Source organism: Dipteris shenzhenensis, chromosome 22, assembly GCF_047967505.1.
Source record: "Dipteris shenzhenensis isolate YYH24624 ecotype China chromosome 22, Dip_SZ_1.0, whole genome shotgun sequence".
In the NCBI taxonomy this organism is placed as follows: Eukaryota; Viridiplantae; Streptophyta; class Polypodiopsida; order Gleicheniales; family Dipteridaceae; genus Dipteris; species Dipteris shenzhenensis.
Genome location: NC_141617.1, coordinates 41,680,565 through 41,968,922, shown reverse-complemented (window position 1 = coordinate 41,968,922; position 288,358 = coordinate 41,680,565). Strand labels below are relative to the sequence as shown.

General features: G+C 42.3%; 4 protein-coding genes across 5 annotated transcripts; 3 read left to right on the top strand and 1 right to left on the bottom strand.

Moving 5' to 3' along the window:
- Window positions 1-13,705: 13,705 nt before the first annotated feature.
- Window positions 13,706-16,005, top strand: LOC147888123 (uncharacterized). The gene is made up of 2 exons (XM_087393345.1): window positions 13,706-14,080; window positions 14,158-16,005. Exons 1-2 carry the CDS (start codon window positions 13,801-13,803, stop codon window positions 15,582-15,584), a joined length of 1,707 nt encoding a protein of 568 aa, XP_087249471.1. The 5' UTR covers window positions 13,706-13,800; the 3' UTR covers window positions 15,585-16,005.
- A 31,255-nt stretch (window positions 16,006-47,260) lies between these two features.
- Window positions 47,261-48,597, bottom strand: LOC147888122 (uncharacterized). Its single transcript, XM_087393734.1, has 2 exons — window positions 48,341-48,597; window positions 47,261-48,223 (listed from the first exon to the last, which is right to left on the bottom strand). The coding sequence occupies exons 1-2, from the start codon at window positions 48,511-48,513 to the stop codon at window positions 47,629-47,631; spliced, it is 768 nt and encodes a 255-aa protein (XP_087249860.1). The 5' UTR covers window positions 48,514-48,597; the 3' UTR covers window positions 47,261-47,628.
- Window positions 48,598-99,831: 51,234 nt separating this feature from the next.
- On the top strand, window positions 99,832-240,673 carry LOC147888121 (uncharacterized). 2 transcript variants are annotated; one of them, XM_087393465.1, is made up of 18 exons: window positions 99,832-100,910; window positions 101,103-101,161; window positions 101,278-101,409; window positions 107,739-107,879; window positions 112,518-112,589; window positions 113,048-113,142; window positions 114,722-114,854; window positions 115,000-115,182; window positions 115,394-115,587; window positions 132,173-132,239; window positions 150,894-151,027; window positions 175,228-175,294; window positions 184,167-184,229; window positions 184,356-184,642; window positions 201,283-201,409; window positions 212,969-213,061; window positions 239,521-239,724; window positions 239,841-240,673. In XM_087393465.1, the coding sequence occupies exons 1-18, from the start codon at window positions 100,334-100,336 to the stop codon at window positions 240,129-240,131; spliced, it is 2,919 nt and encodes a 972-aa protein (XP_087249591.1). In that variant the 5' UTR covers window positions 99,832-100,333; the 3' UTR covers window positions 240,132-240,673. The 2 variants fall into 2 exon arrangements, with proteins under 2 accessions (XP_087249591.1, XP_087249592.1); XM_087393466.1 differs by having other exon boundaries at window positions 100,746-100,910; window positions 101,108-101,161; window positions 239,841-240,671.
- Window positions 240,674-264,469: 23,796 nt separating this feature from the next.
- On the top strand, window positions 264,470-266,063 carry LOC147888120 (uncharacterized). Its single transcript, XM_087393679.1, has 2 exons — window positions 264,470-265,561; window positions 265,851-266,063. Exons 1-2 carry the CDS (start codon window positions 265,138-265,140, stop codon window positions 265,928-265,930), a joined length of 504 nt encoding a protein of 167 aa, XP_087249805.1. The 5' UTR covers window positions 264,470-265,137; the 3' UTR covers window positions 265,931-266,063.
- Window positions 266,064-288,358: the final 22,295 nt, after the last annotated feature.

The window sequence follows — 288,358 nt, the reverse complement described above, 5'->3', positions numbered from 1 at the left end:
TATTACCTATATTCATTCAAATTTTGTAGTAATCGATGCATCTAGTTTGTGCATCTATCTAACAAACAAGGCTATACCCCATGATCTTATCCAAATTTTTCTTTTGACTATTGTGCTATGATACTTCATAGCACAAGGACTAGAATGTATTATTTTTTCTCTCTCATTTCAAGTCAAAGTGACTGTTGAAAGACCATTGCTTTTATGTGTTTGCTCACGTATTACTCAACTATGTCGACCCAATGACTATAAATATGCCTTGATTGGCCAAAAAACTTAAAAGAGTTTTTATATTAAGTTTGTAACTCCAAGATCATGAGAGAAGGGTCATTGTTTGCTTGGGTATAGCCATTTTTTGGGAATTTTCTGTATATAGGTATCTTGCATGACCCATAACTTTTGCATTGCTTAATGGAATTCAGAAAACTTTGCCTTCAAGTTGTAGTACACATTCCAAACTTGAATATGAGACCAAAAATGATGGAATAAGGATTTGGAATGAGATTGTGAAAGCATTACAAGTGCTATGTTGCATGTGAAGTATGCATCCTAAAGACTATAGGATAGAGCAATTTTATTCAAAAACATCAAAATTTTATTCTCTACATACATGCAACCAAGTAATCATTCAAAAGTACACTGTGTGAGCTTCTCCTCAACCCAAGGACACACCTCAATGAGAACATTAGGCATGGACTAACGGGCCTCCAATGTTGTGCTAAAGTGATGCACACCCATTTGAGGGCACACTCCATAACTTTTTTTTAATTTGTTGAAAACCAAAATGGATTGAAAATTTGGATTCCAAACTAGTGGTAATAGTGCATGGTGGTCTTAAAACATTGATAATTGTTGAAATTGGTATCTAGATTCACCCTAAAATGGAAGGAGTATAATTTTTATCCGAGTTCAAACCCACGAACTTATAGTTTCGAGCTTGATTCCAATGATCTTTCATGATATACCCTTTCCAAGAGAAATGGTGTTGTGCACCCTTTTGATGCTTCCCCCCCATACCCTCTAGGATTGTCTCCAAAGTCCACACAGATACTTACCAACCATGTAGCAATACCAACATAGAATGTGCACCCAAACCACAAACCACAAAACACTATAGATATGATGTTATTCTTGTCATACCACAAGTATATTCCTTCAAGCATATACCAAAGATGTAAAGCTACATATTGTAGTCATGACCATATCCATGCTTCAAAAACAAACATGCCATAGTCAAATTGTTTCTGACAACATGCAATCTAACCACTACATTGGTCAATTGAAAATAGCATAAAGCCATAACATAGAGATGTACTGTAGGGTATGGAGTTCCCACACACCTTAAGGACTACTACATACCACCTAACCCTTGAATGAATGATTGGTGTGCATAAGGGTATTCAAGGATATTAATTTGAAGTAAAAACCCTCCATTTTCTAATGATATCTCCCCCACTTGCCAATTCAAAGTTGGCATCATTGGCCTCCAAACCAATGTGTTCCCCACCTCTCTCACTATCATCTACATACTTGAGTCTTGCTCTCCTCCTCATCATGATGTTGGTCTTCCCCCTCAATATCATGGAGAAGCTCTTCATGTGTCCCACTAAATCTCTAGACTCTAACATCTTGGCTAGTTGAATTCCTCTTGTCTCCACTTTTATTAGAAAATGTAGTATTTCCTATAAGGTAGTAAATTGTCTTTGTATTTATCCATCCTTAGATACGATGGTGGTCTCTTTTAGAAATGTAGAAGAGTAAAACTTGGTTGTATACTACCCAGGTATATAACTTTAGGGGCTGACTATACATTTGGCTTTTCTATATAACTTCAGTTTTAAAGTAATAATTCGCCATTTATCCGTCCTTGGATATGACTTCTTCACTCAGCTAGACTTTATAATTTGAAAATATTGCATTTAGTTGGATTATTTAGTTGAATTTGAAGGTTCTATTTTCTTATGACTGCTTCACTCAGTTGGACTTTATAATTTGAAAATGTTTCCCTGAGTTGGACTTTAAAATTTGATGGACATTTTCCAATAATACAGTACGATTCTATAGAGCACAATTCATTTAGGATTTATGGTCACCATCCCAGTGGCTGAATTCTGATAATAGATAAAGAGAACCAGTCTATAGGGGACTGTTTTAGTATAGCACTTTGCAACAATACGATCCGTTTTAGGATAGCAAGGCAATAGTGCAAGATAAGTGGACGCCAGCGTAGTGGTTGGTTGCACACTAGGATATTAATTGCCACTAGCATGGTGGTTTGCTTCTATTATTACACGATGAATGGCATGCAATTCATTCGTTTAGGATTTGTGGTCAGAGCTCGGTGGTTGAAATTTGACAATAGTTAAAGAGAACCAGCCTAAAGGGGACCAGCCCGGTGGTTGAAATCTGACAATAGTTAAAGAGAACCAACCTGTTTGTGGGAGCTATTTTCCTTGTGTGCAACCAAGAAAAATGCAATTGGATCCCATGACATGCAATTAGATGACTTAAAACAAGCAGGGTGGTTGTTTGGAATATAATCTATCGTTTGGTATTTACAAAAATAAGCACTGTGGTTGTTTAGGACACATGATGAGGATCCAGGTGGCCTTTCTTATGACATATGATGAGGATCTAGGTGGCCTACATACTGCACATTCATCGAGGAGATCCCCATGGAGCAATGCTCCAATACGACCAGATCTCAAGAGTCATTCACAGCTTGCCTGCACAGGTCAAAGCCTATGTGTGTTTGGCAAATTGGCAACAACAAACATTCATGTCTTTGAGTTTCCTGAAGTACCAGGGCTTCCAATGCTCAAAGCTCCTCTACCCAATTGAAAGGTTAGGATTCTGATCCATAAAATTGAGATACAATCTGTCTGTTGACCCAACATGCAGGCCCTTTTTTGCACTACTATGAGGAAAACAAAACAAAATACAGTATGTGCAAAAATGCGGTCTAATTAAACTAATCAACCTTACAGGAAAACAAAACAATTTCAACCCCAAGGCTGGTTTAATACAGTCATATATAATAAAGTGCTAGCAAAACAAAACAATTTCAATCACCCTGTTGGTTTAGGATAGTCACAATTCCAACCACCGGGCTAGTTAGGACATGGTCACAATTTCAACAACCAGGCTGGTTTAGGACGGTCAATATTTCAACTATCGAGCTAGTTTAGCCCTACAGTCACAATTAGACAATAACAAGTATATTGCTTTTCATTTTTGAATTTCACAATTAGAAAATAACAATCTTTTACTTTTCATTTCTATACCAATATATAGCTTTTGGTTTCTTTATTTATGTTCAACCACAATTTCAATCAAATACTGCTGTTTGACCTGAAATAGCACCGGGTTGGCTTGGGACAATGACAATCACATTAAGTCCAAGCCATCCTCGTCTAGAAATTAAGTGTTATATGAGCCGAATAGTAGGAAATTAAATTTAACTAAGTTAAGTACTAAGAAACACAATAATTTCAACCACAGAGCTAGTCAACAACTGATGTTTGTTCAACCACACTAGTGTTTGAGCTGAACCAGCCACGATTGAATAATGTTCCAACCACCAGGCTAGTTTAGTAAAATAACAATATATTGATGTTTTGTTGCGAAATATATTGTTGTTACTTTGTGTTCAACCACACTAGTTCAGGACAATCACATAATTGGTGTTTGAGCTGAACCAACCACTTTTGCATGATGTTCCAACTACTGGGCTAGTTTAGGACAATCACATTAAGTCCAAGCCAGCTTGGTTCTTGTGTGTTTGAGCTGAACTAGCCACGATTGCATGATCTTCCAACCACCAGGTTGGTTTAGGACAATCACATTAAGTCCAAGCCAACCTAGTAAGCCATCCCAAAGCTCCAATCACAAACAACCATCGCGTTGGTTGAGGTAGCCACTAACCTGCATTGTATCAAGGAATGAAACAAGTAAAATATCCCAAAGCTCAATCACAAACAACCACTGGGATGGTTTAGGCAACCACTAGCCTGCGTTGTATCAAGCATGTGTATGATGTGCTTGTCAAACATCTTGCGTCCCGTCCGCTTTCTACAGATGTCCTTGCTATTTGGAGAAACTCTCGTATTTTCGTGCCAAAACGTCACCACTATTGCAATGACTTTCGCACTTAGGTTGGCTCTTCTTTTCTCGTTCTATTGAAGCCATAGACTACTCAGATCGGGATGATCGGGCATTGCTTCAGCTTTCGTGCATCTCCCGAGCTATTGGTAGGATTGTCACTCAATGAACTTTAGGGTGCAAGCTAAAGCTTATGAAGACTCAAGACTGCTAGTATTCACCTAAATGGCCTGATGTTGCTTCCTTGAATGTGCGTGCGGGTTGCAGGGCGGTGGTGGTAGGTTGCAAGTACTTAATCTTCTAAGATTTGATGGGCGGGAGGTGTGAATATTCAAAATTTACAGCCGTTGGTTTTTCCCCCCTCCGATGATACACGTCAATAGAATTGGATATCCCCAACAAGTGCAATGTGGCCTCAAATGCTTCAAAACACAAATAGGTCAAAGGGCACACTATCGGGTTTGATGCTGTGTATTATGATATGCAATGACCTTTGGCATGCTTATGAGACATATAGCAAGCAAGTGCATGGAAAAAGAAACAATTCAAAATTGTAAATGGTGTTGGATTTATTAAAAGATCTTTGCACATGTGCACATGTTCATCTTCTTCCATTTTAGGGTGAATCTAGATAACAATACTAACAACTATCAATGTTTTAAGACCACCATACAGTAGTCCCACTAGTTTGAATTCCAAATTTTCAATCCGTTTTTGTTTTCAACAAATCAAAAAAGAGTTATGGAGCATGCCCTCAAATGGGTGTGCATTAATTTAGCACAACATTGGAGGCCCATTAATCCATGCCTAATGTTCTCATTTAGGTGTGTTTTTAGGTTGAGGAGAAGTTCACGCAGTATACTTTTGAATGATTACTTGGTTGCACGTATGTACAAAATAAAATTTTGATTTTTTTGAATAAATTGCTATACCCTATAGTCTTCAGGATGCATGCTTCAAATGCAACATAGCACTTGTAATGCTTTAATGGTCTCATTCCAAATCCTTATTCCATAATTTTTTGGTCTCATGTTCAAGTTTGGAATGTGTACTACAACTTGAAGACAAAGTTTGTCGAATTCTATTGAGAAATGCATAAGTTATGGGTCATACAAGATACCTATATACAGAAAAGTCCCTTAACCTCACCAAAAATGGCTACACCCAAGCAAAGAATGACCTATATATATATATATATATATATATATATATATATACGTACATATGTGTGTGTGTGTGTGTGTGTGTGTGTGTGTGTGAAAACTCGTTATTAGATTCATGCTATTACCAGTTCAAATAAAAGTATCCCTCATAGAAGTGACCCTTAAATAATTCCATAAAGGGTGATGATACGTGCATTAGTAATCTATAATAAACTTTATAATGATCTAATTGGGTTTTTTTTTAATGGTCTTTTGTATTTCTTCCATATGATGTGGTTAATCTAATTATGCTAAGCCTTTGTTTTAAGAAAAAATGAACAGTTTTGTGTTGATCCAATTATGCTAAGCCTTTTGTTTCAAGAAAAAAGAAAGTTTTAAGTATAAACTACATTGCATTTTGTTTGTTTTAAGCCTTTTGTTTCACGAAAAATGAAATAGTATAAGCTATACTGCATTTTTGTTTGTTTGGAGCTGAGTATCTAATGAGTCTTAATATGCATACCATTTTATTTTTTATTTCTTTAAATTTTTTTGTTTGGAATCCAGGTATCAAATGAATTCTCAAATGTAGGCCATTTTTCTCCTTTGACTTAGCGTATAATGTCTTAATTAGACCCTGGAGCATGTGCCACTTTGCATGTATTCCTTGATTTTTTTAGTTGCTTTACAAGTGCCTAATCAATGCTAATCAGATATATCTTATATATATTTTTTACTTGTGGAATGAGACTAAAGGCCTAGTGACATCAAAATAGGCTTGGATAACCCACTAGTAGGTCTGACGGTGTGATTCATTTCATAGTGGCTTTCACATAATGACTTAATTTCATATCATGATGCGGTTTGATTCATTACATGGTACCAGCACACCACATCATATAATCTTGTAGTTCTAATAGATATTCTTGAAAATAATGTAGAGTTATATTTCTTAGTTTAAAATAATTTCTCCTTATCATTCTTAATTGTACCTTTTACAAGTCTAATAGGACTATTACCTCTACTTGATTGTTTGTTTGTTCCTCCTTGTTTACTATATGCATGAGTAATATACTTGTATGCTCACTCTATGCTCATATTATTTTTATCTACCTTTTTAATTGTAATTTTCATGGCTATCTTCACATACGTTTTATATGATTTCATCCCTAATTTAGGGAATGAAAAATATTTAAGTTTATGTGTCATTTCTCTTGATAATTGGGTCATGTCTAATTCCCATGTTTTTTTAAGCTATGACTTCATAGCCTATACTATATTGTTTAGTGTATTGATTTCCTTTGGCTTCCTATAATTATTCATTCTTTTGCTAGCAAATACACATGTCACCCAGGATTCTCTCCACATACAAAGAGGGCCTCAACATTGTTAGTCGAGATATGTAGTGGAGGGCCTTGCTTTGCAAGGTTGTGGTGGTTAGGGCGCTTTTTTGTTCTTCTGGATCACTCATTTTTTCTTCTTTGTTATTTAGTATATGCATGGGTGGCTTACATATATGCTCATCTGATTTTTATATACCCTTGTTATCATGTTTAGTAACTATATTACATGGGTATCTCCACATATCTTTTATCTGAGAGCATGTTTATTCCCCATCTTGCACAATGAAAACTAGTTAAAATTTATGTCATTTCATAATGGGGCTATGTCTAAGTTCGATGAAGTTATAATGCTTTTGTTAGAGAGTGTATAATATCTTTTATTAGTTTGATAGGATTGTTACCTCTACTAGACTTTTCATATTTCCTCTTTGTCGTTTAATGTACACATGGGTGACACACACATATGCTCATACAAATCTTTATATAGCCTTCACGTATCTTTTATCTAATTGCATAGTTATTCCCCATCTTACATAATGAAAACGAGTTAAAATTATACGTCATCTCATGGGGGCTATTTGGGGCATTCATAATTGGGTTATGTCTAAGCTCCATGTTATAATCCTTTTGGTAGATAGGCTATAACATCATGTTTAGTCTATTTATTTCTAAATGGATTCCTATGATTATTCAAGCTTATGCTAGCAAATATACATGTAACCCATTACATAATGATAGGTATTTCTAATTGTAGACTTTTTAATTTTTTTAAAACATCTCCATTCTCTATTGTTTATGGACTAATTTTCATTTTTTTTATTTTCTAACAAGAAATATCCGTGTAGAAGAGGTACAATTAGTCCTAGATAAAGCCAAACTAACTTGTTGTTTGTGTTGGATGGTGATCTTGATTTTAGATAAACTTGAAGTTGGATGAAGTTAAAATGTATTACTTTGTTTCAAGATTTACCAAGATGTCATCGTTCAAAAATCTTTATAGACACATATGATCTAGCCCCTGGCAATCAGTACCCCAAATAGCATGTGCATGCAAGGGGTATTTAAGAAACTCCTTACTAATAGATTTTAGTAACCTATATACACCCCTTCTATAAATTTTGAGATGATAAAAATACCTATTCTATACGGAAATGTTCACTTTTTTCATTGAAAAGTTCCTATTATATGCAGAATTCCTATACTTTCCAAAGAATAAAACTCCTTTTGTTGAATGCACATGCTCTCTTTACCTCAAGTAAAAAGTATCACATAGAATGGACCCTTTGAACTTTCAAGCATGGGAATGGCAATATACACACTCACACCCCTTTTTTTATACCTAAATTTTATTTTGCTACCTCCATATTTGGATGGCCTCTTGTGTTTCTTCCAAATGACATGGTTAACGTAATTATGTTAAGCCTTTTGCGTTTCTTCCATATGACTTGATCACCATAATTACATTAAGCCTTTGGTTTAAAGAAAAATGGAATAGTTTTAAGTATAACCTACACTACTTTTTTATTTGTTTGAAATGCGATAGTTGATGAGTTTTAATATATAGGATACTTTAATTTTATTTTATTTTATAAATATAGACCACACTAAATTTTAATTGTTTGGAATCTAGGCAAAAAATGAACTCTCAAATGGAGTCCATTTCTACTCCTTTGCTTAGCTTGTATTGTTTGAATTGGACACTCGAGCATGTTCCACCTTTCTTGTATTCCTTTCTTTTATTAGTCACTTTACAAAATTCTAATCAGTGCCAATCATATATATCTCATATATAGATTTTGCTTGTGTGATGAGCTTAAAGGCCTACTGACATCAAAATGAGCTTCGATAAACCTTTCTTTCATGTAATGATTTGATTTTCATATAATGATGGTATTTTGTCAAAAGTTGGTAAAATGTACATTATAGCATTTGGTAGCACAAGCTTCACCACATGACATAAGCTATCATAGCATGTTTGTGTAGTTCTAACAGATATGCCATAAAATAATTCTTAGTCATATCTTGTATCAGTTCGATAGGACTATTATGTCTATTCAATTGTTTGTTTTTTCTCCTTGTTTACTATGTCCATGAGCGATATACATATGTGCTAATGTTATTTTTGCCTACCTTTATACTGGCTATCTCCACATATTTTTTGTATGATTGTATCCCTAACTTAGGAAATGAAAAAAGTTAAAATTATATATCATTTCTCTTCATAATTGGGTTATGTCTAAATTCCATGTTCTTATAATGCTATAGTTGGTAACCATTCTAACATGTCACATGTTTTTTATTGTATCTTTTGAAAAACTTAGTTCCATTTATGGACTAATATTCATTTTTTAAATGCTAACTTTAGAATACTTTTAAGCTACTTTATGAATTTTTAATGCACACAATGGTAGCATATGTCATCAATTATTGTGTCACATGACCATTTTAGTAAAATCTTATCCCACACATTATTATGTATTCAATGTATCTAGTATAATATAGCCATGTAACTAAATGTGTATCCCAATACTTTTATCTAAAGTTTAAATATGTATTTTTTAGTTAAATACGTGAAAATAGATGTTCAATTTTTCCCTTTTAAAAAATAGATGTTCATTTAAAGAGCACTTTTTTTAATTGAGCAAGGTTTTTTTAAGAGCAAGTATTTTGATATCATTTTGGTTTCCCAATGCTATGTTTTCCCCCAATATGGTTATCCATAAAAACATTTGTATGTCTTTTAGAATGACCAATAACGTCTATCACATTCACCAATTTATGCTCTTATAAAAGTCCACCTTGCAAATCTGGTGCTATGCTATCTTTCTCATAATTCTCATATAATTTATTTGAAAATTTATAATGTTGTCCTTTAGCTCTTCTTTTAATTTGGACACCAAGAACCCCAAGGAGTTCAATAAGATATATGTAAGATAGCATGTGTGTTCTCAATAGAAGGGGTTTTGTTTTCTTAGGGAGTAGAGGGTGATACATATTTGGTCCTTGCTGTAGAGTAGCCCTAAAGTTGGAGCATCAATTTGGTGAAGTTTTTATATTGTTTTGTTTAGATATTTACCACGCTGGCATCTCTTTTTTGGGGAAATTTCTTACAAAAATCATGATTATTCAAAAATCACTCTAGCAAGATTTCATTACCCAAATGTTGTGCCTCTATAAAAACAAATGGTATTTTAGGACCACTTGCACCTTGTTTCTAAGACCGATTGTGTAAGACCACACACACACCTCGGGTGGTCACTATATAAATGTATTACTTTAAAATAATGTTGAAATCTCAAGTATTGGGTCCATATTTGCCCGTGATGTTAGATCCAATGTTCCATGCCACAAATATAATTGGAAAGATAACAATGTATAACCAAGTCTTGCCTGAGTTTTTGCTCATTCTTGCTTCTGAAGGCATTCTAGGGTGGGACCGTGTACCTTAAATGATCTATAAATCCGACTATTAATTGCTTGTATTACTCTCAACTTTTGAGGAAAAGTAAAACACTGTGAAAGAGACCTTGCCACTGGTGGTCTCATACTTAAGATAATTGTAAATTGCATCACAATGGTGGCAACATCATGATTAGCTAAACAAAAAGATTAGTTCGATGGTAGATGATAAGTCAACATCTGAAATAGCATAAAGACTATATAATGTATCTTATTGACAACAAACAAGTTGCACTATCAGAAAGCATAAGCGTGACTTAACTTATTATTCACACTTTTATGTATGTGATTATATTAGAAGCTAGGACAATCCCCATAGAATACACATTAGGGATGGAGACACAAGGCCAATTATGAACCTAAAAGCTAGGACACTCTTTATTATGTAGAAATCGCAATGACGAGAGAGACCAACCAACCCACGACAACCTAACTTGCACATTCTTGGGCAAGTAAAATGACAGACATATATACATACATAAATTTAAATATATGTGTGTGTGTGAGTCTCTCTCTCTCTCTCTCTCTCTCTCTCTCTCTCTCTCTCTCTCTCTTTCTCTCTCTCTCTCACACATGATGTTTTGTTTTAGTTTAACTAAATGTTTTTTTTTTCAAAGTTCATAATTACCAAATCTCTGCTTCGATTACTATCTCATGTACTAGGAATTTTGTCTATACTTTTTTTTAAAATAAAAAATAAACTGCCAACTTGTATTGCGAGGGGGGTCAGTCCTTGGAAAAAAAACCAGACCCTAATAGCACAAAACTTGGCCTCTAGTTGGGTCGGAGCCCTAGGCCCACGATAAAAGCGGATGGGAACCTACTCGGTGGTAGACCTTAGAGGCTATTTGCCACAGCTGTGAGTGCCTGGCTCATAACTCGATTTGATAGCTCTGTATTGGTTTGTTGTGCATTGTAAGAAGTGAGACTTGTGGGTTTAGGAGTAGCACCACAATTGTTACACAAAAGTTTTTTAGTGAAATCTGTAAATTTCAATTATTCATACACTTTTAAGGACAAATTCACATAAATTTGGAGGTAAACCTTAATTTTTTATTGGACTTCAAAATTTTCTTACTCAAGTTTTTTTTTTTTAAATTGAAAGAGGTATTCTCATATATTCCACAATACAGTATCTTACATACAGCTCAGACAATTTCTTACATACGGCTCAAACAAAAGACATCTCGCTCAAAATACTCAGGAGGCGGACTCGAGCGCTCTCCTTGGGCCAACTGGCCACTAGCCATTTCACTTGGATCCCTATGTCAACTACTGCTTGTTTACATTAGCGGTTATCTTCTCTCTCAATTGTAAAAAATTTTCTTACTCAAGTTAAAAGGGAACTTAGGTGTCATAAAATTAGTACATGTTGAATTCAAGAAATGATGAAAAGATATAAAGACTTAAAGTATTGATAACAAGGACTAAGAGTGCCAACTTGCTACAACTTCCGCAGTACTCTAGTACTGGCGAAGAAAATTACATCTATGAATCACCGTGGAGGTTACCAGCGGTACAAACTTCAAGAGTGTAGACAACTTAACAATTCAACTAATGTGGACAGCTTAAATTGTTGTGTTTCACGTGTTTTCTACGTTCGGCGAAGAAAATTACATCTACGAATCACCGAGGAGGTTACCAGCGGTACAAACTTCAAGAGTGGAGACAACTTAACAATTCAACTAATGTGGACAGCTTAAATTGTTGTGTTTCACGTGTTTTCTACGTTCTTGTATCTACTGTGCTGCTTGGGCCACGTAAAATGCCATTATCCCATCAAAGTTTCGACGTGAGGCGTGTAATATGCCAGTACTATGCCCATCAAAAAACGTACTGTAATGAAATGCCAAACGAAGCGTATGCGTAATTAAAAAGCCATCAAATATAAAGGGAGCAGAAGTAGCAGAGAGCTACTCATCTTAATGTTAAAATGTATTGTTTGCAAACACTATCGTGCAGCAATATGTAGTGAAAGTCTATTAAACTAATTGCAGTCAAAAGTTTCAGGACTCAGACGGTCAGACCTAGCTGGAGACACAGACTCCGAGAAGTATCTAAAAGATATGACTTTGGCAAGATGAGTCTGGATGCACATATGTGTACGAGCATTCCAGATGATTGTAACGGCGATGCGAGTCGGATGCCCCGGTTCAAATCCGTTCGATCTACTATCTAGTGTTTTCTCAATTCAAATCCGTTCGAGTCGGATGAGCGTGCACTGAGACAGGTCTCAATTACGTGTAGATTAGCAAATAGTCGGAGGTTTGCGGGAGAGTGGGAGTTTAACGGTATGTGGTTGGTTCACAAGGAGGAAATGACCAGAGAATTCAACCGCCCAGCGCTGCATTTTTGCTCATGGACGGTCTTGGAGGTTGCGCTGCATCATGAATCGTCAAAAGACGAATAGGAAAGCCAAAGATCGCGGGCAAATTGATTCGTTCAAGTTGCTTAAAACTTGCAAGTTGCAAAGTGCGACTTTTTCGTGGATGCATGAATGGAAGAAAGAGCCTATAAAAACTACAACAACATAGAGATCTCAGCCCGCAAGGTGTCTGAAGTACGAGTTGAGGTTAACCATCGATAGTACGAGTCAGGGGTCAGGTAACCAGATGTTGCGGTACGCTGTACACCGTGTACTTGCTGCGTCATCTTTGACACGACAGAACGCAGCCACGTCGTCGCTGACGAGTCGGCCACGCAACCGCCCACCACGACAGCAAACGACGCGAACGCTTTGTTGACGTGTCTGCCACGCTAGCGCCAGGGGCGTGTACCCACCTGGACCTCGCTGCTTCTTTTTGGGCCGTCAACGTGGTCGTTGCAGGGGCGTCGGCGGTGGAATGGGGGGGGTACTGAGCTGGACTTTATCGCTACGTGGAAGCTATGGTTGACGTCCACGTGCTCCGTGTCGTAAGCTGCCAAGTGGTCGTTGATAAACGCCTGTGTGTCTACAGGGGCGGGGGCCGAGCTGGCAATTGTCTTCTCCGAAGCAACGAACACAGAGCTACTGTTGAAGGGCCATAGTCAGGAGGTCACGTTCAGGTCCCTATTCTTCGTCCAGAGGCTCTCTTCGACCCAACTGTAGGCATTTTTGACAACCCATCGCTTCCAACTTTCCGTATGGCCGCCCCTGCGACCACGATCTGATCGCCCTCCACCATCTGATTTTGCCCACTCATCATATGCATGCACCATCTCCGAACTTCGAATTTCGGAAAGCTCCCCCACAAGCTCTGAGAGCTATGGCGTCACCGTCATTGGCGTCTCCTGCTCCCTCCCCCCTGGACTCCTGCCGCTCCTTTCAATGCTCCACGCATCCACTCACATCTCGTACCCTCCCCCCTCCCTCGCCCTAAATCTCGCTCCCACCTCTGCCTACAATTGCTCCCCTCCCCCTTCTCTCATATCCTTCCCACCTTCTCATGCTATCACCATGATGACCTTTTGAAAGGGTATCTTCCGCATTTGCAACACTATTGGCTCTTACCCTGCTTGCCTCGCCAGTCTGCAGTTTGCTTATGCTGTCAATATTGCGTTTTGAATGTTTTCTTGAGCATTTGCAGCATGCACATACGCTGATCTGAGCCACCCACCTTCCTTCCTGCCTCAACAGTATCCATCTTTGTACCTGCTTTTGCTATCGACATGCCGGTTTGAAACCTTCTTCCTCTTTGATCTGAGCAACGCAGGGTGTTATTTTGACATCTTTCCACCCTCTGCTTCTTTTCTGGTAAAAACCCAGTTAGGTCATCATGTGTTGGGGAGCCATCATCTCGAATCTTGAGGCGCCTGACACCGCCCAAGACTTCGAATTCTCGAAGTTTGCTGATCTGCTTTATGATCTTCCCATCTCCGAGTGGGAAGAGAAGTCCCTGCAAGGCCTAGAGTGCTTCGATGGAAGCCTCGTCCAAAATGAAGCTGCAGATGTTGCCGATGATGTTACCATCGTTGAAGATAGCCAATTGGAGGTGTTCCTGTCTGAACCGGAAACTTCGACCTTCAAGTCCCAGCAAAACGGGATCATACCTTCTGGTAAGTCGCTGAGATTTTTGCTTTGTATGGGAAACCCATTGTCTTAGGCGATCTGTAAAAATTTTCTTGGCCTGCAGGGCCAGAGTCTCCCAAGACCCCTACAGACTTGCCCGCGGAGAACATCACCGGGAGAAAGAGGAAGCATCTGTACCGGGGGATACGGCAGCGACCATGGGGAAAATGGGCAGCCGAAATCAGGGATCCCCGAAAGGGAGTGAGAGTATGGCTAGGCACATTTGATTCTGCTGAAGATGCTGCTCGAGCCTATGATGCTGCGGCCAGGAAAATCCGTGGAAAGAAAGCGAAGGTGAACTTCGCAGATGAGGGTCCTCAAAGTAGAAAGGACCATCGTAGGTCTCAGAAAAATTCCAAGCCTAATTCCAAGTCTTGTCACAATATGGATTCGAGCAGAAGGGAGCTACCCCGTGTGCCCTCTAGCTCCATATCTAAGAGCAGCGGTGGCAGCCAGAGAGGACAGCAGTATGCCTCTGATAAGGTCCCTTTCATTAAATCTTTGAGTAGCAGCAAGAAACTACATTCTGCACACAGCGATGTACCCCTTGGGCACTCCGTGCCTAAGACGGGCTCTTTTACTCCCAAAATCTTGAAGGAGGCTGGTTCTGCTGATGGGTGCCTTTGGTCCCTGAAAACATCCAACTCCAAGGATTGGGCGTTTGGCAGTTTTTTGCCCAAGCTTAGCCATCAGAGGGATCCTCCCTCCCCCGACTGGCAAGTTGAACTCCCAAAGGTACCTGAAGTGATGGACCGTGGTCCAGTTGTCCAAGATGACTTGCAGCATCTCCGTCTTTTCTCGCATTGTGCTGAGTCCGCACTTCGAAGCTGCTCTACCTTAGATTCTACTTGTGCTGCCATTAACAGCAGCTCAATAGGGAGCTCTGTCTGTTCTACAATCCGTAGTGTCTCTTCCCAGACTCTCCATAGCCCATTTACTCTCTCTGCTCCCTCTCAAGCATTGTCTAGCATGTCGAGGACAGATATGCCTTCAATGAGCGAACAGGAACGTGCAATTTACAGAGTAGATCCCATTCTAAAACTTGAGGTCGAAGATCTCCCCTCAACTGTGTCCAAATTTGAGGCCAACTTTGAGCAAGAGTTTTCGTCAAAATCAGAGCAGGCTGACCCTGTCAAACCTTCTGACATAATCTTTGATCTACACAAGTCTTCTCATGAAGGGCACTCTTCTTGTCAATCGGTCTCTGCTTGTGGAAAGTTGGCTCCTAGAAGTAAGCAAGTGGCAGAGATAAATGAACCCATCTCAACGTCTGTTAAGGCTGTCTCCCAAGCCTTGGAGATTTCTAAAATGTCTGAATGGAAGCAGGTGCAAGAGAAAGCTTTGCTTGATGCCTTGATGAAGTTTGCAGCACCATCTTATCCCATAGATCAGCAGCTTCCACTCTACAATTCAAGCGATCTGGAGGTCGTATACCCAGAAAATGAGGCTTCATTCTCTCTGTGGAACTTTGAGGATACTGATACGTACTAGGCTGCGGGAAATGGTCACTTGAGGCTTCATTTGGAACTTTGAGGATACTGATACATACTAGGCTGTGGGAAACGGTCACTTGATTTCTGAGTGTTTACTGACCTTGGTTCGTTTGAAACAGGTTTGGAATGTTCAACGCATATTTGTCGTTTGCTATAGCATGGGCTGATAGGATAGGTGGTATGCATACAAACTATGGCATACCACCAATGACAGCATAAACAAGATTAAACTTCATGTGGACAGTATAAGCCTCCAGCCACCAGTGTTAAGGAAAGTAATTGTAATAAGTGCTAGAGTGCTATGATAAAAAGTAGAATTTTTGCTTTCCATGGGATGTCAGGTGTCTCTCTGTTTGTGTACCCAAGGGAGAGCTGTATTCCAAATTTAGAATACAGAAAGCTGCATCTCATTGTTTTAATTGTATTCGTGTGTTAATCTTGCAGTGTATCACTCACAAAAAAGTGTGTTTATACTCGGTGCTTTTCTTCTCTTAACAGGAAGAGCCAAAAGGTGACATGCCTGCCAATGTATGTGTCGATATGTATTTGCAGTAATGCCTTCCACATCCTGTTGAGTGGATATTTGCATGTGCTTAAAACATCAGTTAAGAAAACTCAGACTGGCATTATAAGCAGCATGCTTACCTCACTCTATAGTCCTTCTCCTGAGTAAATGTAAATTCTGGAACAGTAGCAAGGCTGCTAACACCAGGTTGTGAACAGGTTTGGTCTGTACTGATGCAGCTTGAATGTAGAGCTGTTGCTTGTGCTCGCTAATTATCATGTTGTAAAGTGGATCTACTTCTGTATGTATGCTGATTGAATTACCAAGGCGATCACTAATTGTATGGCAAGAAATTACATATTCTGCTTTTCTACCCCTGCTCACCTGTGTGACATAATTGCACGGTAAGGTGCTAGCTTAAGCCCATACTGCTGAGGCTAAAAGGTGGCCGGATTTGATTTTACTTTGTTTTGAATTGAGGGGTCTTGGCAAACCTGTGGATCCAATTCATATTGGTGTTCAAGTGGTAGTGTTGAGGAATCTTTCATCATAAGGTAGTATTGAGGAATCTTTCATGGTGACTGTGAACAAATGCCAGCTGAAGTATAGGGTGGGAGTAGGCCTAGCATTTCGGCTTCCATTGGTGTGGCTAGAGGTGTGCCTTATTCCAATTTCATTCTGAACTCTCAGACAACTAGGACTTGGTTTGTTGAAGGAAATCGACGTTGCATGCACACAGTAAATCATCGGCATAGAAGCTGATCACGTGTCCTTATGTAGACATTATTGTTTAACTATGGAGTCGTTGATAGCATACTTAGGGAAATTGCTTCAAAATGGAGACTACTCAGCAACAAACTTACTTTTTGTTCAAAGCCTTGGTCAAATGTAGCTCATTTGTTGAACCATGTAAACTCATTAGGAAGCAGGTCGCAGGCCATTTAGAAACGTTGTGTTTGTTAATTCCATTTGATGTAGATGAGAATGTGAGCTTCACTTGATGCTACAACCATGTAGAGGTATCATATTTATGACCAGTGCATATGTTGGGTATAGTTGATGCCATAGACTCAAGTGAATCTAGTAAAACCCTTACCCCAATATGCTATTATTGGTCAACCAATTCTACAACCATAATGAACACTCATGACTAAATTGTGATCGACCTTATACCAACAAGCTAGATACAAGAGCTATGGACTATACTGTCGCCAAACTAAGAGCCCTTACGCTCTTGCAGAGCAAGAAAATGATAGAAAATAGGATATATTACTATTGATGAGGCAAATACTATCATTGGTAATATTTATATATTGATGGCATTATTGTTATTTCCAATTGTAATATATCTGCAATGGGATTCAACATTAACTTCTTGCCTAACTTTTTGTAGACCTCGCACTCTAAGGCAAGATGCAATATTCAACATTCTCAGGTCTCTAGGACACCCGTGTAGCTATACTACTCCAATTGGTGCACATCGATGTTCGTGGTCTAGCCATTTATTTTGTTATCCATCGCAAAATTGGATGTTGACTTGAAGCACTTCATTTTAACAAAATACATGAATTTTTATTGAGGCTTATTGTAAAGAGTGGTATTTTCCATGATCTCACACCCTTCATAATAAATTCATGTAGCAAAGTACAAGAAAAGGTCTTTGTTGGAGAGTGCATATGTTGAGCTCTCTACAACCTTCCTTGCAAATAGAGTACTAGGGCAAAGCCATATTAATACCTACTCATAAGAAAAATGTAGTGGCTAACTCATGAAATTTGGACAAGTATTAAATCCGACCTCTTTCACCTCCATGTCGTTAGTTGCCATTGTAGCTAAAGAAACAAGATTCCAAGTCCAAAGAGTGTATATTCTTAAGCTATAGGCATGCACAATGAGTCAAAGCCTAGTAGCAGTTATAAAGTGATGTGGAAGATCTCTCTTTGTGAGTATGATCATTTGACCAGTGCTCTAAATGATGTCATCATGCTCAAATTATGTAAACGGTTCTCTAGTAATCAATGAAGAAGATGGTGTGATATGGACTAGTCAACAAATTGCCAATTGTGAGTGGCCCCTCCACCCTAGCTGTTTCACCATAATTCAAATGAGCGACCTCAAACCATCCTCTCCTTAGTCCATCAAATCCCCAAGCAAAAGGTTGGTTAACTCTTAATCATTTTGAGACAACCCATGCAACTAATTGATTGACATGTTGGCCACAATCACTTTGATGATGCCTTGGATGATCTACAAGAAGAATTTCTAGCCAATCTAGTAGATGATTTTGCTCCCATTACTCTTAACCTTGACATGCTCCTCTTCCCCACCAGAAGTTCAATACAGGCTGCTACATTTGCTCTTGCTCACATTAGAGATCACCTTGTGTTTTATTGCCATGAGTGATTATCAGATCCCACGTCTTAATATGGCAATGGACAAGAAATATGTATCCCATTGTGCATGGGTCTTAGTCGAACCCACCAAACATTAAAAACTTAAAAAAAAGGGCTCCTTAAGAATATACATTATTCTAATGGTTAGACTGTCTCAATATGAAGCTTGTAGATGATACATATAACTACAAGCTGAGAGTGCTCTCAACGGAAGCAGAAAGGAAGAGGAAGGGAGAGAAACAGAGAGCCACATAAGTTTTTGGTGGGTGTAGAACACCCTAATCTTCTTTTTCATTCATTCATATATGTGTTTGAGTATTGTACATAACCGGGATAAAGGCATAGTGACCTTTAATTCCCACAACCTCCCACTTAAAGGACAATGTGCTTTTAAGGGAGAACAATCAGTGAGCATACTATCCAATGCCCATCAATACACAACAATACTCAAACCGTGGACTAGGTAGACTCTTCGTCAGCATATCTGCAGGGTCATCATCTGTATGAACCACCTTGACAAGCTCTATGCGCTTGTCCTCAAGTACCTTCCTCATGAAATGGTACCTAACCTCAATGTGTTTGGTCTTTGCATGAAAGATCGGATTCCGTGCTAGCTGAACAACACATGGAATCACTATGCAATGTCGGTACACTTGTATGAATCCCCAAATCTCCCACTAGCTGATCAAGCCATATAGCCTCCTTGCAACCCTCTGTGGCTGCAACATACTCAGCCTCTGTAGTAGACAAAGCAACGCACTTCTGTGCATGAGACATTCACGACACTGCACCACTTGCAAAGGTGAACACATAACCAGAAGTGGATCTCCTATTATCCACATGTCTTGCATAGTCTGAATCTGTGTACTGTATCCAAGTACAGCACGTCTCCTCTACCAAAGCAGATGTACATCTCCTTGGTATCCTTCATGTACCTGATGATGCACTTAACTGCCTCCCAATGCCTCTTTCCTAGATTAGCTATATACCGGCTAACAACTCTCACTGCAAATGCAATGTCTGGTCTAGTAGCTATCATAGCATACATAAGACTCCCAACCGCTGATGCATAAGGAACCTTGGCTATCATGGCTCTCTCCTCATCTGATTTGGGACTATCTGTATGACTCAGTTTCACATATGGAGGCAATGGAGTACTCACTACCTTCCCCTCCATATTGAAACGCTGCAATACTTTTGTAACATACTCCTTCTGTGAAAGCCAAAGGAGTTTCCTACTCCGATCACGTGTGATGCGCATATCAAGAATATGATCTGCAAGTCCTAAATCCTTCATATCAAAGGCCTCATGCAACTTGGCCTTTAATGCATCTAGCTCATAAGTATTCATGCTAGCCAATAGCATATCATCCACATATAGTGTCAGGAGTATCAAGTTATCATCCTTAGCCCTTTTAGTGTAGAGGCAGTGATCAATTTCACTCCTTCTAAAAGCCTAGGGTCGAATGAAAGCATCAAATTCTGAAACCATTCTCTAGGCACTTGCTTAAGACTATAGAGACTCTTCTTTAGCTTGCAAACTAAATGCTCTTTGCCCTCTTCTTCAAAGACTTCCGGTTGCACCATGTAAATTTCCTCATGTAGATCCCCATGCAAGAAAGCTGTCTTGACATCCATCTGCATAAGCTCCATATCCTCTGCTGCCACTAGTCCAAGCATGCATCTAAGTGTGGTCATCTTCACAACCAGAGAGAATATCTCATCAAAGTCCACACCCTTCTCTTGCTTGAACCCTTTAGCAACCAAACGGGCCTTGTACCTAGGCACAATCACCTGTGAACTTCATCTTGTAGACTCATTTACATGGCAATGCTTTCTTTCCATGTGGTAAAGAAATTAAGTTCCAAGTCTTATTCTTCATAAGTGAACTCATCTCTGATTACATAGCATACTCCCACTTGCGTTGATCCTTGCGCATCATAGCCTCTCTGTAGCAAGAAGGCTCCCTGCAATCAGTAAGCATCACATAGTCTATCCCTGGAATAAACCTATGAGGCGGTCTAGACACTCTAGATGATCTTCTCAAGGGCATTTCAGCTTGCTGTCCCGCTTGCATATCAACCACATTTGGCTCATCATTTCCACCAATAGATGATCCATCATCTACCCTTGATTGTATATTTGTGGGAGTACTTGGTGGTACCATTTCTTGCACATTTGGTGCATGGACAGCTTGCTGTCTATCAACATATGCAGGTGGATTCATGTCCTGGAAAGTGATTCTCCTCATTTTCACATCCCTCATGGCTGTCTTATGCATCTTCTTCTCATTGAAAGCTACATCATGGTCGCGTATAATCTTCTTTACTTCTGGATCCCAGAGACGATAGCCCATCTCTCCACTTTCATCATTACCCAGAAATATGCATTTCCTAGACTTAGGATCTAGCTTCTTTCGAAGCTCTTTTGGCACATGTGCATATGCCTCACACCCAAATCTACGCAAATGAGAGTAAGGGGGCTTCTTGCCACTCCATGCCTCTTCAAGAATACCACCATCCAAACTCTTATTAGGTGATCTATTGATCACATGCACTGCAGTCTTCATTGCCTCAGCCCAAAAACCATCAGAAAGACTTGCATTGGAAAGCATGCATTGCAACCTTTCTTGAATGGTACGGTTCATCTTTTCTGCAATTGGATTTTGCTCTGGAGTACGAGGAAATGTGAGCTTTCTCTTAATCCCACGTGTATCATAGAAATGCTGAAAGTATGATAGAGATACTCTCCACCATTGTTAGTCCATAGGTATTTAAGCGTTCTACCTAATTGATTCTGAACCAAGGCCAACCATTTCTAAAATACCTGAAACACATCACTCTTCTAAGCTATAGCATAAGCCCACGCTTTCCTAGTTGCATAATCAATGAATGTCACATAGTATTCAGTCCCACCTAATGACCGTGTAGGCATGGGACCACATACGTCTGAATGCACCAAATCAAGCTTTTCAAACTCTTTCTTTCCTCTTCTTTTATAGGCTGATTTAGTCTGCTTCCCATAGAGACAGTGCTCACAAATATCAAAATTAGAGAAACTTAAATGTGGTACATAACCCAAATGGCATAAGAGTTTCATCCCATTTTGGCTCATATGGCCCAACCGGCAATGCCATAAAGAAGTGCTTGGCTACTTGGTTATTGCAACAACATGATCAAACACCCCTGATACATGTAAGGGATACAAAGTCCCACACTTCGCACCCCTAGCCAAAAGCATAGAGTCCTTCTGAATTTTTCAACTCCCAAAACCAAAGATGGTCTGAAAATTAGCATCATCTAGCGGACCCGTTGAAATGAGACTCTTGGTCAGCTTAGGCACATGTCTCACATTTTTCAAAATAAATGCAGACCCATTTGCAAAAGAAAACTTTATCACCTATTCCCACTATGTCACATGCATAGTTATTTCCAAGATGCACACAACCTGTCTTTCTGCTATCATAAGTGGAGAACCATTCCCTATGGGGAGTAACATGGAATAAAGCACCAGAATCCAAAATCCAATCCTGGGAATATACATTATCTGAAGTGGTAAGCAACTCTGTAGATAAACTAGACATGAAGAGAATGTCATTGTCACTATCATGTGTGATTGCATTGATCTCCTCGATCTTCACTTTTCCTTTGTCCTCCCTTGGACTCTCTTCCTTCTTATTTGCATCCCAATTTGCATTTCTTTTCTTATCCTTTTGCTCTCTTTTAAGCTTGTAGCAATCATTTTTCATGTGGCCCTTCTTGCCACAATAGTGACATTCAATGTTCCGTGCCCTGGACTTGCTACGGGACTTCCCTCTTTCTTGAAACTTCCCCCTGGACTGTGATCTGCCCCTTTGCACATTTAAGGCTGCATCCTACTTATTGCCTTCCATTAACTTCTGTCTAATCTCCTCGGCCAACAAGCTACCAACCACATCATCAAAGTTCAATACTCCACCAGGTTCAGAGTTACTGATAGCAGTACGAAAAGTATCCCATGAGGATGGTAATGAGCATAAGAGAAATATTGCCCTCATTTCCATATTGAAATTCAGCTTTTGAGCTTGAAGCTGACTAAAAATGATATTAAATTCATTCAAGTGCAAAGCTATGGATACTCCCTCCTTCATGTGTAGCTCAAACAATCTCTTCATGAGATAGACTTTGTTTGAGGCAGTCTCTTTCTCATATGTAGCACACAGCTTTTTCCATAAAGCTTCCGTAGTCTTTTCAGTGACTACTGTGAAATAAACTGTCTCCCCAAGATGAAGTCTAATGGTAGACTTTGCCAATGCATCCAACTCATTCCATTCATCTGTGGACATAGCTGCATGCTTAGCTGCAATCCCTTACAAGGATTTTATCTGCTTCTTTTGAATAAGCACATCCCTTATCTATTCTTTCCACAATGAAAAGTTTGTCCCATCAAACTTTTTAATGCTGAAAAACTCATTTTCAGACATGGAAGAGAATGCCATGATGCAAATAAAGCAAAATCCCAAAATATCACCAAAACTCAAAGCTCAAAGCATCAAAAGGTACAGCTAACTCATGTGCATGTACTATGCATCCATATGAGTAAATCTGGTCCAAAAGAAAATGCCAACTGCAATGGCAATCCAAAATGCCAATAAGTGCCAAATGGCTCAAGCATAAACACTGTCCATGGGCATATGCATTAATAATATCTCATCCAAGAGAGCATAACACTATCAGTGCATCAACTGCAATGTGTCAAAGCTGTCCCTCAGCATAAAATAGCATCCATGTGCAAAGCGTCCATAAAAAATATCCCACAAGGCAATTTGGGCCTATCAGCGCATCCAATAAGGATCGAATGCATCCAAATGGCCTATAAATCATCCACTGCAACCCAATGCACACCATGAATGAGCGCACATGGCTCAAACTGCAACCAGAGTGATCTGCATAAGGTATGCTCAAGAAATCATGGTCCCACGGCAATGACCGCTACTGAATATAGAACCTGAGATGCCTTGAAACATGGGCGTCATTGCATAATCAGACTCAGCAAGACAATCTACAAATATCTTTCTTCTGCTAGAACTCTGAAATCCCAACCGATGAGTGAGAAATGGGAGTCAACACTTATCCACTTCCATGTGGCATAAATCTAAGGTTTCAAAACCTTAGAATGAAAAATGCATAACAAAGAGACGAAATCAAATACACAGAGATCTATAACTCTCAAAATACTCCACCAAATCACGCAAGAACTGACAGGTAGGGGTTTTTAGGCATCCGAAACACAATGGGATAGACGGTTTTAGAAATCGTGGTCCCAATCACTGGGTCCAACACACGGACTGAAAAACGTTTTTGAAAACTGAACTATTTGTAAACTCCACCGGAGTGCGAATGATGAGCAACATAGAAGTTTTAGGACCTCCTGAGTCCACCGGAACCCGATTATGCACAGTGACCTTTAACCCCCATACAAGCCATGAATGTGATTAAGATCAGGGACTAGAGTGAGGCAATGAGTTTGCCAAGAAATCATTTTTTTCCTTTTTTTTGAATCTAAATCCTAATGCAACTTGCACACACCATACTTTATTTCATGTAGGGTGCTAGTAGTGTCTAGAGACATTAGATTGATATATGTCTATCCGTCCATGCATTTTGTTAGAAAAGCTAGATAAGAAATAGACAAGTAGGTCGAAAAGTGCAACAAGAGAGGAGTCATCAATACCTAGAAGAAGTACGGCACAATTAATGGAACGCGCTTCGTGTACAAATGTAGTTGAAAACATAGAAGGTTCATTCGTTCATACTATGCACAATGTGATTGAGCCTACGGTTGAAGGTGTTAATGCTCATGCAAATCAAAATGAAGCTCCACGATTACAAGTGGACACAACAACCTCCACGCATTATGCTCATGAAAGTTCCAGTCAAGGTATGGCTAAAGCCTTTGTTGAGGCTTCTTAGGCACCCCAAAGGAGAGCAAAAAATGATAGGGGTGGAAAATATAAGTTTGTTGGCCTAGTGTGGGAGTTAGTGTGACTTGTGTTGAATGGAAATGCAAATCTTGTCAAAGATTATAAATGTGAAAGTACCCATTCATATAAGAGATCACGTACTTGGTTTTGTAAATAAGTCTATTGCGCATTGCCATGCTTCAAGGGTAGCCATGGCAGCTTGACAATTAAAAGACAAACTAGAGGCAAACTAGAGGCAAATGGTAAAAGGTGAAAACAATCAATTTGGGATTTTACAAGCAATAGTTCTAATGTCCCATCACTCCAACACAATCTCCAATCATACAACCTCATACAAGTAGTCAGGCTACCCAACCCCATTTTTGTAGTATTGTTGCAAGCACGCCTCAAACAGGGGATTAAGAACACCCAAGCCCATTTCCTTAGTATTGTTGCAAGCACAACTCAAACAGGGGATTAACACCCACATGTACACCACATCATATCAAAGTTACTGTTGGGGTGGAAGTTAGAGCATGAGGCAACCATCAATTATAGAGAATATCCAGACCCAGACTTGGACATGGCTCAACATATTTCATGTCGATCTATTTTGTGTTCTGGTTATCCATGATTATTGTTGGCGGCGTAGGCATACAAGAAGCATGGAACTGCAAGACACAATATGGTGCAGATTTGAAACCTCTTACTTATTATGCCTTACAAACAACTATACTAAACGAAGCATATGCCCAGCAAAAAATAACATCAACTATTGTGATTTTTAGCACTTTCATAACACACAATGCACAGTTGTTTCTAACGGATGCACAACTAGAAAAGGTGTCCATTATCGAATGTGATGATTGTATCATCGAGAGCGGAGTCCTTTCATAAGTCCATCGAAAATCTAGGGTTTTATGTAGCAAGTATTTTGGTAGAAACCATAGGCCTAGACAAGGTAGTCATGGACAATGCGAAGAGTTGTAAAAGGGTTGGTAGACTATTATAAAGAGAGTTTCAACACTTTTATGCATTAGTGCACTGCACTCACACCTTCAACTTATTATGCCTTACAAACAACTATACTAAATGAAGCATATGCCCAAGAAAAAATAACATCAACTGTTGTGATTTTTAGCACTTTCATAACACACGATGCACAGTTGTTTCTAACGGATGCACAACTAGAAAAGGTATCCATTATCGAATGTGATGATTGTATCATCGAGAGCGGAGTCCTTTCATAAGTCCATCGAAAATCTAGGGTTTTACGTAGCAAGTATTTTGGTAGAAACCATAGGCCTAGACAAAGTTGTGCAGGTAGTCATGGACAATGCGAAGAGTTGTAAAACGGTTGGTAGACTATTATAAAGAGAGTTTCAACAATTTTATGCATTAGTGCACTGCACTCACACCTTCAACTTATTATGCCTTACAAACAACTATACTAAACAAAGCATATGCCAACTGTTGTGATTTTTAGCACTTTCATAACACACGATGCACAGTTGTTTCTAACGGATGCACAACTAGAAAAGGTGTCCATTATCGAATGTGATGATTGTATCATCGAGAGCAGAGTCCTTTCATAAGTCCATCGAAAATCTAGGGTTTTACGTAGCAAGTATTTGGTAGAAACCATAGGCCTAGACAAAGTTGTGCAGGTAGTCATGGACAATGCGAAGAGTTGTAAAAAGGTTGGTAGACTATTATAAAGAGAGTTTCAACATTTTTATGCATTAGTGCACTGCACTCACACCTTCAGCTTGGTGTTGAACGATTGATACAACCACATATGCCATGGTTTAACGAGATTATATGATTTTGCACGCACTGTTACACATTACAATCACTAATTTTTATTTATTTTTTAACCCGTTCCATTGTGATTATTTCAAAGATGGATCTAATCTAGGGAATATAATGATTAGATATGAGTGCAATGATATAAAAGAAAAATAGCATTGCCATCATTATGGAAGTCTTTTGAGGATGCCATGAGGAAAATGATGTATACCATGATTGTGCTAAGAGCTCTAGACTCAAAGGCCCCAACCATTGAAAACCTTGGATGCACTTTTAGAGCACAAAGCAATCTCCCATTGCTAGAAATCTCCTCAGATTATGTAGGTTCCCTTGTTAGGTGCTAGCAACATCTTGAGAGGTTAGACTATTACTAAAGTGTGTCTCTATGCATTATGTGTGCATTGATCTAATGTTTGCACATATGTGTATGTGGGTTCCTCAAATGTCTACATGTCTACATTAATGGGTTTCTTCAATGCACAATTGCATTAAACTTGGAACTTGTTATGTAAAGGACTACACATTTAGAACTCAGGATATATTATGCTAATTCTTTAAAAATATATATAGATGTATATATTCAATGTTAGAAGATTTTCAAGTCACATGGCTCATGAGTTGGGTTGGCAACGTAAAGTCTCAAAACCATACACAATACTAATGGGAACCCTTGATGATAAAGTGGGCACATCCTACTTGCTCACACAAAGGTTTGCATCAAACAAATAGAGTGAACACTATGCCTACAAGATGTGGTATTAAATCTGGTAGATGTATAAAAAATTGCCTGACAACAAGACATAAGAGTGCATCATCACTACCTATTGGAAACATGTCCATTGGCATAGTTTGGTTTATAGGATGGCAACATATAAGAATCACAGTGTACTTTCAACGTGCCCCATCCAACACTTTGATCCATGCCCTATGCCTTAAGAGCGAGTTCATGTCGATCAAGGCTCTCAATTATGCATGTAGAGCCATGATAGTGTTTTGTGTGTCTTTGTCTTTCATCGTCCTTTGCAAGCACTGGGTGTCCTTGAGATGAGCTATGTTTCATCTCGTAGCTTTCGGACATCATCTAGGCATCATCTTCCAATGTCTCTTGTGCTCCCTCCAGAGCATCTAAGAGCATCTCTAAAAGGATATATGCCCATGGTGGGGCTCTTTGACATATACTTCGACGTATATGTTACATGCATGAGATCAAATCTTTGGGTGCCAACTAATTAACGATATTCCATCTCCTATGCTTCTCTACTAGCTATGCTATGGTGACATGCCTTCATCTTCTTTGGCTTCCCTCTATGTCATCCTCCTCCTCTGCTTCTAGTGGCCAGATAGATAAAAGCACCTCCTTGGACACCAAGTTCTTGATGTCCTTCCGATGTATGCCAGTGGGATCAGCCCGCTATGGTGCATTGGATAATGCATGGCAAACATGGTAGAGGTGCAATGGCAATCCTCTAGAGAGTGCACGGTTTGCACGATTATGTTCCTCTTCTTCTTAAGCCTCCTCTCATGTAGGTGGTCTCTTTGTCTACTCTTATGGATCTATCGTTGCATGGTGGCTCCTCTCCTTTTGACATTCTGCTAGACTATGTGGAGGCAAGCCCTGGTTGACACGTGTATCTGTGGTCAATTAGTTGCATCATGTGTGAACTGCACTGTATAGGCAAGGTATTTTGCATGCATAAATTCAAGAACATGAACAAATTTAATCTTCAATGCATGAATGCATGGAGCATATAACTGATGCATGTATGTTTAAATTTTAAATACATGCACAAGTTTTGAAATGCACGACGATGATGCAACATTATCAACACACCATGAATGCAACATTATAATCCTACATGATGTGATGCAACATGACAATGTAATAAAAAATATGGTTGCACTTTTTAAGAAGAGGATCAAAAGTGAGACTCAAATTTTCATTTTATTACATCATCTTGTATTCCAAATAATGTTTTGGTACACCACCATTTTGTAGTTTTTGGTAAACAATTATACTAGTTTGCAATCTTCAGTGCAAGTTCATCTCTTCAATGGGCTGCATGGCCAACTCCCCATCACAACCAAATACCCTAAGAGCTTCCATTGCTGCTTGAGTTTTCCTTGCCATATGAAACTTTTCCATCATCTTATCACCAATATGCAACACACGAATATTGCTCTTAAAACATCTATGGGCAGCAAAGGAAAATTGCATCATTTTGTTTATAATTCAACCAAGTGCAAACATGTTAGATAGTAGAATGTATTTCCCTCATAAAGCAAAAACTTGTAACTCTTTTGCAAGCTAGTTTTTTTTAGCATGATCTTGCTCATGCTTGAGAATTCAATTCGCCCAATTCTCATCAATCTTGAAAGATTGCCACTTTAACTTTCTAAAGGTCTTGGAAAGTCTATATGGAACCATTGAGCCTCATGTAGGCATGCTATCCGAGTGAGGAGAGCTTGGATAAAATAGTGCACATTGGAAAAAAGAAGTTGATTCTCTATACCACGTCTTCTCTATTGATTGCATTGTGTATCTTGTCATCTGCCGCCCTTGCCCTTATCTCTGCACCTCCCTCGATGAAGCATCTACATAATGCTTGAAGGACCCTTTATCATCAAAAGAGTGAAAGATCGACATCAACAATTAACACTTATTTCATTAATTTTGGACTCATATGTCTACTTTTGGACTATTCCTTAAAATCCTTCCCAAATGAAAAGTTTACTTTATGAAACTGTCATTCGAGAATCAAAAGTTTACTTTCTGCCACTATCATTTTCACATAATACATTTCAAAATATCTCTCTACAATGTTGTACAAATAATGCAAAAACTACTATTAAATCCTAAATTTGTATTTCTTGTTTATAAGAATCATATTCTTAAAATAAAAAATGTCGAGTTATTAGTTTAAATCCATGAAAAACCATGCTATTGAGGATTCACAACATTTTAAAAATGTATACATAAGAGACCTGTAAGACTCTTTTTACTTTCAGTGCAGAAAACTATAACACTCTTGAATATTCAAGAAATTAGAAGGTTTATATAGACATGAGACATGATGGAAGCCTCTTTTGTACTCCAAAAAATAGCTTACAAGTCGGCAGAAGATTCGAAACAAGTTGTGAGGAGAGTCTGTGAGGAGATTTGTGATGCCAGCCCTGGTTACGCATGGCCTGCAAGTTTAAAGTCTGCTTGTTTTCATGAAGCCAATGCCATAGTAGGCACTTTCGAGGACATATGCTCTCTCTAATGACTTAATAGTCAAGTGATGGAAATTTAATTCCATAAAAATTTAAAGTAACTGTGAAATTTAATTCCATAGACTTATGTGTTTTCTAAAGTAACTGTAATAGACAAGAAATGAAACTACAGTTCCACAAAGACTTTTTAGTTCTCTAATGTAAAGTTGTAATAGACAAGAGAGACAAAGATGACATCTTCTAGGCTGAGCTAATGGAAGGTGTTTTTTAACACCATATGGCTTTGAGTTATATGATCTACTTCTTGTACAAATGTGTCGTGCTTTTTTTTAAATGTACTCTAGTTTTTTTCTAATTTGATTTTTTAAAATCTTACTTTTTGTCTCTTTTAACAACATGAAGTCCTCTTTTTTTAATGTACTCTAGTTTTAATAACATGTCACGTCATTTTTTCTAATTTGCTTTTTTAAAATCTTACTTTTTGACTCAAAGTTTTGTTTTATAAGAGCCTCTTTTTTTGAAATGCTTTATCCAAAATTATCTCACAAAATGAATTTGGACAGTGCACTAGTCCAAAATTAATTAAATAGGTGTTAACTCCATGGGTGACCATGAACTGGCATTTTGTTGGATTTAGGGAGATGCCATACTCCCTGCATTTGATTAGTACTTCTTCAAGACATTTGAAGTGGTCCTGTTTGTTTGAATGGATGCACAAATCATCCAAGAACACCTGTAAAAACTTATTCAAAAATGACTTGAAAGCTGTGAACATGACTCGCTGGAATGTGGCTGAGGCATTACAAAGGCCAAATGGCATGACGAAACTTAGTCATGTTCCATAAGCAGATTGACGTGGAATCAATTTTTAATCATTGAGCAGGTCCAAATCAATAAAGACATGATCTTTAGGAGCAATTGGCACTTGATTATAGCCACTGAAGCCATCCAAGAAACTATATATTTCGGAGCCTGCCACCTTTTTCAACATTGTTTCTATTAAGGGTAGGGGGTAGTGATCCCTAATTGTGGCGGCATTCACATTTTTTAAGTTTACACATATTCTGAGCTTCTTGTTGCGTTTAGGTACAATGACAATGGGTGAAACCCAATCAGTGTGCTCGATCTCGTACATGAATCTGGCATCTAGGAGTTTTTCCAGCTCGTCATAAACCATGGTGCCATATTTAGGATTTGTGCGATAAGGTCCACATACCTTAGCGTGAGCACCTTTCCTTATAAGTATCGTGTGTACTACCACTTCTGGTGAAATTCCTTTCATCTCTTTGTATGACCATGCTAGGCAGTCACGGTATTCCATTAGGAGTGCTTTGAGTTTGGTTTCATCTTCTTGACGAAGTTGTTTCCCAATGAAAACTAGTTTTTCTTCCTCCCCTTCAAGGACGAGGTTTATTGTGTGTGTTTTTGCCGGTCCCTCATAGATTGGAGTTTCTCCAATGCTATTGGTTTCTTGAACTTCAGATTCTCTTAGTGGTCTTGGCATTGCTATTGGCACACTGCCATTTGTGTAATTCTTGAAGTATTCCAGCACTTCTCGAAGATCGGCCTTTGATGGGGTTGAACTACCCTGACATGTGTCATGTGTACTGGGTGGCATAGTTGCATTAATTTGTTAGGCCCTTCTTGACCTTTTTTTTCTGCCATCCTCGATGTCAATGGTTGCCGCATGAGCAGCACTAAACGTTTCATAGCTGCTTATCTTTTTCATATCCTTTCGGATTTTCTTAGTCCTACAATGAACCATGCCATGAGGTACTTTGCATCTGGGCGTGGGTCACATTTGGCTATTAATCGTTTCATCTTACCCAGGTACGTGTGTACATCTTCTTGGCGGCCTTGTTCAAGCTTGCTTAGTTGGAGAGCGGGATCTTCTTGTAGCTGCTTTGTTTGAAAGCATCGTTTGAATTCTGTTTAAGGTAGGTCGCATGTGGCAGCTCTTCCACTAGAAGATCTAGGTACCATTCAGACGCTTCATCAGTTAAGGCCATGGGAAACCAAGCCACCTCGGTTTCATGGGATTGATCTCCACCTGCACGGCATTCAGCATCAAAATGCTAGAGGAATCAGGCTGGATCTCCCCTACCATTATATTTGGGAAGTTCCAGTTTTCCCAAGGGGCATCTGCCTTGATTGTTATTATTTCTTTGATTAAAGAAATTGTGAGCCTCTGCATCGAGGTCGAAATCCCCATCATTGTCGTGACGGCGTCCAGCCATGTTGAGGCATGGAGGAGTTAAAGGGAGTGATTGAATTTTAGGGGGGGATTTGGGGTAGAGGATTGGCGGGGGCGGTGGTTGCACGAGAGTTGTATGTGGATGTGGCGAGCGTTGGAGTCGGAGGCATTGGCCGAAACATAGCTGCATGCAGATTGGGTGAGATTCCAACAAGTGTGGGTGTGGATGTAGTTTTTTTGGGAGCGGTCTTGCCCTTCTTCAATTTGAGCTCCTTGTCTTTAAGACCGTTTGCCCAAACGGAATGGTGTTAGTTTGTGTAGGGACAGTCATGTTAATAATGTGCCTAAGATTGTCCTACATGTGTAGGGAAATGTGCTGATGCAAACAGAGCATTAATCAGAGGTCACGGCATGACTTCACATATGAGCGAATTTGTGCAAAACGAGGCCCACATGGGGGTGCGAATGAGCGAGTGATAGCGAAACTTGTGTGGCTCTCTGTTTCTCTCTCTCCCTCTTCCATTCTTGCTTCTATTGAGAGCACTCTCACAGGTGTACCAGAGCTAGGTATCCTGTGGATAGGCTGAAATATGATAGATTTACAACCATTCACTATGCCTATATGGTCAAAGTGATATAGGAACCAGAACCCACTTCTTAAGAAAAATGGGAGAAAGCCATGGATGAAGAAATGGATGCCTTGGAAGCAAATGCTACATGGGAATTAGTGCCTTTGCCTAAAGACAAGAATGCAATTGGCTGTAAGTGGGTTTATAAGGTGAAATACAATGCAAATGGTTCAGTGAACAGATACAAGGCAAGATTAGTTATCAAGGGGTATGCATAGACATATGGCATTGATTATGAAGAAACATTCGGTCCGGTTGCAAGGATGGCAACCGTAAGAGCAGTCATTGCTATGGCTGCATCAAAGGGATGGTCTTTACATCAGATGATGTAAAGAATGCCTTCTTGCATGGTGATTTGCAAGAAGAGGTCTTTATGGAGCAACCACCAGGTTATGTTCATGCTATTCATCCTGAGTTTTTTTGTAGGTTGAAGAAAGCCTTGTATGGCTTGAAGAAAGCACCTAGAGCATGGTCTGACAAGATAGGACAGTATCTTGTCACTATTGGCTTTCAGATTTCCAAGGCAAATTTCTCACTTTATGTGAGAAAAACAGAGAAAGGTATTATGTTGCTTGTCATTTATGTTGATGATTTGATCATCACAGGTGATAGTGATGAAGATATCCTTCATGTGAAAATGCTATTCAAGCAGAAGTTTGAGATGAACGATTTGGGAGAGTTGCGTTATTTCTTGGGCATTGAGGTGATTAGATCACCAAGTGGGATACTGCTCTTGGAGAGGCAGTATGGATTGGACATGCTGTCCAAATATGGGATGACAGCTGTAAGCCTATTTCAGTTCCTTTGGACCAGAATGTGAAGCTGAGCGCAGATGCAGGTGAGCTTCTAGAAGACCCTACTATGTACAGACGCATAGTAGGAAGTTTGATTTATATGACTATTACTAGGCCAGATTTGAGCTATGCTGTTGGATTGGTAAGTCAGTTTATGCAGGCTCCAAGGAAACCGCATTTGGATGCAGCTAGATGCATACTCAGGTATGTGAAGTCCACATTGCAGTATGGACTATTTTATGAGACTAGGGTTCAGATACAGTTGCATTAATACACTGGGCTGGTAGTATTTCTGATAGACGATTTACCAGTGGATATGTGTTCTCTTTTGGGAGTGCTGCAGTCACTTGGAGCAGTAAGAAATAGCCTACAGTTGCCTTGTCGAGCACAGAGGCTGAGTACAGGGGTGCAGCAATGGCTGCATGTGAGGTAGCTTGGTTACATAAGCTACTTTATGATATGCATCAGTCTACAGAAGGGCCAGTTGTCATTTATTGTGACAACATGAGCAGTATATACTTGGCAAATAACCCAGTCTATCATGCTAGAACATAGCACATTGAGATGCATTATCACTATGTGCGGGAGAAGGTTTTACTAGGTCTTATTGATCTACTTTATGTCAGCACAGAGGATCAGGTAGCTAACATATTCACGAAGGCATTGGGCGCAGAGGAGCTACACAAGTTCAAAGACCTGCTTGGTGTGCAGGAATTGGGATTGAGCTCGAGGGGGAGTGTCGAGATATCGAGCTCCACTCGTGATATGCCAGGGTGACCGTTGTGCTTTTATATCACCGACTTGTTAGCTGCAGATGCGGTTGGTACACCGCCCATGAATAATAGCTGGATGACAGCTATCCTTATGTACTCTAGTTCATGGCTCAGTTAGTATGCCACCTTAGTTAGCTGAGTTTGGTTTGAGACCCTTGCAACCCTAATTTCTTTAATATCCGTATTAATTTAAGAGCTTAGAAAATAATTTGCATGGATAGTTGGCTAGTTACTGCCTTCATGGTGGAGGGCTTTACCATCAAAGTGATTGACGTGGGCCATTGTGTCTACAATATAATTTTAACCATCATGATCATTGCGTTCAATGCCACGTGCTCTGCATCACTAGCCAATATGGTGATTTTAGTAGGACTTATGAATACAAGACTTGGAAATTGTGGAAAAGCTCGCTCACTTTTTTGGGCCCGCTCGCTTTTCCTCGCTCGCTCTATCGACTGCCTCCTCCTGTCCCCACATTCACTCTGACTGCAGTGTTGCGATTTTGGATTATCAACCTATCAGTTCCCCTGTCATGGAGGACTGATGCTTTCTTTAACCAAGGACGTCCTAGTAAGATTTGATAGCATTTCTTGGGGACATCCAAGTTTGTGAATTGAAGAGAAAAGCGAACTCTTGTAACTGTTGACACACCATTCACTATTCCCAAGGGTTTAGCCCATGGATCATGGGCAAGGCGTATTTTCAAATCAGCCTTTTGCATTGGTGCGAGACCCCATTCATTGTAGAGCTCCTTTGATAGGACATTTACACCTACTCCACCATCCACTATGTATTGGACTTCATTATATTCCTTGTGGATCAAAGGCATGGTAATGTTGCATATGTCATCTCTCTTACCCATCTGCCCAGGGATATCTTCGATGTCATCCATAGGTGGAGGGGGATTTGTGAGTTTAATCCAGCCTTTAAAACTCTCCCAGAGATTGGGACAATTCTGTAGGAGGATTCCGATGGGAATTGACACACGGCAACTCAAGATGCTAGAGAGTGCTATATTTCTTTGTACTAGAGTTCTTTTGGCTTTCACAACTAAGAAGAGAAAAACTGTTTTCAGCCTCCACCTTTGTGTGTATTCCCCCATTGTGTATGTAAGAAAGCCGCAAGTGAGACTCCTTACTTCTCTCCCACTATCTTCACAAGAGGAGCATGTAAACATGTCTGAATCTAAACATGGGAGTTGGTTAGCTATTATGTCAAATCATGCTCAGATAGGACTACAAAAGCTCGTGTTGGAAATATGGTTGGTTCAATTCTACAAAGTGCCCGTTATGCATCTTTCATAAAGGGTAGTATATTGAGATGGGACCAAGCTTGCAAAAACTTGTAAGGCGGGTGGTGTCTACAAAACCTAATGCAATTTAAGAATACAGATTTGTAAATATTATTCATGATGTTGTTGATGAAGATTTCTTGGGTACGTACAGCAAAGGATTGGGTACTGTAACATGAAGTTGGGGGTAATAAACTTCACGCACCTCTTCACTTCCTACTGCTTTTGAACTAAGTGACAAAGATATTTATCATTGAGAAAGGAGCATTAAAAAGAATCTTTTATGCCAAGATATTACACCATACTTTCCTCCCTCAGATGAGATTGAAGATGATAACATCCCAAGTGATATTTGTACTCAAGCATAGGGAGAAGGAAAGGATCAGCAGAGGCCATAATCTCAGCAAGCTGGTCTATGCCAAAGAGAAGAGCCATACATTGTTGAAAGAAGATCTTGCGGCTCAACATAACATGAACTGGTATAAATCAAGAAGTTTGAAGGGGCTGATTGAGTCAGATGTGTAGGTTCTGAGTAAACATTGCACCTCCTTCATAGATCCTTTACACAGAGGCCTATTAGTAGAGACACGCTATTAAAGATTAAAACACATCTTGAGATGCGCCTTGAGATGGGCTTCGCACTGATATGCATTTCATAAGAACAAAGAAGCGTCTAGAAAGTTATGGGTGGTTTACTAGATGGGGGTAAAACCTATCATGAAAATAGACTGTCAGACACATAGACTCATAATTTTTTGCAATAGTATTTTATTCAAGTTCTAATCACATAGAGAGATGCATGAGATCTTCACGCTAATACAAGTTCGATCAAGCCATGCCTTGTATTGTGTGACTACATATTGTATCTAAAGGACAAACCTAGATGTTGGGCCATAAGATGAGTCGAGAGATCACATGCATTCAATGAAGCTACCATTTGATTCCATTTTAAATTTTACAAGGGCATCATATGAGAGTGATGCAATGTATTACGCGCACACACACACACACTTACTATCCCTTTTTCCTTTTGACCATACTAATTACTTTTCTTCCCTTTATAATCCTTCGAAAACCCGTTTAGACTATCTTCCCTGCCACTCTTTCTCTCTCTCTCTCTCTTCAAAATTGTTTCTTTACTCTTTCTCTCTACTTTAAAACTCAAGTTGCTTGGTTATTCAATAACTATATCTTCTAGCATCACTATTTCTCAACCACACTTCTTCTATAAACCCCTCCCCTTCCACACTCTTCTCATCTACCCCCCTTCTACAATGGCTCAATATTCCTCTCTCTATAACCTCTAAAGCCACTTTTCTTCTCAGACATTCTTGTATTTACATTAAGCTTGATAAGTATATGGCGAAGTGTTAATTTTTATTGTGACTCCGATAACAAGGGAGGGGTGTTTATGACACTTTTCTTCCCAACTAAAGTTAAAACTAGTTCTTACTGTTTTGCTTGTTGGATGGTGGCAGGTAGGTAGGCAGACTCCCCTCTTCAATAAAAGTGATGCTTGCCAGGACTTATCCAAGCTCAACTTCTATATAGTTTCCAAAAGTCATTTCTACTAAATGACCCACTGTTGGTTTCCTTTATAAACAGGGATTCACCGACTTGTACAAACTTTTCCGTTAATGCAGTTAGTCCTATTCCATTGTCTAGCTTCACTCTTTTGTCTTTTCACTATGCAAAGGGGTGTTAAGTCTTCCACACATAGGTCGTTTCCCTGCAACTCTGGACAGTTGTACATAGTATACTTAAGTCATTAAGGCCTTTTTGGCTTCTTGACTCCTTTCTAATCCTCTTGTCCTTGCAGAATTATTCATCAGATGTCACACTCCAAATCCAAAAATCTCAACGGCTCACCTCTCATTACTGCTCCCACCTCCCAAATAATACATTTAAGTCATCATGGCTTTCGGCTGGCCTTTTGACTCCTTTCATTTCTCTTTCGAGCAATATTGTTTTATTACACTTACCTTGTTTTATATAAAACTCTTCTAACCTAGATTATTGTCATAATTGTCCACTTCCTTTACTTGCCTAATATTACTATAACCACAACTTAGCCATTTATCTTTTAAACCAATGTGCTTCCATACTATTTAGCTACCCACTCAAGTACTTCTCTTCCATTCCTTTTCCATTACTTTAAATTGCACTTCTCAATACTTCTTATTCTCTTCGATTAGACAATAGGTCATCACATTAGGTGGTGATGACCTACTGTCTCACCTAGTGTGTTCTATTCTACTCGGGCAAAAGTGGGTACACACATACACACACACACACATACTATCCCTTTTTCCTTTTGACCATACTAATTATTTTTCTTCCCTTTATAATCCTTCGAAAACCCATTTGGACTATCTTCCCCCCCGCTCTCTCTCTTTGTCTCTCTATATAATTAATTCCTTACTCTTTTTCTCTACTTTAAAACTCAAGTTGCTTGGTTATTCAATAACTATATCTTCTAGCATCACTATTCCTCACCCACACTTCTTCCATAAACCCCTCCCCTTCCACACTCTTCTCATCTACCCCCCTTCTACAATGGTTCAATATTCCTCTCTCTATAACCTCTAAACCCACTTTTCTTCCTAGACATTCTTGTATTTACATTAAGCTTGATAAGTATATGGCCAAGTGTTAATTTTTATTGTGACTCCGATAACAAGGGAGGGGTGTTTATGACACCTGTCTTCCCAACTAAAGTTGAAATTGGTTCTTACTGTTTTGCTTGTTGGATGGTGACAGGTAGGCAGACTCCCCTCTTCAATAAAAGTGATGCTTGCCAGGACTTATCCAAGCTCAACTTCTATATAGTTTCAACAAAGTCATCTTTACTAAATGACCCACTGCTGGTTTCCTTTATAAACAGTGATTCACCGATTTGTACAAACTTTTCCGTTAATGCAATTAGTCCTATTCCATTGTCTAGCTTCACTCTTTTGTCTTTTCACTATGCAAAGGGGTGTTGTCAAGTCTTCCACACACAGGTCCTTTCCCCTGTAACTTTGGATGGTTGCACATAGTACACTTAAGTCATTAAGGCCTTTTTGGCTTCTTGACCCCCTCCTTTAACTTGTTCTTTATTTGTTTTATTTTTTCTAATAAACATCTTTCTAATCCTCTTGTCCTTGCAGAATTAATCATCGGATGTCATACTCCAAATCCAAAACTCTCAACAGCTCACCCCTGATTACTGCTCCCACCTCCCAAATAATACATTTAAGTCATTATGGCTTTTGGCCTTTTTACTCCTTTCATTTCTCTTTTGAGCAATACTATTTTATTACACTTACCTTGTTTCATATAAAACTCTTCTAACCTAGATTATTGTCACAACTGTCCACTTCCTTTACTTGCCTAATATTACTATAACCACAACTTAGCCATTTATTTGTTAAACCAATTTGCTTCCATACTGCTTACCTACCTCACTCAAGTACTCTTCCATTCCTTTTCCATTACTTTAAATTGCACTTCTCAATACTTCTTATTCTCTGCGGGTAGATAGTAGGTCATCACACTAGGTGATGACCTATTGTCTCACCTAGTGTGTTGTATCCTACTAGGGCAAAGGTGGGTACACACACACACCGACACCCACACCCACACTTAATATCCCTTTTTCCTTTTGACCATACTAATTACTTTTCTTCCCTTTATAATCCTTTAAAAACCCATTTAGACTATCTCCCCCCCCCCCCTCTCTCTCTCTCTCTCTTGCTAGAATTGTTCCCTTACTCTTTTTCTCTACTTTAAAACTCAAGTTGCTTGGTTACTCAAAAACTATATCTTCTAGCATCACTATTCCTCACCCACACTTCTTCCATGAACCCCTCCCCTTCCACACTCTTCTCATATACCCCCCTTCTACAATGGTTCAATATTCCTCTCTCTATAACCTCTAAACCCACTTTTCTTCCCAGACATTCTTGTATTTACATTAAGCTTGATAAGTATATGGCCAATTGTTAATTTTTATTGTGACTCCAATAACAAGGGAGGGGTGTTTATGACACTTATCTTCCCAACTAAAGTTAAAACTGGTTCTTATTGTTTTGCTTGTTGGATGGTTGCAGGTAGGCAGACTCCCCTCTTCAATAAAAGTGATGCTTGCTAGGACTTCTCCAAGCTCAACTTCTATACAGTTTCCACAAAGTCATTTCTACTAAATGACCCATTGCTGGTTTCCTTTATAAACAGGACTCTACCGACTTGTACAAACTTTTTCGTTAATGCAATTAGTTCTATTCCATTGTCTAGCTTCACTCTTTTGTCTTTTCACTATGCAAAGGCGTGTTGTCAAGTCTTCCACACACAGGTCGTTTCCCCTGCAACTCTGGATGGTTGCACATAGTACACTTAAGTCATTAAGGCCTTTTTGGCTTTTTGATTCCCTTCTTTAACTTGTTCTTTATTTGTTTTATTTTTTCTAATAAACACCTTTCTAATCCTTTTGTCCTTGCAGAATTATTCATCGGATGTCACACTCCAAGTTCAACAGATCACCCCTGATTACTGCTCCCACCTCCCAAATAATACATTTAAGTCATCATGGCTTTTGTCCTTTTGACTCCTTTCATTTCTCTTTTGAGCAATACTGTTTTATTATACTTACCTTGTTCTATATAAAACTCTTCTAACCTAGATTATTGTCATAACTATCCACTTCCTTTACTTGCCTAATATTACTATAACCACAACTTAGCCATTTATCTTTTAAACCAATTTGCTTCCATACTGTTTACCTACCCACTCAATTACTTCTCTTCCATTCCTTTTTCATTACTTTAAATTGCACTTCTCAATACTTCTTATTCTCTTCGAGTAGATAGTAGGTCATCACACTAGGTGATGACCTACTGTCTCACCTAGTGTGTTGTATCCTACTAGGGCAAAGGTGGGGACACACACACACGCACACACACACACTTACTATTCCTTTTTCCTTTTGACCATACTAATTACGTTTCTTCCCTTTATAATCCTTTGAAAACCCATTTAGACTATCTTCCCCCTCGCTCTCTCTCTATCTCTCTCTCTCTAGAATTGTTCTCCTACTCTTTTTCTCTACTTTAAAACTCAAGTTGCTTGGTTATTCAATAACTATATCTTCTAGCATCACTATTCCTCACCCACACTTCTTCCATAAACCCCTCCCCTTCCACACTCTTCTCATCTACCCCCCTTCTACAATGGTTCAATATTCCTCTCTCTATAACCTCTAGACCCACTTTTCTTCCCAGACATTCTTGTGTTTACATTAAGCTTGCTAAGTATATGGCCAAATGTTAATTTTTATTGTGACTTCGATAACAAGGGAGGGGTGTTTATGACACCTGTCTTCCCAACTAAAGTTAAAACTAGTTCTTACTGTTTTGCTTGTTGGATGCAGGTAGGTAGGTAGACTCCCCTCTTTAATAAAAGTGATGCTTTGCCAGAACTTATCCAAGCTCAACTTCTATACAGTTTCCACAAAGTCATTTCTACTTAATGGCCCACTGTTGGTTTCCTTTATAAACAGGGATTCACCAACTTGTACAAACTTTTATGTTAATGCAATTAGTTTTAGTCCATTGTCTAACTTTGTTCTTTTGTCTTTTCACTAGCAAGCTTATTAAAGATATTTCCATCTGCGTTTGAAATAATAATAGCCTAATACCCAAATAAGGAGCTAAGAACCTATATGCTAGTCTATTTTAATGGATGCTAGATTAAAGCATTGTTATTGTGTTGATCTGTGAAAGGAGACATTAGTGAGGTGATTATCAACTAGACATAGGGATTTGATTTATGTTATGAATCTCCCTTGTGCTTCATCTATGTCTAGCTTATGACCCTGGATTTGAATGATTATCTTTGTCAAGTACTATTACACACTTGAAAATGCATTGACACCTATATGGATTTAGGGTTGTTAGAGGTCCTCTTTATCCAAGGCTTATATTCCTTGTTGATAGGCTACCCATTTTGTATACGGGACTAAGCCCACATTTATTTTGCCACTTATCATTCTTGGGTGAGGTTCTATTATCCCTCTCCCTTTCTTGCATCTTCATGAAATCACTCATAATTGCACACATTCTAACAGCCCCCCTCAATCACGAGTCGGGTTCTAATTGCCGTTGACTTCTTCCTCCCATGCTCCCTTTTTGTGATCCTACCTTGATGGGGATAGTCTCGTTGCACTTATTTGGAGCTCTCTGCGAGCTCAACATATCTTGAACCTATTTAATTTTTGGTTAATTACAAGCAAATATTTTGGAGCTAGGCTTTTAACCAATAAAGTTTTTTACTATTATAATGTAGGCCTTGACTTGTTGCAAGATGAGTCGCTCTTGGTTAGTATTTCTCCTATTCCCTTGATGACCTATAGGGAGATGGTGTTTGTGCTTAAGCATGAACATGTAGCTTTGTTATCCACAAATTCTTGCTTAGTCTACCATAGGTAGAGCTCAAGATGTGGGAGTAACCACCCTAACAAAGCTAATGTTAATGCCTCTTGGACTTTGTAGAGTTTCATTGCATCCTAGCACTTGTAAATTACTATGACAAATAGTTATGTGTGTAACTATTTCATCAACAACATAGTTTAGCCTTCATTATGCTTACTTGCTATGTTCCTGGTTGTGGGGAGAGTAGATGTCCTGCTATGTTGATATCATCCTTCAATCACAAAGTTTGTTAGTGAAAATAGTTGTATTATTTGCCCAATTACTTTCTAAATTATTCTCACCAATCCAAGGCTTTACTGTTTAAACATATTGTTCACCTTTAATCGTTTTTACCTTTATATGGAGCATTGACTAACAAGATGGATGGTAATTATTAGTTGTTCTACTCTAGTGGAAACTCTACACATATACCTTGCCTTTTTACACACTAAGATGGAACTCCATCCTCCTAAGATCATGCTTGTCGTAGTCTCATATAGCTTCCAATTGGCAACAAGAGTTTAGTTGGACTTTGCATGTTTCAATTTCAATTTGAAATATGTCTAAAGCATTGAGGTGCTAAGTTTATATAAGTAAAGCCTATATATTAGCCTATTTTAGTTCTATAAGCTAGTAATACTCAATTTGAGATTTGCCTTGTCATGACACGATGGATTCAAAATTGATCAATCACAAGAGGGTTCACCATTTGTCTATTTACCCCATGACTGCATACATGGCTTCTTTAGGTGCACGTGCACGTGTGTGTGTGTGTGTGTGTGTGTGCATGCACATGCATGTGCGTGTGCGTGATATGACATGTGTATATGATTTACCTTGTCTTATTGTGGTTCACTACTTAAGCATTTTCAAGGCAAATTTATTGACTAACCTTTACAACAATAAGGGATTTTTATTGCATGAATTGAGCCTATATTATATGTTTGGAACTTTAAGATTTGGGAGAAGCCTCTCAAAAATAGAATTTTAAGATTTTTATCTATCTACAATGGATTGTTAACAATTTAAGGGTATTAATTTTTTAAAGGTGTAGTTCAACTATTATTGGTTCATTGATTTAGGGACCATATTTTGATTTAGAAACTAAAGCGATAGTTTGTGATATGGTTTATTAATAACAAGAAGGTGTTACCTCTTAAACATTAGTTCATGAGTCAAACTCTTATTGTATATTAGTTTTTAAGAACAACTATCCTATAGAGAGATAGTTCAAATATTTATTGTTAAGGGTAAGAATAAGTGGAAATGATTAGGTTGGAGTAGAGAAGGAATGTGAAAGGAGGAAGAAGTGCAAGGGAGAGAATGGCAGAATAGGAAAGGAGGAAGAAGTGACAAGGAGAGAATGCTAGTGCATCAAGGGATAAAGGTAGAAACAAATGGTTGGAGTGGAGAAGGGAAAGGAGGAGCAAGAGAAGACTAGTGTATTCAGGGTCAACAACATTCATGCTAAATTTGTTAACTATCCTTGAGTATCCATTCTATTTGTTGGAAATTTCTATTTATTCTACACTATAACTTGGAACTTGTATCGGTTTATTTTGCTTTATGCTACTATTGTACCTCAATGATTGTGCTTCACGGATGTTGTTTGTCACCAATAATTTGTGATCAACCATCCTTTCAAATTGCCATACATAGTAGCCTTCAAGGGTAGTAACTTGGTGGAAAAAATAGCTAGTGGTACTTGAGTCCCACATGAAGTTGGGGCCAAAGCTTATTATAGGCATGTGACTATACTTTGAGGAATAAAGATAAAGTCTCACTAAATTTATCCATTGCATGGTGGCTGTGCACCTTGCTTGGTCAACATCCTCATTCATGCCACAATGTCATACACTAATTCACCTAGCTTTTGCTTGATTTTGGTGAGCTTTAGCATGAGCCATCCTTGCTGACTTGTCTTCAAAAAGGTCTCCTTTAGTTCATCTCATGTGGTAAAATGCTCATCTAGGTACTAATCACACCATTCAATGGCTTTACTTATGAATGTGGTGGGGAAGCACATCAGGTACTCTTCCTCTGCATTCACTTGTAATATCATTGTTGCTTGCAGGAAATTTTGCACATGGGATTCTCTCCCTCTCATCCCTTATATTTTTGAAAATGTATCCTTATCTTTGGTCCTCTTGTTGCTCCAACATCTTTGTGTAAACTTTGTGGTGGGCTTGCACGAAACATCTCCATTGCGGCTTGTCTAATGAATTTAGACATTGTCTTGTGAGGCTTGTGAGGATTCGCTTCCTGATTCTCTACAATTCTTAAGCTGGGGGATCTTGATTTAGTCTTCCCCTTCTTCCTCCCTTTGTTTGGTGCTGTCTTCGATGACTTGCTTGACCTGCTCACTCCCCTTGGCCTAGGTCTCTTCTTTGTCACCATCCAGAGTCCACTTGCTTGAGTTGCTATTCCTACTATCCATTAATCGCTTTGCCATTAATACCTTTGTCAGCATCAAGCTCTTGTGTCTATTGTTTTTGTCTTTCACTATTAGAGTTGTTTCACACTATTCCCATGGCTTCTCTAGCATAAACCACATTTCGTTCCCCAATAGGATCGCCAAAATGTTATGCCTGAGTTGTGGTTGTATGCAGGTCCAAACGTGGAGCATGCCTTCACATTTGCTACGGGTATGCAAGGTAGATAGCCATTTCTAGATGGTCAAGTGATGGTGTGCATTGCCACCATGAATGCATGTGTGTAATATGTAATGAAGAGGCAAGGGGGAGTGCATTACTTAGAGACAAAATAGAAGAGTAAGGAAAGAAAGTGTTCTTGTATTACTAACCAAGCTAACACATCAGATCCATTACTTGAATTTTTTTAATTGAAGAGCTAGATGGGAGTCTCTTGCTCTAGAACATTCTTTTGAATTAAGAATCAAGTCATCCTAGGTGGCTCTTTATTCCACCAATAGGTCTAAATACTAGCCCAAAGCTTCATATGCCATAGTGATGGGACACTGTGTTGCATCGGTTTCATCCATTTTGTCTCCATCTGCTATGTAAGTGATTTCAAACATTGTTGGAACCGCTCAAGATCACCTTTTCCATTATATTTGGGTAGCTCCAATTTTCTTAGATGTATCTTTCTGCTGTTGATGTTGTTGCTACTGTTGTTAGGTCGTTGGAAGTAATTGTACCTATTCATATTATCATGGTGGATCTCACCTTCATCCTACCTTTGTTCAACAATATTTCTTGGCCATGGGGAGATGTTAAATTTGTGAATTTCATCCAAGGTATAGGTAAGTCTTGTGAAACAGAGTGATCCTAATCGTCTTTTGAATCTTAGTTGCATTCACAATATGGATTAGGCCTTTCAACCTTTTTGTCACTCAAAAGTAGAGATGTCAAGTGTGTTCAATCACTTAGACTTGACTTTCTCCTCTGAGCGGCCTTGCCAGTCCCTTGAATAGGCTCTAGGTCTTTGGAATTTTAATCTAGGAATATAGGTTATAGGTCTCAGTTGAGGCTGATGGTGTGGCTCTAGGGTCTAGAACACCTAATCTGAGGGGTTTTTCTATGTTTGGGTCGTGTTATTGGGTAACCACTTTTTGTATCTTAGGATCCTCATTTTTACCTTTCCAAGGAGATGTCATATCTTGGTTACGCTTTTTTCCTAGAGGGGTAAGTCCACAAAAGAGCAAAAAATGTTGTTTACCATAAGTCAAAGTCCATGTACTTGGCTTTTAACCCTGATATGCTCTATTTCAAAGAAATAGGATGGAGTGTAAGAATGTTCCTTCAGATTGTTTTGATCTAATTAGTGCACTTAGCACCTTCGGTGAATATAATCAACAAACGACTTTTTGTGAGATCCTACCATTGAGGTTTTAAAGCCAAGACTGTAGCTAACCAACATTGCCAATTCCGATGTGCCTTCAATTGGTTCCATAATTGGCTACAATGCATATTGGATATTATTCCATTTGTCCCATGTACGCCTCATAATAGCATCTATAATTTCCTTTTGAAAACAAAGAGTGAAAGGCCATCTCCCATGACTCCTAGAATCATATGTCCTTTAGGTCCACAATTACCCATGAATAAGAAAATGGGTCCCCCAAGTTAAAAAGAATTCAAAAAGGCATAAATTTGTATAAAACGAGAGGAGGGGAAGCCCCTATTTGAAGGGTAAGAATTTAAAACCCTTTTACAAAAAATTATTCACATCTCATGTAACCTGGTGGAAAGCCCTTATGAATAGGCAAAAGTTGTCTTGATGAACGTTTGCACCCTCTGATCTTAGCTTAATTGAGCTATCTCCACCTTTCATCGAAGAAATCAATTGACTTTCTCCATTGAAAAACAATGGCTTGTCAATTAGGTTTCACCTTAGGTCAATACAGGATTTAAGTGAGAGCAATTATATGTATTATGCATTATTCAATGCAATGATGGACTATATTGGAGGCGCTAGAACACAAGGAATGCCTACCCTTAATTAATAATAATGATCATAATAATAGTAATCTCATGCCTAAAACTATTAATTAATTTTGATTTATGTCGCCTCTATCGCAATTAACCTAAGGCGAATGCATTAATTAATTAATTAATTCATCCCCCTCTGGCTTCCCTCATCCCCCTCTGGCTTCCCTCTGCCCTTGCTGAATTTGCCCTGTACCATCCCTCTCCCCTCTTCTGTCTCGTCTGCCGTTTCCTCTCCCTCCACATCTCAACCTCTCCCTCCCTCCACTTTGTCCCTCCATTCCTTCCCCCTCCACTCCCTCCCTTCTCCCCCTCGCCTCTATTACTGCTTCCACTCCTCTCCCTTCCCCCTACCTACAGTTCAACTCCCCCTCTCTCCCCCTTCCTCCCCTTCTTTTCCTCCTTGTCTTCAAGAGGCTTTCAGAGCCCCCTTCTCCAAGAAGCTTTCTCAACTTGCCCTGGTCTTTATACGAGGGTGAAGAAGCTTCTAGGAGCAAGACCTCCTCCAAAAAGCTCCCATCCATTCCACATGCGATGAATTCGAAGCTTCACGATTTCACCTTACCTTAACTATTTCGGCAAGCTTAGGTTAATCCGACCACCTCGCTCCTCCCTCACGCAAAGAATTAATTAATAGGGGATTTTCTATTGCTTGGGGGACCCTATTTAGTACACTTGAGCAAATCTTTGTCATTTGTGACTACCCTAGACGCTTGAAAGTGGCAAAAATCAAGCATCTTGATTAAAATGCTAGGATAAAGCATTCCTAGATTTCTGTCAATCGAACAAATTTGCAAAAGTCTTGCTCTCAAGGTCAAGGGATGCACCGTATTAAGAAATAAGAAATAAGAAATAAAAACCCAAATTGGGTTAATAGTTGGGAGGTTGTAGTACAATTTGTTGTGTAGTACAAGCAATTTTTGTAGTACATGTAAGTACTCTTGTACTAAGTTGCTGAACAAATACTACCGAGCATGTACTACTCTCAAGACCATTGTAAAAGACGTTGTAGCTCGCATTTCACAAATACAAATACAAGCCATTCCAAACTATGGCTTGATTGAAGAATCAAATCACAGCATGCTATAAAAATCAATTGAATTCTTATATTTACAAATCCAAGCTGTAGATGTCAAGCTTGAAGTCCAGGAATTGAAGCCAGGACTTCAATTGAAATAGATTTACAGTCGTTTTTATTTACAGACGCAATTTGAAGCTGCTTCGCAAGCTTCCTACTATAGAAAATCAATTGAATCCTTCATTCAGTTACTATTTACAATCCAAGCTTTAGAGTCTTGGAAATCGCAGAAATTGGAGCCATCGCTTCGATTGAAACAGATCTACAGTTCTTGTTATTTACAGACGCAATTTGCAGCTGCTTCGCAACCTTCCTGCTGTAGATTCTTCCTAAACAATTAGGACTGTCATCGCCTCTCAAGAATCAAAAGAAACTCGAATAAAATCATCATCTGCACAGACACTCCGATCCCATCTTTCCCTGCCACTTCAAGAATTTCCTGTCACCGTATCGAAAAGCTCAATCGCATATAACTTCCTACCGATCTCCCTGTCATGAATCATTCAAATCTGTACACAAGAATCGTATTCAGAGGCTGAAACATGTGAATTTCGCCCCTGCCCAAAACCCCCCTAGCTGTTTGGGCAAAGGGGTCTTTCCCTCCCCCTCCTCTTGAACTCCCTCTTTTGCACCAACATCAGACTCCGTGAATGCGAGCCCGTCTTCCAAAAAGGAAGCCTGGAGGAATAATTCGCCCCCTCCTTTCACAACAAAGGTGGCAGGCCATTGATGTCCTTTGCGAGGGAAGGGCTTTGGACGGCCATGAAAATCAGGCAATACCATTTCTAATTCAATGGGCGTCCATTGGGGGCATGGAAGGCCAGCGCCGTGCATTACCAAGTCGTTTCGAGGTCGAGGAAAGGGTGTGACGAGGCCATCGCCCGGGCTACGTGGTAAGGGCGCAATGAAACCATTTTGCGCGAAAACCCAGACTTCTTGATGAGGAATCGGAACAGCTATGCTCAAGCTAGGGACTCCCGAAGCAGCTACAGACGCAGGAGAAGGCAGGCGCGATCCATCCAATTCAGAAGCCACAGCAAACGACGCAATCGTAAGAAATGATATGCCAGCCACGGCAGTGGCTGCCATGGCAGCGTTCACAACGCCTACGCCATCGGCAGGCCTGCAAAGGGCAAAGAACGGTGTCAAGAAAGGGCCAAAACTACTTCAGAAGGCACAAAAGCCAATAGAAAAGCTACAAGAATCGAGAGAAGCTGCCAAAGGGGGGAGAGGGGGAGACCGAGCAAGCAGATCGTGGGGCTGTGGAGTGCGAGAGCGGGTGAGGAGGAGGAGGGAAGAGGGATCAGATGGGGACTGGGGGGGATCAGGGAAGAAGCGAATGCGAAGGGGAGGGGAGGAAGGAGTGAGGTTGGAGTGAGAAGCGAAGAGGAGGCGGGAGGGGGAGGAGGCCATGGCGATGGTTGCGAAGGCGTTGAAGAAGAGCTGCAAAGGCTTTCAAGGAAATTTGTAAGCAATTGATGGGAAGAATCTCCCGCTTTGAAGGAGAAAAGCAGGAAATAGAGGGCACTTGTCTGGAGTGATAGTTTTGTGTTGCAATTGCTCTCCCATCTCAACGTTGGAGACTTGGCCGCGTGTGAGAGGCGTCTTCTCCCCTTCCTCCCCCCCTTCCCACTTGCCTGAGAGACCTGCTTTTTCGCACCGGCACACCTTGTCCCGTGGACGCGCTTGCTTGTTGCATCGGTCGTTGACTCGCTGTATGACTCGATGAGTGTGTGCGAGTACGTGGTGCAACTCGTCCACGTGGCATGTCGACCGTTGTAATCAGTTGCAAGAGGGTCTTGAAATACAAGCGCCAGTCGCAAGTGGAGGCATTCGTCATTTGCTTGCCTGCCCATTCTTTACGACAGGCAGCCTAGAGGGAAGTTTTCCTTTTGGGACAGCCTAGAGGGAAGTTTTCCTTTTGGGAACTCTTATGAAACCACTTGTCACAATTCCAAACGTTGATTTCATGAAGATTTGAATCTTCCTTTATTTTGAGATGTGTTTGCTTTTTTATTTTAAATAGCAAGAAAATCTCTCGTTTCATCTCTTTGGTATGTCATCAACATTGCAGTTGATGCACTGATAGTGTTATGCTCTCTTGGATGAGATATTATTAATGCATATGCCCATGGACGGTGTTTATGCTTGAGCCATTTGGCACTTATTGGCATTTTGGATTGCCATTGCAGTTGGCATTTTCTTTTGGGCCAGATTTGCTCATATGGATGCATAGTACATGCACATGAGTCAGCTGTATCTTTTGATGCTTTGAGCTTTGAGTTTTGGTGATATTTCACTCTATTGTGGCATACACATTTGGGTGCACCTAGTATTTGGTGTGATTCTCTCTTGCAGGCACTAGCATTTGGGATTTTTCTTTATTTGAATCATGGCATCCTCTTCCATGTCTGAAAAGGAGTTTTTCAACATTAAAAAGTTTGATGGGACAAACTTTTCTTTGTGGAAAGAATAGATAATGGATGTGCTTATTCAAAAGAAGCAGATTAAACCCTTGGCAAGGATTGAAGCTAAGCCCGATTGGTATGCGCATCACGCGTGATCGGAGTAGGAAACTCCTTTGGCTTTCACAGAAGGAGTATGTTACAAAAGTATTGCAGCGTTTCAATATGGAGGGGGGGAAGGCAGTGAGTACTCCATTGCCTCCATATGTGAAACTGAGTCATACAAATAGTCCCAAATCAGATGAGGAGAGGGCCATGATGGCCAAGGTTCCTTATGCATCAGCGGTTGGGAGTCTTATGTATTCTATGATAGCTACTAGACCAGACATTGCATTTGCAGTGGGAGTTGTTAGCCGGTATATGGCTAATCTAGGAAAGAGGCATTGGGAGGCAGTTAAGTGCATCATGAGGTACATGAAGGGTACCAAGGAGATGTGCATCTGCTTTGGTAGAGGAGACATGTGTGTACTTGGGTACACAGATTCAGACTATGCAGGGCATGTGGATAGTAGGAGATCCACTTCTGGTTATGTGTTCACCTTTGCAGGTGGTGCAATGTCGTGGATGTCTTGCGCATAGAAGTGCGTTGCTTTGTCTACCTCAAAGGCTGAGTATGTTGCAGCCATAGAGGGTTGCAAGGAGGCTATATGGCTTGATCGGCTAGTGGGATTCATACAGGTGTACCAACATTGCATAGTGATTCCATGAGTGCTATTCAGCTAGCACGGAATCCGGTCTTTCATGCAAAGACCAAACACATTGAGGTCAGATACCATTTCATCAAGGAGTACTTGAGGACATGCGCATAGAGCTTGTCAAGGTCCATACAGATGATAACCCTGCAGATATGCTGACGAAGAGTCTACCTAGTCAGTGGTTTGAGTATTGTCATGTATTGGTGGGCATTGGATAGTATGCTCACTACTTGTTCTCCCTTAAAGGCACATTGTCCTTTAAGTGGGAGGTTGTGGGGGTTAAAGGTCATTGTGCCTTTACCCCGGTTATGTACAATACTCAAACACATATATAAATGAATGAAAAAGAAGATTAGGGTGTTCTGCACCCACCAAAACTTGTGTGGGTCTCTATTTCTCTCTCTCCCTCTTCCGTTCTTGCTTTCGTTGAGAGCACTCTCAGCTGACTTTGAGGTTGCCATTTATATGCATAGATTCCACAATCTCGATCTCTTCCTAGCAGATGATGGCTTTTGCCATTGGTCCCTCCTCGGTTGCGCTCACTACTAGCCTTCCCTCGTTAAGGTCCAGAATTCCACCATCGGTAGCCCCAACTCTAGTACGCCACACTTTTTTCCATTCACAGTCGTAATCTGCCATTTCCTGGATCGTACGCATTGCATGGTTCCCTTTTTATATGACCCATTTTGTCCACATAGCTGATTCTACGAAGAAATCTGACAGTGGATGAGTCTCTGATTGCAAACGAATCACCATCCCGAAACCACTGTGCCTTCTTCCCAGCAGACTACCAAGTCCAACATCGCTGTCAAGTCTGATGCGACATGTCATAGTGGTGGAAGGAGCTACATCCAAGGAGGGGAGAGGATCCAATTCAAAGGGGAGAAGGTGATGGCGAGTTGGGGAGGAAGAAGGGGGAAGCCATGGAAGCTCGAAGGTAAGGGAAAAGTGGTGATGAAAAAGAAGCAATAGAAGAAGAAGAAGAAGAGAGACAACCCTTTATTGAAAATCAGCTAGAGCGGGAGGCCTTCAACCAAAAGACACTACCATCAAGCTACAACCAGGAGGTTCTCAACGACTTGGTGTGACGAGCTTACACGGGGGTGCCCAAAAGATTGAAACATGATGTGCAGTCTCTGAGAGCATTGCCTGTTGGCTAAGTGGAACTTATCGCTACCCAAGAGGCCTCCCCATGAATTCTTAGCTATCGGTGGCACTGAATATGCATATCTTGTCGTTATAAATTGAGTCTAGAAACCCCATCGTGCTTGCAATGCATATTCTTGTCACTATAAATTGAGTCTGGAAACCCCATCATGCTTGCAAAATCCAAGTTGCTGTGGGGTTTGCGATGCAATTGAATGATTAGAGCTCTATGGGAATGATGCTATCTATCTGTCTATCACTCCGTGCATAATGTTAGCTGTAGTGGGGACACTGCGGTGAGGTTGTTGGAAGCACGCACAAGCAACAAACATGGATTTAAGTTTAAGCATGTGCTAGTGTATAAGCGTAACGAGGGCCTTAAAGAGATGAAGACCAGCTTGGCATAGCCTTGGCACGCGACGACCTTATGCTCTGCTCTCACAAGCCTGAAAGCTCGGCTTACTACTACAATGTTCAAACTCCCATTTTCTCAAGGTTGGAGAGGCATGTAACGCTAGGTAAGTGGAGAGTGAGAATGTTACGTGCTCTACTTCGGACTTCCTCTAATGATAGTTATCTTTTTGTGTTGTTCACAGTCTACTGAACGATATGAGAATGTTGGAATCATCTCGCTCAAGGACACACATAGATCCTCTCAGGCTCACATTGGAAAGTTTTTGGGATATTATCTCTAATATCAAAGAAATCATCGCCAAAAGGCGACGAGAATTTAAATTTCACCTGTCGCGCTGCTCGTAGTGATTTTACTTATGTTGGACTATGATTATGACTATTAACATTCAGGTAATATGCCTCATGCATCTAGCTATGCCATGACAAAATGTGGACAAAGTACAACATCCTATTAAGTTGTACTTGACAATAGTAAATGCCAAGCTATTGTTGAAAGTAGTTGAATGTGTTGAGGGAAAGAGGTTTATGAAGATGTTTGCACATGTTCTCATGTTAGAATATGAATTCGGTCTATTTCTCCACTTAAAAAGTTTTCTCTAATAAAGTGACCTCAATGTGCTTTGCTCAGTGAATTGTTCAAGCATGAAAGATTGCATGCTTAGAAAATTGTGTGCTACTCACCTTATCTAAATAGAGAATTGTTGGTTCTCTTGAAAGACTTTCAATCCCTGAAAGAAGTCCTCTAAACCACACTACTTCAAATTTAGCGTTTGCTTGCTCTCTGCACTTTCCTTGCATTGAATGAAGTTAATGAAATATAAAGCTTTATTCAAGGACTATTTTGATGCCCCGTTGATGCATAACCTCAGATATCTAAATGGATGATTTACATAATATACCCATTGGCCATGAAGTAGAAAATGGTAGCCAATTTACTTACCCACACAAACAAATTTCACAAAGCTCTAATGGAAATTCATGCCAAACATAGATCCCAAAGAAAATGTCATTATGGGTGATAATGCCACCCAAAATTGAAGCCTTTGGTAGTATACCATTGCATAGCAACATAGGTCTTGTAGAAGTTTGCATATCATTTCAGGTGCCAATATGTGCCACCTATGGCACAATTTGTTTCAAAAATTATTATTTCTAATATGGAACCATGATCGAGTTGGTTGCACCATTGAGAAACTTGATAAATCCAACACCATTATTATGGGAGAAAATGTTTAAAATGACTTTTGCTATTAAGATTTATATGTTCTTTTGTATTTAAGTTCCCAATGTCTTGGGGTTCAATTGGCAATGTCTCTCTGTTTCTTTCTCCATTCATATATCCAATTTCCATGCCCCTTTGTGACTAGTATGACCTTAATGGTGATCTTGATGAAGATGTTGACGATTGATAATTGCTTTTGAGAATAGTTACCACTTGCTTGTTGCTTGTTGTTTCTGTTGGGATTTTCCCTCTTCCTCTTGAAAAACCTCTTTCTTGTGTTGAAATATTTGTTGGTGACTTTTTGGAATGAGACTTGCATGTTGTCCCCTCTTCTCATATGTTCTTGCAAGAGCATGCTTGTCAAAAGTGGTGGTGCATCCTAGTTACCATTTGTAAATAGAAAATAATCATTTTTGAGACCATTGAGTGCAATCTAGACCAATCTTGAGTTTGATATTGGCCAATGGAAGTCACCAGATCAAAAATGTTCTTTAATCTAACAATGTAATCTTGACCTCTCTCTATTTGCAATTCCATAGCCTTATTGTAGCAGTCTCTCATTTGTTCCTCTTTGTATTGGTCAACTCTGATCTCAAAGCAATTTGCCTTGACGTACTCTTTGACTCATAGATGTTCTTCAAGGTCTCCCAAGCTTTCTTAGGAGTCTTCACATCCATTAGATGAGTAAGAATATCATCCTTGACACTCAGCTTCATCATATGGACTGCAATTTGCCTTGACGTACTCTTTGACTCATAGATGTTCTTCAAGGTCTCCCAAGCTTTCTTAGGAGTCTTCACATCCATTAGATGAGTAAGAATATCATCCTTGACACTCAGCTTCATCATATGGACTGCAAACATGGCCTTCTTTTCCCATTTGGCCAATGCTTCTTCATCATCCTCAGTTTCTTCCGGTCTATCTGTAGAAACTAGCTCCCAACAATCTTGAAAGAATAGGGGTGATTCCATCTTCACTTTCCACGTAGCATAGTTGGTTCCATTGAGCTTTTCAGCTCCCTCCAAGTGTAGACAGTGTAGAGTAGGTGCCATTCTCACCTTCAAGCAAACGATGCAATGAATGGGGATTTTCACTCTCACCAAGCTCACGTAACAGGCATCCACTCCATAGCTTAACAAAGCCTCCACGGATACTCGAAAGGCGACATAGTAGCTGCAACACGCTTCAAAAGCCCTCTGTTTAGCACCAAGGAAAACCACACAACTTCCATGTGTGCAAGCTCTACACATCTCCAACCGATGACTAGGTCCCCCAACCAAAGCCCATAGGTAAAATCTAACAAGGTTGTCGCGTCCGCACGCGCTATTCTCTATCATGTTGCACTTTCCCTCGCCACGTGGTGACTTCGCAAACACACCATGTCATCACACGCAAACCGACCTTTGCTCTCACGTTTGGCCTCGGCCAAGTCGTGTCCTCATCGCGCGCGTAGGCCCACCATCTACTATCGTGCATGTAGGCTGCCCATGATAACTCTGCTATGCGCCACATCAGTGCCATATGCAATCCACTGTGCCACATCATCAACTCCGTGCACCGCCATCTGCCACGAAGTCTGGACTCTAGACTCTGCCCTAACAACACATTAAGAAAAAACTTGACCCTAACAACACATTAGGAAAAAACTTGACCCTAACAACACATTAGGAACAGATTAGAAAGCCTTAAACAATCACTAAACCAAAACTTAAAGTGGTCAAGTTGACCAAATGAACTGAAAGAAGTGGGATGAGCAAAAAACTAATCTTACTAACCCTTGCATGAGATAAAAAAGGTGGAGATGGTTTGTAAGAAGACTTGAGGAAAGAGAGAGAGAGAGAGAGAGAACCACTTTAAAGTCCCCATTCAAGTCCAATGAAGGAGAGAGAGAGAGAGAGAGAGAGAAGAAGAGTCAACATATATTTGTGAACTGGAAATAGGAACGCTGAATCTTCGAAACGTCTCAGCAAATCGAGAGCTACACTGGAAAAATTCATCTGCTGTACTCGGGTTGCCTCAGCTTTTTGAGCCGTCAATTCATCCTGTTATCGTGCTTGAGGCGTGGGAATGTCCTCTTGAGTAGTTTCTCGAACTACGTTGAGGTGTTCCGAGAGCTCAGTCCATACGTCCAAAAACTCTCTCTGAAAAGTTGCGAAGGGCAGGCCAAAAAATGCGTGTGTGAGTCTTGAGAGCAGTTGAGAGCAGCAGATCTGGCATTCCAATTCGCGGCCAACAATGTATCACTGGCACGATCTCATCATAACAAGCCTTTCTGATCTCGGTCGCCTCCTTTATCATCCTCCTCCTTTCCTCATATACAAGCACCAATGCTCCGAATTGATCCGCCAACTCTCCTCCAAATTCGCAAAATTCTGGATCATCCATCCCCCCGACACCCGGAACCGGAACATCGTCCAGGTCGAAAGCCCCCACTTCGAGTACCTGCAGCATTGCCCGCAGGCCGCACTGCAACAGGTACACCTTGTATTGAAGCACGCCTTGTCTTTCGTGCACGCCTGCACCAGTGACGATTGGTTGAAGACCGCGCTCTACAAAGTCGATACGAAAGAGGCTTTGCTTGTGCATATCCACGATCTGCTGTGGTGCGTTGTGGGTCTTGATGTGTGTTTGCATAGGGCGAAAGGGAACTCCATGGAGAGTTGTTCTGCGCTTTCGGCCAGGAGGGTTCGAGACTGTAGCCAAGAACTGGAAAGATTGACTGGGGCAGACGATCTCCGGCGGCAGGATGTCGAACAGCTCCTGGCGGACTTGGACAGTATCGTGGGTGAGGTGGAGATGGGTAAGGGTAATTTCAGCAGGTACATGTGTTGGTGTATCCCATCAAGGAAGACCAAGAGCCTCTTGACCGGCAGAGATGATCTCGACGAACAACTGACTGGCAGAGATGATCTCCCACTGGGGGATGTCGAAGAGCAATTGGAGCAATTGGCTAAGCTGGAGATGGGACGGGCGGAGGTGGGCGAGGGTAATCTCAGCAAGAACGCAAATTCTCGTCAACAGATGGCCCTTCATACCAAACGCACACTCGTAAATACGTCGTTGCCCCTGCGTTGCTTCGGTGTGGAATGCAGCAATGTGAGATTAAAAGGTGGCTTTGGAATTGTTTTCGACGCGTCGTGGCTTGATTTGCCAGTGGCAATCAAATGCTACGACCCTGAGATTCAGGAGATTCAGCACACGATCAATGACCAGGCCTCGTGTCGTTTCAGACACCCGTTCGTAATGCGTACTTTTGGCGTGAGCCTGGGTCGTGTGGAAGGCTGCAATAGACTTGCAACCGTGATGGAGCTCATGAGCAGGAGTCTTGGAGGAGAGATTAGACAGGTATGGAAACGGAAGGACGGGACAGGTATGGAAACGGAGGGGCCTTTCCCTTTGGCTGTAGCCGTGAATATCATGCTGCAGATTTCGAGGGGCATGGAATATTTGCACGAGTCCGGAGTGATGCACAGGGACATCAATCCAGAGAACATCCTAGTAGAGGCTTGCGAACCCCAAGAACTCTACAGCGGAGAGTTTCGCATCAGAATTTCTGATTTTGGTCTCTCGTACTTTACGACAGAAACACCTCAAACAGACCCCGAATTCCGTTCGTCGACTTCTGCTATTGCGGGCACGGCGTCCTTTATTGATCCTGATTGCTGGCGAACATACAGGTTTTCATGGAAGGCAGACGTATATAGCTTCGCCATAACATGCTCGCAAATTTTGACAGGACTTACACTTCGATGTGAAGGCAGCGAACGTCCTCTTGGATCATGATTTACAGCCAAAGCTGTTCGATTTTGGGATTTCAGAGCTGGTAGAGCGCACAGGAAAAACCTACATCTCATTTGAGAGAAGGGGAACTCGAGGCTACATGGCCCCAGAGCTCAAGGAAAGCCGTGAGGAAGGAAAGAAAATCACTGATCGTGCAGATGTGTACAGTTTTGGCATGCTGCTGTTCGAGATAGTGAGAGGCCGACGCAATGTCCAAGACGGCTGTGGCAAACTGTGGACTCCAAGCGAGGCCAGGAAGATGTTGGACGAAGGGAGGGTGGAGCAAATGATGGATCCCCATCTCCTTCGTCTTTCGCAGCAAGAAATTGTTTGCCAACAGGTAGAGCAGGTTGTAAGGATAGCTCTTGAAAGTACTCGTGAAGAACAACCGGAGTCCAGACCATGCATGAGCAGCATTGTTCTCCGGCTCACCCCCTTGGCTCATTAGCACCCAGGACATCACTTGCTCTCCCCCTTGACTCATTAGCACCCAGGACATACACAATTTTCCTCTACAGCAGCATGTTTCTCTGGCTCACCCCTTTGACTCCTTAGCACCCAGGGCATCACAGAAGGCTTTTGCATCTGCTCACCCCCTGGGCTCATTAGTACCCAGGATATCACATAATTGTTCTCTACAGCAGCATTGTTCTCTGGCTCACGCCCTTTGACTTAGTAGCACCCAGGACATCACAGAAGGCTTCTTCATCTGCTCAGGACATCACGGAATTGTTCTCAACATCAGCATTTTTCTCTGGGTCATGCCCTTGACTCATTAGCACCCAGGATAGGGCATCACAGAAGGCTTTTACATCTTGCGAAGCATTTATCTATAGGGATGCGACCTTTTGAGACCTTTCATGGATAGGATGATCAGAAACCAGCAAATTCAACATGAGTTGTTTTACAGCCGACCAAGAGAAATGTGCAAGAAGCCCAAGCTATGTTCAACTATACAATGCAATGAAAATATAAGAGTGTATTATTCGTTTATCTAAGTGTGGTTCTGATGACAATTGGCCCAGAGACAATGGCCTTCTGCTGCTCTTGGAGCAGAGCACTGTTTTTTTTTTTTCCCGCCATAAAGTTTAATGTATTAAAAAAAAGGGCAGTAAGCGCCCGCACTTCTTCGAAGCTTTTTTCCATTGGGATCCTAGATCTAGGTGCTCTGTGGAAGACGATATTGTTCTTATGCTTCCAGATGGTATCTAATACTAGGGCTCTAATCACTTGAAGCATCTGATGGGTTAAGTCGTCGTGCTTTTTCTTGTCTCCCAGTAAGGCAGTTTTCCAATTGATCTTGACCTGCACATTCATTCTTGCTAATCTTGCTTTTGTTTCCTTCCACAGTTCCTGGGCAATCGGGCGTTCCCACAGAAGATGCATGTGGGTCTCCCTGAAGTTGTTACAGAGCGGGCACAGTGGAGAAATTCTCGGGTTCCACTTGGCAAGTCTCACTCTGGTTGGGAGCTTTCCCATTAGAACCCTCCAAACCAAAAAGTTTAGTTTGAGGGAAGGAGTCGCTTTCCAGCTTCTCCTCAGCCTCATTAACCATGTGTTTTCTCTGTCCATTGGTGCATGGAATTTCCAGTGGGTTTTTGCTGTCAGCGCAGCACCGCTGCCTCGTCTTTCTTTGAAATCCTGCAGAGTTAATTTAGGATATTCTTTCCCTGTCCGCCATAGAAATCCCTTGAAGTCTCATGCCTCCATGTAAGCGAGGCTCGTTGGCCAATCCGGTTTCAAGTTGTTGATTAATCCTTGCATGAACCTCCCTTCTGCTCTGGACAGCATGTTTCTCTGGCTCACTCCTTTGACTCTTAGCACCCAGGACATCACAGAAGGCTTTTGCATCTGCTCACCCCCTGGGCTCATTAGTACCCAGGATATCACATAATTGTTCTCTACAGCAGCATTGTTCTCTGGCTCATGCCCTTTGACTCATTAGCACCCAGGACATCACAGAAGGCTTCTTCATCTGCTCAGGACATCACGGAATTGATCTCAACAGCAGCATTTTTCTCTGGGTCATGCCCTTGACTCATTAGCACCCAGGATAGGGCATCACAGAAGGCTTTTACATCTTGCAAACCATTAGTACCCAGGACATCACAAAAGGCTTCTACATGCATCTGCTGGCCACACATTTCAATCCTGTGCTCTCTCTCCCCTCGAGAATTCCAATGTTATGCTGAAATGAATGGTAGAATTCTGCCAGAAGCATTTATCTATAGGGATGCGACCTTTTGAGACCTTTCATGGATAGGATGATCAGAAACCAGCAAATTCAACATGAGTTGTTTTACAGCTGACCAAGAGAAATGTGCAAGAAGCCCAAGCTATGTTCAACTATACTATGCAATGAACATATAAGAGTATATTATTCGTTTATCTAAGTACGTTGGAGTGTGGTTCTGATGACAATTGGCCCAGAGACAATGGCCTTCTGCTGCGGAGCAGAGCACTGTTAACAGGCCTGAAAGAATTATTTAAAAAGCAGGCAGGCATGTTCCATCTAGAACGTTGATTACTTGTTTCGTTGCATTAGTGAGCTGCTTGGCGCAAAGGTAATCTAAAGTGGGCAGAGGTGTAGATTGTTATTGTAATCACCTAAAAAGGATGGACCTCTCACAAGCATTCCTCTTCGTTCTGTCTTTTTTTTCCTTAGTCTTTATTACACAGTCAACCATCTGGAGTCCTTTGCAATCATGTGCTCTTGGACATCCAAGAAAAGCTCGAAGCTATAATTTTGCGACCTCCACTCCTAATTTTCTTCCTCCAATGTTGAATGTCTACTTGTTTTCTAAAAACAATAATAAAAATGTTAGGTCTCATATATTACTTCAAATAACCAGATGACACTACAAGAGGGCTCAACGACGTGCTGGAGCTTGAGGTAATAATCCACTCATGGTGGAATGGGTGGGTGAGTGTGAAAAGCTACAAACGGAGGAAAAAAATGCCACTTGAGAATGTATCGGTAAGATGGAAAATGGAAAAATAGGCTCCTAAGTACGAAGGAACTTCTTCCTCTGCTCATGGTTGGCATCAGTGCTACCTTGCAGCTGGTCCCATTGACCCTTACGAGTTGCTTGACCCGTCTACGACGGGTTAGAGACTTGCTCCGCCAGGTCTCAAAGTGGGATCTTAGAATATTTTTGATATAAAAAAATAAATCTCAATCTTTTAATGAAAATTTCAAGTTGGATCTTGATTAATCCTTAGCATTGCATACAAACCTCTCTCTCTCTCTCTCTCTCTTTCTCTCTCTCTCTCTCTATATATATATATGCATGCATGCATGTATGTATGTATGTATATATAAATTGTTAGATATCAATGCTCCACTCTCATGTAACTACGCGGAAACCAACTAACTCTACTTGTAAGCCCCCCATATGAGGAGAATGAATTTAAGTAGCTCGGTTATCCGGTAGGTCCTGGTTTGAATACCAAATGGGAGCCATGTATGGCCTGATGGCTGGACGGAGTTGGCACACTGCCAACTAGGCTACATGCAAGTGCGGAAAGGCATCCCATGACTGACCGCATTGAGGGTAGACGGAGCATTTCTCGGGGCAGCCCACTCTCGGGTTGCGGGGCCCGTTTGGAGTCCCAAATGATCTCGGATGGCTGTGGGCCGAACGGAGACGATAGGTTAGTTGCTCTATTTTGCGCACCGGTTCCATCGTGTGGTCGGTGGCCTATTTCAGGACCGCTCCCCAGTCGACCGTTTTGGGCGGACTGGGTCGGTCACCCAATTGAGCCCAACCGACTACGACTGGTGGCTATATAAGAGCAAGCCTGTGAAGCCCATTTCATCACTGGCTACAGCAACCTTGATTCCTTAGCATCCAGCCTCCGTCCTCTACTGTTTCCGGCACGCCATCGAAGCTTCTCTCACAAGAGCGCACGGTTGGGAGGCAGTGCCATCTATTGTATCAGTTCTACAGTAATCAAATTTTTGATTCTTCATACTATCTGTTTTCTCTCTTGCGTACGAGATCCTGTTATCTGTTGAGCACAGACGTATTATTTTCTTACATAAATATATAAATTTATGCTTATTTATTTATTTATTTGCTTTTGTGTGTGCGCGCACATGCATGAATGCATATATAAATATGTAAGATAGAAGAAAACTAAGAACATGCCCTAGAACTACTCAATGGATTTCAATCTACGCAACAAAGTAGCTATCCTTCAAATATCCTCATCTAAGGAATGCCAATTTTATTACCAGCTCTCGCATCTCCGTCCGCGTCTTGGGTTGTCGTTCGTTTGGAACCAGCTCTCGATAGGTCTGTGAAACAACAATCACACTCTGTCTTGCCACCTGCCTATCCCATTCCGCTTGCACATCACCCTAAAGAGCTTCCAGAAGCAAGCCCATTTGCTCCATATTGACATTCACATTCCTCGAAAAAGCCCGCAAATACTCCTCCAACGCATCGGTAGTACGTCGACGTAGCAACTCGCTCGACACATACTCTGCCTGCAGTTATTGCGTTGCTTCTGAATGTGCTTCCGTCACTTGAACTCTAGCTTCAAGGACTATCATCTAGTCCTCTACTTATCGCACCCGCTTCTGCTGACCTCGTAGAGACTCATTTTCCATGCGCAACTGCGTGACTTCCATCTCTAAGTTGGTCACTCTAGCAGACTCTCCAATTTGTGAAGCTATCCACACGAGCAAAACTGCAGCTGCACATGCATAGGCTACGTCTGAAAATTGAACTTGATAGAAGACACTGGAGACACACCCGCAGACTCCGAGATCATTGTTAACACTTCTGCTACTGGACACCCTTTCCACATGAGAGATCGCCCATTGATGTTGTAGGAGGCACTGCAGTCGTTGTTGCTGTACTCTACTGAAGCTGCTCCATCCACCGCTGCGTGAGGGAACCTCCCACCACCGGAGTACCTCTTGGAATCACCATTGCAGTGGACACTAGAGTGTTGAGATATCGAGCTCCACTCGTGATATGCCAGGGTGACCGTTGTGCATTTATGTCACCGACTTGTTAGTTGCAGATGCGGTTGGTACACCGCCCATGAATAATAGCTGGATGACAGCTATCTTTATGTACTTTACTTAGTGGCTCAGTTAGTATGCCTCTAGGTTAGCTGAGTTTGGCTTGAGACCCACATATAGGATTCACCTATTCCTTTTGTACTCAGAGAGAGAGTTCTTTTGGCTTTCACAACTAAGAAGAGGAAAACTGTTTTCAGCCTCCATCTTTGTATGTATTCCCCCATTGTGTATGCGAGAAAGCTGCAAGTGAGACTCCTTACTTCATTCCCACTCTCTTCACATGATATCAGAGCTCGGTTTGTGGTAAGGAGCTCAAGAAAGCAAACCAAGTTCGCGATGTCTTGGTAAGAGGATCAGTGTTGCTTTCCTTTTTCGAGTTTGGCAGCAAATCTCTGCAAGTAGCATAGCTGGAAAGTGCAAGAGTGCACTGTCTCAGATTAGGACGTCTTTCGCGGTGTGATGAGAGGACAATATATGCTGCAGTAGAGAGCGAAGTCCTTGGTGATATAATGCATGTTGATGCATAATCGTCACTAGGAATTGATTGTGTGGTCAAATACCACTCTCATCAGTTTTGCATATTTGCCCTTATGAGGCAGAAGTTGTGTTTTTTGCAGTGTTCTGTAATGACGTTTGAAGGGAAACAGCTATTGGGAGTTCATTACTGGAGCTGAACAAGAACCAGTTATTCATAATGTTCCCAATCAACAGGAGTTGCAGGCATTTGAAGTTGGCATGAGAGAGCCAGAAAAGTTATGTACTGGCTGTCTATCAGTATTTCAGATTCTATGATTGTGTATATTTAGGATGCAAGCACACCGAAGGAGGCGTGGGATACTTTGACAAAAATGTATAGCACAAATACGCAAGCCAGGAAAATGCAGCCCAAGCAGGAGTTGCATAATGTGCAGAGAGAAAATATGAGCATCAATGACTACCACATGAAGGTGAAGAAGATTGCAGATGCACTTGCTTCCATTGGGTCGCCAGTGGACGATGATGATTTAGTTTCTATGACCTTGAATGGTCTAGGAAAGGATTATGCACAGTTTCGTACATCCATTGCCATCCGTGAGAATTTTTTTGATTTTGGGGAGATGATTGCTCTTCTAATTTCTAAAAAGAAAAGAAATGGTGGTGCATCTTCTTCAGGAGGAACTTCAAAAGAAGCTGTCTGCTACTCAAATGCTGGAAGAGGCAGAGACAGAGGTAGAGCAGGCCAATTTGAAGGCCGTGGCAGAAATTAGAATATGCAGCAAATTCAAAAAAACCAGTCCTATGGAGAAGGACGTGGTAACTTTAGAGGCAGGGGGAGCCAAAGAGGTCGTGGTGGATGGCAGAGATGCCAAAATGCAAATAGTAATGTTGAATGCTACTATTGTGGTAAAATGGGTCATATGGTTAAAGACTGCTATAAAAAGTAGAATGACATCATGACTTAAAAATTGCAACAAGGCAATTATGCATCCTTTAGTAGACAGGGTGATGACAGAAATGAGCATTTATTTATGGTGCAGCACATGACCAATTCTGTGACAAGTGCAGAAGAAAGCAATGATGTGTAGTATGTTGACTCAGGTGCATCAAACTACATGACAGGTCATGTAGAATGGATGCAGGATACAAGAAAAATAAAAAGACTAGGATTTGTGGATACTGGTGATGATATTGTACATCCTATTGTGCAGATTGGTAAAATTCATTTGTCTATGCAGGATGGGAAAAAGAAATATTTGTCTGATGTATTTCATGTCCTGAATATCATAAAGAACCTGGTTTCTGTTGGTCAAATGGTTGAGCAGGGCTTGCAGGTCAGATTTAATCCTCATGGACGCTTTGTTGAGGATATGAAAAATTAAGGTTGCTTGATAGCAAAAGGGAAGAAGAAGGGCAGGATGTTTACGTTGAATGCAGATATGCCTAAATTGAGTGCAGCAATATTTACACAGGGACCGGTGTAGTTGTAGATATTGATATCTGGCATAAACGCATTGGTCATGTTAATGTACGACGACTTAAATTAATGCAGGGCCAAAATTTTGTTGCAAGATTGCCTAAGTTCAAGGTTGCGGAAACGCATAAGGTATGTGAAGCCTGTCAATTTGAAAAACAGGCAAGGAAAGCATTCCCTAGACGTGTTCAAGAGAGTAAGAGGCCATTGGAATTAATCCACTTTGATGTGTGGACTGCTAAAGCTGCATCTATTGGAGGCTGTCATTATTTTGTCACTTTTATTGATGACTGTAGCAAAAAAGTTTGGGTGTATTTTATGAAAAAGAAAAGTGAAGTGTTTGGGCATTTTAAAGCTTTTAAAGCTATGGTTGAAAAAGAAATAGGCCTGTAAATAAAATGCCTAAGGTCAAATGGAGGGGGAGAGTACCTCTCAAATGAGTTTGTAAGATTCTTGCAGGAACATGGCATAAAGCAGCAATATTCATGTAGTCATATCCCACAACAAAATGGACTTGCAAAAAGGAAAAACAGGCATATTGGAGAGGTATCTCATGCCATGGTCAACGAAAAAGACCTGTCAGATTATTATTGGGCTGAAGCAGGTGCTACAACGGTCTACATAATGAACAGGACTCCCATTGCAGCAATACATGGCATGATGCTAGAGGAGAGGTATATTGATAGGATACCATATTTCTCATTTGAAAGTTTTTGGTTGCATTGCTTATGTTCATGTGCCAGATAAGTTGAGATCCAAGTTGGATCCAAAAGTTGAGAAGTGCATCTTTATTAGTTAGTCTCTGTAGCAAAAATGGTATAGATGCTATAACCCTTCCACTCATAAGTTTACAGTGAGCAGAGATGTTGTTTTTAATGAGATGAGCAGCTGGTATAAATCAGCAAATGTGATTGATGATGTAGATCCACAAAATGGTAATATTGCACAGAATTCATGGCAGCAATCACAAAATATTAGTGGACCTATAGTGTCCTCTAGTAGTGGTTCACATACTTCGCCATGGACAGGCAAATTGAGATTAGGAGGATCTCCTCAAAGCAATGTAGATAGTGGTATGCAAGTATCATGAAAAGGAAAAGAGAAAGTAGATTAGTCCATGGTTGATGTGAATGCAGGTCACTCTTCTATGGATGGTGAATCCAGTGGCTTAGAACAGAGCGTTGATGATGAGTTGGGTATTCCTTTTGTGGTTACACATGGAGTAAGGAAGACAAGAGATGTTTTGAGAGCACCTGGTAGTGAGCCTATTTTGCACAGGTCTAAAAGAGCTAGGTATCCTGTGGATAGGTTGAAATATGATGGATTTATAGCCATTCACTATGCCTATATGGTCAAAGTGATATATGAACCAAAACCCACTTCTTTTGAGCAAGCCATGGAAAAAGAAAAATGGGAGAAAGCCATGGATGAAGAAATGGATGCCTTGGAAGCAAATGCTACATGGGAATTGGTGCCTTTGCCTAAAGACAAGAATGCAATTGGATGCAAGTGGGTTTATAAGGTCAAACACAATGCAAATGGTTCTGTGAACAGATACAAGGCAAGATTAGTTGTCAAGAGGTATGCACATACATATGGCATTGATTATGAAGAAACATTCAGTCCGGTTGCAAGGATGGCAACCGTAAGAGCAGTCATTGCTATGGGTGCATCAAAGGGTTGGTCTTTACATCGGATGGATGTAAAGAATGCTTTCTTGCATGGTGATTTGTAAGAAGAGGTCTATATGGAGTAACCACCAGGTTATGTTCATACTGTCCATCCTGAGTTTGTTTGCAGGTTGAAGAAAGCCTTGAATGACTTGAAGCAAGCATCCAAAGCATGGTTTGATAAGATAGAATAGTATCTTGTCACTATTGGCTTTCAGATTTCCAAGGCAAATTTCTCACTTTATGTGAAAAAAATAGAGAAAGGTATTATATTGCTTGTCATTTATGTTGATTTGATCATCACACGTGATAGTGATGAAGATATCATTCATGTGAAAATGCTATTGAAGCAGAAGTTTGAGATGAAGGATTTGGGAGAGCTGCGTTACTTCTTGGGCATTGACATGATTAGATCCACAAGTGGGATATGGCTCTTGCAGAGGCAGTATGGATTGGACATGCTGTCCAAATATGGGATGACAGGTTGTAAGCCTATTTCAGTTCCTTTGGAGCAGAATGTGAAGCTGAGCGCAGATGCAATCTTGTCACTATTGGCTTTCACATTTCCAAGGCAAATTTCTCACTTTATGTGAGAAAAACAGAGAAAGGCATTATGGTGCTTGTCATTTATGTTGATGATTTGATCATCACAAGTGATAGTGATGAAGATATCCTTCATGTGAAAATGCTATTGAAGCAGAAGTTTGAGATGAAAGATTTGGGAGAGCCGTGTTACTTCTTGGGCATTGAGGTGATTAGATCCACAAGTGGGATATGGATCTTGCAGAGACAGTATGGATTAGACATGCTATCTAAATATGGGATGACAGGTTGTAAACCTATTTCAGTTCCTTTGGAGCAGAATGTGAAGCTGAGTGCAGATGCAGGTGAGCTTCTGGAAGACCCTACTATGTACAGACGCATAGTAGGAAGCTTGATTTATATGACTATTACTAGGCAAGATTTGAGCTATTCTGTTGAGTGGGTAAGTCAATTTATGCAAGCTCCAAGGAAACCGCATTTGGATGCGGCTAGATGCGTACTGAGGTATGTGAAGTCCACATTGCAGTATGGACTATTTTATGAGACTGGGGTTCAGATACAGTTGCATGGATACACTAATGCTGATTGGGCTGGTAGTATTTCTGATAGAGACGATCTACCAGTGGATATGTGTTCTCTTTTGGGAGTGCTGCAGTCACTTGGAGCAACAAGAAACAGCCTACAGTTGCCTTGTTGAGCAAAGAGGCTGAAAACAGGGATGCAACAATGGCTGCATGTGAGGTAGCTTGGTTGCACAAGCTACTTTATGATATGCATCAGTCTACAGATGGGCCAGTTGTCATTTATTGTGACAACATGAGCAGTATACACTTGGCAAATAACCCAGTCTATCATGATAGAACAAATCGCATTGAGGTGCATTATCACTATGTGCGAGAGAAGGTTCTAGAAGGTTTTATTGATCTAGTTTATGTCAGCACAGAGGATCAGGTAGCTAACATATTCACGAGGGCATTGGGTGCAGAGAAGTTGCGCAAGTTCAGAGACCTGCTTGGTGTGCAGGAATTAGGATTGAGCTCGAGGGGGAGTGTTGAGATATCGAGCTGCACTCGTGATATGCCAAGGTGACCGTTGTGCATTTATGTCACCGACTTGTTAGCTGCAGATGTGGTTGATACACCGCCCAGGAATAATAGCTAGTTGACAGCTATCTTTATGTACTCTAGTTAGTGGCTCATTTAGTATGCCACCTAGGTTAGCTAAGTTTGGTTTGAGACCCACATATAGGTTTCACCTATTCCTTTTGTACTAAGAGAGTTCTTTTGGCTTTCACAACTAAGAAGAGGAAAACTATTTTTAGCCTCCACCTTTGTGTATATTCCCCCATTGTGTATGTGAGAAAGCTGCAAGTGAGACTCCTTCCTTCTCTCCCACTCTCTTCACAAGGACTACCCATGAGGCATACATATGCAATGAAAGCATCTGTCCTGAGTGCTATAAACCCGGTATGTGTAGACAGGCAGAAGATATTTTTCTCGTCTTCAAATAAGTCTTGGCAAATTATGCGCAGGGTTTTAGTCCAAATGGAATGTTCCCATTTAATTGTTGGATGAGTAGATATGATCCTAATTTGGAGTTGCTTCCATTGGATAAGCACGCATGTGTTAAGGTGATCTTCCACTTGTAGAGCATCCACAAGCTCTTGGTATACCACTGTTGTGCATTTAGTGGGGTGTCATTGGTATTGTCTTCCAATGCCTCATTGTTATGCACTAGCAATTGGAGTTCAAGCTTGGAGATGATTATCTTTTGGGAGTGCATCTCATTCATTTTTTCTTTGTATTGATGGTAAATGGTTATGTATGCCTCCTTAAGCTTTCTCATTTGCAAGGTGACCTTTGCCTGTTAAGGAATGTCTTCAGTGGTATTGGACCATTGGTCCAAGACTTGTGCTTGTGAAGTGCTAGCCTCTTGAACGGTAGCAAGTTGGTCTTTTAAGATTCTGCATTCCCTTGTAAGCTCATCAATGCTGAAGGCACACATTGCCAAAGATTGTTTCATGTCTTCAAGCTTGTCTTTGCAATCCTGGAGCTCTTCTTCTTTGTGAATTAGAGTGAGTCGAGCTTGGGCCACTACCTCCCTCTGTTGCACATGTGCTGATGTCAAGGAGTTATAGTAGGTCTGTAAGATTGCCGTTGCTTCTACTGTCATAGTCAGATGTGTTTGACTTTGGTGGAGGTTGAAGATCACATCCCTTACTACCTTCTCTTGAGCTTGGAGAGCTTGGTTCATGCACACTTCTTCTACCTCCTTCTCATCTATCTATGCCCGAAGTGCCTTGACCTCTATGGCGATTGCCTGGAATTGGTCTTCAATTTCTGATGCAGTTTGCCTTTCCAATTCTCTTGCGTATTCTTCCTTGGCCAAGTTAGTGAATAGTTCTGACATTTGGATCATTTGGCTAGCTTGATGTTGGAGAATGACAGACGGTGATGAGGTCTGGTGATATTGCTGATACAAGTGGTGCCCATGTAGCCATCCCGATGATTCCGTAGTACTTGGGGGAGGTTGTTCCAATGGCATTTCAGTCCCTTGTGTACAATAGTCAACTGTTGATCTGGCACTAGCTCCCCTTATGGCTTATCGACTGGCATGTCATCGATGGGCGGTTCGAGTGCTGATGTAGCCTCGGGCTTGGTGCCGATCTTTCCTCAGGTTCAGGTGTCGATCTTGTCTCAAGCTCTGGTTGCTGCTATTGGTGGAGACATATTGGTTGCAATTGTGCACCGAGCTATAGCATTTCGTGGGGCAATTTCGCAATCCGGCCTCTAGAATAGGTATTTTTGCTAAGGTTAAGTGGTAGTGATTCTGATTTTGAGGGAGCTGACTTGGAGAGCATTCAGGTGACCACCTCTTCCTCCCTTTGGATTTCCATTTGTCAAGTTTTTTTCTTCTTCTCTCTTTTTTTTCTCCCCCTCCCATTTCCACCACCCCTCCCCCTCCCCCCTCTATTTCCACCACCCCTTCCCCCTTTCCCCCCTCCCCCCTCCCCCCCTCCATCTCCACCACCCCCTCCCCCTCTCCATCTCTAGCACCCTCTCCCCCCTCCCCCCCTCCATCTCCACCACCCCCCTCCCCCCTTCCCCCCCTTCCATCTCCACCACCCCCTCCATCTCCACCACCCCCTCCCCTCTCCCCCCCCTCTATCTCCACCACGTCCTCCCCCCTTCCCCCCTCCATCTCCACCTCCCCTTTTCCCCCCTCCCCCCCCTCCATCTCCACCACCCTTTCCCCCCCCCCCCCCCCCCCTCTCTCTCTCTCTCTCTCTCTCTCTCTCTCTCCCTCTTTCCCTCCCCCCTCTCTCTCTTTGTCTCTCTCTCTCTCTCTCTCTCTCTCTCTCTCTCTCTCTCTCTCTCTCTCTCTCTATTTCTCTCTCCCCCCCCCTCTCTCTCTCTCTCTCTCTCTCTCTCTCTCTCTCTCTCTCTCTCTTTATCTCTCTCTCTCTCTTTTCCCCCCATCTCTCTCTCTCTCTTCCCCCTCTCTCTCCCTCTCTCTCTCTCTCCCTCTCTCTCTCTGTCTTTCCCTCCCCCTCCCTCTTCTCTCTCTCTCTCTCTCTCTCTCTCTCTTTTCACACACACTCTCTCTCTTTTTTCCCCCCCTCTCTCTCTCTTCCTCCCCCCCCTCTCTCTCTCTCTCTCTCTCCCTCCCTCTTTCCCTCCTCTCCCTCTTCTCTCTCTCTCTCTCTCTCTCTCTCTCTCTCTCTCTCTTTCTCTCTCTCTTTCCCCCCTCTCTCTCACTCTCTCTCTCTTTCCCTCCCCCTCCCTCTTCTCTCTCTCTCTCTCTCTCTCTCTCTCTCTTTTCCCCCCTCTCTCTCCCTCTCTCTCTCTTCCCCCCCTCCCCATTCTCTCTCTCTCTCTCTCTCTCTCTCTCTCTCTTCCTCCCCCTCTCTCTCTGTGTCAATTAAAATGCAAGGATGGGATGTCACAAGAATTTTATAGCAATATGGGGGTCAAACAAGGATGCCCACTCTCACCCACGTTGTTTGGTTTATGCATTGATAGACTTGAGGAACTGATGCACATAGAAGCAGGTAAAAGAGGGTTGTCCAGCCTCTACCTAGCAGATTTTGAGATTCACTTACTTCTTTATGCGGATGATGTGGTTGTTTTCACTAATAGTGAGGGTAAGATGCAACAAATGATGGATATCCTCAGCATGTTCTGTTCGTAAAGTGGGCTGGCTGTGAATGTTTCCAAAACTAAACTCATGATAGTCAAGACTATACAGCCAAGTAATCCCCCTTCAATCTCATATATGGGTCAACTTGTTGATACAGTGCACTCATTCAAATACTTAGGCATTGAAATTCCAGCTAATAACAAATGGAGCAGCTATGTGCAATGGAGAATTGATGCAGGATGGGGAAAGTATTATCAATTTGAAAATGACTGCAGCAATACCAACACAAGAAGGTGGCAAGTACGAAACATGATTTTTGGGGCATATGTGGTACAAACAGTGCTCTATGGGGTAGAGGTGTGGGGGGGGAGTATACCATCATCAAAATGGAATGATGTAGAAAAAATGTTTCATTAGAAGACACCTTGGCATCAAGGCTACCATACCCTACTCTCTCCTACTCCTAGAGACAGGATGCATACCCATAGAGTTGCATGCCTTGAAGAGAGTACTCAGATACATCACAAAGGTCAAGCGCATGAATAATGAAAGGCTACCAAAGAGGGCATGGGTAGAAAGTCAAAAGTTCCAAAAGACGAATAAGGGTAAGATTTTGGTATCTGGATGGGCACTAGATTTAAAGAAATGGTTACAAAAATGGGAGGTAGAGAGGTACTTAGACTACTCTCCAGAGGAGGTAATGCCTTTCATTATGACCTGCTGAATGCACTACACAGGAAATGGCAAACAGCTAAAAACAAAGATAAGTTTGAGTACTACCGTACATTTATCAACCCCGAATATTGGGCTACTTATACAGGAAGAGAAACAGCCACGCAGAAGTACATTTGCACACCTATGGCAATACATAAGTAAAGAGCTTTGGCCTCACTTCGCACCCGATCACACCAGCTGCAGATTGAAATAGGAGGATGAAAAGATATGCCAAAAGAGAGCAGAATATTCCAATTATGTGACCAGGGAATGGCAGAAACTGAAGAACACATGGTAATGATATGCCCTTAGTATACTCACATCCGGAAAGCATTTAGCTCTCTTCTCGAGGGACATAATAGACTGGCAGATATGCTACATAGCAGGTCACCCCCAGCTTTAGGAACATTTGTCTATAAGCTTTTCAAGCACAGGAACTCACCTAAGACATAAAGGTAGCTTCTCTTAATACCCTCCCCTCCAAGGGAGGAGTCTTTGTGTACGAGGATTTTGTATTGCTTAGGTCCCATAGGCCGATTTTTTGTCTTCAGAGGACGATAATATATTCTTCTTCTTCTTCTTCTTCTCCCCCTCTCTGCTCTCCCCCTCCACTCACCACAAAACCCCCCCCTTCCCCCTCCAACAACCGAAACCCCCCCCCCCCTCCCCTCGGTCGCTCATCAACAACCCACCCCTCGTTGACCCGCCTGCCCCTGCCCTATAGCGCGGCCCCCGCCCGTCGTCCCTCCTGCACTCACCGCCCACCACCTCACCCTGCCCCGCAGGCCATGCCTATGCCCTGCCTGCACCCACCACCCGTCGCCCCGCCCTGCTGCCCTATACACCATTGCTAGGGCTTCTCTTTCGGTGGTTATAGTTGATCTCTACATCATTGAGTTGTCAACTGACGAAGTAGAATGTGTAGTCTTTCTTATGTTCACCAAGTTGACAAAGCACACTCCCAATTGCATACTTGGATCCATCAGTATGAACATGAAAATCGATATCCCAATTGGGAGATATAAGGATGGGTGCTGTGATTAGGCACCACTTTAAAAGCTCAAAAGCTTGGTCGCACTCTTCGGTCCATAATAATTCCACTAATAATTTGTAAAGTGGTCTAGCTATCATGGCATACCACAATATAAATCCTCTATAATAGCTCGCATGTCCCATAAAGACCTATACATCTTTGGAATTTGTAGGAGGACGCAATTCCATGATGATTTTGATTTTGTCCATGTCAGTTGCAATCCTATGTTGAGAGACGATGTGTCCCAAAACAACAACTCCATGGGTGACCATGAACTGGCATTTTGTTGGATTTAGGGAGATGCCATACTCCCTGCATTTGATTAGTACTTCTTCAAGACATTTGAAGTGGTCCTGTTTGTTTGAATGGATGCACAAATCATCCAAGAACACCTGTAAAAACCCATTCAAAAATGACTTGAAAGCTGTGAACATGACTCGCTGGAATGTGGCTGAGGCATTACAAAGGCCAAATGGCATGACTCTATATGCAAAAATACCCCATTTTGTAGCAAATGTTGTTTTTGGTTGGTCTTTAGGAGCAATTGGCACTTGGTTATAGCCACTGAAGCCATCCAAGAAACTATATATTTCAAAGCCTACCACCTTTTCTAACACTATTTCTGTTAAGGGTAGGGGATAGTGATCCCTAATTGTGGCGGTATTCACATTTTTTAAGTTTACGCATATTCTGAGCTTCTTGTTGCGTTTAGGTACAATGACAATGAGTGAAACCCAATCAGTGTGCTCAATCTCGTAGATGAATCTGGCATCTAGGAGTTTTTCCAGCTCGTCATAAACCATGGTGCCATATTTAGGATTCGTGCGATAAGGTCCACATACCTTAGGGTGAGCACCTTCCCTTATAGGTATCGTGTGTACTGCCACTTCTGGTGAAATTCCTTTCATCTCTTTATATGACCATGCTAGGTAGTCACGGTATTCCATTAGGAGTGCTTTGAGTTTGGTTTCATCTTCTTGACAAAGATGTTTCCTAATGAAAACCAGTTTTTCTTCCTTCCCTTCAAGGGCGAGGTTTATTGTGCATGTTTTTGCCGGTCCCTCATAGATTGGAGTTTCTCCAATGCTATTAGTTTCTTGAACTTCAGATTCTCTTAGTAGTCTTGGCATTGCTATTGGCGCACTGTCACTTGTGTAGTTCTTGAAGTATTCTGGCACTTCTCGAAGATCGGCCTTTGATGGGGTTGAGCTAGCCTGACATGTGTCATGTGTACTAGGTGGCATAGTTGCATTTATTAATTTGTTAGGCTCTTCTTGACTTTCTTTTTTTGAAGTCTCTTGATCGACGAGCTTCATCCACACATGTGGCTTATATTTTCGAAACTTCTTACATTGGGAACTGTGGGGTAACTTTTCCACTGCTTCCAGTCCCTCAAGGAACCATTCCTGCATGCTCTCTTCCAAGGTGTGGTATGGGAGATAGCATAGGGATACAAGGACGATGTGCGATTCAGCATAGGAGCTATGGGGGCGATCCAGGAGGCTGCAGAGCAAGTGACCATAGCTCTATTCAAGGATGCCAACTTGTGTGCCATCCACGCAAAGCGCGTCATGATCATGGACAAGGACATGGCTCTGGCGAAGCGGCTACGGAGTGACCCAATGTTGAAGCCCTAGATTCTCTTGCAGCCCACTCTTAGGACTTAGACCACCCCCTGCCCGTGAAGGCACTATCTTGTATCTAAGGCCCAAGGGCCGATCTTTTTTAATAAAATATATCCACATTCTCTACACTATTGCATTTTTGCATATTCTCGATTTTTATGGCTGAAGTAACTGATCATTTTTAAGTAATTTTTGAATTCTATCAAATCCTGAAGGAATTTTACCATTGCGTAGAAGGGAAAAGTGTCCGAGACATCGCCACGACCCTAGAAAGCCTAAAACCTGCCATAATGTGAATTTGGGCATTCTGGACGATTTGACAGAAATGAACTTTCAATACCTGGAATTGGTGAAAATGATACTAAATTAGCTAGAAATGTATTAAATTAACACAATTAAAATAATGGAGAAAATATATCATCAACCGCTTAAACAAATTACAATGGAATTTATGACGAGCAATGATAACTTAAAAATAATAATAAAGACATGTAGCCAGCCATGTATCCATTGAAATATCCATTTAAATATATGTTTATATATACAAAAGGCCTCACAGGATATCTTTCTTCTTGGCTAGTTCGAGTACATTGAGAATAGGGGTCGTTGAATCCTTTAGTGGATTCCTAGATATAAATCTAGTTGCAACAGCACTATCATCCTCCTCTCTTGCTCCCAAAGACATAGCCATTACCATCAATGCCATGCCATGAATGTTCGATCCAAAGGCATTGATAGTAGCCAGGTGGTGTACCAAAATGACTGTTGAAATTTCAAGTAATGTTAGAGTATCCAATAGCACGCGACAATGCCTTGCACTTCAGTAGCTCTAAAGGACCTCGAGGAGAAAATTTGCTATGAAAGACCATGATATGCTCTACAACTTTGCCAAGGTAATGGGCCAAAGAATGATCTCGCCCAAATGCACTACGAACATTACCCTTCAAGATGAGAATTCATCAAGCTCAAATGCGTCCTGCAACAATTCAACAAACATTAGAAGACCGACAAAACAAATTATATTGAAAGAACATCAAAATAAAAAATATTGTTCGAACTTACTACTATAGTGTCATCGGCTTCTATCCCTCCCTCATTTGCAATGTTGATGGAACCAAGTCTTGTGTGATGTTCCATTTGGGAGGTGGACACTTTCTCCTGACCTGTGTTGGAGGTGAAAGCTTCTACATGAGAGGGTTGTGCATCGTATACGGACATGTCTGCATCCCTCATTGAAACTAGCGTCGTCAAGAGAAACTCTTCCATTTTTTGGTCTTCGCAACCTAAAACCCCGAGATCTTTGACACTTGTGTCAACATCGAACCCCGACAGGACTCCGAGTGTCTCATCCTCTTGTAGTCCAAAAAGAACCTCTATGTCATGGAGGAATACGTACTCTTCTCCATCGATGATGAGGGGGGACAAGGACCATAATTTTGATTCTGGGTCAGCGGTCTCCGATGCAGATTCTTGCTCTACCTTGGGCTCTTGAAGTAGGCTCAATGCTTGAGCTTCCATCTCCTCTGTTGCATCATCAAGACTCTATTCCATGTACATGTCCGACTCTAGTCTAGGGACGACCAGATTAGCAGTTCTACTAAAGGGGGTGCTAGACGATGAGGCTTCTTCCTCTAAATTTTCTTCTTGGAGAAGGAAGATGAATGTCATCTCCCATGAAAGGAATTTGGTGCATGTATTTCCTATGATTGCCACGTCTATGATGTCTTGAACTTCAACTGTCCTAAACCCTTCCTCTATAAGGTTGTCACAAAAGCAGGCCAAGCGCTTTACAAACTTGGGTTCCTCTACGAATAGATACTTTATGTAATCTATGGGAACCCATCTCTTTAAAGAGTGGTTAAGTGTATAAGCAAAATTTGAAAAATTATCTTGCATGTAAAGGATGAGATTTGAGAAGTCATCCTTGGCTCACATATATGTGTGAAGAGAGTGGAAGAGAGGGAAGGAGTCTCACTTGCGGCTTTCTCACATACACAATGGGGGAATACACACACAGGTGGAGGCTGAAAACAATTTTCCTCTTCTTAGTTGTGAAAGCCAAAAGAATTCTAGTATAAAGAAATAGAAGAACCCTATATGTGGGTCTCAAACCAAACTCAATTAACTAAGGTGGCATACTAACTGAGCCATGAACTAGAGTACATAAGGATAGCTACCATCTAGCTATTATTCATGGGCGGTGTACCAATCGCATCTGCAGCTAACAAGTCGGTGACATAAATGCACAACGGTCACCCTGGCATAGGAGCTCGATATCTCAACACTCCCCCTCGAGCTCAATCCCAATTCCTGCACACCAAGCAGGTCTCTGAACTTGCGCAGCTTCTCTGCACCCAATGCCTTCGTGAATATGTCAGCTACCTGATCCTCTGTGCTGACATAAACTAGATCAATAAGACCTAGTAAAACCTTCTCCCACACATAGTGATAATGCACCTCAATGTGCTTTGTTCTAGCATGATAGACTGGGTTATTTGCCAAGTGTATACTGCTCATGTTGTCACAATAAATGACAACTAGCCCATTTGTAGACTGATGCATATCATAAAGTAGCTTATGCAACCAAGCTACATCACATGCAGCCATTGCTGCACCCCTGTACTCAGCCTCTGTGCTCGACAAGGCAACTGTAGGCTGTTTCTTGCTACTCCAGGTGACTGCAGCACTCCCAAAAGAGAACACATATCCACTGGTAGATCGTCTATCAGAAGTACTACCAACCCAATCAGCATCAGTGTATCCATGCAACTGTATCTGAACCATATCCTCATAAAATAGTCCATACTACAATGTGGACTTCACATACCTGAGTATGCGTCTAGTCGCATCCAAATGCGGTTTCCTTGGAGCTTGCATAAACTGACTTACCAATGCAACAGCATAGCTTAAATCTGGCCTAGTAATAGTCATATAAATCAAACTTCCTACTATGCGTCTATACATAGTAGGGTCTTCCAGAAGCTCACCTGCATCTGTGCTCAGCTTCACATTCTACTCCAAAGGAACTGAAATAGGCCTATAGCCTGTCATCCCATATTTGGACAGCATGTCCAATCCATACTGCCTCTGTAAGAGCCGTATCCCACTTGGTGATCTAATCACCTCAATGCCCAAGAAATAACGCAGCTCTCCCAAATCCTTCATCTCAAACTTTTGCTTTAATAGCATTTTCACATGAAGGATATCTTCATCACTATCACCTGTGATGATCAAATCATCAACATAAATGACAAGCAGCATAATACCTTTCTCTGTTTTTCTCACATAGAGTGAGAAATCTGCCTTGGAAATCTGAAAGCGAATAGTGACAACATATTGTCCTATCTTGTCAAACCATGCTCTAGGTGCTTGCTTCAAGCCATACAAGGCTTTCTTCAACCTGCAAACAAACTCAGGATGAATAGCATGAACATAACCTAGTGGCTGCTCCATAAAGACCTCTTCTTGCAAATCACCATGCAAGAAGGCATTCTTTACATCCATCTGATGTAAAGACCATCCCTTTGATGCAGCCATAGCAATGACTGCTCTTACAGTTGCCATCCTTGCAACCGGACTGGAATGTTTCTTCATAATCAATGCCATATGTCTGTGCATACCCCTTGACAACTAATCTTGCCTTGTATCTGTTCACAGAATCATCTACATTGTGCTTGATCTTATAAACCCACTTACAGCCAATTGCATTTTTGTCTTTAGGGAAAGGTACCAATTCCCATGTAGCATTTGCTTCCAAGGCATCCATTTCTTCATCCATGGCTTTCTCCCATTTTTCATTTCCCATGGCTTGCTCAAAAGAAGTGGGTTCTGGTTCTTGTATCACTTTGACCATATAGGCATAGTGAATGGCTGTAAATCCATCATATTTCAGCCTATCCACAGGTTCCTTACTCCAGGTGTAACAACAGAAGGAATACCCAACTCATCATCAATGCTCTGTTCTAAGCCACTGGATTCACCATCCACATAAGAGTGACCTGCATTGACGTCAAACATGGGCTGATCTACCTTCTATTTTCCTTTTCATGATACCTGCATACCACTATCTGCATTGCTTTGAGGAGATTCTCCTGATCTCAATCTGCCTGTCCATGGCGAAGTATGTGAACCACTGCTAGAGGACACTGTAGGTCCATTGATATTTTGTGATTGTTGCTGTGAATTCTGTGCAGCATTACCATTTTGTGCATCTACATCAATCATCACATTTACTGGTTTATACCAGTTGCTCATCTCATCAAAAACAACAACTCTGCTCACTGTAAACTTACGAGTAGAAGGGTTATAGCATCTATACCCTTTCTGTTGCAGAGAATAACCAATAAAGATGTACTTCTCAGCTTTTGGATCCAACTTGGACCTCAACTCATCTGGCACATGAACATAGGCAATGCAACAAAAAATTTTCAAATGAGAAATGTCTGGTTTCCTACCAGTATACATCTCCTCTGGCGTCATGCCATGTATTGCTGCAGTGGGAGTCTTGTTCATTATGTAAACTACTGTAGCAACTGCTTCAGCCCAATAATAATCTGGTAGATCTTTTTCATTTAGCATGGCCCGAGATACCTCTCCAATATGCCTCTTTTTCCTTTCTACAAGTCCATTTTGCTGTGGGGTATGATTGCATGAATATTGTTGCTTTATGCCATGCTCCTGCGGGAACCTTGCAAACTCATTTGAGAGGTACTCTCCCCCTCCATCTGATCTTAGGCATTTTATTTGCAAGCTTGTTTCTTTTTCAACCATAGCTTTAAAAGCTTTGAAGTGCCCAAACACTTCACTTTTCTTTTTCATAAAATACACCCAAACTTTTCTGCTGAAGTCATCAATAAAAGTGACAAAATAGTGACAGCCTCCAATAGATGCAGCTTTAGTAGTCCACACATCAGAGTGGATTAATTACAATGGCTTTTTACTCTCTTAAACATGCCTAGGAAATGGTTTCCTTGCCTATTTTCCAAATTGACAGGCTTCACAAATCTTATGCATTTCTGCAACCTTGAATTTAGGAACTCCTGCAACAATATTTTGGGCTTGCATTGATTTAAGTCATTGTATATTAACATGACCAATGCGTTTATGCCAGATATCAATATCTGCAACTACATCGGTCCCATGTGCAAACATTGCTGCACTCAATTCAAGCATGTCCGCATCTAACGTAAACATCCTGCCCTTCTTCTTTCCTTTTGCTATCAAGCAACCGTTATTTTTCATATCCTCAACAAAGCATCCATGAGGATTAAATCTGACCTGCAAGCCCTACTCAACCATTTGACGATAGAAACCAGGATCTTGGTGATGTTCGGGACATGAAATACATCAGACAGGTATTTCTTTTTCCCATCCTCCATAGACAAAGGAATTTTACCAATCTGCACAATAGGATGTGCAGTATCATCACCAGTCTCTACAAATCCTGGTTTTTCCATTTTCCTTGCATCCTGCATCCATTCTGCATGACCTGTCATGTGGTTTGATGCACCTGAGTCAACATACCACACATCATTTCGTTCTTCTGCACTTGTCATAGAATTGGTCATGTGCTGCACCATAAATAGATGCTCATTTCTGTCATTGCCCTGTCTACTAGAAGATGCATGATTGCCTTACTGCAATTTTCCATTCATAATGTCATTCTGCTTTTTGTAGCAGTCCTTAGCCATATGACCCATTTTACCACAGTAGTAGCATTCAACATTGCTGTTTGCATTTTGGCCTCTCTACCATCCACCACAGCGTCTTTGGCTCCCCCTGCCTCTAGAGTTACCACATCCTCCTCCATAGGACTGGTTTTCTTGAGTTTGCTGCATATTTTGATTTCTACCACGGCCTGCAGATCGGCCTCCTCTACCTCTGCCTCTACCTCTTCCAGCATTTGAGTAGAAGATAGTTTCTTTTGAAGTTCCTCCTGAAGAAGATGCACCCCCATTTCTCTGCTCTTCACAAATTAGAAGAGCAAACAACTCTTTAAATTAGGAAATTTTTCACGGACGGCAATGGATGTCCGGAATTGTGCATAATCCTTTCCTAGACCATTCAAGGTCACAGAAACTAGATCATCATCTTCCACTGGCGACCCAATGGAAGCAAGTGCATCTGCAATTTTCTTCACCTTCATGTGGTAGTTATTGATGCTCATATTCTCTCTGTGCACATTGTGCAACTCCTATTTTAGCTGCATTTTCCTAGCTTGCATATTTGTGCTGTATTTTTTTGCCAAAGTATCCCATGCCTCCTTTGGCGTACTTGCATCCTGAATATGCACAATCATAGAATCCGAAATACTGATAGACAGCCAGTACATAACTTTTCTGGCTCTCTCATGCCATCCTTTAAATGCCTGCATTTCCTGTTGATTGGGAACATTAGGAAGAACTGGTTCTTCTTCATTTCCTGTAATGAACTCCCAATAGTCTTTTCCCATAAGGAAATTCGTCATTCTAAACTTCCATGCCTGGAAGTTGTTCTTGTCAAGATTTTCAGTGACAATCTGTGAAAGAGAATCAGACGCCATTACAAAACATTGCAAAATATTCTGTCACTGCAAAAAACACAGCTTTTGCCTCATACGGGCAGATCTACAAAACTGACGAAAGTGGTATTTGACCACACAGTCACTTCCTAGTGATGATTTTGCATCAACAGGCAACAAGCATGATTCTGCAACTCCCAATATCTCTGTACACAGGCATACGATGCAATTTCTGCAGCAACTTTTCACCGACCAGCAGAGCAGTGGTCGCACAACAAAAACAGGGCCTTTTTTTTAGTGCCTGCGAAGAACTTCCGCCTTCAAAACGGGCCCCGAAATGGCCTCGAATCAGAAAAATAAAGTCACCTAGGGCTTTGCCCTATCCCGCAGCATATATTGCCCTCTCGCCACACCACGAAGGGTGTCTCAATCTGAGACAGTGCACTCTTGCACTTCCGGCTGTGCTACCTGCAGAGATTTGCTCCCAAACTCGAAAAAGGAAAGCAACACTGGTCCTCTTACCAGGACACCGCGAACTTGGTTTTCTTTCTTGAGCTCCTTACCATGAGCAAGGCTCTGATACCATGTGAAGATAGTGGGAGAGAGGAAAGGAGTCTTACTTGCGGCTTTCTCACATACACAATGGGGGAATACACACACAGGGGGAGGCTGAAAACAGTTTTTCTCTTCTTAGTTGTGAAAGCCAAAAGAACTCTAGTACAAAGAAATAGAAGAACCCTATATGTGGGTCTCAAACCAAACTCAACTAACTAAGGTGGCATACTAACTGAGCCATGAACTAGAGTAGATAAGGATAGCTGTCATCCAGCTATTATTCGTGGGCGATGTACCAACCGCATCTGCAGCTAACAAGTCGATGTCATAAATGCACAACGGTCACCCTGGCATATCGCGAGTGGAGCTCGACATCTCAACACTATGTGCCTAGGACATCTAAAGTCCTATCAAACACTAAAAATAGCTCTTCCTCACGATCTGCAAATGCAGTTCATGAGATGAAGTCATGGAACACAATTCTAACTAAATCCATGGCAAATAGCAGTTGATGGAGGGAGTAACTTTTGAGGACGGGAGTTTCTATGGCTCTCTAAACATGAAAGTTGGAATGTGATGTAAAAAGGGCTCTTACCCCTTAATATATATCAAAACCCTAAAAATTAAAATTAATCATAAAATCTCTAAATTTTTTGAAAAGCATTTACCATGAACTGAAAGGAGAAAACATTAAAAGAAATAACATTTTAATCTAATTGTCCATCATCTTTTGAAGCAATAACTAGGATTTGACAGACATGGTGGCTGATCTTACCACCATTTAAGAAGGACTCTGACATGCCGTCCTCCATGACCAATAGGTATTCTCGCACATCCCTTAGAGTCCATTGCGATGTGACATTCACATTATTGACATCTCCCTCTTCAACATCAATGAACAAACTTACCCCCATATTGTCTCCATCATCAGAGTCTAGGGGAAGCCATCGGCCATTTGTTTTCTTCCAGTGCCTTACTGAAAAGCTAAATACAACATTTGGCATGATAAATGGTATCTAATAGCCACATTGTCTTTACATGCATGACATTGAAACAAATCACCCTTTTGGTCACCTAACGTGGTTTCCCAATTCATCCCAAGTAAATCTTCACGAGCATTTTCATCTACACGCTTGCAGGACCACATAGTTTTTGTTATATGTATATGTATATTTTGAAATAAAGAAGAAAAAATGTGCAAAGGCATAAACCAAGATAACCTTGTCCATTTGGATTCAAATGTAAGCTTCATGGCCATGCCCACATCCTTTGCAATCTTGTCCTTATACGATTGCAATGTCCTCGAGTCCACATTGTTGTAATCCATGTCTTGAAGTTGTGGTGGTGCAATGGTTTGCCGACGACCATAGCTTTTGATGATTTCATTGAAGTGATGTATGTTGCATTATACCAATACACATTCTTCATTCGTCGCAAGGGAGAGAGAGAGAGAGAGAGAGAGAGAGAGAGAGAGAGGAGCTACAGGAAGCACGCGAGAGTAGGAGGAAGAAGAGAAAGAGGGGGGAGAGCGAAAATGTGTGGGATTTGGTTTAAATGGAGTGATTTGGCAGGTTGGACCAGAAGAATGGGGGACAGAGGCCCTAGAAAGAGGGAGGGGAGAAGGAAAATTTGCCAAAAGGGCCCTACCATCCCATTGAAGGCCGTTTTGGGCTCATGTGGGGGAGGTGCACCTAGTAGAAGGGTCAAACATGGGTTAAGAGGGGGGGAATGGTTTGGGCGGTCCCTAGTGTAAGGGGAGCAATCAATAGGGGCTCTCTATAGGCTTGCCCACCCTCCACCTCAACATACCATTGCCCCACACCTTCTAGCACTCTCATTGGTACACCTCAGATCACTCTTAGGAAACACTAATTGGAGGCCCTTTTGAGACCCCATTTCTCCCCTAATGCCCCCCCCCTCCCTCTCTCTCTCTCTCTCTCTCTCTCTCTCTCTCTCTCTCCCCTCTTTATCTCATGGAGTCTTCCTCCACACCAAGTGGATTCTTTTTTATTTGCTTTTTTAATCTTGGGCAGGCCTTCTGAATGATTAAATATCATTCACCTTGTTATTAGTTCTCGATATATTAGCCCCATTAATTTTGACTAACAGGCTTATGTCAGGGAGGGGGAAAAGGGGATGACTATTTTGGATGTTTTTCACATGGAAAAGCATATTTTGGATGTTTTTCCCTCATGACATAAGGATCCAAGGGAAAATGTGGTTCTCAAGAGTGTGGGAAATAGCACCTTGAGGTCTAGAGCATGGAGTTCTATTTTCCATGGTCTCACCCTCTTCTTTTCTTTTCATAGTAAAACTTTCAAAATTTTATTAAAAGGTAAATATTTATAAGCACGAGAAAAAGGAAGCTTTCAAAGAAAGGTTTGACTTCCAAAGATGACCTAGAGACCTATAGGCTTCATTTCTTTAATTTAAAAAACATTACTCTTCCCGATTCCCAAGAACACACTGTCAATCGGTATCCTTCCTCGAGAGTACCTCCTCTGAAAAGTTACCTCGTTTCTAAAATTCCAGATCGAAAGCAAAACTAGTGCTTTGAGGGACTACCACATCTAAAAGGTTAGGTCATTCAAGCCACCTCTATCACTGAGTAGCGTAATCTGCCACCTCAACTTACCCTCAACCTCAAGGTTCTTGAGGGTTTTCTCAATTTCTCTCCATAATTCTTTGGAAATTGGGCACCACAGCAATTGTAAATGCATTTCCTTGGATCTACTACAAAGTGGACAAAGGGGGGAGACCCTCGGATTCCACTTGGCTATTCTTCCCTTACATGCAATTTCCCACTAGCCACTCGCAATAGAAGAAAATTCAGTTTAAAGGAAGGAGTTGCCTTCCATACTCTCTTCAACCTTGAATGCCACACCAATATGCTATCTAGTGGAGCATGGGACTTCCATTGATTCCTTGCTACTATAGCTGTTGTTCCTCCTAAATTTTTCTTGAGATCTCTTATGTTGACCTTAGACAAGGGTTTTCTGGTAGACCAAAGGAAACCTTTGTACCCTACATCTTTTCTGAAAACATGACTGGTTGGCCAATCCTCTTTGATTTTGTCAATCCAGTCCCTGATCAATTCTACTTTTGGTTTCTTTAGCCCAAATTCTTGCATTATTTGGCCCAATTTCTTCCAGTAGCATCCGCTTGGGTCCCAAATTTGTCTGTATGTTGCCAGTGCTCTACGAAAGAGGCGTGCTCAAAATTCGAGATAGGGCCCAATTCGAGAGCTGCCACATTGGCTTACCTAGTGAAGCGTCTCCATACAAAGATCTCAGGCCTCCCAATTCACAACCCTTCACCTTGTTTTTCTAAATTGGAATCATCCCAGCTAGTAATTCTAATTGCAGATTCTTAATAGAGTAATTTGTTAGAACTATATCTTACCAAGGATGGTAAATCCCTTTGGGGGCGTTCATGTTGCTTAAGTGATGGGCTATTTGCACCCAAGGCTAGCTGTTGCCCAATTGGAATAGAATTTTGGTGCATAGTGCATTGTTCTTGGCCTTCATGCTCATCAGACGATACCTCCTGCTTCCTTTACAGTGATCATGATGTCCCAGTTGAATGCGTGTCATCTTCCTTGCCAAATAAAGTCAAAGATGCATTTGTCCACTTTCTTTAAACACCTTTTTGAAAAAGGGAGAATTGAAAGCACATATATTGATAAGGACTCCATTACATGCTTTGCCACAATTAGCTTCCTAGTGAGAGAAAGCGGTTTTGCTACCCATTTCTTAGCTTTCCCACTGATTTTTTGGAAATACCATTCAAACTTATTTTTCAAAGAAACTCTAATGCCAAGCGAGTAGCCAAGATATCTTATTATTTGACCTGCCTCTATCCACTTGAATTGATACCTATTCGTCCACTCTGGCCTGTTGTCCTACCCTAGCCAAAGAGCTTCTATTTTTTCATTGTTCACTTTTGAATTTGAAAGTTCTAGAAACTCATTGAATAATGCTAGGAATCTTTGTAAATTCTCCTCCGATCCCTCTAGGAAACTCCTGTTGTTATCCACAAAGGACTACGTGTAGTAGATTGAACTGCTCGACAAACTTAGTCCTTTAATGTATCCACTATCGAAGTGATTTGACTGAGGAGCGGTTGAGTGACCATTGCGAGTGGGAGTGGGGCTAAGTGTAGCTAAATGAGCCTATGAGCTCAATTTAGAGGCTCAATGCAAATGAGGCATATTGATAAGAATACAATTTTTTCAAATCCAAGAACTAAATTATGAAGGGCAGTACAACTTGCATGGCACTGTCATAAATGTCATGGCAAGCATCCATAGAGCACATAGTCTTGCCATGGCTTCTAAGCGATTATGCATGCATGATGGTTAGCACTAACCTACAAGCTCTACTAGAAGCATTGCTATATGAGTGGAGCAGTTTGCCCTTTTCTTACAATGAAGGTGCTCTAGGACTTCATTTCAAAGCTATTGTACAGAGAAAATCATGTCTTGCTTGATGATCATTGGATTGACCATATCACATCGCTCCAACAATTTCCGTTCCTGAATGATTTAGTATGTAGCACAGTAGGTCATTGACTAGAACCATTCAATCACACCATTAGAGGGAAATTCCCCACTTAGTTTGTTAAGCAGTATCTTTGGGGAAGAACTTTCATTTCCCATGTTATTCTTTGGTGAGCGTTGTGCTTACTATGAGCTGCTTGGCAAACATACTACCAAGAGATTGCAAAGTGGGAGCTAGTGCATGAGGACATGAGGTTTGTAATGAATATGGAGGACCAAGATGATGAAGATAATGATTTTAAATTTAGTTCTATCATCTACTTGGATGCGATTGCTCAAGGTAGAATTGCATGGATGATAACTTAGTGCAACAGAAGTTCAACAACACACATATCAAGCGAAAGTTCAACAACACAAACATCAAGTGGTTGCTTAATTAAAAAATAGGATATAGCCTTACTTTGAGGCACTATGCACATCAATAGACTACAAAGACAACTAAATGTTGGGCCCCACATTTTTCATTATGTTTTCTTGTGCCAAAAGATGATAGTCGAACCTTGTACAATGCTTGAAGGAAATCAACCAAGCATCAAACAAACAATGACCAAAGATGAAGTCTATTATATCAACCATCTTGTTATATTAGAACTAATCACAACAACAAGATATTATGTCCACCGCTTTCAACAAATCAAGCAAGTGCTAAGAAGCAATGAGACAATCTTAGGTAGGCTATCCGACTTCTTTGTGACAAAATTCCAGCATTGAGTAGCCAGCATAATTATGGCTTATAGTGGATCAATTAATGCACAAACACTCTAGGAGTTGTAAGCACAGGAATTGCTAGAATTCATAGACAACCACGTATCTGTAGATAGCAACTAGCTTGACTAGACGTTGCATGGCACTCAATCGCACCATCATCATAGAGGCTGCAAGAAGGGAAACATACATGTAGATATGGCTTTCCAAAGCCACCCCCATGAGAAACTAGCATCTTGCAGCCAATCAATACAGAACCCAAACCTCAAAAGCTTGGCAAAGATGATCTTAAAGCAACTACTCAAACTTGAGCATAAGCCAACCACCTCCTTTGATGAGTGGTTAGACTTATAGTTGGCAAATAATAGAAGAAAGACACATGGAAGCATTGAGATACTAGACAATGAAGCCACCAATTTTCATCAGATGAGACCCGAAAGATATTTCCACAAATAACTTCAATCTTTAGATTATATTATTTATGGGATACAAATACGGACGTGTAATTCATTCTCAATGCACATAATGTTGTAGTGTATTGTACATCTTGACAAAAGTCGATACATCAACAACAAAAGCTCTAAAAGAAATTTTCAGCTAAAGCTTGCAAGGAAACCTTGGCATGGCTAAATGCTTATACAAAATTGGAGATACAATCATAAACATGAAAGAACTAAGCTCATAACAAGCCACATATATCACACTATCATTGCCATTAACAAGCTCATTGAGGCAATTCACTTTCATAAATAAAAACTTTCAAGAGGAGAGAACCCTCTTGTTGAAGAGAAGTAAATGCTTGGAAAATCTAGCAGATAATGACACAAACATGTTCTATGAAAACATCATACAAACCTACAACAAATGCACTGGAGTGCTACAACAACTTTTCTTAGCTTAGTATGCTAGTAGCTACACACGAGGAGTTCACTACTTATAAAAGGGATACATCACCTACATAGACCCTTACAAAAGCCCCCTATTTAAGGTTGCATTGTGGATAATAAATACCCCTATTTAAGCTTATAAGTTTTTCATTGAAAACTTATTGCTCCCCCTCTTTAAGGAGTTTATTAGGACATGCACCATAATACACCCTTTTTTACTATGTACAACTTATGTATGGTTTCACAATATATGCATATGCTACCTTGGTTTAATATGCAAGAAAATATTTAAGAACCCTCTTAATATACATATTTGGGTGATATTTATTATAATTCTTTACACAAAAGCCAAAGTAGTACAAGTTTTGCCATTGATTAAGTCACATCAATAAAATAGAAAAATGAATATTCAAATGCATTTAAGTATAATTTTAAGGTGCAAGATATCAACAAGTAATCCAATCACAAAGACAGTCCATTTTAAAGACTTCTTAAAAGGCTCCCTCCTTTCCTCCCTCTCTAGCCCCATCCCCCAATCCCAATCCCCCTATCCCTTTGAGCCCCCGCCCTAAACACCCCCTCCCCCCCCTCTAGCCATAAAGAAACCCCTTTATCCCCTAACTTATAAGCTTAAACCACACCTTCAAAAACTCCCCTCCCTTACACTCATGTGATACAATAATGAGTTCCTTGTGAATCCCCCTTGTAGCTACAAGTCATTCAAAGGTAGAGAAAAAAACTACAAATGCCTTGAATCCTACGCTTCGTGCACTTCAACTCGCACAAGGACCCCATACATTTCTACCATGAAAATTGCTTCCTATATGTGCCATTCCAACAGGCAGAGTGCACGATACTAATCGAAGGCAAAACATGGTTTGATGCATACCAACGCAACATAAATATTATACTTAGCAAGGACGCTATCCCATCGACCAATATCAACAATGTCTCAGACTAATCACACAACTGATTAGAGAAACAATACAATGATGACATCGGAGCAGACATAACATAGTGCATAGCCCATTCTAGAACAATCCTTTCAATTACAAGATGTACAAGAACATGAAAAATCAAGAGTACCATGAGGGCATTAGACGATTGAACAACAAACATTGACTTGCGTATAAGAATCTTGCTGTGCTTTTGGCATGTGCCTTTCTGACTGCTTTAGCTTCAGCCCATTTTGTAAAGTAATCTGTGGCCACAATGATGTAGCGTGCCTGTGTTCCTTTTGCTACTGGATGTATGGGACCCACATAGTCAATCCCCCATTTTTCGAATGGCTTTTGTGCAACAACTATTGTCAGGGGATTGAAGTCTTTTTGTTGTGGTTTAGTAGTCTGTTGGCATACCTGTAGTGCCTTAGTATCTATCTGTGAGAAGATGGGGTCTAATGAATGTCAGTTGTTGATGGTTGCCAAGGTTTGTATCCAGTTATTGACATTGCTTTATGAGTCACCTGCTATGGCATGCTCTTGCAAGGGAGCTGATTTGCTTGAGATTGTTGTTGAAGATGTGTCATCCAATGCTCTAGGCACAATTGTTTTAATGTCTCATGTCCCCACATTCACCCTGACTGCAGTATCATGATTCTGGATTGTCAATCTATCAGATCCCCAATCATGGAGGACTGATGCTTCCCGTAACCAAGGACATCCCAATAAGATTTGATAGGATTTTTTGGGGAGATCCAAGATTGTGAATTGAAGGGAAAAACTGACTCCTGCGATCTTTGTGGACACACCATTCACTATTCCCAAGGGTTTAGCTCGATGGTATATGTTAAATGTAGCACAATATGATGGTAAAATGTGGATTGATCATACTTTGTCTTTCATATCATGCTCTTTTTTGGATGGGACTCTACTTTGGCATGGATATTGTTGATTTTTTTCCACTTCATCACAAATTTCTCTTTGCTAACAATATTTACCTTCTTTATGCTTAGGTTGATGATTTCTTTTGTGATGCCATTTATCCAATAGCTTTTCAAATGAATGAGGACATGGATATAGCTTAGTATTGTTTGGTTCAGAGACTACAAAGAGGGAATTAAGGCTATGGCATTTGGAATAGTTACATGATCATCGATTTCTCCTTCTTGATGCTTAGTTTGCTAATTTTGTTTGTGACGCCATATATCCCAATAGCTTTGAAAATGCATAAGTACATGGATATAGCTTGGTACTGCTTGGTTCAGAGACTACAAACAGCAATTAAGGCTATAGAATTTGGAATAATGGAAATAATCATATAAGCATGGAACATCCTAAATGCATATTCTGGTCTCTCATTGAACTCAGCCCCCATGATAGAGTCTCAAATCATGCTGAAGAAGAAAGTCAAATCAATGTAGGAATTTTCTTGAAGCATAATGATGAATGCAAGCTTGACATATGGCAAATGTGGGCAAGGTAAAAAGCCTTTATTAGATAAGGGATGTTCATTTAACTCATTCTTTAAGGGGTTGCATGCATAGAAACAAAAGCATAACATCACCCATGTTAAATTGAGTGATGAAAATGGGGCATACAACAAGGCTTAGCTGCCACATGCCTGTCATGATTATTTTTCTCCATTTTTTCCACCCTCAACCTCTCAATCAAGGGTTCTTCTTGCTTGTGGTTTACATTTAAATCAGGTCACTTAAGTGATTGAACAACAAGATGCTAATGACATGGAAACACCTTTAATAGAACAAGAATTACATGCTATCTCAAGCATTGTTGGGGTCAATGGAAATCTCTCCAATGGAATTTCTAGGAATTTTTGTAACATCCCAATCTTATGATGATTAATCATAGTCGGCATGTTGGTTGACTACCTTCTTCTTGGAAAGAGGGTTTGCTAAAATTACTAGCTAAGAATCAATTGTGTGAGACATTTCAACATTGGTGCCTTATAACTCTAATGCATGTGGTGTATAAAATCCTTACAAAAATGCTTGTCAATTGCATGAAGGGTGTATTGAATATAGGAATTCACCCTACTCAATATGGATTTATGCCATGAAGACAGATTACGGAGTATAGTAATAGTGCTTATATTGGTATTCAATATGCCAAATACACTCATTAAGATGTTTAGATTATGCAAGTGGACTTTGCAAAAGTTATTGATATTGGATTTAATTTCTTAGGTCATGGAAATGGTATTGAATATGTCAAATAGACTCAGCAAGATGTTCTTGTTATGTATTGGGATTTCATTTCTTAAGTTGCGGCAAAAATGGTATTTGGAAATAAAATGACAAATTTCATTTACTTGCATTACCAAATGCATTTTAGGTGGTGAACTCTCTCAATCATGGTCTCTTGGAAAATCAGTGACACAAGGTTGCCCCTTTGAGTGCTTTATTCTAGGTAATGCTACACATTCCATGCTTCTTTATATGGACAAGCTTATGTGAGATGCTCAACTTCATGGTGTCATGATACACATATGCTCATGAAAGTGCTCTCATTGTATGTAGGATACATGGGTAAACATAAATTTTAGAAAATCTATGTTACTCCCTTTGAAGCATAAAGATTGGCATCACATACAGTGGCTTGGTATGGTTTTAGACCCCGATCAAATTGTCAGACATCTTGCCTATCCTTTGGGATCGAATATATCTTTGAATATTGAAACATCTTTGGTACTCACAAAATGTAGATTGAAGATTGATTAGTCAAAACTCTCTACTTGGCCCTTTGCATGTTAGATTGAGGATTGTAACGTCCACCATTATAGCCTTACATTTAGTTTACCTCCCTTTATTGCATTGGTATCGCAAGCACATTGATCAGTTTATGACTTTGGGTTTGGAATATTTACCGAAAACAACAACTGATAAAAAAACACTTCGCTTGTTGCTAAATGTGAGTGGGCCCGCTGACCTAAGTCTCATGGAGGGCTGAATATTAAAGAAATTTGTTATCACCTCTTAGCTCATAAAGCTACTCTCCTACTAGGTTTTCTAGTACAACTAAAGCCATGGGCACGTGTGCTAGCTTTTCTATGTGTTCATATCAAAACACATGCTTATGGCAATTGGCAAACTGAATATGTTGATGTCATTTTTTGTTACTTCTTTGATTGTATTCTAGCTTGCCCTATGCTACTACCCTTATTGAAACAATCCTCTATTATTTGCATTAGTCTAGCCAACCTCCTCATCTAGGTAACTCTTTTGCCATGTGGAGTATACAATAGAGTAGGGATTTGATTTTGCTTCTTGCTATGGCTTATTACAAAAAGTCTTATCATTTGTCTACCCATGGTGTTCATTACATTAGTAACATTGTGGATCACAATGGCATGCTTTACTCGTTTTAAAGCAATGCATCATTGTAACTTGGGCTGATGCCAAGGATCTAATTGGTAGATTACCAATCCTCTTTTTGCTATGGCTCATATTCTAGAAAGGCTTATCGTTTGTCTACCCATGGTGTTCATTACATTAGTAACATCATAGATCACAATGGCATGCTTGAATCCTTTCAAACTATGCATCATTGTAACTTAGGCATGCACCAAATATTTATGTAGTGGGTTATTTTTGACATGATGCTACACTTGCAACCTGTTCCCATTATGAAGACCATAGCTCACCCTCATGCCTAGCTTTTTGACTAACAATTTTTTGGTTATTCAATATTCCCTTTTCATTAGTTAATAGTAGCTTGGGGGGAAATTATTTTTCATAGAACTTGGAAAAGCAAGATGTCCCTCAAACAATGCCTCTTTTTATGGTAGTTTGGTTGGAGCATGACCCATAGGGTGTCTCTTGGAGTGATACAGCATTGCAACACTTTATGTCACAAGTGTTCTTGTGCAAGAGAGACAATTCATAACATGCTTTGGAGTTGTCAATACTCGGCTTTTTCTCAGGTAATTGGCTTATTATTGTTCGGCTTCATTTCTTGAGAATCGTTTTGGCACCTTCTCTAGCTCTTTGGCTACATCCCTATGCCTCCTTTTTTATCCTAGTTTTCTAGGCATTATGGATAGTCTATCATGTTTGGAGCGAATTTGTTTTCTCTAGAAACGGTACTCAACCTTCCCCGTATTCAAGGATTCGTTCTTATGTCTCTTCAAGACTCTTATGGGTATCCCTCCATCCAATAGTTAGAAGTGCTTTACATCCGATTTTGAGTTTGTTTCTGTGTGTACATACCTCTATGTGTGTGCACCAATTACTTTCTACCATTTTTCCTTTAGTGGGATTTGTAAATAGCCCTTCAGTTTCATGATGTGTGTGTGTGTGTACATGTTGTGCATGTGCGTATGTGTGTAAACACGTGTGTGAGTGTCCACACACACACATAGAGTAATGTTGAAGAGAGCAGAAAGTCAATTTGTAGTGTATTAAGAGTGAATTAAATTCCAAGCCTACAATAAGTAGGCATAATTTTATTTAAAAAATTGTTCATGGACCTAGCATTAGACAAATTGTCGATATGAAAAGTAATGGCCTGTTTATGATGTGAAGTGATTCTAGTTTTATTCCTATTAAACTAACCACTAACCATTTCCTAAATTTTGTATCATGGATGAGCAATGTCAATGAGGTGGCCTTACAAAATGACCATCCCATCATGAGATAATGTCATCCATTGCTGGCATACAGATGTATGCCTATTGCTAAAGCACTAATTATAATGCTAGGTTAAGATTTAATTTTTCCTTTTGCTGGGGCATAGAGAAGTGGCAAAGACTTAGGTGCATTCTATAGGAAATGGGACTTTCATAAAACTTTAGTATGAAAAATAGCAAGCTATGTAAGCCTTTATGGAAATCAACTCAAACAACAAGTTTGACACTTCACTAACAATGGATGCATATATCTATAGGCAAATAGTAGGAAGTTTGATGTGTTCGATGGTAGACCTAGTCACCTCTGACCAAGCAAAACTCCAGTGTGAGAAGAGATCCCAGTTGCCTTCTTGTAAAGCGTAGTCCCTTTTATCACCCTGGTTAGGACACTAAAGATCTCTCTACGAGCGGATCCAAATACAGTCGTGCAAACAAGAGGTAAACAACAGGTAATCCGAAGTCAAAAATATGTAAAAGATGAAGCATGGCCCATCCTTGGTGTGATGTGATGCTTGATTTTTTGAACAAATGAAAAAATCGTTGGATGCATATATTCTTGATATTGCATGTAGAGTTGGATTGGCAAGTAGTGTATGCAGGAACCAAGGGAAGCTCATATGAAAGTATCAAATTGGTTTGGTTTTATTAATGATAGAAGACCTGTGTCAAGTTATTAGTTGTTTTCGGACATAACAATGTTTGCTTGAATTTAGGGAGGCAATTGATCTACCATTTTAAAGATTGAAAGTTGTGACCACTGACATCTTCAAAAAGTCTTTAAGCAAAGACAATTTCATTACTTTAGATTTGATTGATCTAGGGCTAGTTCCATTCCAACTCAACATTGAGGGGGACTGTTAGACTACACCACATTTTAGTATGTCATATATGTATATCCATGCTAAGAGTGTGCATATGGATTACTATATGTTAGTAGCTAATGCTAGATTATTATAGTTATACCCATTCTTTTGTTGGATAATGTAGAGTAGTTGTACAATTACCCTTGCATCTATTCTTTCTATCTCTTACTCCTCTCCATTTTTTAGGTTCTTGTACAATGTTCATGAGTCTATTCTCATTTTAGCTTATGTATTCTTTTGACAAACACCTTTCCTCCCTAAAAAATAAGTAACAAAGCAATGGAAGCATCTTAGAATGAATGCTACTCTTGTATTTCCCCCATTTCTCCTTCCCTCGATATAGTCATGTGTCTAGTTTGATCGTTCCATACATTTGTAGTTCATTGAGCTACACAAATGCTCTTTTGCACTCGCATGTTTCTTTGAAGACCTTTTATAGAACATTCCACTTCCAAACTCCCTCACTTGTTCACACACATAATTTGATTGGTTTTTTAATATTTTCAAATAGGGGTGGGAAACCTCTTAAATCCATATTAAACATATGCATTTTGAATTAGCTTAGTGTGATTGCTATAATATGAATGGCATCATAGTTAGAGAGTCAATATGTAAACATTTTTTTATTTAAAATGTGACCATGACATTTTTAGTTTTATGTATAAAGAGTGTTCGGTGTAAGAGTGTTGCTAAAAGCTTTAAGGTTAAGGATGCTAAAACCAAGGTGAAGATGGTATTGGAAAATGTGCACACTAAGATGAGTATCTTAGTCAAAGCAATAGCTCATGTATACTTCTAATGATGGCTATACTTAGTATGTCCCCTCTTTTTGAAAGTTAGGAAAATCCTATTAATTAGTTGCTTGCACCCTCCCCACGGAAAAATTAAGGTAATCTAGACATAAGGTAAAGACCTATTGGATATCAGCTAAGGTTTGATTAACGGGTAATTATTTGTGTTAGTAGGGCACATTGTCTCACCTGCATGAATGAGTGGCTCTTGTTCTCCACTAACATAGAAATCAAAGCGTGAGATAGAGCTTGTCTACACAATGTGAGTAAGGTGTTTGCAAGGAGAGATATTTGGTGCGAGAAAATAGAAGCTTACTCATTGCATGTTAACAACGATGAGGAGGAAGAGTGTTGCAACAAAGAGGATGTGAAGGAGAATTAGCGTGAGAAAGAGGAGGCGAATCAACACAAACAAGCATGAAGGAGAAAGACTTGGTGAAAGGCATGATGCATGAGTATGTCTTCCTCAAGATATACGAAGATGTTTTTGAAAGCCATGATGAAAAGACAAGGTGATTTTTCCATTATAGTCGCATGCATTTGAACTTTGTATTTTGGCATACACCCCGCGTAGAGTTTAACCTACATGTCCATTAGGAAGAGTGTCCATTGGGAACAATATCGCTAGTATTTGTAGGTTGAACAGTAGACGCTAGTTGGGAACATGGATGATTGAAAAGGGGTAGGGTCTTGGGAACAACGAGAGCCGAGAAGCTTGAATAGTTACAAATCAATGTATTCCCAATGTTAAGGAAGTTTGAATGTGGAATAAATGAGGGCCTTGGAATAGTAAGAGACTGGGATGGTGACGATTGAATCGCCATGAAAGTCTTGAATGTGACGATTGAAAAAGCCATGCAAGGGCCTGGGAAATTTGATAGGTGCTGGTTGAATGTTTTTTGCCTTGTTGTGTGTAGATGGGGGACGTATTGGGTCCCTGCCTACAAGGAGAGAGGGGAGGGGAGAGAGAGAGGAGTGCAAGATGAAATAGACTCGAGTGAGCAAAGACTAAGTGCATGAAGGTTGCAACTGTAGACATAAGGGAAAATGATGATTGGAGTTGAAGGCAAGGCACTCGAAAGGGAAAATGTAGCCAAGGTTGTAGATGCAGACAACCTTGCACGACACTTAGTGCCGAAGGCAAGTTGCCGGTGAGCTGAGGCGCTCTTAGGGGAGGCGTGATGCAACTAAAGACAAGGCGCATTATTAGGAAGATGCTGCTCCCAGAAGAGGCGAGGCTGTGTAGGGGAGGGCAATGCGCAAGGAAGGACACATGGGAGGGGCTAGGGCAAGAGCAAGGCAAGGCACGTGGCAAATACACGATGAAGTAGGGGAGGGCACAGGGCAAGTTGTTAGGCGAGGGAGGGCGTAGGGCAAGGGGTGGGCATGGCAGGGGCCGCAGGGAAGGGGTTTTTGTTGTTGGGTGTAACATAAAAATAAATTGACTTTAAGCAATTTATGGGCCTTTTTTTGTAAGTAAACTTAATTTAGGGACTTTTTTAATGGGGATTTTTCTAGTTTAAGGGGAACTTTTTTTGGGGGGTGTAAAGTTAATTTAGGTACTTTATTAATGGGGCTTTTTCTAGTTTAAGGGGGCATGAAAATAGAGGGACACACCATGGGGGGGTCTTGCTTAATGGGACCTCTTTTAGCTTAAGGGGGCATGAGGAATAGGGACACACGAATTAAAATAGGGGGGACACTTATTATTTAAACATTAACTTTTTTAAATGAAATGAATTGATTGTAAATTATTTTATTTTATATTTTTTATTGGTTGTGACAACACCAAAAGACCAAGGGGAAGATGTCGTGAACTAGCCATCGAGAAACCAGGGACGTTGAGAGCTCTTGAGCTTAGTGTCGCCATAGTTGTAGGGAGGGTAGGGGGCTACATAGACCTGGAATGTGCTTCCTAGCATTGATCCTTTATTGTCCAATTTGTGTTTGGATGGCTTGTTTATGGTTGAGTGAGGGGGGACATTGTATCATCTTCATTTATAAATGGTTTGTCGGATTGCTGCAAAGAGCATCCAAACTGTAAATAAACTTATAAAAAATTATATAGGTTGGGATAGGAAGCGTCCTTATGGGTGGTATTATCATACGTAGGAGCTTATAACAAAAAAACACCCATACTTTTCATGGGATGTTGGCTACTGCACGAGGGACTATAGTGAACTACCATTTCAAACTTTGCCAAAGAACATAAGGGCAGAGGATCTACAAATGGGCTTAGACTTATATGTTAGGTATAGCATGACAATGTCAAGAGGCGTGTGTGTTTGACCAATGACAACATTTTTGAGAGATCCTTTATGTATTGGAGATACAAGATGGGATGTATGTTGGGGACGACTCTAGAGAGGTGTTTGCTTGGAGAGGGAAAGTATTACTCGTCCGCATCATTGGTCACACCTATCCAAGTGAGATGCATGGAACATGGATGTTCGAGTGCTTTGGCGAGCAATGGTCGTCAACAATCACCCTAGACATCATAGCATATTTTCTTGTACAATATGTTCCCTGCCTGAGTTCGTACACATTAGCATATCTGGGACCCTTTGATTGCTACTCGTTGTGATTTTGATGTTAGCCCTAGGACGGTGACCCTAACAAATGGTCCTATCTATATGCCTAGCTTAGAGCACAATGAGAAGGACACCAATGACACGGGATACGTCACATGCACTCCTAGCTCCGACGTGGAGCCATCTCAAGAAGGAGCCGATGATTGAGTTGACACTTAGCGACAGTAATAGCAATGATTGGTGCATCGTCTTTGATTTTATTCCCTTGACCTTTCATGCCAACAAAGGAATACATATCAGATAGCTTTTGTTATGGTCTTTTTACCTTGTTCTTTGAGTATGTCCCCTTTATGTTGAGTATGCACCCCTCGCGTTTGTACTCAATGGCTCGTTTATGAATATGCTCACCTGACATTGTGTACTCATTGCTCTTTTTACAATCTATGAGTACGTTGATACAATGTTGGCTTGCAAAGTATGTGTGTGGACATTAATAATTGGGCTTATTTTATGAGTATGTGTGTGTCAATTAATCATTAGAGTAACATTTGCTAATTTGGGGTTGTGTTATGCTCGTGTTGTTTGAGTTTGACTCTTTGTATTCTAGCCCATGCAACTTGAATTTTGTACATGTAAAATAAAAAACATTTGTGTGGAATCAGCCAGAAGCTATAATTTTTTGAAGTATGTCGAGTTAGTATGTCTTACTATGCCTACTACGCTTCAAATGATGGGGATATTTATAACACCCACAATTGTTCTAATGATGGGTATATGTATGTCTTACTATGCCTAGTATGGTTCTAATGATGGGGATATTTACGACATCCACTATGGTTCTAATGATGGGTATATTTTATTACATCCACTATGCTTCTAATGATGGGTATACTTGTACAAAAATTGGCCCAAATTGAGGCTTAGCACCCTAGGCTTGCATTGCAAAGCCTCACAGAGGGAGGTGTGCGCGAATTTCGAGAAGGGTGTGACTGATCACGGGATTAGATAGTCGTACCGCTAAGCTGAAGTCTCTAAGATTGTTTTAGATCATAGCCATGAGGGTTTCCTCTCTATAGCCAAGATGGATCTTCTTTTGAAATATTAATTTATTTTTGAGGACCCACATAGCAAGAAAAAGAGCAGCCCTAACATACGGCTAGCTAGCCGCCAACGTGGACGGGAGCGCCATAGTGTTGCCTAAAAGCGAGATCCTCCATTGTGAACCTAGGCGAAAGCAATGCATGATTCTCGCTTTACGGATTGCATTCTTTACCTTGAACCAGGCACCTCTGTTTACGACGTAATTTTGGAAAAGATGCTGAGTGAGCTCGATAGACTCACCACAAAGAGGTTTGTCGGCGTCAACCTGAATCCTTTTTTGGAGGGCCAACCACCCTCTTAATATATTCGGCCTTTTCCTTTTAAAAAAAGTAAAATAGGAAAAATGATGGGTACATTTGCTATGTCTACTACACTTCTAATGATGAGCATATATAAGGGCCTATTTCCACGATGGCCAAGTGTGATGTGGGCAAGAGCAGCAGTGGGAGTGGGTGGCGGAATGATTTAGTCCACATGGGAGTCTAGATTGTGGAGAAATATGACATTCATTGTTGTGAAAACTACAAGAGAGTGGAGGAGATAGACCTGTGAAATGCTTTGATTGGGTAGCTATCATGATTAGCCCATGCACCACCCCGGTGGCCAAACCAATCTCACAGGGAACTGAGGATCTAAACGGCCACCGGGAGGCCATACCACCACTCGCATCCCTCCTTTTTTCACAACGCGTGAACCAAATAGGTGGTGAAATGAGAACCCAAATGCGCGCATTCACGCATCGTGGAAACAAGCCCTAATACATGCACTATGCTTCTAATGAGGGTTGTTTACTTTGGATACATGATTTTAAGAAGTGACAAGGTCGGACAAGGGATGCAGAGCATGTTACAGGTGAAGATGTATATGTTTAATAATGTAAGCATATGCCAAAGTTATACTAAAATGAATGACAAGGTACACACATGCTAGGTACTCATGATCTTGATGAATCTGGAAGGAACATTATATGAGTAGAGGGAAAGAATGCCATATACTTATTGGCAATGTACTAAGGCATGATTTAAGGGAATGTGCGTGTGGAGCAAAGTTGAGAAGAGACTCACAAAATCCTATTTAGGATCAAGGAAGGTTGAGAGGTGGGAAGGTAGGGCACGCATGGAGGAGTTTGAGCAAGATGAGGGTTTCCATGATTGGGGGAGTGTGGCGAGCACATGGAGGTCCATGGAGAGGAGTGGGGAGTGGGAGGGAGACACACAAGGCACAAAAGGAGGGGGAAGAGGAACCTAAATGGTGTGGATAAAAGCGAGAGGTATGAGATGGGGAAGGGACGTGGGGACCTAGGTCACCATCACAAAGTGTGGCAACTTGGGGACTCACATCCCTTCACCTAATGTGGAAGGCATGCCTCAAGACCAGGTGATAGCTTAATAGATTCTGCTGATCAACGGCCTATGTGTGTCATTGAATTTGGGCTGTTGGGTGTTTTAAAATATTGATTTTTTGGACCAACTTTTACTCGAATCTAGGTCGTGACATGCACGCTCATATAGCTTTGCTGTGATCATGTCGTTGAATTTGGGCTGTTCATCATGCATCCAAAGTTTAAAGGGGGTGTTTTAAAGTATTAATTTATTGGGCCAACTTTTAGTCTCATACTTGTGACATGCACGCTTACAAAGCATAGCTCTAATCGCCAGCCCATCCAATGATTCATTGCAAAATTATTTGATACTTTATATTAAAAAAACCATGAATCGACGCCTGCCGTTCAATCCCACACACGTGCCTCCACCGTCGATTAGCGGGAATCGTCTGAGCCATCACTTGTCCTTGAGAGAAGGCATGGGGAGCAGGCATGTATGCGAAAGTGGCAAGGCTCTCGGAATTTTCTAGGCGTTGAGGTCAAAAGTCACCTGCTTGATCGAGCACTGGTGGACAAAGATCAAGAGTCACCACGAGAAGAGGCGGGGTGGGGGAGGAGGGAGGCGAGAAGAGAATGTGGAGGGGTGAGTGACAAGGTGAGGTGTGGGCCGGGGCGGAGGTGGGAGAGAAGATTCTCCATAAAAAGGGCAAAGAGGGCAAAGGAGAATGGGTGGCTAATATTTAAAATAATAAAGTAAAGGGAAGGGACGAGAGGTTAATTAAGGCGAAGTAAAGTACAAAGTATATTTACACAAGGATGTGAAACTGGGCTTGTGAGACATGGGAGGCTCACATTCAATTGTTAAAAAAACACTAAACTTTCAATCTCATCTTCTTCTTCTTCTTGCCCCAGCCGTGGCTCTCCACCGCCTTCGCTCCCCCCTCTGACTCTTCATTTCCAGCCTTTTCTCCCACTCCTCCTTCCTCTCTGCACAGAAACGCCTCTCAAACTTGCCGAATAACGCTAGGCATTTCGGGCGACTTGCCGTCGCAGTCTCGCCTTTTAGCGTTTGGCATGCCCGCTCATCGATTTCCTTCCCCCCTTCGCGGACTCCTGCCGAGAACCTCCTCTTAGACAGTGGGAGGAAATTTGTAGCCCGGTTAGCAGTCTGTCTCACCTTTGAGAGACGGAGAAGGAGAGAGACTGTGGCATGTCTAGCCAACTCGCATTCTCTTCGCCAACTCAGGGTGGCCAATCCAACGCTCCTTTTGTTGACTTGGTAGTGCGAAAGATTCTAGTGTTCCGGTTGTTGATCAAAGAGAAAACCGTGCAAAGTTTGTGAGAGTGCGGCAAAACTTGTCCATCTTTGTATAAAACAATCGAGGTATACTTGGCGACTAATGGTCACAGTCTCAGAAGCTCTACAGCTATCGGGAGGAAGTTTCAATTCCAAATATGAAATCTTTCCACGGGTGAAGCCGAAGGGAATCTCAGCATGTTTGTCCAATCCATGCTTGTTCGCAAACGAGACGGCCATCTGGCAGCCATGTAGATTTCGCAGCGGCAATGCGCAATCCTCAGGCCAATACCACAATTCTGTTGACAGGACACTCTTAAGAAGACAGGAGCGTGGAAGAAGCTGCCCGAGAAAACATCGATGTTTTGTAAGCAAAGAGATGGACTCGCAATTTCTGTTCGAGGGACGGATAACGAATCCTTTGCGAAAATATTTGCGAGTGCAAAGCGCACCCGACGTGAAAAGTCCCCGGCGCTTTACTGGTGGTCTGCCCCGTGCGTCGATCGGAGCGCTTGTCGCGTCGAGCGGAGCAATCACTGCTTCTACGTCGAGCTCTACTCCTCATTCAGCTGTGATCTCCACCCTGACGCAACTAGCAGTTACTGCAGTTGCCATTGCATCTGGTGCTTGCCTATCAACGCGAGTGGAATCACTTTGGCCGCGCAATGAAGAAAGCCCTGGTCAGTCCAGTCTACTTTATTCTTATTACCTTGCCAGCCGTCTTCCAATTGTGCCAACGGTGACTGTTCGCTGCACTTTGTTCAACAAATACAGGCCATTTCTTTCGTGAATAGATATAGCAATAAGCGAGTGCCAATGCGATTTCTGCTGCTGTGAGTTTCTTTTTGATTTAAAAAATCTCTCTCTTCCAGAACAGCTACAGTTGGAGGGGGTGGATGTTACTGGATATAAGATATTTGAAGAAGCAGAGGTATGCCGTCTGCATGGCTACCAGGCAGTCCTTATTTTGACGCGTCTGATCTTAAATGTGCCATTTTTAGTGTGCAAGACCTTTTCTGAAGCTTTTCTTCTGATGCGACTTTACAGGTTGTAAAAGCAGTCTCTTTTGCAAAGGAAGCTCATTCTGGTCAGTTAAGAAAGACAGGAGAGCCATACCTGACTCACTGTATCCACACTGCAAAAATTCTTGCAGCATTGGTTCCACAGAAAGGGAATAGGGTAGGTGCTCTTGTTTAATGTTTTTCCAAACGTAATAGATCTGCAGGCTATGGGACTGAGAAACCTGTCTCTTGCGTCACTTAAATGCGATGAGCTGAAAAAAGGATGCATAGTAAAGTGTTGCTACAGAATGATGTTCTGAAAATAAACGTACTGGCTAGTACATTTCTGTACACATACTACCTACCAAAGTAAAGAGAAAGAATTTCAAAATCATCCCCGAGATCTCTGTCTAACGTCTCAGACTCTAGCTATAGTTGCCCTCCCTAGGCTATGTTGTAAAAGACCGGGTAGGGATTACAAAATGTCATAAGCCATGAAGAAGAATCTGAGCGGGACTCCTGTTTTGAAGAAGTGGCCAAACCGAGGAGGGGGATGGGCTGCATTTGGGGCTGCTATTAGCCCCTCCCGCCTTACCTTTGAGATGGTTGTGTTGATCTCGTCGACCTTAGGACCAGCTCCTTTCAGCTGCAACAGTAGACTAAGTTGCTCCTCGGGCAGCTTTGACAGCAAGCTCCAAGCTCCCAAAGAGCTGTTTGGTGGGTGTTCCATCACAATATGCCTAGTTGATGTGAGCGTGGTGGTGACCAAGCATGTGCCCAAGAACTTTTGGGTGCCAAGTCAAGGGCTGGTGCTCAAACTCCTCCTTGCATTGTAGTGAGACCAGATGAGGGTGGTTGAGAGTGCTACCACACCCTCATCACGTTTCTCGTAGAGGGTGATCCCTTTCTTGTTAAGGGGGACTCTGTGAAAATCCAATAGTGTAACTGTTGCCATTGGCTCCCTGTGCGAGGTTTGTTCCTAAGGGACCTCTATGAATACCCAATGGATCTCTGCACGGTGGCCACAATCTTGAGAGAGCACAACTAAATCCTTTGGCCCGAAGGGTAGCTCTACAGGCAATGCACTATTGTCTCTACCACTATCATCTCTCCTCATCTATGCTAACCATGGACCAACTGGTAGACCACCATGAGCCATTAGCTAGAAGAAGTATGAGATCAAGCGGAGGTTGGTCCAAAGATGAGATGAGAACTTGGTAATGGCCTCACTCGAAACCTGTCGCTCCAACTAGTGGCTCTCTCACGGAGGGCTCCAAGGCGAGCCATCCAATTGTAGCCATCTGCCTCTATCTTGTCTGTGTGCCCAATGTTGGGTGGTCGAAACCACTCCCAAGGTTCCCGCTGAATCTCTTGGAGTGGATAACCCTCCTAGAGCCATAAATGCCATTGTGTGAGCTCGAGAGTCGATCCTCCGTTGCCCAACCACTTTGATTCTTCGGCGTCCAAGGGAATTCATGTCATGACAAGAGAAATCACTAATCCGTGATTAGTAGACATTAAAACATTATTATATATTATACGCTAGACATGTATATGTATTTATGATGGACACCGACCGATTTGTTATGGAGGTGGATCATCTCGGTCGATAGGACTAGTCGAGTTGGAGCCACTGCTTCAGACGGCATCGAATTTGGACACGTGACACTTATTCTATTAATAAAAATGTGCACACACGTGTCTAGGTCCTAGGGGCACTAGGAAGGGAAGGGTGCATTAAGGTGCATTGAATGGTAGATGCATGGGTCATAAGCTAAGGGTAGGTGTAAATGGGAAGATGGAACTTGAGTGATCTCAAGGGACATTAATGGAAGGGTATCACCCTTTCATTGTGAATCTCACGTAGCATTCTTCATTCACTTTGCATCGCCATCTCTCACACACACCTTGCATGTAGGCCGAAATAGAAAGTACTCTCACGAGGGCGCTCTTCCCCATTGGAGGGCCAATTGACATTCAAATTCAGCATGCATTGCACACATTTGCATTCTTGAGAAGGCTGTTTCTTCACATTTGGTATCCACTACCGGAACGGTTCTGGGGAGAGAAAACCATTACCTCCTCTTGAAGAGGATAATGTAGATGAGAGTTACACACATATTGAGTATGATAACCCACGTATAGAATTACCTTCATCTTTCCTTCAAGAATCTCTTGATAGGGAGTTTTCCTTTAGAAATGAAGGGAGAAATGAGTCTATCCAAGAGTAAGGCGATGAGTTTACGCCTTAAACTCAAAATCTCATACACATGGATTATAATCCAATTGCAAGAGGGAGAGAGGAGTCTCCCGTTGATAAGCTGGTTTCTCAGCTTAGTCATATGATTGAACAATCCATTATGACATAATTAGGGACTAAGAGAATGCTGAATTTTGGGGATGACGATTTAAGTACCCCCTCAAAGAGAGCTAAATTTCAACCCCGAGAGAGAATAGAATTCCCAAAGTATGATGGAGCGAGAGAGGCGGATAAAATCCTCAATTTGAGCTATATTTTGCCTATCAAGATAAGACCGACCACTAGAAGCTTGCTCTTGCCACATTGCATCTACAGAAGGATGCTTTGATGTGGTGGTCCTTATCACAAACAGGAAAAGAGCCTATTCTTCTATGTAGGCTTCATTGTCCACTGGATATGTTAGCGGGCTTTGACTCTAGTTGTCGTAGCCCTCCTTGGGCTATGCTGTAAAAGACTCGGTAGGGATCACAAATGTCAGCAGCCATGAGGAAGACTCTGAGTGGAACACTGTCCTAGAAAACATGCCAAACCACCAACAAGGGGGATGTGTTGCATTTTGTAGTAGGTTGGGCAGGCGCATAGAAAGTGTTCCTTTGTCTCAACCACTCTTAGTGTGCAGGTCCGCTACTCTTTGGATATACGTGTCATGACAAGAGAAATCACTAATCGGTGATTAGTAGACATGAAAATATTATTATATATTATACGCCAATGGTGTAATATGTATATGTATTTATGATGGACATCGGCCGATTTGTTATGGCGGTGGATCATCTTAGTAGATAGGACTAGTCGAGCTGGAGCCACGGCTTTAGACGGCATCAAATTTGGACATGTGACACTCATTCTATTAGGGGCAATAGGAAGGGAAGGGTGCATTAAGGTGCATTGAATGGTAGATGCATGGGTCATAGGCTAAGGGTAGGTGTAAATGGGAAGATGGAACTTGAGTGATCTCAAGGGACATTAACGAAAGGGTATAGGGTATCACCCTTTCATTGTGAATCTCACGTTCGAAATAGAAACAAGTACTCTCACGAGGGCGCTCTTTCCCATTGGAGGGCCAATCGGCATTCAAACTGTGCATGCATTGCACACATTTGCATTCTCGAGAAGTTTGGTTCTTCACAATACGTGCTGCTCTCCCTGTTTCAATCCTCAGCTCATGGGATGAAACCCGCATCTGCCCAATGGCGATCCTCAGTGCATGTGAGACTCTTCCGTCCTCGAGATACAGGGGTTTGATGATGAATCCCTCCTTCGAGATGTTTAGAAAATGGTCGCGGTAGAACTGGGTCTTGGTGGACAACTCATGATCTCCCTCCCCCAAGCCCTGAGACGTGTGGAGCTGGAGAAGATCTAACCGTATGATAGGGTTAATCTCATCTCGTGGGATCGACTCAGGAGGTGCATCCATACTATACTGAGAGGGAGGGAGCTTGTCCATTAGAATCCTGTGTCTGGCGAACCATGTGGATATACGTGCATACCATGTGTCCGCCCTACCCTCAGCCAGTTGTCTAGATGACTCCAGAGCCCGCCCGCCTCAGTAGTCTCCAATGAGGCAAGTCCCAGACTCTATGAATGAAAGTCACTGTCTGAAAGATGGCATCAATTTGTAATGGTGTCATGGCGAACTCTACGTGTACAATCTCATGCGGAAGAGAGAGAGAGAGAGAGAGAGAGAGAGAGAGAGAGAGCATGGTTGTTAAGACACTCGTGTCTTATGATAAGACACTTAAGACACTTAAGACACTTAAGACACGTGTCTTACCTTAAGACACCTTAAGACACTCATGTTTTTTTTTTTTTTTGGGTGGGTGGGGAGTAACAACACACATTGAGTTTGACTTAGCCATGCTATCATTGATGGTGACTTTGGATCTAGCGGTGGCAGTGACCTCATAGATTCAGATTAGGATGAATCTTTAGAGATTTGAGTCTTGAGAGTCGAAAGCTTCCTTTCAATTATATGTATCGAGATGCAGTTTTCATTCATGTCACATGTGACAAGATTCAATTATTAGTTTAAGCCTTTAAGTACTCAAAACTTGCGAGCTCTTCAGCCGTGAGTCTTAACTTTAACTTTTAAGACTTGAGTGACAAGTCTTGACTCTTAACTACATTGTACAAGTGCATTGTTTCTTCTTGCATTATTTAAGTGTAGCTTATTGTACTTCTAGAATCTAGCAGCTAGCTATGCTAGCAAGTTGTACATTTGTATACTTATACATATATTAATTAAATATTTATTATTATAACCACAATGGCGTGTCTTATGTGTCTTATCTTGAAGACACTTTCGACACTCGTGTCTGAAGCGTGTCTAACGTGTCGTGTCTTAACGTGTCTTACAACCATGAGAGAGAGAGAGTTGTATTCACATTTGCAAAAGACCCCATAGGCCTGTGGGGCAAAAAAGTTACAGTTACATCTGGATAGCCAGACACTCGGGGGAGTGCCTGTCACAGGGACAAAAAATTTCTAATTTTTAGGAATTTACGGTGATTGACCTGGCCAAACTGATCAAAATTGTAAAGGACACTTCAGTGCAATTAATTCCATGGGCCAAGGCAAGGGACTGAAGGTTAGAGAGGGGTAAAAGTCTTGTTGCTAAAAATAGCTCAAGGGGCCACGTTTAGCAAGTTGTTTGAGGAGCAAGCAAAAAGGGTGAAATTGTCTTTGAGGTAGTTTTTTGGACCACAAAAAGACAGAAAGAGACAGGTCAAAGGTTGGGAAAGTGCCCCAGGGCTGTTCTAACAAATCGCCTTGCTGATTTTGACAGTCCATGAGAGCTGCCAGGGCTGCCAGAAGCTCAAAAACCAATTTCGTTTTTAATCCAGGAGCCTCTAGATCAGTTCGCTTTTGTTGCATGCCTACTGTTCATGCCTTCTCAGAGGCCCAAATCTGATTCGCACTTCTTCCAAGAGCCTTCCAGGCCAGGCGCCTATCAAAATGGCACTTTTTCGGGCAGTTGGGAGCTTCTAAGTACTAGACAGGCTTCCGGGGTGCCAAATTTGTATCACCTACCAGGATTGGACTGCCAAGGGCCAAAGGGTGCCAGAAGGAAATTGTTTTTGCTGTTTTCCACCTCTTCCAAGGCTGCTCCTGCTGATTTCGCCTTTTAGAGAGAGATCCAAATTCTTGTACCCTTGATTTTGTGTGTTTGTCTGAGAAATATTTACTCTTGCTGCCTTGTCATTGAAACATATGTGTGCAAGGAAAGAGGGAAAGAGAGAGAGAGAGAGAGAGAGAGAGAGAGAGAGAGAGAGAGATTATTTCAAACTGCTATGTTGTTTTCTATTTGAGGGGATGAGAGAGAGAGAGAGAGAGAGAGAGAGAGAGAGAGAGAGAGATTATTTCAAACTGCCATGTTGTTTTCTATTTGAGGGGATGAGTGAGGGAGAGAGAGACATAAGATAGTCGCTTTTTTTTTCATTAGTATAGGAGGGATAGATATAGGAAGGGAAAGAGAGAGAGAGAGAGAGAGAGAGAGAGAGAGAGAGTATATTTGAAAGTGCTATGTTTTTTTATCTGTTTGAGGGGATGAGTGAGGGAGAGAGAGAGAAAATAGTCGTTTTTTTCTTTGCTAGTATAGGAGGGATAGATAGAGGAAGGGAAAAGAGAGAGAGAGATTATATTTCGAACTGCTATGTTTTCTTCTGTTGAGGGGATGATTGAGGGAGACAGACAGAGATTGTATTTCAAATTGCTAGGTTTTAGAAGTATTTGAGAAAGAAGGAAGAAAAAGAGATCCTAATCAAAGAGTTTTGGGAGGGAGAGAGAGAGTGATATGATATTGATAATGTTTTCTTTGTTTGTGGAGAAACAGAGCAGGAAGAGAGCATATCGTAAACTAAGTATTTCAAAAAAAATTGATGTTCGTTTGTGTGAGGGGTACCTTATGGCATTTTCATCCCATTCAATCTGTGGTATTTCTTTCTTAAGGCATATGATTTTATCCTTCGTGTATCCCTCTTCATCTGCAAGGCAGCCATTCTGCAGTCTCCCGATGCACAAAATGATCTTGTTCTTTACCCTACTTTGCTGCTCCTTGACTTCTGTGTAAAGGTCGACTTTGTTAACTTTTGCTAACATTTGCAGCCATCTGTTGCTTGATAGAACATACTTTAGTAGTGATCATTTCCTTTACTGTGGATACCAGCTAAGGTGCTGGTGGAGAGAGAGAGAGAGAGAGAGAGAGAGAGAGAGTTTGGGGATATTCAAAGAACACTTGAATATTACAGGCCATCAACACAGTAGTGGCAGGATTATTGCATGATGTGATTGACGATACTGGTCAAGACATACGGAACATAAGAGAACTTTTTGGAAATGATGTTGCAAAGCTAGTGTCGGGAGTGTCAAAGCTAAGCCATATTAACCAAGTAAGTTGGTCAAACCAAAGAAAGAGCTAGGATATGTTTTGAAAAGAAAAACCTTGAAGTAGAACTATGAATCTTGTGTATACATTGTAAAATGGTTTTGGTTTTTTACCTTGGGATTGCTTGAGGTTTGTAAACTTTTGTCTGTTGGAGCTGCAAATATTATAATCTCATGCATATTGTTTATTGTAAAAAATTGTGGGATGGTCTTGTTTGTGGTGAAGGGGGATTTGTAAGAGTGTCTCTACAGCATCAAATCTGGCTAGGAAGTTTCCAGTCAGAGAATTATATCTGGAAGGGGCATTTTATTGAGGGTGAAAGCAAATCATAACAACTCGTGGGAGGTGATGATTCCTTGTATATCATTGGCTAAAACGCCCAACAGCATGCCTGATCTTTCCTGAGTGAGGAACATATGGATATTGTGGTTATCTGTAGGAAGGTTGGTGCTGCTCCTAATATGTGTACAGTGTGCTATTCACAGAGCTGCATATATGCTAGACTGGATTTTTATATTTTATATCTGCTAGTTGATAATTGAAGAATTGGCAAGATTTAAGGGTAGCTAAGATTATGTACCACATATGTACATCATTTGCATGAAGTTTGGATCTGTGTGTAGATTGGTGCTTTAGTTTGTGCTCCTCATGCTGTTCATATTGTTCATTAGGGATTAGAGAGTGCAAGCATGTCAAGAGGTTTCGATGGACAGAAGGGAGGTCTATGTACATTTCTATTCACTATCATCTTAGAGATGGTAAAGTGAGACCCTAGGGAGGCTTGTTGACTCAAATTGAGCTTTATGCATTAAGAACACAATGTACTATTCACAGAAACGACACCAGACAGTGAAGTATATTTACTCATAAATTATGCTGCAAACCTCTTTAATATGGTCAGTTTACTGTCTATCTCAGCTCAACTCAGCCATAAGGGCCTGTCACAATATCCTTTTGGAAGCCAAATTATGTATTGCTGATTACGACGAGTTGGATGAATAAATTGGACCAACGCCATGGGTGTTCAGTTTGCACCCCAAGGTTCAAAACTGAATGTAAACTGAACCCGTTACTTGTAGCATTTCAAAAGATTCATCTCAGTTTGTGACATACGAGACTTCTCTTGTGTTGGTTTCCTGCTCTCAGGACTTCAGAGAAAGGTTATGCATACTTGCGGATAATACATCTGATCATTGAGGATAAAACATCTCACCGTTAAGGCAGAATTTGAGACCTGCTGGAGCAACCTGATTCACATTATTAAGCTATTGTGACTCTAATAGAGGATTAGAGAGGACCAAAAAGGCATTTTAAAAGGACTTGCTGGAAATCTTCCCTGAAGCATTGCCATTTAACTGAGGCTAGTGCCAAATACCCCCTTGCGAGTCTTGTCTTTGACAGATGGAGGCGGAGAACAATGCGTGGAGCTAGCACAATGTGAACAGACACCAAACTCAAGATGCAAGCTTAGTAGAAAGAGCGAACTAGCTAGAGTGCAGTGAATTCTCCCTGCTCGCTTCCCACTGCCATCCTTTCTCCCATCTCAGCTCCCTGTCCAGCCATCTCCCCCTCCTTCCTTCACCTTTGTTCTAATCTTCTTCCCCTCGCCTTTGCCCTATTTGTAGCCTCATCATTGTTTCTTTAGCAGGTCTGCCCCCAGTTTGGAGTTTGCGCGAGTTTGCTGTTGCTGTGTGGAGCTTTGGAGCTGACCGTGGAACTCATTCTCAGTTCGTGGGTGTACCATTGCAGGCGCTATCAGCTCGCAAAGCCACCTAGCTGCTGTTCAAGCAGCTGGGTGTTGTCTGAGTGTTCCTTCAGCCGGCCTTAAGCTCACAGCGGGAACAGAAGCTTGCGCCCAACTGGAGCCCTTGAAGCTGGGTCGCGACTGGCTGGTTTGATCTTTTGGTGAGCCCGACTGTTTCTTTGAAGCGGTTTGAAGTACAAGAAGGGGGTTAGCAGCTCGTGCCATTGGCCCATTGAAGTTAACGCATTTTTTTGGCTCCATCTCTACCTGTACAGCTCTTGGGCCTGCTCACAACAGTCTTCTGGCTCGTCTCTTGGCCTGAGGCTGTTTGCTGACCCTGGACAGCCCGTTTTTGGCAGCCATTGGTGGCGGGTGCCTTCGCCATAGGTCCCGTCCTTGGGAGCGCCTGTTGCAAAAGGCAGATTTCATTCAGCTCTTGGGTGTTATTGTGGAGGTGTTCGTGGAGGTTGAAGGAGTTTTCTTTTGGCGCTGTCTCTCTTGGTGCTGTACTTGCCACTGGGTGCAGCTTACAGCTAGCTTTTGCTCCTGGCTGGTTGTGTTTTTTGGGGAATTTTTGGCAACGGTTTTTAGAGGCCCGTGCCTTTGTACTCTTGCTTAGAGCTCTCCTTTTTGCTCTTTCTTTTTAGCCAGCCTCTGGGGGTTGTTCAACTACCTTTGCTAAATCAGATTGATATTATGGAGCCTCGTCCTCGTGGTGAAGACTCATTAGCATCACTTTCAGATGAGCAGCATGACAAAGAACTGGCGCTTATTGGTGTGAGGTTGGTCAACAAATTGCTTCATCAACTTGACCTCACTACTTGAGCCAAGGAGAACCTGGACAAGATCAAGAACATTTACGCACATCTACTGGACCTGATCAGGAAGCTTCCTTTGCTATGTTGCATGATCTATTCCTCTCTGAGGTGGTAGATGATGCTTAGCTTTATGTGTGTTTGTGTTGAGTCAAATAAACTGAATCTATTTGGAGTCAATACGAGGTACTCTGCCCTGGGTTGTCTCCCAAAAATGAATGTATTGTCTTTTACTTTGGTATGATGGTATTGACCACCTAGTTCAAAGTAAGGGGGGTGAGGAGTAATGGTTTGCCCTTGCCGGTTGCAAGCTGAGTGAGAAGTCACTATTGCATGGGAGGTGTTGGATAGTTAGACTTGCTCTTTGCAATATTGCGGTGGAGGGGGGGATCGGTCTACTCTTTGCATGTTTGGTCTCACACTCTTTGCTTTCAAGGGGGATGTAAAGATGAGAAAACTAGTAACAGAGAGTATGGACATACGTGATCTTGGAATGAGCTGCATATCCGCCAATTCCACTTGTGGTCTGGGCTTGCTCCTAGATGGAAGGAGTGTTGTCCTATGCGTCCCCATGTAGATCAATGTGGCTCCATGTCACCTTGTGGTACTTCTCTAAAGAAATAAAGTATAATCTTTATTAGAATTGACTTCGGTCAAAGAATATTTGACTTTGGTTAACTAAGAATAAGTTTATTGTTTTACTTTTGCATTGCATTGGTAAAAGAGAACTATGGGGACACCCACAATGGACTAAGAACTAGAAATGCATGCATTTCGCTAGCCTTTAATGGGTTAAAGTGTTGCTATTTGTGTAGGACTCGGAAGAGTGTATGGAGCAAGTGGCAAAAAGCGGGTCCTACAAGGCAAAAAGCACCGGGAAAAATTGCAGCCATTAAAGAAGGTGCCACGGGGTTCTAAAAAGAATGCAAAGCTGTCCCAAAGCGGGCAAAAGCAGGAAAGCTCAGTTTAGCTTCAAGTCTATAAAGAAGGGGCCTCAGAGCTCCTAGATTTGTTCAAGGTTGTACTCAGCTTCATGCTCCTCTCAGGGCCAATTGTACAAAGTTATTGTCTATTGCAATAATGATCTTCGGGGGGGGGGGGGGGCGCGGGCAGCCCTTATTTCTGGCCCCTAGTGTGGTGTACTGTCTTCTTTGCTCCCTCCCAACACTCTTCTTTTGCAGCGAATTCTTCCTATTGCTCTTCCTCGCCTTCCCAGGTGATTGCACGGATGATTCCAGCCTCATAACTTCCGTCCTTTCACACGTTCGAACTGCCAAAAGGACAGGGTTTGCTGTGAAGTCTGTTCCAGCCATCAGAGAGCTGTCTAACTGCTGCGATTAGGGTTTTCCCAGGTACTCCAGGTCTGCTACGAACTGATCTAGGGAGCCAAAACCCTGCCGTGAATTGCCCCAAGAAGCGCAGATTCAGTTGTGAATTGATCCAGGTGGTCCCTTGTCTGCTGCGATTTGCCCAACAGCCCTCTATTGGCAGCGAATTGATTGCCGGGTGGCTTTGAGAGTCCTTGGAGCTGATTTCACTCCAACCAGTTGGGAGGGAGAGAAAGGCCATTAGAGCTTGTTGTACGACCATCTGCGTATCATATGCCAAGCGTCAAGTATCCTTGACGCTGCCATATAAAGTGATGCTCGTCTTCGATCAAACTGTCCTCATCAGGCCTTTCATCCATTAAAAAGGATAGAGCAATAGAAAGTAAACTGAAAAGGGAAAACTTATTTTTGCTCTTAGTACAAGGTAAAAAGTACATTGGCTGATAGTCAAGTGTGTCAATAGTGATAGACCTGCTGGACCGTAGGTTGAGGAACCATTTGGCTTCTTCTTATTTCAGCTCTTTTATTTTTTATGGTTTTGTACTATAGTTGTTTTTGTTTCCTGTTCCATTTCAGCTTTATGAGGGTCGAAGCCAGCATATTGTATCTACAGTAAGAGCTGTAATAGAACAATGAACATTGCTTCGAATGCATTTTTTAGAAGGCTGTGCAAAGTTAAGAAGTTAGGGAATGCATTTTTTAACTTGAGGACAAGGCTGATGTGTTCATTGTCCATTGTTGTTATGTATTACTAGTTGCTGCGGCGGCACCGCAGAACATCTACTCAGAGAGCTGAATCAGATAATGGTTGTCTCTCCAGTGCAGAGGTGAGGCCTTGGTATCTCATGATTTGTATGGCATGTTGCGCACTGCATATAGGACATTAACAATTTATGTTATAAAGGTGTCGTCAAACGATAATTCTTTGTAGCATTTTGGAAATATTTTTCACAGAAGTAACCCAAACCTCTATGAAACACTACTCTCTGGTCCTAGCATCTTGATAATAGCTGAAGCTCTATTTGCAGTGAAAGGATCCTTGGGATGGGTCTAAGATTCTTGTGTGAATTTTCTAAATATTCAAAATGATAGATTGAGAGGAATTACCCTTGCTTAATACTCCAATAGATGTCTATTTTCTGCAAAACATAAAATCATTGAGAGCTTGTTGTAAATGGTGGAGATATTTATTAAAATACTACTTCAGAAGGTTGAATTTGGAATGAATGCACTAGAGTTGTTGCTTTCAAATGACTTATTAATACCTTGTTTTGTAACATCACAGGTAGACAGTTTACGGGTCATGCTTTTGGGGATGGTAAATGATCCAAGAGTGGTTTTAATAAAGCTTGCTGATCGTTTGCACAACATGCGGACAATGTAAGTGGTCAAACTCTATCATAGATAAAAGTTTATGTAATCATCTCTTTATGTGTGTTAGCCATCCTGCTACATTTTTTGCATTTGTTATAAATTATCTGAAGTAATGTGTCTCTAGAATCTTTGTTAAATTATGTTGTTTACTAATTTTTGCAGTGCAAGTTTTTCTCATCTATTTCTTAATGGACAAATCTACACCTAGGTGCATGTGCGTGTGCTCCCTCCCTTCACCCCTATTCCACACACACACATGAATGCGGACACACAAACATGCATGTGCGCCCACGCACATACACGCACGCGCACACACACCCTTTTTTTTGGGTGAAATGCCGAGAAGGCTTTGAACGTTTCAATGCTAGGCAAAGATCAAGACATATAACAATCGGTCAAAGGAAAGGACCAAAGAAAGAATGTGGATACAGGGTTGAGTTGAGGAGGTTTATGCTTGATAATGGTGCTGGCTATAGGGTTTGAGGAGTCTTGCTGCCTGTTTCCAGTGTACCACAGAAATAAATGGCACTCCTTGCTACAGTTAGAGCAGCTATGACCATTGATTATGCATTTTACCAATAGGGTAACCCATGAGTGTGCAGACAAATTTGTTAGAGATTACTCGACTAAGCAAAAATCTAAGGAAGGGACACGACACGACCCCAAATGAGTTAGGAGAATAGCTTACTTCTATCCCAAAAGATGATGATGAATACAAGTGCTTATAATATGTCAGAATATATATGTGGAGGAGTATGCCCACATTTTCACCATGAAGGCCACCATGTGGGCTAACTTCATGAACCTCAAGGTTTCAACTTATGTGTCTTCAATTATATAGAATCAGTTTTAGCACTCATGGTATTCACAATTACAGACAGGTTTAGTACAACGTCAGAATGAGTGCTCAACAACCAAGAGAACTGGAGCACAAGGGAGTAGTTTTGGAAGCTCTCAGTGTTAGTACGGTACAATGAAGGGCCACAGCCCAATATTGCCTTGGATGCAAGAGCTCTCAACGTCTCAACTATTGAGGAAGGAGAGATTTTCTGAGCTGTTTGATTGGAAGTAGGTCTGTTTCCGTTGTAAACTGTGCTGCTTATGCACAGGTTTGAGAATCCTTCAAAGTGCATGTTTTATTCTACTGATACTCAAAGGCATACTATTAATGGTATATGTAAGGCACTCAGTCTTATTACACTCACACTTTTTATTCATCCTTAAAAGGATATTACTGAAGAGGCTCTCTTTGAATATTTGGCAGCATAAGCAGAGGCATCTTGTTTTAAAGAAGACTCTGTTGTTTGTTGCTGGCAACCATCCTTTTTTTTCCTATCAACTGTCATCCACACAAAACAACAGATCCCAAAACCCCTCACGGCTTACACACACGACCCTCCCACTCAACCCTTTCTGCCGGGGGCAATTCTACTGATACATACGCTTGCAGACAATTAAATTATTGAATGGGAAATCAATCAATAGGACAGGCAAATGGATATACACACATCTGTATGTGCTTCTGGTAATGATAGCAGGTACATTTTCAAATATCACTGAGAAAACCTGCTCTGCTTATGTGCAGTTATGCACTACCACCCTCAAAAGCACAAGCTGTTGCACAAGAGACGCTTGCAGTTTGGTGCTCATTAGCTTTGCGACTGGGAGTATGGGCTGTGAAAGCAGAGCTTGAAGATCTCTGCTTTGCTGTGCTTCAAGTGCGAGGCTGCCTCTTAAAACCCTTGTAGTTGGAGTTTTGATTTGTATCATATATAATGTTTTGTGGTCAGTATAAAGTTTTACTTTTTGTACAGACCTTTTGTGCAATCATTTTGTGAACTTGGCATGAGTTTGTGGATGCAGCCTGAAACTTTTCACAGGCTCCGTGCGGAACTTGCTGCCATGTGGAGCTCCGATAGGAATTGGAGATATGTCAAAAAAATTACCAAAAGAGAGAAAAGAAAAGCAGTTGTTTATGGAGAGGACTGGGATGAGCATTTGCAAAGGAAGTTGGAGTTCATGGATGAAGAGGAACCTACAATGAAAGTGAGTACCAGCTTTTCATCCACTCATCATACAACAGAAAAGGTCAGGGACTTGCTATTGTGCAACAGAGTTAAGGAGATATCTGTTAGTAAAGGAGTTTAGGAGCAAAATATTGTTTTGTGAAAAGAAAGAAGACAGATCTAAAATTTATTATGCTGTCTGTGAGCTCAAGTCCTTGCTTCGTTTGATAATATCTGCATGGTCTTTACAGGAGCTTCTTGAATCAGTTATGCCTTTTGATGTACTTGTGGATCGACAAAAACGACGCTGTATGCTTGGAATGCTCACCAAATCAGGGTCCTTTGGAAGGAAAAAAACCAAAGTTTTGCAAGATGCTGAAGTTGCACTTGCCTCTCTTGCAGCATGTGAAGAAGCTCTTGAAAGGGAATTGCTGATTTCTACATCGTAAGCTACTTTCTGCCAATATTGTGCTATTGACACCTTTGTCCTTTGTGAAGGACGTGATGGGTATTAAGTTGGTTATGTTTATGGAATTGTCCAATTTTCTTATAGTGACCTCCTAGATCACCAAGAAACAAGGATATGCATGGTGGGCGCTGTTGGGATTGAGTCTGGATTCATGGGAAAAAAATTGTCTTATTGGATTGCTTGGGTTGTATTCGGATGATATGCTTTGTGAGGAATATATTTTTTGGGATCCTTATGCTGAGGTTTTTAAGTTTCCATGGTCTCTGTGGCATGCTTGTACTCTTCTCTAGTCCAATGGGGAATAATCTCTATATATAGTCTTTGGGACAATGAAACAGCTTGTGTGAAGTATTGCACGCTGAATACAAGTCAATGGGTCCAACTATGGCTGTCTCCTGTAGGTTGAGTACTGCTGGAAACATGGCTGAAGAGTGGATTGTATGCCCGCAAAGATGATGTCTACCTTGCATCCTTCAATCTGTAACTAGTGTCCGCAGAGCTGTATAGGACCTGAATTGGTTGCTCGGATGATAGTCTATTCTGCTAATATTTGGCATCTCACAAGGTTGTGGAGATTGATTTTGTTGCCGGGTTGAGATTGGTTCTACCGGTGGAGCTAGTGTGCTTGATGGTGGGTGCATGTGAGAACAATGTCTGTTGTGGCGGCCATGCTTTTGTAGTGGGAATAGAGATGCTCTTTGTCTAGTACCTCAAAGGGTTGAAAACTTACCACACTGAATGCCATTCGCCGGCACTGAGTAAAGTTGTCGAGTTGGACTAGACCTTCACCAACTGCATGACCAGTTATATGAACTGTTTGCCATAATGGTTCACCGACTCTGGAGTTTGCCTAACTCTATTGCATCTAAAAAAAGTGGTCTTCAGGAAGTTTCATATGTGATAGTATTAGAAACTACTTCCTCAAATCTATTATACAGGTGGAATACCTATCAAGAGTTGATGTTGGAAAGGTCACCTCCCATCTGTAAGCCCCCATATGAGGAGAGCATGGGGGAGGGAGACCTAGGGCAGTACTCAACAGGAAAAGAGAGAAAGGGGCTGCCACATAGACAGCATCATGGCTGGCATGAGGGCAGCACATCTAGAACTGTTATGGGCAGGACAGAGGGCCAGGAAAGTACGGAAGGATGGCAGAATACAGATGCCTGCTGTACGGCTGGCGTACGGAGCTCAGGCAGGAGCCTTAGAGCTGGAACAAGCCCGGAGCAGAAGCAAGACAGTCTGGGACAGATTGCGATAGATCTAGGACAGGAGGCGCACTGTTTGCAGTATGTTTTGGGGGGGGCTGGACCCTGTATTTATAGGGCATCTGCCCTTGAAAGATGGGCCAAGGGCCCTTGTAATGAGTGCCCCAAAAGGGCAGCCCACAGTCCCATAAATGGGGAGCTGTGGGGTCGGTTTTCATACAGACTGAGTCGGCCAGTTTAGGGCTGACCAGTCGGTTTTTGGGTACAGGCCTTGGGGCCTATATAAAGAGGCCATTTAGCCTCATTTCAGTATCACTTGCAGCAGCAAATCCAGAGCAGAAAGGAGCAGCAGGTAGCCACCCTCTGGACCTACATTCAGGAGGATAGAGAGGTGCTAGCAGGGCTGCAGACTTAGCCAGGAAGCTGCCCACCTAGGCTGGTTCCCAGACAGCAAGGTGGAGAGGATCATTCTAGACGGAAAGTTTACTTACGCTCGAGGTGGAGCACGCGGACTCTAGTCTAGAGATAGCCAGCAGATAGGAGAAGGACTTTGTGGTAAGATCAGAGGACACCACCATTGGTGGGACTCTGGATCTGTCACTCTTGTATTGTGTCCATAATATATTATTTGGTGGTTTCTCTATCTAGTTTGGTTCATTGTCTATTGATGACTCTGCACACCTATTGAATGCACATAAGTAAAGAAGTTTGTGATTCCACACCCACACCGCACACTGTGTGAGCTCCTGGGCATTATTTCCGCTGGGTGTACCCTCTGTTGGGTTATTTTCTAACATGGTATCAGAGCCCAAGTAGGAGGCTCACAGGTGTGGGAGCCTGAAGGCAGGGACCTTGCTGAAGGACGACCCTGATTCAGAAGCTCTAGGGAATCGACTTCCACGACTGGAGGATTGTGCCCTTGCGAGAAGGAGGGTGACTCAAGTTCAGTCAGGTGCGTTCAGAGTTCTGGTTTACTGAAATTGAGTTTGGTTGACTTTGCTGTGTGGTATATACAGCAGAGATGTCGCCATCTACAGCCTCTTCAGCCCCTGCTATCCCTTCCTCCTCCTCCAGTTTTCTCTCTTTCACTATCCCTAACTTTGGAGAGTCTGGGAACCTGGACGGGACTAATTACCCGATCTGGAAAGTGAAGATCCGGAGTCATTTAGTGGCTCGGAAGTTGTGGAAGCTGACCACGGGAGAGGAGTCGAAGCCGGAAGACTTGGTGGACAGTAAAGGGAAGGTACTCATGGCAATAGACAGAGAGGAGCTTGAAGCTTGGGAAGAAAGAGATGCCCATGCCCTGGCAATAATCATAGGGACTACGGCGGACTTTGTTCTTTCGCATATCCAGCTGGCCGAGACGTCAGTAGAGGCGTGGGCCACCTTGAAGGATCTGTACGAGACAGATAATACCTCCCGGATCGTGCTTCTTCAGCATCAACTCTACAATCTTGATATGGAAGAAGGCGATACGGTACATAGCCATTTGACGAAGGTCAAGGTGGTGCGGGATCAGTTAGCAGCAATTGGTCAGAAGACAGACTCATGCCATCTGGCCTTGATGGTACTGAGGAGATTGCCTCGGAGTTTCAAGAGCTTTGTTACGGCTGTGACAGCAGGACAGAGGACCAAACCTCTGACATTTGAGGAGTTGTGTCCATTACTGTTACAGGAGGAAGCTCGGGAGAAGCTCTACAACGAGGACAAAGACGACAAGGCGATGCTGGTGAAGGATTCCGCAGGTAAGGGAAAGGGCAAGCCTAACAGTGGCAAGTCCAATAAAGATGACTCTGACGACGAGGGGACTTCGAAGAGGAAGCACAAGAAGAAGTGTTTCTATTGTGATACGCCCGGACATTTTGCAAAGGACTGCAGAAAGAAAAAGGCGGATCTGAAAAACAAACAGGAGTCTGACCCTGATTCAGAGGGAAAGGCCAAAGCTAATGTGGTAATCGAAGAATTGTTCCTGGTGACATCACCGAGTGTTACCGAGGTCAGGTATGTTGATCCCGAAATCACAGTAAGGATGTCTGACATAGAGAGTTGGGTCGACGAGGAGTCAGATGCCTTTGTGAAGGTGAAGGACAGTATGGAGCGCTTGGTACCTTCCAGGTGTGTAGCTGTTGACACTGACACGAGGGTGGATTCCATGGAAAGCCCTGGGGTTTCATGGTCAGATGGATGCTGGACTTCAGAAGGGGACAGTACTGGATTACACAGGATCTTGGCGGGTGCCTCATTGAGGTATAGGGTTTCCTTTCAGGGCGAACATTCAGGCAGTACAACAGTCTGGTATGTATTTGATATTTTGCATTTGAGCCTTTATAGCATGCTGTGGGGAGATTCTGCTCTTCATTTGTCTCAGGTGATAAGAGATTGGAAGGAATTGGCCTTCTTCGAAGGTAGAAGAGGAAGTATTGGTGCTTCTTCAAATCTCGGACGCAGATTGCTAGAAGGTGGTGGACAAAGAGTACTGAAGCCAGAAGAGTACCTGCTTGAGAACTTAGCGAGAGTTCATGGTCCAGGTTATCTGGAAATATTCATTGGTTACAGACCTTGCCAAAGGAAGGACGGGTCGAAACAGGCCCTCAGAGCATAGTGCCTGGAAGACTCCAGGTTGTTCACTCATTATGAGGGGGACGACTGGAAGATCGTGACGGCTGGGTTGCTCAAGTTCAGAGGCGGGAATGCGACTGAAGGAGGTGGTACCAGGAGGTGCTACCAGAGATGGAACTGTGTACCAGGATGGTGTGCGGAAGCAGAACCGGACTTGGTGGAGCAGGAGCCACTGGATGAAAAGCCAGGAAAAGATTTCGACACCGAAAGGTTCCAGAGGACTACGACCAGGGAGTTACTGGAGCATCTTCATCGACGTGTTGGCATTGGGCTGAGATGTGTCGGTGAGAGGGGGTGTTGGAAAGGTCACCTCCCCATCTGTAAGCCCCCATATGAGGAGAGCATGGGGGAGGGAGACCTAGGGCAGTACCCAACAGGAAAAGAGAGAAAGGGGCTGCCACATAGACAGCATCATGGCTGGCATGAGGGCAGCACATCTAGAACTGTTATGGGCAGGACAGAGGACCAGGAAAGTACGGAAGGATGGCAGAATACAGATGCCTGCTGTATGGCTGGCGTACGGAGCTCAGGCAGGAGCCTTAGAGCTGGAACAAGCCCGGAGCAGAAGCAAGACAGTCTGGGACAGATTGCGATAGATCTAGGACAGGAGGCGCACTGTTTGCAGTATGTTTTGGGGGGGGCTGGACCCTGTATTTATAGGGCATCTGCCCTTGAAAGATGGGCCAAGGGCCCTTGTAATGAGTGCCCCAAAAGGGCAGCCCACAGTCCCATAAATGGGGAGCTGTGGGGTCGGTTTTCATACAGACTGAGTCGGCCAGTTTAGGGCTGACCAGTCGGTTTTTTGGTACAGGCCTTGGGGCCTATATAAAGAGGCCATTTAGCCTCATTTCAGTATCACTTGCAGCAGCAAATCCAGAGCAGAAAGGAGCAGCAGGTAGCCACCCTCTGGACCTACATTCAGGAGGATAGAAAGGTGCTAGCAGGGCTGCAGACTTAGCCAGGAAGCTGCCCACCTAGGCTGGTTCCCAGACAGCAAGGTGGAGAGGATCATCCTAGACGGAAAGTTTACTTACGCTCGAGGTGGAGCACGCGGCCTCTAGTCTAGAGATAGCCAGCAGATAGGAGAAGGACTTTGTGGTAAGATCAGAGGACCACACCATTGGTGGGACTCTGGATCTGTCACTCTTGTATTGTGTCCATAGTTGAGGATGGAAATATATTATTTGGTGGTTTCTCTATCTAGTTTGGTTCATTGTCTATTGATGAGTCTGCACACCTATTGAATGCACATAAGTAAAGAAGTTTGTGATTCCACACCCACACCGCACAGTGTGTGAGCTCGTGGGCATTATTTCCGCTGCGTGTACCCTTTGTTGGGTTATTTTCTAACAGTTGATTGAATCCATCCTTCACTATTGGTTTCACATGAAGGTGCATTGATACCAGAAGACATTAGTGGTTAGCAATCTCAAAATATTTGTCAAATAAACTCTCATTCCTTTGCTTTCTCTTCTTAAGCTGCTAGCTCATTGGAGCAAGCTTGCAAAGGCTCTTTGCTTAGGTGGAGTACAACATCATGTCCATGTGCTTGATAGGTGATCAATAGACATGCCATGTGAATCCATCTAATGACCCTCGCACACCAATATTGCCTTTTCCCGTGGATGTGACCTGCGTAGATGATGAAAGAGCTCTTCCTCCTACCTCAGAGCAAGCCTAAGCTCTACAATACCAGCTTGAGCTCTAATGTAATAGCTCATAGCTTCAGCCACAAATAGGAACAGAAAGGGGGCTAAGGGGCATCCCTGATGGACTGATTTGGTAATCTCAAACCTGTCCCCCCTGTCTCCACCAATAAGAACCTGGCTGTGGGCTGTCTTGTAGAGGGCTGACACCCCTTTGATCCATGCATCTGAGAAACCAAAGCGAGTAAGTGTGCCCTCTAAAAAGCCTCAGTCTACCCTATCATAAGCTTTCTCAAAGTCCAAGAGTAGAATGGCCAGCCTATGGCCATTATGCATGGCCTAATCCGAAGCCTCCCAAAATGAGAAGGGAACAGGAAACAGGTGACGTGCACTTGTTACAGGAATGAATATGGATAAGAGTACAAAGGATAGCCATATACTATGTGGTCTAACTTAGGACTAAATGTCCTAATTGTCCTAACCCTAGATAGGACTAGTACTACTAGTACTAACTGTTCTAAAAGGGCTAAATCTAGTCTAAAGGCTCATACCAAGGAAAATGTGGCAACAAACCCCCCTTCATGGTATCGCTTAAGTATCTTGGAAACGTGATATAAATACTTGGAAACTAAATGATGGTTGCACATGTTCATCGTGATGGATACAACCTATGATAATACAAGGATAGTAGGATTACGTAACAAAAGCAACCACATGGAAAGCTTGTCGAAAATCTTCAAACTTGATCCGTGGTAGAGCCTTCGTGAAGAGATCTGCCTAGTTATATACATAGGATAATGGTAGAGCCTTCATGAATAGATCTGCCTAGTTATCTACATAGGATAAGTGGATGACCCCAGCTAATAGTCGCTCCATGACGTTATGATAGTGAACCTCTATGTGCTTGGTACGAGCATGAAACATGGGACTATGTGCAATAGGCAAGGTACTCTGGTTGTCAATGTAGATGGTAGTAGAAGATGTTTGGACCACATCAAGTTGTGCAAGTAGCTTACGAAGCCAGACTCACTTCACAGTAGCTGTAAAGGTTGCCCTATACTCAGCCTCACAACTAGAGGTAGCAACTGTGGGCTGCTTTTGAGGGGGGATTATGATCAACGACTCTAAGTACATTGGACAGCTCCTCATTTTCAGTTTGAGGATTGTAAGCCTGTTTCAACGCTTTTGGAGCCTGGATTCTGTTTTTCCATAGAGGGTTGCAATGACCCATTTGATGCCACTCTATATCAGCAAGCCAGATTTATTTGTGTCACACTCCGCCTAATCTGTAGTATGCCGTTTCCCAGCTAAGCATGTTTATGAACCGAGTACACAGCATTGGCAAGCAGTGAAACATGTCTTCCAGTATTTGAAGGTCACACATCATTTGGGGCTTCTCTATAATGATAAGTCTTATATCTACATGAATCCAAGAACATGCCCAAACTCATCCTCTAAAAACACAACATAGTGCAGTTTCAATCTCATGACAGTCACTCGTAAGGTTTAAAACCATAAACTCCATCACGCATAGCAGGGACTAGCTACTATGACATCCCCACTGACGTCATCAGCGCCCAACAGTGGTGTAGACCATAGTCTAAACATATGCTCTCACACATACAAATCCACACACCTAGACATATGTTTTTACTAATCATGCATGCTTTTACGGCCAGTGATAGGCCGGTGTTACGACACTAGGGTGTCGCACAGTGGCAACTGTTTTATGCTTGAGAGTTTTGATTCAGCAAGATTAGCAAATTTGATGCCAAGATAATAGTGCAAATGACCCAGCAAAAGACTTCTGCAAATCAGCCTTAAAATATACAATTTGCTGAGTAGATGGCCTTGTGATAGGCATGCCATCCACGTAAAGAATAAGAGCGAGCAAATGTGATCCGCACTTCCGGACATAACAGTGCTGTTTCCATAGGGCTGTTCTGAAAACTAAGGCATATCAAATGCGCATGAATCTTTGCATACCACGCCCGGGCTGCCTGCTTCAATCCACATAAGGCCTTACACAGCCGGCATACCTTAGTTTCAGATCCTTGAATCTCAAAGCCAGGAGGTTGGCTGGCATAGATTTTTTCAAGCAAGTCACCATGAAGAAAGGCAGTCTTGACGTCTAGTTGGTGCACTTCCCAATGCGTGTGAGCTGCAATAGCAATTACACAACAGATGGTAGTGATGCATGAAGTGGGGGCAAATGTTTCTTCAAAGTCAATGCCGTGCTGCTGAGCATGGCCCTTTGCAACAATACGAGTCTATGCTGCCATCAACTTTCTGCTTTAATTTGTAGACCCACTTTGTGCCGACGGCATGTTTGCTAGGAGGCAAGTCACACAACTCCCATGCCTTTTTTGGGAATGGAATCCTACTCTGCCTTCAAAGCATCCATCCACTCTTTGCTCTTAAAAGCATCCTTATGGTGTAAAGGCTCCTCATTATAGGCTGTGGCAATCAATGTAATATCTAGGAAAAGGCCATGCATCTGATGTTGTGCACCTCTAGTACTGGCAGCCAAAGGTTCAGCCTGCTTGCTGTCCTTAAGGGTATATAACAGCCATCTCGGTCTGTTTGCCTTTCCTCGGTAATGGCTTGCTCAATAGCATTGCCATCATGTGGAGGCATATCAAGCTGAGCATGTGCATTAGACTGAGGCTGAGAATGGCTAGCAGCGGGGGCAAGTATAATTTCCAATGGCTTATCTGAATCTGTATTGGACTTAAAGATGTGCAGCAGTGTGTCAAAGAAATCTGAGGCATTAACAGAAGGCTGTTTTTGACTATCCAGCCAAGGCATAGCTGCTTGCCCAGCAAAGACAACATCTCAGATGACAATGATTTTTCCAGTTCTATGCTCGTACAATCTATAGCCTTTACTTTCTGAGCTGTAGCCAATAAAAAAACACTTAACTACTTTTTTCGGAGCATCTTGGACGCATAATTCCCATCTTCCGGAGCATCATCCCGATTCCCATTCTCCTTCAATCCCTCCCCGACGGAATTTGGCGGGGTGGACCATCGGAGGGAGAATGTCTTTCCATTGATCAAAATTGGTCTTTTGATAAATCGGGCATCATGTAGAAAGAAAAGTCATACTTGCCGTGCGCTCGCATCAGTTCACTACCTTTTTCTCTAACTTGTGCCACAGCTGAGATAGGACATGTGCATATGCCAAACACACAAAGATCCATATGTGAAATCACTGGCTTACAGCCTGTCCATGCCTCATATGGAGTAATGGTCTTGAATGCCTGGTTAGTGCTCTATTCAGCACATAGTTTGCACACATGATGGCATCCAACTGCTTGGCCATTTCCATTAAAGTCCGTTTCTTCCGTTTTGCAACTCCATTTTGCTGTGGTGTGTATGGCGTTGTGCACTGATGTATGATGCCTGAGCTACTAAAAGTCAGCAAATTCATGGGTCAAGTACTCGCCCCTCTTGTCAATGCAAATTGTAAGGTGCTTGTGTCCGTTCTCATAGCCCCATGGCTGAAAATGCTTCAAATAAGCAAAGACATCTGACTCGCCTAGTAAACTCATCCACGAAGGTGACAAAGTAAGAGTAGCCTCCAAGAGATGCTGTGCACGTCGGTCCACATACGTGACTATGAACCAAGTGCAATTGATGGGATGCACCAACAGGCCCATCCTTGGGAAAGGAGAACTTGTGCATCTTCCCCAGCAAGCATCCCTCACAAGTGTGCTTTGAAAGTGCATGCATGTTTGGAAGATCTACCCGCATGTCCTGTGAATGCATCTTAACCAAACTACCATAGTTTAGCTGCCCAAGTCTCTCATGGCATAGGAGTATCAACAATAACTGAATCAGGTGCTGCATGTGCCTCAATAACAGCCCTCTTTCGTGAGAATCAAGATTATACAACCCTTTGGTAAGTGTTTCAATGAGAACAATGTTGTTATCATACCGCAAGCCATACACGGCACAACGATAACCATCAAACATTACTCTGTAGCCATTTGTAGCAATGGCTGAATGAGAAATCAGTTTTTTCTTGATACTTGGAACATATAAAACTTCCAATAGAGTGACTGCATCACCTAAGGCTGACGTGACTTCCACTTGACCACTGCCTCTCACCGGATAATATACATTATTGGCACATGTAACTATGCCCCACTAGTTGCCTCATCCAAGGTCATAAACAGTTTCTTGCAGGAGGTGATGCGCTTGAAAGCACCACTATCAAAGTGCCTTTCGGACATAGAATCAGCTAAAGAGAAAGCTGCATTATGCCTGGAAGGATCGCAGTGGCATGTGACAACAAACGCCCAATCATCAAGAGGAATATTTGCTGCCTCATTGCTGTGTTCACTTGCAGTAGGAGCGTCTGAAACTGCAAATCATGACTCCTTTTTCATCACTGAAGCAATGCACTTTTTGCATTCTGGAATGTCATGTCCTGGCTCTGGGCAGTAATTCCATCTCTTTTCCTCCTTGCCATCACTTGGCTAGAAGGAGATCTTAGGCTTTCTGAAATTCTTACCTCTCTTGCCTTTATCTTTATGGTCAGTGGAAAAGGCTTGATGTGCATTCCGGTTTGTATGGCTCTGCTCCTCTTGCAAAAGCAACGTGACAATCTGATCAAAAGTATAGTGGTTGGGATTTTGCATGGCCACCAACCTCAATGTAGTAGCAAAGCCCTGATCACATGCATCGGTCAAGTCGTATTGTTGAGCTTGATCAAGATTGTTAGCATCAATGTGTCAAGGTCGCTCTGCGAGTGTGCGAGGATGATATTAGCACCTCTTCCCTCACATCATGCAAGAGAGCATCATGACATGTAGTCTCTCGAAACCTGTCCATCCTCTTTGAGGTCTACTAGCCAAAAGCTCTTGCATAGGGGATTGATAGTTGGACTACAAAGTTGAAAAGGAGTGACTTTGGAAGTATGCCTAGAAATATTGTTTCTCCAGCCATCGATATCAAATGTAAAGATCAGAGCCAACACAAGATCATGTTTTCTTAATGGACTCATAAAGCTAGTCTTACTACGTAGTTTGGTGCATTGCTTAATTCCCTAATGCAATATATCTCAATAGAAGTTGGAGAAGCTAAGAAGTTAAAACATTTATAGCTTGACCTCCTTGTTTATGCCATCAATGGCACATTAATTATTATAGATTGGGATTCTTTATCATCAACAAAAGCTGTTTAAGAACCCCATGTAGAAGCTTTTATTTTTTTGTATGGGACCCATTTACTTGCTCTAAGGGTCATTGACCTTGAGTCATTAGTGGACCCTTTGTGCTCCTGTCCAAAAGTTTGTACCTTTCAGCTTATTTGAGTGTGTAAGAACCTTCATCTTTGCAGTGCACATCTGTTTGGCTTCTCGGATTTTGGATTGAGTCCATTTAATCTGTAGCATTGTTTTCTCAGTCATGAATCAAAGCATCATCAGGATACTATACCTCAGATAAGACAGCACATGTGATTTTGATTGCTCTCCTTCTACCATTATACTTTTGTATTGGTTATAAGATGGAATCCGATATTGAAATTTTAGTCCTTTTGAGAGAAAATTTATTGTAGATATATTGGCCAAATCAAGTAATATAGACAAGGCAATTACACTAGAAGAAACATACATATAATGATTTCATACAATAGGAGAACAAGGATACAACAACCTCAAAGGCAGGCCCTCCATATCAAAAGAAATACTACTATTTGAAAAGCCACAATCTCATATAAATTAATTAGTGTAAATAAAAACCACAACAGTATCGTGCTAGCAATATTTCTCAACGATTCTCCCGTTTAAAATTTATTTTACAAGAAATTGCTCTTTGATAATTAGAAGATCTTGAATATCTTGGGAAACATCAGTATCTAAATTTCATTATCTTAGATCTAGTCATGGATCATTCAACTCGAGTAATCATAAATATTTGTTTCCTCTTGTTAGCTTGAGCGGGGGAGAAGAGCTTTTGTAATCGTTTAATAACCCCCAACTTACTCTTTTCCATGTGCTCTCCAAAACAACTAATCAACGTCAATCATAGATTTGCTAAAATTTTCCCATTGCAATCAAAGAACATGGTTCTACAAGTAAAAATTGTTTTGAAATAGGATTGAAGCAATAGGTGCAAGTGGTTTTATACAAGAACGAAGTAGTCGATTCATGCTTGCAGGCATAAACACAATGAAAGACTTCTCTCATAGTCCTTGTCTTTGTTTGCTTTGTCTCATGTTTCCACAATCTACTTTGTCTCCCATGCTTTAAAGAACAGACCGGGATCATCCTAGGAGAGGTGGCTGAAAGAGCATGAACTGACAATTAAAAAACATGCTGATTTATGGCCCGGAACAAAAGTGACAGCTCCAACAGAGGTCAACTCAAGGCTGAACAGTACACCAGCAACCAAAACAATGCCTAAAACATAGGAAAATGTCGATATCCTTAAGAAAACAGGCCCAAACAGCACGGATCAGGGGCAGCAGCAGCAAGCTCTGACAATGTAAGCAGTTCTGAAATCGACCTTAAATCAGAGGCAACTGGCCAAAACAGGTGCGGCCTGATGCACAACAGGTACAACCTCAACTAAAAGCCCCTCCAAATGTGGCGGGCAGGCCAGAAACAACATCTGAACTGGGACATTTAATTCAAAAGGCACTCGACCAGCAAAGAAAACACCTAAGATATGGTGACCAGGCCCAAAATAGAGGTGGCGTGACTGGAGAAGACCTGAACTGCGGGCGGTTGGTCTAAGCAGCTTCGAAATGATGACGGATCATGAAAACGATCCCTAGAACTCCAATTAGCTGTACAAGACATAACCAGCGGGGAGGTGCGAGAATGGAGCGGGAAGGTGCGGGCAGCTGTGGGGGTTCAAGGGGCGACCTGCTCTTATGCCAAATGTCAGAAATGGGGTGAGGATAGAGAATGGAGTTGAGCTGGAGTGGAAGAAATACGAGATGCTGTTATTGCAAGAGTATAGTACAACTCACACACTTAGGGTTATGTACTTTCACACTCAAAATAAAACCTAACTAGCCTTAACTAACCCAAGAGGGGGAACCCCTAATTGGGAACTAAATTGCCCTTGGGTGAGGTGTTCACACTAACCACTCCTAACACCTTACACTGAGTGTTTTGGAAAGTGTAGGTGGTTCTCATAGACTTTAGAGGGTATGTAAAGGTATGCAATTGCCTAGGGTTGTGGTATTATCACAATTTTTAAAGAGGGTTTGAGTTTGCAACATATGCTCGTTTGTTTTTTGGCTACTTAGGGATTCGTTTAGGTGGCCCTAGTTTCATCCGGTTGAACTAACTAGCCTTAACTAGCCAAGGAGGGGGAACCCCTAATTGGGAACTCAAGTGCCCTTGGGTGAGGTGTTCACACTAACCACTCCGAACACCTTACACTTAGTGTTTTGGAAAGTGTAGGTGGTGCTCATAGACTTTAGAGGTATGTAAAGGTATGCAATTGCTTAGGGTTGTGGTATCATCACAATTTTTAAAGAGGGTTTGAGTTTGCAACAGATGCTCGTTTGTTTTTTGGCTACTTTGGGATTTGTCTAGGTGGCCCTAGTTTCATCCGGTTGAACTTGTTTTTCGCCTTGAGGAGTGCGATAGAGAATGTGCATGTTATTAGATTCTACAAATCTATCGCTACTAAGTTGATCATAATTAGGTATTAACATATAGCAAGCAATCCATTGTTAGAATTATTATTATATTCTAGGTAGTGGCCAATGTATTGTAATAAGTAGGTTAGGGTCACTTTTCCCTCCTTGAGGTTTTTCCCCCTAACCACAGTCCAATCCCTAACTACGGTTAGTGGATAGGATAAGGGTTTTGTCACTTAGACAAAACCCCTCACTCTCATTTTGTACTCACTCATTCTATTCAATTATTCACTCACTCTTGCTCACATTCTTGCTCTCTGCTCCCCTTTGTCTCACATCCATGATATGGAGGGTGAAGTCTATGATTGGAAACATAGGATCATATTTAGGTATTGACATTTAGCAATAATCCATGATATCGAGGGTGAAGTCTATGGTTGGACTTGTAGCTAGTGAGTTTGTGTTTAGAAAATCAGACATCTCTTATTTTTGAGGGATTTTGACATCTCTTATTTTTGAGGGATTTTTTTTTCCAAGTTAGGAATGTAATTTTGCCTCTTTTTAGGAAGCGATACATAAGTGTAAAGGGTCCATTTAGCTTTTTATGTTTTAAATAAGAGAGAGAGAGAGAGAGAGAGAGAGAGAGAGAGAGAGAGAGAGAGTTAATTCCAGTTTTTTGGAAGATTTTGTTTCTTGACTTGCTTGTTTATTTTTGCTCATTCACCTTCTTTCTTTCTTCTTTATTTCTTGTTTTCTTTTTCTTTTGTTTATTTGATGTAGTAAGCACTGGGTTTGCCCAAGAGACTCCGCGGGTCTTTAGAAACCCAGTATAGCTGCTTATGCTTGGGTATTGATGACGACATAAGTGTTGCTTTGCTTGCTAAGTATGTCTTCCTTTTGTTTTTTATAAAAGTTTTTGTTTACCTCTCTTTTTTCTTCTCTTTCATTTTATCTTTTATTTTCTGTGTAGATCTTTAGAACAACAAAAAATCTAAATTTGTATAATTGGACTTATTCTAGTCTTACAAAGGTATATATATATAGTTTCTTTTTTCAAAAGAATTTTTTAGGGAATTTGCAATTTGTTACAAAACCAAGTATTTCTTAAGCACCTTATTTTTACATCTCACATTTTCAAAAAGCTTGAGCTTGTTGCAATCGAGTATGAACTTTGAAGTCAATAGGGCATGCTTTCTTGTCTTGGCATTTATAAGTTGTGTGCCTATTATAAATTGGTAATCTTATCTGTTGATAATTGTCATCCTTCTTCAACAACATGTATCCACTTGCTTAGTACTATTTCTTTTTGTTTTTCAATAGTATGCTTATTAAGAAATGAAATGTTTCCTACTGTTCAGTTACGGTCAATGGGGACTAGGTCTAGCATTTGAAGGTGGACCCCCTTGCTTGGGGTTATGGGCATTAGTGACCCACAAGAGTGATGGTCTCTCTTTGAGAGGGACATCTGAAAACCACACCCCACCTAAGTACCCAAACATGGGACCAATCAAATGCACAGATTGCATACTGACCAAGGAACCATTCAAGAGAATGTTCCCTGAGCTTTGGGTGTGGGCCTGGCAGCATGCCAAGAGTAATGGAGATACAAGATAAGACGGCAAACAAATGAGCTCAATATGGCTCAATTATGACCTTAGAGTATGTCAATAGATAGTCCAAGCTGTTAGGAACCCGTGGGTGCGATCAGAATTGAATTTTGACAACTTTAACATTTTAGGGTTTTTGGGAGTGACACGTGGCAGATTGCCACATGAAATCTGAGCTGGCAGGTCAGTCCACCTGTCCCACACATGCAGCAGGGCATGCAGGCCAAGTGTCTGGCCCCAAATCTGGTAGATTTGGGACAGGTTGTGGGCTGTCCTCTTTGGGACTGCAGCCCACCAAAAATCTGGGACAAGTGTCCACCTTCCACTCTAGGTCTGGGGGGGGCTGAGCCTATAAAAGAAGGCCTCTCCCCTTCATTCCCTACATGAAAAATTCGTCACTTCTCTTCTCCCTCCTTTTGGTTGATGCAACAGAACCTCTCCAGCTCCTTGGGTGCAGCCAGCTTCTCCCCAGACCGTTCTCTCACCTCAGCAGCACTTTCTCTCTCTACAGCAGCACTTTCTCTCTCTACAGTTCCATCCCCTCCTCTCCAAAAATCTGCCCCCTCTGAGCTCTTATGGAACAGCAGCAGCATCCTCTCTCCTCCTAGCCTGGAGCAGCCACAGCCCTTTCTCTCTCTTGCTGCAGTCTTTCTCTCTCTATTGCAGAATTTCTCTCTCTACTGCTCCAGCCCATTCCCCTTGCAGAAATCTGCCTTTCTCTGCACCTCTGGAACAGCAGCAGCTCCTCTCTTACATCCCCTCCCTTGGGATTAGCATTGGCACTCTCTCTCTACAGCTATCACTCCATAAAGGCTTTCTCTCTCTAGCCTACAGGCTGTTTTTCTAAGCTGTTCTCATTCCAGCCCCGTTTCCACACTCTCCTTACCCAAGGTAGCTTCAGAGGCATCAAGGACTTCATCTACAAAAGGGTCAAGTCACGAAGGGAGCATGTATTGTCAAGTTTATCTCATTTACAGCACTATTTCATGTTGTTTCTATTATCTTTCTAGAAACTAGTGCTTGCCTCTAATGTTGGATGTAAGTGGTGATTGTTGCAGGCTTCTTCCTTGTGGATTGGGCAAGCCAAGAGTTGAAACCTAAGCTTGGAGTCCCCCTTTTTGTTGTCTACCTCTTGAGTCTTGTATCTAGGTCCTAGGCTTTCACTGAGTTCATCAGTTTGGAAGGTGCATTGCACCTTGGTCTTGTATCTCTATTTTCAAGAATAAAGTGAGCCTGGATAAGGGGGGGGGGGGGGGCGTCTTGGCCCCTCAATCATATTCAATGATGTCACTTTGTGTTTAAGCTGTATAAGTCTTAATTCCAGCTTAATTGCAATCTCTTAAGTTCAAGTATATGTGTTTGGCAACTCGCAATCATTTGATTCAAACGCCTCTGCAAAATCCGTTGTCTGAATTGATAGAAAGCACCGAGTAGTTTACAATAATTGTCAGATTATTTGGTTTCCTTTATTTAATAGTTATACTTCTTCAAAGAAGTTGAGATAGACATCTAGATGCATGGAATTTTTTAGAGAAGTTTGATGCCACCAGTCAATCCATTATTTGTTTCACTAATCTACTTGAGTCTTGAGATATCAGGCTGAGTTTATATGTATTGAAAAATTCTCTCTTTTAGTATACAGCTTTTAGTGTACTGCATGACGACTATCAAATGCTCCATATGGTCATGTATTCTTCATGTTCTTTTGTTTGTTTGTTTTTTGGGGTCTCTTGATACATAGTCTAAGTCTTAAGACTCCATAATTTTATTATGTTGATTCAAAGTTGTCCATGATCATTGTATTAGATTTTCTGGACCCGTCATCCTATGTTATTTGAACTTTTTGGAATAATTTCTTTTTTATTTCCTCTTGTCAGCTATGTCCCAGGCATGGAGGTAACCCTTTCAGGGCGCTTAAAGAGTTTGTATAGTACATATTGCAAGGTACTATATTCATCTCATGTATCAAAGTTTTATAGTTTTACTAGACTGCCATCCAAATGATTGAAATGTCTTTACAGGCAACTTGTCAAGAAAGCTTGTTAGCTGGGACTTGCTTGGTGCAACATGAGGAATATTGTAAAACATAAAAAGCTTGATACCATGTTGGGACTTGCTTGATGCACCATTAGGAAAATTATAAAACATAATCAACATCTCATTTCTTTGAATTAGGAATAAATGCATTTTGGATTGCTATGTTCCAAAATAAATTGTAAAGTGCTCGAGGACAAGTATATTTTTCACTGAGTTTGGCTTTAGCTACTGCCAAATTATCGGGCCTTCAAGTCCCTTGTTCTAGCCTGACTTTCAAGAAGTTAATGGATGCTTGAAAAGATCTCTGATAGCAGCTTCCTCTTTCCTTGCTTTAAGGAGAAAATGTTTAGTAGCTTGCATAGCCTTGAGCCAACAATTTGCTTTAGGAAGGGCGTCACAGAAAACATTTTTTCAGATTTATTTGAGCTTGAAGACTTTGGGGTCAACCTTGATCTAAGAATTTGTTCTTCTTCCCATTTTGGGTTCATTGTGAGTGGCTTCATGTGCCAAATATGTCATGTCAAATTCAGCTTTCAATTCAGCCTTGAAATCTGCATTATTTCCTCATTTGACGTTGTGAGCAGCATGTCATCTACATAAAGAATGATGACTGAAATATCCCCCCCATCCTTCTTGATGTAGAGGGTGCTCTCAGTTGGACTATTATGCAGCCCCTTGCTGGCCAGGAAGGCATCAATCTTGGCATACCATGCACGTGGGGCTTGTTTCATCCCATATAAAGCTTTATTCAGTTTGCAAACTTCATGTGTATTACCCGAAAGTTCCAAGCCAGAAGGTTGTTTGACATAAACCTCTTCCTTCAAGTTCCCATTAAGGAAATCTGTTTTTATGTCCAATTGAAGAACATTCCAAACAAAATTTGTAGCCATTGCAATAACTGATCTGATAGTTGTCATCCGAGATGTAGGAGCAAAATTCTCCTCATAATCTATACCCTTTTTCTGAGCATATCCTTTGGCAACCAGCCTTGCCTTCTATCGATCAATGGACCCATCTGGCTTCCTTTTCACTTTGAAAACCCATTTGGTACCGATGGCATGTTTTCCTGGAGGCAAATCCACAATCGCAAGTCTGATTTTTCTCAATGGACTGCAATTCATTGTGCATGGCGTTCATCCAGTGCACATTATACTTGGCTTCTTCATAAGTATCAGGTTCTTCCTCATCAAGAAGAGTACCTACATAAGCTGATTCAACTGAAAGAGCCCCCCCTTCATGCCTTGCTGCACTACGAGTCCTGCCAGGCAAAGGTGCCTCAAGCCTACCCTCCCTAAGAGTTTGTAGCAGCCAGTTTGGAACTGTTTTTGCTGCATGTATCTCTTGAATCTCTTGCCTGACAACATCATCCACTGCCTGTGGAGGAACAGAATCAGCAGGTGGCTGAGTCGGGGCATGTGGAATAGGAGGAGGCTGCTTTTAATGCTGATTTTCAGCATGAGTATTAGCTGGGGAACCAAAGGCAATGGGAAGGAACCCCGCAAAAACATCATCTGAAGAAGCTGGAATAGTGAATTCTGCATGTGTATGAGCTGAATTTCTTGAAAAGATTACATCTCCACTCACAAAAATCTTGCGTGTGGGAGGATTGTAGAGACGATACCCTTTGCTTTCTGGACTATACCCAACAAAGATACACTTTAGTGCCTTATCTAACAACTTATGTTGAAACTCCATAGGCACATGGGCATATGCAACACATCCAAAGGCACAAAATTGATCCACTGAAGTGTTTCTCCCATGCCAAGCCTCGTAGGGAGTGATTGTCTTCAAAGTTTTTGTGGGAGCACGATTCAAAACATAATTGGCACACATGAGCCCCGAGGCAACTTCTTGCTAGTGAGCATGCATCTATCCATCTCCACGAGAGTTCTTTTTTTTCGCTCAGCTTTGCCATTTTGCTGAGGGGTAAGCCTCATTGTAAGCTGATGTGTGATGGCTTTTTCCTTCAAAAAATGCCTCAAATTCACGAGGCATATACTCCCCTTCTTTGTCAGTGCGTAGTGTTTGCACCTTGAGTCCTGTCTCATTTTCAACCTTGGCCACAAAGTATTTGAAATGCATAAACACATCTGATTTTTTCTTCAAGTCATAGACCCAAGTGTAATTTGTGGTCATTTATAAATGTGACATAATACAAATAACCACCCAAAGCAGGTGTCCTCATGGGACCACAGACATCACTATGTATGAGCTGTAATTTTCGGACAGCTCGTATTGCACCATTCTTTTTGAAAGGAAATCTATGCATCTTACCAAGGATGCACCCTTCACAGGCATGAGGAGGAGGTGACTCCAAAGGAAGCAATGCATCAACCATAGCATGCTTCTGAAGTGTTATTAAGCTGCTATAGCTCATGTGTCCATATCTGGCATGCCATAACTCAACATTCTGCATGGTAGCAGTGGGAGTGGTTACTGCAAGTGCAAGCTCGGATATTTTCTTATAAACATCAAGCTGAAAAAGACCCGATACAAAGTGCGAGACAACATCAAAGAATAATCATTTTCTTTGTCTCGGACGGCTCACTTGGCATCTTCAAAGATGACCTGAAACCCTCCTCGATTGAGCGAGGATACTTAAAGTAAATTCTTCTTGATACCAGGCACATAAAGAACATCAAAAATTGTGAAATCTGTGCCATCCATGGAAGTAAGTACAACCTCACTCACTCCACAAATTGAGTAAGAAGAATTATTAGCACAAGTTACCCTCTTTCCAGCGGGTGGTGCATGCAAAGATGCAAAAAGACAGTTCTTGGAAGTGATTGCTTGGATGCACCACTAGCAAAATACCATGTGTTCAGTGTCTCATTGACATTGAAAGTGCATGCATGCTTCGAAGGGTCATAGCTACAAGTCAGGAAAGCATAAGAGTCATCCACAAGAGTGGCTGTAGTATTTGGATCAACCACTTGAAAATTTGAAATGCAAGACAAAAAGGCACAATCCTCTTCCACAAAGTTGGCTGTAACATCAGCTCCATGTGTGCACGATGGCTGATGCATTTGAGACAGCCATACCCGAATCCTTTTTCTTTTCCTTTGCTATTTTCTTCTTGCGTTCGCCAATGTAGTGACCCGGCTTCTTGCAGTAGTGACAAATACCCTTCTTCTTTGGCTTCTCTACATCATCTTTAGCCTTGTGAGAGGGCTGTTGGGAATCAACTTTATGCTAATGTGTAGGCTGATTTGCATGTTGTTTTTGCTACCCTTTCCCTTTGGGCCTGAATTTTGAAAGCGTGGCATGCTCGCCAGCTTGTGTGGCCATGTTCTTTCTGGTTTGCTCCTCCTGTAACAAGAGTCCTACCAACTCGTGAAAAGAGAGAGGATTGCCATCCCCCCTCAATGACAAATTCAGCGAGGTATGAAAACCGAGATACGACTTAGGAAGAGAATTCAGAGTGGTGGTAATCATCTCTGAATCAGGAATGATCTCATCTATATTAAGCAATTGTTCCCTCAAATCCTGAAGCTTGGTTAGGTGATCATTCATGGAGTCACCCTCATCCATATGCGTGTGAGATAGCTCTCTCTTCAGGAAAGAGACCCTGGCATCATTTCTGGCTTCAAACATACTCTCCAAAATATCCTAAGCTGCCTTCGAGGTCTCACATGATCGAATGTGCGGAATGATAAACCTTTTGATAGAAAGGGAGATAGCTGAAAGTGCTAGTGCATCACGTGAATCCCACCTTTTGTGATCCTGTGTAGGAGCAACCGCTGCAGCTGCTGTATCTACCACTTGTCATGCACCTTGAGCTTGTCCTCTATGCCTTCCTCCACCTTGTTGAGGAGGAGTGGCAGGTGAAACCACATTCTCTGGGTGTGGCTCATCCCCATTGACATAATCCCATAGGTGTTTGCCAACTAAGATATTGCAAACCATAAAACTCCATAAGGAGTAGTTGGTGCCATCCAACTTATCCTCCTGAGTGAGGACACCAAAAACCTCATTGGGGTTGTTCTGAGCCATATCTGCCAGAAAAACATATCATGCAGCAAATATGACAAGTGAAATCCCTTTCTGGGATCAAAGATGCACAACCAAAGTCTGCAAAAAAATCTGCCAAAAATGTCAGCTTGGTATCACAGCCTATCAAAGGCTTAAAATGCACCAGAATGCTCTGCAAATGCCCAAAATCTGCAAAATTTGTCCGCAAAAATTGTCAAATGTCTGCAATGTGACTCAATCTAAGTCCAATATTGCCTGTAAAAGCCCCAAATTGTCTGTCCATTGCCAAATTGCATCCAAAATGCAAAAGCACCTGCAAAGGTAAGCACCTGCAAATTGATCGAAGCAGCTTGGAGCTGTACGAACGTAGATGCTGTATGGGCGCACGTTCAGCGACAGGCTGTACGGTGGAACAACTGTACGGATACTTGTACGAAGCTGCAGTCTGACGCGTTGCCTGGAGACTGCACAAAAATCCATACGATGTACGGATAGGCAGCATACGTATACAGAAAGGTGTAGTATGGAATGACATGTGTGGGATGTACGGGCATCGCAGGTGTACGGCAAGGTACGGGTGTCGCATGTGTGATGTAGTTCCGTACAGTCGTACGGACTAGCAGATTTTACGGCGGAGCAGGTTGTATGGAAAGCTTGCGCAAGGTGTACGGACGAAAAGTAGCAGGGTGTCCGTACTGTTGTACGGACGAGATGGAGATGCTTGTACGGTGTGCTTTTGGTACGAATTCCAGGCTGAAGGAGAAGCAGAGGCAGGTCTGGGAGGTGCTGGCTCTGATACCAAATGTGAAAGAGGAGCAGACAAGCAGAATGCAAGAGAGCTAGAGATCAAAACGTAGAGTGTGCAATAAGATAAGATAAAAAACAAACAAGAGTGGAGGTGGTTTTGTCTAAGTGACAAAACCACACTAACCCACTAACTGTGGTTAGGAGGGAAAACCTCTGGTGAGGGAAAAGTGCCCCTAACTCACCTATGGATTACATTAGTCACTGCCTAGAATATAGCAATAATTCTAATAGCCTCTAGACTCAAGGATAAGATGCAAGTATGGATCAGGGAAGAACAAAAAGGCTTCATTAAGGGAAGACACATTTTGGAGGCAATCTTGACACTGTGGGAGAATATGCGGAGGAAACTTAGTAGGATATTTGCTTCCTAAAAGTTGATTTCGATAAAGCTTATGATAGGATGGATTGGGGATTCATTCTTTCTTCTCTACAGGACATGGGAGTCGGTTCGAATTTTATATCCTTTGTTGACATTCTGCTTCAACAGACCAGAGGAGAAGGTGGAGATAAACGGCAGGAATTCTTCTCCATTTGTGCTAAAGAGGTCTATCAGGCAGTGCTGTCCGCTTGCGCCCTTGCTATTTGCTATTACCTGTTGGCACTTTAGGTAGGCTAATCTAGGGTGTGGTCAACAGAGGTACTATCAACGGTATCCAAGTCGAAGGAGATGTACCGATTATCTGTCAACAATTTGCTGATGACACTAATCTAACATCTCGCAACGACGCCTTGTCGGTAGAAAATGTTCTGAGATGCTTAGAGGTTTTCTGTTGTGTTTCCGGTTCCAAGATCGACCATGAAAAGACGGGAATTTTCGTGAAGCCCTCCTCCCCAGGTTTTAACAGATAAAGGATGCAATATGATAAAAGGAGGAGAAATTTTCAAGCTACTTGGAATTCCTATGGGCTTCAGATGCACAAATAAGTATAGATGGAAGTGGGTTCTTGACAAGATCAAGACGAAAATTAGAAGGTGGCAAGCCCTTCCACTGACTTTGTCAAGAAGAAAGTTTGTCCTCAACTACTACATTTACTCTTCTCTATTCTACTCTATCTCATGTTAATTCCTGTCAAAGAAGAGTTTTGAACATATCAACAGCCTCTTCAGAACTTTTCTCTGATGGGGGGACTTGGGAAAAAAAAAAATGGCGAAGGCCCGATGGAAGGTGTGTACACTTCCCAAAGGGCCAGATTCATGTTCCAGTGGATTCTTAAAGCCTACTAGAGTCCAAGCTCGACCTGGGCCTTCCTCATTCGTAGGAATATCTCTTGAGTCAAAGTCCTTAGATGTAAGGATTGGAAGCATCTTCCTCTAGGCGCGTCTTTGTTCGGGAAGGAACCATGCATAGCTAAAGGATCTGAGTTGTGTAAGGTTGTGGAAGGCTTGGGAATCTTTGAAGCTGTATCTATTTTGGAAAGGATTCTCTAGGAAAACTAGTACTTTCTGCAGCCTTGACTCCATCTGGTTCTCAATAGTCTGGAGTGACAACTAGTTGAGGGATGTGTCTCTAAAAGGAGCCATTAGACTCAACAAAAAAGGCATCAGAGTTTAGGGGGACTTGTGGAATAGAGATCAGGGCAGATGGATAGAGGATGAAGTCCTTCAGGTAAAGTACAGGCTAAACAGATTTGATCTTATGCTAATCCAGGAACGAAGGAACCTCTAGGAGACAGATACTCTCCCCTAGATGGGAGGCTGGCTGCAGCCCTCACTCAAATAATTTAGATGGGCAAGGCGGAAGCAAATCTTCCCTGTTCCAACTTGGGTTGATGGCCAGAATTCTCTAGTGGGTCAACTTAACCAGAAATGGCATAGGCGAGACTCCGAAAGTGCCAACAAACCCCTCTCCATGGGATGGCTAAAGTATATACACTACAGATCAGGTTGCACATCTTCATCCAAGCAGGAATATAGCAACTTTGATTATTTAGAGAATCAAGGACTAAAATGGAGACTGGCAGGATGCATTATGCTCAATCGGAGGAGAAAGACAAGCCACAGCAAAGGCATAATCATCATGAGCAAGGTGGGCTGCCTCCGTGGAATGATATGGAGCAGCAGAGGAATGGGGAACCAGATGACCCTTCTGCTGTTTTCTCTTCTCTGAAGGAATGCACTTCTGGCATTCAGTGATGTCGTGGCCAAGGTTTCCTGCAGTAATTACAGCTCTTCTTCTTCTTCTTCTTGTCGGAATGAGAAGAAGAGGATGAGGTACCAGATGAAGGTTTGGGCTTGCTGTAATTTCCCCCCCCTTTCCCTTTTCCCTTATGGTCAGTAGCAAAGGCTTGGTTCGCATGAGTAGCCTGGTTTCGATCTCCTGCAGGAGTAGGGAAACAAGCTGATCAAAGGTATAGTGGTCGGGGTTACCAGCCTCAACGTCATAGCAAAGCCTTGATATGAGTCAGGGAGCCCATCAAGTGTCGTAGACACAACTTGTGAGTTTGGCACAATCTCATCAACATTGATGAGCTGCTCTCTAAAGTCCTTGACCTGTGTCAAATAGGCATCCATGCTGCCCCCTTCATTCATCTTAACACCATCAACTTGCCTACGCAAATAAGCAACTCTGGCCTCATTGCGTATCTAATAAAGACTGGCCAGAGTGTCCCATTCAGCCTTGGCGGTTTTGCAAAACCGAATGTGAGTTATAACAACTCTCTTGCAATTCATGGCAATCAATGCATGTGCCTGTGCATCTCGCTGATCCCAACGAATCTGTTCTTATGTTGGAGGGTCAACGGTAGACATTGAAGGACTCGTGGTAGATGAATCAACAGTGGCTACGGTGGCAGTAGGTGCCTGTGGATGAGGAGACAAGTCTAGTCTCCGACCAGATACAATTCCCCAGAAATTCCTGGAGTGACATACCAAGTGCAACCACATGGGATAGTTGGTCCCATCCAGTTTATCTTCAGCAGCAGCATTCCAAATGACTCATGGTTTGCCATTGCAATAAAGATTCCCAAAAATAAAAGGAAAATGTGCAGCAAAAATCAAAGCCTCAAGGTAACCACTGCAATGAGCATGCTGTCCCAAGAACTGACACCCAAAAATGACAGCAAAAGCTCAACATGTGTCAATGAAATAGACTTGCTCAACCTCTGAGCAAAGATGCACACAATATCCCAAATAAATTCAGCAAAGATAGACTGCAGGAAGTGCAAATGTTTGTCCACTGAAAGTGTTCCTGCAAGTAACCGATGATGCAAAAATGACTGCAATGGCTGCAAATATCAAAGCACCCGAAGCATAAAGTTGCCCTGCAAATTTCAAACCAAATTCTTGCAAGCTGAGTGTGTGAAGTGAAGAGAACAATGTCCAACCAGGCAATCTGAGAACTGAGAAAGCCAATAATAGCAAAAGTCCCAAATCCTGAAGAGGGCAAATGTGCCAAAAAGAGGGCAAATCTGTAAAATCTCCTGCAATCCTTCAAATGTGACTGCCAATAGTAGCTGCTCAAAAAGGAGCAAATGCCAAATCTGTCCCGCAAAGAAGGTCGTGCCATCCTGCCAAAGATGACTAGTTCAAATCAAAGGAAAAATACCTGCAAATCTGTTTAAGCTGCCTGCAATGGTGGCAAAAAGTCCCTATAATGCAACTTCCGGGGCACAAGAGCCGATTGGAGTGCACCAGGGGTAAAGCCCTAAATTCTATAACCAAATCAAAGGGCAAATGCAAGAAAATTCCAAAAGTTGGCTGTACCGAGCGAAGATCACTGCAAATTTCAGCAAATCTACACACGGATTGGCAGGAGGCTTCATATGGACTCTTCAGGTGGACCCCCTCGAGGGAGCGGCATTGGGTGACCCAGAGAGTGCCGTGGATGTCCGTTCCAGGTTTTGGACGCGGTTATGGTCTAGTTTGCGGCCGAGGAAGATATCCTACTTCTGGATGGCTGCCCACGGAGGCTTGCTTTGGTGGTTTCTCGGAGATGATTCCGCATTGCCTTTGGAGCTGTCGTAGAGCAGCGAGGATTTGGATGGGAGCCCTTAGGATCATGACCCGTATGCAGAGTCTTCAGAGGGACTACACCTGGGGGATGGTGGCCTGGTTGATGGAGGGAGGACACGCGTTCCAGATTGATGAGATCTCCCCAGCCTACCGGATACAGGGTTAGAGTATTTAGAGGATAGCGCTCCATAAGGCAGTCCCTCTTGATAGCCTAGCTCCCTTTTCTCCTCCGGAGGAGAGCGTTTGGGAGGTGGTAGCAAGTATCATTATGTGGAACATTTGGGTGGCTCGTTTGCTCGTGATGGGTGAGCATCCGGCTCCACCCTTGGCTACCATGATCCCCATTTGGCAGGATATCATGTACACTCTATGCTCCACCTGGGAGCGTGCGACTCCAAGCTCTAGAGCGACCATTGAGAGGCGTGCTCGATTCTGCAAGGCTTGGCCTACAGGAGTCTTCTACATCTTCACTCTGCGAGAGATCCATTGGTTGTATAGTCCCCCCCACTTGGCTGTAAGCCCGCGTACGAGAGATCCCCTAGGCAGTGAGTTGGGTTTCTCTGGAACAGGCCAGTTTTTCTTTCAGCCTTTTTATGGTTTTTTTTCCATCTCAGCACCTTCGGGGCTGCTGTTTTGTATGAAGTCTTTCAAGCATTAATAGAAGGTTCCTTTCTTTGAAAAAAAAAAAAGGAAAAAAAGAAGAAGAAGAAGGACCTTCGGAAACTGAGTACGAGGAAGCAGTGATGAAGACGGATCTTCAGGGCCCAGGACAAAAGGAGAATGTTCGATAGACGGACCACACACCTACCCCCCCGGTCAACGTTCCTACAGAGACTCCCCTAGTTCATCTTTCTCATAATGGTTTCTAGATGGATTTGCCTGCAATGCCGCGATACTACCTACTTCCACTGAAGATGGGAAGCCGCAAGCTCATTACAAAAGACCTGTTTCTCGCAATGATCCTGCAAGTGCAACTTACGAAGTGCGACATGAATCAACTAAGGTGCCTACTACTTGTGAACCTACCCAAGTTGTGGGTGGAGCTGCTAATCTACCATCGGTTCCAACTGCTATTCTACAAAGAACGGCCAGAGACAATGAGCGCCTCCGACTCCCCCCCTACTGTCCCGAGGATAGTTATCCTCGAGGTGGTTTGTAAGCTTGACATGCTGGCTTCGAAGGAGGAGGAAAAGGGTGATGATGACTGAGCTGAAGTTGGCGCTTGTTGTCCTGCCAATAGTCTCTACTGCAAGGGTGGACTTTTGGGATTTACACAATATGCAAATTTTCAGGTCTTCGGACCCATTTTTACTACACCAAAAGACACAATATGCCTTGAAGTTGCAACTTTTTCTCCAATGAGAACTCACTTGTCTTGGTATTTACAATTGGAGGAGAGCTGCTTTTCCTAGAGTGGCTTAAAAAATGAATTCTATCTCTAGATGATCTTGGTGGTCTGCTAAAACATAATGATGTTAATGGGTAAGCACCGGGTTTGCCCAAGAGACTCAGTATAGCGTGCCCACTGACGACACAAGTGTTGCTTTGCTTGCTAAGTATGTCTTCCTTTTGTTTTTCATAAAAGTTTTTGTTTACCTCTTTTTTCTTCTCTTTCATTTTCCCTTTTATTTTATGTGTAGATTTTTGGTCTTTAGAACATTAAAAAATCTAAATTTGTATGATTGGGACTTATTCTAGTCATACAAAGGTATATGTTAATGGGTGAATTTTTAATAAATATTCTATACTTTTGGAAAATGCTACTCATCATTTGGTTGAATATGATTATGCACATGACTAGAGCATTTATCATTTGGTTGAACATGATCAAGACAAAAGGATTGCTTGCTACAGCCAACCCTTCCACAGCGGAATAAAGAAAGACTTGAGATCTCACATTGAAAACTTGAACGCGAAGTCACTCTGTGTACTTACAGAGAGAACACGTCAGAAATGGAGAGAATGCGCACACGTATTCAGCCAAAAAAATGTCATAAGTAGAGGTGATGTCTAAGTACAAAATATAGCCAAAACTGTGACAACCACCTTAGCAAACCTACAAGAGTTCTGTTTGCTCATGCAACTGTTCTGAACTCACGTAGATCACTGCGTGTTCCCAATGGAACTTCAGTGGCCACTCTAGGTGCGTCTTCTACAGCTCTTCCTGTGCACCACGATCCGGCTTCTACAGTGGTCAGATCTGCCCCTTTGTGTGCTCATGGATTGTTCAAAGACGCCAGGACTGTGAGAACTGCTGCTGGTGCATATTGCCACTCTTCTGCTTCTACCTGATGGCTTGTCTGTACCCTGGAGTGGACTGCCCAGAGACTGAACTGCTGGATGGGCATATTTATAGGGCCCTAAGGCCCCCCATATCGGAAGGCAGCACCCACAGTCTGACCGACCTGGGTTCCATGTCAGCTGACTCAGTCTGTGGGGTTCCAGGTCAGCCGACCTGCCTCCTGGCCTATTTGGGGCCTATGCTGTAGGCGCTTTGCTGCTGATTACTGCACCAGCCCTTGTAGCCTTTAAAGGTCGTGTATCAGCCCTGATCATACTTCTCCAGTCACACTAGCTGCTGCTTCCGTGCTGCTGACCTCCCTGCTGCAGATGTTCTAACTTCTGGACCCTGTTACTGTTGCTGCCATACTGCTGGCAATTATTGTACCTGCCGTACTGCCCCTATTACCGGCTGCCCTGCCGTACAGTCCTGCTATTGCATTCTTGTGCTGCCCTGCTGCTGTACTTACTGCTATGGCAGGGCCAATGAATCCCCCTGTGGCAGTTCCAAAGTCTTCCCATGAGCTACTCCTTCAAGCTCTCTCAAATCTGATACATGAAGGTATGTTTTCTGCCCATGTGAGCTAGTCTGCTACCAACATGGCAGCCCTAATCATACTCTCTTTGTCCCAACCTTGGTGTATGCCCTCCTCAGATGGGGTCCAGGGACTCACAGGTGGGGAGGTGACTTTATTACAAAGCATTGATAAACGAGGTATATATAAAATTCAGATGGCATACAGAAGCAATTTAAAGAATATCCTTTGGTATTGTGTGCCATGTGTGTTCTTGGTCATTGCCAATTTTTATATTAATCCTATTGAAGGTGGAAGAACCTCTCAAAGGATCTGAGATGTCATTTGTACAAGGTAGTTAGACATGACGTTGGATGGTGATCTTGTTTAACTTGAGTAGTCAGACACATCCTCCAAGTTCATCGGTGAATAAATTCCTTGGCAATTTGTCTCTATCCAAGGCCCCCCTCTTCTGAAAGTCCCAAAGTATCATCTATGTGTAGAGGAACTTATGACGTAACACTCTTTCTATATATTATAATGTATAAAATTTTCCCTAGTGCAGTTTTTTGTGATCACTTGCCAAACTTTGGCTAAGAAAGCCCTGTCTTGACTCTTGTTAAAATTTTGGTTATGTTTCTTAACTTTGGATCTAGAAACGTGAAATTTGAACCTTTTGGGGAGGCTAAATTTCCTTCATTTGGTTAACTTTAGCTCCAAAAAGGTTGTAGGTACTAGAACCTATCTTTGAATTTCCTTTTGCTGGGCTTTGTTCACTTGATAAGACGTTTGGCTTGGAGTCAAGTTGTCTGTGTGTTCGTCTTCTTCCCTATTACAACTCAAGTATATTTGAAGATATTTCTCAAAGATTTTGGGCTTTAAAGTGAAAGTTGCTTAAGGCACCATGCCAGAAGAAGCACCTGCCTTGAGAAAGAATACTTTATCGTCATGCTTAATGGTGAGAGTATGGCTCACATAATTCGATATGGGTTCAATTTGATAATGCCATCGTACCAACAATAGCATCAACATCTTTTGTAAGACACCAAGAACTCAATGTGATTAGCATAACCTTGCATATTTACTGGAAGCTTCTTAGTTGTGGGTTTATCTCACTACATTCTGAGTGCTAAGGAAGCATTGGCACAATGCTCATGAGCAGCAGTACCTATTGTGTGCCAAAAGTGTGAAACCCACATAATGTAGGCTCAGCTCCAACAAGACACTATGCCTTCATCAAATCACAAATGTGAATTGCATGTACGCTTTGTTCTTCAACAACCACATGATTCACACATGTTGGTTTCTTTCTAGCTTTTGGTAGGGCTCCTCATGGCTCATTTTCCTTTTCTAATAGAGAATCTAAGAATTTATGTGCTCTAGCACAATGAATACAAAGACTTTTGCTCTTGGAGCTTCAGTTGTATTATAACCTTGGGTATCTAAGGGATGCTTTATGTCACGAGGGCGTGAGTTCTGGCGCATGCATGTTGGCCCGCACGTGGGTAGGATCTTGGGAAAACAAAGAGCGAGGTCATGGGTTGCTTGATGTGCTAGAACCCCTAGCAAAATTGTGGCTTGGGGGTGAATTTGGGGGTTTGGGCCCAAGAGGGGGCAAAGAACCCTTAGGATCCTCAAGTTTGTCATTGGTTTGGTCCCACTAGAGGGGGCAAGGGGCAAATGAGCTTTAAAGTTGGTCATTGGTGTTGACCAACTAGGGCTTAGGGGCAAATATTAGCCCTTGGTGCAAACCTAGACGTGGGCTGCCATATGGCATGCCCATGCATACCAAAAAGGAAAAGAAGCCTTTGGAATTACTTGGTGGGCTGGCGACTGAAAAAAGGACCTCACGAGTGTTTGATGGCAAAGGATCGACGCATGGGGAAGGAATGGTGACGCCGCGGACTTTCCACGATGGATAGTCAACAGATCAGCTCCCGTACGGATCCATACACGAACCAGGCTGCCGTGCAGCGGTATGGACTGTATGGACTGTCCATACGATGAGAATGGGCGTTCATTGGGCAGGCTGTACGGAATAGAGCAGCAGCTAATGCACAGGCTATTTGAAGGAGTTTCTTTGCTGTAGTTCGGGCTGCTTGAAGGCCATGGACTGCAAGGTGTTGACCTTGAGGTTGTACGGGCTGTACAACACCCATCCATTTGCATTTGTATGGGCGACTGTCAAAGGGGTTGAATGAGAAGGTTCTCAGCTTGGTAGGGTGCCCATGGGATTCATGAATGTTTTGCATTAGCTTGTGGATGAGCTTGGGTTGAGCTCCAGGCTGGTAAAGGGTTCATTTATGCCTTCTAATGATTGCCCGTGGGCATTGGGCTGTGTTTTTGGAGTAGACTTGCTTGGCAGGATGGTTCACAATGAATGCTTGCGGTGGTTGTTCGTGTTTCTGAGCATCGTGGGCAATTTAGTTATGCTTTCACCCATTTTTTTGGGTTTTCTAGTGAGTCAGTGGACACTTGTGGTTGGCTGGAGAGTGTGTAGTCCTGCAACTGCTGCTAGTAACAGCTCTTGAGTTCTAATGCAGGTGTTTGCACTGAGAATGGATGCCTATGGTCACATGGGGGTGAGAGTAGAGTCCCGCATGGCTAATGTTTGTGATACTGATGCCTACTGAGAGTAGGAAGAACACTGAATGCGAGTGGGTTTGAATTCATTGTGTATCCTATTTGCTAGCTTTGGCTGGTAGCATGTTCCGTGTGGGAATATGTTTTTGGTTTCTTCAGGAGATGACAGACATAGATACGAGAGCTCTTTACGTCTCATCAAAGAGCCACCACGGTGCCTGGATACACAGAGCTTGCATCACACTGAGGCAAAAACGGCGTTTAATGCTTGATCGACAATGCAAAGCATATCAGATGGGCACAATACTTTGCACGTGCCTCAACCTAGGTTTTATTGACTTGCATGCAAAGTGGCGCGCCCATCCCATAAGTACTTGTTCGGATAACACACCTTGGAGCGCGTTTTTTGACGGTTGTGCATAACACTAGGGAAAAATGCGTGATCGACCATGCAAATCATATCCGATGGGCACAATACTTTGCACACGCCTCAACCTAGGTGGTATTGAGTTGCATGGAGGGAGTGGTTGCTAGGCAGACGGCACATATTTGGTACATCCTTGTTGTGCTGAGTAGGCAGGGGTTGGGAATCCATGCTTGGAATGGGAAGTATCCCTGGAACCCTAAAAGGGATGGTACAGGTGTGACTGCCATAGTGTTCACTGTGTTGTGATGCCAATTCTCTTATGGAAATCAAGTTGAAGTTTCAAGATATTTGCCACCTATAGGGTGAGAGACTATAGGTAGTGGCAGTGCTGGACAGTTGAGAAAGTGTAGGCTCTACATTGAGCAGATGGATGGCTGATTGGGCACTAGTGACAGCTATGGGGAATTGTGTGGCGAAGTGTGGTCACTAGTGATAGTTCCGGGCTGTGTGCAAGCTTCCTGGACTAGCAATGGAGACCTACTGCCAGGAGTGGTGAGAGCAGTGAACAGTAAAGGCTATGCAGGTTATGTAGATGCCCAATGGGATGTGGAATCCCCCATTTGTAAGAAGGAATGTATCCTTTATGTAGCTTGGATTTCAAGGCCTCTCACCTAATTAAAGAAATACCGAAAGGGGCGCCAAGATTTGGGGCCAATCTGTGTTTTTGTCTTGGTGCGGGGGCACTCTAGCTCCCAATCTGCTGGTTATACTTTTGTTGAATTGTTATTGTAACGGTGTTGGCTGGTTACTTGTTAGTTTTACTGCCCTTTAATTTATTGAAGGCCGGTTTGATGGTTCCGTCGCCAGGACATCACCAACTTTCTCAAAGGGGGTGAGTCAGTGGTTGCTTTGGTGAGGAGACATCGCCATCTTCTTTAAGGAGGTGAGCCTGTGGCTGTCTCTAGTGTAAGTATTGCTTGCTGTAATTGTATTGCAGCAAGGAGAATTCAGCAATTATGTCACATAGTGACGAGGATTGGGATAGGGAACAAGAGTCCTCCCAAGATGGGCAATCTTTGTTTGAGGGAGCTTCTGTTGATGATGATCAGAATGCCGATAGGCAGCCTTTTGGACCTATGCCATTGAATGGACAGCCAGTAGCTATGCTAAATGGACAGGAGGCTCCATTGCAACTGTTTATTCATAGTCCTGGTGTTGATTTGCATGGCCAAGGCATGGTTTTCAGCATGCAAATCAGGGACAGCAAGTTGTTCTGCATCCCTTAGTGCATCCAGGATATTTTCGTGGTCATTCTGTGTTTCAAGCAGTGGCTGGCCAAGTTGGGAATGGTCAAGGAATGCTTGAAAATCACCCTGTTGGTTTTCAACCTGGAATGCAAGGTATACAAGGGATTATGCTTGGGGGTATGAAGGACAGAATGCAGAGAGTTATGAATGGAAAGACTAGCATGCAGCTAGGAATGCAAAGTGGAATGCATGGCATTATGGGAGCTCCTATAGGCATGCTTGGTATGCAGCAAACCCTGCTATAGGTAATGGCACTGTTGGTCAGGCTTTTGTTGTCACTGTGATGTATGCGGGAATAGCATTGGTGAAATTCTCATGCAGAATGGACGGGTTGTTGCCTACGAGAGTAGAATGTTGCAGGATGCTGAAATAAATTTGCCAAGTATATGAGAAAGAGTTGCTGGCTGTGGCTCTTGCTCTCTTTGCATGGGATCTTTACTTGCTAGGGACTGATTTCACTGTGCAGACAGATCACCAGACCTTGAGATATTTTCCTCACTCAGACTAGGTTGTCTGAGAAGCATATGTGTTGAGTCCTGAGTTGGATGCAATGAAGGACTAGTATGCAGAGGATGGGTGGTCTGCAAGGTGTTATGAGCAGTTGTCTGATGGACAGCAGCATTTGCGTTATACTTTCAGAGATGGTTACTTGTTAGTTTTACTGCCCTTTAATTTATTGAAGGCCGGTTTCACTTTATCCCTCCCCAAGCTGGCTGAAATCTGTCCTTATTTCAATGTTTTGGTCCAGCTGGTCCCTTGCTGAAACCATTCTCAATCGACCTAAAAAATATGGTATTTGGCCAAGTAGACAAGAAAGTAATTTGTCATCAATTTTCTTCTGGACCAAGATGGACATGTATGCCAAGTAATGTTAGTATTGAAAATAGTATAAGTGCAAAAGACGCCTATGGTTGTCTTCTATCGAGGATTTTATCTCTATATATCAGACACTCCTGAACACACAATTCCAAGTGAAAGGCTGACGTTGGGTATTATTTTTGCCTTGGGAAATCATGAATATTGTTGTAGAAGATAGTGTTAGGTTCCTTCTCTTTCCTTCACAACAGACATCAAGTTGAGTTTAACAACTGGCTTTGTGATGCCAGACCTCTATGAAGGCACATACGAGAAGCCCTCTTGGGGTGGGGGAGAAGAGGCAGCACTGAAAATGTCTTGGGCATAGAATCATGGGAGTGTTACAAAGATTGGATGGACTAATCTCCACCTTTATAAATACTAGTTTCTCCCAAACTTTGATGTATGAATGCTCTTTCGGAGCAAAGGACCTTTTGCATTTAAGTGCAGTGGAATTCAGCGGCTGTGGATCCAATGTTATCTAAGCTCATCTAGATTGATTCCTCTTGCATACTAGATAGTTCTAGGAGAATTTGTGTATCTATAAAAATAATGGACACCTTTCCGATTCTTATCTATGTTCGTAATGTTCTTTAGTGATACAAGTTGGGTTGACTGCCTTTCTTAGTGAAGCATTGCCTTCTCAGTGCACCTAGTGGCAAATGGAAATTCTGTATGCTTTGATTTGTTGATGGTTGGATATATTCTTGCTCAATCATCTGTCCAGCTCAGGTCTATTTGAAGGGAATGTGGAGCTCTATATGCTTGCTTCCAAACTTTTGTTGTCCATGCTTTAAAATCTTTATTCAGATTCTTTGAGGGAGATGTAGGTATCTGTGCAGATCACACTTTTGTTAGATGCTCAGCTCTAGGATCTTTATTGAAAGGATTCTTCTATCAGACATGGCCTAAAATTTTATTTCTCTGTTTTAGCACTGCCATAGTTTCCTAGCATGGACTAGGCCTTAGAGTGAGATCGTGGCTCTTTGAGAACGTTAATCTTTTGCTCAGTCATAAGGGGAGCCAGTTCTGTAGCTGCAACTACTTGATGCCCTTACCTTTCATGCAGCAGAACACAGTTCCTCAATACAGCCATGCATGAGGTAAAGAAAAGACTGTGCTATAGAGATCTTCATTTCAGTGCAGCAGCTGTGTACATAATTCTTCAGTTGCATTGCAGAGACTGTTTGTGGAACTATTTTTAGAATACATTTTCTAGTTGCTAATAATAAACATCTGTACAGCTCAGGATGTCTGCTCCTTAACTTTTTCATGGTAAGAATTTGTTGTTTTAATTATGTTCATTTAGAATTTCCGTCTACATCTAGTGACAGATGGTAATTTGATAAGTTTTGCCAATTCTTAAGAATTCTCTTGCTTGCGAAAGTTTGGCATTTCTACCTATACTAACTTTCTTTCACTGAGATAACTGTCTGTAGTTCACCTAATGGTCAGACTCTTTCTAATGAAGCAGATGACTGCCTTCTGGGAGGAGGGACTCGTGTACAAACCTCATGCACTCCTTACATGTGTGCCTATTAATTTCAATTCCAGATGTCTCTGGGTAGTCCACAGGGGCCTCTGCTGGAGAGTTGTCAGATATCCGTCTTTAGACACGATGCTAAGGATCCAAAAAAATCTTGTAGAATAACTAAATTTGTGGGTATTCATTCCTTCGTGGAGTATTGTTATTTTTTTTGGATAGTGAAAGTAAAGCCTTAAGCTTGACTGTTTTTGTTTGAATACTGAATCAGAGATATTAGATTTTACCATGATTTGATCTGAAAAAGAGTCTTTAAAACTCTCTTGCTGGAGACAAATCACAATGTGTAAATACTGTAAAAAAATTCATTCTTCAGGCTTATAATTTTAAGACAGTTCACTTCAATTGATCTGAGGCACTCTATGTTGTTCAAACGTGAAGATGACAAGGAAAGGTGTTGGAGTAAATCAAATTTATGATGCAAGGGCCTTGCGAGTTGTGGTGGGTGATGGTGGTGGTGAGCTCCATGTTCCTGCTGTGGAGGGATGCTACAATATTTTGAGTGTTGTTCACAGGTGATCCCTTGTTCATCCTGCTCCAGTTGCCAGTCTAAAGTATTTCTCATTCATGTTGTAGTTTGTTCTCACAGAATGTGGACCTATATTTTAAAACTAAGGACAGGATCATGCCTATGAAAAGTCTGTCTAGAAATGAAGTTTTGGATTGCATAGAATTATCCAATAACTTAGCCCAAACATAGGAGTTATGGAAGTTGTGAATACAATATTAGGGACATTAATGTGCCTATTTCATACAAGGTCAAGGCACTAGAATTATCTGCTTGATTTTGATTTTCATGATACGTTTGGGCATGTTCCTGGACGTAGAGGCACATGTAAATGGACATCACACAGGTGAAATGAACATAGATGACAACCTGGGACTTGTCCATGAGGTCTTTTTTGTTTAATATAGGTAGGCCTTGATCCCATTCTTTCTTGATCTCATTGCAAGGACCTTGACAGCCTCATTTTGTTGATCTCCTATACTCATAAGGACGTTGATAACCTCTGTTGCTAATAGCTGCGTGCTTGATAATCAATTCTTCATGTAAAATTGAACCTTTCCTTTGCGGTATAGCAGGACTGGTGATTCAGTCGAATGCCTTCCCAACATTGTCACCAGGAACACATTTCAGGGCTCCTGAAACGTGTCGGAGCCTGATACATTACACCATGGGTGAACTCTTTCTAATTTTTAAGTATACAGAAAGACCTAATTTGATGCCACAGTGCCATTTCAGTGAAGCCGACTCAGGGAAATCCTGAAATGTTTCATTTTGATACAATCCAGAAACCTTGAAACTGTCTCACTGAAACGTTTCATTGTGACTGAATAATATTCCCAACATATACCCCGGCAACAACAATTCACTCAAAGCTGAAAATCCAGAGACCATGGCAGGCTGTAGAGCAAAGAGATGCCCACCTTCAAGTGAAGGAGTTTGGTGAGTGTACATAAATGCCATATAATCAAAGCTCCACGCAGTAAGATTGAAGGTCATAAATTTCAGATTGTGAATCTTGAGTTGGCTTTTGTATGTCAATGACCGCAAACTACCTAACAAAGATCTATCATGGCATCAATCCGTTTTGAGCACAAGCTGACAGCAGGAGAGAGGTTAGTAGCCAAATCTAAGTCCTTAAGTGGTATTCCTTGGCCTCAAATTCTATTATCAAGGTGACATACCCAAGTGGGCTACCCACTCAAGGACTCATTGGCCATGTGCTCTAGAACACACGAGTTTGTGGGGCCTCTTCCTCTACAACATCAACTTTGTTTTGAAATATCTCTTCTATTCTTGTTTGTAGTTGCCTGTAGATGCAGGCAGAAGGTGAGCTCGGACGTGTACACTTTGCAGGCTATAAGAATTGCACTAGGAAACCTTAACAGCGTCCTTCTCTCTACGTGGAATGGAAGCAACCCACTTTCCACATGGAGAAACTTGAATTGGATCTTTAGTAATTGCACCTTCAGCTGTTTCCATGACGCCCTTCGACTGTGTGTGGCGCCGCACATAGTTAAAGGGACAAGGAGACATACAAGCTATTGGGGGAGATGGTTTCTTCACAAAGTCCTTAATGACGATCTGTTGGGTGTCACAGTAAGCAAGCTTGCCAAGGGAAATGATGATATGCTGTTTGAGCTCTATGCAGAGGGGTGGGGGGTCGGGAGGGCGAGAAGGGAGGGCTTGGGAGTGAGGGAGAGGGTAGGAAAGCCGATGGCAATGGCGATGGCTGCTACTATGGATGGAGACAGTGGAGTGTGTAGTGAGACAGGCGACCTTTATTCCACTTCCTCTGCTGTGTGCGGCGCCACACACAATTATGGGAATACCCTTCAACTTTGTGCAGTGGTGCCCATGTTGCAAGCTTTCATCCAGTCTCGTATGCATGTGGCAAGAAATGCAGGCGGATTGATGTTGCCCACATTTTCAAATCCCCTTTAAGGTTTGTACGGTGAGTGTGGAAGGGGAGGATCCAAAGGAGGTGAAAGGGCCGATGAGGATGCAAAAATGGATGAGCATTGAGGAGGAAGGAGATCTTGGAGAAGGCGAGCAGGTGAACAAGGCAGACTCAGTGAATGGCGTGGTGGTGGTCGGGAGGGCGGCAACATGTAGCTAGTGCAAAAGGAGATAGAACCAAGCAACATGGCCTCCCTTTACTGTGTGCGGCGCCACACACAATAATGGCTATTTTAGCATCAGATATGTTGTAGCAAATGTGAAGACTTGGTGGTTAATCACTTTGAGGTGGAATAATAAGAAAAATTGTTTATACGTGTCCCTCTCCTAATAAATAAGAAAAGAAATAATGATATGAATCTAAGTGGAAGGACATGAAGTAGAGGCAATGGGCTTGCAGATGGTCTTCTTTAGGTCTCATGATCCTTGCTCTTGGCATTTACATGCACATTTGGTAGACACACCATTGTTATCTCCAAGCAGTATTGAGCATCTCAATGCAAGGCAGCCACTGCCACTCTATTACGGGTAATGCTACACAAGGTTGTTCCGAACTTTGCATTGCACTAGAGTAAAAATTGTGTCGACATTCCGGCTAAAAGTCCATGGTGGATTCAAGATTTACCATCAAGGATCGTTGAAGGTCAAATGTGGATAGAGGATAAAAAAGTACTCATGACAATGACAATTAATGGTGAAAGGATCCATTTGAATGTAGACTATGGTTGCTTTGTAGAAATTATCCAATTAACCAAAAAAGTGCAACCTTGAAAATAGACTCGATTGTGAAATTGACAATCTAGTGTAGGTAAGAGGCCGAAGCTCTCTTTTGGCGGACCTGGAATTAGAGTCTCTCTCTCTCTAGTCGTGGTTGCTTTGCAGGCTGGATGGTCTGCTCGCCGAGTGCTTTGCGTAGGTGGAGAGGCTCGTTGGATTCCGGTTGTTGAAGACCATTGTTGAAGCACCGTTCGTTGGAGGTTGAGCCAGGTCGTCGTAGGTCGTCGGCCATTCTGTGGGGACGTGGGCTTGTTGGAGCTGGCTGTTTGTTTCCCGGCTGTTGAGGGTGCTCCTAAGTCGTTGGCTGGAGGTACACTTTGATAGTGTTAGCTCCTAGCTTGCGCTGGTCTTCCAAGACTGGTTCATGGTTGGTCTTCTTGACGAACTCGTTTGCTCGCACCTAGGAGCAGCAACGGCGGAACCATGGCTACTTGTCAACGCTACCCAATGCTCGAAGTCTGAGGTGAGCCAAGCTCTCGCGTCAGTGCTCGCCATCCATTCGCCTCTCCTTTGCTCTGCAGGAGTGGAGGGGTTTGCATTTTAGTCTCGCAGGCGGTTGCATCAGAGGTGTATGACCAGGGGGAGCTCATTACAGGCAGAGCAGTTTGGATGGGATTACGGACGGGAGATTCTAGGATTGGGATCCTGAACGTGTATGCCCCAGCTTGTAGACAACAGCGTCCGGCCTTTTGGAGGCGCTTGACCGATTGTCTCCCCGATGTAGACTTGTGGATTGTTGGAGGGGACTTCAACAATCTTGAGCTTGGAGAAGACAAACAAGGGGGTGCTTCTTTCTCTGAGATGCGTGCGGCGGAGAAGAGTACTTGGGAGCAGTTTATCTTTTTGGTCTGCGGCAGGGATCCCTGGAGGGAGGCTGAGTTCTCAAGGACCCCTGGCAGTCTTAGTTTCTCCTTTGGCTAGGGCTGAGAGTAGAGGTGGCAAACAGATAGCATTTGATCAGTAAATTTTGCTGCCAAGATGCAAGATCAAGCTCTCTAAGGATTATGAATTCGTTGGGGATCTCTTGGCACTGGACATGGGCCCAATAGATGCTGTCCTGGGCTGCCATAGCTCCAACTGATATGCTACCTCTTCAACCTTGTGGATGATCTTCTAAGGACCATAATACCTATGAGCAAGCTTTGTGTTGGTATTACCTTTCAGCAGCGAGGCATAACGGCTCTTATGGAGACGCAAATGCACATAATCTCCCTCTTTGAAAGACAAATATCTCCTGCGTTCGTCCACATATTACTTTTGCTTGGCTTGGGCATTCTGCATATTCTTTTAAGCCAACTTTAGAAGTACATCCATCCTCTAAAAGTCATTCCGTGCTTTGCTGATTTTTCACAGCCATCTTAGCAATTGAAGAAGGCATCCCAACCTTGCATCCATACATTGCCTCAAACGGGCTCATGCCGCTGGCATGATGGATTGCTTGAGAGGCTGGATAGGTTCTACATTGGTGATTGGGCCATGCATAGAGGTGGTTCCATGTGTATTCTTGCAGGGACTACCCTCTCAGACCACTCACTGATTGTGCTTCATTTGGAGCAGCCCCGTCGAGGGTTCCCACAGAGGGGGGGTTGCATCCCAGATGCGCTGATGCAAGAGGAGGAGGTGCAACAGGTCATTTCGGAGATTTGGCAGCAGCGAGAGGACACTCCGGAGGGTGGCTGGGCATCCTGGATAGCTGAGGCGATTCAGAGGAGCAGTGAGGAGCTCCGCACCCAGGCTCTCCGCCGTCGTTTTTCCCTTCAGGAGAGAGAGAGAGCTTTGAGGCGTGACTTAGCCTCCATTGAGCATCTCAAGGAGCAAGACACGAAGTCCCAGTGGCTTGCTGACAGATATGAGTGTGCACGTCTGGAGCTTCAGGACACGGAGTTGAGGAGAGCTAAGTTTTATTACCATTCTGCCTGGCTCGTTGGGTACATCAAGGGGATAGGATGTGCCGCCAGTTCTTTCAGGCCACAGGGCCTAGGTCCGTAGGTGCCCAGTTGCAGAGACTGAGAGGCGCTAGAGGCAGGGGGGTTTTGTACCCTCATGAGATTATGGAGTTGGCTTCGGATTTCTATCAACACCTTTTTCAGGCAGAGTCGTCCCCCCAGGTGCAAGAGGCCCGCGAGGAGGTATGGGAGCATGTCCCAGTTGTGGTCTCTTAGGGCGTGAGCAGCCAGTTGGATTCTCCCTTCATAGATGACGAGCTTCGGGAAGCTCTCAGGGCACTTCCGACTCATAAGTGCCCAGGGGAGGATGGGATGTCCCTGGTCTTCTTCAGGAGCACTGCTGTCCCTGAGCAGAGGTTGGATTTGTTTGATTTTGAAGGGAGGGGACTGCTCGGACATTCGACAATGGAGACTGATCACTCTGCTAGACACCGATCACTCTGCTAGACGTCGCGTTCAAGATCTTAGCCAAGGTCTTGAGTTTGCGGCTACGACCCCATCTAGTCGACATCATCCACGACACGCAGACAAGTTTTGTCCAGGAGCGTAGCATCCTCGACAACATCTTCACCTTTTGGGAGGCGCTGGATTGGTGGGCCAAGGAGGAGGTGCAGCCCCTTGCGATCCTGCTGTTGGATTTTGAGAAGGCCTACGATCGGGTAGAGTGGTCCTTCTTGGAGGGCACGATGCAGAGATTAGGCTTCTCAGACAGTTGGATCAGAGGGGTCTCCGCCTTGTATGTAGGGAGTTCCAGTCAGATGTTGATTGGTGGGTTCACCGGGGAGGCCTTCCCGCTCACCCGCTCCGTGACACAGGGCTGCCCACTGGCTCCCTTCCTCTTTCTCTTTGTCGCGGAGGCGTTGGGCTATTTCCTGAGGTCGCAGACAGTTGGCCTTAGAGGGATGAGGCTACCGATTAGACAGGAGGAGGAGCTTCTGGACTCGGAGTTCACAGATGATATGGCCTTGTATGTGGAGGGTTCAGAGGAGAGTTTGGATGCGGTCAGGGGGGCTCTTGAGGTTTATTCCACCGCCTCAGGGGTAAGGATCAACTGGGGCAAATCGGTCGGTTTTCTTTCAGTGACTGAGGAGTCCCAAGAGATTCTTCGGTGGGGCGCATTGGTAGGCTTCAAGTGGATCCCGAGTGGCCAGTCGGCGAGATACTTGGGATGCCGTGTGGGCATTGACATCTCCCAGAGCAGCAGATAACCCCGGTCCTCGAGAGCGTGAGGTGCAAGCTTCTTTACTGGAGCTTAGCCAAACTCTCTTTGGCAGGCAGGGCCTTGGTGGGGCTAACCAGGTTCTGTTGGCCACAGTCTGGTACATAGCCTCTTGCTGGCGTTTTCACAGGGGTTGCATGGGACAATTGAGACGCTTGGTCCGTAACTTCCTTTGGGTAGGATCAGATGGCACTCGCAACACCAGATTTAGAGTTGCGTGGCAGACAATGATACTACCATAGGCACATGGAGACTTGGGTATTATAGATCCAGAGATGCAGAGCAGAGGCATGTTGGGCAAGTTGATAGTTAGGGGTCTCACTCCAGGCATGGAGCCTTGGAAACTTCTCTTGTAGCGCGATCTCTTGAGGAACACCCCCCGCACAGGTGGTCAGTGGTGGCAGCCGTCCCACAGGTGGATCTTTTCGGAGGCCCCTCTCATGGGGAAGGGCTCACCCGTGATGAGGAGTCTCTTGAGGGTCTGGCAGCGGATCTCTAGAGGTCTCATCTGAGTGAGCCCTTGGTATGCGGAGAAGTTTGCACGCCAGCCGCTTATTAGGCACCCAGAGGTCAGAGACCAGGATGGTTTGATGCTAGGGCAACGGCTACACATTGGCTAGGCACAGTGGGATGGCGGCCCGGCTCGCTCCCTGCGAACATGGTCTAGACTCCCAGCAGAGGCAAAGGCACGATTGGAGGTCCTTTCTCATTTGAGAGGGGCGGGCCAGAGGATGGTGGAGATAGAGGTAGCTATTCTGGACTCTTGGAGGGAGGGACTGCAGGTTTTCACTCCGGCACACTGGCTAGGATAGTTCTCTAGGACGGGTGTACCTCTGAGGATTCAGCTGTGCACGTAGTCACCAACCCCTTCGAGCACACGGTTCAATGATGTGGGACCGGGCGGGCTACTGCAATCCTGGATCACAAGGGATCATGAGATGGACAGGGTGTTAGGCTAAGTGGGTTGGTAGAGGGTCAGAGTAGTGGGACGTTTGGGCAAGGAGTGGTCGATCCATCCTTCTGAGAGAGAGTGGAGGAGGTGCCTTTCTTCTCGTACACCATGCAAATAGGACGTCGCCTCCAGATGGGACGCAATGGCCTGGACCCCTTTGCGGGAGAGGCACTGGATTGCACAGGAGGTGCCCGAGGAAGTTAGATCCGGATTTTGGGCCCGCCTGTGATCTAGCCTGTGTCCACGAAAGATATCCTATTTCTTTTGGATGGTCGCACACGAAGGTCTCCTAGTGGACCCGTGGCTTGAGCAGATGCGGGTGGATGGCAGCGGCCACAGATGTACAGCCAGAGCTACGGAGACTATTCCCCACTGCTTATGGAGCTGCCCAGCAGCTCAGAGGATCTGGCTCGGAGCGCTTCGGATTGAGGCATGGCTTCAAAGCATGCAGAGAGATTTCACGTGGGGTATGGCAGCTTGGCTTACAGAGGGGGGCCACGCCTTCTCCATAGACACGGTCTCGCCAGCTTACTAGATACAGGGTCGGAGCATTCACAACATTGAGCTTCACTTGGCTACTCCCCCCCCTTCTCACCATCCCCCTCAGTCGAGAGAGGATAGTGTTTGAGAGACGGTGGCCAACATCACGGCCTGGAACATCTAGGTGGCCCGTTGCAGCTAGGTCATGGGCTAGCACCATGTTCCTCCGACGGCTACGCTGGTTGCCATTTGCTAGGATATCATCTATACACTGCGATCCATTTGGGAGCGCGACGTTCCAAGTTCTTGAGCTATCGACGATAGGCGGGCACATTTTTGCAAGGCTTGGCCTGCAAGTGTATTCTATGATCTCACGCAGCGAAGGACTCGCTGGTTGTATAGTCCACCACCGTGGTTGTTAGCCCCTGTTAGAGAGAATCCCTAGGCAGCGAGCTGGGATCTCTGGCAACAGGCGGGTTTTATTTCAGCCCGCTTTTGTTTTTGGCCACGATTGGCACCTTTCCGGTTTTGCCAATTTGTATGGTTGGATTTTAAGCATTAATAGAAGCTCCTTTTCTCTGACAAAAAAAAGAAAAAAAAGAGGCCGAAGCTTCCCAATGAAATTAAGGAGGTCAAGGATTTCAAGTTCACATACATCAAGGAGGATATTTTAACAAGGAAAGTTTTAAAACTCATGCTTGTTTTTAATAATTGCCAAGAACATTACAAGAGCAGATGAACATCATTGTGTGGATGAGTTACCTTGTTAGTATATATTGAAATATTACAAGAGCAGATGAACACCATTGTGTGGATGAGTTACCTTGTTAGTATATATTGAAATATTTTATTTGAACTATTGCCAATTTATGTTAACAAGATGTTAACATGAGTGGGATGGATGATATGCAACAAGGATATGATCCCTTTAACTACTTCAAATTCAGCATTGAAAAAAATTGCGAGGTTAGATTAAGTCACTCTATGGATACTTTGTATGCACAATCCCAATGTGTGGGATGGATGGTATGCACAAGCATATGGTTCCTATCTAGTTTGGGACACACCTTCAATTTTGGCATTGAAAATAATTGCAAGGTTAGATTAAGTCACTGTGGTGGATATTTTGTATGCACAAACCCACTATGTGGCCACAACCTTAGGCATGATACAACACATTTTAAAGCATGGAAAGGTAAAATTTTGAATATTCTAGATATTGGTGTGCTTCAAGCTCATGATTGGAGATTGGAATTTCATGTACGGCTGAGAGGAGCATTTGTATGCAGGTGGATGTCAAGCAAAGATATATTATTGTGACCTAGAAGAGAACCGATTCACAAGTTGGTGAATGTAAAGAATTTAGCCTTATTAAGGAATTCAAAATATCTATACAAGTGCAGGAGGACATTTTGCATCTTTTGCAGGCATCAACTAATGTAAGAAAGTACATTTGCACTATGTGACTCTAATTGGATATCAATGACTTTCATGGTGAAATATTTATTGCCAAGATAATAAAATATATTGGGGCATAGACATTGGGTCGTCGGGCATTAAATTCATTGCATCCAAGGAGGATATTAGTGGATGCCATTATTTACTTGTTGAAAGAACATTTAAGGTATAATTTCTTCCAAGGATGTTTATTCCCCAGTCAAACCATAGATGACTCTTCAAGATCATATGTTACTACAGATGTCAACCAAGGGGAGAGGACCAAGAGTAGATCTTGCAAATAGAATGGGTCTAGGAAATGAATATATTACAGAAAATTTCTATGTGGTTGTAGTTTTTGATGTGTATCTATCTAAAAATTTTGTTACTCAAAATTGTTATGTTTATGGCTCAAACAAATCAATGTTAGCATATTGAAGAACATGGACTTTGGTTGAGCATTTCATTATTGTAGACTACATGGATCGTGATTCTGATGGTTGTGATTATTGTCACTTATGATGTATGACTCTCAAAAAGCAAAAAAACTCTCAAACTCGCTACAAAAAAACTCATTAGAAAAATTCCCCCCAAATGACACAGCTATATTCCTAGAGGCCTTCTCCCTAAGAAATTTAATGAGCTTGGTTTCAAAGGAATAGAGAGAGGCACTACCATTAAATTACTTGGTGCCAGGTAGGCACGGATATAATCCCCACCCAACAGTTTGCTCCAATGTTGGAAAATGTTAGGAGGAAGCTACTCTATTGGAGCTACACTCTTAGCCTCCAGATCCCTTATCAGGGTTTTATTAGCTTGTGTTGGACGCATCACCTCATGTGGGTGCTTTTTTCCTTCTTATATTCGCTAGCTCAAGAGATCGGTGTGGAATTATATCTAGTCTGCATCTGAGGTTACACGTGACATGAGGACCGGAGTGGCTTCAGGAACTATAATCATACTATCCTTCTTCGACTACATAGTTCGAGTGTTACATGAGGCCAGCTTCAACGCCTACAATGGACATCTACCTGAAGAGCGTATTGGGCGACTTATGCCCATGAAAAGACAACTTTGGAGATCCTTGTTCTTTTGGCTTTTCTAGCTCAATGGAAGCCTACTCAAGACCTAGAGATAGACCTTTGGTATAGACTCCAGATAGCCAAAGTCCTTCACCCTTAGTCCATTCAGCATTGCATTTGGGATTGCAGAGAGGCCCAAGTGAAATGCAAAATCAAAGTCCCATACAATGAGTGGGAGGTGGACTTAAATAGTATCCTTCACATAATATCCCTTTTAGCCCCTTTTCTAAGCCTAATCAACCCCTAGCCACACTACCTTGGTCCAATTTTAGCCTTTATTACAGAAACATACGGTTGCCAAGCATTGGCCCAAGGTTTGGATAGGGTGCAATGCATTAATTTGGACTCAAATCTTGAGGTTGAGCTGAGTAGATTCAAGGTATGTTGCAGCAATGGTAAATTGAAGCACCTTAGCATAAAACTTAATTGTCGGTAATGTTGGTGTCTTGAATTTCTTTATTTTGTAACATATTAAGTGTGAATTGAAGTAATTTTAAATAACAAGTGTAAGAATGCTAAAGGCTAGAGAACGAACATCACTTCTACGTGCAAAAAAATGTCTCATGAAGCACAAAGGAAATATGTCTCCCTGACAAACCAAGCTTAATGGCTGCTTGAGTTTGGAAAGTTTAAGAGGGTCAGCTCATAGAACTTGACTCTAAATTACTAACGATATCTAGGGATAAGCATGCAGCTTGAGTTAGTTAAGTACAACAGGAATTACATTTAAAGTTTTCTTGGGTATACCCTAGAAACAAGCTAGGGCCTTGCATTGAATTGGTTCAGTCCCAATGGCTGCGAAGTCACGAGGAGCTAAAAATGAGAAGGTGGAGGAAGCTCTCATTTGAGTGGCGATGGAGGAAAGTTGGGTGGAGGAAGGAGGGAAGGAGAGAGGGAGGGAAAGGAGAAGACATAAGAAAGAAGCACTGTGGTGTTTGGTGGGAGTTGAAACTATTCCAATGAAGGTGTGTTCGTACAAAGACATTCTTAAAACAGTGCGTAATGCAAGTTTAATCTCTGTAGCAGTGAACGACATTTTATATGGAGATAAGGAGGATTCAAAACAAGAAAACGTAAGTCGGAGCCACTAGCCAAATGTGCAGTGCCATGGATGATCTGGGTTCGGCAAGAGGGTCAAGCGGATAATTGACCCAAAGATAGTGACGTTAGAAGGAGGTGGATGCAGGAAAGGAGAAGGAAGGAGCTCCTTTTGAAGCTGAACGTTCAATGGATACATGAGTTGGTGGGCTGATTGAGAGAAGCTCGCTGGAATTTGAAAGTCCAATGGATACATGAGTTGGTGGATTGATTGGGAGAAGCTGAGAGAAGACACAGCAATTAGTAAATTGTAGTTGGGTATTCGCTGGAAAAGTATGAGTGGGTTGATTGATTGATCGGAAAAGTACGAGTGGGTTGATTGATTGCTCGGAAGTTGCGCTTGGGAAGTGGGTTCGTACCTTGCTGTACTTTAGATTTGCCGTTTGATGGCTTGACACTGTTGCAAATTATAATTCGTCAATGGGTTGCATGACTAGTAGACATCCAACCTGTAGCTTGCTAGGAGCGACAGTCAAATTTTTTAAATATTCATACGGGCGCAACAACAATGTCAAATGTTTTTATGGGGACAACAAGTAGATTTGTAGAGGTCCTCAAGCATTATCTTGAATTCAAGATCTTGCATGGAGGACGCTTTCAGATCACATAAATTGTGTGCAGGCTCGGTCCATGTGGTAGATGACAAGAGAAGATAGATCCAAAGTTGGGAAGGAACACCATCTAGAAGGGATTGGTTGGCAAAGGTCAGTAGTTGTGTGTCTCCTACCTATTGAATCTTTTATTAGACAGAAGAGGAATTTCATCTTTTGCAAGACGGGAGAGCGGGCAAGCAGGCTAGATACACACGCAGGTTGCAAACGCAAAGGGTGTGGTCGGGCAAGGAGAAGACATAAGAGGGAGTCATTGCAAGAGTAACCAAGCTGTTTATTTTTCTCTCTCTTTCCCGTGAGTTTTAGCGAAAGATATGGATGATTGATTCTTTTTCTTATTAATTTGTTAAAGAACCAAGTGTCACATCAGCATAGCCATTTCTTCCTTTTGAGTTCCATTTTGCTACTAGTTACAGCATGGAATATGGTTTAACATACTCTCCCCTTTGCCATTTTGGACGTAAAATCTATGTATGAAGCTATATTATATCATGATGTAAATCTCTCTTGTTCATTTCTATCACTTATGGGGAGCTGGCTATGTTTGAACACTATGTGGTCTTTATCATTAAGTTGGGCTAGGAAAAAGCTAGGAGAAAAATAGTGAGTACATTGCCTTCAAAAGGGAAAATAAAATGTGGTCATACATTTCTTTTGGTCATCTTAAAAATTCGGGAAAGGATGGGCCTAGCTTATTTGTCTTCTTTATGGACCTTTCATATGGGCAACAATGTGTTTTTTGAGTGGCCCCAAAATTTTAATTGACAACAATAGCAATATATATAAATATATATAAGTGTCTACTCCACTTCATATGAGTATATGGGTTGCACATATTTGATAATGTTAACATAATGCATATGGTATGTAACATCATGGAAAAAGAGAAATTTACCACCCGATATGCATTATACATGGGATGGGATCACCCCCTATGTTTTATTCAATGATCGGCTAGCACAAGGCTATACCTAGCTGACATGGTGACGTTGAATAGTATACCACAAGGTTATATTTAGATAACATGATCAAGTCAAATATAACACAAGGGTATAGTTGGCTGCATGTTCAAGTTTGAATAATCTAGTAGTTCAATAAGTTTTGTTTTATCCTTGCACATTATGTGAAGGATGCCAAGTGTTGCAAGTACTATTGATGGTTCTATTAGATCATACTATCTAATAGATTGCACGTATGACATAAAGTTAGTAGATTATACTTGTTCTCTGTTTGTTGAAGAAGTCATATTAAGGCTTGTACACATAGTGATGGGATAAAACCTTGTTAATAAAACTTGTTTTCATGGATGTGCTATTCCCCCCATGATGATATACATGATTGTAATTGGCGTACGATCTTTTATATGGGTGTGGTTCTCTTCATTGTAAAATGGCTTTCACCTTGCAATCTATCCAAAAAAATAGTAGCATAAGTTTTAGTAAATGATAGTAATGGCTTTCTTATACACTCTTTACCGAACTATACATGTGACCTGAGTACATAATGCTATGAGTTTTTTAATAACTCATGACAACTGTTAATAGCTAGGATCCATAAGGGCCCATTGGGATCCATGAGGTCTTATTTAAGACCTTACTAAGGTTCCATAAGAATTCTTGAAATCGCATGTATCGTGCCAAAATATTTTATCAAATTATATATTTTATTTTACTAAAAAAATTGCACAAGGGAAGGGAGAGATTAAAATTTTTTTTTTTTTCAAGAAAAGTACTTCATTAAGTATGAATAAAAACCGCAGAGCAAGCTCAAGTGCAGGAGTACATCATGTCAAGCATGAGCAAAAACAGCTCAAAATGAGCAAACAAAAGTCCTTGGTGGCGGCTGAAAATTGCCACCTCATCCCTGAAGGAGAGTCAGAGAAGAAAGGACAATCCTTCCAGACTCTGAGAAAAGCAACCCTCCTAGCAGTAGCAGTCCTGGAGGTTCCCTATATGTTTGCCCAAATGGCCATCAAAGTATGTATAGTATTTGCCGAGATACTGGCCATAGTTTGAGAAGGGTGAACCTAGGAGTCCTCCAAAGCCTCTGTACATCTGGTTCTCCAAATATTCCATGTTGTGATACTAGCCAGAATCTCCCAAGATGTGTCTACGAATGGAGTAAACGGAACATCCTGGAGGGAGCATGACTCCACAAGATGTCGTTGAACAAAGAAAGCTGTGTTTATGTCATGTCCCTCGAAAAAGGCCTGTGGACCAGTGAGTGACAACCAAGCAACTGATCCCCAGCCATGAAGAAGGATGCTCTATGAAAAGTGCAAAGTATCCTAGCAACACCCTTCCAAACCATCCTCGCCTGAGTGCACTCCAAAAGGCAGTGCTGCACTGACTCAATTGTTGAGTGGCATCGAGGACGGACAAGTAGGGTCAGCCTCGAACCTGGATCTCCACAGGTTCACTGCAATCCCTCCATGAATAGTAAGCCGGATGAATAATGTGACTTTCCTATTCCTGAGGGATTTCCAAAGTCTCCTCCAAAAGTTTTTCTGCATCTTTGCATAAATCTGAAAAGTATCCCAATGAGGAGCTCTAGAGGGCCTCTAGCCTCTACAACTGAGCTGGAATCTCTTGGCATTTCTGATCGTGTAACGAAAGAAGGTAATGAAAAGTATCCCAATGAGGAGCTCTAGAGGGCCTCTAGCCTCTACAACTGAGCTGGAATCTCTTGGCATTTTTGACCGTGTAACGAAAGAAGGGCCTACAACTATCCACTCCCATTCCCTTGGATCCCACTGCAAGGATCTAATAGGGGAACCTCCATACAACCAAAGCCTCCAAGATCCAATAGCCAGGAGAATGGGGTTTGGATCCAGATACCACTGTGAGTCTCTACCCATCTCCATGTATCCTGCAATTCTGACAGACTGAAAAGGAGTCTCCAAAAGAATGTCCTCTGAAGATCTGTGGAGTCTGCCTCTTGCATGAACCTGAAAGACAGGGGTATCCTCATGTGCATCCCGCAAGGCTATAACCTGCAGAGGGATACCTGTCCTTGAAAAAGCCCCCAACCAGGTGGACTCAGAAATAGGCAAATGGTCTGTATCCATCCACTCCATTGGTATGGCTGCATCTATCTGCTGCATCCTGGCTGCACTTCCTCTGAGGTGACTAACTAAACGAGCTCTTGATCCTCTGGAAGCATCGTGAAAGCTTTCCAAGCACCCACCGTGGATGCAGGTCCCAACTCCCATCTAGACCACTACATATAATGTGACATGCCCAGTGATCTGCCATGCTCATCTAGTATGCAATCATTCCACATGACAGGCTGCCTGTCAATTTCTTCACGAGAGGAGGGTGGAACTCTCCGAAGAGTCTTCTGAAGCTGTCCCGAGCTTTTAGAATGGCAGCCATGAGAGGGAAAGTAGGAGATCTGAGATGGGCTGACGTAAAGATCCATCTAGGACTGTCCATCCAATCTCCTCCCTGAGAAGGTGTGCATGTCTGTATAAAAAAAATCCTTCCAAGGCTCGTGACCAGGCATCAAACCTCTGACCACCATCTTGCAGAGCAAGGCTCTACACTGCAAGTCTGGATCAATAATATTGAGGCCCCCTTCCTCAGTGGGTAGAATGAGAGTCTCCCAAGCCACCCTAGGGATCACATCTGAAGTGCCGTCTAATCCACTCCACAAAAAATTTCTAATAGGTCTCTTGAGCTGAGTGATATTGCTTGTAGATCGGCACCAACAAGAGCAAACAAACCGCTGTAGCCAACAGTACCTGGTTTACAACCGGCACTCTGGATGCAAGGTCAAGTCTGACCGAACTCCAAAATAGGAGTTTCCTCCTGATGCTCTCCAACAGGGGAGCGAACTGTTGTGTTGGAGAAATGCCCACCCCAACCTGGCATCCAAGATACCTGACTGAGACACCCCTCTGAATCCAAGTAAAGCCAATATCAGCACCCCAATCTGGAGTGTCCTCATCACTAATCCAAAAACCATTGGATTTGTTCTAGTTAATGTGAGCCCCTGCTGCAATGCAAAACAAATCCAAGGCTGTCCTGAAAGAAGTGAGTGTCTATGGAGTGGCATCCACAAAAATAGCCGTGTCATCTGCCAGCTCATTGTTTAGCAACTCCTCTTCCTATCTAAACGGAAGTATCAGCCCAAAAATATCAGCTTGAGCTCTAATATAGAGGCTCATAGCTTCAGCCACAAATAAGAATAGAAAGGGGGTTAGAGGGCATCCGTGTCAGACTGATTTGGATATGTGAAACTTGTCTCCCTTGATTCCACCAATGAGTACCTGGCTATGGGCTGACCTGTAAAGAGCAGAATTCCCTCTAATCCACAAATCTGAAAATCCAAAGCGAAGAAGGGTTCCCTCTAGAAAACCCCGATCTACCCTGTCATATGCTTTTTCGAAATCTAGGAGTAGAATTGCTAGTTGACGACCCTCATGCATAGCCCATTCAGAAGCCTCCCAAAATGAGAATATGTCGTCAAAAATGCTTCTGCCATGGACAGAGCCTCTCTGTGTGTCATGTATAAGATTTGGCAAGATGGGCTGCAATCGCAGGCGGATGGCTTTCGCCAAGATCTTATATAAAGTGCCCAGTAAGGTGATCAGTCTCCACTGAGACACTAAATTTCTGCAACCTCCTTTTGGGATAAGATGAATGAGACCCTTTGAGAGTGAGTCCGGCATCTCACCCGAGTCCCAAACGCCCTGCAGGGCTGAGGTGATGTAATCCCTAATCTGATCCCAAAACATAATAAAAAAGGAAGGTGTAAGTCCATCTGATCCTGGACAACTACCCTTATGAAGGGCATAAAGAGCAGTCCTGAACTCTATGTTGGTGAAGCGTGCATCAAGTGAGGCTCTCATACCTCTATCCGCCAACATAGGAATATGTTGCCAAATAACTTGTCTAGCATCATCTCTGGCCTATGAATCAGGATCTGCAGTTAGAAGGGAGGCATAGTAATCTGAAGCAATCTGCATGACGGCATCTGGGTGTGTCTGAAGTACCCCGTCTGAGTCAACAAGCTGGAAACACTCTTCTAGGGCCAAGAGTAGAGAAGAACTGCTTGTTGACTCTACCTCCGATCTGCATCCAGAAAGACTCTCTGGTGTGAAAGGCATACTCTGCTCTGTGATCTAAAAGTGTTTGCTGATAAGCCCTTGCTGCAACAAGGCGCTCCTGAATCCAAGCATCTGTAGGCCGTTTCTCCCCTTCTCTCTGAAGAGCTGCCAGCTGTTGTCGGATGGAATCTCTCTCTTGCGAATCTCATCTCTCCTAATACTAGCAACAAAATGATAAAAGCTGCTAATGTCAGTGAGGGCTGCAGCCACATCTGATAGGAACGATTGCCCACCATGTAGGTGAGAAATCCAAATCCATAGCACTGCCTCTGTGAGGCCCTCGTCTGCGTAGAAGGCATCTGGAATCCTGATATTGGTATAGCAGTTGAGGCTCTGAAACCACCAAAACAACCGGAAAATGATCTGAAGTGGACACCCCAGCGCTGATGCATACTGTCCCACCTCTGTCCAGTGCCCAATCATTTACATAAAATATGTCAATCCGTGCGTGGATAGGCATCCTTACTCCCCTGTTCAATCAAGAAAACGGAAGAGACTGTGGCTGAGTGTGAAAAGCATCATCATACCAAACATCTCTGCCACTGAACTGAAAAAGGAAGGCATCCCATGCTGCTCTCTCCAGGGAGTGAATGCCACCTTCCCTACCCACTCTTTTGTCTGAAGGCATATCAACCATGTTGAAATTACCCCCAATAATCCAAGAATCTGCAATATGTGACCAAGAGAGCAACTCCTTCCAAAGGAGGACACAATCCCCTGTCAAGTTGGGTGCATAAAGGTTAAGGAAGCCAACCTTACGCCCACCAATCATCAAAATAGCCCACTGTGCTCTAGAGGAGACTATGACTCCGTGTCCAATGACCAAGGGGTGCATCGAAGAAGAGATAGAAATGCAAAAGCCTCCCTTGGTGCCCAAGGCCACCTGTGACCAAAAAAGTATATCCAGAAAAGAAGCTTACCTGACTTGGCACAATTTCTACCATTCAGCTTATGCTCTTGGAGCATAAGGATATCAATAGGGCCAACTGAAATACCTGGATGGAGTTGGTTACGAATCAGCTGCCTACGGCGGCGATGAGGTATACCACCGAGGCCCTGAACGTTCCAACTAACGATCCTCATCTATGGGAGGAGGCCGGGTGAAAGGCCCTACTCGACCTGGTGGTGGAGAAAATCCTCTCCCATGAAAGCGTCATCCTGTCAAGCGGAGGGAAATCAACTGGTGAAAGAAAACCCACTCGAGCGGAGGGGGAAACCTTGTCCAACGGAATCCCAATAAGCGGCTCCCCCAAGGTAGAGGGTACAAACTCCTCTGTCTCAAACTCTGCCAAATCTGCGAGTACTGAAAAAGAGTTCTTGTAGGAGGGAACTGGCATAGGAGTACGAAGAATCCTTGCAGCCGAGGGAGAAGGAGAAAAAACCCCCTTACCTCTATCAAGAGGAGAAGTGTGACTAACCGAGGGAGGGGGCTGATCAGGAATATCAGTGATAGAACCTAAAGAAATGGGTTGCCCCTCTTGATGAGCAGGTGGGGGGGAGTGGGGCGACCACATCTACGCCTGCAGGAATATCACCTACGTGTAACTAAGAATGGTCCGAGGTGCCTCGTAGAGGTGGCGGAGTGTCGGCAACCCTCATAGGGATCCAACGGGGTATTGATCGTACTGTGTGCGCTAAAGAAGAGGGTCTAGGTCTAGGGGTTGGTCCCGAAGGTCCTTGGCCAGAAGGGGGGGCTCCGGTAGCGCGTGTAGAAGAAGTGGGACGAGAAGGCGGAATAAACCGTTTGGGCCTTTTCTTCTTCCTTGGGCAATCCCTGGCGAAGTGCCCAAGGGTCCTGCAAATCCTGCACTGATCCTGTCTCCCAGCAACCTCGACTCTCTATCGAAAAAAGGAACCATCTGGTCGCTGAAGCATAATGTGATCATCTGTAATATCAGGGTCCGAGACGATGACCCTAACTTGTGGCACCCCATCCGATCTGACAGCCTCTGCCGCTGAAGAGGGCATGCCAGGGAGGGGGGGGATCTATGTGACCAACCCAACAGTAGCTCCTATGGACGGTAAGAGTTGATGGTAGACCTGAGGAAGGTCGGGGAACCTAATGAAAAGTGAGGTAACCTTGCTATCTTCCTCTACTAGATCGAAACCCAAAGTGAAGGGTGTCAAAAAGATCCTCCTGGAGCTCAATGCCAAAGGACTAGCCCTGAGTACTGAACCTGTTGACTCTGGAGAATCAAATACCACCTGAAGAACCCTCGTCCAAGCAGACGAACATCGATGAGGTGCCCTGTGAGGTCTCCAAGTAAAGCCGAAAGCATCCAATCCCTAGCTTGTAGCCTGGAGGGGTGGGAACCGTGGATGCGAGCAAAGAGTGAGGTGGCATACTCTTGCTCTGAGTCTGTCTTGAGTTGTTGAAGCTCGTTTTTGGAAAAGGTAATTGTTTTTGCGGCTGGTGGAAGCGGTCGAGGATTGGCTGAATGGGAACCCATTCGTCAATCAAGGTGGAATGGCTGACACAAACACGAAGATGCTCTGTCCGTCTGACAATCCTGTTGCCAGAGAGAGAATCTCTCTCTTGTTCTGTCAGGGGTTGAAGAGGGGGGGGTGGGGGGGGAAGGGGGGAGGGTGGTGAAGCAGAGGCTGAGAAAGGGGCAGAGGGAGGGGCAGAAGGTAGGGGTGGGGGAGGGGAAGGGAGGCAAGGAAGGGGTAGCGGGGGGTAGAAGGAGTAGGGGGATAGAAAGGAGGGGCAGTGGGGGGGTAGGGAGAGGAGGGGAGAGGGCAGCGGGGTAGGGAGGGAGGGGCGGGTAGGGGGAGCGGGGTAGGGGGAGCTGGGGGTAAGGAGGGAGGGCAGCGGGGGGTAGGGAGAGGCGGGGAAGCAGCAAGGGGAGGGGGAAGGGAGCGGGGTAGGGAGGTAGAGGTAGCGGGGTAGGGAGAGAAGCAACAGGGTAGGGAGGGATAGGTAGCGCGGTAGGGAGGGAGAGGTAGCGGGGGTAGGGAGGGAAGGGAGTGGGGTAGGGGGGGGACAGCAGCGGGAGAGGGAGGGAAGCGAGGGGGGGAGGCAGCAGCGGGTGAGGGGGCAGCAGCCCGGGAGGAGGGGCTGGCAGGGAGAGGAGGAGGGAGGGGAAGGGAAGGACTGGGAGGGAGGGGAGAGGGGTGCAGGATGGAGGGCAGCAGGGAGCAGCAGGACGGGGAGCTCAGCAGCTCATGGGCAGCTCTCGCTGCAATCCTCAGTGCAGGGGCACTCTAGCTCCCAATCTGATGGTCGAACACACATTTTTGACTCCGGAAGGGAGAGATTGAGGGGAGGATGCCTTCAAAATCTTCGCAGATGGAAGGAAAAAATAAGGGCGAGGCCAAGTAGAATGTTCAAGCTAAAGTTTACACAAGGTTCCTGCCAATACTACAAGCAAACACCAACAATCCAAGAAGTAACACATATCTTTAGATTAGATATCTTCTTACTCAATATGTTAGTTTTGAAGTTCCAAGGGGTAATTGAAGACTCAATATAGTAGCTAATGGCTCAGAAGAAACCAATTCCAAGGTTTAGTACCCATTAATGTGTTAGCACATGCCTTGGCTTTCTTGTCTTAAATCTCATTTGGCCTAGCCACCAAAGAAAATGGACACCCAAGCAAAAGCAATGCCAACTTTGGATCATACATGTTTAGATGGGAATGTGACCAAGAATGTATGAAACGAGTAACTCAAGAAAAAATCGCAAACTCGCTGCAAAAAAACTCACTATAAAGTAAACCCTTGTCATTTGCAAGCTTGATGAGAAGAAGCTCGTCGACATTCTTGATGGGGAGACAGAGTTGCAGGCAGCCTTGGCAGATGGATGTGTATATCTGAAATTAATCCCCTTTGCCACCTTGGAGTGAGAACCTGGCTCTAAGCTTAATGATAGAGTTAAGAGACTTGTAAGATCAACTACTAATAGAAGCCCACATGCCGTAAAGTTCCCTCCAAGAGACTCCACTCCACCTTAGTCATATGCCTTACCAAAGTTAAAAATGATGGCGAAGGGCTGATGACTCTCCTTTACCCATTTAACCACTTGCCAGAATGAGAAGATGCTATTGTTCTCTGCATGAAACTAGTCTGAGTGTCATGTATGAGGTTAGGTAGGAGAAGGTGAGTGCCAAGATTTTGTGGGCAATGCCAAGGAGGGTGTTACATATCCACAATGAGGGTTCTGTCCCCCCCTTTGCGGATGAATGAGTCCCTTTGAGCGACAAGGAGGCATGATATTGCTATCCCAAATCTCTTGGAAGCATGAAGTAGTGGTGTTCCCAATGGAGTCCCAACAAGTGATGAAGAAGCTAGACTTGTTGTCGTCATCACCTTGACATTTGCCTTTCACTTTGGTGTTTGCCTCAGCATTTTCCTTTCACCATGGCAAGGAGTCCAAAGTGCCGTGACAAGGCTAGGCATGGCTCCTAAACTTTGTGTTGAGCTCTACATTTGGCTGGGTATGTGTAGCAATGCATTTGAGTACTCACCGGTCTGTTTGAAGAACTTTGTGAGAATCTTGAATTTGCCTGCCACCTCTGTCCTTGCCATGTCTTTGTCCCATGATAGAGAAGAAGTGTTTGTTGCAAAAGGCCTCCTCAAGTGTGGTATTGGTATTTAGATATCTAGTGAAAAAGATGCTATTGCTTCTAATGCAACCGTAAGCAACTCATGTATCCATGGATGCGAAAGGTGTTTCTCTAAAGAGTAGCTAATCTACATCTCATTGCCTTCTCTTGGAAAAGGATCTTGTCTCTCCTTGCTATCGCTATTTGATGGTAGAGATCACTGGTTAGTTGAAGTTCTATAGTGAGCCCTATGGAGCTGTTTTTGGGAGTGTTAGGCTCGGCTGCTTTAGATAATGAAAATCTGCTTTGAAAGCTCCTCATCCAAGGACATAGAGTCCAGTATCTTGGATTTGACAAATGATGTTGTCCATACCAATCCTTGATGAGGAGGGCAAGGGGAAGTTGGTTGGATGTGGTGGTATTTGTTGAGATGAAACTGCATCCTCCTTGTCCGTCTAAATGACCTTGAGCTTGTCTTACGCAAATGAGATGATTTTCTCGGCTTGTGGAGGTGGAATGGAACGAGTCAATGCCATTACACTAATCTAGGATGGAATGGCCGACTCGAATCTCATACTTTTAGGTGCACGAGGTAGATTGAGGGAATGAGAGATTGTGAGGGTGTGAGTGTGAGTGAGTGATATGAGCGAGAGATCCAACATGAGTGAGATAGTGTGAGTGAGAGGCTGAGAGAAGGTGAGGGTTTGAGAAAAAGGGGGAAGTTGGAGAGTGGAGTGAGCAAGGGACCTCATAGTAGGCGAGGAGTTTTGAAACGCGTTTCAGGGTTTCGGAAACGTATCGAGGCAAACCCGAAACGTCTGTAAAAACGTTTTGTGCATAATAGGGTATTTAAATATATATTTCTCCCCAAAAATATTAAAACATTTTAGATTATTATCACCAGAAGTCCAATACTTGAAAAAAACTCATGAAACATAGTGCACAAACATTTGATATGCCACTTAGAACTTGAAATTGGATGCTTGAAACATATTACTAAATCCTAAATAAAAAAATTAACAATACATCATTGTAGATTCAAGCATCAATGGTCGTATTTCAAAATTGAAAAATATACATGGAATCATGAATCATGATTTATGTCCGTGCTGCACTTGGACGGTCTAAAGAAAAATGTACAGGCTGAAGGTAGATTTCAGTATACGGGCAGAAATTTGAGATGTATGGGTGGCAAAAATGCAACCCGACACCAGATTTCCCAAAATTAGGACAAATTGGCAATTTTGAACATTGTGGGTTTTTTGGGGGTCCCGAAACATTTCTGAAACGTTTCGGGCTGTCCCAAAACGTGTTTCGGGCCTACTACGGCAAGGGTGAATGAGAATCTGAAATTGCAAGAATGATCTCGTTTTTTTCACATGTGCTCACTCCACTCTCAAGCCTCCCCCCATTTCTCACATGAAAGCCTCGTTGAAAAGATCTGCAACTTGGAGCTCATGGACAGATTTAGAGAAGTATGAAAAGCCAAATAAGATTCTGGCAACGAGTTCATAGTAGTTGACTCAAGTTGGCTGTTAGGTATCACCTCATCAATATTCAGATTATGTTCTCTAAGATCTGGCATTGAATCACTTGTCTGCATCCTGACCCTATCAAGCTGTTTTTTCAAATAAGAAACCTTGGCCTCATTCCTTGCCTGCTACATATTTTCCGAATTCTCCCAAGCTGCTCGGAAGTCCTGGAGGCACAAATATGAGGTATGATGTCTTATGTACCTGGTTGCTAATCCTCGGATTAGTGGACTTAATCCAGCAGCGTTAGGGGACCTTGGCTAAATATAGCCAACTGCAGCATGCTCTGGGGGTGGCTGGGGGGTCAGTTACCTGTTGATCTTTATTTTAGTTGGCTAACTAGAATGCTTGGCCAGCTGCTAAGTATATTGGAAGTACCGCTTTTTGGCCGAGAGAAGGATGAGGGCTTCTGAAAAGCAAAGCTTGCTTTGCATTTTTAGAAAAGTTCCTAAAAGCTATGCTTTCCAAAACCAGTAAGCTTTTGAAGAAAAGCAATGCTTTCTAAAAGCAGTTAGCTTTTCGAGAAAAGAAGAGCTTTTCAAAAGCCATGCTTTAGGGAGCTGTTAGGCAGACTTTTTGGGGCAAGGGAATGCCTATAAATCCCACAAGGTGGGCACTTGCGACTTTACTAATCAAGTGGGCATATGTGAAGTCAAGGTTGCATCTATTTTCCCATTTTGTTGGGCAAGTATGTATGTTACAATTTTTCCGAACCATTGCATTGATGACACATAGTATAAGGTCGCATTGAGGTGCTAAAATTAAGCTGCAACCATAAGTAATTGCAGGCTACTTCAGCATCAGATGTCTAGAAGCTTACAATAATGCATACATGTAACGTGGGAAACCCGATGCCTTTTCATGCACCACTACCTTCTGCATGTAGCTTTCTAATATTTTGTACTGGTTTAGACTCCCTATGTATTATTTATTCGGAGATTTGTTTTACTAGACATGATTTTCTTCTTCATGTTTTAACTTCCATTTTCAAATAAATTTTTAATGTCCATCTCCACATCTATCTAAAGATCCTTACAACTGTCTATGGTTTTGTAAACTCAAAATGCACAAGACATTATTTATATGTAGAAGAAATAAAGAAAAACTGTGGGGCATTTGATTAACGTTTCTACTCCTACGCTTAACTAAGGTGGATATAATTTATGAAAGACCTTGGATGATCCTTTAGAATCTTGGTGCGCACTTTGCACTGCCCCTTTCATAACTACAACAATCTTTCACTTCCAGTGCTGCAAGAAAGCTGAGTTGTGGGTTAGCATTTACATAATTCGTTACATATAATGTTCGTGTTTTTTAAAGAACGGGTTTTCATCTAACAAATCCAAAATTTCAAAATTGGTTTGCTAGGTTCTGTGAAAAGGGTTGCATTTGGCATAACAATACAGTTGCAAATATAATTCTGCATTAAATTATGGCCCATGCTATCGTTTGCCATTCTGCAGCCTTTGGACTCCCATTGGTGGAGAATTTGACGACTACATACTCAATCCAAAACCAAGTAAATATCAGGTAGGATATGATTTTTTAATTATCCGTACAGTCTTTTGTGAGTTTGTCTGACGATGGTAATAATTTGAGCTACTGAACCCTCATTGGCATGCTATAATGGTCCTTGCTTAGTCTGTTCTCCAAAGCTTGGTCGGATGATGATTGCATTATTGAAAATGACTGTGCAAGAAGTTCTACAGTGTGGCATTGTAACAGAGAGTTGAACATCAATAGCTGTTTTTAGAAAAATATGGCAATCCTTACGTAGAATGTCACAGGGAGATGAGTTATTGTAATATCAGTTAGTTTTTTGACAACCTTTCTTTATTTCAACTGTTGTTGAAATTTATGCTAGGATACACAGTGCTGACCCTGGAAGCACTGTAAAGGAAGAGGATTTTGCATTCTCTTGTCAAAGTCTAATCTAATTAGCGTAAATGCCTTTAAGGAGAAATGCAGGCTACACTGTTTTGACCCTTGAACCAATTTAAAGGAAGAGGATTTTGCACTCTCTTGTGACTTAGTCAAAGTCCAATCCAATGAGCGTTAATGCCTTTAAGGAGAGATGCAGGTAGATTGGTCCGTTTCTGAAAACATGCCAGGTTGGGTCTAAATATTCAGGACACAAAGCTGAAGGCAATGGTCTTTGAAGCATGGTAATCACTATGAAACCTTCCTTAAAGGTGACTCCACCGCCCGTGTCAAGCTGGAAAACCCTTCCCAAAGTCCTCTTATTGTGACTTACCATAATCATCCTAGTACTGCGAAATCACAAAACACAAAGGGTAGTGTATCCAATCCTGAGAGTCATGCGTAGTGGAACCCCTAGTTTCCAATACCGCCTATATGAATTCATCCTCAATATCTAGGTCCTAGAGTTGTGGGATGAGACCAGCCATGTATGGAATGAACAGCCTTTTGAAGTAAATAAAGCTGCAATACACTATCTAATGCCAGTGTCTAGCTTCCATGATAACAGTCGGTAGGGTGAATATGTGATCCACACAACTGAATCATAGGGAGGAAGAGAATCCTGTCACCACTCTCAAACCTCACAAAACTCTCAAGCACCTCTCTCCCACAAACTCGAGATCTCTCAACAGTCTTGCTTATGGAATTAAGGGAATCTCACATAAACTGCCATAAAAAAAGAAGGAAACAAATTCCTAGTACACACAAAAGTGTCCTACATGGGACACGATGACCTCGTTTTCAAGCATTTCACTTAACTTTCCTTGAATTGAATACAACATGATCATATCATATCAGATCTAATACATGAGATAAATTTGAGCCTGTGGCTAGGGTGGAAGCTCAAGGGGAGCTTGACCATGAATGAGGATGCAATGACATGAAACCTATGATAGAGTGCTGATGGCGATCCGTGTGTGTAACCCAATGTGGCGGCCTAGTGGTGGCTCTACGTCTGTGACAAGTGCCAATATAGCTCCCGTCGGTGGTGCCCCCGGTCTAGTAAACATGGAGAGAGAGAGAGAGAGAGAGAGAGAGAGAGAGAGAGAGAGAGATGTATTAACGTCTGTAGGAGGCCTCACGAGCATATGAGACAAAGTACAAAATCAAAAGTAACTCATACAAGCCACTATGGGCTGAAGCAAAGGGCTCACTAAGGCCCTTGCTGAAAGATAAAGTGCTAAACTAGTGAGCAAAATAGTAGAGTAGCAAAGTAGCGAAATAGTATCAGGTGCTCAAAGCTAACGCTTCTTGTACATGCCTAGGCTCCATATATCCAGGTACCCTGGTGGCTCTCTGATGGGATGTGAGGAGATTTCGTATTTGTGTCTATGAGCTGTCTCTCGAGGCGGCAGAGGGCGCTATCTCCTCGATCTCTGTATCCGATGGGATATGTCAAGGGTGACGCCTCGTCTCTGGCGGTTTCCTTTGAGGAGGGCCGAAATAGACCGCGCACCTCGATCGTGCATGCTTTGGTTACTCTCTGTGCCGCATGTGGACTATGTGCCTCTCGTCTGGCAACATCGTGGCGGTGACTTTACTGCTAATCCATGAAATTAACGTCCACGGAAGGCCTGACGGGCCTATGGGACAAAGTACATCAAGTGAAGAAACACATACAAGCCTCTGTGGGCTGAAGCAAAGGGCACGCTAGGGCCCTTGCTGAGTGCTATGCTGTATCTGGGGGATAATTTCGGAACCAAACCAGTACTTAGGCTCTTGGATTCCTTGGGAATTCACAAATATACCATCGTTCCTTCAGAGAACTCTCTAGGTGAACGATGTCTATTAGCATAAAATCTGTCCCGATCTTGGGCACTTCTAATAGACTCCTTGGCAAACTGCAACATTTCCTGCATGTCTTGCAAGAAGTTCTTTGCAGCATCATTTTGAATCCCTTTTAACCCAACCATAGCTGGTGACTTAGGTTGAAACCCGTACATAAGCATAAAAGGACTATAACCAGTACTGGAATGCTTTGCACTGTTATAAGCAAATTCTATCATAGGTAGATAATCTTCCCATGAAGACTGTCTCTTAGATACATATGCCCGAAGCATATCTTCAACCAATTGGTTAACCTTCTCTGTACTGCCATCGGATTGTGCATGATCTGAGGAACTCATACTTAGAGTAGTTTCTAACTTCTCAAAAACAAGTGTCCAAAAGTTACTTGTAAACTTTGAGTCCTTGTCACTGACTATGTCAGAGGGCAAACCATACAGCTTAAACAAGTGGTCCACAAACTCGTGAGCTAGCTGAACAGCTGAAATAGTTGTTCAAGTAGATAAGAATCTAGCCATTTTTGTCAGACGGTTGACTATGACCCAAATGGAGTCATGACCCTTGCGCGTTCGAGGCAAACTAGTAATAAAATCCATGGAAATACTTTCCCATTTATTACCTGGAATCTGTAATGGCTGTAATAAACCCGCGCTTCTAAGGCGTTCTGCCTTAGTAACCTGACAAACCCGGCAACCGACTACATAGTTTTCAATAAATGCACGCATCTTAGGCCAATAAAAGGTATGCTTCACAAGAGACAGAGTCCGATGTATACTTGGATGTCCAGCACTAGGAGCATCATGACACTCCCAGAGAATCTTGGATCTGAGTTCCAGAACATCTGGCACACAAATCTTTTCATTTTGGAACAGCAAGCCGTTCCTAATCATCCACTGATCTCTCGCCACCTGTACCGTAGGTGGCACAATCCCTGAGTCCTGGTCAACCATGGAGCTCCCATCCTGGACTCTCTGCCAATAAGAACTGAAATGACTATCAGTTGCGTAAAGGCCTCTCAAGGATTGAAATAGGTTTGAGGATATTTCCGTAAATGACATAGCATTTACAAACTTGACTCGACTTAAGGCATCCGCCACACTGTTCAACGAAACGTATTTCAAAATCAAAATCTTGCATTAATTATGCCCATCTAGTTTTCCGTCCCCTCAATTCAGACCCATCACACACATACTTAATTGACTGATGATCAGTCAATACAAGAAACTTCGAACCATACAAGTAGTGTCTCCAAACCTTAAGGGCATACACTACAGCATAAAGTTCCTTTTCTAGTGTGGGCCAACGATATTGGGTGTCGTCTAGCTTCTTACTCTCGAAAGCTACAGGTCTTTCCTCTTGGAATAGAGCTGCCCCAATCGCAAAATCACTCGCATTGGCCTCTAAAACATAAGGCCGGGTAGGATCGAGTAATGCAAGAACGGGTGCTTCCTTGATAGAAAACTTCAAGGTTTCAAAAGCCTTGTTCAATGCATCATTCCAAGAAATCGGCTGGGTAGACCTGCGTCCGCGACCTTTCAATATGTTTGTCAAGGGTGCCGTGATATGTGAATAATCACGCACAGACTTCCGTAGAAATACCGTAAATCCTAGGAAAGAACGAAGTTGTTTCACAGTCTGAGGGATAGGCCATTTTAAAACCTTCTGGATACGATCCAGATCAATGCTAATACCTTCAGAAGAAATCTTGTGTCCTAAGTAAATTATCTCCTTCATAAAGAAGTCACATTTACTCATCTTGGCATAGAGCTTATGCTGTCTTAGAATAACTAAGACAATCCGGAGGTCTCCTATGTGATCCTCAAGCGTTCGGCTATATACCAAGATGTTATCTAAGAACACTACAACGAATTTTCCTAGAAAATCTCGGAACAAATCGTTCATCATTTGCTGGAAGGTGGCAGGAGCATTGGTCAAACCAAAAGGTAATACAAGAAACTCGTAGTGGCCATACCTAGTTCGGAATGCGGTTCTATCTATGTGTTTAGCATAGATACGGATTTGGTGATAACCCGTACGCAAATCAATCTTAGTGAAATACTTCGCTCCGGCCAAACGGTCTATGAGATAATCGGAACGTGGTAGAGGGTATTGATTCTTAATTGTCACTTTATTCAATCGTTTATAATCTATATACATTCTCCATGTAGAATCTTTCTTCTTCCTTAACAGGACAGGTGCTCCCCAAGGTGATTTACTTGGGCGAATATAGCCCATATTCAGGTAATCCTGTAGTTGTGAAGCTAGCTCATCCTCCTCAAGCTGGCTCATCCTATAAGGTGGTACACTAATAGGTTGAGCCCCAGGTACTAAGTCTATGCGATGATCTACTGCCCGTTCTGGAGGTAAACCTTCCGGCAGTTGAGCAGGGAATACATCCTTGAAACCGTCTAACAACATTCTCAATTCACGGTGTTCAAACACACTTAAATCATTATTGTTATTTATAGAGACAACAAATGAAGAAAGCGGAATCAAAACACACTGATAGACATCATAATGAGAAGTGTTTAATATATTCCCAAGCTGCATCGCAGATACAATAGGTCCCTGAGAAGAGGGAATATTATCACACTGAATACAAAATTGGGTGTCCTTATCCACAAAAGAAAGGGTATGTTCCTTCCATCCAATCCGAATATCGTGGGTTTTAAACCACTCTATTCCGATTAACAAGTCCACATGCTCCAAGTGCATAACATAGCACGTAAGAGCCCCTGTGTATTATTGAATCTGGATAGAAAGCGCTTCAATCTTGCAATCCCAAAACTGCTTCCCAGTTGGAAGCTGCACCTCATAGGTGTGATCGCTAGGTATCGTGGACAGCCCCATCTTCTGCACAAGTTTGTAATTAACAAAGTTGTGAGAGCTGCCCGGGTCAAAGAGAATGTGAACTCTTTGGTCCCTAACTTCTCCATAAACTTGGAAAAGATCATGGGAACCAAATAAAGAAGTATTAAAAGTGCAATTACAAAAAAGTGGGCAGGTAATGACATTTACAGAAATACCTGCCATCGAAACTTGGTTCGCTCCCTTGGCTTTGTACCCGGACCCGCCTGGAGCTTCGGTCCCAGCGCTTGCTTTTGATTCTTGCACTTTGGACAATCATTCTTAGTGTGGCCCCGCTCCTCGCAGAAGAAGCAACGTCCTTCCTTCTTTAGCTTCAAGGTACGAAGCAAACGGGCACGACCATTCTTCGCCTGAGTCAAGTGTTTCTTGGAGGCGTTGTCTATAGACTTCGTCTCCCCGGTAACCAGTGGTAGATTGGAAGAACTTCCGTTTGTTCTTCCCACTCGTGTCGGAAACTGTGGTTCCCTTTGCACTGGCCATGGTATCATCATAAATACGCGCGTAATTCATGGCCTCTTGCAACGTGGTACATTTGTTGTTCTTGATCTGCAACTTGTACGAGTCTGGCAAACCATCCACAAAGAAACCTAACAAGGTCACTGGATCCATCTTTGTGGCTCTGGTCTGCAGATCCTGAAACCTTTGAAGATAAACCTCAAAAGTCAAGTTCAGCTTGGACATATGGAGGGCTTTAAGCTTGCCTACGATATCATAGTCGTCCTCCTTCTTCAGAAACTCCTTCCTGAAGACCCCTTCGAAATCTATCCATGTTGCAGGCTTGGGTTGGAGTTCCTTCCACCATAATAAAGCCTTTACTGACATGAACCCAGCTGCAAGCTGTATTTTCTTGTCATCTGGGTATGGGTGAAATTGGAAGTGTACTTGCCACTTGTGCAACCAAGTGTCAACAACCTCCTTGGTACGAGACTTCTGATCTCCGGGAAAAGGATTTGGAGTTATGTTCGGACCTAACACTGAAGCATGGCATCCACATGCGTGAACGCCTGAACAGTGCTAGTCAGAAGTGTGAGAGTAGTCTGAATCCCTTGGAGTTGCTGTGTCAACCCCGTTTGATTCGCATGAACTTGCTCAAACTTTCCATCGAGAGCAGTGGTGAATTCACTGAAGGCTTTCTTCGTAATCAGATTGTCGTAGAGACCGTGGTCTTCCTCCGCAGGGTAGTCCAAATCCTGATCTCCCATGACAAACTCAGGATTTACAGAATCAGCCATGTCTGAAATCTGATCTGAAAAGAGTAGCAAACTGAGAGAAGTGACTGGGGGAATCGAAGCTGGAAGGAGAGTGGAGCAGAGAAAAAAAACCGTCCCAAGAGGAGGTGACGAAAGAAGAGAAGCTGGCCGAGAAGAAGGGGTACTAAGCTGTTCCGCTGCAGGCTGCACTGTATGGAAATCTGCTGCAGGCTGTACTGTACGGAAATCTGCTGCAGCTGTAGCCGTACCTAGGTGACGAAAATCTGGTAGAGGTGTGGAGAGGTCTTCTTGCGCACTCTAGCATAGGCTGTGGCTGAGCTTGGGATCTCGCCAGGCTATAAAGGAGGCGGTGCAGCTAATCTAGGAAGCTATGCTTTCTAGAAAAGCCCACCCTCCCAAACTTGGAGGGTTGATGTTTTTTTTAGCATGCACACCCTCCTAACCTTGGAGGGTGTGCTTTTTTCGCACATCAGCCTCCCCGAACAGCCTGGCCGCACCCTGCTCCAGCCTTTGGCGCACCCCCTTGCCTGGCCGAATCGCTCTTGCCCATGGCGCACCTAACTGCCTGGCCGAATCGCTCCAACCTCTTCCTGCGTCACCTAACCTACTGCACAGCCTTGACCAGCCTCGGAATTCCCTAGGGTTCCTATCATCCCTTCGTCTACCCAACAGCCCCTCTCACGCGCCTCTCCTCCAATCCTCTCCACACTCTCCTAGCTACACCTCACACCCTCTCTTATCTAAACCCTTCAACAATCTCGAATTCATCACTCACTCTCTTCTTCCGACCTTTTCCCTAAATCCTGACCACTTTCCATAACCGATGAACCAAACAGAAACTTGCAGCACAAATTTCGAAATTAGGGCATACCTGGAGGAACAAATCGTCTAGAATTCTTGGAACATAAGTTCCTACCTCAGGAGTTGGCTCTGATACCAACTGACACGTCCCAGCACTCCTGAAACCTCTGATTTGCAAGCAAACACAAGAACACAGACACAACATGAGAAATTGAGCAGGCTGCTCACCATCGAACCATGACATCTACGGGATGTGATCCCGAATCAGGAGATGTCCCCTCCGAGCCACGAGCTGAGCTACTGGCACGAACTCCCAACTAGATCCAAACCAGCCTGGTGTCCCATACCACCAGGTGGCGCTGTGAGCCTGGGATCTGCTACTGGGCCTTGGGCTACGCTATGATGCAGGCGCGCGTCCGCGACTCAATCCAGGATCAGACCTAGCACCTGGGAACGAAACTTGCTCCCATCGGCTCTCTGAGAATTGAACCTTTGGGCCCCTTTTATAGACTCGGGCCCCAAGTGCCAAAAATAGGGAAGGCCTCTAACTGGTTCGTACCCTTGTAACCTGAGAATCAAGCCTGCCTAGCTCTAAGCCTGCCCAGGCTACCTAAGCTAGTCTTGTGTAGCCAGTACACGTCAGATACCAATCCGTGCACATGACAGCTTATCACCTACCAAATCATAATCTCTAGAATCTGTATCTCCTAAAGCCTCCTTATCATACAGGATCATGGGACAGTGTCAAAGGCCTTCGGAAGTCTACAAAGCAAGCATAGACTTCATGGTGCCTCAATCTTGCCTTCTCAATGATAGCCGTAGAGTGCTATCTTCGAAAAGTTGCCTGCCCTAGGGCTTGCTGCCCATGTGACCCCGTGTAACCGCGGAACTCCCTTTCTTATATTGACCCATAAATCTTGGCCAAAGTGTGGCCAATCATAAGAGTGCGGTTGTTCCCAGTGTCCATGGGGTCCCTTGCTTTGTATATCGAGACAATGGTGGTAGTGCTGCAAGTAGGTGGGAAGCTGTGAGCTAGGACCTCTTGTCCATGTGCGAAATGCTCAGTCCGTAGTCCATCATGATCCTGAACTCTCCAATTATGGGGTTAACGGAGTGCGTCCTGTACAGTCTGTGCAGTGAACAACTGATATGTAGTGGGCCTTCACATGGAGGACATATCAAGTGGTGCTTGCATTGAGACGTCATAAAGTGAGCTTGCATATGTGTGCCAAATCTGTGGATGTGTGAATGGAATAGGTGGCTTCCCCTCAAGTAGAAGCCCCCATCCAATGGTGGGATCTCACCCTCGAAATGATCAGATCATCTGCTTCATCCTGTGTGTGAGGAACTTCTTACGAGGTGCCAAACCCGTGAATCCACTGTGCCTAGTGTGTCGTTAGATGGCCCAAGATCTCGCTCAGAGATCTCAGCTCTCTGCGCTGTACCACTGAGACAAGGGTGTTAAAGGCACGGGTGAGGTCTGCATCACCTCCAAGTAGGTTTGGGAGCTCATGGGCCAAGTGGCTCACATAGACTGGATCAAGGGGGGGGGGGGGAAAGAGAGAGAGAGAGAGAGAGAGAGGGAGAAGAATACACCCTGCTTTTTGTGCTCTTTTTAACTGCTTGAAAAATAATAATTTACTATCTTAAGACCATATCGTTTTGAAATAGTTTTCTTCCTTGATGAGTTGATGCTTTGTGCTCAGTGGGATTCTGTCTAATACTTATATCATGAGGTTTTTTTTCCCTTGGAGCAGTCACTTCACACTGCGGTTCATGGACCAGGTGGGGCTCCTTTGGAAGTGCAAATTCGCACTCAGGTAAAATACTGTGCCCCACAAAAGATCAAATTGATGAGGCTCGTATCTACTTGTTTTATATGTAGTGTACAAGATTTCAGTGGAGGCTTTGTCATGTAGATGTTGACATGTTACTACAAATTTCAGGGTATGCATGAATATGCCGAGTATGGGCATGCAGCTCATTGGCTGTACAAGGAAGGCGATAGTGTTGTGAAACCGCGTCATATGACCAAGGTTCAATCTTCTTCCATTGGAGTTCAAGGTGGAGGTTCAATGAATGAGACTCCAGGGCATGGGATAGAATTGTCAGAGGATACCAAGGAAGCTATTGATGTGAAAGACCGTGAAGTTCCAGCAGTAAGATCTGTTCGGTTGGGTCATCCAGCTTTGAGAGTTGAGGATGGACGGCTTTTGGCAGCAGTGATTATAAGGTTAGATTACTTTTTGCTTAGCTGAGATATTTACTTTGCCCTTCAATTGTAATTAAATGTTGGGTGGTTGCCTCTCAAAACCCTACCATGCTTTTACTTCTAGAAGAAGCTGTAGATTTACTAATCAGTCAAGCAGCAAAGTTCTTTGAATAATACTATTGAGAGGACATGAGGACAAAGTTGAGTAAGCTCTAATTTTGAAACTTTTTTCTTGTGTTGTTTCTGGAACCTTGCTGAGGTTTCATTCCATAGAACTAAGAGGAAGATTACCGTGTTGAAACTTGGCCAAACGAAAATTCTCTGTTTGCGTATTTTAAAAGCACCAATAAAAAACCTCCTCTTGCTGTGTCTTGTGGAGAGAGAGAGAGAGAGACATTTATAAACATTTGCGGAAGGCTAAAAAATCCTATGAGACAAAAAGACTGAAAATATCATGAGAGTACATCCCCTGTGGGGGGAACTAGATCTGTCTCACACCTGTAATAGGCTACCAATGAATATAGGAAAAGAGGGAGGGGGGGGGGACCCTTCATGTGTTTGGAGTTGTTATGCCAAATCGTGTGTCATGTGTCTATTTTTGCTCTGTGTGTGTGTGTGTGTGTGTGTGAGAGAGAGAGAGAGAGAGAGAGAGAGAGGGAGAGAGAAAGTTGTATTAATGTCTCGGATGGTGTCGCGGGCCTATGAGACAAAGTACAATTAAGAAAGTAACTCATACAAGCCACTGTGGGCTGAAGCAAAGGGCTCGTCAAGGCAAGGCTAGTGCTCCAATTACATATCTGGGTGCCATGGTGACTTTCCAATGAGGCGCGAAGATGTCTCGTATTTGCGTCTGTTGAGGCATCTCTTGCTATTGGCGGGGGGGCATGTTCTCCGTGATCTCTTTATCCGCTGGGCTATATCAAGAATGACACCCCGGCTCAGACGGTCTCCTATGAGTAGAGTAGTGATGGGCTGGACTTGTATTGTGCGTGCTCTGGTCAGCCCTTGCATCGTGCATGGTGGCTGGACTGCTCGTCGCCATCTCTTTCCGCTGATCCATGCTGCCCTCATGTCAGTTATCTCCTCATCCTCTACCCCACTGTGTCATGGGGCTGACTCGAAGGCACAGAAGTCAGTGACATGCACTGTGCTCAATCTATCTCTTGTGAAACTATCAGTGGGGCGCGTGGGACTATGTCAAAGAATTTTCGAAAGTCTACAAAGCATACGTACACTTTGTCGGATCTTGCCTCCTTGGTGACGGCCCGTAGTGTGAAGATATGGTCAAGAGTAGAGGGCTGCCTCTGGAAACCAGTCTGTCCCAAAGCTCGCCATGTGCCTTTGTGTAAGAGCTCATCTCTCTCTCTAGTACCTGATTCATAGATCTTGGACAGTGTGTGGCCAATGACGAGGGTGCGGTAGTTCCCCATGTTTATGGTGTCCCTTGTTTTGTATATCAGCACAATGGTGGTGGTACTCCAACCAGGGGGGGAAGCCATGGCATACTACATGATTGAACATCTACGCCATGGTCGGAGTGAAAACCTCATGCCTATGTGCAAAGTGCTCAGTTCGTATCCCCTCATGGTCCTGGGCTCTCCGTTTGTAGAGCTGGTGCAGTGCAGCTCGCACTTTCTGTGCCGTGAATGGGATGGATGTGGTAGGCCTAGGCAGAGACGACATATCAAGTGGTGCGTGGATCGGAATGTCGTAGAGTGAGGTCGCATACATGTGCTAGATGCTTGGGTTGGTTTGTGATGGGGATGGTGGCTTACCCTCTGAGAGAAGTCCCCACCCAATAGGGGGACCCCCTCCTTAAAAAGAATTGATCACCTTATCCATCCTATGTGTGAGGAAAGCTCGTCTCTTACGGTGTGTCAAGATCCGTAATGTCCACTATGCCTCAAGTGTCATAACATGTTAACGTGTCCCAAAGCGTGCTCACATGTCAGGTGAGATCTCACCTCGCGGCACTCATCATCAAACCATGGGTTCCGGGTAATCTTCGCAGCTGGGGGACGTGCTGTGGATCGAGTCGTACGGAAAGATCTAGCGATGGCATCCCGAACCATTGATATCAAAGTGTCTAAAAGCTGGGCGAGGTGTCATCCCCAAATTCCAATGGAGGTCGGTAGCTCACGGGACAAGTGGCTCATATAGACCATCAAGGGCATGTTCACATTGTATGTGAACACATGTTTGGGTTGACGGGTTTCATCCTGTGGTTGGCTGGTGGTCAATACAATGAATGCCAAATATGAATGATCAGTGCCAAGTAGGGTGACGAGGGATAGTGAGATCATGTAATTGTGACGCAAAGGCTAGGGAGCCCATCAAGTAATCCATTGTACTCGTACCTCCTCCATGTGGGTAAACGGGTGAGCCCTTCGGATAACGGCCATCTATGAAGGCCATTATATATGATCGAATCATGCATTGTTCCCATCTCCAGTAAGGGTCGGCCATATCCTGTGACTTATAGTGCATCCTCCGAGTGCCTCGCTATCCCAAGCTCTTTTGGATCTATCTCTAGTACATTGAGGGGGTCAGCTCCAAAGACAAGCAACCCAACTTGTCTACTCCTAATATGCGCCTAGGAGGAGAATCTCCCCTTGCCTTGCGAATTCCCTGATATCACTATATATCATCTCGTATGGGCTATTCCCCTCTGTGGTGACATGATGATGTGTCTGGGTGGAAGTAGCACACTGCAATGAAAATCGATCGTGTGTCAGCTACCTGAACATGTATCCACATGTGATGTGCACGCTCCTCCTTCCTCATCATTGATATAAGCGGTCTCAGATTTGACTTTAAGAGAACTACCACTCCTCCAAAGCCTCGTATCCTGTTGTCTCTCCTCATCTCTCTCCTATGGGCTGATTCCCAGGTGTATCTTGTCATTGTGGGCAGCCCCCTCTCTAGGCTCTCATGTGTCTCAGCCTCACTCACTGGGCTGGCACACCCATAAACAAGGCCCTCTCTCTAAGTGACATCAGGAGATGTTGACAACCCCTCTCAGCTCATGGACGGAATAGAGACGTCAGGGAGCTGGGTGTGCCACTGGAACAATTGGAGGAATTCATTGTGTGATACTCCACTGCGAAAGACCGTCACTGGTACTATCGAAGAAGAACCCCGTGGCATGAGCCGCCTCAGCCTAATCATTGGAAACTTGGAACTGTTGCTCCCAGGCCAGTGGTGCTAGGTACACTCCTCTGGTCTGGTACTGCTACACTGGGGTCAACTGGTACAACAATCCAACTGCTGGTCCTGGTACATAACTCCAACAGAGGATCATGGAACAATCCAACTAATACTGCCTGCGGTGCAAGGTCTGCTTCCCTGCATGGGCACCTTTATCGCAGAGCTAGATAGCCCCCTCTCAAGTCCAAACTCGTACACTGTTGTCAGATCGATGAACTTCACTCCAATGGCAACGGCCATATACCAGCTTACAAGGATCAATCAGCTGTGTGGGGGTTCTCGCACTGGCAATCTACTGACCCATCCAGATCTCCAGCAGGTCACAACGTCCAAACAAAATACAAACTGGTAACATACTGCCACCTGAGCAAGCAGGAAAAATTCCTTGTGGCTCGAGGTTTGCCTAAAAGCCTGCTTCGATAAATGTCTCCTTACTCGGTGCACCTGATCAGCAGGTCCAGCTGTCACAAACAAGCAAGCTATCCTCCATCTGGATCCGGAAAGCTTGCTGGCAGCTCTTGCCAAGTGCTACTAAAAGGCTCGAGTGTACGTGGTCGCAGCAGTCACACTATTGGCCAACTGGTTGCTGGACCCCTTTGCGTTCCGTTGGAGACATTGACGCCAATAATGACTTTTTTGGCCACATCAGTTCCATGTACGAGATACCTTAAGAGCTTCTCGTTCCTCAGTTGTCAACTGCTTTCTACCTTTCTGATTAGCTGTCAAAGACTCAGACTCATTGTCATAGGTACGATCGACGAAGTGCTCCTCCTGGTCAAGCACCATGGGGACCAATTCCTCCCAGGTCAACTCATTCACCCTACCACTGGGGATCAAGGATGAATAGAAGGCCCTGTACCGAGGTGATAACTGGGATAGTACAGTAATTGCCATGTCCTCAGATGAAATCTGTTTCCCCGCCTGGAGGATCTCTTGCTGAAGTTCCTGTAACTGTCTCAATCTGTGACGTATTTCTTTCTCTATATCTAGACTTATGGATGGTTTGATGAATGGACACTTGTGGAAGGGTATGCCCTTTCAACGGGACACTTCCTATGAGGCACAACCCTTCACAAGAGACATTCTATGGAAGAGACACTTCTATTGTAATGTACCCTCTCATCAAGGGTCACACCCTTCACAAGGGGTACACACCTCTTCATGCACATACACTTTGGAGTACACACCTTTTCATGTGTGACTCTTCACTCTCTATATAAGAGAGGCCCAATTGTATGGATGACACACTACAGATACACTATAGACACTCAAGCAATACAATTATTCCTTGTTCTCTGCTATTTCAGTCTCCTTTCTGTTCCTTAGCACATTTCTAAATATAGTAAATCTAGGATTTCTTACAGTGGTATCAGAGCAAATTTCGCTCCTGCCTGTAGGAAATGCCTCCCGCCTTCTAGCGCCGATCTGATACATCTCTTTCCGCTAGAAGGATATCCGTGCACATTGTGCATGGAAGAGATGGAGAGAATGAGCGAAAAAATTTTTAGTGCCAACCCTGCCTAAAGTCATCAATGGCCTCTCCATCTCCCACACATCACAAGTTGATGTGAATGGACATGACAAAAATCGTGTCTTTTCATGTGCTTGGGCTGTCCCAAAACCAAGGGACGCACCTTTTCCACCATCGGAAACACCTTTTGATGAAGAGTTTTGACTCCTCACTCAAGGGACACACCCCATCGTTGAAAAAATGACACACCTCTTCATGTGGGGACACCCCTTTTAAAAACAGGGTCACACCCCTTCGTGAAAAGGTACGCCTATTCCAAGGGTCACACCCCTTCGAATAGGCACACCTTTTGGCACCAAGCACTTATAAATAAAAGGGTACCTAGAGGGGCTAAAAAAGAAAACCTAGTTCCATACCTTAGGTCTAACCCTAGACTACCTAAGGGTCAAATAAACCCACCCTTTAATTTTTTGGGCAACCACCCAACATAGGCAGCCACAAACGAAAAAAAAAAAAAAAAGGATGCACTTTTTGACGCCTGTACAGATATCGTCAAGCAGGCTTGCCTCCCTACGCAGCCCTCCTGCCCTCGCCGGTTTGCTGCCCTGCCCCCTCGCCATATGCAGCCCCTGCCCCTTGCCGGTTTGCTGCCCTGCCCTCGCCAGTTGCTGCCCTGGTTACCTGCCAGGCCCTGCCATTACTGCCGCTAAACAGCCCTTGGAAGCCCACAGCCTGGTTCGCCAGCCCTCTATCGCAATCCAGCATTGGATACCAGCAGCCTCATTCGCCATACGCAGTCTGCCCCCTCTTTTTTGCCATCTTACCTGCCAGATCAGCAGCGGTACAGCCCCTTTAACATGATTCAGACTGCCGATTAAACGCGCGCTGTTGCTGTTTTCCAATCCGGACCAGCCAGGCCCAGCTCTGCGCCTCGCCACCCACTGCAACATGGACCTCCGGACAGAAATCTGCAGGCCTTTTCTACGCAACAAATTGGCAGAGTAAATCAATGCCAGGTGGATTCTTTCCAGTCTACTTCTAAGGATTCTCTTGTCATTATCAAATTACAGCAAATGAAAGACGCTTCCTTAAAGCATGGAAACCCCTGGTAATTCACCCATCCCTTCAAGGACACCTCAGGCATCATCTACCACACAATATCGTGTTCAGATTGCACAACCAGCCCATTTCGGAGCTATTGCATCGTGGGTCTTCTGTGTCACGTGCCCTCCTAGTGATCTGGACCACATCCTATTCCTTTTGCGTGAGGCACCTCAGTTACATTACTTCCTTAGCACAGTCCAGGTTGTGTTCCACGAGACACGAAGATACCCAGAACCCGATATTCCTCACAAGTTTGCTGTCCATCTTTGGAGAGATTTTTACCCCTCAGCTTCAGCATCTCCAGGGTACTCTCCACCTCCTTTAGCTCCCAGATATCCTCCTATACAGGTTGTACCTTCCCCAAGACAGTATTTACACTCTGAAGGCACTCCTTCTCCTGGATATCCTCGACTTCCGACAGCAGGTCCCTATCCCTTCTCAGATCTGTGGACTCTGCAACCTACTCCTGTACTCTCACGAGCAGTAACACCCATTTCGGCATCACCAGTGTTACCTCAGACAGGACCTCCTTTACCAGATTTCCACGGGTGGTTCCATCCTGCCTCGCCTGCCCCCTCCAACATGAGCAACCTCAGGGAGCAGCCTGAATCTTCTTCCAAGAATGGTACAAACTAGAGCGTAGGTTCGTGCTTTTCTCACGGGGACCTCAGATATGTCGCAACGCTCGCATGCAACCTCTCCGGAGATAAGCGACTCAAGTCCAAAAAAGACCCCTGAAGTCAACGTACAAGGCGAAACACTACTGCAACTTCAAATTTCCTAGCTTCAGGACAACATCTCCGACTTGGTCCAGAAAGTCCAACAACTCCAAGATTCTCATAGTACCACACATACAGAGGATGACATGACGCAACCAGACGACTATGTGGACTCATTCCCACCAGAGGTAGAAAACACTGAACTCCGTGCCCTCTACCGTTTACTCCAAGCTTCCAAAACTAAAAGACTTGACATTAAACTTCCGGAAGCCTACACTGGTCAACGAAATCGCCAAACAGTTGACCAATGGCTCATAAAATTGCGCATGTACTTTGATATTGTTGACCTCACTGAAGGCAAAAAGATTGCCTTGGCAGCCTCCCTCCTCAAGGATACAGCTTTCCTATGGTGGCAAAGACGTTTAAAGGACGTCAAAAGTGTGTTAACCTGGGAACGTTTTGAACACGTGCTCCTTAAGCAGTTCATACCTGCCAATGCGGACTTCCAAGCACGTTCAAAACTCCGACAATTGGAGCAAACAGGCTCCCTGTCTTCCTACATCTCTCAGTTCACCACATTGGTGCTGGAGATTGATGGTTTAAGTGAGGATGATCGCCTTCATGCTTTCATCTCAAGCCTAAATCCCTCGTTACGCATTGATGTCCTTAAAGCAAACATCACCACCACAGCTGGCGCTATTGCTTACGCAGAGCACATTACAGATTTCCAAAACACAAGGAAGCAGAGTGCTAATCGAACACAGAACTCTAGTATGCCCAAAGGTGCTCGCCCTCAAGATAACCCTAGGTTTAGAAAAAACTCGGGTAATCAAGGTCAGTGACAGTCTCAAGATCCCCATAAGTCTCAGAAATCATATGCTGGATTCCAACAGAAGCACCCCTCAGAGGATCGCGCCTCTTCTTCTTCACAATGTCATCACCATCATCCCCAACATAAAGGTGCGGCTACTGACAAGAAGAACAACTCCAGCACAAAAGGACTTTGTACCATCTGTACAGGCGACCATAGATGGTTCGATTGTCCCAAGCGACCAAAGCAAAATTCCAATATGGAACCTAGCACTTCCTAAATAGAAGATGCTACCCCAGCACAAGACAAGAAAAGCAAAGCTGTTCGACTGGCAAACACCATCCACCTGAGCCTTGCCAGCAACCCCGAACCTTCCCTGGCCACTCAAGTACTTTGTGTTCAAGGATCGATTCGTGGAACAACGGTCACTATCCTCATCGACAGTGGCTGCTCTCATAACTTCCTAGCTAGTTCTATGGTCAACAAACTTCGGTTGACCACCAGTCCTAGTCTCATGGACTATCAGATTGAACTCGCAAATGGAACTACCTTCTTGTGCAACACCAGGATCAAAAACTTGTCTTTTCGCATCCAACATTATACGGACAAGTTGAACTTTGACATCATGCCTCTTTCTCGGTACGATGTCATACTTCGACAACAGTGGCTCTATGACTATGATCCATCAATCAGTTTTCGCAGCCATACTATCCAGTTTGTCCACTAGGGAAAACTTATTGAGCTAACTGGTTCTAGGGACTCTCCTTCAACCCCAGTTGCCTTTGCCCTACAAGTAAAGAAGTGGGTTCGTAAACGTCAAGTAAAGAAGTGGGTTCGTAAACGTCAAGTAAACCTTGACGACTAGTGGATCACCCAATCGAACTTATTCCCGGCAGTAATCCACCGTCGAAACCTCCTTATCGGGTTTCTTACACTCAAAATGAAGAAATCCAAAGACAGGTGATCGAACTCTCGACAAAGGTCACATTCGGCCCAGTCACAGCCCTTTCGGATCTCCTGTACTACTTGTGGAAAAAAAGAATAAGTCAATGCGCCTCTGCATCGACTACCGAGCCCTCAACAAGCTCACTATAAAAAACAAGTATCCATTGCCTCGCATCGATGACCTCTTTGATCAACTTCTACACGCAACACAATTCTCAAAGATTGATCTTCGTTCAGGTTATCATCAAATTCACATACAAGAAGGCGATGAGTACAAGACAGCTTTTCGAACAAAGTATGGACACTATGAAAGTTTGGTCATGCCTTTTGGGTTAAACAATGCCCCGGCCACATTCATGACACTAATGAACGACATTTTCAGGCCTTTCCTCGATAAGTTCGTCATCGTTTACCTCGATGACATCCTTGTTTTCAGCAGATCCCTACATGAGCACAAACAACATCTTCACCAAGTTTTTGAAGTTCTCTGCGCAAATTCTCTCTACATCAACATGGAGAAGAGTGAGTTCTTCAAGACCCAACTCGAATATTTGGGACATGTTATTTCAGCTCAAGGCATCTCTGTGGATCCCAAGAAGGTCGAGGTAATCCGAAACTGGCCTACTCCTAAGAATGTTCATGATGTCCGCTCTTTTCTCGGATTGGTAAACTTCTACCATACAAAGGTCTATCAGTTTTTCGAAATCGCAGCTCCTATGTCCGAATTATTGAAAAGCACATCAGTTTTTCAGTGGCTTCCCAAAACAGAGTATAGTTTCCAACAACTCAAGCAAGCACTCACTACCACACCAGTTATGGCTATTGCTGACCCAAACCTTCCATTTGAGGTCATGACCGACGCTTTCGACATCGCTACAGGAGCAGTCTTGATGCAAGAAGGCAGAGTTATTGCTTTTGACAGCCATAAACATTCTGATATCCAAACCCGATACCCGGTTTATGATAAGGAGTTTCTTGCCGTTGTACATGCTTATCGCTCTTGGAAACATTATCTCATGGGAGCCGACTCTGTGGTTAAGACAGACCATCACTCTGTAAAGTATATCTTTACTCAGCCAGTCATGAACGCTCGACAAGCATGCTAGGTTGAGTTTCTGGCCAACTTTCACATGACCATTGAGTACATTCCAGGACTACGCAATGTAGTTGTAGATGCTCTCAACAGGTTAACTCTAGCATCAGCTATGGTAATCTCTACATTATCTGTGGATGTTCCGAATTCATTCAAAGGGAAGTATTTCAATGATAAAGACTTCGGCACAGCAGTACAAGTTCTTTCAAAAGATCAACCTTCGACTTCCGAACATAAGATTTTCTCATCCTATTCTTATATGGACGACCTTTTGTATTATCAAGATCGCATCTGTGTACCACATGACAAGGATGTTTGACGTCTTTTGTTAAAAGAGCATCATCTAGTTTCTTATGCTGCCCATCCAAGCATCAACAAGACTTATAGGTTACTCAGTGCAACATACTACTGGCCTCAGATGAAAAGCGACGTCATCAAAATGGTTACATCTTGCTTATCTTGTCAACAAATGAAAGCAAGCCGACGACTTCCAGCAGGACTTCTTCAGCCTCTTCCAGTTCCAACTGAAAGGTAGGAAAGTATTTCCATGGATTTTATTACAACACTACCACGATCCTCCTGAGGTAATACTCAGATTATGGTAATTGTTGATCGATTGTCCAAAATGGCACACTTTGTTGCTTGCAAAAGCAGTGCACAGGCTCCAGACATCGCCAAACTCTTCATACAACACATCTTCCGACACCATGGATTGCCCAAGAATTTCATATCCGACAAAGATCCTAAGTTTACCAGTCACTTTTGGATTTCACTGTTCGAATCTTTGGGTACAACTCTACTATTCAGTTCAGCCTACCACCCAGAATCAGATGGCCAGACTGAAAGAGTCAACCAAGTTCTGGAAGAAATGCTTCGACATTATATTCAATCACGCCTAGCAGCTTGGGAAGAGTATCTACCACTCCTTGAGTTTGCGTATAATAACTCTTTCCATAGTGCCATGAGCATGACTCCATTCCAAGCAGCTTATGGACACACTCCGATTGTACCAACGAATTTTGTACTTCAACATCAAGTGGCCCTAGCTGATCAACTGGTTCAAGAAATGCAAGACATTCTACTCTAAGTCAGGGATCATATGCGAAAAGTGCAAGAATGGTATCAACGGTCTATCAACAAACATCGGCGTCACCTGGAATTTGACACTGGTGACATGGTGCTATTATTTGTAGCCCCACATCACTATAAGACGGTTAAGTCTGTGTTTCCTAAGTTGTGACGAAGATACTATGGACCTTTCCGGATCATCAAGAAAAATTCATCTTTAAGTTACAAATTGGAATTACCACCATCATGGGGTAAAATCCATCCGACATTTCATATTTCTTGGCTAAAGACGTACATTCCAGGCGATGAAGCAGTTCCTCCTGTAGGTGATTATGTCCCAGAAATCGAAGATGATTATGTTCTCCTTATTCCTGAGCGTATTCTGGACCATCGACAACGAGAGACTCGACATCGACTTATCACAGAATTCCTTGTTCTTTGGCGAGATCTGGACGACTCCGACGCTACTTGGCAATCCGATGAAGACTTATAGCAGTACCCTGACATTTTACAGCAGTATTTTCAGAATTTACCGTGATATTTTTTGCATCAGTTCATTATCTCCACCAAGGTCTTATTTTGAGTGGGAGGGGATGTCACGATGTGTGACGTATTCCTTTCTCTATATCTAGACTTATGGATGGTTTGATGAATGGACACTTGTGGAAGGGTATGCCCTTTCAACGGGACACTTCCTATGAGGCACAACCCTTCACAAGAGACATTCTATGGAAGAGACACTTCTATTGTAATGTACCCTCTCATCAAGGGTCACACCCTTCACAAGGGGTACACACCTCTTCATGCACATACACTTTGGAGTACACACCTTTTCATGTGTGACTCTTCACTCTCTATATAAGAGAGGCCCAATTGTATAAATGACACACTACAGATACACTACAGACACTCAAGCAATACAATTATTCCTTGTTCTCTGCTATTTCAGTCTCCTTTCTGTTCCTTAGCACATTTCTAAATATAGTAAATCTAGGATTTCTTACAGTAACTTGATGATTTTGTTCCGCATCGATGAAGACTTCTTGGGATCCAACAACCTCATCTGGACCTGTATTGAAACCCTCTTCATGGGAGAGGTTTGGTTATACATGGACACCAAGTGCTCCCACTTACTTTTGGTCACTGTCATGTGCTTCACATGATTAATCACCTGAGGTGTCCAATTAAGAAATATAAATGATCTTACCTTGGCATTAACACAGTCCTAGAGTTGAGACAGGGTCTCAGCCTCCTGCTGCTTCAGGATGCCAAGGTCTTTCGCAAGGCAGGCAACACCTCTCAGGATGAAATCTGCCAAATCATATGACTGTAACATAGACTCCATCGTCACCCACCAGACGGCGTAATTGAGCCCATCCAACTGGCGGTCAACTGGGAACGTGGGAAACACTGGAATTCTAGTCTTGTTCTCTACCATCTCGATCAAAGTCGCCATGCTGCTCCAGGATGCCAAGGTCTTTCGCAAGGGGATTTGGTCGGGCAACACCTATCAGGATGAAATCTGCCAAATCATATGACTGTAACATAGACTCCATTGTCACCCGTCAGACGGCGTAATTGAGCCCATCCAACAACCGGGAACGTGGGCAACACTGGGATTCTAGTCTTGTTCTCTACCATCTCGATCAAAGTCGCCATGTCGGAATGAAGAGGACGGGGAACTGAAAGAGAAGATGGATGGGATAGAAGGGAACTGAGCATTGAAGAAAGGAGAAGGCAGAAGAAGAGGATGAAGGGGCTGACAGCCCAATGTACCTTCACACCTTGCTTTCCGTCCCTTGGAAACACCTCCTCTCTGATCTGAAAACACTCTTCAAAGTCACCCTTTGCTGGTCACCCGAGCAGTCCACATGTCGCACACGCTCCTCCTCAGAAACACTTCCGAACAGCACCCTAATCCTCCTCTCTGTGTGTTGGCTATACGCTCCCTCTGCTCCTCGGGTCTCACGCCAACCGTGGCTCTGATACCATGTGAGAAGTGCAGCAGAAATAAATGGTAGAGAGAGATAGCACACCTCACACACACACCACACTGAGAAGGAGAAAGAAAGATATAATAACGTCCACGGGAGACCTTGCGGGCCTATGGGACAAAGCGCACAGAAAAGAGAAGTCATACAAGCCTTAGTGGGCTGAAGCAAAGGGTACGCTAGGACCCTTGCTGAGTACTAATCTATGCTAAGAATTGCAAGCGATCTATGGAGAAAACCCCGCTACAACTGGGGAAAACCTCGGAACAAACGGGTTGCTCGAGAGCTCATACAAACTGCGCAACAACCACGAACACGGGAAGCACAGAGAGGAGTGGATGAACTGCTCCACAACTCTCTCCTCTACAAGGCAGGCAAAGTTGCTCCAGAACTGCTCAACTGAGCTGGCAATGCTGCTGCACAAGATGATGAAAAGAGGGCTGAAGGGGGGGCTATATATAGCCCCCAGCCCCTCCCTAGTCAGGTACAGCAGGCTGGCCGACCAACCTGCATAGGGGCCGGCCCACCTGCATGCTGATGGGGCACACAGCCCTATAAAAGGGCACACCCCTGTATGCCTAGGGGGGTCAGACTGAGCCCATGGCCGACTGCTCCTCATTGCACATAACAGGCCCTCTAGGGACTAGCTTCCATCTGCCTTATAATAAGGGGTTGTGCTCCTGAGCATCCTGCCAAACCCTACTCTACCTAAGCCTCACGAGAGGGGGGGGCACACCCACAACACTGGCCCTCACTCATCTACCCTAGCCTCACTCACTGGGCGGGCACACCCACAAACAAGGCCCTCTCTAGGTGACATCATCAGATGTTGCCCTCTAAGAGTTGTCCCTGTTGCACTACCATGGGCCTCATCAGTGCATCTGCCTTACCCACCCTCGAGGATGCTTCACATGTAAGGTTGACCCTCATCTTGGCAAACAGAGCCCCAGCATCTGCCATGGGGGGGTGTCACCTACTGCTAGGTCTCTAACAAGCTAATTCAATGCCTTGCTCCTCCACCTCTTTTCTTCCTCCAATGTTTCAGATATGAGCTCCTTTTTGGGTACAAAATTAACATGGTATTTGATAATGGAAGCAGGGATGCTATGTGTTAGGAGCAGCAGCACTATGCCAACATATGCATTATCTTACAATTCGGTAAGACGGATGCAAATAGTCTATAAAGCAATCAAAGGTAGAGGCTGATACAAATAAGAGATTAAAGGGATGAAACATTGCGGATCATGTCCTTCTCACAATGGTTTTGGCGTTGTGAGACAGCCATATGAAATACATAATGGTCTCAAGAGGCTCTTTATAAAATAGTTGAGACCATGTGCCTAATCATGACTTGTATGGGGCAGGTGGTGAAGAACTACAAGAGAAGATAGAATCTACGAAGCTTGACAAACACGAGAATAATGATTCAAGGACCAGATATTTGTCCTCTGTTGGGCATATCATCAGAAGTGTCAAATACATCATCCAAGCCTTTGTGCATTGCTCCCTACACATGTCATCCAAGGAACTTAGCCATGGTAGGTAGTCAGACCAGGCTCATTATTAGACGCATAATCTTGCACTTGCCTCTCTCCCTTCCCTTCCCTTCCCTTTGTCTCCTACATTAAAGAGGATCTCACCAAGAGCAATGCTCTCAGAAAATGTCATAACTCGAGATAATGAAGAATGCAAGTAAAGATTGAAATGTATCCTTCATTGAAGAAGCAAAGTAGTTGTGCTAACAAAGAACAAAGACAAAATTAAGGAAAGCAACACAAATATGGCATGGGGGACCTTCAACATTATAGTATGGAATATAGAGATGAAGGAAAATATCGGAGACTCATGAGACTGTGACTGTAGTGTTGAATCAAATATTCACACACTAAATTGTTGAAGTATGAAAATGTGAATTACTGGCTACAAGCTCTCCTAGAGATGGAGAGTCCACACGTAGAAAATGCAGCAACTAAACTGCTCTTATGTTGTGAAACTTCTCTTGGTAATTTTGGGAAGAGGTTGAGTTAGGATATCTGCCACCTGATCCTCTGTTGACCAATATCATTCCTTCCTGTGCTATTTGATGAAAATTATTTGTTTGCAATGAAGTCCATGAACACTGCTGTTAGGACATGTGCGATCTATTTGATTCGATCATTACATGGAGCACTATAACTTGCATAGTACTAGTGCACTAGGCATCTAATAATGAACATTACTGGTTCATGGGGATATAACTGAGGTAGACTGCAATCATATTCACACCCAGCTAGGCATTTAATTTGAGCCCCGATTTTTGTTTAATGTAACTTGTTATATAACCAGTTTTGTGATATATTAGAGACAATGCAAATCCAGTGCGGTATATACATCTGTAATGTGTACACTAGAGACTGCATGCTGCAAACTAATCGGGATTTTTGATGGCTCATCTCTTCATTGACCACTGCAGATTGCAGTGGGTAGACAAAAATGGTGACAGTACGGATGCAATGAACTACAAAACAATCTGACAAACAATGTAGTAGCTAAACTGTATGGAAAAGTAACAAATGGGCAGATGATGATGATGTCAAGTCGTCATCACAAGAAAAATGCCGAATCGGTCAATTGTGTGATGTGGCAGAGGAGTAAAGAGATAAAACAATACATTGTATGATTGTTTCGTCGAGTTCAAAGAAAGATTTCCAGAAAATATGTGGGCTTAAATAAGACGCTGGGAATTTCAGAGTAGGCTAATTTGCTGAACTAGCAAGGGCATTGGTAGATGATTCAAACTCAATTGACAAAGCCACTATATGCAGAGTCATGGATGTGAAAAATGGATCCCCCCTCTCTCCAACTATTATCTTTGTCTTCATTGATGAATTAGATGAGTGGCTAAGGACATACAGTGGAGTAGGGCTACGAATTGTGGAATACACCATCCTTTGGTTGTTCTATGCTGTTGACATGGTCTTAAATGCAAAAGATGAATAAGACGTACTTGGATACACTCAGTTTTCCAATCTTCCGGCATGCAAGTGAATACTAACATGACAATTCTCACATGGGCTTTGAGACAAGACACAAACAAGTCTCAGTTTCACATTCAAGGGAAATTGTTTGTTATGGTTGAATCATACATATAACTGAGTCTAAAGCTTACAGACGACTATAGATGGAATACTTGCATAGTGAGAAGAAGTCTTGAATTATGAACACACTTTTAGCCTTCAGAACAATTGCAGAAATCACACCTTGGGATTTGTTTACACTATTTTGGTTTACTTCTCTATGGACACCAAGCGTGGTCTTCAAGGGTCTAAAGTTGCTTCTAAAGTTACTTCTCTATGGACACCAAGCATGGTCTCCAAGGGATTTTCTTACACTGTATTTGTTTACTTCTCTATTGGAAGAGTGTAGAGCTAGGAGCTAAAGTTGATGGTCTACTAGCAGAGACATTATGCTCGTTCGCTATCTCATTAATATTGCCTAGGTGGACATGGATGGATCTCATCATATAGAAGAAAAAGATGGCATTTTTTAAAAGAAAAATCAAGTGAGTGTTGGATTTCTTGGAGACAAGAATACCTCAATGAGAGCATCTGCCTCTCCAAAATCAGGACCATCTTTTAGGATCCTTAGGTGGAGACTGATAGATGGAACGATATAGCAAGGAAACTTAGATTGGGAAGTATGCCAATCAAGAGACGTTGAGGATGAGCATGATACAATTTGCAAATGCCGCATATAGCAGGATACCTTGGAGAAATACAAGATAATATCAACAGGCAAAAATGGTGGAGCCTCACATGAAATAGATCTCGGCACACCATAAGATAATGAAAGTGACACAATTTTGCAAGCTTGGTCATGGATCCAAACAAGTAAAGTGTGTCATTTACAGAGCCGCACCTCGTAATTTCTGGTACTTTCATCACATTTCTGCCCCATAGATTGTGCTGATGATAAGATTTTTTTGTTTACGAGTGTTTATTTGAGTTTGCTAATCTTATTTTCACCTTTTCCTCCTCCAGCAATATTTATTTGATTTTTTGCAAAAAAGTTTTTCCATTTTAGTCTTCCTTTATTTGGGTTTCTTTGGGTTAAAGTAGTTAAAGCTGGTTGTTCCTATCTAAAGTGTGTGGGTATGCACTTTTCAGCATGCCCAGTAAGTATTTTACCTGTTAATAGGTGTTGTGAAGGCGAAATTACAGGATGCTGTCAGTTTGGAAAAGATTCTGAACCTTGCATCATTTTGTGAATTTAGGGTAGATAAAGATGGGAGGGAGCTTCTTGTTGCTGTCAGCTTTTCTTTTCATTCAAGGGAAGTTGCTGCTGGTCGATCAGGCAACCAAAGAAGACGGTGGACGACATATGCACAACTCTACAAAAAGGTTCTTGTTTTTTACTTGCTTATGAGTGAGCTTTAGGAAACCTGAATAGCAGCACCTCTTGAATTGCACGTGCCTATTTTGGAGATTAATCTTGACAATGATCCGAGGTAGTGAAAAATTAAAAGGGAATGGAACTGGTTGAACGGAAGAGGTTGTGTTAACTGCATGGCATTTTGTTCTGAGAGTTGCAAGTTCTCTTTAATGCGCTAAAAGTCCATGTCTTCATTTTTCCTTGATTTTATGCTCATGGATATATGTTGCATACAGCCTAAACATTCCGTGGAGTCTAGCATCCATGTTAAAATTTTATTGGTCCCCAGTTTGTCAAAAGATTGAATGGTACGTGCCATGCATAAAGACAAATAGTGAGTTTCATATTTGTCATATGCACGAATTGTAGCTGACGTGTGCTTAGGCGCACAGGATTAGCTTTGATAGCTTGGGGAGGCTAGTGGCTAGGCAGGCGATACTCAGGTTGGGTTGCAAGGGCAACGGTCTAGTTAGGGTTCCAACTATTTTTAGCGGCAGTGGGCCAAAGCCTATTTAAGTGGCTCAGGGGTTCAATTTTCATTCACGCAAGTTAGAGTAGGTCTAGCTCTTCCTTGCCGTTCTGGATCCTGGATCGTATTGCGGACGCGCATCTGCTCTCTAGCGTAGCCTGGATTCCCAGCGCAGTCCTAAGGCCCTGTGGGCGCCTCTTCTGGTGGTATGGTATGTCAGGAGGTTGTGGACTAGTTGGATGCAGATGTTCGTGCCAGCCGCCCAACCTATGGCTTGGGGGGATGCTCGGATTCTACAGGTCTTGAACCCGTGAGTATCATGGTTGGGTGGTGAGCATGCATGCACCTCTCTTTGTGGTTCTATGATCATTAGTTTGTGCTTGTGTGCAGGTCCAGATTTCCAAGAGTGATCGTGGTTGTGTCAGTTGGTATTAGACCAACTTCTAGATGGCGAATTCTGGTGGTAATTGCGAATTCTATTTGGATCTTCTGGATAAGTGCAGGTTTTGGTTTTGCACTGGAAGGCTGGAAAAGCAACAGTTTTGTCAGCAAGTGGGGAAGTTGAGATCTGCATGTGAGGGAGGATGCGACTGGGTCAATTATACCTGGTTGGGAGGTGGATTAGGATTTCGATGGAGAGAGAAAAAAGAAAGAAATATATATTAACGTCCACGGGAGACCTCACGGGCCTATGGGACAAAGTGCACAAAAAAGCGAACTCATACAAGCCTCAGTGGGCTGAAGCAAAGGGTAGAATTGTAGAAGTTTTGGGTATTCCTTTATTGGTTTCCCTCATGGCTGATGCAAGCAACCTCCCTAAGGCAGATCAGAACATAACTAATTCAAATCAACCCTCCCCTATGTTTGAACGGAATATGGAAGTGGACAACTATGATGTTAATGAGGATCTGGTAACAAAGGATACTTTCACCCAATTCCTCACGGGATTGGATGAAAAGTTTGCGGTCCTAAATTGGAACCATGGCTAGTTGTTCCAGCAAATTGTTGCCATGCAGTCCTAGCTTCAAACCCTTACCCACATGGATGCCATGGCTTCTATTGTTCTTGGCCCGAATATTACCCCAGCACAGTTCTCGGGGGATGAGAAGGATGGGAAAAAAGAGGTCGTGGATACCTGGCTGCATAAATGGCAGGTCCACTTCAATTTTCACTCCTACCTGCAGGACAAGCATATTCAGTTAGCACTTGTATGTCATGTGCAAAGACTAGCTTTGATAGCCTGGGGAGGCTCTACTTTGGTGGAAGGAATTGAGGCCTTAGCCATCCACCTGGGTAGAGTTTGAGGAAGCCTTTAGAACTGAGTTTCTAAAAAAGGAAGATGACTATGACATTGTGGGCAAGTTTAAGGCCTTGAATATGACCCAACAAAGTTTCACTTTCGAGACTTATCTCTAGAAATTTCGTGAGCTTCAGACCTGCTCCACAAAGATGGATCCTATGACCCTTTCGGTTCTTTTGTGGCCGTCTTGCCCCGTTTGTACAGGTTGCAGGTAAAGAACAATAAGAGCTCAACCCTGAAGGAGGCCATACATTTTGCGCGCATTTATGATGATACAATGGCCTCGACCAAGTTGACTACACCCAAGACTCAGGGGAAGAACAAGAGAAAGTTCTTCAATGCAGCTACTAGCATCGGAGAAGTGAGATCTTCTGATCTTGCTTCTCATAAGAAGTAGAAATCCGCTAAGGGCAGCAAGGAGTGCTTCCTCCATTCGCTTCAGCTTTGGAAGGAAGGGTGAAGCCTCATTTGTGAGGAGCGAGGGCATACCCGGGCTGATTGCCCAAAGAGGTCCGGAGCCTCACAGGGACCTACAACGAAGATCAAACGACCACCTACAAAGTCAAAGACAGCCGCTCAGACTACTTTGACAGGTATTTGTGTCAATGTCTTCACCCGCCCTCATTCTTGTGATTGTTCTTTTAATTATTCACTGTTTGGCCCCCATCATTGGCCCCCATCATCTTTGCCGAGCTTATGGTGAGATCCAAGGGACACGGATTCACATTCTTTTTGACCCAGGTAGTTCTAACAACTTTGTTAACCACAAACTTGTGCAGAAGCTACAACTGATTACGACTCATAGTGATCACACCTATGAGGTGCAGCTTCCGGCTGGGAAGCAGTTTTGGGATTGCAAAGTGGATCAACTTCCCATCCGGATTCAAGCCTATGAGGATATTTTGGAGTGCTATGTAAATGCACTTGAATCATGTAGACTTGTTGTTGGGCATTGAATGGTTTAAAAGCATCATGTCTAATTTGATGGGGAAGGTCATACCCTTTTTCTTTTGTACAGGGACACCCGACTTTTGACATAGTTTGATGATATACATCCCTTAGAGGGACCTTGTAAATGTGATTGAAGTTCGAAATATATTACAAACAACTTCTTATGATGTGTTTTGATTCCATTTTCTTCATTTGTTGTATCTGTGTCTAACCTAAAGGTCATATGGACTTGGGTGTTGTTTTGTTTTGGTATCCCCACCCCTTATTTATTCGTTTCTTATCCTGTAAGGGACTATGGATTCATGGTGGTTTTTTTGCTAATTAGAGCCGATGGTCCTTTTCATGAGTATTTGGTCAAGCTGGTCCTATTAAAAGATTCACCTTGAACATTCTTGGTAATAAGTGGGAAAGTATTTCCATGGATTTTATTACGGGATTACCTCAAACGCACAAGGGTCATGACTCCATATGGGTTATCGTGGACCACTTGACAAAGATGGCTAGATTTATACCTACTAGATCCATGGTCACAGCTTAGTTGGCTCAAGTGTTCGTTGATGGTTACCAGCTAACATAGTCAGTGATAGAACTTAAGCTTACGAGTGAATTTTGAACGCCTGTCTTTGACAAGTTAGATACCACTCTTAGTTTGAGTTCCTCTAAACATGCCCAGTTTGATGGTTAGACAAAAGTTGTGAACCAACTTCTGGAGGATATGCTTCGGGTATATGTTCCCAAGAGGCAGCCATCGTTGGAAGTCTACTTACCCATGGTTGAATTTGCTTATAACAGTGCAAAGCATTCTAGTAATCGGTTTCAGTCCTTTTAGGCTTATGTACGGGTTTCAACCTGAATCTCCAGTAATGGTCGGATTCAAGGGAATCAAGAATGATGCTGCGAAAACATTCTTGCAAGATATGCAAGAGATGTTGCGGTTTGCAAGATAGAAAGAAAGAAAGAAAGTTAATTAAAGTCCTCAGAAGACCGATGGGTCTATGAGACTATGAAACGCGGGTACAATCAAGCTGTGAGGGTGGAGCTAATAGACATCGTTCACCTAGAGACTTCTCTATTGGAACGATGGTATACTTGCGTATCCCCAAGGAATCCCAGAGTCTCAGTACTAGATAGGTTAGGAAGTTATCCCAAGATACTGTGGTCCATTCAAGGTTATCCGAAGAATTAGCAAAGTTGCGTATGAAGTGGATTTGCCTCCTAATGTAAGGATTCATCCAGTCTTTCATGTCAGTAGACTTAAAGAAGTGCTTGGTGCTGAGGATCAGGTAGTTACTCAGGAACTTGTAGAGGTTGAAGATTTAACCTTTATACTGCACGAGCCTAAGAGTATTCTTGGCTTTCGTGAACGTCAAGTTAAAAATAGGACGATCACAGAATGCAAGATTAAGTGGATTGACTAGCCTTCAAAGAGAGTTTCCGGACTTTCTTTTGAACTCAAGAGTGAGTTCTTAGAGGAAGGGGAGTATGTCACATTGTCATGTGCACGGATTGTATCTAACGTTTGCGTAGGCGCACCGGACCAGCTTTGATAGCCTGGGGAGGCTAGTGGCTAGGTAGGTGATTCTCAGGTTCGGTTGCAAGGGCAACGGACGAGTTAGGTTTCCAGCTATTTTTGGGCCAAAGCCTATATAAGGGGCCCAGGGGTTCAATTTTCATTCACACAAGTCAGAGCAGGTCGAGCTCTTCCTTGGTGGTCTGGATCCTAGATTGTGTTGCGGACCCACACCTGCTTTCTAGCGTAGCCTAGATTCCCACCACGACCCTATGGGTGCCTTTTGGTGGTATGGGACGCCAGGAGGTTGTGGACTGGTTGGATGCAGATGTTCGTGCCAACAGCCCAGCTTGTGGCTCAAGGGGATGCTCAGATTCATGATTATGAATGAACGAAAGTCTTCTTGGTTTCTACATTTGTGTATCACTTCTTCACTCCCTAGCTAGCCTCTCTCTCTCTCTCTCTCTCACACACACACACACACACACACACACTATGTTTCTAACACTTTCTGTTTATCCATATGTGGCATGCTGTACTCTTTGAGTCGGCCCAAGACTCAAGTATGTGGTGATTCATATTGAGGCATTCAAGAGAAGGTTCTCGTTGCCAACTCAACTAATGTGTGGAGTATCTTCTCTCGAAACATGCAAGAGAGTATCATGTCCTATAACTTCTCAAAGTCATCCCACTCATCCTCTCTAAGGTCTATTGCCTTGAACAGTGCACTCGAACATCTGCGACCAAGAGGGTCGTATGATTGGGAGCACATGCACATTGGGTGACATAGTGGGACATTGACCTCGTGGTATGGAGTTAGGTCCCCCGCAAACCCTAGAGGCCACAAATCCTTGGGAGTGCTCCCTAGGATGGTGGCTTGGATGGGATGAACTACAGGGACTTCACCTGGGGCATGGGAGCTTGATTGATAGAGGTACGCCACACTGTTCCCATTGAGATGGTCTCTCCAGCCTACAATATAGAAGGTCTGTGCATCACTCTGTTGGCTATCTACGACTCGGTTCATCCATCTCTTCATAGACATGTGTTCTGTCCGGCGGACACGTCAAGAGATATTGGCAAGCATCACAGCCTTAAATATTTGAGTAGCTCCTTGCACTCACCCTTGTCAACATTTGGCATGATAGCATCTACACCCTACGGGCCACATGGGAGCAGAGCACAGAGGGATCTGGGAGGACTATTGAAAGGCGGCTACAGGGCATGGCATGTAGGAATTTCTTACATCGAGGAATTTGCTGGTTGTATAGCCTGTTGGCACCTATTTTTGGGACATTCTAGGCAGTGAGTTGGGGTCATGAGAAGGAGGTAGCATTTCATCCAGCTCCCCCTTTTGATTGGTCAAGTGTCCCATGGATAGCTGGTTTGTATCATTTTTTCAATATATAGAAGGTTTTTTTCTTTGGGAACAAATTGGGAAGCCAAGCTCCAACTCATCAATGTAACATCAGTTAGAGTTTAGTTTGTGGGCGTGTTTTTCACCACACATGTTTTGACCCTAGTTAGGGCCCTTCCTAGGGCTTTTCTCTAAGTCTTGGCCTTCGTTCTTGTTGCCGCAATTTCAGTTCAGCTTCCTTTAGTTTCATTCTCTTGTGTTCTCTTGCTTCCATTTTCAACATTTGGTATTAGAGGAGGTTCCCTATACTGCCTAGCACCTCCCTCCCACCCGTGGAGCAATTCTGTCATTAAGAACTCGAGATTCATAGCGAAAAGTAGTTGTTGAAAAGCTCATTTTGCTGGTAGCCACCTCCTATAGGGTCCTATTGTTAGCACGTACCTGTGGTATGTGCTTTATAGGATTAGTCAACCCTTAGGTTGTCTTCTTTGGTCAACCTCTATGGTTGACTTCGAAGCCTATATTGGCCGCCTCTTGTACTTTCTCATTATCCATATCGAAGTACTTTGTTTGTTCCTTTTGTACTCCATTGCTACTTGCACCTAATAGTGGTATCAGAGCAGGTTCTTGCATTGCTTGCCCCCTGTGCACATCTCTGTCCTTTTCTAGCGCTCTATTCAGTGCCATTGTTCTTCTCAGCAGCCATCCCGCTTGGAAGGCACAAATACGCTGCTAGCACATAAGAGAAACTTGTCCCTGCGATATTTTTGGAGGGTCAGATCGTTAGTTGGCAGTCCGTACACTTGAATAGTTTCGTGTGGAAAAACATAGCCGTACTGTTGGCGCTACAGTACTGCTGCAAATTTGTTTTGTGATTTCCAAGAGCGGTCCATACATGCTATACCTGCATCATGCGTACAAACGTCGTACACACACATCACAGTCTTCCGTACAACTTTGGGAATTCGACCGTACAACGTACGCATGTCAGCAATCTTTTGTGCATCTTCAAAACTACTCCGTACAGTTTTTTCCTTAGAAGAGGACAATGCTAGCCATGGTATCCTGCTACGCCCTAGTCCCGCAAACCATCTCTCTGTGTGTGCATACCAACACTTCTGGTCTCCCCCTGTTGCAAGTGCCATAGAAGAGGACAATGCTAGCCAGGGTATCCTGCTAGCCATGTGTAATCCCCATACTGCCTCACTCGGTACACATACGTAATGACCTGAAATGCCAGCATCTAGCTGTAATGGGGGTGACCCAAACTCCGCTCGAATGATCTGGTGAGGGATGGATGGCTTACCACGGATCATCCGTGATAACATGAGAACCTGTAGCCGCTCCACCTTGGCCCACTCTATATCTGACAAGTCTAGCCCCCAGCATGGACTAACTAGCATACATCCCTACTGGGCGGACCAAGGAGTCAAAAAGCAACCCTTTGGTCTGTGGATCCTGAAAGTGAGAGCGGAAGCACTGCCTCTCTAGTCTAGCCAATGAAGCATATCGTCTGCTCAAGCGTGCATGCATCGCAGGTCTCATAGTGAAGATGGGTTTCGGAAAAGACAACCCCAAGATAAGTGTATGATGAAACTACCTCAATAGGAGACCCATCAAATGCGAACTGCTCCTCGCGCATGACGGCTCGAGATGTATTGAAGATCATAACCTTGGTTTTACCCAAGTTGACCTTCAAATCATGGGACTCACAAAAGGACTGTAGTGCATCAAGGTGTCTCTAGAGCCCCTCTGCTAAGAAAGACAAGAGAGCCACGTCATTTGCGTAAAGCAATATCCGTATCAGCGTGCCCGCGACAGAGCAACCTACCCCTCCTTGTGTGTGCATCACTGTCTCAAGCTCGTCGATGTAGAGGCCAAACAAGGTAGGTGATAATGGACACCCTTGTTTGACCTTGATAGTGCTCATGATCTCGTCTGTCCATCCAGATCTTGTCCAGACTCTGCCTGAAACTCGCTCATAAAGTGCCATGACAGCCCAAATGATCTCTTGGTCATAACTCAAATCCTGTAGGTGTCGTATGAGGCGGGCTCTTGGAACGGTGTCAAATGCCTTGCGGAAATCACAAAGCAACAATATACCCTCTGCTTCCGTGCCCTCGTCTCCTCGATGATACATCTGAGCGCGAGAATATGGTCCATGGTCCCATGATCCCGCCTGAAACCGGCCTATCGCGCTGCTCTAAGTCCTTGACACTCCGCAAATCTGTCGACCTCAGAATCAAGTACTGATGCATAAATCTTGGACATGACATGTCCAATCATAATGGTCATGTAGTTCTCCGGGTTCATGGGATCCCTTGCCTTGTGGATGGGTGAGATAGTGTTGATGGTCCAGGTGCGTGGAAACCCCAAGCAAACAGCTTCATTAAATAGCTTGGCTAAGATCGGGGCCAGGAGGTTAATCCCATATGCAATGAACTTAGTGCATAGTCCCTCACGATCCTTCGCTCGGCCATGAAGTTTCGTTACAGCATCCTTTACCTCCCCCCCTAGTGAAGAGGGATGTGGAGTGTGGCATCTGTGATAGGTTGGGGGCTGGCTGATTTGCGATATCATAGAGCGTGTGTGCATAATTAGACCACACTTGAGTGTCAGTGAGTGGTCAGGGGACCGCCGTCCCTCTAGAAATCTCCGCCAGAAGTCCTTAGAGTTGTTACTGAACAGAATGTTCAGTAGCTCTGCCTTGTTTTGACGCACAAAGTCAAGTTTCTTCCTGCGTACCAGTCGACAGTACTTGCATAGCGTCTCTGGTTCGATGGAAAGGCTGTTTTTTGTTTCGAATATGAGCTGACTGCATAAAGCCTTACACTCATCATCGTACTAGCTATTACAGGGTACGGTCCTAGGTGGTGGTGAGCGGGTGGAGCGGTATGGAGATGATAGTGGCTTGGAGGAGGCGATCCCAGCAGGGTGTGGGAGCGTGGGCTGACTGAGAGGCAGAGGGGAGAAAAAGGTCAAGTAGTGCGGAACAGTGTACGACCCCTCCAAAGTAGGTGTCATAATCGGAGAGAGAACTGTAGCGGGAGAAGAAGGGAGAGATGGTGTCAGTGACAACCCCTCTATCCTAGGGGAGGGTGGAGCAATCCATGTCATGGGTAGGGGTATATCAGAGCCAGTAGTTGTAAGTGTAGAGGCTGTGGGCGGAAGTGGAGCTGAAACTAGATGTGGAGCTAACGCTGAAGCTGAAGCTGAGGCTGGCGCTAAGGTTGAGGATGAGGATGAGGATGTAGCTGAGACCGAGGCTGAGATTGAAGCTGAGGCAGAGGTGGGTCCCGCCTTTGCTTTGCTGTCCACTCCGAGTCCACTGTGGTTGTAGTGTGTGTTCACATCTTGGAGTTTCAATTGCGTTTGTTTCTTGGCTTTGTTGTCATCTTTCTTGGCGGCTTTATCCGTATCCTTGCCACCTTTCCCCATTTTGTTCGGTGCAGGTCTTAGGGCAGGAGCGGGAGCGGGAGCGGGAGCATGCCCCCCCCCCCCCCCCCCCACACCCCCCCCCAAATGACGGGAGGTACCCTTAGGGGACTGAAAAGAGGCGGGGAGCCGGAGAGCTCAATGGAGGGGGTAGGAGGCGGGGCTGTAGGTCGGGGTGGAGGAGGAGTGAATGTGGAGGGGAATGGAGGAGAGGAGTGGTGATATGATAGGCTAGGGCGGGCGAGGGGGGGGGGGGGGGGACACTAGAGGTGGGCTGAGGGTAGGCGGGGAGGGCTGAGGGGGTGACGGGGAGGGCTGAGGGTAGCGGCGAGACTAGGCGGGGGAAGCCAAGAGGGAGGGTGGTGCTGCACGGGCGGAGGAGGCAGTGTGAGGGCAGAGTAGAAGCGGGGGAGAGAGGGCAGCGGGTGGAGGAGCTGCAGGCGGGGAGGAGTTGCAGGCGGGGGGGCGGAGCAGCAGGCGCAGAGGGGCAGCGGGGAGGAGCAAGAGTGGAGGGGGGTGCTGCAGTCGGGGGGGGGGGGCAGTAGGAGCGGAGGGGCGGAGGAGGCAGCGGGCAAAGGAGCTGCAGGCGGGGGGGGAGAGAGAGAGAGAGAGAGGGAGAGTTTATTAAAGTCTTCGGAAGACTGATGGGTCTATGAGATTGTAAGAAAACCTTATACAAGCAAACTGAATGGGTGGAGCTGCTATTGAGCATCAACACCCATGCAGAAAAACAAAAGATACATGCTACATAGTCGTATTAGAGTAATAGTCATCTCTATCATCACTATCATCATGATCATCATCAGATGGTCCATCACATGAATACAAAATACAAAATGAAACATGCTCCGGTGTCACAACTGTGATCCACTCTGTCTCCTCTTCATCAAGGATCGGGAAGCGCGATCATAAAACCAGAGATGGAATGCTGCCGGCTGCCTATGGGCGTGGTCCTGCGGTGTCTCTTGGTCACAGCTTTACGTTTGACAAGGGCAACTGTGTCCCCTATACATGAAAGTTTTGGTAGGCCCTTTGTACTTAATTGACCCCCCACAAAGGCTATTTGTGCTTTATAAGTTTGCCTCCCAAAAATTGTTTGTTTTTTTAAACAGTAATAAATCAGCCACCTTTGGAGACCCATATCTCTCACATAGTGAAGAATCTCAAAAACAAAAAGACGGCTTTGTCTGTCTTACGCTGCTCTATAACTTTTGTCTTTCATGCCACACTGCAAAAATCCACCGTTTTCTGGGCCTCAAATCGGCATGTAAAACTTGACACTGAAATCCATGCAGAGAAAATGGTTCTTTCCATCTTTTCCTCACTTTTTCTTTTTGTTTTCGCAAAAGAAGACTTCTATTAAGTATGAATAAACTCCAAGAGCTAAGCTCGAGGGAGAAGTACATCATGCGATGCATGAAATAACAAAATAAAATCAAGCTCCTGTAGTAAAAGAGCCGGAAAACAACCAATCATTTTTATCTTTTCCCCACTATTTCATCTTCTAAACAAATGAATTATCAAAACTGTGGTCCGCTCAGAGATTACAAATCTATCATACGGACTTTCTTCAAAATACAATGTTTGCTTGTACATATTTGCCTCACAAAATGGCCAGCATACAATTGCAATGGCAATCTATAAAGTGATGAACAAACATAAACATAAAATGAATAGAATGCAGTGCTGAGGCCTCACAGATTCATGCCATGCAAATATAAAAAACAAACATAAACATAAAAAGAATAGAGTGCAGTGCTGAGGCCTCACAGATTCTCGTCATGCACTATGTCTACAACCACTACTAGGTGCTGATGACGTTGGTAGGGAGACCATAGTAGCCAGTCCTTTCTATGTGTGATATTGTCAACTTTCTGGGCGACAGTCATGATGTTGAACCTGCAGTTTTTGTTGTTGTTTTAGATGTTTGGGCATGTTTCTGGATTCTTCTAGCTATATATATCTGAGACAAATTGTAGACATTAAGGAACATAGGAAGAGGATTTAAAGCAGGGGTGCAAAATATACCTATGCACTGGGGTATCAATGGACTTGGTGAAATGGGTCTTATGCACCCTAAGGAGAGAGGAAAACAAGGGGAGGTGATTACCCCCATGATTTAATTCTTGTTCGCTGTTTGTGAAGAGAGTATCCCACCTCTCATTGGTCCGAATCTCGTGCCAGGTCTTCCCTCCTTTTGAAATCCATCTTCAATGGTGGCAGGGATGAAGTATGTAGAAATAATGGAAGGTCATCCGTAGATGTTGAGGAGGGCTGTGACAAAGATCTAGATGAGTCTTAAGTACACTTTCTGTACCAATTTTCAAGATGAACTTTTGGCTCATGTGAGGCACGTGTTCTCAGTTCTCTTCATGCAACAGTTTCATTCAGTATGACATATGTACATGTTTGCTGAAAGCTTGTGGATGCACTTTGCACAGTGGCTGTGTATGGCTTTAGAGATGAGCCATCATGTTTATCTGAAAGTTTGTCTGCTATCTTGCAGGTAAATGATCAATGGTGGTTTGCCCCTGGACATGGAGATTGGAATACTTGGTTGGAAAAGTATATTCTTTGTAGCGATGGTATATATCACAAGGTTAGTGTACTGTGTTTTTTAATGGCTCAATAAACATATGAATTTGCAGATACCACGAAGTAGATAGTGCTGTGAGGAGATGGTGAGTGAGAGAGAGCAAGAGAGAGTGAGAGCTGGAAGCTTGGAAGCTGAAAGCTTAGTTGCAATAGAAGAGTGTGAGAGTACAACACAATGAGAGAAGGATAAGGTTTTGTCCTAGTGACAAAACCTTAGTAGTCACTAACCATAGTTAGTGAACTAACTGCGGTTAGGGGGAAAAACCTCTTAAAGAGGGAAAAGTGCCCCTAACTAGCTTATTATATTACATTGGTCACTGCTGAATTATATCTATAATTCTAACACCCCCGTGCAGCGCCATTGTCATGTACAAGGCTGATCAATCACCAAACGGATATAAGTTCAGGGCACTGCGAAATGCCTCAAACTTTTCACGTGGTAGTGCTTTGGTGAAAATATCTGCAACGTTGTCATGTGTGGACACAAAGATCATACTGATCTCTCCTGCATGCAACTTCTCTCTGACGTAGTGATAGTGAACCTCAATGTGCTTCGTGCGAGCATGAAACACTGGATTCTTTGCCACTGCAATGGCACTCTGACTATCAGTGAGAATTGGAGAAGGACCCTCCAAAGACAGATGAAGATCAGCAAATAGACGTCGTAGCCAGACACATTCAACTGTTGCTGTGAAAGCTGCCCTGTACTCAGCTTCACATGATGAGGTAGCCACTGTAGATTGTTTCTTGCTCAGCCAGGAAATGCAAGATTTACCTAAAAAGAAACAATTGCCACTAGTGGACTGCCTAGTGTCATAATCACCAGCCCAATTTGAATCACTGTAGGCATGCATCTGCAAGTCACCCCCCCCAGGAAATAGTAAGCCAAAAGACTTTGTGCCCTACAAATAACGGAAGATACGCTTAACTGCCTGCCAATGCATAGTTTTTGGGCTGTGCATGTACCTGCTCACCTGAGATACTGCAAACTGAATATCAGGTCTAGTGTTGCAAAGATATATGAGGCACCCAACAGCCTGACTGTAAAGTGTGGCATCAACTGATTCTCCTGCATCATGCATTGTGAGTTTCAGCCCCGGCTCCATGGGAGTGGCTATGGGCTTACACTCATGCATGTTAAATCTGTCCAAGAGTTTCTGAACATACTTGGACTGAGACATAACAGTGCCACGTCTCTCATGAGAGAACTGGATTCCCAAATAAAAGTGAAGCAGCCCCAAATCTGACATGTCAAAGTTGGTCGGCAAATCAGCTTTGAAATCTGCAATTTTTCCTTCATTGGACCCTGTGAGCAGCAAGTCATCGACATAAAGAAGGATGACCAAAATTTCCCCCCCATCCATCTTGATGTAGAGGGTGCTCTCAGTAGGACTATTGTGCAGCCCCTTGCTGGTCAAAAAGGCATGGATCTTGGCATACCATGCACGAGGGGCATGTTTCAGCCCATATAAAGCTTTGTTGAGCCTGCATACTTGAAGTGCATTTGCTGAAATTTCAAAGCCCGGAGGTTGTTTGACATATACCTCTTCCAGTAAGTCCCCATTTAAGAAGGCTGTTTTTATGTCCAACTGATGAACATTCCACTCAAAATGTGCAGCCATTGCAATAACTGATGCCATTGCTCTCTGAGATCCTGTAGCTTTGTGAGGTGGGCTGACATGGAGTCACCCTCTTCCATATGTGTATTACTCAACTCTCTTTTCAAGAAAGATACCCTTGCATCATTCCAAGCTGCATACATGCTTTCCAAAATATCCCACGCTGCCCTGGAGGTCTTACACGACCGGATATGCGGAATGATAAATCTTTTCACTGAAAGAGAGATGCATGACAAAGCTAAGGCATCCCGTGAATCCCATCTCTTCTGCTCTGGAGTAGTGACTGTAGCTGCACCAACAACTTGTCCTGCAGCTGCACCCTGTGCACGACCTCTTCCACCTCCTTGCTAAGGAGGGGTAGCAGGTGCAATATCTGCTGGTCGGATCTCATCCCCATTGACATAATCCCATAAATTGCCAGAAATCAGAATATTACGTACCATGAAACTTCAGAGGGAGTAGTTGGTACCATCCAACTTGTCTTCTTGTGAAAGACCACCGAACTGGAACTCATTCTGATTTTGATGGGCCATATCTGAGAAAAAGATTGAAGCAGATACAAAGCTGAATTCCCTTACTGGGAATGAAATGCACAACTCCCAAAAAACACAGCCAAGCACGGGCTGTAAATGCAACTTAGATTTCTATACTTGCACTGTCAGAAATCTGTCCAAGCATCAAAAACTCTCCAAAATTTGCCAAAGGTGCTTCAAACACTCCAAGAAAGGCAGTATATACTATAAACTGAATACTCCAAAAATTGCTCTCCCAACACAAAAGCCCCAATTTGTGGCTTGAAATTGCAACTAGAAAGGGGCAAAATTACTAAAAGCCCCAAATCTGCAATTTCTGAACAAAAGCCCCAAATTTTTGACTAGATCTGCAAATCTGTCTGCAAAAGCCCCAAATTTTAGACAAAATCTGCAATTTTTGCTCTAGATGTAGCTCCGAAACTACACAATGATTGCAATGTCTGCAACATACAAAATGCCCCAAATGTACTCCCAAAAAAACTGAGCCAAACTATGGTTTTCTGCAAGATGTGCCTGCCAAAGAACACCTGCAGATGAAGGAAACCTCGTGCAGATCTGCAGATACAGATATGCAAGTACATATTGTAGGGATGAACAGGTTGTTGCCACACATGTGGTACTGAAGATTTGCACGCAGATCTACGGAAGGTACGGCTAGTACGGTAAGTATAGAAGCAGCGACTGCACGTATGGTTTGGTACGGTACGGTACTTACGATCTGGTACGGCAAGTACGGAAGCAGCAGATCTGCTACGAACGGGGCTCCACGTGTGCAGTACGGTGATAACGATTTATACGATGACGAACTACAACGGGGCAGGTACGGTCAACTATGGCGAGCTATACGGCGAAACTGTACGGGAGCTGTACGACGCTGTACGGCTCACCGTACAGTCTGCCGACAATGTACGGTGAGCAGGTCTGCAAGGCGTTGTACGGACGACGATGGAGTACGACAGAGCTGTACGGCGAGCTGATCTGTATGGCGCAACTGTACGGCAGGATTCCGTACAGTCGTACGGACTGTACGGACGAGATGATGCAGGCTATAGTTGGAGCTGGACGGGGAGGTTGGAGCTGGAGGCAAAGAGTAGGAGCTGAAGGGAGCAGGGAGCACGGAGCTCTTGAACCCGCTCTGATACCAAATGTGAGGAGATGGTGAGTGAGAGAGAGCAAGAGAGAGTGAGAGCTGGAAGCTTGGAAGCTGAAAGCTTAGTTGCAATAGAAGAGTGTGAGAGTACAACACAATGAGAGAAGGATAAGGTTTTGTCCTAGTGACAAAACCTTAGTAGTCACTAACCATAGTTAGTGAACTAACTGCGGTTAGGGGGAAAAACCTCTTAAAGAGGGAAAAGTGCCCCTAACTAGCTTATTATATTACATTGGTCACTGCTGAATTATATCTATAATTCTAACAAGTGCACCATACTTTTGGGAAGCCTTGAGATGAAAGTATCTCTGTCAGCATAGCCCACTGAAAGATTAAGGTTGTGTCTGAGTATAATCTAGCTATTGGAAAAGGGAATTACAAAGAGAGGGTCACTGAAGAGGTGTATCGGAATATCAAGTCTCTCATATTCTCTGAGCATGATGTTAGAAGATGCATATCTCTTCAGTGAAGCGACAATGTCTAGAAAGAGTTTGAGGTAGTTTAGATCTCCAAACCTGTGGGTCATTTGTAATGTAGGTCTGTGCAATGACCTCAACATGAGGAGAATTGATAGGCAAACAGGTGCCACTCCCTTGCCAGGTAGCCCCCATGTTGTGTACCACTTGAGCCAGATTGCCACAATACATGTATGAACATTGCCGCAAGTACTCTTCTAAAATAGCACCGATACATGTCAGGCATGCACATCACTGCAAGCCTCCTCACCGCTAGCGCCCCAAGTGCAAGCTACGAAGAACATGTAGACATTGGACGTACTATGAAAGCCTCTTAGGCAGTGCAGAAGACACTACAGACCATTATAATCAAGGAATGGCACAGAGACAAGAACTCCAAGATACCTAATACTCGTGTGTGATTGGATCTTTTTGCATTATTCATCCTGAAGACATAGCTTTAACCTTGTAGTAAGCAGTTTTCCTCCACAATGTTTGCTGCTTGTCCACATGCAGTGATATTCCCAAAAAGTCTTTTGCCTTATTCAATTGTCTAGTGATTTTATGCATTTGCCGAGATAAACACCTGACTACCTTTATGATGTTATTCTACACAATCTTGTGTAGACTGATTAACCTGTCTTGCTTTTCTATGAACATTATAAATGCTCAGAATGAACAATTGCTTGGATGGATGAACCCTTTCTTGAATCGTAGTTTCCCAGAACTAGAATGCTGATTATCACATGTACAATACAAAGAGACAAGTTGCATTTATCATAGAAATGGGAAACATTTCACATCTATGATTAGACAAACCCATGGACCAAGAATTTTGAATCAAAACTTATTTAAATGCCAATCAAGACATTTAGGGTATTTATATGTGCAACGTGCATGCATGCATCTTCACTAAGGGGGGGGACTATGAAACTTCATAATGGCCAAGCGAAGGATCATGAGGGACTATGCATTGAGTTCATTGCGTATGGGATAAACCTCCTAGCCCCACGTACCTGGACCATTAACACTATCTCACCCATTCACAAGGCGAAGAACTACAAGCACGTGGGCATATGCAACATAACCAAAAACTTTGAAATGATCCATTGAAGGCTTTCTCCGATGCCATGCCCCAATTCAAAACATAGTTGGCACACATGAGGCCTTCAAGCCAAAACCTGTGAGGCAACTTTTTACTGGTAAGCATGCATCTATCCATCTCCATAAGAGTGCGATTCTTGCGCTCAGCTTTGCCATTCTGTTGAGGTGTAAGCCTCACTGTAAGCTGATGCGTGATGCCTTTCTCCTTCAAAAATGCCTCAAATTCAGGAGACATATACTCCCCCCCTCTATCTGTGCGAAGTGTCTGCACCTTGAGTCCTATCTCATTCTCAACCATAGCCACAAAGTGTTTGAAATGTATAAACACTTTTGATTTTGCCTTAAGACAATAGACCCAAGTGTAGTTGGTGAAGTCATCTATGAATGTAACATAATAAAGATAACCCCCAAAAGCAGGTGTCCTCATGGGACCGTAGACATCACTATGAATAAGCTGTAATTTGCGTGTAGCTTTCACTGCACCATCCTTCTTGAAAGGAAATCTATGCATCTTGCCAAGGATGAAACCCTTGCATGCATGAGGAGAAGGTGACTCTAAAGGAGGCAATGCATCAACCATATCATGCTTCTGAAGTGTCATTAAGCTGCCATAGCTCATGTGCCCATACCTGGCCAACCATAACTCCACATTCTACATCGCAGCAGTGGGAGTGCTCACTGATAATGCAGGATCGGACCTTTTCTCATATATATTAAGCTGAAAAAGACCCCGATACAAAGTGCTAGACAACATCAAAGCATAGTCATTCTCTTTGTCTCTGGCTGCACACTTAGCATCATCAAATACAACCTGAAATCCTTCTCTATTAAGAGAGGACTCTGAAAGCAAATTCTTCTTTATGCCTGGCACATAGAGAACATCTGAAATTCTGAAATCTGTGCCATCAGTGGATGTGAGAATAATATCCCCCACTCCACACACTGAATTAAAAGAATTATTTGCACAAGTTACCTTCTTTTTAGTAGGCGGTGGATGCAGAGATGCAAAAAGGCTCTTCTTAGAAGTGATGTGCTTAGAAGCACCACTATCAAAATACCAAGTATTCATTATCTCATTGACACTGAGAGAGCATGCATCCTTAACTGCCAGTCAAGAAAGCATAAGGGTCATCATCATTAGTGGCTGTAGCATCTGAACTACCCACTGAAAAATCTGAAGTGCAAGACAGAAAAGCATAGTGCTCTTTCACAAAGTTGACTGTAACATTGCCCCCATCATGTGAATGAGGAGTTGATGCATCTGACACAGCCATACTTGAATCCCATATCTTTTCTTTAGCTATGCGCTTCTTGCATTCACCAATATAATGACTTGGCTTCTTGCAGTAGTGACAAATGTCCTTCCTCTTAGGTTTATCTACATCACCTTTAGCCTTATAAGAGGGCTGTCCTGAATCAGCTTTATGCTGATGTGCGGGCTGATTGGCATGTTGCTTTGGCTGCCCTTTTCCCTTGGGCTTGAACTTATAAAGCATGGCATGCTCGCTAGCCTGGGTTGCCATATTTCTTCGTGTCTGCTCCTCTTGCAACAGAAATCCTACCAAGTCGTGAAAAGAGAGAGGATTGCTGCCCCCCTCAATGACAAATTCAGCGAGGTGTGGAAACCAAGATAGGACTCAGGAAGAGAATTCAGAGTGGTGGTAATCATCTTTGAATCCGGAACGACTTCATCAATATTCAGCAATTGCTCCCTCAAATCTTGAAGCTTTGTGAGGTGAGTATTCATGGAATTTCCCTCATCCATATGCGTATGAGAAAGCTCTCGCTTCAGAAAGGAAACTCTGGCATCATTTCTTGTTGCAAACATACTCTCCAATATCTCCCAAGCTGCCTTTGATGTCTTGCATGACAGAATGTGATATATAATGAACCTCTTGACAGAAAGAGAAATCACTGATAGAGCTTGTGCATCTCTAGAATCCCATCTTTTCTGTTCTGCTGTGGGAACCCCTGGAGCGGCAGCTCCAACTACTTGTGCTGCATTTTGACCTCTACCCCTGCCTCCAGCTATAGGAGTGACAGGTGTAGCCACTGTATCTGGCCTTGCTTCATCTCCATTGACATAATCCCAAAGATGTCTGCCAACTAAGATGTTGTGTACCATAAAACTCCACAAGGAGTAGTTGGTGCGATCCAACTTATCCTCTTGTGTGAGGACTCCAAACACCTCATTGGAGTTGTTCTGAGCCATTTATGCCAGATAAATTTAAAAATACAGCAAATTGAACAAGTAAAATCCCTTGCGGGGATACAAAATGCACAAGTAAAATCCGCCAAAGAAACTCTGCCCATCTGCAAGAAGCCAGGTCATTACATTGGTGAATGCAAGAAGCGAATAGCTAAGGAAAAGAAAAGGGATTCAGGTATGGCTGTTTTAGATGCATCAGCTCCTAATGCACATGATAGAGGGGATGTTATAGCCAACTGTGTGGAAGAGCACTATGCCTTTCTATCTTGCATTTCAGATTTTCTAGTGGCTAGTCCAGATACTACTGCCACTCTTGAGGATGACCCATATGCTTTCTTGACTTGCAGCTATGACCTTTCAAAGGATGCATGCTCTTTCAGTGTCAATGAGACACTGAATACTTGGTATTTTGATAGCGGTGCTTCTAAGCACATCACTTCTAGGAAGAGTCTTTTTGCAACTTTGCATGCACCACCTGCTAAAAAGAAGGTGACATGTGCAAACAATGCTTCTTATTCAATGTATGGAGTGGGTGACATCATACTCACATCCACGGATGGCACAGATTACATATGTTCTTTATGTGCCAGGTATAAAGAAGAATTTGCTTTTAGTGTCCTCTCTCAATCGAGGAGGCTTTTAGGTCATATTTGATGATGCTAAGTGTGGAGTCTGAGACAAAGAGAATGACTATGCTTTGATGTTGTCTGGCACTTTGTATTGAGGTCTTTTTCAGCTTGACATTTATGAGAAAAGATCTGATCCGTCACTTTCATTGAGTACTCCCACTGCTGCGATGTTGAATGCAGAATTATGGCATGCCAGATATGGGCACATGAGCTATGGCAGCTTGATGACACTTCAAAAGCATGCTATGGTTGATGTATTGCCTTCTTTGGAGTCACCTCCTCCTCATGCATGTGAGAGATGAATCTTTGGCAAGATGCATAGATTTCTTTTTAAGAAGGATGGTGCAGTAAGAGCTACTCGTAAATTACAGCTCATACACAGTGATGTCTGTGGTCCCATGAGGATACGTGCTTTTGGTGGTTATCTTTATTATGTTACATTCATAGATGACATCAGATGTGTTTATGCATTTCAAACATTTTGTGGCCATGGTTGAAAATGAGACAGGACTCAAGGTATAGATACTTCCCACTGACAGAGAGGGGGAGTATATGTCTCATGAATTTGAGGCATTTTCGAAGGAGAAAGGCATCACGCATCAGCTTACAGTGTTTCTATCAATCTCATGGAGATGGATAGATGCATGCTTACTAGTAAGAAGTTGCCTCATGTGTGTCAATTATGTTTTGAATCGGGCTCCCACAAAGGCTTTGAAGACAATCACTCCCTATGAGGCTTGGCATGGGAGAAAGCCTTTAGTGGATCACTTCAGAGTTTTCGGTTGTGTTGCATATGCCCATGTGCCTGTGAAGTTTCGACATAAGTTGTCACATAAGGCACTTAAGTGTATCGTTGTTGGGTATAGTGCACAAAGCAAAGGCTATCGTCTCTACAATTTTGCCTCTCGTAAGATTTTTGTGAGTAGAGATATTATTTTTCCAGAGAATTCAGCACATACACATGCTGAATTTACTATTCCAGTTTCTTCAAATAATGTTCTTGAGGGGATGCTTCCTATAGCATTTGGTTCCCCAACTGAGGCTCATGCTGAAAATTAGAATTTATAGCAAGCTCCTCCTGATCCACATGCCCCTTTTCAGCCACATGTTGATTTAGTTCCTCCATAGGGTGTTGATGAAGTTGTCAGGCAAGAGATTCAAGAGATACATGCAGCCAAAACAGTTCCGAATTGGTTGCTACAGAGTCTTAGGGAGAGTTGGCTTGAGGCACCTTTTCTTGGTAGGAGTAAGGATGCAGGGGGGGCTCTTTTCGTTGAGACAGCTTATGCAGGTACTCTTCTTGATGAAGAAGAACTTGACTCTTTTGAAGAAGCCAAGGATAATGTGCATTGGATGCATGCCATGCACAATGAATTGCGGTCCATTGAGAAAAATCAGACTTGGGATGTTGTGGATTTGCTATCAGGGAAACATGCCATTGGTACCAAATGGGTTTTCAAAGTGAAAAGGAAGCCAGATGGGTCCATTGATAGATACAAGGCAAGGCTGGTTGCCAAATGCTATGCTTCGAAAAAGGGCATAGATTATGAGGAGACTTTTGCTCCTGCATCCCGGATGACCACCGTAAGGTTAGTTATTGGCATGGCTGAAAATTTTGTTTGGAATGTCCATCAGTTGGACAGGAAAACAGCTTTCCTTGATGAAGAGGTTTATGTTAAACAGCCTCCTGGATTTGAACTTTCTGGCAATACACTTCAAGTTTGCAAGCTGAAAAAAGCTTTATATGGGCTGAAACAAGCCCCATGTGCATGGTATGCCAAGATTGATGCCTTCCTGGCAAGTAAGGGGTTACATAATAGTCCCACAGAAAGCACTCTCTATAGCAGGAAGGATGGGGGGGATATTTTGGTCATCATTATTTATGTAGATGACATGCTGCTCACAGGGTCAAATGAGGAAATAATTGCAGATTTCAAAGCTGAATTTGACATGACAGATTTGGGCATGTTAAATTTCTATTTGGGGATCGAGTTCATACAAGACAAGCGTGGCATCGTTATGTCTCAATCCAAGTATGTGCAAAAGCTCTTGGATAGGTTCAACATGCAAGATTGTAAGCCTATAGCCACTCCCATGGAGCCGGGGCTGAAACTTACTATTTATGATGCAGGTGAATCAGTAGATGTCACATTTTACAGCCAGGCTGTTGGATGCCTCATTTATACAAGGCCCGATATAGAGTATGCAGTATCTCAGGTGAGCAGGTATATGCACAGCCCAAAGACAACACATTGGCAGGCTGTAAAATGCATCATCCGTTATTTGCAAGGCACAAAGTCTTATGGCTTGATGTTTCCCAGGGTGGGTGACTTGTAGATGCATGCTTACAATGATTCAGATTGGGTTGGAGACTATGATACTAGGGAGTCCACTAGCGGTAATTTTTCCTTTCTTGGCAAAGCTTGCATTTCTTGGCTGAGCAAGAAACAATCTACAGTGGCTACTTCCTGATGTGAAGTTGAGTACAAGGCAGCTTTTACAACGATAGTTGAATGTGTTTGGCTGCGTCGTTTGTTAGCTGATCTTCATCTCTTATTGGAGGGTCCTTCTCCAATTCTCACTGATAGTCAGAGTGCTTTAGTAGTGGCAAAGAATCCTGTGTTTCATGCTCGCTTGAAGCACATTGAGGTTCATTATCATTATGTCAGAGAGAAGTTGCATGCAGGGGAGATCAATATGATCTATGTGTCAACACATGACAATGTTGCAGACATCTTCACCAAAGCACTTCCACGTGAGAAGTTTGGGGCATTCGCAATGCCTTGAACTTATCTCCTTTTGGTGATTTATCACTACGTTGTACACCACATTGGCACTGCAGGGGGTGTTAGAATTACTGGTATATTCTAGGCAGTGGCCAATGTAATGTAATAAGTAGGTTAGGGGCACTTTTTCCTCATTGAGGTTTTTCCTCCTAACCACAGTTAGATCCCTAACTACGGTTAGTGGATAGGATAAGGTTTTGTCACTTAGACAAAACCTCTCACACTCTCTTGTACATTCACACTCATCTATTCAGACGTTTTTACTCACTCTTGCATTCTGCTCCCTCTTATCTCACAGCTAGTGCATGGCTGCCACGTGTTGAAAGGAGCGCCAAGTGCAAGGGATCCTAATCCAGCGCCTTCTAGCGTCACTAGCCCCTTCTCCTCCCAAAAGATCCCGGAGGGATGAGACAAGGGTCTAGAAATGGGCTAATATATCCAAGGCCCGTAAGGGCACAGACTTGTATATGGGATTAATTCGCACCAAAGGACACATGCCAGTAGCCGCGAGCCTCTTCCACAAACCATGCTCTACACACCAATTGAGGGGTGAAGGCCACAACAACCAACACCCCCTGTGAACAAACCCCAAGTTAACAAATGTGACTCTGACGAAACTGTACCACGACCAAGCACAAGGCCAAGCCAACCACAAAGATCTGCTGCCAACCACCACGTGTCGCTCACATGACAGCCACGTCAAACAGTCTCATAGTTCGCAGGTCTGGTACTTGCTCGATACCATGTTGGCTTCTAGTGCATGGCTGCCGTGTGTCGAAAGGAGTGCCAAGTGCGAGGGGTCCCAATCCCCCGCCCCCTAGCCACAGACTTTCCAAGGCCCTTAAGGGCACACGCACTTGCATATGGGATTAATTGCCACGAAAAGACTTGTGTCAGCATCAATTGAGGGATGAAGGCCACCACCTCCAACAATATGCCTCTATACCGGGTTATAATTACTTTTTTATATGGTGTCGCTACTAGGCTTTATGGTCGCTCTATAATGCCCGAAATTCTCACCTTTATGGCTTTTCCTTTGTAGATCTTTAGGGTTTTTTCCAATCCTCCTTGCACCGCTCCCTTCAAGATGCACATGCACAAGTAGATCTTCCTCCGTGGAGTCATTGTGAGGGTCCAGTCTTACATGGACTCCATCGGCTTACCTACGGTTTTACCATGGGTGAGGTTGTTTTGATGATATCTCTTGGGAGGCCGTCTACGCGACTGGCACTACTGGCCCTTACTTAGGATCGTACTTTGTGTACAAGTGGGGTGAAGAGTCTCCTCTAGGCAGCCCTTCACGTTTTTGTAGTGTAGCCCCACATTAGATTGATCGAAGGGCAACAATGATCCTTTGTCTCAGTCTCTTGCATATCACATAAAGTGCAGATCTATCTCTCACATGAGATGCCGTCTACTCGTCCTGTCTCAACCTGTAGCGTGTGTGAAGATACCTGAAACCGTGTGCGCTCACCTTCTGTGAAGAAGAAGTCAATGATCCGTTCCTGCCTCATGATCTTGCCCTTGTGGCAGGCCTATGTCCACCAGCCCCATGTTGTCATATCGGGCTTCACAGATGGGGAGGTGAGTTGCCGACATCTCTATGTCCTAAGTATGCTCCTCTTTGGCACAACTTTGAATTACATTTCCCTTGGTTTTTCTTTTCATATTCTTCCAGTTTATGATAGTAGTTGTCTCAATTTGGAACAGCTATGAGTGTACATTCTTCTCAATGAAAGGTTCTTTTACCCCCAAAAAAAAGTGTGTGTGTGTATGTGTGATCCTCATCCGTAGGGGACTGTGTTACATCTATTTTGAATCTCCTCTTGCTCGTGATTTTCTTTTCAGATTGATGACGGGTTTTCATGCTCGTTTTTCGAGGATGGTCGTTTGGCAAGTAGTTTTGGTTGTTTGATAGACATACTGCTATGCCAAACTATGTTGCTATTGGGCTGTCTAGTTGTTGTATCGTGCGCATACCATTCAACTGTATAAGCACTCTAGTGTGGATGTTTTTCCCTATTTTCGATCATCCTGGTATCGGTCTCTCCAAGATGTTCATTCTCTTGGAAACCTTCCTATGGCCCAATTAGAAGTGTTTTACTATTGCTTCCAGTTTTCAGTAGTAGCTGTTCCTCTTTGGACAGCTATGAAAGTACATTCTTCTAAATGAAATATCTACTTTACAAAAAACATGTGTGTGTGTGTGTGAGTGTGTGTGTGTGTTCATTCTCTTGGAAACCTTCCTATGGCCCAATTAGAAGTGTTTTACTATTGCTTCCAGTTTTGAGTAGTAGCTGTTCCTCTTTGGACAGCTATGAAAGTACATTCTTCTAAATGAAATATCTACTTTACAAAAAACGTGTGTGCATGGCTCACCACACCCTGTTGTAGCCATGCAGGTTGAGCTTCGATGTTGCAGTTCTCATATACTTGATTATACATATGTATGTACTGATCAAATGCTTTACGTATAATGTTCAAGGCCTTTGTAATATAAATAAATGGAGGCTGGGTTGGGATTACATCACTTGTCAAAAGCCATTACAAGAACATAATCAGCACTTCTAGCGGGCCATGAAGGTTAATTTGCGGGGTTTCGCATACTCTAAGCTGGCCTTTCTTCCTTTTCAGGGGTTATTATGTTGATTCATCATGATTTGCAGCTGCAGATCGTATATAATGACCCACATGGTCGCTACCTCATTGTTCATTGTATCATAAATGGGATATCTATGAATTTGCCTTGGTGTTGGGGTAAAGGCACTGGCCACCCTTGTAACAGTATTAATCTAGTACTACTAAGTACACTAAGTACACATTGTACTTAGGTACTTAGTGGCCCTAGTCTTATCCACAGATATATATACTAGTGTGTGTACTTGGGGAGGTACCACTCATTCCTTTATCCCCACCCACTGGTGTGTGACTACTGTGAGTGTGTCTCCTTCACTCCCTACTCCAAATCCCTCTCCCTCTCAATCTCTCAACTGGTATCAGAGCCAACGGGCTCTCTCCCTCCGCTTCCACTCCCATCTCTCCCTAGCCTACCCCTACCGTACGGACAAGTCCGTACGGCCGTACGTCGTCCGTACAGCCGTACGGACGGATCGCGATAGCGAGGCTGCAAGGGCGAGGGCGCGGGCGGCGTAGCTGCGGCGCGGCTGCAAGGCAAGGGCGCGGGCGTGCAAGCTGCAAGGAGTAGCAAAGGGCGAGGTCGCGGCAAGGGGCGCAAGCTGCAAACCAAGGGCTGCAACGCGCAGCAGCTAGCGACGTAGGCCAGGGCGAGGACAGCAGCCGAGCAAGTCGGCTGCAGCCTCGCAGCCAACAGTAGTTGGCCGAGCGGCTGACCACAGTCGGCCAGAGCCCACAGACAGCCGCCAAGGGCCGACCTTCCGTCGGCCATCACCAACAGCGTGCTACGCGCAAGCTCGAGCATTCAGCCACGAAAACATTTCGAAACTACTGTTTTGCACGAAAATCGAGTGCATAGTACAGCAGCAAGTACTCCACTTGGGGCATGGCTTTCACTCGCACTGAGGCTTAGCTGTCGAGACAGGTCTATCACTTAGCCAGTGATTGTATGTCAGTGGTGGCACTGAGTGTATGCATTGGACAGATCTGTACTTGATACTTGCAGTGTATGCCTTGTTGGATGCAACTCAATGGATTTGCAGTCAGACGCCTTGTGAGCAGTAGCAGTTGATGCCATTTACTGTGTTAATGCACGGAATGTGCTGTCAATTCAAGGGGCTTTTGATGCTATTATGCTTGGGACAAATGCTTTAGCTTGTTGCTGAAAGTACAATCACTTTTGGTACAGATTTGGTCGATTTTGACCAAGTTTGACTTTAGTCAAATTTGGGGCTTTTGTAGCCTGACCGGCAATCTGTCAAGTGGAAGCACTCTACATGCATCAAACTATCTCGTGGAGCACTACTATGCTTTGAAAGTGCAAATTTGACTTATAGTGTTTTTTTTTTTTTTTTTTGGTCAAAGGTCAATCTTTTTAATTGGAGGTCAAATCTCTGATTTTCTTCATGCATTCAAAGGGCTTTTGAGCAATCTCACTTCCAAACTGTGAATTCAGTTGGGGGGGAAGTTTCTGGAGCATATGGAGGTCTAAAATCAGAGATCTTCATCCACAATCAGAGATTCACTGTTTTTTTGACAGTCCGGGACTGTCACACAGCAAGTTTGACCAGATTTGACTGTCAAAAAAAAAAAAAAAGAGTCAAAAAGTACTGCTATCTTTTAAGAAAACAGTTCTGGGATTTTTCTGGAGCACTTTGAAGCAGCTGTACCGCACTTTCGCCAGCAGACCAGACAACAACAGCTTGCTGTACTGTTTCTGCAGCAAGTGGGAGAAAGACTTTCAGTTGGTTTTATGCCACTGAAACAGTACCAAGTTCATTTTCTGATCGTACTTCCGCTGCGGGAGAATTTTCTTGGAGTGACTGGTGCTTAATTGAACACCTACAGGGATTCTACTTTCTTTACCATGAGTTCCAGCAGCGACGTGTCGTCCTTGTTCCAGATAAAGAAGCTCGAAGGAGCTAAAAACTACGACATATGGAGGACACAGTGCTACAATGTGTTGATGCAGAAGGACCAGTACAAACCTATAAAGGAGAAGGGTGTTAAGCCCTCCAACATTACTGATGAGCAGTGGGAGAAGATGGACGGCTTGGCCAGGTCGACCATTATGCTTACAGTTGTTGATTCACTGGTTGTAGGCATCAGGGATGAACCTACTGCGTGGAAAATGTGGCAACGTCTTGAGGATACTTATGCCAAGAAAAGTGCCACGGGAAAAGCTTACTGGCTGAAAAAGCTTGTTGGTCTTCAAATGAAGGAGGGGACAGCTATGTCCACTCATATTATTGAGTTTAACAGCATATTCAGCCAGGTGATCAACCAGGGGTTGAAGCTCGATGATGAGCTGAAAGCTACACTCATCTTATGTTCTCTACCTGAGTCATGGGACACATTCAGGACTTCTACCAGCAACTCAAATGTCATTCTGTTATTTGCAGATGTGGAGAGTGCTCTTCTACAGGAAGAGATGAACAGAAAGAACAATGCTATTGGGAAGTCAAATGCTTTGAATGCACGCAGCAGGTCCAAAACACGTGGAAAAGACAAAGAAAGAGAGAGGAGCAAGTCCCGCTCTAAAAGTGATCTTGTCTGCAATTATTGTGGCAAGAAGGGACATATTGAGAAAAAGTGTTTTCAAAAGAAAAATGACCAGAGAGCCAAAGAAGGCAAGGCTCAAGGCAAGTCTAAGGGCAAAGAAAAAGAGGAGCTGAATGTTACTTATGTTAGTGACAGTGACAGTGGACGTGAGATATGTTTCACCTCTTCACTGGAGGCTCATACACTTCATGCTGGTGATGGATCAGATATGTTTTCCTGGATTATAGATTCAGGTGCTTCCTTTCATGTGACATCCTACAGAGATCTGTTTGTCAGATATGCAGGAGGGCAGAAGGGAGTTGTCTTTCTTGGTGATAACCATGCATGTTCTATCATTGGTATAGGTGATGTCAGGCTTGTTCTTGAAAATGGCCAGCAGTTAATGCTTAAAGGGGTCAGGCATGTTCCTGAGGTGAAGAAGAACTTGATTTCCACAGGGTTGTTGGATGATGATGGTTATCATACCACCTTTGGTAATCAGAAATGGAAAATCATCAAAGGGGCAATGGCTATTGCCAGGGGTCCTAAGGTTGATACTTTGTATTCACTTCATGGTGGACATTGTCCACATTCTGTTGTAAATGCCGCCGAGCTGCCAAAGATTTCATTGTGGCATAGCCGGCTTGGCCATATGAGTATTAAGGGAATGGAGCAATTGGCTCATTTTGGTTACTTGCCGAGTCTAAAATTTTCAGATTTAAAGAAATGTGAATTTTGTCTCTACGGTCGTCAAGTACAAATACCTCACAAGAGAAGGTCAGATCAGAAATTACAGCTCTTGGAGCTAGTACATACAGATGTGTGTGAGATGCCTACACTCTCTTTAGGAGGTTCAAAGTACATACTGTCATTCATAGATGACGCCACCCGCAAAGTGTGGGTTTACACTCTCAGAAAGAAGAGTGATACGTTCAAGGCTTTCACTAAGTTTATTGCACTGGTTGAAAATGAGACAGGCAAAAAACTGAAAGCCTTACGATCTGACAATGGTGGAGAGTACTTGTCCAAAGAATTTCAAGAATTCTGTGAGGCAAAGGGTATCCAAAGGGTGTTGTCTGCACCATATGATCCTCCACAGAATGGTACAACTGAAAAAATGTTCAGGACCATTCAAGAGAAAGTCAGATCCATGTTGTCACATGCTGCACTGCCCCACACATTTTGGGCTGAAGCTGTAAAGACAGCTGTGCACCTTATTAATAGGTCACCAAACAAGAGACTATGTGGTGGTGTACCTGAACAGGCATGGACGGGCAAGCCTCCGTCTTACAAACACCTACGGGTCTTTGGTTGTGTCGCGTATGTGCATGTACGCAGGGAGGACAGAACTAAATTGGATCCAAAGTCTCTTAAATGCATATTCCTAGGTTACGGTGACAAAGGTGAGATGGGCTACAAGATTTGGGATCCCAAGAACAGAAAACTTATACGCAGCAATGATGTCGTGTTTGATGAAACCATCATGTTCAAGGAACCTGTTGTACAGCAGGAACCTTTAAAAGTAACTATTGATGATGACAGGCATCATGGGCAACACAGACAGGCTGTAAATCAGCCACAACAGCAGCATAATCAGCCATTAAATGATGCTGCAGCAGATCCTAATGGACAGCCAGTTATGGCAGAAAACATCCCAATGGATGAGGCACAGTTAGGTGATCTTCCTGACATGCAAATGCAGCCAGGAATCATGGAACAGCCACCTTATCTGGGTGATGAACAGGCTGGACAGCCAGCTCAAGATGATGGTCTTTGGGTTAGAAGGTCAACCAGACAGACGCGGCAGCCAGAAAGATTTGTTCCAGGCATTGATTATTTGATGCTCATTGATTGTGGAGAGCCTTCATGCTACAGAGAGGCTAGGCAGAGGGCAGACAAGGTTCAATGGGATCTTGCTATGAAGTCTGAAATGGACAGTCTTCACAAGAATGGCACTTGGGAATTGGTACCCTTGCCTACTGGTAAGAAGGTACTGCCATGCAAATGGGTTTATAGACTTAAAGTCACACCTGGTGAAAAGCCAAGGCATAAAGCCAGACTGGTTGCCAAAGGGTTCAAGCAGGAATATGGTGTTGACTTTGAGGAGATATTCTCTCCCGTTGTCAAGATGACAACACTCAGAACTATATTAGCATTGGTTGCACATGCAGATATGGATTTGGTCCAAATGGATGTCAAAACAGCATTTCTTCATGGTGATTTACATGAAGAAATTTTTATGCAGCAGCCAGAGGGTTTTACAGTGAAGGGCAAAGAGAAGCTTGTATGCAGACTGAAGAAAAGTCTTTATGGTCTAAAACAGGCACCCAGGGAATGGTATCATAAGTTTGATACATTCATGCGAACCCAGGGTTACAGGAGAAGTGACATTGATCACTGCTTATATACCAAGAAAGCTTCAGATGGCAGTTTACTTATCCTCATTTTGTATGTGGATGACATGTTAATTGCTGGAAAATCTCATAAGGAGATGAATGCCTTGAAAAAGAGATTGCACCAGACCTTTGATATGAAGGATCTTGGTGATGCCAACCATATATTGGGTATGCGCATACTTCGGGATAGGGAAAAGCGGTTGCTATACTTGTCTCAGAAGGAATACATTGGCAAGGTGTTGCAGAGATTTCACATGGAGGGGGGGAAGAGTATTGGTACTCCATTACCTCCTTATGTGAAAATCAGTGCTTTGGACAGCCCTCAGACAGATGCTGAGAGAGCTGAGATGTCAAAGATTCCGTATGCATCAGCGTGTGGCAGTCTCATGTATGCTATGGTTGCAACCAGGCCCGATATTGCGTTTGCAGTGGGAGTGGTTAGCAGATACATGGCTAAACCTGGCAAGAAGCATTGGAATGCAGTGAAAGGTGTCATGAGATACCTGAAGGGTACACAGGACTTGTGTATATGTTTCGGCAGTCAAGATGCAAAAGTGCAGGGTTATACAGACTCTGATTATGCCGGTCACCCTGATACCCGGAAGTCTACTACCGGCTATGTTTTCACTTTCACTGGAGGTGCAGTGTCGTGGGTATCTAGAATGCAGCAATGCATTGCTTTGTCTACTACAGAAGCTGAATATATTGCAGCCACTGAGGCGTGCAAGGAAGCTATATGGCTATCTCGGCTAGTGGCAGATTTGGGCTACTCTAGTGATACTCCATTGTTGCATTGTGACAGTCAGAGTGCCATACAGTTGGCACGAAATCCTGTTTTTCATGCAAAGACGAAGCACATCGACGTGAAGTATCATTTTATCAGGGAGGTGCTTGAGAACAAGCAACTTCAGCTTGTGAAAGTTCACACTGATGACAATCCAGCAGATCTGTTGACAAAAGGATTGGCTGCTGAGCGGTTTGCACACTGCAGACGGCTTATGGGTATAGGATAAGCAGACCAACTGGTCCTGTACATGATGATGTATATTGCTGTTTTTCTTTTACTCTCTCTTATGGGCACACTGCCTTTAAGTGGGAGGTTGTTGGGGTAAAGGCACTGGCCACCCTTGTAACAGTATTAATCTAGTACTACTAAGTACACTAAGTACACATTGTACTTAGGTACTTAGTGGCCCTAGTCTTATCCACAGATATATATACTAGTGTGTGTACTTGGGGAGGTACCACTCATTCCTTTATCCCCACCCACTGGTGTGTGACTACTGTGAGTGTGTCTCCTTCACTCCCTACTCCAAATCCCTCTCCCTCTCAATCTCTCACTTGGTTTATGCCTCACATACTGATTTTCTGGCTTATTATTCCTGGAGGGGAAATGCTTTCCGATGTGGGGATTTCAACAATTCCCTTGACACCAAGTATAGTAGTACTGAGAAATCTCACATGCTATGGTGAGAGAGAGATGATTGGACTCACATGTCTGAAACTTTGCATGCTGCATCTTATGCATGCTCGTATATGATACAATTTTCAACACAATGCATTTACTCAATATTGGGCTCGGCTAGATCAATGGTACATGCCCTAAGGGCAATCTGATGATCTTACTTGTGAGATGGCTTTGGATTATTCTCTATGCTTATTGGATCATTTTCGAGTATCTATGACTTTGCATTTTGGCCTTCGAGTGCATGATGAGCAGTTGCCCCACAATAAGCATTGGTCAACAATTCTTATTTTAAACATCATGTCTTCAGAACTAGGTCACAGCTCTTGTTGATAGACTTGGATTGTATGCCTAAGTATATGCATGGGGTCGATTCTCTTCGGGCATGCAGGATTTGATGCAAGAATATGGCAAATGCTACATCGTGATCTACACCGCAAAGTGGCAAATGCAAAGAGCCAAATCCAGCACTTTACCGCTGTTATGCAGCAACATCCATTGTCCCTTGAAGAACAATCTGACTTTCAGGCTGCTCTTCATGAGAACGATCAACGAGAGTTTAAAAAATGGCAATTACGTTCTCATTAAAAGAAGCCATGTATGATAAAGGCTGCTCTTCCAAGGTTTTTTTCAAAAGCCTCCATACCTCCATGCGGATGCATTCCTTGCATCGGGTGCTACAATGGTTCATGGACAGAGAAAAAACGACAGCTTGATGATGTGGTACAGCATTATTACACTGATCTATTTGCAACCCCTCCTCCTTCTTCACCTGTAGAGGTTTATGCCCGGGAGATGTTTCTTCAAAATGTTTATCCAGTGACCCCTCTAAAAGTCATATACAGCTGGAGGATTTTGCTCTAGCCGTCGGGTACAATCGAATTGCTCCCGCTAGAATTTCCTCCTCTGTCCACTCCCTTAAGGGACCTCTCCTGCAAGATCAAGGTGTTCCGCCAAGAACATCCGAGTCGCGCGGTCCTCCTCCTCAGTTCTCCTTTATTGGCTGCTTTGCAAGGCTTGGCAGAGGGAGAGATAAACTCCCACCCTCCTCAAGGGCCTCCCCCTCTTCCCCGATCCCTTTAGGCTCCTTGTGGAGAATATCCACCAGCTCAACTCTCGTATTATCATCGTCGATCTGGCCCGCTCGGGTATAAAGATCGTCATAATCATTATAATCGTCATAATCAGCATGCTCCGCCTCTCTTCCGGGTGCGCTATCAGATGAATACTCCCCCCTTTCTACGTGGGGATCCTCTTCGGCCCCTTCAAGCCAGTCTTCTTACTCAAAGGCTTTTTTATCCCTAAAATAGCCGAGCCAAGGCTCCTCCTCCATCAATCTATATACCAGCTGTGGGTTGCTCTATTGGTCAACGATGCCCTCTTAGTGCCATGCTATGTGCTGTTATTGCTACTCTTCTGCTCTTGTTGCATATATCCGCCTTGGTCCCGCAGCAGCGTTTGCATGGCAGTGATTTTCCTGGAGGTGTCCCTTTTGTGAGCGAGGCTTACGCAGATGACTCTTTTTTCTTTCCACGGAATTCTGAGTCGAATTTTAACTTCTGCAAGCACTTGATTTGTATGGTCTTGCAGCAGGGCTGAAGGTGAATTTAAACAAATCCAAGCTCATCCCTTTGCATGAGTGTGACTAGCATCGCCTTTTGTGACCTGCCTTTTTGTCACCTTTGGAATGCATCATTTGGGATATCCTATCGGATGGCATATTCCATTGCCTCAGGAGAGACAGTGGGTGATTCAAAAGCATTTTCAGAAAATTGGTTATTGGAAATTGTTGACTCGGCCACTTCATGTTTGCCTTCGGATTGTGCAGTCCATTATTATGGCATATGTGCAGTTCCATTTGTTGCTTATTCCTTGGACGTCTTCAAACATTGACAAATCTATTTCCAAGGTTATAGAGTGTTTTTGGCACACTGAAATTGGTCAGCCGCTCCGCCTCCCTCAAATATAGTTATCTTTGTACACCCAAGGTGCATGGGGCTTAAACATTCTAAATATTGACACTCACATGTTGACTTGCAAGGCCACATCCTTGCTCGCCTTTTTGGAGCAACAACAGCCCTAGACAATTATGCTTTCTTGTCTAGTAGGTTCTCTTCGTACAGATGCCTTTGGCCATTGGATTCCTGCTATTCCGGATGTTATTTTTAGGCAGTTATATGGCTGGATTCCTGGGTGTCCCTTCCACCCGTTTGATTTAGTATTGGCAGCAACTCATGGGTCACCTAGTTTGGTCAAGTCATCCTCGTGATCCTAGGAACATACTCTGTTAGCAAAGCAACCATTGGAGCGTAGTGGTTGATCCCCCTTTGGCTCTTCGCATGCATCATTTAATATTTCTGATGCGGTAGATGTGGTGGATGACCGGGGCTAGGGATAGTATTTTTTGGGCTTGCATCATAGGTTTATTTGGCACGACTTTACCACTATGTTGCATTCTTTTCAGCCGGTACCGCACTTGTTTTCTACTCTTCCTTTGTTGGATTGGAAGTTTGAGCGAGGGCTCCCAGGTTACTTTCCGTTCTCCTTTGCAGGTCTTTTAACCAAAATGACTTCTAATTTATTACTTCCACAGACATTTCTAGCAGCTCGACAAGTCTCTTGCTTGGTGGCAAACTTGTGTTAAATATATATGGAATAGTAAACTCCTTCTCAAGCAGCCGGTGTTCTTGTGGTGCGAGTTTTGTGGGTGCATTACAAGTGGGTTCTTTGTTGACTGCTAGGCGGATTGCTTCCTTGGGTTACCTTCACATGTTCACATCTGAAGGAGACGATGTTGCATCTTCTTTGGTCATGTCCTATTGCTTATGATTTCTTCTGCATTTCTTCATATCCTTTTTCCCAGGATTTTTGGTTGTTTGGTAGATATCCCCCACACCAAATTATGATCAGTGCTTTTATTGGTGTCGTTGCTAATCAGGATCTCTAGAACTTGAGTATGTGAGGGTTGTGACTAAAGACTGTTGGAACCCTAATTTGACATAGAATCTCTCCTCCACACTTTCATTTGAGGGGGGGTGGATTTGTTGAGTGTGTTGTGGTGGTATTTTAAGACCAATGTATCTTTCTCACAATACCACCTACACCACCACTCACTCGCACTACCTATCATGGCATACACTTCAACCGCAGTCATTCGTCTATATACATCGCTTACATATATTGACTTCATACCCCTACTAGAAGACCGTGCAGCTTTCATCACTCGCTCACTTCAAGAGGTTGCACATCACGCCTTCCCCTACACTACCCGTTCCACTCATCCACCACCTCTTTGGATCGTCCCCTGCAATAGTTGGTATTATGATAAGTGCAAGGGTTTGCACCGTCGACTCAGATTGGAGACCAAACATAACCTTTGGAGTGAATTGAAGATGATGCGTGACTATCGCGGCTGATTGGTGCGCGAGAAGAAGTAGGCCTTTGTCCGCCGTAAATGAGGAGTTACTAAACATCTTGTTCAGTAACAACTCAGGATTTTTGGTGGAAATTCCTTGAGCGGCTGTCCCCTTCACTCCGCAGAGATACTCAAGTTTGGCACGCTTATGCACTCACATTTATACGACATTTCCACATCAGCCCGCCGTTCTTGACCTCTCACACTCACCACACCCCACCTCCCACCTTCTCGTCACTGAGGGTGGTGTTAAGGACATGTGATGAAGCTTCATAATGGACGAGCGAAATATCATGAGGGTTTATGTACTCAATTCATTGCATATGGGATTAATATCCTAGCCCCAATCTTAGTAAATCTCTTTAATGAAGCTGTTTGCCTTGCTTTCCACACACCTGGACCCTTAACACCATTTCACCCATTCACAAGGTAGGGGATTCCATGAGCCCTAAGAACTATAGGACCATCATGATCATACATGTTATGTCCAATACGCATCAGTACTTGATACCGAGATGAGTCGATTCACAGAGATGCATGGGCTCAAAGTAGAGGGGCAGGCCGTGTATCATTGAGGAGGAAGGGTCTATTGTTTCTTTGTGAATTTCCGCAAAGCCTTTGATATGGTATCGAGAGCGCACCTAACAATTGCAGGAGCTGCGTTATGACCAAGAGATCATTTGGGCTGTCATGGCACTTTGCAGACATTGGGTGGGGCTAGATGCGCTCTTGCAGGTACTTTGATTCAAATTTTGTGCTGTACGCATATGATGTGGTGCTTTTATCCTCCTCTACAAAGGGTCTCCAGAGACACTTAGATGCGTTTCAGTCCTTTTGTGAGTCACATGACAATCTTGGTAAGACTAAGGTTATGATCTTCAGTACATCCTGAGAGTAGCTATGCATAGAGACGAGTTTACCTTTGATGGATCATGGGTTGGTCTTACACATTCCTAGGGGTTCTCTTTTCTGGCCCTATTTTTACGATGATACCAGTGATGCAAGCCCGTCTGAGCAAAGGGTATGCCTTGTTAGCCAGGCTAAAGAGGCAATGCTTCCACTCGCACTTTCAAGACCCTCGGACCAAGGTCCTCTTATTCAACTCCTTGGTCCGATCGGGCCGGATCTCTCAGATATAGAGTGGGCTCATGTGAAGTGTCTCCAAGTTCTCATGTTATCACAGATGCTTCGCAGTAAGCCGTTGGTTCCCCACAAGACCATTCAGACAGAGTTTGAATCATTTCCATTTCAACTTGACGCATCATTCCAAGTCATCATGTATCTATTGGTGTCAGAGGATACGGTGACTACACTTCAAGACGTTGCAGACTACCATGGCTAGCATTGTCCTCTTTTATGGCCCTAGCTGTTAAGGGTGATGAGAGATGCTAGTATGCACACTCAGACAGGTGATTCGAGAGATTGTGGCTCCACATGGATAGACTTCCTCCCTTTTAGTACAACATTGACGCACCATTTCTCTCAGTTAGGTATCACGAGATCAACCAAGTCATACACGAGGACCTCCTGCAGCTACACACTTTTTGGACTTGGTTGGAATCGAGTGAGCTCCCAATGAAACTTAGCTTCTACATGGATCACTGCCTACGCATTTCTGACGAGGGATTTATTGATCCTCTAGGATATAATCGGATTCACCTCCCACATTCACTGAGATCTCTATTGGGCAGTTCTGAGCTTCTTTACATCGACTCCGTATTGAAAGTGGGCGAGTTGAGGGAGTACAGAGGGAGGCGCGCATATGCACTTTGTGTGATCTATAGGAGATTGAGTCATAGCAGCATTTCATCTTTAGATGCCGAGTACTCTGAGATCCCAGGCCACTACTACTGTCTCTTAGAGATAGCTTCGGGTTGCTCCCCGCTTCCTCTCTTTCCCAGACCAGAGATATTTGGCCGCCTTCATTCATGAGGTAGTTAGACATCGAGAGCACTTACTCAGGTCACGAAGATAGGGGCAGGGCACACTGGTAGACTCTACTCAGAGTATGATGGCATAGTTTTTCCATCCGAACCGCACAGGCTATCAACCCACGGGCCTTCGACACGGACATGACCTAGAGCTAGCGACATGACATATCCGACAGGGAATGGACACACAAATTACACTTGGAGACATCCCTTCCATGTTTAGGGTTGGAGCATGACCAACAAGGGTCACCGTAGCCCTAGTTAGATGCAAAGCCATTGCCAGGAGACCACATCAAGCCGTGTCCACAAATAGTTGACAACACTCTATCTTTGACTTTATACTACCACTGCCCCACCGGTCACTGGATTCATGATCTTCTTCCTTGAGGGGGAGGATCCTGTCTCTGCGATATTGGACCGGATTTTACTTTGTATTTTGATGACACACGATGATAGTGGTGATGGGGATGGTCTTGTTGATGTTATGCTATGACTCTGTAACACTGATTTTCTTATGGCTATGTAGCATGTAGCATTTAGCATGGGTGTTGATGCTCGTTTAGCAGCTCCATCCTTTCAGCTTGTTGTATCAAGTTTCTCATAGTCTCATCGACCCATCAGACTTTTAAAGACTCTCTCTCTCTCTCTCTCTCTCTCTCTCTCTCTCTCTCTCTCAGGCTAGGGAACCTTACCTCCATGCTTACTGGGCCTGACGCACGACCCATAGGAGTGACTGTGGTACTTGTTGCCGCCGCAGGGTCACGACCAGGAGACTTGAGCGAGCTGTACATACCAACAGCCGCCAGCACCCTATCACAAGATTTGTACCCCCGTAGTCTCCTCACACACCTACCGCCCCTCCTACGGTTGACACTCTCGCCGAATTCCACTCAGAGTGTCTTTTTATGTACCGATGCCATCATGGGCAGGATTATGGATTTTTGTTGTATGCATCCTGGGTGTTGATGCCCGTTTAGTGGCTACTCTTCATCTTCTGCTTTGCCTTCCTCGTTACCTTCGTCAATTCTTCTAGCAAGTCCACCCATCAGTTCATTGTATCAGCTTCTTTTAGTCGCATAGACCCTCTTTGGTCTTCGGAAGACTTTAATAGACTTTCTTTCTTTCTCTCTCTCTCATTCCTTTTAATGATTTCTGCTTTTTTCTTCTTTTTTGCTATTGGAGTTTTGTTGTTTGGTCGGATTCCAAAGTTTGGTAAGCATTGAGTTTACCCAAGAGATCCCAGAATCTTTTGAAACCCAGAAGACAACTTATGCTTGGGTCCTGATGAGAATATAAGCGTAGCTTTTCTAGTAAGTTTTTTTTCTCTCATTTGCTCATAATTTTGTTTTACAAACTCCTCCTTTCCTTTCTTCTTTTGCTTGTTTGATAAAAAGTTAATTTGTAGGATTGGATATTTTCTTCTCTTATCAAGGTATATATCTTTTCTGGCTCCTGTTTAAGCTGTGCTACTTATTAATGGTAAGTCAAAGCGGTGAATGATCTTTCATTTTGAGAGTGAAAACACTTTGTTTTGCAATAAAAGGATTTTGTGCAAATACCTCCTAAAATTTGTGGCTTTTTCTCCTTGACATGCAGCAAGATCAGTTTGAAAGATCACTCCCAACTTTCATTCAGCTTTTGGACCTAGATGACCAAGAGCAAGAAGAGTACTGGGAAGTAATGGATGCGGTCCTTAAAGGACAAGAGGTGAACACTGTAGATGCTTCTCAGGAATATGACGAGTCTACCAATACTGTAGTTCAAGCCAGCACTTCCACGGAGGCTCGGCTCAATAATAAGGTTTCTGCCTTTGGCAACACTATTCAGTCAATTTACCTCATTCAGTAGAAAGATCTGTGTCAGGTGTCATTTGTCGGTTTTGTTTAATTGTGCTTTTGTGAGTTTCCTTTTTCTAGGTGAGACTCCTACGATCGATGCTTCAGTGGGAGAAGCAGCTTCGCTCTGAGGCTGCTTTGGAGGGAGTGTTGACTATTCTACATCCGGATCACCCAGATACAGCAGTATTAGCTGAAGTCCTTGTCATAAGATGGCCTGATGGGGAGATTATGCGTATGCCTTCTGGTAGTACGGCAGCTGATGCTGCTCGGAGAATGGGTATGGATGGGAAATTCATATTTGTTAATGGTCAAGTTGCTCTTCCACACATGCAGCTTTGGGATGGTGACATAGTTGAGGTGAGAATGTAGAAGTCGTCCTCCTAAAGAAGTAAGAATGACGGTGGCCATTTCCAGTATTACCATGGTGGCGCAAATTTGTGTCACTTCCCTTCTCTGTGGGTACATGATATCATCTCACAGCCAGGGATAGCAGGTATTACATTTTTTGTGACCCATTTCATGCTCCAGCATACATGGGTTCCAGGAGCTGGCAGTGAACAGGCTTAGCAGTTTCTGTGCCAAATGGCTTTGAACTGCATTTGTACAATCATCTTGGAAAGGCATGAAAGGAGGTTGCTCCTGACAGAAGAAAGCTTCAATTGTAAAAAATGTGTGTTCATATTGAGGCCCTTTCAGGCGGACATCTGGGTATGTAAAATTGCCAGATTGTATATAATTGGCCGTTGTAATCAATTTTCCCTCTGTAAATCCAGAAGTCCAGAATGTATATAAGTTACTGCAAGATTTTGGTGAAGTATTTGAACACGTATTGTACCTTCATTATGTTCTCCATTGATTATTGAAATTACAAAGAGCAGTCTCGATGATCTCAAAGAACTCCTTTCTTTTTTAGCTTCCCTATGATCTTCATCATGCCAGACTTATTCCATAATGCTGTCTTTGTAGTTTGAAAATTTTTATACAAATTTGAAATCAAACAGAGTCAATTTATTCTTGTAACACATGATGTGGTCGTATTAGCCTTAATGGTCATTGCAAGCTCCTCATTTGTTGGGTTTTAGTTATTACAACATGGTCAGGAGTCTTCAAAGTCATTGATCCAATAACCTTCTAGTTCTTTTGTTAGTTGTAGGAAAGCTCATTACTCATCACATATTACACCTGCCATGTGTGGTCTGGAAAAGGACTTCGTTGATTATTGCATTCCTTGATTCATGCATCTGCTAATTTTCAAACGATGTCATCGGATGCATATCGTGTCATCACATGACCTATCTAAAAGAATGGCATTCATCAACACCATTGAACTCTTTACTATAGTCTCATCAGACATATATTCTTAGAAGTCATGCATGGACTCAGCAAATCCAATAACATACAGGAATAAAGATGGTGCTAGAGGATTAAGGTTTGGGGAAATTAATCATGGCCCTTCATGGAACGGCTAAAATGGGGGCCTTTCTCTTTGCAGGGCAACCTTATTCATCTTGAGATAGAGTAGCCAGAGAGGAGTAGGATGTTCCAGAAGTAAGTATCAAATTGCAGATGTCATCTAATCTATTTCTAGAAAAGCTGCAATAATATTTTCGTGCACTTTTCCCACAACCGCAACAGATCAGGTCCAGTACTTGTTACAGAAGCCTGACAAGAAAGGCACTCTGCAGGTCACACACATGCCTCTTAGAAGGTCTATCACGAAAGAAGGGGGCTGTAAGAGTAGAAGGGAGAGGAGAGAAGGGGGCTTAGAGAGTAGAAAGGAGGGGCTGAGAGAGTAAAAGGGAGTCGAGAGCAAGGAGAAGGGAGTGGTGAGAAGGGTCTGAGAGGAGAGGGGGCTTGGAAGGGGGCTGGAGTAGTGTAGGAGCTACACTAGTGTGGGGGGGAACAATTGAGCAGAAACAATAGGGGCCAAGAGCCCATGAAGAATTTCAGAGTAGCGGTTTGAGATGACCAGCAGGCTGTCTTGTATTTTGGCTTGAGATCATCCACACCTGACACGCCATTTCAGCAGCAAGGTACAAAGGGCTTCAAGAGGAACGCCGAGAGAAGGAAAAGGCTTGGCCTGCAAGTATTTTTTACATCTTCACGGATCGGGAATCTGCTAGCACTCTCCCCAATTGATTGTTGGCAATTACCCCAGGCAGTGAACTGGGACTCTGTATAGCAAGCTAGTAGGATTGAGAAACCAGCCCAATATCGGTTTTTTGTGAGAGAAGTAGCTCCTCCTTTGTACCCACCCATAATGCAAGGAAGGATTCTTCCTAAGCTCTTAAAAAACACATCCTTAAAGGACAAAAACAACAGAAAATGCAAAAAAGCTTAGTCTAAGATGCAAGGAAAGGAAGCTTTCCAACCTTGAGTTCATTCAAGAACTTGCATAATCCTTGATGTCACTACAATCTCCTTCAAAGGTGAACGTGTCTTAGCGAGCCTTTTCTAGGCTATCACTACTAGTACTTAGTTCTCTCTCTCTCTCTCTCTCTCTCTCTCTCTCTCTCTCTCTCTCTCTCTTCAAAGATGAACCTGTCTCAGAGAGCCTTTCCTAGGCTATCACTACTAGTACTTAGTTGGCTCTCTCTCTCTCTCTCTCTCTCAACATGTAAGCCATCCTTCCCACCAAGTTTTAAAAACCTGCATGGGACCACGGGTCACCACTAAGAAATTCTTTCTCCAAGACACACAAAACGCTCACCACTGCTTGGAGGAAGGAAGGGAAACCCAAGGGCCAGCTGTGGGGGAGCAGGGAAGTTGCTACACACCCCTACAATTGGCTGCCAATGGGGAGAGAGTGCCCTCACAAAGACGAAAGGCGAAGTGGAGGCAAAGAGGGGGTGGTCAGGAGGCAAGGTGGAGGCAGAGGCGGAGGGTCTAAGGAGGGGTGGGTGTGGAGGCAAACAGTATATGCGGTGGAGGCGAGGTGAAGGCGGAGGGGAGAGAGGCGAATGGAGGCGGGGTGGAGGAGGTTGAAGGCGGGAGGAGGCGAGGTGGTGGAATGGAAGCGGAATGAGACGGGGGGGAGACTAAAGGGAGGCAAGGAGGAGATGGGATGGAGGTGTGCTACAGGTGGAAGGAGGTGGGGTGGGCAGAGGAAGGAGGCGGGAGAAGGCAAGGTGAAGAGGAAGGAGGCAGGAGGAGGTAGGGTGGAGAGGAGGCAGGAAGGAGGCAGAAGGAGGAGGGGGAAGGTGAGGCGGAGAGAAGGTGCTGCTAAGTGGAAAATTTGATTCGAAAAATTCATGAATTTTGGACGAATAATTCGTTTGGGAAAAAAAACGAGCAAAAAATCGCTGCCACACCACGTTTTTTTCACAATTCGTCATGTCATTAGACAATATTCGTACGAAAAGGTATTAGTATGAACAACTTATTCGTACGAATAAGGTTAATAGTACGAATAATTTCTCCTACATAGGCCAACAGTTGTTTGCACTTTGCTCATCTCACGCTTGGTTCTCTAGCTGAGCAATAGAGATTAAAGAAGGAAAAGAAAACAAGGAAGGCCTCTTAGAGTGCTCAAGCAATCTCTAAGGTCTAAAATAAGATATGGAATTTGTGTTTTTGTTTATGTGAGTTCTTAGAGCTTTTTTTAAAGCTCTTAAGATCTCGTGTAAATTGTTTGTTTGTTAGAGTTCTTAGGATCTCGTGTAAGTTTTTGTTTGTTAGAGTTCTTAGGGGAAAAAATTTTAGTTCTTAAGATCTCGTGTTATTTTTTTTAATGTTTTTTTCTATTAGAGTTCTTAGGATCTTGTGTAAATGGTTAAATTGGCATGACAGTGGCACTGGTTCACCATAGGGCCATTGCTAGGAGACCAAAGCAGACCACACATACTGACAGCTATCAACATTCCATCACAGGTTTTATGCTAACACAGTAGCCTCACGCACCAGGCTCAACTTCTCCACCAATCCTCTCCAGATGGTCATCACAGTGTCGCTAGCCCTAATCCTCTCCATGAGCTCATAGAGCTCTCTCTCTTTATGTATGGGTGTTACTATAATCATTGTTTTTCTTTTCTGTTCATCATGGGTGTTGATGCATGCTAAGAGGCTCCACCCCTCAGCTCATTGTATTAGGTCTTTTTTACTCTCATAGACCCTTTGGTCTTCTCAAGACTTTTAATAGACTTTCTTTCAGCTTGTGTGTTCCAGCCTCGTGTTCTCACTCTTGCATCTGCCAGAGGGTAGCAACCTTTCTCTCTCCCTTTCTTCAAGAGTGAAAGAGTATATGGCGCTCCCGATCTCCCTCACAACCACCTTTTAAACTCGAGACAAGCAAGAAGAGTGGAAGAAATCTACAACATGAAGTGAAAGAATCTAAGCAAGATGAAAGCACAAACGCAAGACTAGAAGCAATCACAACTTCAAACAAAGGAGCAAGCCAACATGCATGATTACAAACAAGAGCAAGCAAGCAAGCTTGAACCAATGGCCAAGAAGCAACAAGCAAATGAAAATGCTGGAAAAGGAACGTGAGAGAAAGAAAGGAAATTAGATTGGGCTAAACAAGCTTATTGTTTTTCCTCTTTGAGAAAGCATTATATCCAAGGGGTTTTCGGGTTCATCCTCAACCCTACCATTTTAGCCCTCTAAGAGAAAATACCTGATACAATTCTAACTTACAAAATCTATCCCAAATTCCTTGGCTTGTCATCATCATACCTTAGAGATAAATAATAATAAGCCCATCTCTATCTAGAATTCAACACTACAGCAGTCTCTCTTGGAATAACTTGGGAGCAATAAGTCAGTGGGGACAGGATATCAGAATATGCTTTGATATATCTCCAATAAAAGTGGACAAAATCCTACGATTGATGCAAAATTGTCATATCCTTAAAATTGGCAAAACGACCACCTATTTTGGATCCATTTCAACCCCATTTGGTCTTATAGTGAAACCCAAGTGTTATAACCTAACCATGCAGAGCATGGTTTTCTTTTGATTAACAAAAATATTGGCCTTCCTCAAGTACTAAGTATTTTTCTTAGGGTTTCATCATGTTGAAAGATTCTCTTACTATATCCCAAGAGATTATCAATAAAATAATCTACAGACTTCTTGATATGGGCATCGTATGCACCATCGAGTCCCTAGCCATCCCACGGCTCGATCCCCTACCACTAGAAATTAGCCCAAAACTTTGTCATCCACGGTGTTGTCAATGGCTTTGTTGCATTGCTAGACCCCTCCCATGCCTATTCTGAAGAAGATTGATGAGGACATATCCCAAAATGACATCCTTCCACCAGTTATAGACTATAGTGATACGCCATGGAAAGGGCCTTTAGAGGGGCTCCTCTTAGAGAACTGGCCTATCCAATGGGGCTTTTTGGCAATTACAAGGAAAAACATAGTGAATGATCAGACAACATACAATTCAAGCCCAAATTATGGTGCATTGTTTGAGATTCAAAAACATGTGTAAACCCCATGGAACATAAAAATAACACCACACCTGTAAATATCAATAACCTATAAGGAGATTGGTGATTATACCTTTCCCTTCTCTTTTCATAATAATCCAATGAATGAATGCAATTAGAGTGGCCTTATGGTATTCCTCCTGCCTCTTCCCTTCTCACTCCTTGTTGGTGTGAGGGGATTCCTTCTCTTAATGTGTACTCAAGTCCTCTTTGTGTGAAACTCAACTATTATTAACTCTCTCAACATCATGTCCATTTGCAAATTAAATATCACTTATTTATTTTATCTTCAAAAGAAGGAAACAACTCGTATTACATTTCTGCGGTCATAATCTTATAAACAAGTCAAGACTCGAGAAAATTATACTCTATCAACAAATGTACATACTTTTGAGCTACGTGTTGTTGATATCATTTATGCCTCTTGACGTGGAAACACAATCCATAACACTAGATTTTCCAGTCACAATCTTGCATTTTTCTTCTCTGGTATTTTTGTGTATATTGTGATGTCCACCACTTGAGTCCTTTTTGTTTTTGTCTAGGCTTGCCTCTTTTGTAACTACTCTTGTGTGTTCTCTCATCAATCATGTAAAACCTCAACTTGGGATCTTTTAAATCCTTAGATTTCCACAACTCAACTAGTCCAGGCGTGTGGAAATTGTAGAGAAGAACATCTTTTAAATCCATGAACACTCCAAGAACCATAAAATCTTTCTAAAACCTTAACAAAATATACTTCAATTCTCCTATGGTTGTAATGTGCCAATGGAGGGTTACATTTCAAGGCATCAATTGTGTTTTTTCCCTCGGATGAAAGACTTTTATTCAATATGAAAGAAATTCCAAAAGAAAAGCTCAAGGGAGAAGTACATCATGCGAGGCATGAAAAAATCAATACCCTATAGGGAAAAATAAAACTCTTATAAAAGAACCAGAGAAAATTCAAGGTTGCGGCTAAAAATGCCACCTCAACCCTATGGGGGACTTTGAGAAGAAAGGGGAGCCACTCCACTTCCTAGATAAAATAGTCCTCCTAGTGGAGACTGCCCCTATGAAGGTCCCTGCATGCTCCCCCAAATGGCCACCAAGGTGTGGATTGTATATGTCCAAATACTGGCCAATGTGTGCGCAATGTGGACCTAGGAACTATCCAAAGCCTTATGCATCTGGCACTCCAAATGTGCCACTCTAATATGCTCACCAAAATCTCTCACGAAGTATCTAGACATGCATTTGCACATCTATATTGAAAGCCAAGAATGCCATCTAGAGAACATGACTCAACTAAATGTCATTAAACTAAAACAGTCCTGGGAGAGTAATGTCTCTTTTTAAACACCTAAGGCCCCAAAAGAAAGAGCCAAGCTACCGAGCCATAGGTCATGAAGAAAGGAGAATGCATAAAGGTGCTCAATAATCTAGCAATCCCCTTCCAGATAATTCTCACCTATCTGCAGTCCCATAAACAAAGCTAAATAGATTCCTCAGGGCGATGAACACATGTGGAATCTACCCCAAACATGGACCTCCATTGGTTCACTGCAATCTCTCCATGAATAGAAAGCCAAAAGAAAAGATTGTTTTTCCATTCTTGAGGGATTTCCAGAGTCTCAGCAAAAATCTAAAAATTCTCTTAATGAGGATCTCTAGTGGGCCTCCTACCTCCCAAGCTCACCTAAAACCTCCTTGCATTACTATGTATTGAAAGAAGGGTAGGCTCTTCTCTCAGTGTTCTTCATCAATCCATTCCCACTCTTTGGGATCCCACTGCAAATACTTTATGGAAACATCTCCATCAAGCCAAAGCCTCCATGAACCCAAGGGAATAACGGTCTAGATGCCATCTTGAAGCTACTCCACATGATGTACAACCCTAACAGGCTGAAATGGAAAATGCATAAGTATATCTTCTATAGACCTGGATAGTCTGCCCCAAGAATAGACATCCAAGACCAAGGCATCACCATCTGATCCTCAAAATCCGATGACCTAAAGTGGGATCCCTAATCTCTTAAAGGCACCTAGCCAAGTAGACTAAGAAAGAGACCTATCACCCAGAAGAACCCAATCCAAGGGTATGATTGCATCAACCTATTGGGTTCTCCCTACACTCCCCTCCTAGCAGACTTGTTAATTGGATTTTGCAATCATTTGCTATTTGGATTTTGGGATCATTTGCGAGCCTTTTAAATACCTTTGAAGACCCCACAATGGAAGTAGCACCTCTCTCCCATCTAGACCATTGCATATAGTGAGAAGTGCCAAGTGGTCTACCATGCTCATCAAGTATAATATCATTCCACATGATAGGTTGTCTATCAATCTCTTCCAAAGAGGAAGGATAAATCTTCAAAGAGTACTCTTGAAGGTAGCCCAACCATTCAAGATAGTAGCTATAAGAGGGAAGGAGGGAGCCCTAAGATGAGGTAAGTATCCACCTAGTACTATCCATCCAATCCACTTGTGGAACATGATCAAGACTATATACACCTAACAAAAAATTCCTTCCAAGGTTCGTATCTTGGCAAAAGTCCTCTAACCAAAATCTTGCATAATAAAGTGTTGATTAGCAAGTCTAGATCTATCATGTTGATGCCTCCTTCCCACGTGGATAATCTCACGCTGCTGTTTGCTAGATGACCATAAGTTGTAGATGCAGTCCCTAGAATGGCCCCAACAAGAGCAAACAAACCACGATGTGGCCAGCAATAATTGGTTGACCACACCACCCTAGAAGCAAGGTCAAATTTGGCTGAGCTCCAAAAATGGAGTTTCCTCTTGATACTCTCCAACATTGGGACAATTTTTGAAGAGGAGAAATGCATGTACCGACCTGGAAACCCAAATATATGACAAGAGACACCCCTCTGAATCTAAAAGAAATTTAAGTCATCCCCCCAACCCGAAGTGTCTTGGTCACTTTTACAAAATTCATTAGGTTATGTGCACCTGCTACCAAACAAAATACATCCAAGGCTGTCGTGAAAGAAGTGAGGTTTTGCTGAATGGCATCCACAAAAATATCAATATCATCCGGTAGCTCAATATCCAAGAGATCTCACCCTATCTCAAGGGGAGTCTTAGCCCAATAAGAAGATCTCAAAAATCTTCTCATTGCTTCAACCACAAATAAATATAGGAAAGGGGTAAGAGGGCATCCTTGGAAAGAGATCATCCAATATGAAGCCAGCCAAATGAAAATATATGATGAAAGATCCTTTGACCATGAGCAAATCCCATCTGTGTATCATGGACGAGGATTGGAAGGATGGCTGCAAGCACAGATTGGTGGCTCTGGCCAAAACCTTAAAGAAAGTGCCCAAGAGAGTAATTGGCCTCCATTATGCAACCCTCTTTTGGGATAAGATAAATGAATCAGGAATAATACCAAACTCCCAAAAACCCTGCTAGGCTAAGATAAGGTGGTCCCAAAACAATAAAAGATTATGGGTGTCAACCCAGTTGGACCTGGGCACTTTCCCTGGAGGAGGGCAAGAAGTGCAGTCCCAAATTCCAAATTTGTGAAAGGTGCATTGGGTGAATCTCTCATACCTGCTTTCAACAAAGGTGGAATATCTTGCCAAACTCATCGTCTTTGGTAGGTGTGTGAGGATTTGCTGAGAGGAGGGATGCATAAAAATTTGTAGCTATGTGTAACACGGCATCAAGATGTGACCAAAAACCCTGTTAGAGTCAATAAGTTGAGAAATAGAGTTTCTCTACCATGCCTCAAGCCATGAGTAGAGAAAATTTGCTTATTAACCCTTTACCCTGTCTGTATCCAAAATGACTCTTCAGTATGAAAGGCATCCTCCACTCTCTAGTCTAGTAAAACATGTTGATGAGCCATTGTTATAGCAAGGTGCTCCTAAATCCTGGCATCTTTGGGCCTTTTCTACTCGGGCTACTAATTGTTGCCTGAGGCCAATCTCCCGTTTGAGAATCTCAGCCTTTAATAGTAGTGATAGTATGATAGAAATCACTAATATCGAAAAGGGCTAGTGCTATAAGTTAAGGAGATCCTACTCCATCCTATGAGTGAGACACCCAAATCTGCAACACATCCTTTGCATTTAGAATCCTAATATTGGCAAAGTGAATAACCACCGAGAAATGATACAAGGTGGAAACCCCTCTCTCTAGTGCACAATCATCAACATAAAATCTGTCTATCCATGCATGGATGGGCATTTGAAGCCTCCTACTAGACCAAGGGAATAGGAGTGAATGCGATAAAGTGTAAAAGGCATCATCTATCCAAGCATTTAGAATTGTGACATTCTGCTCCTCATTGTGTGGAACCAATCAATAATGCCCTTGTTCCTCTATATCCTAACTTGATGATTTCCACTTATTAAGGCTATAGCATGAAAATATCTTATTGTATATTAGAGAATCCATTTTCTTTTTCTTACATGTAGTGATGCGAAGATTTGCCTCTTCTACATTTTTTAGCAATGCACACACAAGGAAATACCATTGTCATTACTCACTTTATAGATACTATGGATGGTACAAATGTTGGCACTTATATCTCATTATCTACAATAAAGGAGCATGGATCACACACTCTAAGGAATTTTGGAGGAAGTTTCTTGAGTGACAAGCTGGATCTCATCTTAGGGACACTAAATTGTAATGCTCCTATGCATGCATGCTATATGATGTCCCCAACCAATTAAAATACTTTGGCCCCAAGCTAAGCAAATCTTTTATATGAAGTGGTTTGCACTGCCCTCCCACTTGGACCCTTAACACCATCACTTCCATTCACAAGGTAGGGGATCGCATGAGCTAATAAAACCACAGGACCATTATGATTGGACATGCCATATGCATCATTGTTGTTGAACATAGAGGTTAACTGTTTAACAAAGTTTAACAAAGCTCTAGGGACTTGTGGCACATGTGGGCTTACAAACTAATCACGAGACTCTAGATCGCATAGTCACACTCAAAGGTGCCATTGAGGAGGCTAGATCATGAAGACACAGGTTTTATTGCTACTTTGGATTTTCATAAAGCTTTGGCACAGTGCCAAGAGCTTGCCTCATCATACATTTATAGGATTTGGGGTATGATTAGGAGATCATGTGGACAATCATGGTACACTATGAGAGAGCCTCAGGAAGAATTTGGATAGCAGATTGATTAGCACTGATGGGGTCAAATAAGGTTGTACATTATCACCAACCTTGTTTAGCATCTATATAGACAAGCTTAAGACTTTCATTGGGACTGTAGGGCCGCCTGGCTACTCTCTCATATGATCTTGATCCAAATCCTATGGTCCTATACTCATCCTTAGCAGAGGAACCCTAGCAACACTTGGATGCATTGCATACTTTCTATGAGACACATGACTTGAATCTAAACAAAGGTATGATATTTGATACATCTTAGGCATCCATGCAAAGAGAGCATTTCACCCTAGATGGATCACCAATGGAGATTGCCACATCCTATACTTTGGAGGTTCTTTTTTTCTAGCTCAATTTTCATGATGCGACCAGTGATGGAGGCCTGACTAAGCAAGGATTATGTCATGATGAGGAATTATGTCATGCTATGATTGAGCAGGGGTTATGTCGCACTTGCTAGACTAAGCGGTAGTGCTTTCACTCTTTTTTCCAAGATCCCCAAACCAAGTCTCTTATCTTTAACTCTTTGGTCTCCCCAATGGGTATGTATGGTAGCCCTTGCTGGGGTCCATAGTCCGATCAATACCGATTGTCCTATCGTCTTGTTATCACAAAGGACCCATCAAATACACATTCTCCTCGGTGAGTTTGGAGCATCCCCACTACATCTTGACATAGCATTCCAAATTGTTATCATGTACCTTTATCACATTAGAGATTATGGCTCTTATACCATAGACTAACGTAGGCTACCAATAATTGGCCCTATCTCTATCCATGGCTTTCGCAGTTGAGGTAGATCAGAGGCATTGGTATGCATGCATATGTAGATAGTTTGAGAGTTTGGGGCTCCACATGGATAGATTACCTTCCTTTCGATATAGCATTAATGCTCCCTATGTTTTTCTCACACATCACGAGATGAACATCTAAGAGGATCTCTTATAGCTATGCACATTCAAGACCTACTTGGCACCTAGTCAACTCCTTGTGAAGCTTATCTCTTACAGGGACCACAGCTTGTGGATTTCAAAGCAAGGCTTAAAAGACGCAGTAAGATATACACAAGTCCACCTTTCCCATTATTTTAGGTTATTGATTGGGCAATTTCTATGTCTCCTCACATCAACTTCATATCGAGAGTGAGTGGGCTGACGATATAACTAAAGAGGGTCACATCTGTACTTTATGTGATCGACAAGAGGTTGAGTTGGAGGAGCACTTTGCTTTCAACTGTCTTGTATAACATGAGATCTGAGGTCACTATTGCTATCTCTTTAGGGATGGCTTTGACCCCTATCTAGTTTCTTGCCCTACCTAGATTAGGTATGCATGGAAACTTTCATTCATGAGGCCATCTGATATAGGGAGCATTTCCTTAGGACACGTAGGTGAGATCAAGGTATACAGCTAGACTCCACTCAGAGCATGATATCTAAGTTTTCTAGTCAGACAACATGAATGAATAGGCCTCAAGAAGATGGCGGAGCTAAGGAAGAGAGAGAGAGAGAGAGAGAGAGAGAGAGAGAGAGAGAGAGAGAGAGAGAGGAGGGAGAGGGAGAGGGGGAGGGAGAGAGAGAGAGAGAGAGAGAAAGAGGGGGGGGAGGGAGAGAGGGAGGGAGGGAGGGAGGGAGAGAGAGAGGGAGTTTATTAAAAGTTTTCAAAATACGAAAGGGTCTATGAGACTGAAAGAACTTAATACAATGAACTAAAGGGTGGAGTCTCTAAGCAAGCATTAAAAGCCAAGATGAAAACAACTTGTCCATAATCATAGAGATGACAACACATAAGAAAAATATCTCTTATCCCATGAAAAGGCTATGATGTGGCATCATTGTGGTGATCATGCAGAAGATGGTAGAGGCAAAGCTCAAGTGGAAATGCAATGATGTGCAAGGTTGCAACTAGCATGAAGCCTATGATGAGGCATTGACGATGGTCGACATGTGTGGCCCGCTATGGCCTCCTAGCTATGGCATGGTGATAGATAAGTGCCATTGTCAGCTTCATCGGTCATGCCTCTATTCTAATGAGCATGGTTGGAAGGTCCCCAATTTGATATGTGCCTCAACCCACTAGCGGGTTTTCTCTCTCTCTCTCTCTCTCTCTCTCTCTCTCCCTCACACACACACACACACACACACAATTTAGGAATGACTCTTACCCTTCCTCTTTTCCACTTGCTTGAACTTGTCATTCTTTTAAGATCCTTTGTTAATATTTGAATAATAATGCATCAATATATATAAGATAGCACTAGGATAAAAGTAGGTGGAAAAAGCAGCCTAAAGGGATGGCCAGACTACATAAAATAGGGGACCCCAAATGCATTTTGAAAATCAAAATGGGAACCCAAATGCAAATGCATATAAAAGAGAAAAGTGTGTATCATTTTAAATATCTACTTGTAGAAATCATTCTTTCAAAGTGTGTATCATTTTAAATATCTTCTTGTAGAAATCATTCGTTCAAAGTCAAAAATTTAATTGCCCTTATAGGTATCACACTTCCAATATCTTGAAGGGTAACCAATGGAAGCACCCTTTATAGACACCACCAATCCTTGGGCAATTACATGTTTGTCTCTATAAACATCTATTTTAAAGTAAACACCTAAGACATTAAGGACTACACACACACATGATGCATGCATGGGGCATGCACACACATGCTTGTACTTGTTTCTTTATATATGCATTATGTATTTATCTATATAGTGGTAAGTAATTTTTTTATTTACTATTAATCTTGTTGCATATAAATTCATACACTTATCTATGCATGCACCTTCACATACATGCACACATGCATGCACCTATCTACCCAAACATGCACATGCAAGCATACATGCACGCACAGGCACACTAGTCAAACATACTATGACTTGGGGAAATTTCATTGAAGAGAAGTGGCTTGACTATCCCCAAATCTTGATTTTACTTATTTTCGGCCCTAGGATTCGAGATTCGGCTACGCTAACATTGACAAGACCTTGAATCTAGCATGATCTAGCTTTTGATTCCTTTCGATTCTATATATCTCTCTTTTATTTACTCTTTCTCTGTACAAGAGCACACAGCCAAGACCTTCTCTACCTCTTTTAGAGTTTTCTCACACATGCCTTCCAAATTTTTATCTCTAGAAGAGCCAAATGCCTTTTATCTTTCCAGTACTTCTTGAATTATTAGCAGAATGTTTACCCAAATGCCTTTTATGTTTCTAGTACTTGAATCATTGGCAAATTTTTAGGCATTTCCTCATAAAATAGAGGTGAGGCCAAGGGATTGTTCTACTGACTATTCGCATCACTCCCCTATTCCCTCATGTCTATCCTCCCTACCTTATCTTTCTCTTATCTCCTCTACTAATCCATTTCTCCTATCCAAATGTTTGCATGACATTACCAAACCTCCTCATTGTTGTGCTTGTACTAATGGTATATTAGCTTTTATTCAATTTGTACCAATGATATTAGTATTGTTATTGGTGGTAAGTTGTCAATTTCTTGTATTTTTGGATCGGGAAGGTTTTGCCATCATTTTGCACATCATTTCATGAAAAATATGTTCACAAAAAATAAATCATGGAAAAGTATAAATAAATATGCAATTTTTTATTAGGTCTAATTTGACAAACCTTGTAACACTATTTATATTTCCTTTTAGTAGTTTATCAAATGCACTTAGGTAATCATTGAAATGTTGATGACATGGATAATAATTATAGACTAGTGTTGAATATTATCTTCCGTAGGCTAGCATAGTAAGTACAAACTTTAATGGGATGGTCATAGGTGAGTTCAACATTAAAATGATGATGGGTTAATATGAACTTATGAGTTGTTGTTGATGCCCTTACCCTTGAATTTATATAGATTCATCATGAGCAAGAACTCATTTTTTTAAAAGTCCTCATTAATCCCCAAATTCTTTTTCACTTGATTTCAAGTTCCAAGTTTTGGTGAATCTATGTTCTAGATCTCGATGGCCATTGCTTTTAGATCTAAGGAATCAAATTTGGAACAAGAATTATCATCATTTCTCAATTTTGGGTCCACATTTGTTGGTTCCACATCTTGGAGTTGTATATTCCACATTTTAAATCTCAATATTGGTGTTGATAGTTGGTAGTTTTAATGTCCTTTTGTATCTCTTAAAAGAATAACAATATAGGTTTTTCTTCTTGAGGCTTTCAATTATGAGCGAAATCCTAGTTTATTGGAAGCCACTGGTGTTGGCTTCTTAGTGCATTATTGTTTCAAAAATTACAGTGTCCCTTGTTATTAACATTGGAGGTGGTAGATTGAACGTGTGGATTAATCCCCCTAATGATAAGTTTTCAATGTATTTTCCTTTTCTCTAAAATCAATGGATAAGTTTGTATAAACTAAAGGCAGCTAGCCCTCTGCTAATCATAAAGAGCTATTGTTAATTATAGGTAAATGACCACTATCAAGAGTTGCCTTATTTAAAGTCTACCAAATGTATTTTGATAGTCTATATGTAGCCTTGCAAGTATCAGATGCAAAAACTAGGAAAAGCATCTGAATTTATCTTCTAAAATTATCCAATGGAATTATGTCAAGTTGATATGGTTAGTATATATTTATACATTACAAAAATTAATTTATATCATTCCATTCTTACATATTATGTCAAATCAAATGTGCATTTTCAATAAATGCTATTTTTCAAAAAGTTATGATTGTGGCCCAAGCCCATATTATATGTCTAGTAGAGTGTACTTGGTAATTTGTTTGAGTATATAGTGTGGATAATTATGTACATGGATGTCGAATACCCTTAATGTATTAAACACGTTATATGCATAGGCACACCCCATGAAGCTATACATGATACCATTTAACATAGGATTAGCATGTCTATGTACATGCATGTGCAGAGCCTCCAATTCTAAAGTGGCATATAGCCCATAATTTAATATTTCTTTTCTAAATAGCTAGCTAAAATTAGTGAATGAGATGATTCTTTAAAAAATTATCCTATGTCTAGATGCTACTCTTCCCTTGAAATTGATCTTGACATTAATAACACAAGGAATGGTCTTTGATACTATAAGACCCATACATAAGGCTTTAGCTTTGGCTCATCTGTAGGATGGATCTAGGTAGCAGACCCTCTCCTTGGAGCTATGTAGAAACAAGAAGACTTGTAAAAATACTTTGAATATAATATTTTGAATGGAATATACTATTTTTTTGGGCAATATAATATTTTGAATGGAATATACTATTTTTTTGGGGAAATTTCATGAGTTTTGTCCCTTCTCATTGGATTTGTCATTGGGACTTATGATTAGTCACCTAGCATTATCAATAGGTGTTGTTATATAGAATGGAAACACACACACACACATACACACACACACACATGCAGACACACACATGCACACACAAAATAAAGTTTATTTATATGTGGGGGGCGAGAGAGAGAGAGAGATCCCTATATGACTCCTAGGATTTCTCTTCTACTTTGTTTTTTTTGTTGTACATGGGTATAGATATACTTGGATGATATGATGGAATTTGTCCATGATGAGCATGGACATACATTTTTTAGTACCATTTATGAGCTTTGTTGCATATATTTGGAAGATGTCACTTTGCATTGGCACCATGTAAATTCAAGTCACAAAGAATTTATATGATTATCTTTAAGCCACATATGGAGCATTCTACAATCAACATATTCCAATCAAGCATGGGGTCAAAGTCCCAAATGGCTAAGTAGACAAGGCATCATCATGATAGTTGAATTTTGATTTAATTTTCTTGGCCATAAGGTAAGTGTCAACAAAAGGCTACTGCAAAGATTTAGAAGTGCAAGATTAAAATGATATACAATGCATCAATTGTGTTGTTTGGAGCCAAAACTAGGTATGCAAAATAATTATAGTACCTATATACATGATCATTTATATTAATGAGTTTATTTTTCCATATATTAATAATTTATATATTCCTTTTTTAGTAATTCTAAATAATATATTGATTTCACTTTATTTTCCACATAAGCCATGCCAAATTTTGATGTTTTCTATAAATGGATTTGTAAATGTTGTTTGACTTAGAAAGCAAAATATTTTATCCATATAGAATCCCCCATGAAAAGGATTATGGTAGTCATAAATGATCAATATAGGTGAAAGGAGATCAGAAGATCTTAACTTATGTTCTCAAATATAAAGAAATGTGCAAAGCCTTCATTAAAATGTATGTGGTGTAAGAGCTACACAAATTAATCTTCATCATAATCAAGAAGTTATAAATGAAAGCAATATGATTTGCAAAAGAAAAGCCCTTGCAATAGCCATGATGCCAATTATATGAAAGACCTTGAACAAAAACTTGTATGAGCTTGCATTCCCATGAATTGATAAAATTATGTGTTTTTGTACTAATCGATGCATTTTATTCTTTTTTGGGGGAGGGAAACATTGAGTAATGCTACATCGGGTTTACATCAACAATCATTCATGCAACATATGCAATTTGTTTTACAAAACAAGCCACAAACTTTTTATGTTCCAATGATGTGTAGCCAATCCAACAAATCCATACTAAAATTTGTTCAAATCTCCAATTCTTTCTGCACTATTGTACATCAACATAAATAAAGAAACGAACATTGTTGTTTATGCAAAATGAAGTGGATAAATGTCTATTGGCACCTCATATTGCATTTTTCCAATCCAAGAAAGTGTATTTGAATGGTTAATTTGGTTTTCAAGGAAGCATAATCAATATATTTGTACGCACAATGTAAATTCAAGCCTACTAAGGTTAATGCATGATGTTTTATCATCATAGTTAGCATGAAAATAAACTCAAAAGTAAAAACTTTACATTATTGGGTATTCTTGACTTCATTTTGTTCTTATTGCATTACATGCCACTGCAACACACTCTACTCAATGCAATTGCAAGTATTGTAGCACACATGCATAATCTAATACCCATGGCAAACATAATGAAAAACACAAAGAAAGTGTGTATTGATAGACAACAACGATAAAATAGAGGACAAGTAGAAGAGGTAGGAGAAGTAACACATGGCAAGCTTATCCTACCACATAACCATGTTTATATGATCATCATATTGCAATGCTCTTGCTTTATCTCGCATATGATGGTCCTTGCTCATGGGGATTGAGCTTGCTAAACTTTGCTTTGAAGGACCACCAAGTTGAACTAGCTACATGTTTACCATAATCACTCCCACTAGATGCCACAATGAATATATGTGCTTCTAAAACAAAGGCACTCCAATTTAGAAAAAGATGGAGATAGATTATTCTTTGATTTCTTTCCATATTATGAATAAAATAGGAGAAAAACAAGGGAGAAAGAGTGAAGGAGAAAAGAATATGGATAGGGGAGAGAAGGAGAAGAAGGGGGGGAAAGAGGAAAGGGAGAGAAAGAGACAAGGATAAAATGGATAGGATAGGGGAGGGATAAAGAGGAGGAGAAAAAATAGGAAAGGGGAGAGAAAGAGAGAACGAGAGATGTAAGAGAGAAAGAGACAAGGAGAAAATAACATGAATAGGAGAGAAAAGGAGAAGAAGAGAAAAAAGAGAGGAACATAGAGAGCAAGAGAAAAAAGAAAGAGGGGAGAAACAAAACAATAAAGGTGAGAATGAAAGCAGGGGGGAAAACATTCAACCAAAATAAGAGAAAAGGAAATAGAAGGAAAGGAGAGGGGAGAAAGGAAAAGGAGGAAAAGGAGAGGGGAGATAATGCCAGGGTGAGCCAAGTGTTTCTCATGCTCTAGTTGATCAATAGTGCATGACCTTCTTGCATGGTCCAATCAAAAACTTGCTGTCATGTCCTTTAGCCAATCATTAATTTCTCTAAGGTGCAAAATCACCCCCCCATGAGAGGGATTTTCCAACAGTCCCCCGCAAAGTTTGAGCAGGGGATTCACACAAGTACCAAAACTCTAAAATCAGAAACAACCCAAATAGCCAGAGGGTTCTGCATCGATTTACTGATAGGGACCAAAAAATGAAAACGTTACCACCTACACAAGGCATGGTAACAAACTACCACCCACACAGGGCACGGCACCCAAAATGGGCTACCCACACAGGGCACAACCCCTCAACATGATCTTGACCAGCACATAACACCTTCCAAGCACAATATGCATGTTTTAACAAGCACTTTGAGTGCAAATTTCTACTTCTTTAAGGTTGTAACTTCTTCGATCAACCTCTGACCAAAGATCCTTGCAAGATTTCTCACCTTCATGCTTGATTCTGTCTCACGAACCCTCAAACTAAAGTGGGCATTCACAAAAAAATGATAAGCCTATGAAGATTGAGCTTTCAAGATGTCTCACCTCCAAACTAGGACAAAGCACCAGGCACCTGCACTAAACACAAAAAGTCCTTGTTCCCAGAATTAGGGTGAGATATCAGGAGAGAACACAATTGTGTGCATCTAGGAATCCACCACAATGGAGAAGAGACAATTCAATAAATCAAAGCATCAACGGTGCAACAGGCTTTGGGACTCTCAAAATCCCTCTCAGACCTTTTTGGTAGAATCAAAAAACCTCCACATTCAAAACACCTTCAGTGACAATAGCATAAATATTCAAGTTTCCTTATGATGGAAAATTGCTTCATTGAATCACACAGACCTTCAAGACTTCAATCAATAGCTCAACTAATCCTCATGAAACCTTTGAAGAACTAGACTTCTTCCTCCCATAGATCTCTGATACCACTGTTAGGTTATAGAGATAATGGTCATAGATAATTTAATTTCATGCAAGTGTTGTATAACCACGAGATGCTGCAGCATACAAAATATTGAAGAGATTCATGATGGTGACACAGTAACAAATCTAATCCTCTTTTATTGCCTTAGAAAAATAACATTGATGTAACTGATCTATAGCCTCACCCGTACGCAATTTGTTGGCTTACAACCATGAAACAAAAGGCTCACTAATATTGATCCTATAGAGTAGCTGCTCGACTACAACTAATGGGTGGCTCTCATGAAGTTGGTTGGACAAAGAGAGGGAACTCATCATTTGAATGAACATATATAGGTTTGTTGCTATTGTGCACCACCACAGTTATCCTCGGGAAACCGCCATGCATACGTAGATCTTTCCACCAGGGTGAGCCAAGTGTTTCTCATGCTCTAGTCAACCAATAGTGCATGACTTCTTGCATGGTCTAATTAAACACTTGTTGCCACATCCTTTGGCCAATCATCCATTTCTCTAAGGTGCAAAATCACCCCCTCATGAGAGGATTTTCCCAACAGTTTGTAGGGTGCATTTATTCCTTTCTACTAACCTATTGGATTTAGGTATTAAATTACTATCACAATGAAAATGAGGTATAGGAATTAATTAATGATCAACTAGTAGGACATTTTAAATTAATTTATAGATCCTTTAGAAATGCCAATAAATCAATTTCATGTATATAAAATTATTGCTAAAAAGTGTTCAATAAGTACATCTCAATTTAGAAATTTATTGCTAGTGAAATAGCTCATAAAAACTACCAAAAGACTAGTCTAAAGCTCCATACCTATCTTTGATTAGCTTCCAACTCCAATTGCACAAAATGATACCATTGTCATTAATGGATGTATTAACAATATTTTAAGTATTATTTTATTCATTTAAATAGGATAGATTATGGAAATGAGAATATCGATATGAATATCAAAGGTTACCAATCTACCACTTTAGTAAAACATCTTACTCCATAAAAGATAACTCTACAACCAATTGAAGGCAAAACCATTTCCTAATACTAAAAAAATCCTTAAAAATCGTTCCCATAGCCCTTTGGATTTATAAAAAGTAGAGATCAATGGATCCAATAATTAAAGACACCAACAAGGCATGAGCATTCATTGCCATCCAAAGTAGTTTTAAAAGAATGCCATCGATATATAATAATAAGCATTCCAAAACTACCAATTAGGAGATTAAGAATATGGAATGAAGAAAAACTTGATTATTAAAGCAAGCAAGTCCTTCTTTAAGGGGTAACTTCTTTCCCTCTTTGTCAAAGTTTACTTTCCATCAACTCTAGTGCATTATTTACTTTCCAAACAAGCATATAGCCTCTAATTTAGAGCAAATCAAAATTGTTGCCTAAGGGGATGACAATTAGTCATGGAGGCACTCTTAGTAGCTCCCAAAAATTAAAACATTTTATCATTGTTATGATTTTTAAATTCTGATCTTCTCATTTCTTTCTTTATCAAAATTTATATAAGTGTCCAGTAATATCTCAAGTTACCCTAGTATTTTGACTATACGAGGGAGCATACTAGCAAAATGATATAGAATCAACCAAACTTCATTTTAAGTTATCCAATTCTTGAGTTTGAGGATCACGAAATAAGTATGGCCTAAAAAGATACAACATGAGCTATGCAAAGGCGATGGAGGAAAAAATTGATCCTACACACACCAAGTTACAATAAAATATGCACAACTCTCTATTGCAAGAAGATGGGTTTTAAGGTTATATACCTAACTCTACATAGAAAACCTATTAGGCTATTCACACCAACCTTACAACGTGGGACATGCCCATTTCTACACGCTTTGTGTACACTAGGCCCCTAGTATACTATAGTGTAGTTTACATTTCCAATAATTGCCTACCATGGAGTTCAGTGACTATACATTTTTGGCATGGCGAGAATGATAGATTGATCCATTGATACCAAATGCATTGCAATGCCCCATCCAACTTCTCGGGTTCTTTAGATATGGTAGCCCTTAAACTTTTGGGAATGGTGGTTATGCTCATTCTAAACCCAAAAATTATACAATTGAATAAGTTATTGAGCTTTGTAAGGTTGTCAAAGAGGGTCTAAGCTTGACATATCTTCATTAAATGATTAACCAATGTCCAATCATAAACCAGCTAGATTGGTGAAGTACATTGGAAGCCTCTACAATAGACACAACTAGCACAGTGCTTGTTATTTCAACCATCGTGCGAGCCGCTTGTAAAATAATATCGCATCTCTCTCTCTCTCTCTCTCTCTCTCTCTCTCTCTCACACACACACACACACACACAAAGGGGAAGAAGCTAATGAAGCTGGTGAGCAAGTGGAAAAATATTATTGGTTTTTTCAAACTTGTTGCATCACTCTTTCTTTCATATGAGAGTTGTTTTATTTAATCTCATTGTATAGTTATAGCATATCTATCACTAAGTCTCCCTTTTGTTATTATTTGCTAAGTTTTAATTTATGGCAGCCTTTCATCTTGGTATAGCGCTTGTAGTATCTATGTATCTATCCTTCCTAGCAAGGAAGATGAGTGAATTTCTCCAATAATTGGTATCAAAGCAAGGTCTTATACTACACCTCCACTTTTTGTTAAGCTTGCAATTAACTCTCTGCAATCAAGCTTCAGTAATTCAATGTAGCTTCATCAATTTTTGTTATGGAAATTATATTTCGACATTACTTGCTCGGGATATTATTTATATTATAGGCATATTGATTATGGAAAAGTGTACCATAGGACCACACCAGATGTGGTAGAGGTTCTAGTGGATGCCTTGCATAGTTTACATAGGGACAGCGATTTGGACCTATGTTTGCCAAGCCAAATGGCTAGTATTGTCAATAATTCCATGTTAAAACTAATGACCCTAGTGTGATTGGTGTTATTTCAATTGGACATATTGTGTATATTGATATTTGTATATCAAACAGGGATAAGGTTGTTTGATGATTCATCAATTAATTATTACTAACACAATTGGCGGTTTGATCCTAGTTGAGGAGCTGGATAATAAGAAATAGAGATGGCGAAGACACTTTGGATTGAGCGAAGGGTTGAATGATTGACAAAATGTATACTAAGATATGGGCTAATTTGATTCATTAATTGTGGATGAGGGCATATTAAGCCTTTACATATTTGAAGCTCATGGAGCTATGTTGAGCAATCTCTCTAAAGGGATGCTTTTTTATGTAGTATTATTGGCTCTTTGCTTTTTGGAATATACCATTATAAATACTCTAGATGGAAAGCAAGAGCAACCATATAACTAGGGTTTCCATCCTTTAGCACTGCCAAAAATTGAAATTCTTGTAGTTTGAAGGTCCCTATTTTTTGTTTTATATTTTGTAATGTACGTTAAATGAGCTTGATATTTCTATTGAATTTTGACATTATGGTTTTGGTGAACATACCTATTGTATGCATGAAATCATCATAATAATACACAAATTACAAGTTGTTGTTTCCATTTGAGAAGTTCACGGCTACGACAAAAAACATTAATACATGTATAAATATGTTAATGATTGAAACATATTGTAACGTTACACACTTGAATAATTCAATGAAAGCTAACCCAAAATAATAAATATTGGAAGATTCCTTTCCATCACCAATCATCGAATTCCCCTCGAATTCATAAATATTTTTATGATCTAAATGGAAATAATGCATAACAAAAACCATTAGTATGTTGGCAAACTTCTTTGTCACTTTTTCTAGGCAATTTATTTCATAATTTGGTCCTAACACATGTTTTCAAGAGACCCATTAGGTAATAGAAGTGAGGTGCAATGTAATATTGATAGATGTGCGATATATGAAATGCCTTTCTAGGGTACAAACATCCCCTATATGGTTATATGTTCATTGATCAATGTTAATAGGAGAATTAACATACATTTCCTACAAGCAAATGATTCAGTATAGTGATGACTCTAAGGATAATAATTTCCAACCTTTTAGTATTCATTCACTTTTGGAGAGGTCTAAGCCTATGATAGAGCCGAGCATTCTTTTGTTTGTGTGGTGACAAAGCTAGTCACCATTCGTGTTGACCGTATTAGATACACACCATTTTTGTGGTGGCAAAGCTAGTCACCATTCATGTTGATTGTATTAGATACACCCCTCATGTATTTGCTCCCTAATGACACACTAGGCACTTGGTAGCTATAGGAGTGTGGTCTAATGTAAGTGGAGAGCACCATGCCGAATTGGTATATCTCCACAATCAAGCTAATAAGTGACTTTGAGGTTTTATGCTATAATGCTTGAAAATGTCGTAGTATATATAACAACAAAATTATTGATTAGATCTATACGGAGGTGGATAGTTCTAGGTTTTTAATGTGTTACATCCAAACTAAAACTGAACCTTTTTGCACATGCAGGCTCAACGATTGAAAATACCAAGCTCACATGCTTGGGACCACTTCCAGACTGTCACTTTTGCTTAAGCAATTGCAATAATACTTACATCCACCGAGAGAATGCCAAATGTGACACATCCATATCCCAATGGGATTCTCTTTTTGCACATGCACTCTTGAAAATGCCACATGATGTCACACAAATTTGGGACCACTCTAAGATGGCATATTTTTGGGGAATTTTATAAGGGATAAGGACCATAGTAGTATATTAAATAAACTAGGGATTGTAAAAGTTGGGAGACTTGGTCGATAAAACCCACGTGCAAAGCATGTGTATGCATATGACGTGTGATGGAGCCAAGGTGTGTGGAAGCTAGAGGGTGTTCATTCTGTTATGAGGGCATGAGGCACAAGAGATGGGATGAATTAGGATGGGCAAGAATGGTCATGTCAGATGAACCAAGAGGTAAGAATGGTCATCCACCCTAGATTGCATGTCAAGAATGGCCATGTTACAATTGAGATGAGTAAGAATAGTCTTGTCAGATGAACCAAGAGGTAAGAATGGTCACCTACCTTAGCTTGCATGTCAGAAGTGAGATGAGCAAGAATGGTCATGTCAAATGAACCAAAAGGGAAGGATGGTCATCTACCTTAGCTAGCATGTGAGATGAATAAGAATGGACAGGAGATGAACAAGAGGAATGGTCATGTCAAGATGAACAAGAAGAATGGTCATGTCATATGAACAAGAATGGTCATGTCATATGAACAAGAATGGTCGTGTGAGATGAACCAAGAATTAGAATGGACCAAGAATGACCTTAGCTTGCATGTCAAATGAACCATAGCCAAAGGAGCACGTGAGAAGTCAGTTAATGTCAGCTGAATCGTGCTTCCAACGTTTATCTAGTATGACTTCTTCTCTTTGAATAGAAGCTTGCCTATGGCGAATTTGGCTATAGCGAGCTGGCTTTTGCGACCACCAAAGCTCTGGCTATGGCGTCCTTTCCTTACCACCATGGCCACTGTTTGCCCAGCTCCCAAGTGGGGCGGTCCCCCTTCAGGCTTTTGGAAGCTTTCCTTGCTGTATTCAGCCCCCCTGTCTGCGGTTGGTCAATCTTTTTCCCACCCGCAGGACGCCTTTTACGGACTTCTTTCTGGAAGCAAGCTCAAGCACAGTACCTGCGCCTCCATCGAGTAGACGCATTAGTCATGGCCCCAGTCCTGAATTTGCAGCCGGATGACTGGCGGTTGCTGGCCTGGCAGCTTTTATCAAAGAGAGCATCTCCAAAGCGAAATGGAAGGGAAACCTGTATTTGTTCGTTCCTCTTAGATTTACGTATCTGCTGTTCAAATGCTCTCGATAAACGCTTGCATGTCCATAAATATAGGGAATGACCCTTTAGAAATCGAATGCTGTTCTCATATGCAAAGCGGCCGGATTATTATTCTTATGGAGGCTGCGCTAGTCTTGTAATTCAGGCTGAAGTTTACAGTCTGTAGAAGTTATGATGCCATTTTGGGATTCCCGGAGACGGCCTCTGGCCGGAGATTGGGGCGAAACAGCGCTTTTTCAGGTATTGCCACTCGTTTGCGCATATTCATAGATGGAGCTAGCAACAGCGTCTTGGTTACTATATCTTCAATGGATGTATGCACTATGGCAGTTTATCAGGGATAACGCCTTGATAACACTGCTCTTCAAACTCCCCATCTGGGTTCTCTTTCACAGATCAAGAAAGAAGCGGGTATTTCTTTTGAATGAAGTTTATGACGACTGGAAGGAGAATCAGGATGTTGCGACCTTTCGGCCAGGAGAGAAAAAGAATGGTGTGGAAATAATGTCAAGGGAGGGTTATTGGGTGAAAGCTAAATTTTATGACGAATATATCATCACTCATCAGAATCAGATTGCGAAGATTTGGGTCACAGATTTTAACGATGACTTTGTTATCAACAAAGTTGACATCACGGACACTCTGTCCGTTGCAACAAAAGTGAGCACAAGGGAGGCCTTATTGAAAATAGCTGGTACGTTCAAAACAACAGAAGTCAAAACAACTTGCATTTACAGTCCTGCATACGGCATTAGTCCAAATACGAAGCTTGCAGGATTTGTTGCAACCTTACCTTTATTTGCACAAGCCAAAGGTTTTCCAATCGCATCCGTGTGGTTGAGCATTGCCATATTGACTGTGGACGTTTTTAGGACTCCCTTGTATAAAATATACGACTCTGCTTTTGAATACGCCTCTCTCATGATAAAACTTCACATATTCAAGAAGAGGACTTGGCTTTACCTGTTATTCTCCATTTTCAGTGACAGGTGGTCTTATGGCGATAAATCAAAGAAATGCGTGTACAATGGAAAGGACTGTGGATTCCTTGTTCACACAATAGCTGTTTTCAAAAATGCCAGTGATTATGAACTGACATTTGGATATGGCGACTACCAAAGCTGGTACCCAACACCGGAAGACCAGCATTTCATCATTAACAAAAGCAAAATATACGCTTTGCCAATTCTACCTAGAATGGGAAGTTATTGTAAGGTGATATGTAGGATAGATTCAATTGTTACCGGAAAAGCATCAGCTCGCACCAATTTGTATAAGCAACCTCTGTTTTAAATTAGCAATGGTAAGACGTATTTTATGTCTAACAATGGTTGATGCTAGAAAATGTGAGAGTAGCAGAAGAGTTCCAGAAGTTAGAGCATATTTTAAAATTTGTGAAATGATTGATTAGAAAAAGGAGCGCATCCAGTAAGGAAATTTAAGCTTGCCAGGATCAGAATCCAAAACTGGGTTTTGAGAAGATAACAACAGTAAAGCTTCTCTCTCTGTTTAAAATTGATTTAGGATGCGCGAATGTTGAGGTGATCTTTCGTTTTCTGGGTCAAGTCTTTCCATGCTGAGAGAATTTCTGCTTGATATAGGTTCACAAGGCTCTGACGATTAATCTCTCTTTTCATTACCTGGGCAAGGTCGGAAGAAAATGCAGAAGCTGTGGACTATGGTACTAAGGATCGTCTAATGTAATGGTCAAACTTCTGTTGTCTCTGGAATTGATTCTCACGATGATTTGAGTTCCTCTTTTTATGAACGTAATCTGGATTGGTGCAGTGATTCCCTATTTTACGCTCGCAAGGTAACGTCCATGAGCAGTAGAATAACCCACCATTAAGTTTAGGTGGTAGCAACGGGATGATACTGGTACTCACCCTGGCACTCATGTGATTGAAACCTTGGAAGGTGTACAAAGTTACGCTATGTATTTATGATTGACCTCAAAACTTCTGAACTCTGCTCACTCTCTCATATATATATATATATATATATATATATATTCATATATATTCTTATTTAATGCTCCTATATATATTCATGCTTTCGGTTTTATGTGGCTTTCTTCTTAACGTCATTTTCATGTTTACTAGTTATCTAACTACAAAAATTTATAGTCATTATAGATGCCCTTCCCTAGCTAGTTAAGTATATATATTTGAGCAATGTTTATGTTTGTTCATCTTTCCTCGATCCCTTCCTTGCTTCTTCCACTTTGTCGTATTTTATATATATATATATATATACATATAATATTCTTCACTTCCTTCTCACCCTCGAATGGTTATTTGCTTTAGGTGCAATTTCCTTGGTTTGCACATTCAAAATTTACATTGTAGAAGGACCATTTAGTCACCCACCTAGTCATAAAAAACGGATGCGTCAATTTACAAGCAAAAACCTATGAGCAGGTTTATCCGAGCGTGTTTTTCAAGAGATTTTTAAAAACAATTTTCTTTAGGAAACATGGTTTTTACACTTTTATTTTCACTAGAACTAGATCCCTTTATCATAAAAATATACAGACTAGTCACTCATTCATTTTTACACAACATAATTTTCTTATTTAGAGACATCCCTTTGTACCCCTGTTATTACCTTAAAAAAGTGTTGATTCTTTTAAGAAACATTCCTCATAATCACTCTCAATGTAATAATACTATGCATATATAATTACTTATTAACACATTTATATCATATGGCAATATCTTTTTAGTGTTTTTATAGCATATTTATGGACATGTTTCTAAAGAAGTTTAAATTACTATAAATAAGTATTAACTTGGGCTTATATATCACTCTCATAAAATACATGTAACATTTAATACTATATATGAAAGATTTTCCAAAATATAACTCCATAGATGTGCTCAAATGGGGTGTTCCGATCAATTTGAGTGGTTGAATGACTATATTTGGACATTGGATATGAAAGTTATGTCACTTTTAAAAGTGTTGTCCAAGGTAGTTTCGCCAGCGAAACTACCCTGGGAGACTTGCTTCAAAGGGGTTTCGCTGGCGAAACTACTTGGATGGCTTGCTTCAATGAGTTTTCTTTGAAGAAACTCTTTCATGAAGATAGGTTGAGAGAGGGTTTTCAATGTCACCCCCTGTAAAAGTTGTAAGAAGGATCATAAGGGAATTTTCATAGAGAAGTCTACTCTACATGTGGGTTTCTTCAAAAGCCATCCCATTATGCTCTCACCATTCCTACAGATTCACCTAAAGATTTTTGTATAAAATAGGCATTGCTATAATACTTTGCATATTTCTAAGTGAAACTATGTTTTCTTCTGATCGATTTTTGCCATATTTATGCATAGTTGGAAGCTTTTTTTTCCCTTCGCTCGGACGCTCGGAAGATTTCGCTCAGAAAATGCTCGTCCCCATAAAAAACAAATGATCTTCTTTGGATTATAGGTCTATCATGAGCTGCCATATGATAGTATATACTGAGATGGTATGGTCTATTGTGACGCAGTGTAGGATAGTGTTTTGAGAGTGTTTTATGCCATAGTGTGCATCTGTGCACTTGCATCTTTTTGCTAGCAATTGTGGGTTCAAGTTGCATTTGTGCTTTTGCAGTTCATGAGCAATAAAGCTTGCAGCGTGATGCACAATGTTGAGAAGATATCGATAGACAAAAGTCTACTTACTATACTCCTCAATAGAATAGAGTTATTGAGATGAAGAATCGTTCTATAGGTGAAATGGCATGGTCTTTGAATTAGGCAAAGAATATGTCCAATTAATGGTGGTGGAGGCATACAACATAGCAATACACATCATGAATAGATGTCCCACAAAGGCATTGGATGGTTGAATGCTAGAACAAATCTTACTCATAGATAACATATTGTTTCACACTATAGAGTTTTTACTTGCATGACATATGATCATATTATTATGCGGAAAGGAAGAAATGGAATGACAATCTAAAAGCATATATGTTTATTGGCTATGATGAGTATGCTAAGGCTTACTGATTATACAATGAAGAAACCAAGAAAAGAATGACAAGATGAGTATCAAGTTTTGAAGCAGTATGACACATTGAGGATAATCATCAAGAAAATAATGACAGGATGAGTATCAAGTTTTGAAGTAGTATGACACACTGAGGATAATCATCAAGAAACCATGTTAGAGTTTGGACATCGTGGATCTAAGCCTAGGTTTGAAGGATGACAAAGAGAAAATAATAAGAGCTCAAAAAACTCTAGATAAAGACCTAAAGAGAACCTAGATGGCTTTTGTAGACCTTGAAGGATATTAGAATAGAAAATATGCTTGAATCTAGTATCATAAGTGAAGTTAAAAGATCCAAAAGACAAAAGAGAATGCGTAAAAATTATAAGCAAACTTTTTTGTGGCACTAGTTATAGATTTGCATAGCTTGTAAACTTCATACAGGCCTCAAGGAAAAAAGAATGGCACTATGCAGGGGGAGTAGAATTGAATCATCGTGGAAGAACCGCAAAGAAAATAACCCATTACTTACAAATGCATCATAAGGTAACAAGATTGGTTGCAAAAGGGTAGGAGCAACAAGAAGATGTTGACAATGATAAGAAATTCCCTGCACTATCGAATAGACTATCAGAAGGATTGTAGTTGCATTGGTTGCTCATTTTGGGTGGAACTACATTAGATAGATGCCAAGTCAACATCATTTCTTAGTGATGTTATAGAACAAAAAGTCTACATGATATAGGCAAAAGATTTGAAGAGAAAGGGGAAAATCATCTTGTGTGCAAACTCATGAAGCCACGATATGGTCTCAAATAGGCATTGAGGTCTTGGTACTCACAAATTGACAAACACATTCAATAAAATGTTCTTTTCAAAGTGATGCTTGTATCTATTGAAACATGAAAAAGTTATGGCATTTGGTATTATGTATGTGATGACTTGATTATTTCAACCTTTGGTGGATGAAATCAAGTATGATATTACATGTCAAATCATAGGCTAATACATTTTTTTTGTGTGCATGAAGGTGTGGAAAAAGCCTAAAATCTGAAGACAAGTATGCGATGGAACTTTTGAAAAGGTTCAATATATGCAAAAATAGTACGCTGATGGAAACTCCTATGGAAAACCAACTCAAAATTAAAAACTTTTGATAATCCAGTGTAAAACTAAGAAAATTTGACAGTTCACCCAAAGTGGATGCAAATTATTTGGAATTCTGATATGCTTGATGAATACTCACCTTGATATTGCACATCCAGTTTGATTAGTAAGGGAGGATGCCCATTTCATGAGCAATTGGGAATGAGCCAAAGTCTAGACCGAGCAACTGGGCAGCAAAAATTTGTTTCATGATTATTAATAAAAGACAAAAAATACTCCCATGCATTGCTACAGAGCACGTGCAATGAAAAATGTTTTCACCCATATTGGATCCCATTCATCCATGATTAAGTTAGCTCTTTGACATAACTCTACTATGCATATATTATGAATCCACTTACCGGTGCTATGCCACAACTGATCATAGGTGTTGCTCCCATTTGTATATCATCTCTTCACTATGGATTTGTTCTAACTTGGCAACATCAACCTTTAGGTGGATTATTTACGTTTTCAATCTGCAATAAGTCTAGGTAGATTAAGTTTCCAAGATTTTCAAGAGTAGTTTTCTAGAGCAGGCCTCATGGAGACTAACCGCATTTTGTAGTCTAATGGTAGCAACCAACACAAAACTCAGCCGAGACTACAAGTCAACCATAGGAGGAAGGATAACCATTGGATTCTACTCATGTGCATCCTCAAAGCAATCAAGGAGAGCAAACTAGGGCCCTAATAGAACCGTAACTATGGTCTTCAACCCCAATCTAGCAGAGTGTGATTTTTTGGTGAGGTATTTATTGCAAGATTGTCAAAGAAGGCAATAAAATTTGTGAGCTCTTTTATATCCCCCTCCCACACATACAAATCCTAGAGATACTTTATCAGGTATGTTTAAAGAAAATTTGACGATGTTGACGTGTTTTTGTTGTACATAAGTCTCAATGTACCATGACCATTACTATCACTCCTAAGTAGTCTATAATGCTTTTACAATCAAGGATTAAGGTATAAATTAGCAACAAAATTCTTAATCTAGTATTTGGCATCATCAAGGATTTGGCACACCCTTAATCCAATATGAGCATGATCACATCATCATCAACATATATGATAATGAAGGCCATGGATGAGCTCTCTTAACGAAATGATGTCTTTAGTGACCTTGATGCCGCTAATGAATCCATCAATATTTTAATAAGAAACTATTTCAAAAATGAATAAATATCTAGTAATCATCACATAAAACCATTGGAAGCTCTAAATTCTTTGAAAAAAGTCAAAACTTTTGATACATACATAATTTGTACTGTTTGATATCGAAAATGAGCTAAGATGGGTTTTTTCCAAATGCATCAGAAGGTATCTGTGTTTACAATCATTTCTAGGGTTTCAGGGCCTTCTGAGCTCATTTCTAACATCAAAAAGTACAAATTATGTATGTATCAAAAGTTAGGTTTCTATTTAAAGGGATTGAAACATGGTATATGGAGAAAGTAATACATGCACATAAAGGCATCTAGAATTTATGTAGATATATTTAATGTCTTCATGTAATCCATAGATATGTCCAAGATCTAAGTATAAGTGTGCATGAAAAATGTTTGCACACTTTCCAGGATGTCAAAAAGTTCATGAAAATTTTTCTTTCATTTAATGTAGGATTCTTGGTCTCTTTAGAGTTGAGATATCTTTGCCCACACCTAAAAAGAGTTGAGATATTTTTGCCCACACCTAAAAAGAGTCATAGTGCATGTGTGTGTGTGTTGAGGGCTGGATTAAAGATTGTGTGAAGGGGCCTCTAAAAAAGCTCATAGGTTTTGTTTGGCTCTCGCAAAAGCTCATGAACAAAAGCTTTCAAAAATATTTCCCCCAATCTAGCAAGATCGGCATGGGCTCCTTTGGGACCCTATAGGATGTACTTTTTTCCCAAATTATTTTTTTAAAACGCATTAGAAGGTACATGTGTTTATAGTTGTTTCTAGGATTTTGGGGCCTTCTAAGCTCATTTCTAATGTCAAAAAGTACAAATTATGTATGCATCAGAAGTTTGTTTTTTGTTGAAAGGGATTGAAATATCTCAAATGTGGCATATGGTGAAACTAATATATACATGTACGGTATGTAGATAAATTTAATGTCATCATGTGATCCATAGATATGGCTAGAGACCTAGGTATAAGTGTGCATGAAAAATGTTTGCACATCTTTTAGGATGCCAAAAAGTTCATGAAAGCTTTTCCTTCATTTAATATAGGATTCTTGGTCTATTTAGAGTTGAGAGATTTTTTCCATGCCTAAAAAGAGTCATAGTGTGTGTGTGTGTGTGTGAGGTCAATTATGTTTCCCCTTGCTTGTTTTTACTGTGGATCATTCCCCCTTGCTCGGTGTTTGGGATACCTCATTAGTAAGGAAATATATGTAGAACGAATGGATCTCTTGAAAAAGAGACTTGTTTTCATCATAAAGCACCTTGACTTGCCCCATAATTCTTACCAAATAATCTCTACTGAACCTCATAATGGGTAGATCCTACAAGCATTCATTGGAAGGGCATCAAGGACTAGTGTCCAAGGATGGCATATTATCCATGTGGCCACTTGATGCAGAGGAGAAACCTGACATAAAGGGAAGCTAAAGAAGGCAAAGGTGCTTGGTCTTAAGTTCTCAATGACAAATGGAAGATCATTAGCTAGTGCCACCCAAAGATCAAAGCTCGAGTATGTGAAATACATTGGTGTATATGGTAAAGAGCCCCACCATGGGAATGTGCCTTTGTACTTCACAAAGATGTTTCTTATACACTCATGAAAGGACTCCTGATAGACTTCTTCTTGTACTTGAGGCATTGACTAAGTTAAAAACCACAAAACATGTGTGAGCAAGTACACATTTAGAATACCCCTATATTTATAATTTTACATTTTTTCTGTAATTGTTTGCCCCTCTTTTGTACATTTACATGTCCTAATTTTGAATTTAAAAGTCTCCTCTATACATGTATTTAGAATAATTATATTAGATAAGCATTTTGTTAGCGCCTTGCTATTTGTAACTGGCCTATAAATCCCCCAAATAACCTTTCGATGAACGAATCTAATACTTACATATTTACATAGCAACTGCCCCAAGTTCTTGTATAACAACAAATGCACCAAGCCATGGATGGGATTTTGTAGTAACACAAGAGATGCTCTCAAATACATTGGTGGGAGCATCTGAGACCTAGTTGATGCTCAATAATGGTACTGGCACCTCTTTAAATTTTTGTGGTGGATATTGCGGGCACTAAGAGAACTTATCCTATGATATTTGGGCCATCCATAGCTTAGGAAAAATGATGTAATAAACTACTACAAGCTAAGACGCATGCATCTTAGATCTTTCAAAGAGAGAATCATAGTGTGTATAGTATGAATGAGTGAGTCCTTTATGTTTTCAATTATAGCTTGCCTCTTAGCTCATTTCATTACTTGTGCATTACTTCTTCTAGCTAATGATGGTTCCCTTGTTGTGCTTCTAGTACCTATGGGTCCATTTCTTGTCTCCATAATTACATCTTTTAAAACAGATGACCTAGAAGCATAGACACATATCAATCCAATCTCTCTAGATCCTACTAGCACATAAACTGTGGTATGTGCAGGTTGCACCACGATTCAGGTCCAATATAAAGTTTAAATCCAATATCTTGGTAATTAAATTACCAAGCTCTCCCATAATCTCCATCCCATTCATTGGCTTGCAATTATGGTAAACCCTTATCCCACTATGCTAGATATTGAAGCAGTCAACCAGTTCTATAACCATAATGTACACTCTCTCATCCTCTCACAACTCAATCATGGTCCACCTTACCCTAACATTGTAGGTGCAAGAGATATGGACTATAATATTACCAAATGAAGAGAGATTATGGTCCTTACAAGCCTTTTGTAAGCAAGAAACTAGGAAATATTACTATCAGTAAAGCATACTACCACCAATATTATATATACCAGTAGTACTAATACTATTACTAATGATAATAGTTGATTAGCCCACTTATATAGACAATATTACTCCCAATTATCCTCTTATTATCATCAATAATATGGACCTTACTGATGATATAATTATTTCGTTTATGGTCTGTTTTTTTGTTACTAGGGTATGACATTTTTCCCATGCTATTTGGGACTAAAAATGATACTCCTAAATGATGCACTAATGCAAACATAAAAACATTAATTAAATCCCTATTTTTCCCCTATTACTCTTTGTGTTTGTGTGAGCATGTGTGCACAAAGTGTTTGTGCATGTGCATGTGCAAGTTTGTTTGTGTGTGTGCATGCGAAAGTCCTATTTGTGTGTGTGTGTGTGTTACCTACTATTTCAATGAATCTAAATCTCTGCTACTCAACATTCTTAGTCAGCGCTTCAAAAGGCCCTTGGTAGCCATTATTTCATCAATACTATATTTACATTTATGTTAATGTTTAAGGGTGCAGCAAAGAGAATCACGAGCAAGAAGACTTCCATCTAATTACTCTAGTTCATTTCTAATCGAGAATCCAAGAGAATAAATTCTAGTTGCATCTCTAATCGAGAATCCAAGAGAATAACTCCCGATCAATTTCCCCAATGCTAAGAACCATAACATAGTTTCTAAATTCAACAAGTTACAAGGTAGTTCAATTTCCAGTTCTCATTGCCAGCATATATATTTTTGTAAGTGTGCATGATAGGGTCGAGAGTACTATATCTCTCATCATAAGTTTCCCAAGTGCATCCTTCAAGGTTGGCAACATCCTTTTCTACAATAACGTGCCCAAGACTCTACTTGAAAATCCTATGGAGAGGTGTGATATCTCACCTGGCACCATCACAACAAAAATGGAAGTTAAAATAATGCATTCTTGTTGTGGAAGCTAGGCTTTAATGCTAGCACATAGTTGTTATCCATGTCACTCTATCTAGATAAGCAATGAACAAATCTTGGCATTGTAATACTCAAGAAGTAAATAGTAGTTGGCTTTTAAATTTAATGAAATGCTTATAAAATACTTGAGAAATCCCAAGGGAGTAAATCAATCAATGTCAAGCAATATCTATGAAAATCAGGGAGGTATCCACTTTAAAAGGCTTAGATTCCTATCCCAACAAAGACCTTCTATCCTATCACCTAAAAAAGATCTTTTAGGTGCCAAAGGCAATCGCCTTTCCCTCGAAGTTAGAGAGTTGCTTGTGAAATGCATGGTTTTATCTAATCAATGAGACCATGATATATTAGTCTTAATAACGATAATGGGGTCCATAGACTAATTCCATGCAAGTTGAGTATCATGAGCCTTTGATGTCAATAGAGATCAACATGCTCACATCCACAACTATCTATGTCATTACATCAGCTTGTCTAACACTGTCCATAGCACACCGCACGCTTCTACTATGAGGTAATTGAGCATCGTATTGTAGGATTAATCATGCTCTAGGCTATCCTTGGGCCTATCATATGCGCTTAGCCATCCTAGATCAACGATTACAAATTCCATTGATCAGAAAAGTTGTGAGAGCTCAACGGGGATGAGCATTTTCTGAGCGAAATCTTTCGAGCGTCTGAGCGAAGGAAAAAAAAAGCTTCCAACTATGCATAAATATGGCAAAAATCGATAAGAAGAAAACATAGTTTCACTTAGAAATATGCAAAGTATTATAGCAATGCCTATTTTATACAAAAATCTTTAGGTGAATCTGTAGGAATGGTGAGAGCATAATGGGATGGCTTTTGAAGAAACCCACATGTAAAGTAGACTTCTCTATGAAAATTCCCTTATGATCCTTCTTACAACTTTTACTTAATAGGGGGTGACATTGAAAACCCTCTCTCAACCTATCTTCATGAAAGAGTTTCTTCAAAGAAAACTCATTGAAGCAAGCCATCCAGGTAGTTTCGCTAGCGAAACCCCTTTGAAGCAAGTCTCCCAAGGTAGTTTCGCTGGCGAAACTACCTTGGACAGCACTTTTAAAAGTGACATAACTTTCACATCCAATGTCCAAATATAGTCATTCAACCACTCAAATTGATCGGAACACCCCATTTGAGCACATCTGTGGAGTTATATTTTGGAAAATCTTTCATATATAGTATTAAATATTACATGTATTTTATGAGAGTGATATATAAGCCCAAGTTAATACTTATTTATAGTAATTTAAACTTCTTTAGAAACATGTCCATAAATATGCTATAAAAACACTAAAAAGATATTGCCATATGATATAAATGTGTTAATAAGTAATTATATATGCATAGTATTATTACATTGAGAGTGATTATGAGGAATGTTTCTTAAAGGAATCAACACTTTTTTAAGGTAATAACAGGGGTACAAAGGGATGTCTCTAAATAAGAAAATTATGTTGTGTAAAAATGAATGAGTGACTAGTCTGTATATTTTTATGATAAAGGGATCTAGTTCTAGTGAAAATAAAAGTGTAAAAACCATGTTTCCTAAAGAAAAACATTTTTAAAAATCTCTTGAAAAACACGCTCGGATAAACCTGCTCATAGGTTTTTGCTCGTAAAATTGACGCATCCTCAACGTGCAGCTCACTTTCTCTCCACAATGTAACTACGTACATGTTCTTGCTCATGGTATAGTTCTAAAAATGACAAGTGTTAAGACCTATGATCAAATGAAAGCTTTCAGTATCAAAGTTCAGTCAGATGACTTCCCTTTTGGGTGTTCTTACCTCTGGTGCGCTATCTAAGAAAAAATTTCTGAGAGTAACACTATACATGTAGAACGAAGATAGTGTTTCTCTTCATCCTCGAGGAGGACGTATCTAGAACTATGCTTCCTCAAAGGTAGCATAACTGAGGATCCTAAGTGCTTGTTGTTGGCGTTGCAAGAATGATTGAGCAAGTGAGGCAAAAAAGAGAGATTATTCAAGAGAGACAGGCCCAATATATAGGCTCCAGTTATATGCAGTAGTGACATCACATGTGAGCTCAGTAGAGCATCTAGATCCACAAATCTCTCAATCCGTTCCATGATTCTCTCAATCACACACCACACACCTAGATTCACTCAATCACACCTACTGACACCTATCTAGGCACACCATGTGTTCACACACTCACAACCTTAGACCTTAGGACTCTAGATCCCATTACATCAATTTGTCCTTCACTTGTAAGAAAAAGTCAATGCCAATAGTGTTCAAAACACAAGTCAACAACATCATGATGCAAACTTCTTTTCCATATCAAAGATGTCTACCAATGGCACTACACAAATCTAGGACTACGAACGTCTGGATTATCCTTGGGCATGTTTTATGCCTTCAACCCATAGTTTCCAAACATGCATGGGATTATACTTTTCTCTACGTCATGTCTATAGGGAGGATGAGAGCTCTCCTCTAGTGATACCGGGATGCAATATCCATAGTGGAGCTTAGACTGCGAGCAAGTGCCAGCACGTAAGGAGGAGTTTGTTCTCTAGCTGGAGATTATATCCTTCTCCTGTATACTGGCTGGGAGAAAACATAGGTCATAGGGAATACTCGTGTCTACTTAGCTCCTTCTATGGCGTGCTCTTGGGGTCTTCCCATCGTATACTAACTCCATCTATAATGTTGTATTCAATGACGGGGCTCACCTATGGGAGGTTCATCAATAGTCACTTGTGTAGAATGAATACTCTCCAAGTTCCTTGGTGTGCAAATCGGAGTATCCACACTTGCTCAACGTTCCATAGCGGTTAGAGTCTCCCGCCCTTCTCTTCTCATGTGACTTTGGAGGTTGTGTAATCAATCTCCCATGCTTTCTTTCATGGAGAAGGATTTGGATGCCCTATCTTTCGGGTAGGGGGGGAGTCCTTCTTTGCAAGGAGGCATGCTAGTACACTCCTCTTCATTTATTATTGGCAACTTCTCTACCATCTCTCAACTAGTGCAAATCTAAGGCCACAATCTCTACATAGGCTCTAGCACCGTCTTCATTTACATCTAGTCAGTTGCCCAAGGTTAACATTGACAAGTTGGCAGAGGCAATCGCCTATCCATTTATTCATGTGATTTCACAAGCCATGGTTGAATCTCATGTATACTCCTCTTCAACCATGGTTATCCATTGGTTCCTTTATAGTACTTCTTGGTCCCTCATCCAATTTCTCACCATTAGCATATATATGTGTATCAAATATAATTATCCAATATTTTTTCTTTGATTTGATCAAGTATGTAAGGGTTTTTATTGATTAATAACCATAGGTAGCTCTAACATTTGAGGATTTCCATTGATCAATAATCCATTAGGGAGCTCCTTTATGTCAGGGCTTCCCTTTTCTAAACTATTACAATTTATTTTCCAGGGGATTATGAGACTAATGCCTTCTTTTGTAAGGCTGACTCTTACGATGTCCTATTAAAGGCTCCTGCTTTTTTTCCATACACCAAGTTTAAGAAAGTAATTAATTAGCTTTTCATGGTATTTATATCTCAAATCTCACATTGCAATATCCATATCAACTTTCCTACTGCTTTACATGACCAAGGCTCATCCCAACAATGCTTATCCCAACAATATTCTCTAGGGGAAGAAAGCACCTTAATTTTGGGTGCCAACTATACCCTCTCTGTTGGAAGGGTGTGTGTGTGTGTGTGTGTGTGTGTGTGTGAACGAGTGCATGTGCACATGCATGCATTTGTTTGTGTGTCTATGTGTGAATGCGCACGCATACAAGATGTGATCAAGTGACCACATAGAATGCAACCAAGTAACCACATAGAATGACTAGTTGGGCAACCCAAGATGTGGTACTTCTTGTTGTGAATTGATAACATTATTCAAATCTTATTATGACAATAGCAAACATTTTTTACAATTTTGTGTCATTAGCCTCACACTATTTTTCATATTTATAGAAATAAAGTAGAAAATATATTATAATATATTTTGTCATTACAATTAAGTGCAATTAAAAGACATGGTTTGTGAGATTTATCATATACAGGCCTCTCAACTTATTCCATGCGCTAAAATGATGGTTCATAAACCCTTCAATAGCCTTATCTATGAATGTCATGGGAAAATACATCAAGTACGTCCTCTTTGTATCTCCATTTGCTATGCACTCAAATTTCCCACTCTTTTCCTTGACATTATATCTGGTTTCAAACTACTCTAATTCCCCAATCTTTTCCAAGACTTGTTTTTCCTTCTCATTCAACAACAATAATCTTTCACAAGTTTGCTCATCCACTATAGTTGTCTACTCTTCTCCTTTATTGATACTTTGATGTCGGTGAGCTCGGACATCCTTTGTTGTGCCTAACAATCATCTTGCACTAATTTGCATTGCTTGCCTTCTAACACTCTTTGATCGTCATCCTTACATATCAGTACCATGGCATCCGCTTCATATATTTGACCCATACATCATGCATTGACAATTGCATTAGTGGCAAGTAAATGAATTCATTGGGATGCAAGTCACTTCCTTTCTATAGTTTGATATAAGCCACCAACTCGATCTTCCCACTAGGCTACAAGGTGTGTGGAACAATATAATGATAGCTTCTCTAGCTAGAGGACCACTTGAGCTACACTGAGTTTGTACACCGTCGTTTGCTCATGATACTTTGACGTTGACTTTGTCATGTCTATTGGTGGCCAACGCCGATGTAAGTGGTCTATTGGTGGCCAACGCCGATGTAAGTGTGTATTAAGATGGATATTGCTGAGGACCTTCCCAACACCTTGGTTATGGTCAACAGAAATGGAACTGTGTACAGGGAACAACCCCTTCTCTACAAAAATCTTCCAAATTCTTGTTTCCTATGTGGACTCTCAAGTCATGCAGTTAAGAACTGCCCACAGAGGAGGACCAAATCTAAGCCCAAGGATCCTGCACCCACCAGCAGCAGCACTAAACAAGCTGAAAAAGGGATCCCTAAGTCAGTTTCTACTGAAAAAACCCTTCTCCAAAAGATAAACTCTGTCAAACCCTTGCTCCCCCAAGATAAAGGCAAAGGGATGATTGATGATACCATAGCTCTGAACAATGCTTTTGACACCCTGGCAGACAATGAAACTGAGGAATGGATAAGAAAAAATCAAAACTTAGACATTGACTCTCAGATTGAAGCAAGCTGGTAAAAAGATTTTGAGGATATAAACAAAGAGGATGAGATGGCCTCTTCAAAAATTAGTGAGGAAGACCTAGGAGGTGATAAAGATATGGGGGCTAAAAAGGATACTGCCAACCAAGGTAAGGCTTTTACTCAGGTACAAAGCAAGAGAAAACTCTCTCAAGGAAAAAATGCCTCCCCTCAGATAAACAGCCCCAATCCCAAGGCTAGAAAGGGAACTAAGAAGAATGTCAAGTAAACCAATAGCCATCCTCTCACTCAATGTCAGAGGTCGCACTAACCTTGGCAAAGGAGGAGAGTTAGGTTATTGGCTGAGAACTAATGCTCTTCCTCCTACTTTCCTTACTCTGCAAGAAGCTAAAGTCTCTGGACAGGAAAGAATGGTTAGCTGGGAATCACTCCTGCTGGCAGGAAATAAATGTTTTGTGGCTAGTGACTTTAACATGGTGGAAAGCTCCAAGGACAGATGGATGGGTAAAGGAACAGTCATCAGAGGCAAAAAACTGACTTTCTAGGAGGACTTGAAATAAGAGCTAAGTCCAATGGACATGGGGATGAAGGACACCTTCACATGGTCAAATAATCAAGTGGGGGACAACAGAAGAGAGGCCAGACTAGACAGGATATATGTCTCACAAGGTCTAGTTAGCCAAACCAGCTCTTGCCAGACTCAGGTCTTTTCCTCTTTCTTTCTTTCAAACCACAAGCCAATCCTACTTAAGTGTGACTTTGGCCTGGGCCAAAAAACCACATCATGGTTTAAGGCTGATCCCAAATTTTTTGACTTGAGTGTTCAAGAAGGTGTTAAACTTATTTGGCTCAATGCTTTCACTAAGTCTCCTTCTGCCAGTGAATCCTGGTATACTGCAGTTGACCAGACTCAAAAGTTCCTCAGAAAAGCTAGTAAGGATAGAGCTAAAATTAGGGCAAAGAGGATGGATAGCATTCAGAGCATGATTACTACCTTAGAGACCCTAGCTATAGATAAGGAGACCCTCAGGCACAGGCTGACTTGGTGCTCAAAAGAAATGAGTTTAGGATTCAAGAGCAGATTCTTCTAAATGACTCTAAGGTATACTTCAGAGATTGGTGGGCTAGCAAAGTTGACAGACCTACCAAGGAATACTTTAAAAGTATAAGAAGAAAAAGGTCTAATGAAGAGGTACCCCTTTCAGAATCTACTATCCTCCACCATTCAAGTAGACAATGAAGTGATTAAAGCCAGAGAATTTTGCAAGGAAGCTAGAAAAAGCACTGTTCTTAGCTTTGATAACAAGTACCCAGAGAAGCCTCTGACTATAGAGGAGCTGTTTGAAGCTGTCAAGGTGATGTCTAATGGTAAAACACCAGGAGAGGATGGACTACCGATTGAATTCTACAAAAGATTATGGTCCACTGTTGGCCCATACCTCCTTCTCTTATGGCAGGAAAGTGTTGAAAGTGGGTTCCTGCCTACACATATCAATGGTGGTGTTATAAAACTTATTTCTAAGGAAGGAGATAAGACTGAGCTAAGGAACTGGAGACCTCTTACTATGCTCAACTGTAGCTATAAAATCTTTGCTAAAGCTCTGGCTCTGAGGATTAAAAACAGAATGGCCAAGTGGATCCTACCAGAGCAGAAAGGCTTCATAAAGGGCTTCATAAAGGGTAGACATTTACTTGAAGCTATCATCAACATTTGGGAGGGATGTGAGTATGCCAGAGAAACAAAACAAGACATATGCTTCTTGAAGGTTGACTTTGACAAGGCTTATGATAGACTTGAATGGGAGTTCATCATCCAAGCTCTGTCTGATATGGGTCTTGGCCCCCTTTACATTTCTTTTATCAAACTCCTCCTCACAAATGCTACAGCAAAGATTTGTGTTAATGGGATCATGAGCCAACCATTTGAGCTTAAAAGATCTATAAGGCAGGGGTGCCCTATTGCCCCTTTACTCTTTGCAATTACAGCAGACTCCCTGGGATGGCTTCTCCATCAACAAAGCCAAGAAAACAAGTTGAAAGGTATTGAGCTACCCTCAGGCAAGCACCTTATCTGTCAGCAATTTGCTGATGATACAAACTTAACCCTCAAGAATGAGTCACAATATATCCAGGTGGCCATGGAGTCTTTAGATATTTTTTGCAACACCTCTGGGTCCAAAATCAATCACTCTAAAACTGGATATGCAACTCTCAAAGGTGATGAATAACAAGGCAGCTCTTCTATTTAAAAAGGGTTTGCAAAGCTAGGGGCACCTGTGGAATAGCTCTGAACTAAGGTGGAAAACTTGGGTAGAGATTAGGAGAGAGTTCAGTCTAAACAACAAAAGCCAGGCACTTGTTATGAGTAGATTACAACTTTGGAGTGGCAGCCAATAGTGGAAGGGGGGATCTTTCCTTGTGTACAGTAGGGAGTTCAGCTGGGTGGAAAGTTCCTCTTTCTTCCCCATACCCACATCAAGCAGGGACATGGGTGATCTCTGTAGGATTCTTAATGACAGGTGGAAACTTCATGACTCCAAAGAGAAATGGAAATTCAGGTTCTGTGCCATCTGGTCTCCTTCAATTCCAAACAAACTATCTGCCCTGATGTGGCTCGTATTGCATAAAGTTGTGTGGACCAATATCAGAGGACTCAGGATTGGGAAGGGTAATGGTAAATGTATGAATTGTCCCTCTACTAATGAAGATATCTTCCATCTCTTTGTGGCTTATCCAGTGGCCAGAAAGGTATGGAAAATAGTCCAACTGGAGACCAGGGAGCCAGTGAATTGGAAGGCCATCTTGCTTGGAGACTCTTCAAGGACAAAACAGGACACCTGGTCACCCCTGAGAGCACATGCACTTTGGTTTATATGGGTAACAAGGAATAATCTTCAGTTTAATCAAGTTATTTTGTAAGCTGACTTACTGTTTGTTAACTAGCTGAACAGGACCAGAAGAAAATCATAGAATTGATCCACACTTTCCAAGCAGAGGTTGCCATCTTCAATGCTAACTTACAAGAACACACTCAAAGCTGCTTTGGGATTGATGATTCCACACCCTTTGAAGTCCCTACTGAGATCACTGAGTTTCTTAATCAGGTACCCTCCACAAAGGTAAAAAAGGAACCTAACTCACCTTGTGAAGCCCAGGCAGATGACACTGATAGCTCTAGAGATTTAGAGAGTTTCAATTACTCTGATTACTTCAATGATGACAATACAGATGACACTGAGGACTCCTATGTCCCTCTCTTTTGATTTTGTTCCTACTGTTTATGTTTTACTCAGAAATGTTTTGATGAAACTCTCCCCATGGGGGCTGGTTGTTCTTTACCAAAGAACATGTAAATACTTATGATGATGATGATATCCTAATATAACAAAAACTTTTTTTGCCCAAAAAAAAAATGCAGGAGAATGACCCCAACATTATCTACAATTTTCTTTGCTTCAAGTTTCCTCCTATCGGCACTCCTCATGACCTTATAGTGCAAATGAAGGACTACATTGATAGGTATGAAGTAGTTCTTGATCCAGTGGTGGTTGCCTCGATCTAATGGACCAAATTGCACTAAGTGTTGATATTCATGGAGTTAGTGACAAAGGCACATTGAGTGACTGTATTGGAGGGTGGTCAAAATTCAAGGAGAAATTCTACCAATAATCCCACAAGTATCTTCTACCAGTAGTTTTTGCTTTATCACTAGCAAGATACCTAGCATGGAGGATATGCTAAGCGTGATGGAGGGAGAATGCTTAAAAACCCTATAGTCATCTTGTTTAGGGGTTGTCATGTGGATGGAGGTTGTAAAGTGGTGGTGGATGAGTGTGAGAGTGTTTGTAGAAGCAATAGCATTCATATCGATTGCAATGTATTTTCATGAGCAATTGTGGAGATAGCATGGAGATCCATTGATTTGCATGCATGATGAGAGTGGGTTGCCACTAGAGAGGGACTATCATCGAGTGGAATAACAAACCCCTCATTTTAGCTAGTGTTTAGATTACCTCGGTTTGTGGTTTGCAAGAACGCTTTCTATATATGTCCTTCCCATTTGATAATAGAGTGGATTTCCCTTTAAGATCATTGAAATTGTATCTGTAAGTCACCACTTTTTAACAATCCCAATGTATTGATTAAATGAGGTGAGGTGACTTTCTTTGGAATATGGGAATGAACAGGAGGTTTCCATTTTAAATTTATTGATTTGCATGCATGATGAGAGTGGGTTGCCATCATTGAGTGAATAACAAACAAACCAAAGCTCCTCATTTGTTAATATTTCATAGATTACCTTAGTTTGTAGTTTGAGAGAATTCTTTTCTTATTTATCCTTTTTGTTTGATGATGCGAGTGGATTCCCCTTTGAGATTGCCTTTTTAAAAGTTCAAGTCAAAGAAGTGAGGGGATGTTCTTTTGGACATGGGAACATTCTGCAAAAATGCCCAAAATACCCATGTTTTGGGAACCTTGGATGCTGATAATTTTAGGCACATGTGGTTCGAAAAAAGAAGCAAAAAAACATTAATTCTTTTGCAAAATGCTTGTCGTTTGTTTGAGATATGAGTGATCCCTATAAAAACTTCCCAAAAATGATCTTGTATGGGCCCGAATTTTGCTATTCACGAGTGGTCCTTGAAAATTTATTTAAAAATAACCTGCATTTGGTGCTATGTTTGGGTGATCTTATTCATCTTCAAAGGAGCAACTTTAGTAAATTCAAAGGTTACATTTTTAAGTGCAAGCAATGCAATAAAAACTCCAAGAATTTGGCCAGATTCTTATTATTCACCTATTGGTTAATTCAGATATGAGAAATCCCAAGAAATCATTGGGACTTATGACTATTCTTTAAGTCCTCTTGCACACTTGTTTAGGGTTTCAGATGCACTTGTTTTAACCTCACTTGTTTTGGGTTCACCTTTTCCTGGGCCACTTGTTTTGGGCTTCATGTTTTTACTTTTGGTTTCAATTGCTCCATCAAGGTTTGTATTCTAGGTCCACTTGTTTTGGATTTGGGTTTTGATTTGACTTGTTCTAGGTACTTTTGTTTTGAGCTCACTCGTTATGGTTTTTTTTCCAAGTTCACTTGTTTTGGCTTGTTTTGTTTTTGTTTTTGGGTTTACTTGTTTTGAACTAATTTGTTCCTATTTGTTTTGATTTTGGGTTTGCTTGTTTTGAATTCACCTGTTCTAGGTTTTGGGTATCTCCTTCCAAATTTGTTTGCAATTTAGGTCACGTTCTAGGTTCGATTGTCTTGCGTATTGAGATTTGATTCTGGATTCACTTGCTCCAAGTTCAATGGTTTTTTGTTTTAGCTTTCAGTTCTTGTTTTGCTTGCTTTGACTTTTGGGATCTAGGTTGACTTGTTCTAGGCTTCAAGTTCACTTCTTCCACATGTTTTCCTTTTGAGTTCCAACTTTGAGGGTTACTTCTTCTAGGTACGAATATCGGGTGGTTTCACTTCCTATGAGCTCTAGGGTGTGACTCACTCTGAGTTTTAGGTTTCACTTCTTTTGAGTATTGGGTTCTAGCTCACTTGCTCTAAGTTTTGGCTTTAGATTCTAGGTTGACTTGTTCCAAGTTTTAGGTTCACTTGTTTTGGGTTTCAACTTCACTTCTTTTGGGTACTGGTGTCAAAACTTGCATCAAACACTATGACTCATTTTGATCAAACATGCATTCGGGTTGCCCACGCTCTCCATGAAAGGAACATATCTATGGCCAGATGGCCTAATGAAAGCGATTGCTCATCTTAGGATGGCTTTGCCATGCTTAGAAACCCTCGTGAAGTTTGCTTGTTTGCATGGAAGATAGAACAATTGACAAAAGCTGAGTCACACACAAGTACGTGATACATACATTGCTAATGGGCATTGATTGAATTCAGAGAAGAAAAGCACTTCATTAATTGCTCATTCATATGTGATATGCAATACAAATGGCACTACTATACTCGACACACCATTCCTTTGCCTTCTCCCTATGCCACTGCCCACAATTTCCCACTCGTTCCCTTAGTGGTGTAGTGCAAAATTGATTGAATTCAGAGAAGAAAAGCACCTCATTAATTGCTCATTCATATGTGATATGCAATACAAATAGCACTACTATACTCGACACACCATTCCTTTGCCTTCTCCCTATGCCACTGCCCACAATTTCTCATTCGTTCCCTTAGTGGTGTAGTGCAAAATAAGGAAAGCTTGTAGTTATCCTCATACCTTTGGCTTCTTTGAGGATAACTCAACCAACACTATTTGCAATTCACGCTCTCTCCAAAAAGTTTCATCTCCCCTCCAAACACCTCCTTTACTTACACATAGACAATGAATGAAAACATGGAGTGTGACCTTCAATCTAACCCTAATTGACAAAAAAAGTTTAGACCTTGTTAATTGCTTTGTTCTCATGAAGATGCCACCTAGTTTTGGTTGAAAAGATTTAGAGTCTACCTCTTAACTTCTTGAAATGTATAGGAAAGATAGATACATGTAGAAGGTGCAAGGTGTGTGAGCTAATAAGCTTCCTCACTAGGTTCAGGAAGCCAACTCCAAGAATTAGAAGATGGCTAAGAGCAAAGTTATGCAACTAGGGTGAATGGAGGACACCAAACACTTGTTCTGAAAATCAACTCTAAGAAGAAGTAAATGGCCAAAAGCAAAGTTATGCAATTCATGGAGGACACCAAACACTTGTTCTTGAGATGAGAAGTGGGGTCCCTCTTGGAAACAAACAACCCCTACTTTTGGGGATTTAATAGAAGCATGATTGTAGTGTAGGTTTTAGAGTCAAGGAACTTGGAAGAGAAGTAGACAAGAGTATGCAACCTATTCCTCTATATGAGATAGATTGTGCCAGATATTGGTGGATGGCCACGACTCCATTGTTGACTTTCTCTTATGGCTTGGTCATATGAATGCCATAGGCACATACATTGCGCAAGCCATGGAGATTGGAAAACAACTTCTTCATACCTTTCATAAAACACACCCACAACTAGCTATAAGCATACACACTATTTCCACACCACAACCACTTTTGCTATTATTATAGTGCTACTTTTGGTCCATAGGTTGTATTTGACCACTAGTGGACCACGTCGTGATCGTCATCATCTCTTGTTTGTATCAATAAGTGTACATTGTTTACACTAGAAGGAGAACCATGAACCATGAAAATGTTGAAGATTCAAAGGATCTAACTAAACATGCCATATACACATGCACATGAAAACAAAATCTATCCACTAATGATATGATCATGACAACATATATCCACTAAAGACAAGATCATGCACTAGCAAAAATAAAATATGTGCACCATAAACTCATGAATTTTGATTGGGACAATAGATATTATCATTTGATAATGAATGCATGACCAAAATGTTTGTGTATCATGAGATATGGTGCTTTATTATATAACGTCCACAAATACATATAATAATCAATTATTCTACCTATATGCTTCAAGTGGTTGATCACCAATGATAACATGTAGTGGTAACTCTGCTTGCTCATATCATTCTAAGGGGGGGCATTCGGTCAATATGGGTAGTGAATAAACAATCGCACACCTTGTAATGTTGGAATAGACAAAGGGGTGAAGGAGAGCTAGAAAAATAGCTACTCCCCATATTAGAGCCCATGAGAGTGACAAGCATTCCATCAATAATTGAGTTGTATGAGCATGCACCTAATGCAAGAGCAATGAATAATGAAAAAAGGTTTTCTTTGAATCAGATTTCTTATTGGGTTGATCTTGTACTATTATTCTTAAAGTAAGGTTAGTTGAATTGGAGTACAATATTGAGTAGTTCAATGTTCAAGGCATTCTTTGGATGATGTCTCTTCAACGTATCATAAGTGTTTTTGGATAATAGACATTCCTTTTACGACGATCTATGTCTACCTCACGTATCACTATGGAAAGGTTGACAATTTTTCATTGTGTTAAGAATTACTTATCAGCTATGATTCACCTTTACATTGTGGGATAAGAGACATTGCAAATCACATTTCCTCTTGTGTGGCATTTAATCATCATAAAATATATTTTGCCTTACTTTAGGCTAACAAAGTGGAATCCACAATATTAAGATAATCTAACTTATCATTAGGGGCATAGTATACTATGATCTCATTTTCAAGACCCTCATATAATTTATGGCTTGTGATAAAACAAGCCCGAGGGCATACGTGGAGAACTAGAAGTTAAAAAACAATTACATGCTTAATGGATGACTAAGTGTATTAATATTATGAAAGGATACAACACTTTAGCAAACATG

What these genes read in the sequence shown, in the direction of transcription:
- LOC147888122 (XM_087393734.1), bottom strand. Translation starts at nt 48,513, where the DNA reads ATGGCCTCCTCCCCCTCCCGCCTCCTCTTCGCTTCTCACTCCAACCTC. An exon ending in CCCCACGATCTGCTTGCTCG is followed by an intron (nt 48,224 to 48,340) that starts GTCTCCCCCTCT and finishes TGCCCTTTGCAG; the next exon opens with GCCTGCCGATGGCGTAGGCG.
- LOC147888123 (XM_087393345.1), top strand. Translation starts at nt 13,801, where the DNA reads ATGTGTTGGGGAGCCATCATCTCGAATCTTGAGGCGCCTGACACCGCC. An exon ending in AAACGGGATCATACCTTCTG is followed by an intron (nt 14,081 to 14,157) that starts GTAAGTCGCTGA and finishes CTTGGCCTGCAG; the next exon opens with GGCCAGAGTCTCCCAAGACC.
- LOC147888120 (XM_087393679.1), top strand. Translation starts at nt 265,138, where the DNA reads ATGGAGCTAGCAACAGCGTCTTGGTTACTATATCTTCAATGGATGTAT. An exon ending in GGCCTTATTGAAAATAGCTG is followed by an intron (nt 265,562 to 265,850) that starts GTACGTTCAAAA and finishes CTCCATTTTCAG; the next exon opens with TGACAGGTGGTCTTATGGCG.
- LOC147888121 (XM_087393465.1), top strand. Translation starts at nt 100,334, where the DNA reads ATGGTCACAGTCTCAGAAGCTCTACAGCTATCGGGAGGAAGTTTCAAT. An exon ending in AGATATTTGAAGAAGCAGAG is followed by an intron (nt 101,162 to 101,277) that starts GTATGCCGTCTG and finishes GCGACTTTACAG; the next exon opens with GTTGTAAAAGCAGTCTCTTT. An exon ending in ATTTTGAGTGTTGTTCACAG is followed by an intron (nt 151,028 to 175,227) that starts GTGATCCCTTGT and finishes GCCATTCTGCAG; the next exon opens with CCTTTGGACTCCCATTGGTG.